Source organism: Bos indicus x Bos taurus, chromosome X (assembly GCF_003369695.1).
Source record: "Bos indicus x Bos taurus breed Angus x Brahman F1 hybrid chromosome X, Bos_hybrid_MaternalHap_v2.0, whole genome shotgun sequence".
NCBI lineage: Eukaryota > Metazoa > Chordata > Mammalia > Artiodactyla > Bovidae > Bos > Bos indicus x Bos taurus.
In genome coordinates, this window is record NC_040105.1 from 94,714,717 (window position 1) to 95,003,074 (window position 288,358).

Here is a 288,358-nt window from a genome sequence, read left to right on the forward strand (position 1 = left end):
AAAAGTGGAACAAAAATACAAGTTTGAACACACATCAGTGGCCTACTCACCATGTACAATGTCTTAGGCTAACAGGCAAGCAAAATGCCAACCTGGCCTAAGGGTTCAATCCCACACACCCCAAAAGGAAACTCTTCTGTCAGTTCAGACGCATACTCAGTCCCTCAGTCCTGTCTGACTCTTTATGACCTAGCAGCCCACCAGGCTCCTCTGTCCATGGGATTTCTCAGGTAAGAATACTGAAACGGATGCCACTTCCTCCTCCAGTGGATCTTCCTGACCCAGAGATCAAACCTGTGTCTCCTGCATTGCAGGCAGTTTCTTTATCTGCTGAGCCCTCAGGGAAGCATTATCTGAGAGATGGCACTATCATGGGAGAAATCGAGGAGAAGCAGGATGAGGAAGAGGAGAGGTTTGGAATGCAGGTGTTTGGAATACACAATAGTTATACTTTCATGTCCATGCTTTACTTGTATAAAAAAGTTAGGTCAGAGTTTTACCAGGTTCTTGAGGGGAAGCACTATTACTATTGACTCGTTACCTAACATAAGAGAAACAATTATTGATAATTAGATCCACCTGTCTTCTCTCTGATTCTTAAACTACATCACTTTGGACAATTCACGAAACTTCTCCTGATCTCAAATTACTTATAATATGTAAAAGTCAAGGATTAAAGCTAAATACCACCACAATCAAGATATAAAGCATATACTACACTCCAAATTGTTCCCAGTTAATCTTTTCATCTCCCAGCTCCATATAAACCTTTATCTGCTCACAGTTTCTATATAGTAGTTTTGCTTGCCAAAAATCCTAGAAGTAGAATTTCTTGTAAATGGAATCATACATACTGTATACCTTTCCATCTGGCTTTTTAAATTCAGCATAATGTTTCTGAAATCCAGTTATGGTCTTTCCTTTTTCATTGCTGTGTAATACCCCACTGTATGGGTTGTAGCTCTCAACCTTGTTTACACAGTAGAGGTACTTGGGGAGATTGAGAATATCACCAGCACCAAGCTATACTCAAAATAATTAAAGGCACCCACATTTTCTAAATTCTCCATGTGACTGCAGTGTACAACCACAGTTAAAAGTCACTGTGTTAAAAGTATCAGCTTTGGGCTTATGGTCTTTCCTAGTGGCTCAGACTATAAAGAATCTGCATGCAATGCAGAGACACAGGTTCAATCCTTGGGTCAAGAAGATCCCCTGGAGAAGGCACTGGCAACCCATTCCAGTATGTTTGCCTGGAAAATTCCATGGACAGAGGAGTCTGGTGGGCTACAGTCCATGAGGTCACAAAGAGTTGGACACAACATATTTGCCAGAGATCCTAGAAATGGATGCCACCTCATTTTGCTAGCTTTCCACTCTGTTGTTTTAGGGACCTGGTGATTCCATTAGCTTAAATAAGAGATTGAGAAACTATAACCCATAGGCCAAACCTGATCTTTGGCCTGTTCTTCTAGGGCCTGCAAGCTAAGAATTGTTTTTACATATTTGAATGGTTAAAAAAGTAATAATTCTTGACATGCAAAAATTATTTGAAATCCACACATCAATGTCCATATACAAGGTTTTATTGGAACATAGCCATACTTGTCTCTGGAGGCTTCCACCCTACAACAGCAGAGTTAAATAGTTACAAAACAGATAAAATGGTCCTCAAGGCCTCAAATATTTGTGATCTGGCCCTTTCCAGGAAAAGTTTGCTGAGCTCTGGCTCAGAGCGAGTGTCTTTAAAGCAAATGCACAATAACTGTGGTAAATGGCTGATGATCCCTTTGGCTAAGCCTGGGAAAAAGATTTACTATGGTTCCTTGTGACTTCACTGTAGGGTCCCTTCCTCAGTAGTTCACTCATTCATGGTATTCTGGGTAAATGTGAGAACTGAGTAAGGGATTACCATTCACCAACAAGACAGCTCAAATCACCAGATCTAGAGCTTGATTTACTTATTTTTATGTTATTCTATATCTTATTATAAATAAATATTTATTCAAATTTTATTTATTTATACATGGATCAAATGCAACTTAAGGGTATGTTGAGATATTTCAAGATCCAAGGGATCTATTGATCACTTAGCTACATTTAGAGACTGAAAGTGAAAGTCGCTCAGTCATGTCTGACTCTATGTGACCCCATGGGTATAGTCCATGGAATTCTCTAGGCCAGAATACTGGAGTTGGTAGCCTTTCCCTTCTCTAGGGGATCTTCCTAACCCAGGGATCAAACCCAGGTCTCCTGCATTGTGGGCGGATTCTTTACCACCTGAGCCACAAGGGAAGCCCAAGAATACTAGAGTGAGTAGCCTATCCCTTCTCCAGCAGATCTTCCCAAACCAAGAATTGAACTGGGGTCTCCTGCATTGTAGGCGGATTCTTTACCAACTGAACTATCTGGTGGTCAAACCAATGTGACTCCCCTTCCAGTCTTGCTGTTTATCAGATGAACTGCACTCACCTTGAGGCAGGCAGTTAAGTGCTCCTCCTGGGCCTACAATTCCAGGACCCCATCATACCCACTGAAATGAGGGTGACCATGTCAATGGCAGGGTCTACCATCTCATCTGTGTATTACACAAGTCAGCTACTTCAGAACACTTCAAAGATGAAGATGCCCCCCTCACTAATATGTTTCTCAATGCTATGGGGAAAGGATTGACCTCTGAGTTCCAAATAGCAGGTGCTTGGTCCACTGACACATTGATTTCAAAGGTATTTCAATTCAAGTGATTTCAGGTGATAACTCTTGAGCCTGCTGCTGCTGCTGCTGCTAAGTCACTTCAGTCGTGTCCGACTCTGTGTGACCCCATAGACATCAGCCCACCAGGCTCCCCCGTTCCTGGGATTCTACAGGCAAGAACACTGGAGTGGGTTGCCATTTCATTCTCCAATGCATGAAAGTGAAAAAGTGAAAGTGAAGTCGCTCAGTCGTGTCTGACTCTTAGCGACCCCATGGACTGCAGCCCACCAGGCTCCTCCACCCATGGGATTTTCGAGGCAAGAGTACTGGAGTGGGGTGCCATTGCCTTCTCCAAAACTCTTGAACCTGAGTCCCTCTAAAATCAAAATTCATTTGTCAAGTTTATGACTAACTTCTCTATCCAAAACTTCATTCCCTCTCTTGTCCCACTCATGATCTCCTCAGGACTGAGAAGTATACCAGAAAAGGGGGGTTTGAAACTGAATAGAAACATGCAGGGCCCTCCTGAGGACAAAAGCCCCTCTGTCTTCCCTGTTTCTTGTTTGTAGAAAAAGGCTTTGGGCCCCTCACTCTTCCCTGAGTTCCAAAGAACAGACTCAAGCAGTTACTAATTAGGGAGGTGAGGGAATGCAGAAACAAAGGGAAAGCAGTCAAGAAACAATAGTGCAGGTCAGTCCCAAGATGGCAGAGGAATAGGATGGGGACACCACTTTCTCCCCTACAAATACATCAAAAGATAACCTGCATGTGGAGCAACTTCCACACAACAACTTCTAAATGCTGGTGGAGGACCCCAGATATCCAGAAAGGCAAACCAATCTCTTCGAAATGAGTCTTGATGTTAGTCTAAAAGGGGGACAAAAACCCTAAGGCAGAAGGCTCACCTTCAGAACTTTGGACAATCATAGAACTCCTAACCCCAGGGAACATTAATAGATAAAAGCCCACCCAAAAGCCTTCATATCTACACTGAAATCAAACTCCACCCAAGAGCCAGCAAGTTCCAGTGCAAGACACCCCATGCTAATCCTCCAGCAAAATAGGAACACAATCTTGAACATTAAAAACAGGCTTCCTGAAGTCATACCAAATCCAGAGACACCCCCAAACTCATTACTAGACACTGCATTACCCTCCAGAGAGATGAGAGCCAGCTCCATCCACCAGAACACAGACACAAATCCCCCCAATCAAGAAACCCTCACAAGGCAGTGATTCAACCCCACCCACAGGGAACAGACTTCACAGTTAAGAGGGACTATGACCTTCCAGCCTGCAGAAGGGAGACACCAAACACAGCAAACTAAACAAAATCAAAAGGCAAAGAAATATCCAGCAGGTGAAGGAATATGATAAGAACCTACCAAACCAAACCAAAGAGGAGGAGATAGGGAGTCTACCTGAAAAAGAATTCAGAATAATGATAGTAAAGATAATGCAAAATCTTGAAAACAAAATAGAGTTATGGATATATAGATTAGAGACACGGGTTGAGAAAATGCAAGAAATGTTTAAGAAGGAACTAGAAGAAATAAATAGTCAATTAGTAATGAACAATGCAATATGTGAGATTTAAAACACTCTGCAGTGAACCAACAGTAGAGGAACTGAGACAGAAGAGAGGACAAGTGAGCTAGAAGATAGAATAGTGGAAATAAATGAAGCAGAGTGGAAAAAAGAATAAAAATAAAGGAGGACAGCCTCAGAGATTTCTGGGACAATGTTAAACGCTCCAACATTTGAACATAGGTGTTCCAGAAGAAGGAAACAGAAGGAAAGGGCATGAGAAAATATTTGAGGAGATAAAAGTTGAAAACTTTCCTAAAATGGGGAAGGAAATATCCACCCAAGTCCAAGAAGCCCAGAGAGTCCTATATAGGATAAACTCAAGGTGAAACACACCAAGACACATATTAATCAAACTAACAAAAACTAAACACAAAGAACAAATATCAAAAGCAGCAAGGGAAAAGAAACAAATAACTTACAAGAGGATCGCTATAAGGATAACAGCTGATTTTTCAAAAGTAACTCTTCAGGCCAGAAGGGAATGGCAGGATATACTTAAAGTGATGAAAGGGAAAAACCTACAGCCAAGATTACTCTACCCAATAAGGATCTCATTAAGATTTGAAGGAGAAAGCAAAGCTTTACAGACAAGCAAAAGCTGAGAGAATTCACCACCACCAAGCCAGCTCTTCTCCTTGGAAGAAAAGCTCTGACAAACCTAGACAGTGTATTAAAAAGCAGAGACATTACTTTGCCAACAAGGGTTCGTATAGTCAAAGCTATGGTTTTTCCAGTAGTCATGTACAGATGTGAGAGCTGGACCATAAAGAAGGCTGAGTGCCTAAGAATTGATGCTTTCGAACTGTGGTGTTGGAGAAGGCTCTTGAGAGTCCCTTGGACTGCAAAGAGATCAAACCAGTTGATATTGGAATATATTGGAAATAAAAGCAAAAATAAACAAATGGTACCTAATTAAAATTAAAAGCTTCTGCACAACAAAGGAAACTATAAGCAAGGTGAAAAGACAGCCTTCAGAATGGGAGAAAATAATAGCAAACAAAACAACTGACAAAGAATTAACCTCAAAAATATACAAGCAACTCCTGCAGCTCAATTCCAGGAAAATAAACGACCCATTCAAAAAGTGGGCCAAAGAACTAAACAGACATTTCTGCAAAGAAGACATATAGATGGCTAACAAACACATGAAAAGATGCTCAGCATCATTCACTAACAGAGAAATGCAAATCAAAACCACAATGCGGTACCATTTCACGCCAGTCAGAATGGCTGCTATCCAAAAGTCCACAAACAATAAATGCTAGAGAGAGTGTGGAGAAAGGGGAACCCTCTTACACTGTTGGTGGGAATGCAAACTAGTACAGCCACTATGGAGAACAGTGTGGAGATTCCTTAAAAAACTGGAAATAGAACTGCCATATGACCCAGCAATTCCACTGCTGGGCATACACACTGAGGAAACCAGAATTGAAAGAGACACATGTACCCCAATGTTCATCACAGCACTGTTTATAATAGCCAGGACATGGAAGCAACCTAAATGTCCATGAGCAGAAGAATGGATAAGAAAGCTGTGATACATATACACAATGGAATACTACTCAGCATTAAAAGGAATACATTTGAATCAGTCTAATAAGGTGGATGAAACTGGAGCCTATTATACAAAGTGAAGTAAGCCAGAAAGAAAAACACCAGTACAGTATACTAACACATATATATGGAATTTAGAAAGATGGTAACAATAACCCTGTATGCGAGACAGCAAAAGAGACACAGATGTATAGAACAGTCTCTTGGACTCTGTGGGAGAGGGCAAGGGCGGAATGATATGGGAGAATGGCATTGAAACGTGTAAATTATCATATGTGAAATGAATCGCCAGTCTAGGTTTGATGCATGATACAGGGTGCTCTGAGTTGGTGCACTGGGATGACCCCCCCAAAAATGGCAGCTCTAATTATTAAATAATAACTAATTAGTTTTGAGAAAGTGTGGAAATTGATATAAAATGTGAGACAGTTCATCTGCTCATCCTTACAATTAAGTTGCATCATCTTCTCCAGAGTGGGGCATTTTATTTTGCTTATAAGATTTCCTAATGACTAGCACTTATGCACTTATTTCTTGCCATCATGATATCAGAAACATAAATTGAGGTTATATATAAAAAATGAAAAAATGGAAAGGCTAAGTAAAAGAATCACTAATGAAATAAGATAAAATGAATAAGCAATAAGTAGTTTCTTAATGAGAATAGATTATAATTATCAGTAAACATACATTGTTCGTAGTAAACAAAGGTACAAGGTATTAACATGTTAGAAGAGATTTAGTTTGAACAGGTTCTCCCAAAATGTTTTCTGAAGAACACTGGTACTTCAAATGGTCTGTGGGAAAATGTTCCATTCCCATAGCAATTGAGGAAATTAACTGCTACAGACTGAATGTTTATGTTCCAACCTAATCTCCAAGGTGAGGGTACTTGGAGGTAGAGTCTTTGAAAGGTGATTAGGTCATGAAAGAGGTTCCCTCATGAATGGGATTTGTGCCCTTATAAAGAACCCAGAGAGCTCCCTTGCCCTTCCTGCCCTGTGAAAATACAACATGAAGACAGCCCTTTATGAAGCAGGTAGCAGATCTCACCAGACACTGAACCTGCTGGTGTCTTGATTTTGGACTTCACAACTTCCAGAACTGTGAAAAATAAATTTCTGTTGTTTATAAGCCACCCAGTCCACAGTGTTCTACATAGCAGCCTGAACAAATTAAGTCACTACCCCTTTCTCTGATAGTCAAGTTGCATACTAGCATACTTTATCTTTAAAGTAAGACATTATAAGAATCCTTTTACCTTCATTTTTGTATGTCCCATTGTTCTTTGTTGGATGAGTATTTTTTCGTTGGTGCTTTCTCTCAGACATAGTGTTCTGTAGAACAAATCTTAAAGTGCTGAAACGAGAGAAAAAACAGCTATTATATAATAAAAATACCACCCCTATAAACATCTCTCAAACAATATTTAAATCCCTCACAAAGGTAAACACAATCTCTTATTTGCTGAATTTTACTCCTTAAGTACCATCTATGTGATTCTTATGAAATGCATCACCTATAATTTTACTTAATATGTTTTCCTTAAATAAATTCACTATTTTTTCCACATGACGGAATGGGGTAGTTTTCAAGAAGTGGAATAAGCAATGGTGAGGAGAATCAGAAGCTAGCAGTGTCTGGTTGCTGCTAATGCTGCTAAGTCGCTTCAGTCGTGTCCGACTCTGTGACCCCATAGACGGCAGCCCACCAGGCTCCCCCGTCCCAGGGATTCTCCAGGCAAGAACGCTGGAGTGGGTTTCCAATTTCCTTCTCCAATGCAAGAAAGTGAAAAGTGAAAGTGAAGTCGCTCAGTTGTGTCCCACTCTTAGTGACTCCATGGACTGCAGCCTACCAGGCTCCTCCATCCATGGGATTTTCCCTAAGCCATTTAGAGGTTCCAAGCAGAAAAAGACTATGGCATCCCATCCCCCATGAGTACATGCTAAGTTGCTTCAGTTGTGTCCAACTCTTCAAGACCCTACAGATTGAAGGAAGCCTGCCAGGCTCCTCCATCCCCCACACACTTTGAAAAACTACTGATAGGCAAAGCAAATACAAAAAACAAATTCTGAATCTTCATGTAATGGCTAGTTTCACACTTTTATTGAAAAAATATCAAATTCTTAAAAAATAGTCCCCTATCGATATATGGAACCAATTAAGAGACAGAAATTAAGATCAGATCTAAAATTATCTATATAAATTGGCATCTAGTTCTCGGGTATTGATAAAAACGTGGTCAGAGGAGTGCAACGGACACCACCACGTGGCAGAAAGTGAATACCGAGTGGAGATAAGCAAAAAGTACGGCTTTAATATGGGGGCACTTTCACTTTTCACTTTCATGCACTGGAGAAGGAAAAGGCAACCTACTCCAGTGTTCTTGCCTGGAGAATCCCAGGGACGGGGGAGCCTGGTGGGCTGCCGTCTATGGGGTCGCACAGAGTCGGACACGACTGAAGTGACTTAGCAGTAGCAGTAGGCAAGAAGAAAGAGAAGCAGGGGAAGTCAACCCAGTTTCCCAAGCCTGAGAAGTCCCTCAGATTTGAGAAAAGTCCCTGTCTTTTCCCAAGGGACGCTGAAAGAAGTCCCTCAATCCCTGTCTCTGCGCCACCTGCTGCTCCACCAGTTCTGAGTAAACCTGGTACCGGTGGGCGTCCATCCTACCCAACTAAAACCTCCCGCAGCTGGATATAAAAGTTAGTGGAAAAGTTGGAATCCGAGCCAGAGTCTCCTCAAAGTTTCCCGAGTCAGGACACATACCTTAATTCTAAGGCTTTCCTCACGGAGTCGTCCGACTCCCCAGAAAACTAAGCCGACCTACCGAGAGCCATTCAGAAGGCTCTCCGACCGTTTAAACGGTGCCCCCTTATCGCGCGAACATGGAGCGTCACGTGACTGCGAGATTCGCATAGTGGCGCCACCATGGGGCGTGCCACCATGGGGCGCGCCACCGTCCACCATGGGGCGCACCACCGTGGGGCGCGCGCCACCATCGACCGTGGGGCGTGCCACCGTGGGGCGCGCCACCGTGGGGCACGCGCCACCATCGACCGTGGGGCGTGCCACTGTGGGGCGTGCTACCGTCCACCGTGGGGCGCGCCACCGTCCACCATGGGGCGCGCCACCGTGGGGCGCGCGCCACCATCCACCATGGGGCGTGCCACTGTGGGGCGTGCTACCGTCCACCGTGGGGCGCGCCACCGTCCACCATGGGGCGCGCCACCGTAGGGCGTGCGCCACCATCCACCGTGGGGCGTGCCACTGTGGGGCGTGCCACCATCCACCGTGGGGTGCGCCACCGTCCACCATGGGGCGCACCACCGTGGGGCGCGCGCCACCATCCACCGTGGGGCGTGCCACTGTGGGGCGTGCTACCGTCCACCGTGGGGCACGCCACCGTCCACCATGGGGCGCGCCACCGTGGGGCGCGCGCCACCATCCACCGTGGGGCGTGCCACCGTGGGGCGTGCTACCGTCCACCGTGGGGCGCGCCACCATCCACCATGGGGCGCGCCACCGTAGGGCGCGCGCCACCATCCACCGTGGGGCGTGCCACTGTGGGGCGTGCCACCGTCCACCGTGGGGTGCGCCACCGTCCACCATGGGGCGCACCACCGTGGGGCGCGCGCCACCATCCACCGTGGGGCGTGCCACTGTGGGGCGTGCTACCGTCCACCGTGGGGCACGCCACCGTCCACCATGGGGCGCGCCACCGTGGGGCGCGCGCCACCATCCACCGTGGGGCGTGCCACCGTGGGGCGTGCTACCGTCCACCGTGGGGCGCGCCACCGTGGGGCGTGCACCACCATCCACCGTGGGGCGTGCCACCGTGGGGCGTGCTACCGTCCACCGTGGGGCGCGCCACCGTGGGGCGTGCGCCACCATCCACCGTGGGGCGTGCCACCGTGGGGCGTGCTACCGTCCACCGTGGGGCGCGCCACCGTGGGGCGTGCGCCACCATCCACCGTGGGGCGTGCCACCGTGGGGCGTGCTACCGTCCACAGTGGGGCGCGCCACCGTGGGGCGTGCGCCACCATCCACCGTGGGGCGTGCCACCGTGGGGCGTGCTACCGTCCACCGTGGGGCGCGCCACCGTGGGGCGTGCGCCACCATCCACTGTGGGGCGTGCCACTGTGGGGCGTGCCACTGTGGGGCGTGCCACCGTCCACCGTGGGGCGCGCCACCGTGGGGCGCGCGCCACCATCCACCGTGGGGCGTGCCACCATGGGGCATGCTACTGTCCACCGTGGGGCACGCCACCGTGGGGCGTGCGCCACCATCCACCGTGGGGCGTGCCACTGTGGGGCGTGCCACCGTCCACCGTGGGGCGCGCCACCGTCCACCATGGGGTGCGCCACCGTGGGGCGTGCGCCACCATCCACCGTGGGGCGTGCCACCGTGGGGCGTGCTACCGTCCACAGTGGGGCGCGCCACCGTGGGGCGTGCGCCACCATCCACCGTGGGGCGTGCCACCGTGGGGCGTGCTACCGTCCACAGTGGGGCGCGCCACCGTGGGGCGTGCGCCACCATCCACCGTGGGGCGTGCCACCGTGGGGCGTGCTACCGTCCACCGTGGGGCGCGCCACCGTGGGGCGTGCGCCACCATCCACTGTGGGGCGTGCCACTGTGGGGCGTGCCACTGTGGGGTGTGCCACCGTCCACCGTGGGGCGCGCCACCGTGGGGCGCGCGCCACCATCCACCGTGGGGCGTGCCACCATGGGGCGTGCTACTGTCCACCGTGGGGCACGCCACCGTGGGGTGTGCGCCACCATCCACCGTGGGGCGTGCCACTGTGGGGCGTGCCACCGTCCACCGTGGGGCGCGCCACCGTCCACCATGGGGTGCGCCACCGTGGGGCGTGCGCCACCATCCACCGTGGGGCGCGCCACCGTCCACCATGGGGCGCGCCACCGTGGGGCGCGTGCCACCATCCACCATGGGGCGTGCCACCGTGGGGCGCGCCACCGTCTCCCGTGGGGCGCGCCACCGTGGGGCGCGCCACGCCCCCCCTACCCAGAACTTCCGGGGTTTGACGCACGTGGACCACGTAATAAAAAGATCCAAGTCACCTCAGGGTTCAGGAGCGTTCAATCCTCATGTAACTGAAAATTAACCATCAAGTGACCACAGCATGTCACATGGACCATAGAATGAATATACATGACCAAGAGCCACTGGATAGGTGCAGTTGTTCATATGACTGCAAGCAGTTTGCTTGCCATGTGATGGTAGGAGCCATGTCACTGTTGATGCAGGGATCTTGATTGGGTAGCCAACAATCTTTACAAGATAGAGATGGCTGAGCCTTTTATGTGACCAAGGGGGGCCATAGCATCCATATGATTCTAAGAAGCAGGTCATCTTTGTGACTTGGAGGGCTGAGGTTTCCACATGTTACTAGCTAGTATGGGCCGCGTGACAGGATGAATCCACATGATGTGCAAGGTTTACGAGTCCGCTGTACTTTAGTGATTTGAAAAGCTGGACCTCTGACATGATCATAATGGCAATCGGTCCAGAGAGACTACGTGAGCTCAGGATTTAAGATCTCATGCTAATGGCAACATACTCCAGTACTCTTGCCTGGAGAACCCCATGGACGGAGGAGCCTGATAGGCTACAGTCCATGGGGTGGCTACGAGTCAGACACGACTGAGCGACTTCACTTTCACTTTTCACTTTCATGCATTGGAGAAGGAAATGGCAACCCACTCCAGTGTTCTTGCCTGGAGGATCCCAGGGACAGAGGAGCCTGGTGGGCTGCCATCTATGGGGTCGCACAGAGTCGGACACGACTGATGTGACGCAGCAGCAGCAGTAGCAGCTAACATGATCTGCAGGTCTGGGCCTGCCATGCATCTATAGTGCCCACAAGATGGCAGCATCCAAGTAACCACAGCCTTAGGTACCCAGGATGCTCACAAACTGGATCAGCTTCCTGAGTGATGGTGACAGTAGGGTTCTCGTGGCTGCGTGTTTCAGGAAACCGTTCTCTTCTTGAGACATGGAGATCTGAGATTGCTCACATTCCTGGTTTTCTCATTGACGGTGGTGTCTGTGGGTGATCTTCTTGAGCACACAAGCCTTGGTTAATCCAACCCCTTTAATGTGCTAGTAAATTTCTTTAATGTGCTAATTTTGTTTTTCCTAATAACACATGAAATTTAATACATAAATTAACGCATAACAATGAACTGTGCATGCTGCATGCTCAGTTACTGAGCCACGTCCTACTCTTTACATGGTCTTCCCTAAAACCAAAACTGTTGCCATATTGTAAGGACTTCTTAAAAAACCTAAGTGGTGGATATAGGTAAGTTCTGTTGACTTAATTTCATGCAAGTCTAAGAAAAATTAAAGCAAACCCAGTAAGTGAATTTCAGTTGTTAATTTGAAAAAAAAAAAGTGTGTAAATGATTATAATGTGTCAAGCATTTTATTTGTGTATGTGTGTATCAAGCACTTTAAAACATTATGTTAACTCATTTAATAGTGGTAATTCTATAAACAGCTTCCCAGACAGCTCAGTTAGTAAAGAATTCGCCTGCAATGCAGGAGACCAGGGTTCAGTTCCTGGGTCTGCAAGATCCCCTGGAGAAAGGATAGGTTACCCACTCCAGTACTCTTGCCTGGAAAATTCCATGGACTGAGGAGCCTGGTAGGCTACAGTCCATGGGGTCGCAAAGAGTGGGACACAACTGAGTTACTTCACTTTCACTTTCTTTTCACCCACTCCAGTATTCTTGGGCTTCCCTGGTGGTTCAGCTGGTAAAGAATCTGCGTACATTGTGGGAGATCTGGGTTCAATCCCTGGATTAGGAAGGTCCCCTGGAACTATTATTATTCCAGTTTTCACAGATGAGAAAGGTGAAGCCAGATGTGTGAAGTCATTTGCCTAAAAAGTAACTGAATTTATAGGTGCCAAGTTGGGTGTTACTCCTAGACACTCTGACTCCAGACATTGTATTTTGAACACCCACAAGATTTTCCAAAGAAAATTAAGAATGACTCAGTCTTCTTTATTCGACTAACTGGAAAACCATCCTCAGTTACCGAAAAGTTGAGATCATAGAGGACCTCTTTAAAATACCATTTAAATAATTTCAAGTACTACCATTATTATTATTCAGATCAGATCAGATCAGATCAGTTGCTCAGTCGTGTCCAACTCTTTGCAACCCCATGAATCACAGCATGCCAGGCCTCCCTGTCCATCACCAACCCCCGGAGTTCACTCAGACATGTCCACTGAGTCAGTGATGCCATCCAGCCATCTCATCCTCTGTCGTCCCCTTCTCCTCTTGCCCCCAGTCCCTCCCAGCATCAGAGTCTTTTCCAACGAGTCAACTCTTCACATGAGGTGGCCAAAGTATTGGAGTTTCAGCTTTAGCATCATTCCTTCCGAAGAAATCCCAGGGCTGATCTCCTTCAGAATGGACTGGTTGGATCTCCTTGCAGTCCAAGGGACTCTCAAGAGTCTTCAACACCACAGTTTAAAAGCATCAATTCTTCGGTGCTCAGCCTTCTTCACAGTCCAACTCTCACATCCATACATGACCACAGGAAAAACTATTAGAGCTAATCAAAGTTGAAACCAATGAAGTCCTTCAGATTCATTTTAATGTATATTCATTTAATTCATTTGAATATAAACATCCTTAATACATGAAGTATTTGTGTATATAAAAGGTGGTATAAAATGCTAGATGATAGGTTAAAACATTTCCTTCTTTTATTTTTAAAAATAATTTTATTTATTTTTGGCTGTACTGGATCTTTATTGCTGCATGGGCTTTTCTCTAGTTGTGGTGAGTGGGGGCTATTCTGGTTGTGGTGCACAGGCCTTTCTTTGTGTTGCCTTCTCTTGTTGTGAAGCACGGGCTCTAGAGTGCTCAGACTTTAATAGCTGTGGCCCATGGTCTCAGTAGTTGTGGTTTCCTGGCTTAGTTGCTCTTTGGCATGTGGAATCTTCCCAGATCAGGAATCGAACCTGTGTTTCCTGCATTGGCCACTGAGCCACCAGGGAAGCCCCCTTCTTTTATTTTTAAAGACTATAAAGAGAAACATGACAGTCTTTATAGCTCTTGATGGAATTCCAAAAAATAAAAATGAGTGGAATCTGAATTTACATTTAGTTTGCACCTTCCTAGAAAGAACAGAGAAAGGAGAAGGTCCATATATATTTATTTCTTTTTTAGTTGCTGTTTTACAAACACTGTTTTTGCTGATTTGTGTGGAAAACTGAAGCTTTGTCCGTATATCCCAAATAAATTTGATGTCGTCTTTCTGGCTTGCTGGCTTAGGCAAACTTAATGCTGTACAAGCAATGGGATTATTTTGCTAGCACTCTGCAATGTGGCATGGCTATATAAATAATCTGAAGAAAATACTACAGACCAAAGTTTGCACCATGGTTAAATCTGAATATACTAGTAAAGACAGCAGACTGTGTGTTTGTAGTTCTAAGCTTTTTGAAGGAAGTCATGATTTCTTGGAGTGACTGTGTATGGGCAACTTGGTGTTTCTTAGATAATTTTGGATTATTTATGGAACACATGTAAATGCAGAGTATGAAAATGAAGCCACATATTAACAGTAGAACCTATTATGAAACTTTGAGATGGATGTAGGAAGCATCCGTATACAATCACAGGATGGAATCTGACATCACAACCTGACGTTGGTCCCAACTCTAGTTTCTGTAATTAACTGGTGGTGTGGTGGTTTAGTTGCCAAGTCATGTCCAACTCTTGTGACCACATGGACTGTAGCCTGTCAGGTTCCTCTGTCCATGGGATTTTCCAGGCAAGAATACTGGAGGAGGTTGCCATTTCCTTCTCCAGGGGATCTTCCCGACCCAGGGATCAAATCCGGGTCTCCTGCATTGCAAGTGGATTCTTTACTGACTGAGCTACCAGGGAAGCCCCTTCTGTAATTACCTAAGGATGGACAAGTCCACTAATGGCTATTGAGGTAAACTTCTCTTACCAAAAAACAAACCTAAGCCAGAAAGAAAAACACCAATACAGTATACTAATGCATATATATGGAATTTAGAAAGATGGTAACAATAACCCTGTGTACGAGTCAGCAAAAGAGACACTGATGTATAGATCAGTCTTATGGACTCTGTGGGAGAGGGAGAGGGTGGGGAGATTTGGGAGAATAGCATTGAAACATGTATAATATCATGTATGAGACGAGTCGCCAGTCCAGGTTCGATGCACGATACTGGATGCTTGGGGCTGGTGCACTGGGACGACCCAGAGGGAGGGTATGGGGAGGGAGGAGGGAGGAGGGTTCAGGATGGGGAACACAGGTATACCTGTGGTGGATTCATTTTGATATTTGGCAAAACTAATACAATATTGTAAAGTTTAAAAATAAAATAAAATTTAAATTAAAAAAAAAAAAAAAACAAACCCTGGAGTTCTAATTATAACTTTTCTTGGGAAGGGTCAGATATTCTCCTGTCAAAACTAATGGTCATTCCATTTATTTTTTCTCTGAGATGATTACCAGGTGGTTTTTTTTTTTTTTTTTTTTTTTTGAGATTAGAAAATATATTTAGTTACACTGATGGGTGCCTATCAGCTCTTTCTAATATACATTGTGGAAGGGAGGCTAAGCCTATGGATAAACACCTACATGAACACAGCTTATATAAGTTACGCTGTTTAGACATTGCATTTATCAGATGTTGTGTCTATTTAGATGAGGCAGGTTGGTAAGCCATTCTTCTTAAATATTATTTGGCAAGATTTACTGGAAATATTTACTTCTTTTATATTTCTGTTTTGTGGTGGATATTTTGGAGGTCAGTGCTAGTGTTGCAAAGAAGCAGCAAATTAATTCTGACTCCATGTTGGAACTATTTCTTTGACAAGCTTTTCATTGTTTTTGTTATTATAATCATACATAATGGCTTGCTTAGAAGGACCCCGCCCCTCTGCCAGACTGTTAAACTAAAGTGCCTTTGTTCACTAAAGTGCCTTGTCCACCTATAGATGGCAGGAAGGAAGAAATTAACACATCCCCTCCCTGAGGCTTGCCATTCTAGAAATGTTTGCAAGATTAATGACCTTTTTACTTTGCTTCCTCACCTCCCCCATCTCTGATCTAAAAAAGAATCTGGCATCCAGACCCCGATAAGATGGTTATTTTGAGGTGCTAGCCTGCCATCTTCTTGATCAGCTGCTTTCGAATAAAGTCATTTTCCTTGCCTCAACACCTCCAGTCGTGCAGCGAGCAGAGCAAGCTTGGACTCCTTAACACTAGTGGCTTTATTTAACACAGATAAATGGGAAAGGGGAATAACAGACAGTTGTGATACTGCCAAACTACACACAAATACTCAAATGCTTTTGGTTCAAACACAAATATGTACAACTAAAGAAGAAATCCTGTGTGAATTTACTTTAAGAAAGTAAAATTGACAATCTGGTAATAATATTCAAAAGAATTGATCAGATATGGCTCTACCTTTATAGGATTTGTAATCAAAACATGTTTTTCTTTGTTCCTTTAAGAAATTTATTAATTAACTAGAAGTGACTTTACTGTCAAACAATGGGAAAGAAGAGAATCAATTGTAGATAGTGCTCCCTGTCAAAGTACTCCGTATGCTCCCTTCTCCCTACACAAAGTAAAGTTTAACAGCTCTAGGTGATGATCTCATTCTTGGGGACTTCCCCATTATGGAAATAGGAAATCACATCCACAGTGAAAATGTCTTTTGAGATCAGTGGATAGGAAAAAGTGAGAAGGCTGGGATTCCTTACAGGGTTTTTGTTCATAAACTATGCCATTTGTGATGGTATGATTCACAGTTTGAAAATCCCATCCCCATGAAGCCCATTAAAAAATAAATGTGTGGTTCAAGACTTTAAAAATTATTAGAAATTAAGAATTTAAGTGGCCTTTGCTTGACTCTTGTTATCTACTCATTGTAACTATTTTTCCCACCCCCAAAATAATTCTAACTATTGTCTTTGGAAATAGTATGAGACAAGTTTTTACATAAACAGCCACATTGTTTTCTTGTTATAATGTCACACTTTCATTTACTGTAGTGGATATGTTCACATATGATGTAAAAGAGTGACCTTTGCCAGCTTTCTTTAGAATGAAGTTAGGATTGAAAACTAAATTATGTCAATGAACTTTGTATTTCCATAACATCACCAGATGATTTGTTAATTATCTACTTCATGTAGCCTGTTTTGGTCCAATTATAATTGAAAATGTGCAAGATGCTCTACCTTTTTTCCCTACAAAATCTAAAAAAAAATGTGGCATATCCTGTGCTTTCTAAAATCTAACAGGTACTTGCAATAGTTGACTATAACTGGAGTCTGAAATTTTAATTTAGTCTAGAGTATCTGTTTTTATATGTGATAATTTTATACAATTAAAAATCTCTTTAATAGAGGGAGAATCAAGATGGTGGAGTAGGAGTACATGGGACTCATTTCCCCTACAAACACATTAAAAATACCCCTACAAGTGAGACAGTTCTCACAGAAAACAAATAGGAAACTCGTGGAAGATCTACACAACCAAAGCTGCAAGAAATATCTCTATATAACCAGGAAGGACAGAAAAATATTTTAAAGGCATCAGGACAGGCCGAACACCCTGGGAGAGATACATAACAGAGAGGAACCTTAAAGGAACCTTGCAAGGCGAGTGCAGAGAAAAAGAGATCAAGCCAGGCAGTCAGGCGAGAAAAGGGAAATTTATTAGAGGGAAAAGAGAGGGTGACTGGCTCTTAAGGAGAACCAGCGTCCTCTCTTTCTGACGGAGTCCTTCTTATACCCCACCAATGAAAAATTCTCTGAAGGGATGGTCATGTAGCCAGAGGTCTTGAATCTGGTGGTCTCGCAGCTTTGAGAAGATAGGCACCAGTGAGAAAACAGGATACAATTTGGGCAATTTGGTCAGTCTCAAGGATCTCTGTGATTTTATTCTTTGTTTGTGAGGTTGACATAATGAGCCATCTTATCAATGAGACTCCATGTAGGCCCTATCATTCCAGCCTTTTTTGATTTAGGATAACGGTCGAAGGTCAATCTTCTGTAACTTCTTCCTGAAGGACAAGGGTGTTGTGGGGGTGAGATAAGAGAAGGCTGGAATGTGGGTCAAGGGGATTTGTGTGGAGTCGAAGTTTTTGATAATCTGAGTGAGTTAGAAGTAGCTCCTGGATAGTTCGGTTGGTGAAGGCTTGTAAACCATCCTGAAGAAATTTGAAAAAAGACGCATTAAACATGGACCAAAAGTTAGAATAAGGGTAAGTAGAAGGTTAGAAATAAGGGTAGTTTCCAGGTTATGCCAAGGGATTGAAGAGGAAAAGTTAAAATTTTACATAATCTCCTTCTCCTTCTGCCTCTGTAACTCAGCTTGCCCCTTGCAAAATATAGATCATGTAGGTCACGTATTCGCAGAACGTGGGGACTTGCAATACTAGGAACTGGAGTTTATCTCACTCACCCTTGTCCTGCTCTTTGCAATTGTCCAGCCCCTGCAAACCTGCTTAATCATGCCTGTCCAGGCCAGGCATCCCCCTCCCCATCTTGGACTGCTGTTCCCATGCTCATGAAGCCGCTTAGTTTAAACCAGCTTATTAACAGCTAGTGCTGCCTACTATAGTCTGTTTATAAAAACTCTATATTCCCTTTGTTCAGGGCTCAGAGCTTTGAGTGTTAACGCCTCTGGGCCCACTGACATATAAACCTGAGTTCTCCTACTCTCCAAGTGTGGTGCTTGGTTTCTCCAGTACTGGTTTCTGTAACAGGATTGGGCTACTTGTTGAGTGATTTGGGAGATCAAAGCTGGCCCATTATTGGATTGGAGAGAGAGTGGGAGGCCAAAGTGAGGGATGATTTCTCATATGAGAAACTGTGTTACCTCTGAGGCAGTTTCTGATCTCATAGGAAGAGCCTCAATCCACCCTGCAAAAGTGTCTACTAGAGTGAACATGAGTTTTATTTTTTGTGTTGGAAGCATGTGAGTGAAGTCAATTTGCCAGTCCTCTTCTGGGATATGTCCTCAAGCCTGATGTGTTGGGAATGAGGGAATAGGCTTTAAGGATCCCTGTGTTGAGACTGAGGAACAGATAATGCAAGAGTGAGTGATTTGTTGTAGGAGTGAAAGAAGGTTAGGATAGGTGATAAGAGGTCTTAAGAGATGATTGAGCTTCCCTCATAGCTCAGTCATCTGCCTGCAATGCAGGAGACCCGGGTTCAGTTCCTGGGTCAGGAAGATCCCCTGGCGAAGGAAATGACAATCCACTCCAGCATTCTTGCCTGGAAAATCCCAAGGACAGAGGAGCCGGCAGGCTACAGTTCATGGGGTCGCAAGAATCGGACATGACTTAGCAACTAAACCCACCACCAAGAGATGATAAAGAGGTTTAGTACTTAAGTGTAGGACCTGATGAATGCCTGTAAGAATCTGTGTGGCCTGAGATTTGTGAAGGACATAGCGGCCCTGTTTTTGTAACCAGTTTCTTTGTGGTTGTGCTTCCTCTTGTAATAATCGTGTTTTTTCTTCAGGGAGGTAAAGGGGCTTTATGTTGGGGATTACTATAAATTGTTGAGCTGGTGATTGGAGTGAGGCTTGTTTTGCTTCTCTGTCTGTGGCATCATTGCTCCATGAAATGGGGTCTGAGGGCCACCTGGTGACCTCGGCAATGTATGATGCCTACTTCAGTTTGCATGTTAGCTGCTTTTAAAAGGTGGAGTATAAGCAGGGTGTTAGTTATGGGAGAGCCTTTAGTAGATAGGAGCCCTTGTTCCTTCCAGATGGCAGCATGTGAGTGTATGATGTGGAAAGTATGTTTAGAATCAGTGTATATATTTGCTCTCTTGTTAGCTGTGAGGGTAAGGGCTGTAGTTAGTGCAACAAATTCTGCCTTTTGGGAAGAGGTTCCTGAGGGGAGAGGCTGGGATTCAATAATTTCGGTGTCAGAGACAATTGCACATCCAGCTACTTTTTTTCCTTCTGATGTTATAGAGGAGCTGCCATCAATATACCAAGTAAAGTCAGGATTATTTAAAGGGGTTGAGGAAATGTGGGATAAATGGGGAATCAGGTCTTCTAAAGCCTCTTTGCAAGTATGGATGGGGGGCTCAGAAGAATTAGGGATAAGGGTGGCAGGGTTGAGAGTAGGACAGCGTTCAAAAGAACTTGGGAGATTCAAGAAGGGTGACATGAATTAGTTGGATGCGTGAAGGAGATAGAGGGCCATGGATCTGTGAGAAAGTCCATAAAGTCATGTGGTGAACGAATGACAGTGGGTGCTCCAAAAGTAAGTTTTTTACTTTTCTGAGTGAGGAGGGCAACTTCTGCCAGAGCAAGTAGGCAGGCTGGCCATCCTTGAATTGTGGTATCTAATTGCTTTGATAGATAAACGACAAGGGTGAAGGAGGGGTCCTGATTTTGTCTCAAAACTCCTAGGGCAATTTTGTGTCTCTCAGTAGTGTAGAGTATAAAGGGGCGAGAAAGGTCATGAAGTGTTAAAGCTGGGGCTGAGAGAATGGGGCTAAGAATGGCTTAAGGGTGTTAAAGGCTGAAAGGGAATTTGATTTTAGCTCTAGGGGTTCTGAAAGATCTCCTTGGGTAGCTTGATATAGGGGTTGTGCCAAGAGGATGAAATTAGGAATCCAGAGGTGTAGATATTCAGCTGACCCCAAAAAGGACTGGATCTCTGTTTTTGATGTAGGGAGTGGTACGGTGGATATAAGGAACTTTCTATTGGTAGTAATATATCTCTTTGTTGATGTTAAAAGGACTCCAAGATAGGTCACTCTAGGAAGAGAGAGCTGAACCTTGGTAGGAGATACTTGATAGCCTCGATCAGTTAGAAAATTGAGAAGTTGTATAGTGTGTTGTTTGGAGAAGGCAATGGCACCCCACTCCAGTACTCTTGCCTGGAAAATCCCATGGATGGAGGAGCCTGGTGGGCTGCAGTCCATGGGGTCACTAAGAGTCGGACATGACTGAGCGATTTCACTTTCACTTTTCACTTCCATGCATTGGAGAAGGAAATGGCAACCCACGCCAGTGTTCTTGCTGGAGAATCCCAGGGACGGGGAGCCTGGCGGGCTGCCGTCTATGGGGTCACACAGAGTCGGACACGACTGAAGCTAAGTATGTTGTTAAGAATGTGTAAGTGAAGGACTACAAAGGAGGAGATCATCCACATATTGGAGGACACTACTTGGAGTAAGGTCAAGAGAGGTTAGGTCTGATGCTAGAGCTGGGCCAAATAAATGAGGGCTATCATGAAAGCCTTGTGGAAGGACTGTCCATGTCAGCTATTGGGAGTGATGATTGTCTGGATCAGTACAGGTAAAGGCAAAGACGTCTTGAGAGTCTGGGTGTAAAGGAATAGTAAAGAAGGCATTTCTGAGGTCTAGAACAGTGAAGTGCATAGTGGAAGAGGGAATGAGAGAGAGAAGTATAGGGATTTGGAACTACTGGGTATATGAGGATAACAGCTGCAATGATAAGTCTCAGGTCCTGGACCAGGCGATAGGAACCATTGGCTTTTTGACAGGTAGGATAGGGGTGTTATAGGGAGACAGAGTTGGGCACAAGAGGCCCTGATGTAGGAGTTTAGTGACGATAGGCTTTAACCCTTGTTAATGTTTTTGGGAGATGGGGTATTGTGGTTGATTGGGGAATTTAGAGGGGTCTTTGAGACAGATACGAATTGGAGCATGGTAAGAGGCAACAGATGGGTTATCTGTATCCCAAACTATGGGGTTTATGGACAAGGAGGGCAATGCGGTGGGGGAAGAGGAGGTGGGGTTGAGGAGCAGTAGCCAGGCTAGATCAGAGGCTGGGCTTGGGATAGTAACAGAGGCTTTGAATTTTGAGAGAAGGTCTCTCCCAAGAATAGGAGTGGGGCATTTTGGGAGAAATTGTATGAGAAAAGAATAGGAAAATGGGGTATCTTGAAATGTGCAAGGTAGAGGCTCAGTTATTCGTGATGTAGATATAAAACCGTCAACCCTCTCTCTGAGAGACCTTGGTTTTTTTGGAGTAGGCAGACATAGCAGAGTAAACGGCCCCTGTGTCAATGAGAAAGGAGATCAGCTTACCTGCCACTGTAAGAGTTATCCTGGGCTCCGTACAGGTGATGAGAGTTGGGGCCTGGGGCCCTGGGCACCTTCAGTCTTCAGTGGCGAGTCCCAGAAGGCTGGGCAGAGCTGGGTTGGCAGACTCCTGCTTGACACCAGAAGGAGATGTCCGGATCCCTAGAGCAGGATTTGGTCAGTTGACCTTTCAATGTCCCTTTTATAACACAGCTGGGACATGGACCTCGAGGGGGCCTTCGCTTTAGGCATGAGTGGGCCCAGTGGCCTTCTTTGCTGTGTTTGAAGCAGGGCCCAGGTAGCTTCCTTTCTTTGTTGGTTGATAGAGGCTTGGAGCCATGTAGGTCAGTGGCTAAAAGCTGGTATTTGGCCTAATCTCATTGGGCCTTCTCTAGTTTTGACTGTTCTTCCTGGTTTTTTTAAATCTTAAAAGTTAAATTTAAAAGGTCTCATTGAGGGGTTTGAGGGCCTTCTTCTGCCTTTTTTAGTTTCTTTCGGCTATCTGGGAATGACTGGGAGATAAAATGCATTTTAAGGACAAGAGTACCCTCTGCTGAAGTGGGGTCTAATTTTATATATTTTTGTAGGGCTTCTGTTAGGCCTTTTGTATATTTTTGTAGGGCTTTTGTTTTGTAGGGCTAGAAATTGTGCTGGGGTTTTCATCTAGTCTTTGAGTTATTTCCTGGAGCTTATCAAAGGTGATGGCTTTATGCCCTGCCTTTTGAAGGCCCAGAATGAGGCAAGCAATAGTATGATTACGGGCTGCTCATCCAGGTCTCCCTGACTGATAATCCCAGTTGGGATCATCTCGGGGGACAGCCCCTACAGGCTTAGTCTCGTCTGTCCTGTGTATCTCATCAGCATGCGCCTGAGAGTCTTGTCATACTTGTTCCTTCTCTTCTGGGAGAAGAGTGGAGGAAAGGATGATGTAAATATCATGCCAGGTTAAGTCCTAAGACTGGGTGATATACTTGAATTCTTTTAGATAATTATCAAGGTCTGAGGAGAAGGAGCCAAGATGCTTTTTAATCTGAGATAGATTGGTGAGGGAAGGAGGATGGGACAGGAACCCAAACAATGTCTTCTGCTCCATCTACTTCCCTTAAAGGGAGGAGTGGAGCAGGGGAAGGAGTGGGGTCTGCGGTGAAGTTTCCTGTTTTAAATTTGTTTGGGACCAGGTTTGGGGTGAGGATCTAGGGAGGTCAGGATAAAGCCTTGGGACCCTCAGGGTATAGGGTGGGGCTGAGGTCTCAGAGCTTCTCTCAGACACTGGCTGGGGAGGGGCGGGTGGGAGCTTCAGAGTCATCCTGTGCTTGAGAAGGAGGGAGAGAGGAGGGGACATAAGGTGGAAGTTTTGGAACTGTATCTGGGGTGGCTGCAAATGGATTGGAAGCGATAGGGGGTGGGCTGCGGTAGAAAGGGTTGAAGGAAGAAGAAAAGTCTGAACAGGGATCAGGAGACATTGTATTAGGAGGTTGTGGCCCAGAGTGGGCTAAGAGTATTTGAGAAGTAGAACAGGATTCACAGAGAGAGGGTCAAGAGCAGAGAGTGAAGAAAACCTGAACTTAAGGGATTTCTAACCACTTACCATTTGGCGGCAGAAGTTATCGAGGTCCAGTAGAGTATTATAATCAAGAGTTCCAAAAAAAACAGAAGAGTTCCGTTTTAGGCCATCAGGAGCTGTTATCAAGTCTGTATTGCGGCCAGACAGTGTTAGAAGAGTAAATAAGTCTTTTTGGTCTTATATCCCCTTGGAAGCCCAAAGCGTTTAGGTTTTGGAGAAGGCATCCTAGAGAGATAGATTTTGAGGGCTGGGATTGAGAATTTCCCATTGTGGCTGAATAGGGAGGTTAGACAAGGGCGAGAGAAAGCGAGGAGAAAGGTCCAAGAGAAAAGGCCTCCCCATTCTCAGGTCTTTCTCAGAGAGTAATAATAGTCTGCTTTGAAATGGGCGTCCCCTATTTCAAAGTCAGATGGGGCACAAGGCTGGGGCCGAGGAGTGTGGGGATCCTTGAGCCTAGGACTTGGAAATGAGGCAAGAGAGAGGGGATCCAAGAGAATGGGATTTCACTCACCGTTGTAACTGACCAATGAAATGTGGGCCGGTGTGTAGATGTCAGTCCGGCAAGGCAAGTGGAGAGTCCCGTCCTGGATCTCATGTCAGTTTCTCAGCAAGATCCAAGGGAGGGGACCACCAGAGGTGGGCCTGTGAGAGGAGCCCACCACTTGCGGTGGATCTTCCCTCCCAGGTTTCAGCACCAGAATGTAAGGTGAGTGTAGAGAAAAAGAGATCAAGCCAGGCAGTCAGGCAAGAAAAGGGAAGTTTATTAGAGGGAAAAGAGAGGGTGACTGGCTCTTAAGGAGAACTAGCGTCCTCTCTTTCTAATGGAGTCCTTCTTATACCTCACCAATGAAAAATTCTCTGAAAGGATAGTCGACGACATAACAAGCCATCTTATCAATGAGACCCCATGTGGGCCCTATCAATGACAAACCTAGACAGCATATTAGAAAGCAAAGACATCACTTTGCCAACAAAGGTCCATCTAGTCAAAGCTATGGTTTTTCCAATAATCATGTACAGATATGAAAGTTGGAACATAAAGGCTGGGCATCAAAGAATTGATGCCTTCGAACTGTGGTCTTGGAGAAAATTCTTTAGAGTCCCTTGGACTGCAAGGAGATCAAACCAGTCAATTCTAAAGGAAATCAACCCTGAATATTCATTGGAAGGACTGATGCTAAAGCTGAAACTCCAATACTTTGGCCACCTGATGCAGAGTGGACTAATTGGAAAAGACCCTGATGCTGGGAAAGATTGAAAGCAAAAGAAGAGGGCAGCAGAGGATGAGATGGTTAGATAGCATCACCAACTTAATGAATTTGAATCTGAGCAAACTCAGGAAGATAGTGAAGGACAGGGAAGCCTGATGTGCTGCAGTCCAGGAGGTCACGAAGAGTTAGACACAACTTAGTGACTGAATAATAACAACAACTTATAACTTCATTAATTACTGCTATATATGTTTTTGAAGATATGTTATCAGGTGAATATAAGTTCAGGATTTTTATCTTTTTAATACATTTTATGATTAGATAATAGCTTTCTTTATTGCAATTGCTTGATGTCTATTTTGCCTAATATTAATACAAATTAACCACCTTTAGGTTTAATTGGTCAGTTTACTGGTCATTTTTTTTTAATCATCATTTTATTTTCATCCTTTCTGACAGTCGATTGTACCTGTTTCATGGCCTGCTAAAACACGTTCATAATGCCTGTATTAGATTGTTCAGACTGCCACAACAAAAATGCCACAGACAAAGTAGCTTAACAACAGAAATTTGTTTCTCACGGTTCTGGAGGCTTGAAGTAGAAGATCAAGGTATGAATAGGTTTGTTTTTGCCTAAGGCTTCTCTCCTTGGCTTGAAGATGACCATCTCCTTGCTGCTTTTCCTATGGTTGTCTCTCTGTGTGTATACACTTCTGCCGTCTCTCTGTGTGTTCTAAACTCTTCTTATAAAGACACTGGTCAGATTGGATTAACGTATACCTTCACAGCCTTAATTTAACTTAATCACCCTTTAAAGGCCCTGTCTCCAAATCCAGTCACATTCTGTTGTTGTTGTTCAATTTTTCCATGGAGTGGTAGTGTTAAGTTGCTTCAGTTGTGTCTGACTCTTCGAGACCCTATGGACAGTAGCCCACCAGGCTCCTCTGTCCAAGGGATTTCCCAGGCAAGAATACTGGAATCAGTTGCCATTCCCTTCTCCAGGGAAATCTTCCCAATCCAGGGATCGAACCCACTTCTCCTGCATTGCAAACAGATTCTTTACCAGTGAGCCATCAGGGAAGCCCATGTAATCAAGGCTTCAGTATATGAATTTTGGGAGAACACAGTTCAGTCAATAACAAAACCTAATGTTAAGATGACATTATCATAGAAGACAAGAGAGCAGAGGCAGGAACAATGATGCAGAGCAGGCAGGAAGATGGTATGTTAGGCTTTCATTATTCTATGGCTTCTTCAGTTCATAAAATTCTCTATTTTCCAATGAATCCCAGACGACTGACTGAGAAATTTGCATTGCTACTACCTTAGCCTGTACCTAAAGGATGGGAACTAGTATTCCATACTGGTTACTAGTACACCACCTAGAATCTAACACTTTCCTATTATTAATAGGTCTGCTATTTTTTTCCAAGATACTTGACCTTTCTTAACCTCAGCTTCTTGAATTAGATACAGAGACAAGATCATTAGTCATATAACTCCAATTGTAAGAATTAAATGAAATTTACATATATTTTTGTATATAATAAGGGCTGTTTGCAAGGTTTAGAAGGTTGGTTACTCAGCTAGTATTTACAGAATGGTCATGCCATTCTGCATGCCTATGAAACATACAGGAGGGGAAGAGTAGAATCTTTGAACTGGGGTTAGACCTTTTGTGGGCCCAAGTATCTCACCAAATACCTCCATTACTATTTAGCAACCAGAGCTCCTTGCAGTTCTCTATATAGATTCCTAACCTTCAGGGAGAAAGGAACATTGTCTGAATTTTTTCATTGTCCTATCTTCCCTTTTTGGCACTAAGCTTGACATGTAGAGGTGCGTGAATGAATGAATAAGTAAATGAATGAATGAAAGTTATATTCTAGACATATATCTTTCTTCTCTAACAGTTAATAGCCCCTGGAAGACCAGAACCTTAGCCTCGCAGCCAGTGCTTTTAAGTGATTCATCAGAAATTTGGAAAAGGGAAGCCTAGACTTACCTCTAACTTGATGAGCCTTTGCAGGGACATTCTGGAAATCTTGGCATTTGTATCTTCAGATAACTTCTATACACACTCCTTGAGCATCTTATGTAGTTGGTTTGAGAGATAGCTAAAGATCAAATGAAACTTCTGATGGTGATCTAGCTTATTCAATAGGGCAAAGCAGTCAAAATTGAAAGTCCTGGGAATATGGGTCATCATGAGGTTAACTTGGTTGCTCATTTCCACTACTCAAGTAAAGAACTGGAAGTGAAACCTTATTCAGTGATGTAGGCTCACCTCTTGGAAGGATTCCAGCTCCAGCTTTCCAAATATCTCCTCAAGGCCATAGAATAGCATGTGGTTGATGACTAGTATCCTATAGCAGGCACACGGAAGCCTTGGTTCTCCTCAAATTTCTGAAATATATAAGAAAGAAACTCAGACAGCTGACTGTAAGAAATCAAATAAACCACCTACAGAAAGGTCCATGTGTATTTCCACAGGTTCTAAGTTATATTGAGGGGAAGGGAAGGGAAGAGAAGGGATTGGCAATGAGCTGGTCTGCCTCTGTCCCTTCCTTTCTCTTCTCTATGCTGAAATCCATTGCCCACCCTGCAACCAATGATAAATCTAACCACGAAACCATGCAAGGTACCTTTTATTGACATCTTCAGGGAAACAAAGAAGAGGTACCCTGGCACACTGTGCAGCAAAACCTCATCAAACTTCTTTCATTAGACAACCCTGCCTCCTTTCCCTACAGCCAAATGAGATGAACAAGCATTAGCTCCTGCCCTTCTTGAATAATTTCCTTCTCTCCAAATCTGTCCTAAGTGGAGCCATTTACCTCTCTCAGTTTCTCACAATGGAATCCTCACATATATCATCCCCTTCAGCATACCGAGGATTCTTCTTTATATCCCTCCTCTCTTAAACATGGGAGAGTTTTATATAATAAATGTTTTTTGCACTCTCATATTGATTTTTGTATTTCTTTCTAATAACTCCCAATATAGCTCCTCCTCATCACAAGAATTTTCAGTCATGGACCACAGTGTCTCTTTTCAACAGATTATACAGCTGTGGTTCCTGCCTTGAGCCAACAATTCTAGCAAGTCCCTCTTTTTTTGTCCATGAAACAGCAAGGATGTTCATTGCTGCCTGGTCTTGGCAAAATAAGAGCTGCTTGTCTAAAAAGCATTTTATTTCACATCAATTTTTATTAAGGTTTAGGGTGGAGCTGTGTTTTTCCACAAAAAAGATAAAGGTAGAGGGTGCAGCCATGTTTCTTAAGCCCATTCCTAAGACCCAGAGAGTCAAAGGCCTAGTTTCTGCATTGTGAAACAAGGAGCAGAGAAAGTGCATTTGAGGTAGATTTCTGGGGAATGACAGTCCTGGGTTATATATTCATTATTTTATCCAACTGATAATTATTTTAACAGATTTTCTAATGTATAATTGACATGTAATCAACTGTATATATTTAAATTTTACAACTTAAGTTTTGACATATGCATGCACCTATGATATCATAACCACTATAAAATAATGAACATATTAATTAACCCCCCAATTTCTCATGCTTCTTTGTAACTCCTCTTCACTCCCTCCTTCATCCCCATCACCATCCCCCATGCCCAGACAACTAGTTTGTATATTCTAGAGTTTTATATAAATGGAAGAATATAGTTCATCCCAACTTTCTCTCAGATTCTTTGATTTTGCATAACTGTTTTGAGATTCATTCATGTTGTTAAATGGATCAATAGTTTGTTCCTTTTGCTGATAAGTAGCACTCCACAATTTACTTTTCCATTCATTAATTGGTATGGGGCTTTCTTAATAGCTCAGTTGGTGAAGAATTGCCTGCAGTGCAGGAGAGCTTGGTTCAATTCCAGGGTTGGGACGATCCCTTGGAGAAGGGATAGGGTAACCACTCCAGTATTCTTGAGTTTCCCTTGTGGCTCAGCTGGTCAAGAATCCATCCGCCTGCAATGTGGGAGACCTGGGTTCAATCCCTGGGTTGGGAAGATCCCCTGGAGAAGGGAAAGGTTACCCACTCCAGTATTCTGGCCTCTATTCTACATGGAGAATTCCATGGACTGTATAGTCCATGGGGTTGCAAAGAGTTGGACATGACTGAGCAACTTTCACTTTAATTGGTATATGTTTCAGCTGTTTCTTAGTTTTGAGATATTATGAATATAGCTGTTATGAAACTGGAGTACAAGTCTTTGGATAGACATATGTTATCATTTATCTTGGGTAATTATCTAGAGGTAAAATGGATAGATTAAATGATAGGTCTAAGTTTAACTTTTAAAAAACGTCCAAACTGTTCTTCAATGTGTTTGTACCATTTTATATTCCCACTCAATCAGTAATCATTGAGGTTCTACTCTCTTCTAAGCCTTATTCTAGATACTTAGGAATAAAGCATTGAACAAAGCAGACAAATATGTAGGTTCTCATTTAGAAGAGCTGGAGGTGGTCCCAAGGTGGTCTCTAGAATGCAATCTCTGAGATTATATTTAGTATTCTGGATGCTTATTACAGAGTCCTATAGGGATGAACACTTCTAGAATGGAGGAGGAAGTAGGACTGAGAAAAGGAAAAAATTAGTCTTATGATGCAGGACTACTAATAGCTTTTGCCCACCCTGTATGGAGTTATGGAGCTAAAATGTCCTCCCAGATTTGTCGAATATTAGGCCTAAATGGCTGGGCCTTTATATTCTTCCTCAATCAATGAGGAATGCCATAGTAAGGGCATGACTATGGGCAAAGAGTTGGACATGACTGAAGCGACTTAGCTTGTGTGCACGTATGGGCAAGATAGCTCTCTGCAGCAGAGGTTATCCTTGAAACCACTGACAGCCGAATGCTATCTGATGTTAATGCCAACAAAGTGGGCAACAAGTCCCTCCTTTAAGGGGAAATAGAGGGAGCATGATTCTGTGTTCATCACAATCTACCCCTTGCTCTGATTGGATCTATTTCTTCATTTATGTCCAGGGAGCAGTTTCTCTGGGACCCATTGGATCTGTATTACTGAGGGAAGCTTAGGAGATAATTACCAGCCCAGGGGCTTCCTTGGTGGTCCAGTGGTTGAGAATTCATCTTGCAATGGAGGGGACACTGGTTTGATCCCTGGTCTGAGAAGATCCCACATGCTATGGGGCAACTAAATCCACGCACCGCAACTACTGAGCCCATTGCTGCAACTGCTGAAGCACACAATCCTAGAGCCCATCCTCCACAACAAGAGAAGCCAGCACAATAAGAAGCACATGCATTGCAACTAGAGAGTATTCACCACTTGCCACAACTAGAGAAAGCCCTCGTGCAGTAATGAAGACCCAGCACAGCCAAAAATAAATAAATAAAATTTTAAAAATTAAAAAAAATAACTGCCAGCCCATATCTCTGCAACTAGTCTTGTGGCCACAACTAATATTCATCTTCCACTATACATTCTAGATTCCCTTCATCTTCAACTTACCTCTGATGATGTTAATAGGTTACAAGTGACATTATCCAAACCCTCATCCCTGGTCACTTAACTCTTTTCGCTGCTTAAATTTCTCCTTTGTCTTTTTTTTTTTTTACTGTCAAAATTTGGCAGGGGAGTACCAAGAAGCACTCAACAGATCACTTGGGAGCCAAGAATATTTCTCCCTACTCTCAATGTGTAATAATATCTTTATCCTGTGATCAGAATCAATTACCTCTGCCAGAATGATGACTCCTTTTTCTGCATTATGGCTTATAGACACAAGGAGAATAAAGTGCACAAGTGGCATTTGTAGGGTATAATTCAATAGCCCAGAGTTCTAGGAACCAAGCACCCAAATTTCTCCAATGAGAATCGATTGGAATGATGGCAAGTGAGGTCACTCCAGTATATACCCCTTTTTTCCCAGATCAATGCATTATTCCTTTTGAGGACCAGAATCATACAAAAGTCATTTATTCACGGTGTATACCAAGTCCTAGCGGATGATTCCCAATGCTACTAAACCATTGCCTCCAAAAAGAACTTTGGGCCTTCAGCAGGCCTCTATTAGGCAGAAGCTTCTGAATGGTATAGAATGCTGTATGACTAATGGATTCTCTATTCACGGGTTCATTTCCACACATTGTTGTTGTAAAATGGGTCTCCTCATCTGTTATCATGTTTTCTGGGAATCCCATGACAGATAGTGGATCTAACACTCTGTATGCTCTCAGACAGAGGTGATGGCTGAAACTTTGAAGGCAAACAACAATCTAGAGTATAGATATTTTCCTTTCAAAAGACTCAGTATTCTTTTCAAGGTGAAAAGGCCCAATTTATTCAAACAGTCCCCATATTTGAGGCTCAACATTAGTTTCTATTTATTTTATTTTTTAACTTTACAATATTGTATTGGTTTTGCCATATATCAACATGAATCTGCCACAGGTATACATGTGTTCCCCATCCTGAACCCTCCTCCCTCCTCGCTCCCTGTACCATCCCTCTGGGTCGTCCCAGTGCACCAGCCCCAAGCATCCAGTATCATGCATCGAACCTGGACTGGTGACTCGTTTCATATATGATATTATACATGTTTCAATGCCATTCTCCCAAATCATCCCACCCTCTCCCTCTCCCACAGAGTCCATAAGACTGTTCTATACATCTGTGTCTCTTTTGCTGTCTCATATACAGGGTTATTGTTACCATCTTTCTAAATTCCATATATATGTGTTAGTATACTGTATTGGTGTTTTTCTTTCTGGCTTACTTCACTCTGTATAATAGGCTCCAGTTTCATCCACCTCATTAGAACTGATTCAAATGTATTCTTTTTAATGGCTGAGTAATACTCCATTGTGTATATGTACCACAGCTTTCTTATCCATTCATCTGCTGATGGACATCTAGGTTGCTTTCATGTCCTGGCTATTATAAACAGTGCTGCGATGAATATTGGGGTACATGTGTCTCTTTCAATTCTGGTTTCCTCAGTGTGTATGCCCAGCAGTGGGATTGCTGGGTCATAAGGCAGAAAGGTTGGACGTCAAACAATAGCAAAGCTATATCCACTTAGGTAAGTTAAGGCCCAGACTGTTAAGCCCAGGCACAGCCTCCATCATTCCCACCATGGCCACTTTGGACGTGTTCTCATCAATATGGATAAACATAGTTATTAGACTTTAATTAGCCCTGGACTTTGTGTATATGCTCCCCACACACACCAGTTGCTAGGGCTTCCTCCAATACCTAGATGAACTAACTCATGCTCGCCCCCAAAATTCTCATTGTCTCTGGATTAAAAACAAATGTCATATGCTTCCTAATGGGGCTTGCCACCACAAAGTGATTTAAGATATCCTAAAAGCAGGAAAGCTTTCTCTTGAAAGATAAAAAAAACCAGAGAAGATGAGAGACTATTGTACTTGTTTTGTAGTTCCTTATTTGTCCTAGAGATCACTATCCTCTAATAAGGTGGTAGCCAGCAAATCCTATAAATGACTTAACATACATATGTTAGTGGAGTGTTGGCTTTCTACATATCCTAAAGACATCTCTCTTGGGAAATTTATGTGCATTTTACTACTCATAATCCAAAGATAATTCTAAATATTTTAAGCCAAAGTAGTGAATAATTATGGGTATTTCAGTTTCGCGAGATATTTTGGGACAAGAAAGTCATGTGGTACCTTAGCCTGACTTCTCCCTTGACCTTCTATGTTGATGGTAAGCCTCTTGCCCCAAATATATTTGCATTATAACCAGGCATTTCCCAGTGGATATTCTCTCCAAAGCCACAACCATTAAGAACTGTTTCAATAATTGAAATTTATCCTTTTCCTTTCTCCAACTTACTTGTATGTGTTTCTTTCTCTCTAAAAACATGATGAGCTTCATGAAGAAAGTGATAGAGCTCTCAAAAGCCTTCATGTCAATGTTCTATATGTTGATTGCAGTGGTTATATATGTGAATGCACATATCTAAATTTATTGAATTATATACCTAAAGTGGATGCATTTGGGAATTCCATAGTGGCCAAGTGGTTAGGACTCGGTGATCTCACTGCCAGGAGCCTGGGTTTGATCCCTGGTTAGGGAGCTAAGATTCTATGAGCCATGCAGCAAAACCAAAAACAAATGGATGTATTATGTTGAACATAAATTATAGCTCAGTGAAGTTGATTGTTTTAAATTTATTTCTTTTTAATTGCAGCATAATTGTTTTACAATATTGTGTTGGTTTCTGCCATATAGCAACATGAATCAGCCATAGTGATGTTGGTTTTTAATGTCTTTGTATCCCTTCCCGAATCTAGAGTTGTGTCATGCTCATATATGGAATCGACATGTGTTTTCCGATTGAATTAGAGTGTGAAGCTGTACAGTTGGGTTTTGTGTGTTTGCTTATTTATTTTGTTTTGTGCCATTGCCAAGAATATTCTCAGGGGCTTCCCAGGTGGCTCAGTGGTAAAGAATCCACCTGCCAATGCTGGAGACACAGGAGATGCAGGTTCAATCTCTGTGTTGAGAAGACCCAGTGAAGAAGGAAATGGCAAGCCACTCAACTATTCTTGTCTGGGAGATCCCATGGATGGAGGAGCCTGGTGGGCTCTAGGCCATGAAGTCACAAAGAGTCGGACATGACTGAGTGACGGAACATGCACACATGCAAGAATATTCTCAGGACCTCCTGGCTTATACATCCAACCACATGCCACCCCCACCAGATTTTTCATAGGCTTCACAAATAACACGTACTTCTAAGATATATCTCATTTCAAACCCCTTCTCATCCCTTCCATTGCTAAGACTTTGTCTACAAGACTGTAACCTCTCACTCTGTCTGCAATAGCCTCCTAAACTTGTCTCCTTGATCATACAGTTGCTCTATTTCAGTCTTTTCTCCAAAGAACATTTAGAGTAAGCTTTAATAAAGTAGATTTTAATAATATTATCCCTTCCTTTTAAAAAGCACCCAGTGGCTCCATCATAATAAGAATAAACTCAAAGTCCTTACCATGGCCCACTAGACCTTTTTGTTATTGGGCCCCTTCTATCATTCTAACTTCATTTTCTGACACTGTCCTCCCAATACACACTGGCACACAAGCTGTTTCCTAAAAGTGCCAAGCTTGCCTACATCTAAGGGCCTTTCTTCTTGCTGTTCCCCTGCCTCAAGTGCTCAGCTCCTATATATTCCCACTGCTGACTACATCTTGCTATTTGATTAGACCAAAGTCACATCTTCAGAAAATCCTTCCTTGCCTTTCCAACCTTAGTCATTCTCTGTCACATTTCCCCATATTATTTTCTTAATAGCTCTTAATTCTTGAGTGTATCAACCCCTCTAGAACATAAACTCCATGGAAACCATGACCATGTCTGTCAAGCTCTCTGATGTATCTCTAGTACCTTTCACAGAGCCTCTCATATCATTGGTAACCAAAACATATTTATTGAATGAATGAATGAGTGAATGCATGACATAGATTAAACATGCTAAATTATGATGACTCAGGCATAGTCTGGGGCAGGGGATTCTGGAAGATGGGAGAGTAAGCTCAGGTGTCTTTGAAGCAGCACTTTTGTTTGAACCCATGAAAACTGTGGTTGGAAAATTGAGTAGAAAGACATGATAATTGAGGCAGTGCTTCTTCCTGCTTTGGGTATAAAAGTGGTAGCATATAATCTATATCAATTTTTATATCAAACTATTTCTTAATAAACAAATCCCTAATTTATTTTGTACAGTAATGTTTCTAGGAAAAGACCACATTTATAGCTCCCTTTGCAGCCAAACATGGCCACATGACCAACTTCTACCTAATGATGTGATTGCAGAAGTGTTGTGTAATAGTTCCAGGAAGGTAGCTAAAAGGGAGATGAATTTCTCAGACCATGGTATTTCTCATACCATCTGTTTTGGACTGAACTATGTCCTACCCAAATTCATATACTGGAGCTTTAACCTTTGGTACCTCAGATTGCAACTGTGTTTGAAGATAGGGCTTTTAAAGAGGTGATTAAGTTAAAATGAGGCTGTTAGGGTGGACCCTAACCCAATATTATTTCTTTATAAGAGGAGTTTAGGACGCACAGAGAAATACCAGGGTGTCTATGTACAGTGGGACAACCATGTGAAGAAGGAGTAAGGAGACAGCCATTTGCAAGCCAGGGATAGAGGCCTCAGAAGGAACCAAACCTGTGGGCACATGGATCTTGGACTTCCAACCTTTAAAATTAAATTTCTGTTGTTTAAGCTACTCAGTCTGTGGTATCTTGTTATGGCAGCCATAACAAACTAATACATCATCTGATAAAGTTTTCAATTTTCACAGCTCATTAGAATCAACTAGATCTTGGACTTCCAACCTTTAAAATTAAATTTCTGTTGTTTAAGCTACTCAGTCTGTGGTATCTTGTTATGGCAGCCATAACAAACTAATACATCATCTGATAAAGTTTTCAATTTTCACAGCTCATTAGAATCATTTTCTCTTCCCCGCATCTCCCTTCATTTTTTGCCTTATCCGGATCTCCACAGATGGACCCAGAGATTGCCCCACTTCTTAATCCTGTTCCATATCCAAGTTCACTTCTAATTTGAGGCACATTTGACAGCTTTAGCTCCATTTCTGCTCTCCCTGTCAAGAAAAGTGAGTCTCAAGGAGCCTCACGTTCTCTTATTCTGTCTGTTAGCCTGAGCCAGGGCAGCTCTCTAGAGGTAACTTCATGCCTCTTAATCCAATTATAAAATGGATAAAAGGCATGAACAGAGGACAAATAGGCACAGGAAAAGATATTCAACATCTTCAGCCATCATGGAAATGCAAATTAAAATTTAAAAGCACAATGAAATATTAACTCCACCTGTCAGAATGGCTGAAGAAAACAGTGACAAAACCAAATGCAGTGACTTCCTGTGTGGTCCAGTGGTTAAAAATCTGCCTTGCAATGGAGGGGATGTGAGTTCTATCCCTGGTATGGGAACTAAGATCTCACATATCACAGAGCAACTAAGTCCATGCGCTGCAACTACTGAGCCCATGTGCTCTGGAGCCTGTGTGCCACAACTAGAGAGCCCGCGTGTCACAACTCCTGAGTCCAAGTGCACAACTAGATAGTCCACGGGCTTCAATGAAAGAACCCACATGATGCAGTGAAGATCCCGTATGTCACAACTAAGACCCAATGCAGCCAGATAAATGAAAAACCATGTACATTACCATATGTAAAATAGATGGCCAGTGCAAGTTTGATGCATGGAGCAGGGCATCCAAAGCCAGTGCTCTGGGACCACCCAGAGGAATAGAGGAGGGAGGTGGCGGTGGCAGAGGAGGGGGACACATGTATGCCTGTGGCCAATTCATATTGATGTGTGGCAAAACCCATCACAATATTGTAATTATCTCCCAATTAAAATAAATAAATAAATTAAAAAAACAAATTCAGGCAAGACTAGATAAACTGAGTCACTCATACATTGCCAATGGGAATGCAAAATTGTACAGGCAGTCTGGAAAACAATTTGGCAGTTTTTCAAAACTAAACATGCAATTACCATATGATAGATACAGCAATGACACTCTGGGCAATTTACCCAGAGAAATGAAAATTTATGTTCACACCAAAACATTTACAGGAATGTTCATAACAGTTTTACTCCTAACAGTTAAAAAGTGGAAATAACCCAGATATCCTTCAACAGGGGAACGGCTAAACAAAATGTGGCACTCCTTTCCCAGTTTTGAACAAGTCTGTTGTTCGATGTCCTATCCTAACTGTTGCTTCTTGATCTGCTTACAGGTTTCTCAGGAGACAGGTAAAGTAGTCTGGTATTCCCATCTCTTTAAGAATTTTCTACAGTTTGTTGTAATCCACACAGTCAAAGGCTTTAGCATAGTCAATGAAGTAGAAGTAGCTGTTTTTCTGGAAGTCCCTTGCTTTCTCCATGGTCCAATTAATGTTGGCAATTTGATCTCTGATTCCTCTGCCTTTTCAAAATCCAGCTTGTACATCTGAAAGTTCATAGTTTCCATACTGCTGAAGCCTAGCTTGAAGGATTTTGAAAGTGACCTTGCTGGCATGTGAAATGAGTGCAACTGTACAGTAGGTTGAACATTCTTTGGCATTGCCTTTCTTTGGGATTGGAATGAAAAATGACCTTTTCCTGTCCTGTGGCCACTGCTGAGTTTTCTAAATTTGCTAACATATTGAGTACAGCACTTTAAGAGCATCATCTTTTAGGATTTGAAATAGCTCAGCTGGAATTCCATCACCTCCACTACCTTTGTTTGTAGTAAATATTTCCTAAGGCCCACTTGATTTCACACTCAAGGATGTCTGGCTCTAGGTGAGTGGCTACACTGTCGTGGTCGTGCAGTCATTAAGACCTTTTTTTTGTCTAGTTCTTCTGTGTATTCTTGTCACTTCTTCTTAATCTTTTCTGCTTCTGTTAAGTCCTTACCTTTTCTGTCCTTCATTGTGCCCATCCTTGCATGAACTATTCCCTTGACATCTGCAATTTTCTTGAAGAATTCTCTAGTCTTTCCCATTCTATTGTTTTCCTCTATTTTGTTGCATTGCTTATTTAAGAAGGCCTTCTTTCCTCACTGTTCTCTCGAACTCTGTATTCAGTCGGTTATATCTTCCCCTTTCTCCCTTGCCTTCCACTTCTCTTCTTTCCTTAGCTATTTGTAAACCTTCCTTACACAACCACTTTGTCTTGCATTTCTTTTTCTGTGGGGTGGTTTTGGCCATCACCTCATGTACAATGTTATGAACTTCCATCCGTAGTTCTTTAGCCACTCTGTCTACCAGATCTAATACTTTTAATTTATTCTTGAACTCTGCTGCATAGTCATAAGGTATTTGATTTAGGTCATACCTGAATGGCCCAGTGTTTTTCCCTATTTTCTTCAATTTAAGCCTGAATCTTGCAATAAGGAGCTCATGATCTGAGCCACAGTCAGCTCCAGGTCTTATTTTTGCTGACTGTATGGAGCTTCTCCATCTTTGGCTGCAAAGAATATAATTGGTCTGATTTCAGTATTGACCATGTGGAGATGTCCATGTGTAGAGTCATCAAACTCTAGACAGTGCATTAAAAAGCAGAGACATCACTTGCCACCAAAGGTCTATATAGTCAAAGCTGATTTTTCCTGTAGTCATGTATGAATGTGAGTGAAGACTGAGCACCAAAGAACTGATGCATTCACATGCTGGTGCTAGAGAAGACTTTTGAGAGTCCCTTGAACAGCAAGGAGATCAAACCACTCAACCCTAAAGGAAATCAATCCTGAATATCCATTGGAAGGATTAATTCTGAAGCTCCCATACTTTGGACACCTAATGTGAAGAGCTGACTCACTGGAAAAGACTGATTCTAGGAAAGATTGAAGGCAAAAGGAGAAGGGGATGGCAGAGGTTGAGATAGTTAGATAGCATCACCAACTCAATGGACATAAATTTGAGCAAACTCTGGGAGACAGTGGAGGACAGAGCCTGGCATGCTGCAGTCCATGAAGTCACAAAGAGTTGGACATGACTTAGCAGCTGAAAAACAACAACAGCAGTCGATACTTTTACCTTTGAATGTTATATTGTTTTACTAGGACTTTCATAGCAAAATACCACAGACTGGGTGGCTTATATAACAGGAATTAATTTTTTCACAGTTTTGGAAGCTAGAAGTCCAAAATCAAAGTGTCAGCAGGCTTGGTTTCTCCTGAGGCCTGTCTTCTCAGCCTGCAGATAGTTCTCTCCTTACACTGTCCTCACATAGCCTTTCCTCTGTGTGAACATATCCTTGGTGTCTCTTTGTGTGTCCAAATATCGTCTTATACTGATACCAGTCAGATGGGTTTAGGGCCCATCCTAAGTAACACATTTTAACTTAATCACCTCTTTAAAGACCATATGTCCATGTACAGTCACATTCCGAAGCAGGGGATGTTAGGACTTCCACATCTGAATTTTGAGGTGCCACGACTCGGTTCATAACACTCCACCCTTGAGATACCCAAATTTCATGTCCATCTCACATGCATATTACTTTTACCTCTATCTCAACAGCCTAAAGTCTTAACCCACCACAGCTCAACTCTAAGTCCCATGTCTAAATAGTATCTAAATCAAGTATAGGGAAGACTCAAGAGATGCTTGATCTTGAGGCAAAATTCCTTTCCAGCGGTCAAACTGTGAAACAAGATAAGTTATCTGCTTACCAAATATAATAGTAAGACAGGCATAGCATAGACAGTCCTAGTTCAGATGGAAGAAATTGGAAAGAGGAAAGGTGCCGAGGGTCATTGTTGTTGTTCAGTTGGTCAGTCACGTCCAACTCTTTGTGACCCTGTGGACTGTAGCCCACCTGGCTCCTCTGTCCATGGGATTCTCCAGGTAAGAATACTGGAGTGGGCTGCCATTTCCTACTCCAGAGGATCTCCCCGACCCAGGGATCGAACTGGCATCTCCTGCATTGGCAGAGAGATTCTTTACCACTGAGCTGTCAAAGGTCATAAGCAAGTCTAAAACCTAGACAAAAAATTCCATTAGATTTCAAAGATTAAGAATAATTCTGTTTGGTTCAATGCTCTGTCCTCCAGGCTCACAGGGATGGAAGCTCTACCTTCTGGATCTGTTTGGGGTAGCAGCCCCACTCCTGAGGTCCCAGGCCTGACTCGTTGAAGCCAAGGAGGAGATAGTCCCAGCTTTGGGGTTGTTTCTACTTTTTCTTGAAGGATAACATGTGTTCACAGTTGGATATGTCTATTATCCTGTCCTATAGAATCCCAGACATCTGACAGTCTTCCTTCACTTTGTCTCATCCCTCTTCTCTTCAGTCAAAGCTGGCAACGTTTCTGATGGTATAACCCCATCTCTATTCCTGGCTTCTGCTGAGACGGCTGATTAGACCATGAATCATATCCATAGTCTAATGGAGCAACTGTCTAATTATATACTTGGTGTTCTCTCCAGGGCTCGAACCCAGGTCTTCTGCATTGCAGGCAGATTGTTTACTGTCTAAGCCACCAGGGAATTCAGTGTTTTCTCCAGAATATGTTTTCTCATTTTTTGCAATATGGATAGACTGAGAATTCCTCAACTCTTAAAGTGTGGTGCCTTTCTACTTAACAATTTCTTCTTCAGTTTTTCTTTCTCTCTTTCACATTTTACTATAAGCATCAAGGAGAAACTGGGCAATGCCATCAACATTTTGCTTAAAATCTCCTCTGCTCAATATCCAAATTTGTCCTTACAATGTCTAATTTCCACAAAACATTAGGACACAATTCAGCCAAGTTATCTGCCACTTTGTAACAAAAATCATCTTTCCTTAAGGTTCCTACCACATGATCCTTTTTCCTTTCTGAGTTCTCATCAGAATCTCCTTTAGTTTCATGTTTCTACCAACAGTTTCTTCCTGGCACACTACACTTTTTCTAACATGCACTTCAAAACTCTTCTAGCTTCTATCCATTCTCAGATACAAAGCTACTTCTATATTTTCAGGCATTTGTTAAAGCGGTATCCCATTTCTCAGTGCCAGAATCCATATTAGTCAGGATTCTGCAGAGAAGCAGAACCAACTGCTGCTGCTACTGCTGCTAAGTCGCTTCAGTCGTGACCGACTCTGTGCGACCCCATAGACAGCAGCCCACCAGGCTCCCCTGTCCCTGGGATTCTCCAGGCAAGAACACTGGAGTGGGTTGCCATTTCCTTCTCCAATGCATGAAAGTGAAAAGTGAAAGGGAAGTCGCTCAGTCGTGTCTGACTCTTAGTGACTGCATGGATTGCAGCCCATCAGGCCCCTCCGTCCATGGGATTTTCCAGGCAAGAGTACTGGAGTGGGTTGCCATTGCCTTCTCCGAGCAGAACCAACAGGATGCTTATTTATTTTAAGAAATTGAGTCACATAATGGTGGAGGTTTGGTAAGTAAAAAATCTGGAAGGAATTCCCTGGAGGTCCTGAGAGCTTCCACTGCAGGGGGCATAGTTTTGGCCCCTGGTTGGGGAACTAAGATCCCACAAGCATGGCCAAAAAATAAAAAAGTAAGAGGCCAGCCAGTTCTTCAACTGATTGGATGAGGCTTATCCATTATGAAAGGTTATGTGCCCTACTCAAAGTTCACTGATTTCAGTGTTAAATTCGTACAAATGATGGAAGAAATGTTCACATGTTGAGGTATGGGAAGTCATTCTAGGTTATTCATGATTTAACTTAAACTTTATGTTAACCAGAACATCCTGTTTTGTGGCCTATTAAACATACATTGTACATCTGCTTTAACCATTAAAGAAAAGGATGTGTTGTCCAGAAGTGTGTCATTTGGAATATAGAGATAAATGCTTCCCTTTCTGGGACATCAATGCTACTACTCCTTCAATGATAAGGCTCCATTCCCAGGCACCAATGCCATATTGACTCACTGTGTATATGCTGATCTGTATTTTTTGTAATCTTAAAGAAATGTACCTCATATTTGATGTTCTTTGTTCTGATAAGACATTAAACTGTTGAAAACTATGCTTTGCTGGAGCAGTTCCTGAGAACTTTCTGAGAGGTTGTCACCTGGGCAATAGTCCTCAGTTTGGCTCAAATAAAATTCTCCTCTATTCTTACTATAGATAGGTTTATTGATTACTTCTACACAAAAAACACCTTCATATAAACATCTAGAATAATGTTTGATCACATGTCTTGGAACAATGATCCAGTCAAGTTCATAAAATTAACCATCACAAATGCTGCAGAGAAGTCTCTCCAGCCCTGGGAACTCTCCAAGTCAAAAAAACAAAGGGAAGTCCCTGAGATGGTCTTTCAGAGAGCTGTCATACTAGTCAAAGCATACAACCACTATCTTTGAGAATAAGGTTTGTACTGTTCCCCGTGGCACTTAGCAACCTTCACTAGGAATCTTCATGGTTGCTGCTGGTCTGGGAAATGAGGATGGTAAGAGAGTTATTTTAAGTGCCATAGCTCTCTCTTACTAAAATGCCACAGCTTCTTTCTTCATTAAAGTTTCTTCTGGTTGTTGTGAGAGTTTGACTAGATTCCAGAGTTCTGTGAAAGTTGAGGCTGAGTTTTTGCCAGTTTAGTTGCTTTTGTATCAATACATGAACAGGAGTTTGCTACACTACCATTTTGAGTGACACCCCTTCTCTAAATTAAACCACTTTCATGGACCCCTGAAAGTACCATGGGGCCTAGACATTGTGACTACTGTGCTTAATTGATAAGATGTCCCTATGCCTGCCAAGAATCTTGGTACCTAGAAGCCATTCTGAGCCAGCCCTTCCCTAGGGATAGTGAACTTCCTGTCAGCTTCAGTAGTCACAAAAATGGGAAGTCAATTCCCAGCTCTGCCTTTAACTCTATGATCTTGACTAATGGACTTAACTACTCTGAGATTCACTTTTCCTCTTTTTTCCATTTGGGTCTCAGAATGAATGCAATAAATTAAAAAGAACAAATGTGTGCTAAGTCACTCTGTCATGTCCAACTCTTTGTGACTGTAGCTCTCCAGGCTCCTCCGTCCATGGGATTTCCCAGCAAAAATACTGGAGTGGGTAGCCGTTTCCTTCTTCAGCGGATCTTCCAGACCCAGAGATCAAACCCACGTCTCTTCCATCTCCTGCATTGGCAGGATTCTCTACCACTAACGCCACCTGGGAAGCCTGCCTAGCCCAATATTGATACTCAAATCTAGTTCCAGTTCCCTCTTCTCACATCAAATCTTCCACGAGCTGTCTATTTTCTCTCTTGCCACTTTTCCACAGGTGAAATTAGTGGCTGGTAATGGCTGGATAAAGTACTCTTTGAAGAGTATTTGCATTCTCATTAAGGACACTCTTCAGCCCATAGGATTTAAACTTTTCTGATGGAATTAAAAGTCAATTCTTTGGGGAGAAGCACAGTTTAGGAAGAGGGACTAGTCCCCTTTACAGATACTTTGGGTGTTTGCATGTGTTTTTAATTAGGGAAGATCTTTGGTAGATGATGATGTTCCACTCTTGCAGAGGATATGAAACTTGATAAATTAGACACACTATGATGGACATGCAGATATTATGTAATAACTGCCTACAGATAGGGAGATGTGTGATTTGGGGCACATCACAGGAAAACTTACTTTGCTCATCTATGAACTGAGGATAATAAAGGTGACATGAAAATGTTTTACAAACTCAAACTTAACCAATGTGAGGCAGTGTAATTATTCATTTATATAGTCACTGTTATAAAATCTTAGCTAATAGTAAATTTCTACCCATCCATGCACCACAACTACAGAACCCACGCACTGCAACAAGAGAAGCCCGCATGCTGCAACAAAGACCCAGAGTAGCCAAAAAAAAAAGTTTAAAATGTGCCTTCCCACAAAGCAATAGTCTGAAAACAGTGTCAATGCAAAGAGTTTGTGACTTAAACTCATTTTTTTAGCCTTCTTAAAGGCAGACTTTTCCTATCAAATCTCTCCTAGTACAAAAAATGAAACCACAGAATTTTTAATTCCCAGGTCTAATTCCACATACAATTTTTGTGAAATTTATTTGTTTATATCAGGCTTCATTTCCAAAAAATGTCAAGGCAGCTTACAAAGACAGGGGCTTGATGGTAAAAAAAAATTTTAAGTGATGAAATTGTAGATAAAGGAAAATAGAAAAAGTAAGAGTGAAGTTAGTGAAATATAAGGGTAAGGTTGGTATTGAACCCCATATTTAATGCTTCAGAGCACCCTGTAAATCTAGCATAATAATCATCCAGCTGTTGAACACTGCCAGTATTCAGTACTTCTTGATATAACTCAGTTTACTGTTGAACAACTGTGACCACTAGAAAGGGCTTTTTCTTAGCATCACCACCATGTAATTTAGCACTTAATCACGGTCTCCCTAATGCTAACTGATATTCTAATTTAATTAACATTCACTGAGAGTTCAATATGCATCAGAAACTATGTTGATACATTATCTCATTTAATCTTTAAATAACCTTGTGAGTTTTTTAAATCTTCATTTTACAGATGAGGAAAAGCAAGGTTTCAGAGGTTGAATGACCTGCCCCTAGTTACATTAAAGCAGTCAGCTTAAAATGTTCTTCCTAACATAGATCTTCTGAATCTGAATCCAATGTCTGCACCACTCCATGTCATCTCCCCATAATGTATGGGTTTTTTTCTCCCCCTGTTGCACTATAAGCTACCTGGGTACCTGATAACAGTGTTGCTACCAATCATTAAATAGCAAATATTACACTAAATTCAGAGAAAGCCTCAGGAATCACCTCCTGACTTCACTGGCTATAAGATGCAGTGAGACAGGAATGAGCCCTGTTCCACTAGGGCTCTGTCAGCTTTGGAAAATAAAAACATGTGGAGTATATATATATTATATATATATATATATATATATATATGCCAAATTAATGATTACTTTCTTGGTTATTTTATGCTTTATCTCCTTCCTTGTATACATATTAGGTGAGGTAAGATTGAAGTACAGCTAATCTTTTGAAAAGAAATACAACACAGATTTTCCTGACCCATTGTTCTACCCTCAGTAAGCCAATTAAAGAGTTTATGAACTCTTCCTCTGGAATCTTGCCACAATATATTTAAAAATTATACAAAAACAAATGGAAGAAAACATAAATGGAGCCAACCTCTGAGACGGTAACAGGCAGGAAGGCCAGGGGTCTCCAAAGGGAGGAAATAGGGTACAAGTGTCAGACATTTTTTATCTCTCTCTTAAGCAGCAGGAATTCCCTGGTGGCTCAGATGGTAAAGCATCTGCCTACAATGTGGGTAGACCTGGGTTCGATACCTGGGACAGGAAGATCCCCCGGAGAAGGAAATGGGAACCCACTCCAGTATTCTTGTGTGGAAAATCCCATGGATGGAGTAGCCTGGTAGGTTATAGTCCACGGGGTCACAAAGAGTTGGACACGACTAAACGACTTCACTTCCACTTGAAGCAGCAGGAGGAAGTAAACAAGTGTTAGATTTTTTTCCCCCTTCTCTATACTAATTTAAAAAGAGGTTTCTCTTAAAATTCTGTGTTGCCATGACGACACCTGGCTCCACCAGAACTTAACTTTTCTTAAACCTTGAGCTAACCAATGTGTTTTTCTTAATGGAATTGTTTGTCTTAAGCTATGTTAATGAGCTATGTATTTACCCTAGACTCTGTCTTCAAGTCTGTTCAGCCTAAGACTCAAAACAGATTTGACAAACCAGTATGTTTTACTCATGCAAATGTTCTCTTAAGCTATGTTGATGAGACTGTATTTGCTTGGAAACCTGTCTTTCTTCAAGATTCATGTCAGTCATTTTATGGCACCGGACAACTCACCTTGTGCCAATGTTATCTCAAAATGCATGTTGTGGGTGAGGGGCCTGGTGCCAGTCTCTGAGTTTTGAGACATTTCCTTGCTCTAATTAGCAGACTGCTAGTAGCTATATAACATCCAGCTAAAGACTAGCAGCGGGGCACCCTTTCTACTCCCTTCTGATGTCTATGTCAGAAGCTTTCTCTATCTCTTTTACACTTTAATAAAACTTTATTACACTAAAGCTCTGAGTAATCAAGCCTTGTGACTGGCCCCGGACTGAGTTCTTCTCCAGAGGCCAAGAATCCCAGTATCTTTTGTGGTTCAGCAACGAACTTTCACCTCTAGTGAGGTTATGCTAATAATTTAATTTTGTTTATAGAATAGTAGATCTGTGGGGAATCCTCTTCTATCTTTCCAGAATATGATTTATCATTGCCACTCCCAAACATCTGTTTTCCAAGTGACTATCTTAAACTGAGGTGCAGAGTGAAACTTTACTGACCCCAAGTTTCATGGGTCAATTGTTATATGTTAGTACTTAAAGCTTTTTTAATATTTTAATTTTTTTTAGCCATGGTGGGTCTTTGTTGTTGCACGTGGGCTTTCTCTAGTTGCAGCAAGTGGGGGCTACTCTTCATTGTAGTGTGCTGACTTCTCCTCGCGGTGGCTTTTCTTGTTGTGGAGCACGGGATCTAGGTGCATGGGCTTCAGCGGTTGCAGCTCATGGGCTCTAGAGCATGGACTCAGTAGTTTGGGCACACTGGCTTAGTTGCTCCATGGCATATGAGATCTTCCTGGACCAGGGATCAAACTTGTGTCCCCTACATTGCAAGGCAGATTCTTAACCACTGGACCACCAGGTAAGTCCTAATATTTAGTTTTTAATTCTCTTTGGACTTGATTAAAAGGTCCCAAGAAACTTCAGTCTGTTTTTAAATTAGTTAAGTTTCTTTTTCAATCTTAAGGCTACCTCTTTCCTCTAATGACATCATGATGCTTCTTTCACTTTCTTGATATCACTGTGAAATTCGCCTGTCCGAAGCTGAGCTTTGCTTTCCCACTTTCTTGCCTCTGAGCTCATATATTTCTCAGAAATCTATGACCCAGCTCTGGCATTTCAGAGTCTTGCCAAGAGAACCTCACAGACTCTCTTCATCTGTCTCTTACTCCCAGTTTCCTCTGATACCACCCTAGTCTCTGATGCCACACATCCTGTGTCTGATCTCCTGTCCTGTTTACCTTTCCAGCTTCACACTGATTTTTAAATGGGAACATTATATTTTATATTCACTTTAGACCATCCAGTCCAACTCCCTCTCATTTCCTTTTTCTGCCTAGAAACTCTCAATGACCCCTTTTACCTAAACAGTTAATGATAATAACCCTCTCTGTCAGTCTTCCAGGTCTAACCCTACTCTTTTCTCAATCTTTCTTAGCATCAGGGTCTTTTCTAATGAGTTGGCTCTTCATATCAGGTGGTCAAAGTATTGGAGCTTCAGCTTCAGCATCAGTCCTTCCAATGAATATTCAGAACTGATTTCCTTTAGGATTGACTGATTGGATCTCCTTGCAGTCCAAGGGACTCTCAAGAGTCTACTCCAACACCACAGTTCAAAAGCATCAATTCTTCGGCACTCAACCTACTTTATGGTCCAACTCTCCCAACCATACATGACTATGGGAAAAACCATAGCTTTGACTAGACAGACCTTTGCTGGCAAAGCAATGTCTCTGCTTTTTAATATGCTGTCTAGGTTTGTCAAAGCTTTTCTTCCAAGGAGCAAGGGTCTTTTAATTTCATGGCTGCAGTCACCCTCTGCAGTGTTACTGGAGCCCAAGAAAATAAAGTCTCTCACTGTTTCCATTGTTTCCCCATCTATTTGCCATGAAGTCATGAGACCAGATGCCATGATATTCGTTTTTTGAACGTTGAATTTTAAGTCACCTTTTCCACTGTCCTCTTTCACTGTCAATGACAGAATCTCATAGCCTGCTCCAAAATAGAGTCTGTTCCTTAAGACTGCTCCCAGTACCTCCTGTCTGGGATAGATTTCTGGGGGAAATTGGTGAGAGAGATTTGTTTGTAGGTAATTTACAGGGGGCATGCTCAGAAGAACACTTCTGAGGGAAGCAGGATTAGCAGAGAAATTGAACTGTAATACAGTCCCAACAAAGGACTCAGTGGATCCAATGGCCTTTCAGAGTTACCCAAAATTGAAACAAGAAGCCTGACATTTATGTACCTACATTATCCCATCAATGTGGGCTATGCCCAGGAGAGGGCATGACCTAAGGAGAGGCAGTTCCCTTCAAACAAGGCCAATTCCCCAGAAGGGGAGATGAGTGTCTCTATCTTGAAAAGTGTGACAATTCTGGGGAGCACAACACTGCACCTATTACAACAAATTTCTTTGTATATCCATTGCTGTTATCTATTCTGTCAATCTATATAATTTGAAACTTTTATTTTCTACTATTTCCTTTACTATCTTTACCACAATCTCTTCTCTCTTGTATTCCTTCCAATTTAAGTTTATTTTGCTGTCATACTTCCTGGGATCCACTTTCTCTAGTCTCCTCCCCATCTACTACTGTCTGAACTTTTCCTTACTTTACCCATTATATTTCTGCCTGTTATGTTTGATTTCTGAAACCAGGAGTTTTCATTTTATATGTGTGTTGTTTTTTCTGGAGAAAACTTTATGCTGGATAGTTCTGAAGTCCTTGGGGCTTAGTTCACCAGAGTGCTCTATGATTTCTTGCTGATTCTGTACCATTTTTTCCACTCACTTGCAATTCAGGGCCTGTAATGACTTCTTTCAATGTTTCAGTTACTCTCATACCTATTTTCTCAGTTTGATCAAAAAATAATGATGTCTTAGATGACACTGGTAACTGAAGATGAAGAGAATTGGACATTAGGAGAGATATCTTGGTGATATTATCAAGAGGGATTGCTTATGGTCTAATGTAGGAGTGAAGAGGTGCTCCAAAATGGTTTTTAGCTTGGGTAACTGGATGAAGGTTTTATAGAAATGAGGAACACTGGGAGATGAATGACTGATAATGGAACAAGCAGGCACTCTATTTGGCTATGTGAAATTTGGAGTACCTGTTAGATAGCCAAGTGGATATATCAAAGAAGTAGGTCTGAACTGAGAGGAAAAGGTTTGCTTAGATGTCACTTCCTTTGGGAAGCCTTTCCTGAATACCCACTTTCCATCTCATGAAGCATTACCCTTGCTACCCACAGCATCTTTCATCACTCCCATTGTAGCCTTTATCAAATTTACACTATAGTTTCTTCTTTATTAGTCCATTTTCTCTGTTAGAATGTGAGCTCTTTGTGGAGCAGAACTTACGTTCTTCATTTTTTTTTTTTTTCCTCAAATTTCTTTCCTGGATATGTGCTATGAGTCAGTTCTTATCATTTGTCCAATGCATGCATATAACCAGGCAGCCAATTACATTTTTCTCCATAGCTACAATCATTGAAAATTATTTTCTAAATTCAGTCAAAATTTGCCTCCTTCTACTTTCTATTCAGTTGAGGATATACCTATGAAACTAAGTGTTATTAATTTACTTGTCTGAATACTGAGTTCAATAAGTTGCCTTAAATCACATGTGATTATATATATATATGTGTGTGTGTGTGTGTATATATATATATATATATATATATGCATATTAGCCTTTCAAGCCAAGCATGTAATAAAAATCCCAACATTGTTTTCACATGTAATATCTTTTTTTCTCCCCCCACATGTAGTATCTTAAAAACAATGTCTCCTCAAACATGTTTTTGTATTGTCTTCCATAGCCAAATGTGGATTTAATGTTTATACTAATAACTTTTATCTTGCTATATTCAGCACTCAACTCTAGAAGTTGAGATCATTTTTGATCCCTGAATATATATTTAAATATCTCAAAATACTATTACTTCCAAGTGTTCAGCTGCAGAAGCTGGAAGCAAAGCAAATGTGCCAAAGTAGGTAACAGAAAATTTATTTTATGGTGGGGTTAAGATATAGTTCATTTTTGGCCAAAAAAGCTTTTTTTGGCCAAAAACACCCACTGAAAATATTTCAAAACCATTTACTAGAGCAAGTCACTGATAACTTCTCCAAGAATGCAGTCAACACCACATCCTTATTTCTCATCAAACTTGCCACACCAGCAATTTAAATGATTTACCCAGTATTGACTAAAATTTTAATTTTTAATGTGTGCAGCTAATTTTAATGAATAATTACCTATTTTGGAAATATCAGAGTAATTTGGTATCTTTGTGAATATTCTTATGATATATAGTTTGAATTCCCACCTTGCAGCTTTCCAGATAAGCAAAAGATAAGAGAATTCAGCACACTAAACCAGTTTTACAACAAATGCTAAAAGAACTTCTGTAGGCAAGAAACACAAGAGAAGGAAACGATCTGCAAAAAAATAAACCCCAAACAATTAACAAAATGGTAATAGGATCATATATATCAATAATTACACATTTTTTCAAGTGCACATGGGACATTCTCTAGGGCTGATCACACGCTGGGCCATAAGGCAGGCCTTGGTAAATTTAAGAAAGTTGAAATCTTATCAAGCAGCTTTTCTGATCACAACACTATGAGATTAGAAATAAACTTCAAAGAAAACTCTAAGAAACACATGGTGGCTAAACAATATGCTACTAAGCAACCATTTGATTACTGAAGAAATAAAAAAAATACCTAGACACAAATGAAAATGAAAGTACAATGGTCCAAAACTTACTGGACGCAGCAAAAGCAGTTCTAAAAAAGTTTATAGCTATACAATCTTACCTCCAAAAACAAGAAAAATTTTCAAATAAACAAACTAACCTTACACCTAAAGCAACTATAGAAAGAACAAACAAATCCTAAAGTTAGTAGAAGGAAGGAAATCATAAAGATTAGAACAGAAATAAATGAGAGACAAAACAATGGCAAAGATCAATGAAACTAAAAGCTGGTTCTTTGAACAGATAAATGAGATTGATAAACCTTTAGCCAAACTCACCAAGAAAAAAAGGGAGAGGACTTAAATCAGTAAAATTAGAAATGAGGAGTTACAACTGACTCCACAGAAATACCAAGAATCCTAAGAGACTACTATGAACAACTATACACCAATAAAATGGACAACCTGGAAGAAATGGAAAAGGTACAGTTTTCCTAGACTGAACCAGGAAGAAATAGAAAATATGAACAGACCAATCACAAGACTATAGGGCTTATTTCTGGGTTTTCTATTCTGTTCCATTGACCTATATATTTCCATTTTTGTGCCAGTACCATACTGTTTTGATGACTTCAATGAGATATCACCTCACACTAGTCAGAATGGCAATCATCAAAAACTCCACAAACAACAAATGCTGGAGAGGGTGTGGAGAGAGGGGAACCCTCCTGCACTATTGGTGGGAATGTAAATTGGTACAGCCACTATGGAGAACAGTATAGAGATTCCTTAAAAAACTAAAAATAGAGCTACCATATGACTCTGCAAAAAACTGAAAATAGAGCTACCATATGACCATGCAATCCCACTCCTGGGCATGTATCCAGAGAAAAATATGGCCTGAAAAGATACATGCACCCCAATGCTCATTGAAGCATTGTTTGCAATAGCTAAGACATGGAAACAACCTAAATGTCCATCAACAGAGGAATGGATAAAGATGTGGTACACATATACAATGGAATATTACTCAGCCATTAAAAAGAATGAAAAAAAGGCCATTTGCATCAATATGGATGGACCTGGAGAGTGTCATACTGAATGAAGTATGTTAGAGAAGGAGAAATATCATATGACATCCTTTAAATGTGGAATCTAAAAAGAAATGATACAAATTAACTTACTTATGAAACAGGAAGAGACTCACAGACTTAGAAAAGGAACTCATGGTTGCCAGGGGGAAGGGATAGTTAAAGACTTTTGGAAGGCCATGTACACACTGCTATTATTTTAAATGGATAAGCAACAAAAACCAATTGTATACCACATGGAATTCTGCTCAATGTTATGTGCCAGCCTGGATGGGAAAGTGGTTTGGGGGAGAATGGATACATGAATATGTACGGCTGAGTCCCTTCACTGTTCACCTGAAACTATCACAACATTGTTAATCGGCTATACCTCAATACAGAATGTTTTTGGTGTTAAAAAAGTGAATTAAAAAATAAATAAATAGAAATATCAGTAAGGAAAACAAAACAAAAAACTTTACAGTGTGATCTCCTTAGAGGTGAAAATTGTTTATTTCCCCTCTCACTCCCAAAGTAAAATAATATTCAGCTGGGAAATAATTATTTACATAAAACAATATATAGAAATTAAAACACTTTAATATAATATAAACATTTACAGAATATAGACTGATTTTTTATCAGTACTTTTTGAGAGAACTCTTTAAAACTATATATCATCTACATTTATTATAGACTTTCCCACTTTCAGAACTAGAAAATACAAAAATACACTGTAAATTATATTTAACAAACGAACAAAAAATCAATCTAAATTGCTTCACATATTTTCCTTGGAGAAAACCAAGAAACATAAACAAACATATAATAGCAATAAAAAATACCACCAACACTAACACAACTCAAACAGAGGATGGATTCTATAATGCCTGCTGATTTTCTCATTTAAAACTAATTTTCTCCCATAGGTAAATAATTCACTAGCAGAGCAACTGGATGAACAGGAGCAGAGACAGCCTCATTAAGATAAATTACTTTATACATAGGAAATATGTAATTTTTCTTCCATGTTAAGAAATGAGAAAAATAACTTGAGGAAAAGGCATATTGAATACTCTTACTTTACTTGGCTTTTGTTAACGGTTGAAGTAACTGTTCACTTAGGGAAATTCAAATAACATGAATTTCATGAAACCAAACTCTTCAACTTATTTCTTCAATTCAACCTTAAAGGAACACAACTTAAAAGTTCAAAATCCAAGAGAAGACTCGTCCTAAATCACTGACATGTTTGTCTTTTAACTGGCTTCCTTTTCTCTTATGTTCTTATCTGTGTTCTTTTGTTCTTCTTTCTCAGAGGTGAGGTTTAGGCTTGTTTGTCTCTTCTTTCAAGTCAATTTCAATTTTTACACACAAAAAACTAAGCGTTCTTGAACTGACACTGACTGTACTCACCTCTCTTTTTCTTCATTGGATGTTTCTGTCTTTGTCTAAATTCCCCCATTCTATTTCTCCTGGGGTAAACAAGGCTAAAAGTTTAAAATCCAAGAATAGACTCATCCCAAAGCATTTCCTCTTCCGTCTTTTCTTCAACAGGTTTCTTTTTCTCTTTCTTGTGCTTACGTTCTTCCTTCTGAGAGGGTACACCATGGCTTTTTTTCTTTTTTCGATGCTTAAGCTTTCCTGAACTGACACTGAGTTTCTCTCTGCCTCTTTTCCCTTCCCCAGTGCCCTTGTCCTTGTCTAGACCTGTATCCCCATAACCCTTTTTTCTTTTATGCTTGGACTGCTCCTTCTCTGGCCTTTCTTCACCTTTCTCCATGTGCCTTCTTCTCTTCTGATGTTTCCGCTTACGACCTGCTTGATGCTCACTGGTATCGTTTCCTGAGGAGAGGTGCTTATAAACTTCAGATTCTACACTGTATGTGCCAGAGTTATTGTCCTGCTGACTAAGGCTCAGGGGTACTGGTTTTTCTGGGAAATAGTCTCTGGTGGGTTGACAGTAGGTCACAGGGTCTAATCTCTGTTTGTTGTCATGAGTTGGTAAAGGATGAGGTAACAGGTTTTCTTCTGCCTGTGAAATACTGTATGATCCTGGGTAAGTCTGGAAAGTCTCAAATGGGAGTTTTTGCTCAAACATTCTAGGTCTGAGTCTGGAATCAACCATTTCTCTGTGCTTATGGGTTTCTACAGAGCTATCACTTATCTTTCTGAAAGAAGTCTTTGGCTCTAGTCCTCTGGCTTTCTGCACTTTGATATAATCCTCAAGTTCATCTTGGAAAGAGTTATATGTCCTCTTTGACTGAGCTGGTAACCAGTGATATAATTGGCTTTCCACTGGTGAAGTAGTGTATGGTCGTTGGTAGGTCTGAGAAGTCTCAAATGAATATCTTTGTTCACACATTCTTGGTCTGGGTCCAGAATCAATTTCTCTGTACCCATGGGTTTCCACAGAGCTCTCTCTTTCCTTTCTGAAACAAGTCTTTGGATCTAGTCCTCTGGCTTTCTGCGCTTTGATATAATCTTCCAGTTCATCTTGAAAAGAGTCATATGTTTTCTTTGATTGAGCTGGTAAGCAATGAGGTAACTGGTTTTCCACTGTTTGTGAAATATTATATGGTCCTGGATATGTCCAGAACGTCTCACCTGGGGATCTTTGTTCAAACATTCTATGTCTGGATCTGGAATCAACTGCTTCTCTATACCCACGGGCTTCCAAAGAACCTTCTTCCATCTTTCTAAAACAAGTCTTTGGTTCTGATCCTCTGGCTTTCTGTACTTTGATGTAATCTGTATATTCATCTTGGCAAGATTCTGGTGGCTTCCTTGATTTCTTCACTAGATTAATAACAATGGATTCTCTGCAAATAAGACAGTAGAAAGTTCTTGTTACTAGATTATTTTATTTGGAATATTTGCTTTGCTTTCAAAAATACTAGTTTGAAAAAAAAATACAACAGAGGCCCAAGCAAAATTTTGAAACCTACCTTAATATAAAAGCTATAAATCATGACTTTGTATGCCAAAGAGAAGAAGCAGGAACAGTCACATATCTCCTAGGCACCTCACAATTTTTTATACATAAAAAATTTTCACACTTGGGATGAAAGGGAAGATAGGTATAAAGAAGCAGACATATCTGATACTGTTGTAGTACTTAAAAATGTAAGACATGTTGGGATGTGTGGGAAAGGACCAATAATATTTAATGCCCTAAAGATGGTCTGATCTGCATGCCACATTGCTGTAAAAAGTTCTAATTATCAGTTCCTTGTATAGATCTATAAATGTGACATCTATTTATTCTGGAACTCTGAAATTTTACAGAGTGTAAATGAAGGTTAATTTGGTTAGTTATACAATTTAGCTACCTAGTATTCAGACTCAATAATACAAATATTTTCTACCAGAATAATGTAAGTTATACTAAAAGCAACAAAATAAATATACAATACTTAAGTGCCCCTCTGTCCCACTACTTGACTTATCCAGTCCCCAACTGTCCAGTCAATCTTCTCCTTAAAATAATAGAACAAATTGGAATAAATGTGTACTAAGCTCCTACAATGGGACCTTGCCCATATTTTTATACTTCACTATAACCACTTTATGTCACAGCTGTCCAAAATTACTTGGTAGAAAGATCTGGTATTCCAGTTTGGTTCTGTTTAACAGCAAGACCTTTTTTCTTAACCACTATACCTCACTGGAAGGATGACAAATCGATAGCTGAACCTCTGGAACTAGCCAACCTTCCGAGGATTACAGGGATTATTTGAATCATCTGGCTAGCCTGAGAATGATCCTTTAGCATCTTTCCAAAGATGTCTGGTCAGGAGGGTTGCCCGTGAGCCAGCTCTTTTGGCATACTATCATACTATCATGGCTAGAGAACTCCCTAGGAGATGGAACTAGCATACAATATGTTACAAATACTACCAACCATATCCAGGATGAACTCTTAAGGAAATAAATGTCTAGAAAGTTTGTATAATACATGTAAAGATACTTGACAGAACCCCTGTTTTTTTGGTATCATAGAAACACTTTGGTAAGAAATTCTTACTTAAGTTGATGTTCACTTCCTTGCATATGAGACCGGAACATTTCTAAAGATGTAAAGGTGATATTACAAATACGACAATCGTAGGTTCTCATACTAAATGCTGGAAAAAACAGAGTTCAAGTTAAAAAGGTCAATAGGAATATACTTAGAATTACATAGCTGGACAGTTGTTTACTAGAAACCATCTACTTGAACTTTCCCAATTTAAAGATAAGGCCTAGAGAAGATAAATGATTTGGTTGAAGTCGCAGAGTCAGTTAGTAACAGAGATAGCTTCTCAGAGCCCACGTCTCTTATTAAAGTCCAAAATTCTTCACACTATACCACACTGCAGCTCCAGCCTTGGTCTCTTTAAGAAACTGCTATCTGCTTGTTTATTTTTGTTATGCGAAAGTACAACAGACACTTCAAATGTAGTGTGCATAATCTATCTTTGCCTCTTAATCCCTCAATCAACCTCTTTTTGTTTGTCCCCAACTTTCTTTCTACCCAACTAAAACTTGAAACATCCCAAAATATTAAAGATGAATAAAGGCAAATGTTTACTCTCTTACCTGAAATCACTGTAATGCATTAGTTTACCAAAAGTGATTTCCATAGACAGATTTTAGAGAGAGTTTCAGTGAGCCCCACTCTCAAGATAAATGCTGAAAGCAAAATTCTAAAATAAAACTATTAGTTACCACTTCATAAGAGTCAAGAACTATAGAATAGGTATACTATTTACCTCTCTATTCTGACTGATAGGTAGAACTGGAAGCAGGTGATAGGTTACGTTTTATTTTCTTAATCTTATTATCCCTCCACTTTCTCTTCAGTCAGAAGATGCAAATTAATAAATTTCATTAAGCTAAATATAAAAACAATCTCACTCTAAAGAAGAGGCAATAAATTCATGGCTGCAGAGATTTTAGGGTCCAGCAAGGCTATCTTCTTTGAAATCAAACAGCAAATTGATCATTTAAAGGACACTAAATTAATCATTACTAGGTGTATTGGCCATGTCCAAGCAAAGATTATTCATAGAAACAGGAAACTACTGTCAAAGGGAAAGAAAGATCCTGACTTTGAAGCACATGAGGACTATGTTCACTACTGATGTATTCTCTGCAGTGGGCCCAGGAGAGCTCAGCTGGTTACATCAAAGTCTGAATAAATGATTCTTCAAAACTATCCTCTCTTCCTGTGCTGACTTTCGCACTTGCCAAGTCACTTCTGATTATAATTTGGTTTCCTATATTACTGATACCAATAAGAGGATAATCTAAATGATATTTTTTTTTACAAACCTGGGAACTGAAATATCTATTTATGCTCCTACCATAAATCAATAACAGAAGACAGTGAATTAAACTGCAATGTTTCCCAGACTTCTCTGATAAGAATCAATTGGAGTGTGAGTTAAAAATATAGATCCCCAGACCCCTTCTTCTGGAGAATATGATACATTGGGACAGGGAATTTGTATTTTAACAATATCCCAGCTAATTGTCAAAGAATGGGTGGAAAAAAAAAACCTTAAAGGAGTGTCTTTCCAGTTCCTTTGTTATTTATCACCATCTTGCAATTTTGTTTTTGGTTTGGGAAGTCCTTCATTTGAGGCTAATCACCTTTGAAGATTCTGGCAAAGCTGAGAACTGAATCCAGGACTCTGCATGCTTATAAAAACCCTTTCCAGACATTATAGCTAACGTTATTTACAAGTGGGAAAATTAAGGCTCGGATTCACTTGGATATGTATTCTGAGGGCACCCAAGTTATGCAAGATAAGCAGGACTCCTGGTTTCCCCTAGGCTAGTGGTTCTTAATGTTAGTTACACATTAGAACCATGTGGAGAACTCTAAAAATTATTCATGTTACAGCTCAACATAAAACCAATTTAATCAGAATCTCTAGGGGTAGAACTAGGCTTTCTTACTTTTTGCAAGCATTCTAGTTGATTTTTCTGTGCAGAGACTGTTAAGCACCACTGCCTAGATGATCTCCAATGGTTATAAACTTAGATTATATTTCAGAGGTTTTACACATTTGTCTAGTGCTTATAGAGTATATATAATGTTCTTTTCAGTTCCTCCTTGGTTTCTTCACAAGTTATATCAGAAGATTATAATACAGGCAATATAGTAGTTTAGAGGAGCTGCAGGTCATATATGAAAGACCTAGAAGCAGTTCTGGAAAAGTATGGTCTGCTTCTATTACCTTGCTGCTGCTAAGTTGCTTCAGTCGTGTCTGACTCTGTGCGACCCCATAGACGGCAGCCCACTAGGCTCCTCTGTCCCTGGGATTCTCCAGGCAAGAACACTGGAGTGGGTTGCCATTTCCTTCTCCAATGCATGAAAGTGAAAAGTGAAAGTGAAGTTGCTCAGTCATGTCTGACTCTTCGCGACCCCATGGACTGCAGCCTACCAGGCTCCTCCGTCCATGGGATTTTCCAGGCAAGAGTACTGGAGTGAGTTGCCATTGCTTTCTCTATTACCTTAGCCCTTGTCTTTTTAACACATTGATATTCTTTTTCTAGGATACAGTCTTCTGAGAAAATAACATATGAAAATGGTGTAAACCCTTTCTGTGAAGACACGAAGCCTATGTATTTGTCTCAAGATCAAAATTCCTGGTCTAATCCTACTGAAACCTGCCTCTACTGTTTCTCATACTGTCCATTCTCCTGAGTCTGTTCCTTGGGCCTGTCAAATTTTGCTCCCCTCAGCCCTGCTAGGATTCCTTGTTTCTGACTTCACCCTGTCAAATTTTGCTCCCCTCAGCCCTGCTAGGATTCCTTGTTTCTGACTTCACCCAGCAACTCAAGTTTCTTTGTATCTGGTAACTTTCAAAATCATCCATAACCTAACACATGTGGGGCAGACTTTTCTCCTAATCACAGTCCTATCTTATAACTCCCTGGACTAAGGTCTTTGATTTCAAAGGAGAGATTAGGGGAATGCATGTCTTTATAGTCTAACATTATGGTTCTCAATCTTGGCTCTATATTGTAATCACTTGGGGAGTTAGAAAAGAAAAAAAAAAACACTAATGTGAGTGCCAGGGATTCTAATTTAATTGATTTGAGGGATGGCCTGAACATTGGGATTTCTAAAAGATCCCTGCATGATTTTAGTATGTAGTAGAGAATGAGAATCATTGGTCTAATATCTTAAATGGGGAAAATCAATTGAGAGCTACATGTAAGCAAAAATGCAACTTAACATGGCATTTAGCTTATGAAGAAAAAATAGAAAATGTACAACTTACATGTTTAAAAATTATGACAGGGAAACAATATTTTAAGAAAACTAACATTTGTTGAGGACGTATTCTGTGATGGGTATGGTATATACTGCTTCATTTCACCCTTTTTTCAATCCTGTGACGTAGCCTTATTTTCATTTTATACCTGAGGAATTTAAGGTACAACTGGGCAAGTGACTCAAACACCTCGATGTTTATCCCACTGCCTCTCAATAAACAATTATCAAATATTGAGAAAAATCTATATTCATTGGAGTATAAAGCACTGAGAAATATATTTCAGAATAAAATACAATCCCTGTCTTAAGGGGCCAATTAAGTTAAGAGACTATAACACAACTGTCAATGAATAGTAAAGCCTATGAGAAATCAGAGGAAAGGGAGAATACCAAGAGTGAGAGAAGTTGTGAAGGACTTTGGAGGAAAAGGATTTGAATTATAAGGAAAGTAGGTAGGGCATTCTAGGGGATGAAAATAATATCAGGTATGGAAGAGACAGAAATGAGCGTGGTGTGCTGAATTCAAATAATCTGTTCAACAAACACTAAATACCTCTGTGGCACCAAGTATCATGCTAGATGCTAGGGGTACAAGATGAACAAAATGGGCAGATTGCTCACAAATTCAAATGAGAAACAGATACATGAACAGAGGGTTTCAATCTCATTTCATAAAAGATAAGAGAAGTATGCTTAAGAGGTATGGGAATTCAAGGAAGCAGACACACTTAGTATAATATGGGAGTCTGAAGAGTGCTACTGAAGGAGATGAGGCCTTAGTTAAATTTGGAAAAGTAGTTAATGGTGAAAGGAGTTGAAAAGAGCACAGAAGTATTTATAGGAACTTTTTGAAATTTGGAATTGTAGAATAAAATATAAGGGGATGGCATGGGAGAGGCAAAAAGGTGTCAGATCAAAGAGACTTCTATATTATGCTAAGGAGTTTAGCAGGTGGTGCAGTGGTAAAGAACCTGCTTGCCAATGCAGGAGATATAAGAGACATGGGTTTTGGTCCCTGGGTTGGGCTCATCCCCTGGAGTAGGAAATAGCAACCCATTCCAGTATTCTTGCCTGGAAGATTCCATGGACAGAGAAGCCTGGCGGGCTACAGTCCACTGGGTCGCAAAGACTCGGACATGACTGAGCAACTGAGCACACAGAGCACAAGGAGTCTAGACTTTATATTCTGTGGGCTGGGAAACCATCAGGTGGTTTAACCAGTATGTAACATGGTCAATTGTGTGTTTTAGAGAAATCTCTTCTCTAACTGCAATATGGAAGGTAATTTTGAGAGGAGCAAGCCTGGAAGTAAGGAGACCACAGTTACATAAATATACCAGACCAGGCAAGAGATAAGGAGGCATGGACTAGAAAGGTCACGGTAGGGACTGACAGGAGCAGAGATATTGGTGTAATATTTACCATTAAATCTAACAAAATTTAATGACTGATTAAATATGGGAGATAAAGGAGAAGGAGGAATCTAGAGAGGTCTAAAATAACTCAGCATAGTTTGATGACTGAGTGTGTGGTGATCCTAACTGAATTGGAATTTCATAAGGAATACTGGACATGGGAGAATAATCAATGGTGAGCTTGAATTTGGATACACAGAGTCTGCTATATCTCTGAGATTTCCATATAAAGGTGTCCAACAGGCAGTTAGATATGGGAATTTGAAAGGGAAACGATAGTTTAGAGTGATTTTGGAGAAATCTGAGGATAAAGGGTAATTAAGACAGAGTGGATGAGATCTCTTGAGGACAATGTATGGGTGGGCACAGGAATAGCAACATAATGATAAAAACCCTGGATAGTGTCACTCTTTAAACTAGATGGTAGAGGAGGAGGGGGTCCATGAAAAGTCAAGAAGTAAAGGACAGAGTTGCAAGGATGAACAGGAGAAAGTGATGTCAAAGGAGCTAAGGAAGTAGAGATTTTTAAAGAGGAATGTTTAGTGAATGGAGCAAAGATGTCTATTGGATTTAGGCATTTAGAAGTCACAACAACCCTGCGAGGAACAGTTTCAGTGAAATAGTAGAGTGGTGGTGTGGAGGGCTGGGGGGATGTGTGGCAACAAATGGCAGTGAGTTGAGGAGGAGTGAATATCAGTAAGGACAGTAAGAGCATATCTGAAAAATAAGAACACAACAACAAAAACCTTGGCTAAGAAAACAAGGGGAAAGTATCATAGTGAAAGGGAAACTCAAGGTTAAAGGATTATTTGGTTAGGGTAAGATGCTTGGTATCCACATGTGATGGTCACATTTTTCTTGATGGCATAAGGAATAAGCTTGTCTGAAGGATGTGAGGAGGTGGCGTGTTGAATAGTAGAAGAAAGTGTTGGAAGGTGGTGTAGATTTAAAAATTACTGCTGAAAGGAAAATGAAGGAAAAGGAAGAGTACTAAGTAGGACTAAAAGGTCACAGAGATCGGATACTAAGACTCTATAGAGGTACCCAATCTCTAGTGTTATATAATTTTCCATAGCACCACTAAGTATTCTGAATGTAAAAGTAGAACAGGTAGACTGTGGAATTGATCCTAGGTTGAAATCTTGCTACTAGGTAGTGAGAGAATAACAATGAGGTATAAGTAAAGCCTTCTAGAAGGTGGTTACAGCATTAAAGTGATGGTAATGAAAATGCAATGGAAGGGTACAGGTAGGAGAAACAGTTCTAAGAAGACTTGATAAGACTGTGGATGGATAGGATATAGGGGAATTTTGTCAAAGATGCCCTCAAAGATTCAAGTGTAGGTGACTAAAAAATAGTGCTACTACTGGCAAAAACAAAAAACTTTTGATAAATTCAAGATGGTTTCAGGGAAGATTATTAATTCAGTGTTGGTACGTTGAGTTACAGGTGAAGGTGAGACAATAAGTGCAACAATGGGGCTATAAATTAATAAAATAAAACAAATACAATAAATAAAAAATACATACATACTTTAGCTCTATATCATTATGGCAGCCATTCCTGTGCTAGTAAGATCTGGGTTGGATGAAGGACATGAAGAGAGCAGTAAGAATGATGAAGAAACAGAGAAAGAGATTAGATAGAGTAGAAACATATATAAACAATAGCAGATAAAAAAGAAGGCAAAGACAGCAAGAAGGGAGAAAATAGGTGAAGAGTAAAAATAATTAAAGTGGCACATGTTAAACTGCTTTTGTCTTACTGCTTGCTCACTTATAATATATGGGCTTCTGCTGTTGCTGTTCTTTGAAATTCTCATTGGCTAATTTAAATTCTCCAGCTAGTTTTTTTAAAGTTTTTTAAAAAATTGGAATATAATTGCTCTACAGTGTTGTGTTAGTTTCTGTTGTACAACAGTGCTCCAGCTATTTTTTAATCCTCAATGTTTACTGTAATGAAATGAAATAGTCAAGGCAGGGTTGAAAATCTTTTGAGCTTCCAGCTTCAGAGGCTAATGTAAAACGACTTCGATGACTGGATTAAATTATGCTGATAATCAGCAGCCCCCCTGCCTGGCCAGATGAAAATTTCACCAAAATCCTCTTTCTCTCATTCTAATAATCTTGCAACTTCAGAGTGTAAAATAACCCTCCTTTCAGAAGTGACCAGAGTACACATCTCTCTCAGAGCTGACACACTTTTCAGTTCCAATTTACCCAATGCCACACAACTAGAAGCCACTTATTTCAGAGAACACTCTGCACGGCAACAGGAAAAACAACCTATCAAGTCTGTCGTATCTTCTAACTTCCATGACTTTCAGGAGCCCTACGACTTCTATTTCTGCTGTTGCTGCTGCTGCTAAGTCATTTCAGTCGTGTCTGACTCTGTGCGACCCCAGAGATGGCAGCCCACCAGGCTCCGCCATCCCTGGGATTCTCCAGGCAAGAACACTGGAGTGGGTTGCCATTTCCTTCTCCAATGCATGAAAGTGAAAAGTGAAAGTGAAGTCACTCAGTCGTGTCCGACTCTTAGCGACCCCATGGACTGCAGCCCACCAGGCTCCTGCGTTCATGGGATTCTCCAGGCAAGAGTACTGCAATGGGTTGCCATTGCCTTCTCCAACTTCTTTTTCTACATTTGTCTAAATTGACATTCTTTAAAATTCTAGATAAAAACAGAGATTTCTATGTAACTTTTGGTGAGATGTTGAATCACAATAAGCAGCAAACTTAATAATACAAACACAGGGTTAGCATTCAATAAATAAAGGTTAATAGTTCACTGATTCATATATTAAACTAATCTCTATTGAGGTAGGCCTACTCTGCGCCAGTTTCTATCTCTAGGAATGGAAATACAGATGAGTTAGATGAAATCCCCTTCCTCAAAGACCTTACATTCTAATGGGAGATAAAGACACAGGAAGAGATAATTAGACATGCAGGTTAAGGAAGCAGAGAAGACAAGCCTTGAAGGAAGTAAAAAGACTTACAGGGAAGTAGCATGTTAAAGTATGAGTAAGAGTTGGTCAAGAGAAGAGGGACATGAAGATGTTCCAGGCAAAATGGCAGCATGAAGGGCACAGAAACTAAAAGCATTTTGCAGGTTCATGACTCACATAGATCACAGCAGAAAGTAGCAGGGAATAAGCCTGGAGGAGGAAGACAGGACAAGATGGTAGAGAACTATGAAGCTTATATTTTTATCCTTAGAAAATAGAAAAATAAGGATTTTTAAGCAGAGAAGTGACATAGAAAGATATGCACTTTAGGTGAAATACTCTAGTGGTTAAATTGAGGGTGGATTTGGGGAGACAAAACTGATGGACGGAGAATAGTTAGGAGGCTGTGTCAATATTCTTGAACAATGCTTCTCAAAATTTATTGCGAGTACAAACCACCCAGGGATCTTGTTAAAATGCATAAAATGCAGATTCAGATTCAGTAGGTCTGCAGTGAAGCCTGAGATTCTTTTTTCTAACAAGCTCTGATGTGGTGCTGAAGATGCTGCCTACAAACCACACTTTGAATAGCAAAGCTCTAGGAAAGATATTGAGGGCTTGAACTAGTATAAGAAAAGCAGAGCAGGAGATAAGGTAACAGTGATATTCAGAAGGTAAAACAGTCATGGCTTGGTGCTTCATTAGATACAGAAAGTGAAGTAGATGGTGTTGGGGGATTTAAAGTTAACTACAGGTTTCTACTTGGAATGACTGAGTGGATTTGAAATGGCTATGAGGTGTCCAGGTGAAGAGGTAGCTGCTCTTTGGATATATGAGTCTAAAGTTTTACAGAAAGTTCATAAGCATATAGATGAGATAAGAAATCAAGGGAATGGATTAGATTATTTTACAGATTAAGGTCAAGAATGGAATCATGGGAATGCCTACATTTAGGCAATAATATTTTTAAATTAATTAATTTTTAAAAATTTATTTTAATTGGAGGCTAATTACTTCACAATATTGTAGTGGTTTTTGCCATACATTGACATGTAGGCAATATATTTTAAAAAGAGCCCCCAAATAAAACGGAAAAGAAAGAGAAACACAAGAAAAGAACACATGCAAACAGAGTTACATAAAGCAGAATAGAGCTTCAAAGAGGGAGTAATGAACATTTCCGCATGAAGCAGAAAAGTCTAGTAAGGAAAGAACTGAAAAATAATAGTGAGCAGAGGAAAAGAAGTGGGTGGAAGAGAGAATATAAAAAGGGAATAAAATACACTAGTAGTGAGAAGGTGCCTGTAGTGGGGGGAAATGAAAAAAAAAATATGGTTAGACAACCAAGTGGATCACTCCAGTCAGGATCAGAATCTTTATTGTGCCGGAATTCTTGCCACTCTTCCTAAATTCCTTTGTTCATCCTCTGTCCTTCCCACTTCTATCAATGCAAATCATACATTTCCTTTAAAAAGATTTTTTGAGTCACTTTATTTCACTCCTCTGGTTATCAAAAATATGTACACAAAAATCCATGGCTGCAGCCTCTTGCAATGAAGTGCTATTAACCCAAATAGTTTATACACTTGCCCTTATCAGGGAAAGTGGTGCATCTTCATTTGTATTCCCAAGAATGACTAGCCTAGCACCCAAGAGACACTTAAGCCATACTTAGTGACTGAGTGAAATAACTATATAATACTAATTTAAAATACTTTAACTACCTATAATATAACATGAAACCATGGTAATTCCCATATTTGATAAATAAGAGTCATTTAAACCTTTCTGGGTCTCATTTTCCAGAAAACCACAGACAAACCTACATGGACTCAAAAGTCCTTACTTACTGAAAATTCTATGATCCCATGAGTATTATCAACCTCCTATTCAGTAAGAGTAAAATGGTATATATATAAGCCAGTATTTTTATAAACTATAAACTTCCTAAGAAAGAAATTTGGGATATTCTTACTGTTTACCATTTGCATCTGATTTTGCAGGAAGAGGTTTCTCTCTTATCTTGTCTATAAACTTCTTTCTAGCTTCATTTCTTTTGTGTTTTTTCCCAACATAATGTTGTTGGGCCATTAATGGACTATTAAAAGAAGCAGGACAGAGCTTGCAATACTTGTTTGGATTATTCAAATCCAAAGCACTGCTGGAAGAAGAAGGCATAATCTTGTCTTTAATCCCACCTGGAGGAGGCTTGACAGCAAGGGGCTTCAGAAAAGTTGACTCTGCAGAGGTAGTAATAGGCACACCTGCTGAAATAGTCATAATGAAAAGTGATCCACATGTTTTCATTATAAAGTATTAGAGTTCTTTTAAAACCTACTGTCTCTGGACTTTTTCCACACAGCACTGTTGGATTAAGGTATTCAGGCTAAAAATAACTGAATATAAGTCTGTCACCAAGTGTCTCCAACAAAGATACAGGAAGCAATATTCAGCAATCAATGAAGGCATGAGAGCTGTATTAGGATGGCTCTTGAAATAAGTGAGGGTAAAAGAGACAGGTACCAACTTCTAAGTTGATGTCTTTCTTAAGTAGCATAGTAAGTAGATCATCTATTCAGCGGTGTTTGTATCAAAATACAGTTTATGCAGTTGTTCAAGGCTATAAAATTATATGTTCCCACAATTACAGTTATTTCAGAGCTCTTTCATGTAGTCTCCTTTCTGAGCCCAAATTTATGAATTTGGGGGACTAAAGATAAGGCTTTACAAAATGCTTTCTTTTGTGTGGTACACTGATTCTGTCCCTCTTGACTGACAGCAGAACAACAAATATACAAAAATCAGAGAGACTAGAATAAATTTAAAAGTAATTCATTTCATTTATTAAGAAAACAATGTTTTAATCCTGATGTGGCCTATGCTATGAGTTAGAAATTAATGTAGGTAAAATTGTGATGCCAGGCATGCTTTATTCCTAAAATGTTGAAGCTAGTGAGAATATGGTAAATTATTTACTCCAGAGGATTAATCATTATTTTTTGTTCTAGCACACAACATTTGCAAAACACAGGCTGGAGCATACTCTACCACTTCAGGCCCAAAGTGAAATCTGTGGGTCAGTTCTCTCATGTGCTGGTGGCCCAAAATCACTGGAAGGACAGATCAACATGTTATATAGTTCTCTGGATCTCTGGATCTAACATAAAGTAAGTTTTCAATAATTGCTCATTGATATAGCTAATGGTACTTTTTCTTTACATTCATAGGAAGAAAGGAATGAGCTATCAGGGTAGAAGAAGATTCCATACCACTTTTTTTTGTCTACAGTTAAAGTCAGAAAATGCTGCAACATAACTATATTATGGTGAAGACATTGGTCTGAACACACATTATGAGATAATGTTTTGTAAAGTACTAAAGCAAAAAAAAAAAAAAAAAAAGAATGAGATAAATGCCAAGGGGAAGAAGAAGAAACTATGACTTAATAATTTGATTAGAAACTGGAGAGCTCAGGTTGCTTATTGTTGTTTCTTTATAGCAAACATGTTTTTATTTGGATTTAATAAACTGAAAAGGAGAGGTCACAACATTTCTTAAAATTTAGCTAGCAATAATGATCTCTATATTAAATGTCAAGGGCACAGAAAGAGATTAACTGAGCAGAAGAACCAAGTTATTGTGGCAGAGTAAAATTCTCTCCAATAAAAAATGGATAGCAGAGATGGGAAAAAAATTATAGAGAGACTCTGTATTGAAGCTAAAGAGGTGAATGTCATCTTACCCGTTGCTGGCTGAAATCTTGATGGAGATACCTGACCACGCTCCTCCATTAATTGCTTCAGTTTTTTAGAATGGACTTTCCCCACATAGTGAGACTGAGCAACAACTGAGGAGCTAAAAACCATGTGGCAGAGACCACAAAATTTGTTTCTGTCCACTACTTCACTTCTATGCTCCTGAAATAAGCACAATCTTGTTAGAAAGATTTAATAACTAAGTTTTTAATTACAACACCAACATAAGCCACTCACCTGAAAATTCCTAACATCCATCTTCATTTTCTTACCAGGCACTTCATTTTGTTCCCCATGCATTTGAAAATAAAACCTAACATTTTGAGCATGTTTTTCACTCTGGAAAAAGATACAATATGACTTTGTTTATTCAACAACAGAGGCACGTCAAATTTATACCTCTTTGAATCTGAGGACAGCACCTGTGAGTTGGAATATATTTAGTGTGTACCTAGTTTATGAAAAGGTTTTACATGCTTTCAAGGCTCTAAATCTCAGTTAAAATGAAAATAATACTACAATTTAGAGACCAATAACTTTTAGTTTTTGACAGAAACTCCTGCTGCTGCTGCTGCTAAGTTGCTTCAGTCATGTCCAACTCTGTGCTATCCCATAGACGGCAGCCCACCAGGCTCCCCCGTCCCTGGGATTCTCCAGGCAAGAACACTGGAGTGGGTTGCCATTTCCTTCTCCAATGCATGAAAGTGAAAAGTGAAAGTGAAGTCGCTCAGTCGTGTCCGACTCTTCGCGACCCCATGGACTGCAGCCTTCCAGGCTCCTCCATCCATGGGATTTTCCAGGCAAGAGTACTGGAGTGGGGTGCCATCGCCTTCTCTGCAGAAAGTCCTAGTTTTTGTCTAATATCAAATTTTTCTTCTTCCTTAGTTACACATCTTAGGCAATAAACCCAGCTAAAAGACTGCATATTCCAGCTTCCCTTTCAGCAAGATGTAACCATGTGATTATATTCTAGACAATAAGATGTAATCTGAAATGTTGGGTAGAACTTCTGGAAGTCTCCTAACAGAATGGGGGATGAACTCGTCTCATCTTCTTCTCTCCTGCTTCTGGAATTAAGATATAAAGGTCATCTAGGACAATGGGAGCTCTTGAGGACAGAGGCTAGTTCATCAGAGTAGAAAGACAGAAAATGCCTAGATCTCTGATAGTGTTATGAAGCTGTCACATCAGCCCTGCATTGTTTACCTCTCAAATTCTTTTCTGTGAGGCAATTAACCTTTCTAAGTTAAGCATATAAAAAAAAATCTCTGAACACATATATAACAAAATACACAATAACCAAAATGTTGATGTTAATAGAAGGGACACATTAATATGCCTGAGCACATACTGTGAGGCAATTACTCTATCTACAGCATTTTAAATTGTGAAGTGTGTGCAGGAATATAGCTGAAGTACATACCCACCGCCCAGTTGTAATAGATTTTAACATTTTTCTCTATTTCTTTCAATCTCCTTTTCAAAAGAGGTATAATTTTACACAAGAAGTCCTAGCTCCTCATTTCAACAATCGCTTCCTCCTTGGTCTTTCCCCAGTAGGTAACTACTATCTTAAAGTTGTTTTGTACCATTTCCTCTTACTCTTTTACTAGATATGCATGTACCTATAAACAGTAATATGTACTATTGTCATTTAAAATTTTTTATGAAAATGGAATCAGCCTATTCCTATCCTTTCAACTTTTTATAACTCAATATTATATAAGATTTGCCCATATTGATACATATGGCTCTAGTTCATTCATATTACATGCTGCATAACATTCTACTCCATATGCTACCCATCAAATCCCCTAATGAAGGCAGTTATGTTTCTGATTATTTTCTTATTACAAACATCTCTGCACTGAACATATGTAGATGTATCTCCTAATATAATGGCCAAGAGTTTCTTTAAAGTAGATACATAGATATGGACTATCTGGCTTATATGAGGGTTTTCAGCTTTAATAGGTACTATACAATTTATCTCCAAAGATGCTGAAGCAGTTTACAACTCCAAATGTAGCACGTATGAGTATTTTTGACTTCCTATATTTTCTTAAGTGTTAAGTGCTATTAGGTTTTAATTTTTGCGAGTATGATGGTTTTGCTAAGATAGTTCATTATCATTTTAACCTGAATTTCCCATATGATCAACTCTGAAGTTAAGTATCTGTACTCTAGGCTGTTCATATCATTTTCCCATTTTTCTATTGGGTTGTTCCTTGTTCTGATATATAGTTATTTATATAGTCCAGATACTAATCCTTTGTTAGTTATTGGAATATAAATACCATTCAATCTATGGCTTGTCTTTTAACTTTATAATGAGTTTTCTGTCATATAAATTCCCCTATCAAGTATCATGATATATTTTAAAGCTACAGTAATAAGGTGAAATTATTTTAGAGACAGGCAAACATAGTAATACAATAAAACATAATAAGAGAATAAAGTATATATGAAAAGTAGCTTATGATAGAGATGCCACTACAAATCAGTGGGGCAAAAATGAACTGTTAAATAAATGTGCTGGAACACCTACTATCTGTATGGAAAACAATGTTATCACCTTGCATATATGAAAATAAATACCAGATGGATCACACACATTAACCCAAGAAATAAAACTTTTAACAGTATTAGAAAAGAATAGAAGGAAATATTTATCTGGCAAAAATACAGAGAATAGTTTCTTAAACATGTATAAACATAAATATAAAAGGAAATATTAATAAGTGCAACCTTATTAAAATTCAAAATTTTTGCCATACTGTCCTATATTACATGCTGAGATAGTCTGACAATATTAACCAAGCTGTATATTAAAGAGAAAAAAAATCACCTTTACAAGCAGGATATTTGTAAAGAAGTGCTTTCAAATATAGTTTGAAAGTCATGTATAGTTTGAGTTGGTTATTTAACAAGCTTAAGCACTAAACTTATAGATGGCACTGGAATTTAAATAAAAAATATGCTATAACATTATATAACATAATGCTTTATAGTCATTAAACTATTATAGATAAGTAAAAAGATGCAATGATAGGACAAAGTGTTCAGAATATGTTCTTATATGAAAAAGCAAGGGCAAAACAACATATACAATTCTCTTTTGTAAAAATGTATGTGTTTAGAAAGCATACTGGAATCATATAAGCTAAAGAGAAGTTAATTAAATGATGGTTACCCACAAGTGACAGACTTATGATTGATTCACATTTTCTCACAATTTTGTACATTTTCTACACTGAATAGTAAGTACTTCATAAGCCCATAAAAGCTATTTTTCAAATTTAAATTCAAATGGTTCCAACCATGGTTATCAGAGAGCTCCTTGATTATATGTTTCTCTTTATTAACTCTTTGAGCTTTGGGGTGCCAGGATGTGCTAGGCACACTCAAATGTTTGATTTCATTTAATTTTCACAAGAATAGTAAGAGAGATTTTAGCTTCCATTTTGCAGCCTGAAGAAACATGCTCAGAGAGGTAAAGTGACTTGGCCAGGGTTACACAACAATGGCTTGAACCTAGTTGAGGTGGTTTACTCACTAAGTCATGTCTGACTCTTGCAAACCTATGGGCTGTAGCTTGCCATGCTCCTCTGTTCATGGGATTCTCCAGGCAAGAATACTGGAGTGGGTTGCCATTTCTTTCTCCAGGGGATTTTGCCAACCCAGGAATCGAACCCAGGTCTCCTGCATTGCAGGCAGATACTTTACTGACTGAGTGAACCTAGGTCCTCTCAATCCACAGCCAACACAATCTCACCATCTATAATTATAGTATTAATAGTTGAATCCAAATCAACATAAGGACCGAGATATAACTGCCAATAAGATTAGTACTGGGCAAAACAAGATTTTAAAGTAGAACTGGCATTATATTTCTTTTAAGTAAATGTATCTGGTACTTTTGTTAATACAGATACCACATATGAAAAAAATCCAATAGTTGATAACATGACGTAGAAATGGGAGACAAAACTAATTGAAAGGAAAGAATACTAGATATGAAATCAGAGGAGATCATCTTTAAGCTTAGTAATGCCAAGATTAGCTATGGTTAATCACTATTCCTCTGGGTTTCAGCTTTCTAATCAATAAACTAAAGAAGTAAGAACATTAAATATTCCTTCTTTTAGCTCTAGAATTCTATGGTATTGTGCTTAAAAATATGTAGTTAAATCAAGTGCAAGACTAGTTCATTTTGTTTTTACCCTTCATTTACTGTAAAGGAAAATTCTGGAGTTCAGTGAGATCCCTTGATTCACATTAATAGTTTCCTATTCAAGCCTTATAAAACTTTCCTTATATTTACTACAAGGACATGAAGCATACAGTGACTTGATAGAAAGGGAGGCAGAATGATGTGAAGAAAGAAAATATGCTTTGGAGTCAAAAGAGACTGAGTTTAAACCCAAATTTCCCAAACTTAAGCTGGTAAATTACTGTTCCTCACTGAGCCAAGCTCTTCATCTATCAGAGGGAAATAATACACAGGATTCTCATAAGTATCAAAACCAGATAACATATGAAGTTTATCTGCTGCATTAAAAAATCTATTTTATACTCTATTTCCATTGTTTTTAACCTACCTCATAATGTGAAATCCTTTGTGATTCAAACTGAAGCACCACTCCACATACATGACAAAAATTATCTGCAAAAAGTTCAGTCTTTTCCTGTTCATTCCAAGTTATATCTATGAATAAAATAAAGGGAAGTGAGACATATATCACATCAATGAATAGTTAGAATACATATCGTTTCATGAGATGAGATGAGATGAGATGAAGTCGCTCAAGTCGTGTCCGACTCTTTGCGACCCCATGGACTGTAGCCTACCAGGCTCCTCTGACCATGGGAAGAATACTGGAGTGGTTTGCCATTTCCTTCTCCAGGGGATCTTCCCAACCCAGGGATCAAACACCACTTCAAATCTGAGTCCTTGTGAGGTCACAGTAAAAGCATTTTGCTTATTGAGTATGCAATTTAATACGAGCATAAGTCTGCCTCTAATGTAGGGTATAGCAAGTTATTTAATATGATAAGTCTGTGTGATTTTTAGGTAACACTGGAGCCATAGCTCCAGATAAGTGACTGTTTTATGACAAAGCCTTTTTAACGATTACATGGGTACTTGTGCATGCATGCTCAGTCAGTCATGTCTGACTCTTTGCTACCCCATGGACTGTAGCCCACAGCCTCCTCTGTCCATGGAATTTTCCAGGCGAGAATACTGGAGTGGGTTGCCATTTCCTACTTCAGGGGATCTTCCTGACCCAGAGATCGAACCCTGTCTTCTGCATCTCCTGCACTGGCAGGCAGATTTTTTTTTTTATCACTATGCCACATGTAAAACACAAAATTCGGAGGGTTGGTTTCTTAATCCTGCCTTTCATTATTGGTGCCCCAAATCATTTTATGAAGCTCACAAAGTTACTGGTACCCCCATAACTTCCCTGGTGGCTCAGTGGTAAAGAATCCATTTGTAAATGCAGGAGTGGGGGGTTTGATCCCTGGGTTGGGAAGATCCCCCGGTGAAGGAAATGGCAACCCACTCCAGTATTCTTGCGTGGAAAATCCCATGGACAGAGGAGCCTGGTGGGCTACAGTCCATGGGGTCGCAAAGACTTGAAAAAGTTGGACAAGATTGAGCAACTGAGCACTCACATACATAATCCTTAAAAAGGCATTGTTATAATACTGTCACTTATCTAGAGCTATGGGTCCAATATTATCATATTTCCCTGGTGGCTCATACAGTAAAGAATCTGCCTGCAATGTAGGAGACCCAGGTTTGATCCCTGGGTTGATCTCCTGGAGAAGGGAACAGCAACCCACTCCAGTATTCTTGCCTGGAGAATTCCATGGACAGAGGAGCCTGGTGGGGTAGAGTCCATGGGATGGCAAAGAGTCAGACACAACTGAGTAACTAACACAAAAATCACACGGAACCACAAAAAACTTTGTCTATAGTAGGCAAACATTTTCCATTGTTATACAAACATTGGCACACTCATTTAGCCAAACAAGTCTCACACAAGCCCCCAAAGTATTATTAATAACATCCACAAATTATGCTACATTTTTCACTGTAATAACACAAGTCAAAATATTTCTGAATTTACACTTGAGGTCCACACTTCAAACTAAGCTTTCTAACAGCTACAATGTATTCTGCCAAAATTTATTAGTGTATCTACAAGGTATAAATCACAAAACATCAAAATTTTGCTTGCTGCTTGGCTATTTAAATGAATAAGCTAATACTATACATACTTTCATGGTGAAATGCCCATGACATATCAAATGGACAAAAAATTGTAGAACAATAAATATAATACATTCATTTCCAACACTAAGATTAAATATACACCACATATAAATATGTGGAAAGATATAAATTAAATTTAAAAATGATTAACTTTGGGAAGGAAGGCCAGAAAAGGATGAAAGGGAAAAAATTTAACATTTTAATTTCTGTACAACTGTTTTAATTTTTGCAAGAAGTATGTAGGACTTTCTATTTAAAAACCTTTAAAAGTATTTATTTTAAAAGTTATTTTGGATATCTTCAACTGAGCTTTAGTTTTCAGTACCACTGTATGGACTAAAAAGGCTTACTTAAATTGCATGTTCAAGATAATAATAATTTTAACAAGGAACATGTCAAAAACAAGTTGAACAGTTATAAATTTATGCCTATAATGTATAGTATCCCCTCTGAATTATTTTTAGGTTGTTCTAAAATATATCATTTCTCTAATTTTGACTGTAAAGTCAGCAAAGTAAAGAGTTTAACTAAAATATATTTCAGGACTTCCCTTAACTACTATATGCAATGAGCACAGTGATAAGATCTTGAACTTCTTATTAAAATTTGTAATAATAAGCAAATATTATCATTTGGTGGCAACATAACTTGTTACAGAGGGGAAGTTTCCATTAAGAAGGCAAAAGGAAACTACTAATTTAGAAGTTCAAGAATTCCTAAGATTTAACATTCACTTCTTTCCTAGATCAAACTTTAATTCCAGATTTCCCTACTTCTAATAGTCAAGGTTTGATACTGACAGTCAAGTTGGGAAATATGAAGGCTGAGTTTTTTAAACATAGTCTTTCATTATTGGTGACCCAAACATTTCCACGAAGCCCATGAAATTACTGGTACCCCTACAACGTTTCCTTTAGAATGGTATTGCCTAAACTTACTGCCTTTGACTCATTTTCTCAAACAAGTTCTTGGTCTGTATTTCTTTATTAAATGGTACGATATTCCAGACTCAAAATCTCAGCCATTATTAGCCACAGCAAATCACTGTTTCTTGTCCATTCTAGCTTATAATGTTATTTGATATCCATCTCTTCCTTTAAATTTACCATAACACTACCCGAGTTCAGACCCTCAATGTCTTGGACATCATTAAGATTTATTGTTATTTACTGAGGCTAGTTTCAAAATACTATGGTACACATTTTGGAAAGAGATAAGGCCTTTGTGTGTGTGTAAACAAGATAATAGCTTACTCTTTTAGTCCTTAAAACAAATCTGTGGCTAAGTGTTATTTCCCAAATTCTGAAGGTTAGGAAATTAGGATTCACTGAAATCAAGAAAACTTATCACATGTGTTATTCCATGGAGCTGGAACTTAAACTTTTTATCTTGACCTTTTCTATTATACATACAGAACTGTCCCACATGTTGGAAATGATGCAGCAAGTGAATAACTATTAATTTCAAGAAATTGACAATTTATCAGGGAAGATGTGTATAGAAAGAACTATGATCCAAAGATCAAAATGTCATAAGTGATATAAGACATAAGGTACAATGTATTCCTGCTGAGAAGTTTGGGGAAAGCTTTCAAGAGGAAAACAGGCTTTGAACTTAGCTTTAATCAATGTATAAAATTCAGATAGAAGAGTGGAATAAAGGTACTGGGGGGGGTCAAGAATATGATTTCATATTTCAAGTATTTTGTTGTTCAGTTGCTCAGTCGGGTCCAACTCTGCGACCCCATGGACTTCAGCACACCAGGCTTCCGAGTCCTTCACTATCTCCCAGAGATTGCACAAACTCATGTCCATTGAGTCGGTGATGCTGTCCAACAATCTCATCCTCTACTGCTCCCTTCTCCTGCCCTCAATCTTTCCCAACATCATCGCATCAGGTGGTCAAACTATTGGAGCTTCAGCATCAGTCCTTCCAATGAATATTCAGGGTTGATTTCATTTAGAGTTGACTGGTTTGATCTCCTGGCTGTCCAAGGGACTCTCAGGAGTCTTCTCCAGCACCACAGTTTGAAAGCATCAATTCTTTGGCCTTCAGACTTCTTTATGGTCCAACTCTCACATCCAAACATGACTACAGAAAAAACATAGCTTGGACTAGACGAACCCTTGTTGGCAGAGTGATGTCTCTGCTTTTTAATAAGCTGTCTAGGTTTGTCATAGCTTTTCTTCCAATGAGTAAGTGTCTTTTACTTTCATGGTTACAGTCACCATCCACAGTGATTTTGAAGCTCAGGAACGTAAAATCTGTCACCGTTCCCATTTTTCCCCATCTATTTGCTATTAAGTGATGGGACTGAATGCCATGATCTTTGTTTTCTGAACGATGAGTTTTAAGCCAGCTTTCTCAGTCTCCTCTTTCACCTTCATCAAGAGGCTCTTTAGTTCCTCTTTGCTTTCTGCCATTAAGGTGGTGTCATTAGCATATCTGAGGTTATCGATATTTCTCCTGGAGATCTTGATTCCAGCTTGAGCTTCATCCAGCCTGGCATTTCACATTATGTACTCTGCATATAAGTTAAATAAGCATGGTGACAAAATACAGCCTTGACATACTCCTTTCCCATTTTGGAACCAGTCCTTTTTTCATGTCTGGTTCTAACTGTTGCTTCTTGACCTGCATACTGGTTTCTCAGAAGGCAGGTAAGGTGGTCTGGTATGCCCATCTCTTTCAGATTTTCCAGTTTGTTGTGATCCACATTGTCAAAGGCTTTCATGTAATCAATAAAGCAGATGTTTTTCTGGAATCCCTTTGCTATTTCTATTATCCAACAGATGTTAGCAATTTGATCTCTGGTTGCTCTGCCTTTCTAAATTCAGCTTGAATATCTGGAAGTTCCAGTTCATGTACTATTGAAGCCCACCTTGAAGGATTTTGAGCATTACCTTGCTAGCATGTGAAATGAGTGCAACTGTGTGGTAATTTGGACATTCTTTGAAATATTTTAGGATGTTTCAAATCCTAAAAGATTATGCTACTAAAGTATTGCAATATTCAATATGCCAGCAAATTTGGAAAACTCAGCAGTGGCTACGGGACTGGAAAAGGTCAGTTTTCATTCTAATCTCAAAGAAGGTCAATGCCAAAGAATGTTCAAACTACTGCACAACTGGGCTCATTTCAGATGCTAGCAAGGTAATGCTCAAACTCCTTCAAGCTAGGCTTCAACAGTACATGAATCAAGAAACTTCAGATGTATAAGCTAGATTTAGAAAAAGCAGAGGAACCAGAGATCATATGGCCAACGTCCACTGGATCATAGAAAAAGGAAGGGAATTTCAGAAAAAAATCCGCTTCTGCTTCATTGACTACTTGAAAGACTTTGACTGTGTGGATCACAACAAATTGTAGAAAATTCTGAAAGAGATGGGCATACCAGACCACCTTACCTGCCTCCTGTGAAACCCGTATGCAGGTCAAGAAGCAACAGTTAGAACTGGACATGGAACAATGGACTGGTTCCAAATAGGGAAAGGAGTACTTGAAGGTTGTATTTTGTCACCCTGCTTACTTAACTTATATGCAGAGTACACGATGTGAAATTTTGGGCTGGATGAAGCTCAAGCTGGATTCAAGATGGGCAGGAGAAATATTAATAACCTCAGATATGCAGATGACACCATCCTAATGGCAGAAAACAAAGAGGAACTAAAGAGTCTCGTGATGAAAGTGAAAGAGGAGACTGAAAAAGTGGCTTAAAACTCAACGTTCAAAAAACAAAGATCATGACATATAGTCCCATGACTTCATGGCAAATAAATGGGGAAAAATGGAAACAGTGACAGATTTTATTTTCTTGAGCTCCAAAATCACTGTGGACGGTGACTGCAGCCATGGAAGTAAAAGACACTGGCTCCTTGGAAGAAAAGCTATGACAAATCTAGACAGCTTATTAAAAAGCAGAGATACTTAGTCATGTCCAACTCTTTGCGATTCTATGAACTACACAGTCCATGGAATTCTCAAGGCCAGAATACTTGAGAGTGGGTAGCCTTTCCCTTCTCCAGGGGATCTCCCAAGCCCAGGGATTGAGCCCAGTTCTCCCAAATTGCAGGTGGATTCTTAACCAGCTGAGCCACAAGAGATTCATGTTGATGTATGGGAAAACCAATACAATATTGTAAAGTAATTAGCCTCCAATTAAAATAAATAAATTTATATTAAAAAATAATAAATAAAAAGCAAAGACATTACTTTGCCAACAAAGGTCCATACAGTCCAAACTATGGTTTTTCCAGTAGTCATGTATGGATGTGAGAGTCAGACCATAAAGTACACTGAGCGCCAAAGAATTGATGCTTTCGAACTCTGTGCTGGAGAAGAATCTTGAGAGTCCCTTGGACAGTCAGGAGAACAAACTAGTCAATCCTAAAGGAAATCAACCCTGAATATTCATTGAAAGGACTGATGCTGAAGCTGAAGCTCCAATACTTTGGCCACCTGATGTGAACAGCTGGTTCATTGGAAAAGATCCTGATTTGGGGAAAGACTGAAGGCAGGAAGAGATGGGTGCAGCAGAGGATGAAATGGTTGGATGGCATCACCAACTCAATGGACATAAGTTTGAGCAAACTCTGGGAGACAGTGAAGGATAGGGAAGCCTGGCATGTGCAGTCCATGGAATCGTGAAGAGTCAAATACAACTGAGCAACTGAACAACAACAAGGATATGAAGGACAATAATTGAAAGCTTGGAATGAGGCTAACTCATAAATGGCTTCATTAAGGCATTTAGACTTAATTCTGCATTCAACAAGTGTAAAGAAGTGACTTAAAATAGGGCTATGAGTTAGGAAAAAGGCACAGGCAACAGGAAAAAGGTCATGAAGTTAAACCAGAAGTGGGCAGTAGGCATAGAAAGGAAGAAGCGAATATAAGAGATGCATGTAAGCTAAGTCATGCATGACTCTTTGCGACCCCATGGACTGTAGCCACAGCCTTGTCTAACTCAATGAAACCATGAGCCATCCCATGTAGGCCACCCATGATGGACGGATCATGGTGGAGAGTTCTGATAAAATGTGGTCTACTGGAGAAGGGAATGGCAAACTACTTCAGTATTCTTGACTTGAGAACCCCATGAACAGTATGAAAAAGCAAAAAGATATGACACTGAAAGATAAACTCCCGAGGTTGGTAGGTGTCCAATATGTTACTGGAGGAGAGTGGAGAAATAACTCCAGAAAGATGGAGTCAAAGCAAAAACAATGCCCAGTTGTGGATGTGACTGGTTATGGAAGTAAAGTCTGATACTGTAAAGAACAATATTGCATAGGAACCTGGAATGTTAGGTCCATGAATCGAGGTAAACTGGAACTGGTCATACAGGAGATGGCAAGAGAGAACATTGACATTTTAGGAATCAGTGAACTAAAATGGACTGGTATTGGTGAATTTAACTCAGATGACCATTATATCTACTACTGTGGGCAAAAATCCCTTAAAAGAAATGGAGTATCCATCACAGTCAACAAAGGAGTCCAAAATGCAGTTCTTAGGTACAATCTCAAAAATGGCAGAATGATCTCTACTCGTTTCCAAGGCAAACCAACCAATATCACAGTAATCCAAGTCTATGCCTTAACCAGTAATGCTGAAGAAGCTGAAGCTGAACAGTTCTATGAAGACCTACAAGATCTTCTAGAACTAATACCCCAAAGAGATGTCCTTTTCATTATAGGGGACTGGAATGCAAAAGTAAGAACTCAAGAGATACTTGGAGTAACAGGCAAATTTGGCCTTGGAGTACAAAATGAAGCAGGGCAAAGCCCAATAGTTTTGCCAAGAGAATACACTGGTCATAGCAAATGCCCTCTTCCAACAACACAAGAGAAGACTCTACACATGGACATCACCAGATGGTCGATACCAAAATCAGATTGATTATATTCTTTGCAGCCAAAGATGGAGAAGCTCTATACAGTCAGCAAAAACAAGACTGGGAGTTGACTGTGGCTCAGATCATGCACTCTTTATTGCCAAATTCAGACTTAAATTGAAGAAAGTAGGGAAAACCACTAGACCATTCAGGTATGACCTAAATCAAATCCCTTACAATTACATAGTGAAAGTGACAGATTCAAGGGATTAGCTCTGATAGAGTGCCTGAAGAACTATGGATGGAGGTTCATGACATTGTATAGGAGGCAATGATCAAGACCATCCCCAAGAAAAAGAAATGCAAACAGGCAAAATGGTTGTCTAAGCAGGCCTTGCAAACAGCTCTGAAAAGAAGAGAAGCAAAAAGCAAGGAGAAAAGGAAAGATATATACAGCTGAATGCAGAGTTCCAAAGTTAGCAAGGAGAGATAAGAAAGCCTTTCTCAGTAATCAATGCAAAGAAATAGAGGAAGACAATAGAATGGGGAAGACTAGAGATCTCTTCAAGAAAATTTGAGACACCAAGGGAAAATTTCATGCAAAGATGGGCACAATAAAGGACAGAAATGGTATGGACCTAACAGAAGCAGAAGATATTAAGAAGAGGTGGCAAGAATACACAGAAGAACTATACAAAAAAGATCTTCATGATCCAGATAACTACGATGGTGTGATCACTCACATAGAGCCAGACATCCTGAAATGCGAAGTCCAGTGGGCCTTAGGAAGCATCACTATGAACAAAGCTAGTGGAGGTGATGGAATTCCAGTTGAGCTATTTCAAATCCTAAAAGATGATGCTATGAAAGTGCTGCACTCAATATGCCAGTAAATTTGGAAAACTCAGCAGTGGCCACAGGACTGGAAAAGGTCAGTGTTCATTCCAATCCCAAAGAAAGGCAATGCCAAAGAATGCTCAAACTATCACACAATTGCACTCATCTCACAGGCTAGCAAAGTAATGCTCAAAATTCCAAGCGAGGCTTCAACAGTACATGAACTGTGAACTTCCAGATGTTCAAGCTGGATTTAGAAAAGGCGGAGGAACTAGAGATCAAATTGCCAACATCCACTGGATCATCAAAAAAGCAAGAGCGTTCCAGTAAACATCTACCTCTGCTTTTCTGACTTCACCAAATCCTTTCTTTCACTGTGTGAATCACAAAAAACTGTGGAAAATTCTTTGAGATGGGAATCCCAGACCACCTAACCTGCCTCTTGGGAAACATGTGTGCAGGTCAAGAAGCAACACTTAGAACCAGACATGGAACAACAGACTGGTTCCAAATAGGAAAAGGAGTACATCAAGGCTGTATATTGTCTCTGTGCTTATTTAACTTATATGCAGTGTACATCATGAGAAACGCTGGGCTGGATGAAGAACAAGCTGGAATCAAGATTGCCGGGAGAAATATCAGTAACCTCAGATACTCAGATGACATCATCCTTATGGCAGAAAGTGAAGAAGAACTAAAGAGCCTCTTGATCAAAGTGAAAGAGGAGAGTGAAAAAGTTGGCTTAAAACTCAACATTCAGAAAACTAAGATCATGGCATCTGGTCCTATCACTTCATGACAAATAGATGGGGAGACAATGGAAACAGTGACAGACTTTATTTTGGGGGGGCTCCAAAATCACTGCAGATGGGGGCTGCAACCACGAAATTAAAAGACACTTGTTCTTGGAAGAAAAGCTATGACCAACCTAGACAGCATATTGAAAAGCAGAGACATTATTTGCCAACAAAGGTCTGTCTAGTCAAAGCTATGTTTTTTCCAGTAGTCATGTATGGATGTGAGAGTTGGACTATAAAGAAAGCTGAGTGCCAAATCGATGTTTTTGAACTGTGGTGTTGGAGAAGACTCTTGAGAGTCCCTTGGGCTGCAAGATCAAGCCAGTCAACCCTAAAGGAAATCAGCCCTGAATATTCATTGGAAGGACTGATGCTGAAGCTCCAATACTTTGGCCACCTGATGCAAAGAACTGACTCCTTGGAAAAGACCCTGATGCTGGGAAAGACTGAAGGCAGGAGGAGAAGGGGATGGCAGAGAATGAGATGGTTGGATGGCATCACCAACTTGATGGACCTGAGTTTGAGCATGCTCTGGGAGTTTGTTGATGGACAGGGAAGCCTGGCGTTCTGTAGTCCATGGGGTTGCAGAGTCGGACACAACTGAGCAACTGAATTGAACTGAACTGGACTGTAGTCTGCCGGGCTCTTCTGTTCATTGGATTCTCCAGGCAAGAGTACTGATGTGGGTTGCCATGTTCTCCAGGGGATCTTCCCGACCCAGGAATCAAACCTGCTTCTCTTATGTCTCCTGCATTGGCAGGTGTGTTTTTTACCACTAGAGCCACCCATATCTATGGAAACTAAAGGATATTATAGCCTGAGCTTAAAACTTGCCATGAATATGATAAACCTTTAGATCTATTGCATTTAAGCTTAAGCAATGCTGTTGCTGATGCAGGATGTAGACCTCTGACCTTTTATCCAATTCATTCATCTAAAATTACTTGTCAAAAGCAAGTTCTCCTTTTGGGTATAATATAATGAATATGTTAACTTTAGTGAATCAAAAATTAAAACACACAAAAATCTAAAATTCAAAAAGAAGACATCAGAGTGATGTTGCATATTGGAGTGTACTTAAAAGGTGTACTTAAATAGCACACTTTCCTAATTCAAAGATGATTAAATCTACATTCAAAATTTCAGAAACAAACCTTCAGGTAAGAATCATTCTGAATCAAGGTTTCACATCAAATTCACAGGCACAGCTTCAAAATCAAACATGCTGAATCAAAATAAACCTCTCTGTGGGTGGTCCCATCCACCCACAAGTCATTCTCATGGTCAACCACGCTCGAGAGGACAGGCTCAGATCCTTACCCATAATGACTGTACAATATCTTTTTCGTAAATAAGATGATTTATACAAAGGTTTGTCATCTAGAATGATACTTATCAAGCTAACAGAGCTTTAGTGTAACATGAAGAGATTTTTTTTAATGAAGGAAGGAAGGAGGGAGGAAATAAAAAGAAAATAGTCTTTGGCACTACTTCAAATCTATTTAAATCTCCAGGATTGAGGACCAAGAATCTGTGTTTGTAAATAGGATCCCTAAGTAGTATCTTTAAACAGCCAACCTAGTGATCCTTGTTGAGTCTTCCACCAAGGTAGTCTCAACCCAGGCTGCACATTATAATCACCTTGCTTGTTATCAGAACATACTAATGCCCAGGCTCCATCCCAGACCAATTAACTCAAATCTCTGGGAGTGGTTCCCGGCCATAGTTTTGTTTTTTCAAAGCTTTGTGTGTGACTCTGTTGCACAGTGAAGGTTGAGAATCACTGCTATCTTCTTTAGCAGCCAAATTTTTACTTCTTTTTTCAGTTGAACTGAAATCTGTTTTCCTACAGTAGGGGTTCTCAAACTTTAGTATGCATCAGAATTACCTGGAAAGCTTGTTTAAAGAGATTGTTGGACCCCATTCTAGGATTTCTGATTCCATATTCCCAGGATAGGGCCCCCAAGAATGTACATTTCTAAAAAGTTCCCTAGTGATGCTGATGCTGCTGGTCCGGGGACCACACTTTGAGAATCACTATCTTAGAGTTTCCAGTAGTTCTAGTTCTATTCCTTTAAGTCATTGTAAGCATACACTTTCTTCTTAAATATTTTTTTTAATTTTATTTTATTTCCAAACTTTACATAATTGTATTAGTTTTGCCAAATATAGAAATGAATCCACCACAGGTATACATGTGCTCTTAAATATTTTTAGAGAACCATTACATCTTTATTCCTTCCCTTCCTCTTGAGCCTATTTGTGAGCTGATCCCAGTTCTGTCATGCAGCATGATTTGTAAATCTCTAACTAGTTTGCCTAAATCCATGTCATTCATAAAGTGTAACACAAACACATCACCCTAATGGGGGTCACAATCAGAACAAACTAATGAAATCACCTTAATCTTTTAAACTGTGGTAACAAAAAACCCATATAACATAAATTTTACCACCTTAACCATTCTTCAGTGTACAATTCACTAATATTAAGTATATTCTGCTCCCTATTTTGAATATTTCTTCTAGTAATGCAGCCTAAGATTGCTTTGCCATCTTTGGGTGGTCACATCATACTGTTAACTCATGCTAATTTTTTACTAAATTACAAACTTCTTTTCCACCTGAAAGTGATAACCTCTGTACCTCCAGGACATAGTTATATAGATAGGATTTTTTTCTGGACCCCCAAACAGATCCCATATACATTCAGATTTATCTCAGGAGGATTGTGGAAGGTGGCTTTTTACTGAGGGCAATTACAAATGATGGGGTATTGTTTTTCAGAGGTCATGCCATACTACCAATTCTCCTCAAGCTGCATTTCCCCTAAATTTGACATGAATGTAATGATATCTACTTTCTAAAGGTGCTATGTGAGGCTTGGAGAAGTCAAGCAATTGTCACAAAGTCACACAGCTAGTAAGTGTCAGAGTCAGGATTCAAACCTAAGTCTGCCCAAGATTTCCCTGAGAGCTGGCTCTTAAAAAGACCAAAGTCTTGAATAAGAAACTTCCTCTCTAGGTTTGGCATATATAAGAAACATATGTTTGATTCACACAGGATGCTAAATAAATATTCCTTTAGGCCCTACTTTACCCTGATCCCCACTCCTTGAGACGTGATTTTGGGACATCCAGAAAAAAATGGCCTATAGCCAGCTCTGAAAATAGGAGAGAAAACTGGTGATAGTACAGATGTTTTTCAGGGGGAAGGCCAGCTTCAGGAAGCAGATGTTAAATTAGGGGTAGGGGTAAGGTGAGCAAATGACGTTGGCTGTGAGGAAGATGGCTGAGAGAGGAACTAATGTTTACTGAACAATCACTACATGCCAGGAACTGAAGTGTTCTCTCAAAGAACTAGACTTCAAGAGGTGGTTCTGATAGGAAGCAGGACCAAGGTATAGCTGAAGAAACTTGGAGATTTGTATCTTCCTCTCTTTTATTTTCTTCATTATACTCTCACCATGTCTTTTTTAAACTGGTTAGAATAGGAAACAAATGTATTTTTGTTGGTTGATTGCTAAAATATGGGCTTATATCAATTTTTAATTCCAAAAGCAATAAGATTGTGAAAAGCACTCTTTCTAGAGGGAGACTGTATTACAGACTTTACCCTGCAACTAACTAGCCATATAACTAAGAACATATCACAGACATATCATGTATCAGGTTACCATTTCTGTAGTTTCTTTTGTACTTGACTATATCATGGGTTGATGGTCAAGGGAAAAGACTGTATTTTAGAATACATACAGAAGCAAAATTTTGTTGGGTACTTACAGACGGACCCAAATATCTTAGCTTTTTCCAAATGATAAGCCTATCAGGAAAGCAAAAAAGATGATTTGAAGTATTAAGCAGCTATTCAGTTCATACACACTTTACGGGTCTAAAACTTCAAAAGGTCCCAGTATTTCTTCCCCTAATCCTCCATTATTAGCATCTCCTTGTCTATGTCCTAACCCAAAAGCTGATTCTTTCTCAAGTATTTCTTGGCAATACACACATATTTCTGAGTATAAGGTTTTAGTCATTATAGCTAATGTCAGAAAGAAAACATCTTCTTAGCAAACTGAAGTATTATTTTAGTTATAATTTAGGTATCAGTGGCTCAGTTTTCAGTTACAAAGAATACACCAAATTCATGGGAGATGGTCCTGCATCTTTCAATCTAATTTGGTTGGAGAGCAAAGATTAAAATGTATATAAATAGATTACATATTAGAAAATCAAATGAAAAATACTGAATGCTGTGAAATGAGATTTCATCTTTTGTATGCAGCAAATAAGATGCTTTAAACATAGACAGTAAACATCTCCCAGTTAATCTTAAGTATACTGCTTTAATACTTCTAACATAGCACTTCTGAGATGTTCTTCATTCCTTGACATATTTTGCCTGCTATCATAATCCTGGAAAAAATATGCATCAGTTCAGTCGCTCAGTCATGTCCGACTCTTTGCAACCCCATGGACTACAGCATACCAGGCTTCCCTATCCATTACCAACTCCTGGAGCCTGCTCAAACTCATGTCCATCGAGTCGGTGATGCCATCCAACCACCTCATCCTCTACATCCCCTTCTCCTCCTGCCTTCAATCTTTCCCAGTATCAGGGTCTTTTCCAAGGAGTCAGTTCTTCGCATCAGGTGGCCGAAGTATTGGAGCTTCAGCTTCAGCATCAGTCCTTCCAATGAATATTCAGGGTTGATTTCTTTTAGGATTGAATAGTTTGCTCCCCTGGCTGTCCAAGGGACTCTCAAGAGCCTTCTCCAACACCACATTTCAAAAGCATCAATTCTTCAGTACTCAGCTTTCTTTATAGTCCAACTCTCACATCCATACATGACTACTGGAAAACCATAGCTTTGTAAGATTTATACTCTGAATCAAAGCACACCTTAGGGCAGATTGGTAGTGAGATCTTAATGATACACTGGTATACTCTCAAATATGGACTGGGATATAGTGTCTTTGAAGCATACAGGAATTTCTGATGCTGATACCATTTCTTTGTGTTTTAACATAAAACAAAAGCAATGGGTCATAAAGAAGTACTGTCAAAAACTAGGTTCAATATGGGAAGAGAACCTAAGTCTGATAATGGAGTGAGAGCTGAAACTCATAGGATATGGAAAAGATTAAGAGTAACTTTTAAATATCTGTTTTTTCCAGAATCAGCAAGTTCTATAGAGTGTAGAAATATAGTCATGTAACAAAAGTTTCAGTTTGGAGCAATGAAAAAGTTCTGGACATGGATAGTGGTGCAGGTGGCATAAAAACATGAATGTCACTGAATTGCACACTTGAAAATGCTCAAAATGGAAACCTTTATATTATGCATATGACAATAAAAATAAAATATTGAAAAAAATTCGAAGCACCCTTCTTCTCCCTGAACTATGGCATGAAAGGCAGTTGACAACCTGCAGAGCCAACTTGTCACTCAAGAAACTGCATGAACAAGTAATAAACCTTTGTTTTGCTAGCAGTAGTGTGCCTGCATGCTAAGTCGCTTCAGTCGTGTCCAACTCTTTGTGACCCTATGGACTGTAGCCTGCCAGGCTCCTCTGTCCATGGGATTCTCCAGATAAGAATAGTAGAGTGGATTGCCAGGCCCTCCTCCAGGGGAATCTTCCTGATCCAGGGATTGAACCCACGTCTCTTATGTCTTCTGCATTGGCAGATGGGTTCTTTACCATTAGGGCCACAAGTGTAGTGTAGTGTTAGTTGCTCAGTCGTGTCTGACTCTTTGTGACCTCATGGACTGAAGCCTGCCAGGTTCCTCTGTCCATGGGGTTCTCCAGGCAAAAATACTGGAGTGGGTTCCCATTCTCTTCTCCAGGGGATATTCCCGACCCAGGGACTGAATCTGGGTTTTCTGCACTGCAGGCAGATTCTTGACCCAAATGATCTTCTACTGAATAACATTTATCAAGGCTATTTTAAATGAAAGAGTGATTTTGTGACAAATTATAAATGGGATCTTATAAAAAAGAGTTCATGTATTTGATGCTCTTACAATTTGATTATATTTATGTATAGTTGTAGCCTTTGGTTACAGAATGAATCAACCAATTTTCTATTAATGAATGTGCTTAATCTCTTTACTTCCTTCCTACAAGGAATGTTTACATGACTTGAGCAAATAAAACTTTCATAATAACTTGGAATGGGAGAGAAAACCATGACCTACAGTACTAGGTAGTAGTAAAACAATAAGTAGTAGAGCACTGGGTAGTAGTAAAAAAAAAAAAAAAAAAAAAAAAAAGCAGCTTTTGAGTTGGTCAAACAGATTCAAATCCTATCTCTACCCATAACTATATAAACTTGAGAAAATTATTTTGTCACTCTGAGCCAGTTTTTTCATCTAGAAAATACATTACCTCTCTCAGGATGTGATGAATATGAAATAAAATAAAAAATTTTTAAATGTTTAATACACAAAGGCACTCAAAGTATGCTTGTTTACTATTCCAGGAGCTTTGAACCTTTTACTTAATATTATATATAATTGTTTTATTTCAGATCAGAGTAATTTGAGAAATAATCTAGTCTAGAGTTTCTCAATCTTGGCACTATTTTCACTTTGGGCCAGATAATTCATTGTTGTGAGAGGCTGTTCTATGCATTGTAGGATATTTAGCAGCATCCCTGGCCTCTACTCTGGAGAAGGAAATGGCAACCCACTCCAGTATTCTTGCCTGGAGAATCCCATGGACAGAGGAGTCTGGTAGGCTACAGTCCACAGGGTTGCAAAGAGTCAGACACGACTGAGTGACTTCACTTTCTTTCTTTCTTTTCTGGCCTCTACTAACTATAATAGAATTTGGTAGCACTCCCCAGTTGTCACAACCAAAAATATCTCCAGATATTGCCACACGTCCCTTGTGGGGCAAAATTATCTCTAGTTTATAACTGATTTAGTCTAATGTCCTCATTTCAAAATAATGAAACTAAGGCCCAGGAAGATTATAGGAAATAAAGGACTGGAGAAGTTAATATTTTAAAGATATGATTCTAGATACAGGTGCATTTGGACCATGGACTTGAGCATTACTAAAATTCCCTGTGTTGACACAAATATATGCAATTTAGATTGTACCAGAATATCTGCCTTTGGGGAAAAAAAAAGCAAAGAGGATTCATTTGCCAGAAACTCATTTTTAAAGGGACTTTGTTGGATTGTGTCTACTCCAAATAGCTGCAATATTATGCTAAAGTTCATGTATACAAAATGCAACTGAGTGTGAAATCCAAATGATCATACTTGAAATTTCCTTCTAGTACTATTAGACAACACCAGACAATTTAGGATGAAATAGATTTTTTTTTTTTGTGACAAAAGAATAACATATATGGCTTGAATCAGAAAAGAATAATGAAATCTGTGCTTATAATTTGGTTCATTCTCTCTAATGGAATTAAAAACCTTGCAAGATCTCTGAGGAAAAGAACCAGAAGATCATCACATGTCTTTAGTTCTAGGTAAGAAAAACTTTGTTCGCTCCAATTAAATTTTCTTTGGTGATGAGGGTGAAAGAGGAGAGTGAAAAAGCTGGCTTAAAAGAACATCCAAAAAACTAAGATCATGACATCTAATCTCATCACTTCATGGCAAATAGATGGGAGAAAAGTGGAAACTGACAGATTTTATCTTCCTGGGCTCCAGAAGCACTGTGGATGGTGACTGCAGCCACGAAATTAAACCATGCTTGCTTCCTGGAAGAAAAGCTATGATGAACCTGCTGCTGCTGCTGCTAAGTCACTTCAGTTGTGTCCGACTCTGTGTAATCTCATAGACAGCAGCCCAGCAGGCTCCCCTGTCCCTGGGATTCTCCAGGCAAGAACACTGGAGTGGGCTGCCACTTCCTTTTCCAATGCATGAAAGTGAAAAGTCAAAGTGAAGTTGCTCAGTCGTTTCCGACTCTTAGCGACCCCATGGACTGCAGCCTACCAGGCTCCTCTGTCCATGGGATTTTCCAGGCAAGAGTACTGGAGTGGGATGCCATTGCCTTCTCTGATGATGAACCTAGATAGCATATTAAAAAGCAGAGATATCACTTTGCTCACCAAAGCCCATAGTAACAAAGGTCTGCTGACAAAGGTTTTTCCAGTAGTCATGTATGGATGTGACAGCTGGACCATAAAGAAGGCTGAGCAGCAAAGAATTGATGCTTTCAAACTGTGGTGCTGGAGAACACTCTTGAGAGTCCTTTGGACAGCAAGGAGATCAAACCAGTTAATCCTAAAGGAAATCAACCCTGAATATTCTTTGGAAGGATGATGCTGAAGCTGAAGCTCCAATACTTCGGCCACCTGATGCCAAGAGCTAATTCATTGGAAAAGAACCTAATTTTGGGAAAAATTGAGGGCAGGAGGAAAGGGGGGCAGCAGAGGATGAGCTGGTTGGATGGCACAACTGACTCAATGGACATGAATTTGAGCAAACTCTGGAAGACACTGAAGGACAGGGAAGCCTGTCGTGCTGCAGTCCATGGGGTCACAGAGTCAGACAGGGCTTAGCAACTGACCACCACCACAATGTGATATGAAGTTTATGCTTATTCAAATTATGTGACTCTAATTTATAATTGGCTATATTTACTAAAATGAATCTTACTTGCATTTGTTACATGACAATAGACTTAGTTGTACACAACATCAAATTTTCTCAAGACAATTTATCAGATATTTATGGTAAGAACTAGCTACTAACTGTTTTAATGCTTTGCTGAAGTAAGAATTTCATAGTCCAATTGATCTTGATGCCAAAAAAAAAAAAAAGCATTGTAAAGAATGCCTTACATGTTCTATTTTAATAGGGGCAAGAATGCAGCAAATTTAAAAATAAATAAAAAAAAAAGAATGCAGCAAATCTCAAAAGGGTTGGCTGCAATACTATGAACATATATCTCATTCTTAAGTTACAGATTTTAAATCAGGAGCCATTAAGAAAGCTAAGAAGTAAACATTTTAATTCTACCAGAAGTATATGCGCTATAGTCTCCATGACTGTACCTTTAGAAATAATCTTTCTCAAACATTCTTGATTAAAATGTATTTTTAAGAAATAGCTGACTTGACCTTTGCAATCTTTAAATACCATCATTATCTTAGGAAAGAATGAGCAGAGCTCAACACTAAGTTGTAGGACACTAGGGAACTGATGTTAACCTTGCCAAGGAGTTTTAACTCTTTATTTCCCTAAAGGGCACACTTCATTTAAGGAGTTTTCAGATATAGATTAATTGTGCCAGAAATGCAGATCTGTACCTGTCAGCATTATGAACACTCATAGCTATAATGCTATCTAGTACCTTTACTTTCTCAGATTATAAAATTAGTACCTGACCTATACATTTGGCAAGTTTTATTTACACAGATTATCACAATAAAAAAAACAATGAAGGCTTTCTCAGGGCATATTAACGATTATAAAATGTAATGGAATTAACAAAATAATTGGGAGTACTTGTTATATGTTTAATATTTATTGAATATTGAAACTAAATTCTTGACCTTCAAAATCATAAGCACTCTGTGGCTAGCGAGCTCAGCAGTCATGCTTATGAAGTTAGAAACTGAATTCAAGTCCTGTCTAAATTCATTAATTTACTTGATCCATGAGAACTACATTGTATCAGAAAGTCACCATGTCCCTCATTCCAACAGGTTAGTAAATGTGAATGGATCTGCAAGACTGCTTTCAGGTGGAAAAGAATCAAAGTTCATATCCTAACAGATATATATGATGAATATAATCTTAATAGATGTTTATGAATCTAGATGCTTAGTCAATATTTTCACATACTGATACTCAATAAAGCAGAGGATCGCAAACTTAGAAATGGTCATTAACCTCTCTCCAGATATCCCCACCCTGCCAAAAGCAGAGAATTAAAAATTAATTCCAACAGTTGGCTAATTATTCTTCCTTAGTACTAACATTAGATGTATCATATGATTTGCTTTAGTGTGCCTATAATATTTGAGACAATGTGGGCAAAGTACAGATTTACAATGAACAATGGCACAGTCTTGACAGCTTAGAAGTCTGACTAGTTACACTTAAAACTGTCTTTTCCCCAACTATTTTATTTTTACTTTATAATTTTACTATCAAGCACTACTATTGAGCTCTATAATATAGCTACGTCTAGAGCTCTATAATATAGCTACGTCTAGTTTGCCTGTATATTCTGGGCACTGAGCCAAGCGTTTGGTGCAGGCATGCATGCACGCACGCACACACACACACACACACACACACACACACACGGCATTCAATAAATTATTCCTGAATAAATGAAAAAAAGGCTGTTAACTAGGTTTTCTCTTGCTGGCCTTGAAACTTTACTTAAGAACATTAAGACAAAGGAAAGCCTTGTTAGGTAATTGCTATGCAAACAGATCATTAAGTAAAATGCCAGGATGTCCTCCAATTTAAAACAGAATCTATTTAATAATTTCTTTTTCTTAAAAGGAAGAGGGAAATAAACAAGAGGGTTTCTGTTTATTTTCGTTTAGATTTTTACTATGATCATATGGTAACATCAATACTGGATGAAAACTCAGTTTTGAGCCATTATACATTTTTGAAAAAACTTCACTGAATGAAATATGAAAGGTCCTAGAAAATCTCATGACTTGCCCCTCTCCATGAATTTGTTTCTTTGTATGTGTTTTTTCATACGTGTTCACATGGCATTTATTTGTTGATTTGTTTTTAAGCTGATGGTCCAATTTCCCACTTGGAGCCTTTAAAAGCTTCTAATCTTCCCTGCTTAGCAATTTCTAATCTCCACTGACATTTGCTCATTACCAACCCCAAGACAGATGAAAGCCTCAGGAGTATTGACTATAGTTGAAAATGGATCAGCAAATGTTTTATCAAACAACTTTTAATAGTCCTATCTGTAGTGGATTTGTAATAATCTGCTGCTGCTAAGTCAATCTGAATCTTGACAATTCTTTGCCACTTGTTAGTCATCTTTAAACTAGGACTTAAAAAACAAAACAAGCAAAAGATATTGGCACACCACCAAAAAACATTTTTCTGTCCTCTCCTTTATCCACTATCATAACTGGTGACAATTTATGGCCTCTATAAATATCTAAACAAAAATAACTTGATATCTAAATAGCATTTTGGACAGTGTACTGTATCAACTATGTCTCATTTGTTAAGTGAAAAGTCAGGAGTTTTGGTTTGGACTGAACAGTTAATGAAGGATATTTACCCCAAATGAAATGGTAAGACATAATTTTTAGATAGCAATTATATTTGGTTTCTCATATCCTAGTAAACTGTATCAACACTAACAACAAAGACTGTATTACTCACTGAATGTCAGGTCATAAATCTTGGTCAAGGTTTCTATAGTTTATGAACCACTGTTCTAGTGCACAGCCATGGAAATGCTATTGAAAGAATATCAATGCAGAACTGCAAAACCACGGTTCATACTTTCAGATCTGAAATTGATCTAGAGTTTGGCTAGTTCAATACCTGTATTTCATAAATGTCAAGACCCAAATCCAGGAAGCTTGAGATCTGTTCAGGGTCAGAAAAATCTAGCAGATAAACTAACACCAGAACCTAGATTCAGCAGACTCCTATTTTAGGGCTCTCCTCATTTTTACCAGCTAGAAGTAGTATAGACAGGGTATTGCCACTACTTTCTTAATTTGTAACTCTTAAAGTCATTAATACCTGCATATATTTAAAGATACTGCAACCAAGTCAGTCACAGAGCCAGGCAAAAAGCCATCTTTTCCATAAGATGCTGGTCCTAAACCTTACTGTGAAAAGGCCATGTGAGTCAAACTGAACTGTGATCTTGACTCCTGAAAAACTGTTCTCTCCTTTGTGTTGGTTATAGACAGAAATTTTGGTATAAAAACAAAAATTCCAGGAGGTTTCATACTTTTCATCCCTGAGCAATTGTGTTTAAGTCCAGGATGACTGAAGACACTAAATAAGTCTTTCAAAAGCTGCCTTCAGTAAAAGAGATCATAAATTTAAAAAACATCATGTATAGTGTATTTCTAACTTCTATATTTAGTAAGTGCCATTTATGTAATGTGCCTATGACAAACATTGTAAGGGATTTTCTTCTGCTTTGCCATTCCTCCAAACTGAAAGATGTCATAGGTTACGGGATACACCATTTAAGAATGTGAAAACTATTTTTATGGAATACTTTTATTTCTACTTCTAGGAAAAAGTAACTTTGATTATTTTACTCTATTTTGGGGTCCACGATCTTTCACTTTGGAGGCAAATTAGCAGCATAGGGTAACACAGAATATACTGGAAATTAATAATGAAATTTACGATGGCAAAATGCTTTACAGAGATTTTCTGCGGTGGACTCAGTCTCACCCAGATAAGAAGCATTTCCAAAATTGCTTTAAAACACATTTCAATGGCAAATTTTACAGTTTGCTATTAGTAGGCTGTTCACAAATATATAGTACTTTGTGTGATCTAAATACCACTTCAGCTGAAATAGTCGCGAAATATGTTAGGAGTAATGTGTGTTGGTATGTACATTATTTATTAAAGCCAAAACCACCTTAAAGATGGGCATGAAAACCTTGCTTTAGAAGGTTACACCCTCAAATAGCCAAAGAAAATTCTGAAATCTGTGCCTCTGCCACTTTTCTTTCCTTGGTACAACCCCCTCCACCAGACGCTACGACTCTAAAATCCAACCGATCCTACTTTAAAGCTCAACATACACTCTAACCTCCCCAAATGTCTAATCCCGGCTCTCCTTAAATACACTACTCTAAGTTTCTACACTGAAGGATGCTGAATTTCCCCAAGGGAAATTTCCTCCCTCTCGTTTCTTTGGCTGTTTCTCTCTCATCTCTTGCCCCTCTCGCCGTCAGTCCCACTTCCCTTTCCCTGACCTTCTAGTTCCAGCGCACTTTTCTACCTTGCTCTCTCTCCTTTCACCAAATCACACCTCGGATTCCTAGAGAGAGCACACTAAAGCGCCCTGGCTGGGAGAGAAATTAAGTGTTGTTTTTTTTTTTCCTTCCGTTCGAACTCCTGGCTTGTGAGTACCTGCAGTTCCTTTTCCTGGGGGGGCCCCATCCTTTTCGGGCAGAAGGAGGTAGGGAAGCCCCTCTCTGCTTCATCCCTCTGGCACACTCGGGGATACAACGGCGGGGCGGGGCGGGGCGAGCTTGGCCTTTACTGCGCCACAGCAGGTGGGGGGTGGGGCGGTGGCGAACCGCGCCCAGTCCGCTCTGGGACAGGCAGAAGAGAGGCAGCAAAGGAGATGGGGCCTCCCCCACACCCCGGGACGGGAACTCACCTTCTCTCAGGCAAGGGCGGGTGTCTACTTTAAAACTACTGCCCCCCCTCCCCGCCGCCGCCATAGTGGAGCCGCCAAAGCCGCCGCCGCCGCCGCCGCCGCCGCCACAGTCACCGGCAGGCGGGCAGGCAGACGTGGAGGTGGCGGAGGAGGCAGGCACAATCGCTGCCGCTGCCGCCGCCGCCGCCGCCGCCGCGCAGGCGGTGGCGGTGGAGGAGGAGGAGGAGGAGGAGGAGGCGACAGAGACGGTAGCTTCCTGAGGGGAAGACTCCGCTGCCAGCTGTGTGACAGCGTTCGGCGCCGCCGCCATCGCAGCGAGGCGCCGACAATTGCTCTTGCGCCTCATTCCTGTTAAGCTCCTCTTGCCCCGCCTCCCGCTTAGCCCTGCCCCTTAGCCCCTCTTTTCCTTGCTTCGGTTCAAGCCTCTTTCTCGCTCCTTCTCTCCACCAATAGGAACGCTTCAGACCCGCGGGCCACCCCCTCCCTTCCCCCCACGGCTTGGCGTAACCAACCTCCCTTTGGAGGGGAAGCGACAGTGGCCAAGGGCAAAGGGCAAAAAGCGCGGGATGTAAAAGCACGTGGTCTTCACACAGTGATGTCTTTTCCGTTGGAGGAGCTAATCTAAAACCAATTTAAGGAAAAGAATGTCTGGAAACCAATTTATTTCATCACCAAAATTGCTCTGAAATATATCTTCTCCCACCGTTCTTATAGCCCTCAGTGAACAGAAAAATAGCAGAAGCCTTGGTCACGATGCATTTTCATCACGAGCCCTAAAGTACTGCTTAACTATGGATCTACCCATCTAAATTACAATTAAAAAACTGGAAATCCAGGACTCAGCCATAAAACTAGAATATTACTTATTTGAATCTCCTCATAATCTTTCCCCCAAATTCCAAAGAAATAATTATCTTGATTCATATTAGTTATTATTCCCATACTCTTTTTACATATGTTCCAGTACATAGATATATGCCTAAACCACGTTGTTTAGTTTTGTTTTCAAATTTGACAAAATTTATGTATTTTTCTAGGTAGCATTTTGGGGCTTGTTACTTTCGCTAAAATTTTGTTTCTGAAATTCATCCATGTAGCTGTAGTTCACTCACTGTCAATGCTGTAAAATATCCATTCATTTCTCTGTTGATGGGTATGTGTCATGGTGCATCTGTGCAAAAGTTTCTCTTGGGTATGCTCTCCTTTGCATTTTCACTTCCACAGCCCTATTTCAAATCCTCATTGTCTCTTATCAGAACTATAGAATTTGCCTCACTGGTCTCCTTTCCTCTGATCTCAAGCCCCCCAATCTATTTTCATATTCCTGCCATTTATCACTGTCTCCCCTTTGCTTGTTAAGATAGTCAAAGGACACAGTTTTGCACTATTAGTCTCCCTTTTCACTTCCTATTCTCTTCCCCTTCCACTGTCCCCACCTCCTCACACTGCTTTTACTTTATTTAACAGTATTAAAATCTTACAGATTCCTATAAAAGCTGTTATTTCATGATGTAATGCTATTGTATATATTGCATCTTCTTCCTGAAATGTCCCCTTCCCCTATAATTAGGCATCTTCCTACTGAATCCCTATACACCCCTTGAAATCCCAATAATATATCACTTCTTCCAGGTAACATGTCCTGTCCCTACTTAGCCTTAATTCCACTCTCTTCTGTGCTACACCTATATCATGTGCATATTTTGAATGTGTGCCTCTCTTCTCCATAGACTGGGACCATTTAGAAACAAAAGATAGTTTATTTCTGATTTCTCATGATCCAGCACAGTGAAGTCCCAGGCAAAGGTCAAAAATCAATGGTCCCTAAGCCTAGGTCCCTAAGTCCTTAGGTCTGGCCCACAGATGTGTTTTAACTTCACAGTTATTTATTTACTTCCCTGTCAACATTCGAAACATTTGGCATTTCATGCAAAAGAAAAAAAAAATGTCTTAAAAACATTTGAAGATTTGGCAGTATTTGTTGTGCATTCCTAACTGCCAACAACTGGCTGGAGCTGAATAGCAAACTCAGAGACTTGGAGTGCTAGGCTTTTAAGGACATTTTAATGTTGTTTTTGTGGTTCAATAATTTACCCAAGATTACCTGAGTCATTGGGTTTCTCTAATGTTCTTTCCTGTCCTTCTCTAAGTTAGTGCAGCATTTACTTATTGAAGAAATTACTGGAAAGATCACACACAAGAAATATTCTGCTGAAACAGCAAGTAGGACAAGGCATGCATAAAAAAGAGTGTAATTTATCCCTCCCAGTATGGGAGGGAGAATCCCTCAAAAGCATTGTTTCTCAAAATATGAATCACAGTTCATATGTAACTATATAACTGTATAAGAACTATTCAATCAGAATCTGGGGAGTGTGCATCCCTCAGGATTAAGTCAGCAAAAGAGAAATTGCACTAGGTATTTCAAACAGAAATTATTTAATACAGAGAATCAGGTATTTTTAACAAATCAGGAAGGTTAGAGAAATAAAACTCAGAGGACTTTCCCAGATATTGTCAACTAGTCTCGGACAGTCTTTCCATCCTCTTCTGTGTTCTCCTCTGTGTTGCAGAAGCTGGAAGCCTATGAATTACATTTCCCAGACTTTTTGGTCAGCAGGATTCTGAATATGGTTTAGGTTTCACCAGTGGTACACATTTTAGAATAGAATGGAGGCCATTCTTTACATGCACTCAAATAGATGTAAAACATGAGTTTTTGTAGTGGTCTCAACATTCTTCTGCACAGCTTATACCCAAAGGCTTTGGAGGACCTGTAAGATTAGCAGTGATTTACTTGAACCTGCTGACCTCTGTGTGGTAGTTACAATTTCCTGTCTTTGGACTATAGTAGCCAACAAATACTAATTAAGATAGAGTTACTTCTTCCTTCTTAGGCACAATGGAAACTTTTGTGTTTTCTGTTCAATCAAACAGTAAAAAGAGGGGAGAGGATATTGCATGACATAAAAGAAAGTAGTTAATTTTCTCCCCATTCCCCAACTCCATTTGGTGACATGCCAGAAAAGAAAAATGCCACCGAATCTGAGTAATACACTATGACAATAAGCACCTACTTTCCTGTCTTCCTCTACACTTCTCATTGTTCTCTATGACTGTAATGCTATTAAGTGAATGGCAAAATAATTTCTTTCACAAGAGAGAGGAGATGGAATGTAGCAAAGAGTGACAATTATTGAAAGCCTCCTATGGGCTAGACTTTTCCCATAATTTCCCATTCATCTCACAACAGTGATGTTGAATTGGGTTCATTAACCTCATTTAAAGAATGCACTCAGATTCATGGATATAACTATTCGCTGGTTTTCAATTTAGTGATTGAAATGGTCTGCTTATATCACTGGACCACAGGGAGGGGGACAGTATTGGCTGAAATGAGTTTTAACTACTGACTCCTAAAATCACAGAAAGAAGATGGGGGTTGGGGTGTGTGGAAGTGGGTCTAAGGTGTAGGTCAGAGTTGCCAAAAAAAATAAAGGAGTATATCTTTGAATATTTGAGAAATCAATAAGGAAAAGCATACCAATAGTTATTTCACTATTTCTATGGTGAAACATAATATGCATTGTTTGGAATAATATGGGGAAATTAAAAATTCTATTGCCAAATACAATACACTTAAAGATATCAGAAAATGGAAGAAATAATTAGAATATAATTTGGTGGCATATAACTAATGTGATTTACATAAAAATGAACGTGACTTAGAACAGTAATATTCAAAATTATCAACAAATCAATCAAAGGTGAAAAACAATTGCAATCAAATATCCAAATTTGCTCAGTACCAGTAAAATTAAAGAAAAGCAAATAGACACATTGATATTTACACATAAGAAAGGCCCAAAATAGCATGAATAATGTAACAAAGTTTTAAACAAAAATATATGCATATGAATATACAGATATAACAATTGAATTATATACAAACACACATACAATGTATCTGCAAAATACTAAGAGTATTTTAGATTTCTCCACTGTTGAAGCAGTAATATAGATAAAATTATGACAGGACAAGATGTATCTCATTAAGAATTGATGTTATATGACCCAATCAAAAAATGGGCCAAAGAACTAAACAGACATTTCTCCAAAGAAGACATACAGATGGCTAACAAACACATGAAAAGATGCTCAACGTCACTCATCAGAGAAATGCAAATCAAAGCCACAATGTGCTACCATCTCATGCTGGTCAGAATGGCTGCTATCAAAAAGTCTACCAACAATAAATGCTGGAGAGGGTGTGGAGAAAACGGAACCCTCTTACACTGTTGGTGGGAATGCAAACTAGTACAGCCACTATGGAGAACAGTGTGGAGATTCCTTAAAAAATTGCCATACGACCCAGCAATCCCACTGTTGGGCATACACACTGAGGAAACCATAATTGAAAGAGACCTGTATACCCCAATGTTCACTGCAGCACTGTTTACAGTAGCTAGGACATGGAAGCAACCTAGATGTCCATCAGTAGATGAATGGCTAAGAATGCTGTGGTACATATACACAATGGAGTATTAGCCATTAAAAAGAATGCATTTGAATCAGTTCTAATGAGATGGATGAAACTGGAGCCTATTATACAGACTGAAGTAAGTCAGAAAGAAAAACACAAATACAGTATATTAACTCATATATATGGAATTTAGAAAGATGGTAACGACGACCCTATATGTGAGACAGCAAAAGAGACACAGATGTAAAGAACAGACTTTTGGACTCTGTGGGAGAAGGCGAGGGTGGGATGATTTGAGAGAATAGCATTGAAACATGTATATTACCATATGTGAAACAGATGACCAGTCCAAGTTCAATGCATGAATAGGGCACTCAAAGCCAGTGTACTGGGACAACCCAGAGGGATGGGATGGGGAGGGAGGTGGGAGGGGGATTCGGGTTGGGGGACACATGTAACCCTGTGGCTGATTCATGTCAATGTATGGCAAAAACCACCACAAAATTGTAAAGTAGTCTCCAATTAAAATAAATTAATTAAAAAAAGAATTGATGTTATGGAATTGTATTTTTATTAATGTGAAAGTTGTCAAATATCCATACAAGTTAAATGAAAAGGAAATTATACAGAGACTTTACAGAAAATATATCTGTTTATGTCTAATGTCTTGGTCTCACAGTATACACTTTTGTGTATTCTCATTCTTGTTCTCTGCTCCTTACCCCCATCACATAGATGCATACACACATACACACATACATACACACACACACACACACACACACGGAACTTTCTTGTCAGCCTAGAGAGGGTCTGAGAGGACCATCCTACCATGTGACAGCATCCAGATATGTAGCAGAATCACACAATGCTCTTTATGTTACATAAACATCTAGAAAATTTCAGAAGATTCTCACTGTTTGAGAACTATAGGGAAGTGTTTTCCTAAACCTAAGTTTATCTTCTATGATTGGTTAAGGGAGGAGCAGCTTAAGTGTTGGTCGCATAACCACTCAACTGAGTTTGGAATCAGTGACAAATTTCAGCACCCCATCTCCACTTGTTTCCTGTGTTTTCCTGACTTCTGATTTTTACGTTTTATGTTATCCATACTCTTTACATTACCATGCAGCTCTTGCTTTAAGAGACATCAACTGCCCTCTTAGGTCCTAATTAGAGTTGTTCTTTCAGCTATAGACTTCTCAGGATTAAAATGACAATGGAGTTTTAAAAAAGTAATTGCATAAGTAATATTAATAGTGTATGCTAGCAAATTTTTAAATTTTAATACTAATCTTACCATCCAGCCAAAAGTTGTTTTCTGGATGTAAAGAATGTCAGAATAAATGTCACTGTTAGCCATTTTTTGTTATTACTAAAGGGTGTATTCCATGTGGGCACTTAAAAAAATATTTAGTATTAATACAGAGAGATTTTATGCTGCAGGAAGTGTCTGAGAATTTACTTGATGATACCTGCTATGAGTGTGTGTGTGTCTGCGTGTGTACTGAATAGACCAGATCCAGTCTTTGAATTTCTCTTAAACAGAGCCACTCACCACAAGTCTTTCTTCAAGAAAGATTTTCTTTTAAAATAGCTGCATTGTATTGGTGTTTTTCTTTCTGGCTTACTTAAAGTGAAACAAAAAAATAAAATAGCTGCATTGTATAAGTGTTTGGATGAGGGTCTGAGTGTCTTTACAGGGTCTTTTAAAACTACTCAAAGCACCATAGGACATTCACTTCACTAAAATATTGAGTTGACATTTATTGGGTGTTGAACATGACAGAGGATGTGACCTACCTCAGGTCCTACAATGACTTATGGGTTTGACTATGGGACACACACCTGCTGACTCTCACTTTAACACTCAATCCAACAGACCTACTCACCTGAGTATTTTGTCTTGTAAGCCTCTAGGGACAGCACAGATGTGAGGCCCCCAGAAGGAAGGATATTGCAATTCTATAGCAAGTTTATATGGTAATAGTTCACAGAGTCCTTCCCCAAAGGGACCTGTAGCCTTTTACTTAGCTAACTGTACATTGGGGAACAATTACCCAGGCATATTTAGCCTCCTGGACACTGAGGTCTAGTTGACATTGATGCCTGAAAACCTAAAGTATATTCATGGCTCTCTGAGAGGGAGCATATAAGTTATCCCAGATCTAACTTACTGTATTTCTAATAAGTCTATCAGACAATCTGCTTGCCATCTCCCTGATCCACAAATATATAACTAGAATAGATATACATGGCAGGTGACAGAATCTCCATATTGGTTCCTTAGCCTGTAAGGAAAAAGCTATTATTCTGGGGTAATCCAAGTGGAAGCCTCTGAAACTGCTACCACTCTGGCCAAGACAGTAAATTTAAAAAGAACATACAAAATCCTGTGGGGAGTGGCAGAAATTTGTCCCATCCTTAAAGACCTAGAGGATGTAGTGGTAATAATGCCTATCATTTTCCCTCTTATCAGTCTGGATCATAAAAAATCCAAAGGGATTAAAGAGGAGGAGAATAAACCACCACAAACTCAAACAAGTATTAGATCTATTTGCAGCTGCCATATTGGTTGTGGTATCTTTGCTAGAACAGATTTTAAGTACAAAGGACATGGTCACTAATCTAACAAATGAATTCTTTCCAACCTTACCATGAAGAACGCCCAGGCACAGTTCACATTCACATGATTTGGACAACTGAATTAATGTGTGGCTTTGTCCCAGAGATATGTTAACTTTCCAATTCTGTTATAGTTTGAAGAGATATGAAACATGTGGACATTCTGCAAAATATTGCTTTGGGCCACTATATAGATGATATCATGTTAACTGGATCAGATGAGAAAGATACATTTGAGTCCTTAGTAAAACACATTGTGGGAGATAAAACCATCACAGATTCACATCAATGAAGTGTTTAGGGGTCTAGTCATCTTGGACATACACAGACAATCTTATGAATATACCGGATGCATTATAGCATTTTTGGCCATCCACCAATCAAGAAGGATGGATGAGACACCTGATAGGCCTCTCCAGGCTATGGAGGCAGCACATTCCAACTCAGAAATACTGTTCTGACCCATTTACCAAGAATGGTAAATGCAATGCAAGAATACCAACTTTGAGTGGGGTTTAATTAAGAAAAGGCTCTGTAATAGGTCCAAGCTTGTGTATATGCAGCCTTGCTGCTTGGCCCATATGACCCAATAGATCCTATTGTATTAAAGGTAGGTACATGTAGAGGGAATAGATGACATGTGTAATTTATGGCGAGCCTTGGCAGGAGATTTACAACATAATCTCAATGTCCCGAAGCAAAGCCATGCCACCTGCAATGAAGAATTAGATACCATTCAAAAAAGACCCCAGGCATTTTATCGAGCCTTGATAGATACATAGCACCTGGTCCTTTGACACCAAGTGAATATACAGTAGAATAATGGCTCCACCTTTAAAGCTGCTGTAACTCGGAGGGTATCTAAAGCTCTAAAAATAAAATATCACTTACACTGTTCTTAGAGACCCAAATCCTCAAAAAAGGTTAAAAAAGCTAATGATATTATCAAAAGACATTTACACAAATTAACTCAAGAGACAAAAGACAATTAGATTAAAGTCTTACCCATAGCTTTAATGAGGGCTTGAACTGCCCCCAAAAAGGAGGGACTGTCCCCCCTTTAAATGTATTTATAAAAGGCCTTTCTTATGCACAGACATTGTTATAGACCCCGAAGCCTTGAAATTAACTAGTTATGTAACTCAGCTCTCAGCTTTTCAACAGGCATTAACAAAACTCCGGGAGACGACTCCTGACCCAGCCTCTGGGTCAAACAAGCCTCTATTTGAGCCAGGAACTGAGGTCCTCATAAAAACATTGAGATCTGGGGGCCCATCCCTCAAGCCCCTCTGGGAAGGCCCTTACCAGGTTATTGTTTCTTCTCCCACAGCTGTCAAAGTGCCAAAAATTGATTCGTGGGTACATCACACTCGAGTTAAGAGGTGGCACCCTGACCAAAACTAAGTGACTTCATTTTATGTCTTTACTTACTATGCTCTGACTTTGTACTTTTCAGATGGGCCTAATAATCTATGCGAGCCTACTTCTGCTGACTCCAAAAATCCTGAGTCTGCTGTTTGATCCTCAAGACAATGCCTTCCTGTCCTGGGCTCACTCCTAAGCTACATTCCACAATTGGTCTAACCGCTGGGTCTGTGGAACACCCCCCTCTTCATCAGTGAAAGGCTTCCCGTAGGACATTTCCACTTCAAATAAAAGACTTTCCCCAAGTCTGTAAATACCTTCTACAACAATCACATGCGATGCCTCTTCTATAAGCCTCTTCTTCATCTGATGACATCTACCAACCATAAAATAGACTGGTGCAACATACACTTTAACTATGGGCATAACCTGACTTTTAATTTTGATTTTTAACTTGTTTTAATGACTATGTTGCCTTGCATCTGTAACTATATAACTACATTTGTTTCTAGCCACATAAAAGCTTTTAAGTTACAAATGGTTACTCAAACTCCTGCTACTGCTACAGCTGCCTCCAACTACTATTTGGGGTCCCTGGATCAGATATCCTCAATATGAAGATTAGGAGAATATGTTGCCTCACCAATTTAGGGACAACGCCCCTTGTCAGCTCAAAAGCAGTTATGGAATGAGAACTACGCCCCTTTTCCCTAGACCACATAATTCTAAAAAAAAGAGTGGGGAGGGGGAATGAGAGGGTAATAGGCAGGAAGGCCAGGGGTCTCCAAATGGAGGAAATAGCCTGCAAGTGTCAGACATTTTTATCTCTCTTAAGTGTCAGGAGGAAACAAACCAGCAATATTTTTCCCTTCTTTATACAAATTTAAAACGAGGTTTCTCTTTAAATACTGTGTTGCCATAATGACACCTGGTTTCACCTGAAGTTAACTATCCTCAAACCTTGAGTTAACCAATGCCTTTTTCTTATGGAAATGTTTATCTTAAATTATGCTAATGTACTATACATTTACCACAAACTCTGTCTTCAAGTTGGTTCCGCCTCTTGGCTCAGAACCTACTTGACAAACCAGTATGTTATACTCAGATATTGTTCCTCTAATCTACGTAAACAGAACTATTTGGTGATATGCCCTTCTTCAAGATTCAAGTTAAACATTTTATGGCCCAAGATGAACCATTTGGTGCCAAGATTATCCCAAAATACATCTTATGTGTGAGAGGCCTGGTGCCATTCTGAGTTTTAAGACATTCCTTTCTTTCATTAACAGACTGCTGGTGACTATATAACATCCAGCTGAAGACAGCAGCGGGGCACTCTTTCTGCCCCCTTCTGATGCCTATGTCAGAAGCTTTCTCTATCTCCTTTATACTTTAATAAAACTTTATTACACAAAAGCTCTGAGTGATCAAGCCTCGTCTCTGGCCCCAGATTAAATTCTTCTCCTCTGGGGGCCAAGAATCCCGGCGTCTTTGCGTGATTCAACAACAACCTTTCAGTATTAGGCATGGGCAGGTCACAAAAGCATAGTTAAACTACTGATGTGGGTGCCAAGGCTCCCTCCCAAGTTATCAAAACTGTTTCATCAGAGCCTCAAGTCTCAACTCATAGTTGTGGCTATGGAAGATTCCTTATGACCGGCTTGATGGAGAAACAAACTGATTCATGGATGGGTTGGCCCAGTATGTGGGTAGGAGCTGAAAATAGAATGCTTCTGCACTATGCTTTGCTCTGAAGTAGCCTTGAAATGTATACATTTTAAGGGTAAAGCTTCCCAATATGCAGCACCATGGGGAGAGTATCTTGGTCTTTCATCTTGGTTTAAAGAGAATTGGCCCAGGGTAAGAATATATTTGAACTCAGAGGCAGTGGAAGATGACTTGTCAAGTTGGTCAGGGTCCTGGAAGGAGAAAGATAGAATATCCAGTACAAAAAAATCTGGAGAGGAGGCATATGGATGACGGATGAACTAATGGGAGTAGGCACAAAGTGAATATCTTTGTAGTGCACATTAACATCCACTAAAGAGAGCTATGACAAACCTAGACAGCATATTAAGAAACAGAGACATCACTTTGCCAACAAAGGTCCATATAGTCAAAGCTATGGTTTTTCCAGTAGTCATGTATGGATATGAGAGTTGGACCATAAAGAAGACTGAACATCAAAGAATTGATGCTTTTGAACTGTGGTGTTGGAGAAGACTCTAGAGAGTCCCTTGGACTGCAAAGAGATCAAATCAGTCAGTCCTAAAGGAAATCAATCCTGAATATTCCTTGGAGGGACCAATGCTGAATCTGAAGCTCCAATACTTTGGCCACCTGATATGAAGAGCCAACTTATTATAAAAGACCTGATGCTGGGAAAGATTGAAGGCAGGAGGAGAAGGGGATGATGGAGGATGAGATGGTTGGATGGCATCACTGACTTGATGGACATGAGTTTGAGCAAGCTCTGGGAGGTGGTGAAGGACAGGGAAGCCTGGCGCACTGCAGTCCATGGGGTCACAGAGAGTTGGACACGACTGAGCAATCGAACAACAACAACAAAGACCAAGTGGCACTAGTTGTAAAGAACCCGCCTCCCAATGCAGGAGACATAAGGATGCAGGTTCGATCCCTGGGTGGGAAAAATCCCCTAGAGGAGGGCATAGCAACCCACTTCAATGTTATTGCCTGGAGAATTCCAAGGACAGAGAAGCCTGGTAGCCTGCAGTCCATGTGGTCTCACAGAGTCAGACACGACTGAAGCAACTGAGCATGCACGCACACAAACACAAACAGCACCTGCCACGGAAGTGCTATTAAACAGTCAAGTAGACAGGATAAACAAGCCAGTTGGCCTTAGCCAGTTCCTGTTAGAAGCCTACTATAGTGAGGGCAAAATGCTTACTTCAAGGGAGAATTAATATAATTAATGAATTAGATTAATCAATTAATATAGTTAATGTTCATTAATAAAAATGATGTTGGCTATGCACGGGCCCAACAGTATTTGTCTCCTGAATCCATTTCTCTATTTACCAGCCCCACTATGATGCTCTGTCCCTCTGTGCCATCTTTTGCTTTTGGAGATCAATGGGAAATTTTCTCCTAAATCATACTATACAATAAAACCAGGGGTTAGGAAAAGACATGAAAGAAAAAATGATAAAAATCATTCTTTTCTTTACCAACTCTATTAAGTAATTTATCCTATAACCACTGAATGCTGAAAATAATGTGAACTGGGACTTGAATGCATAATTGTCTGACTTCAAAGTCTGAGACTTTAACCACTGCATTAGATTTTCTCTCTCTGTCTTTTCACGCACACCCACTCACACACACACACACACACACACACACACACACACACAACTTTCTTGAGAGATGAGATACCATTTAGCAAAGAACAAAACCAGTAGAGAATAAAACCAGTACACTGGCTGCTGGAGTGGCCACTGGAGTGAATTTAGGAGACCTCTCTAGCTCCTGGTACCAGCAACTCACCCCATAACTCTTTAACAACCTTGCATAAATCCCATCAGCTCTCTTCTTACTTCACCTATCAGTATGAATTTCACCTGTCATGCTTCTCATATATCCAGGTTTGTGCAGAAGAACATGAAAATTAGTCAAATTATTTTAATTAAATGCCTCTAGTTCATGACATTGAAGCATGGTGGCACCAAGAGGCTGATAGGGAACAATTACTACCAAAAGCAGAGGTCTTGGGTTCAGTAGCTCTGGTAGGGGTTCCAGCTTTATGAGAAAAATGTGAAAGTGGTTTAAAGCACCGTGAATTAACATACTGGTTATCATTTTGCTACAAAAAAATGAAATCCAGTTAGCATCATATCCAGTGAGAGTCCACCCAATTTCCCATCAAGTGATGTGTGTCCATTGCCTTGAGAGCCACCAGCTTCCCTCCTGGATTATATATAGTATCTTCCTTCTTTCAATTGGAAGCCCTTTCACTACACCCAAGTAACAATGAAGTACAATGAAATGCATTTCTGTCCTTCTTCACCAAACACCAGAATTTAACATGAAAACCAAAATTGCTCTTCCAAGTAGGCTTCCATTCCCATGATACCACACACCCATGCAATAAAACTGCCATTAATCAAGACATAGATCCCAGGACAACCAGTGTGTGACCCACACAGGAGCACCAGGATCACAAAAACATAGCTAATCCACTCAACCTTTTTTTCAACTGTTTTTCCAACACAAAACCAAACTGTATTTTCCATTTCCAGAACCCATATAATTTATAGAACACAATGCCTTTTCATAGTCCTTTCTCTATTAATATACCACTATATTAGACATTTATGTATATAGCACAGATGACTTATGGAGTTAATTCTCAAATTTTTACTTATCATACCTTAGGAGTTCTTTTCAAAGATAGAGCCAAGCTAAAGGCAATAGCATTGAATATAATATCATAAAGACCTGGATTATGATATCAAGTTTTTCATACAGTGACTATGTTACCCAAGACCTCATCTAATGGATGGAAATGCTAATACTTCACATCACTGTTATGCTGTAGGCAATAACTGGGATGATTTTTGTCAAGGAGCAAGCACAGTGCCTGGCACAGAGCAGTCACGCACAGTGCCCTGGGTTTCTGAAAGTATATGGACCATGTAAACTTTCTTCAATCCTTGCAAACACCAGTGGGCACTTATTTAAACATCAACTGCCACAACGAAAATAATTTTAAAATACTACTGCTTGTTGGTATTTATTGTGAAAAGTCAGTAGGACAGAAAGAAACAAAAAGAAATATGGTGATTTTAAATCATGTCCACAAACTCTTTGAGGTGGGGTTTGTGGTCTTCTCCCTGAACCTGGGCGTACTTATAACCTACTTTTAATCATTAGAATGTGGCGGAAGTGACAGTGACAGTTTCTGGGCACAAATCTTGGGTTACTTGCACTTGGAACCTAGTCGCCATGCTGTGAAGAAGCTCAGGTCAGTGCAGACACCACATGCAGATGTTCTGATCAGCAATTTCTGCTCAGGTCCCAGCCCACAGCTAGTCTCAACTAGATGAGCTCAGATGACACCAGCCCCAGCCATCAAGTCACCCTGAACCTCTGAATTTTTACAGCTGAGCCCTTAGATATTGTGGAAAAAGAAAAGCTGTCCCTGCTCTGTCCAGTCCAGATTCCAGACCCACAGAGTTAGTGAGCAAAAGAAATATTTAATGCCATTAAATTCTATGACAGTTTGTTGCTGCTGCTGCTGCTAAGTCACTTCAGTCGTGTCCAACTCTGTGCGACGCCAGAGACGGCAGCCCACCAGGCTCCCCCGTCCCTGTGACAGTTTGTTACACAGCAATAAATAACCTGAACGTAGGTATTAAAGTGACTTTGTTACATGAGGGAGAAAGCAGAGTGAAGACAGTTTCTGAATGTGCCCAGTGTGACAAACCTTAGGTTTTCTCATTTTCTCCTCCCAGTGGTCAAGGAAGGAAGGTTCTATTGCTCCCATTTTGAAGATGGGCAATGCCTAAGTTATAGGAGTTAAATTACATTTCCTGGGATACACACACTCTCTCTCTCTCTCTTCTTGTTAGCTGAGAGAGGATCTGAAGTATATATTTTGTCAAGTGATTTAGTGTTTGGGTGGTCTGCCTGATTTCCTCTACCAAAACCCCTTCATGCCCCCTCAACTCCTGTTATGTTATGTCAAGAGGAGAGTGAAAAAGTTGGCTTAAAGCTCAACATTCAGAAAACTAAGATCATGGCATCTGGTCCCATCACTTCATGGCAAATAGATGGGGAAACAGTGGAAACAGCAGCTGACTTTATTTTGGGGGGCTCCAAAATCACTGCAGATGGTGATTGCAGCCATGAAATTAAAAGACGCTTACTCCTTGGAAGGAAAGTTATGACCAACCTGAGTTCGATCCCTGGGTTGGGAAGATCCCCTGGAGGAGGACATGGCAAGCCACTTCAGTATTCTTTCCTGGATAATTGCATCAACAGAGGAGCCTGGAGGACTACAGTCCATGGGGTCACAAAGAGTCGGACGTGACTGAGCGATTTACCACACAAGCATATACTGAGATTTTGTTAAATAACAGGATCAATACTTCTTCATGCATTTTCTCTTATAAAGACGTTTAATACTGGCCCAAGAACCAGGTCAAGATGCTTACTCTTGGAAGGAAACTCCAGGAGTTTACCCAAACTCATGTCCATTGAGTCAGTGATGCCATCCAACCATCTCATCCTCTGTCATCCCCTTCTCCTCCTGCCTTCAATCTTTCCTAGCATCAGGGTCTTTTCCAGTGAGTCAGCTCTTCGCATCAGGTGGCCAAAGTATTGGAGTTTCAGCTTCAGCATCAGTCCTTCCAATGAACACCCAGGACTGATCTCCTTTAGGATGGACTGGTTGGATCTCCTTGCAATCCAAGGGACTCTCAAGAGTCTTCTCCAACACCACAGTTCAAAAGCATCGATTCTTTGCTGCTCAGCTTTCTTTATAGTTCAACTCACATCCGTACATGACCACTGGAAAAACCATAGCCTTGACTAGATGGACCTTTGTTGGAAAAATAATGTCTCTGCTTTTTAATATGGTGTCTAGGTTGGTCATAACTTTCCTTCCAAGAGTAAGCATCTTTTAATTTCACTTATAGGTCTAGGTATACAATATCCAATGTAACAGTACATTCAAATTAATGACATGTCCCCATTCTATTATCCCTTTTCTATCCTGGCACAAATCATGCTGCATTGGGTCCTGGATGAAGGGCAAAGAATAGAATGAGGCTCACCAAAAATTTTCTGCCCCTACCCAAAAGTTTATTCTGTATGCCACAAGAATGCTTTCTACAAGTCTGCTGTCCTTTCCCAATATGGTGGTTTTAAAGTTTGGTTAACTAGAGGTTTCACTTTCCCTAAAGGGAATAGAAATCTCCACACCTGATACAATACTTACAACTGTGTGGATCTTCTGGTGAAGAAAAAAGATCTTGACCTGGTTCTTGGGCCAGTATTGTTAAATAGGATATCAGCTCTGGATTTATTTCATTACAGTGATGCTGAATGAGGAGTCACTATAGGATCTGGGATGACAATGCCTGTGACTCGCATCATATTAAACAGGCACAGGCAGCACACCAGGGACTATATGCCAAAGGTCCAAAGTTGTGGAACATTCTAGTTCTGCTGGTTCTGGCTGTTCTTTATTTAGCTCATGGTTTGGATATGGGATTCCACCACTTCAGCTCAATGTCAAACTGAGCTCCTTTTTATACTACTTGTTTGGAATATTCAATCAGTTCCCAGTTTCTCCATAAGAAATTACTCTGTAACACCTGGAGGGCTGAAGACAAATATACATCCAGGGATGTATACATGAGAAGGGAAAAGCTACCCACTCCAGTATGCTGGCCTGGAGAATTCCAAGGGCCATATAGTCCATGGAATCACAAAGAGTCAGACACAACTGAGCAACTTTCACTTCACTTTATAAAACTTTGCTTTAATGTTTTGAAGGTAGCTCAGGATTCATATCAGGAGCTCCTGGTCCCTCTGCCCCATTAGGGTCCTTAGAGGTATCACTCACAAGCAGGCAACAGATGAGAGCATAGACTATAAACCATCATCTCAGAAATGATGGCCTCAGCTCAGCAGCCTATCACTTTGAAGATGATGACCTCTGCCCAGTAGTTGAACACATTGAAAATGATGATCTCAGCACAATGTAGCAGTCCAAGCCTTGATGCTGACACTGCCAGATGTCCTATCACCACAGTCCAATGCCAAAACCCACCCAAAAAATTCTGACCAGACTCACTTTCTCTGTTCCCAGACTCAATCCCTGACTCTTCCACCCCACCTGTTTATCCACCTGAATCTCCTATAATTTCCCCAACTGCCCTCTCTTCTCTCTCTCTCTCTCCTCCTACCTTATCCATCAGTTTCAATCTATGCAGGCCTCTGTTCCCTACACAGATGATGCCAGTGGCACCATGGTTACTGTCCACTACTTAACTGAAGATCCTACACATCCTACTTACCTATATCTCTAAGATTTCATATCCTCTCTTATACCATGTAATGACAGCTTGCAAGGAACTAAAGCCTATTGGCAGGCCCCAATATCTATCCTGCTGCATCAAGGAACTCCCCATAGATTATTCAGATTTGTTCTTAACCCACTCTTTTCCATCTTCATGCCTCTTGGTGTAAACTAGCACTCTATACGATTTCTGATATATTCCTATTGGTGCCACTTCATTTAGTTTCTCCTCTTGAGTACCTATTAGTAATGATGACTCAGTGGTAATGAATCCACCTGCAGTACAGGAGACGCAGGAGATGTAGATTCAATCCCTGGGTCGGGAAGATACCTTGGAGAGGGGCATGGCAACCCACTCCAGTATTCTTGCCTTGAGAATCTCATCGACGGAAGAGCCTGGAGGGCTACAGTCCAAAGGGTCACAAAGACTCGGACATGACTGAGCAAGCAAATGAGCAAATCTTGGGTACCTAACACCTGAATTTGGAGAAGGCAATGGCACCCCACTCCAGTACTCTTGCCTGGAAAATCCCATGGGCAGAGGAGCCTGGTAGGCTGCAGTCCATGGGGTCTCAAAGAGTCAGACACGACTGAGCAACTTCACTTTCACTTCTCACTTTCATGCATTGGAGAAGGAAATGGAATCCTCACCTCCACTATCTCTCCACAAAGGCCTAAAACTCTACCTACTACTATGTATTTCATTTGGTAGCTAGCCGTGATTACTGTCCCTGTAATTGTTTCCACCTCATTTTCCATTGTAAACTCCACAACTGCAGTAGTTATGATTTTCCCTTGTCCAACAACCCCACGCTACATGCTCCACTATTTTGCAGTCTCATCATACCCAAGCCTCCTTTCTGTGACTTGCTGGATAATATCTGTGTAACATGTTCTCTAAGAGCTGAACTTCTAACAATGCTGGGCATACTAACTGGTGCTCCAGCCTGAACAACCAGTCCTGCAACTAATCCCTATCCCCTTGGAGGTGTTTGATGTCCATATTGACTACTCATCATTCTCTCCTTATCTGCCCCCTGCATTTCTTTCCAGCATTCTCTTAACCTCATTAAATTTCCATTCATGGACCCCATATCCCTCCTGTCTCCCATCATCAATCAGTATTATAAACAGCTCTCCCCCTCCATTAAGACTATTTGACCCTCACATGTCTGCACTGATTTAAACTTTCCCATCAGAAACTCTATCCTCCAAGCCCCTTGGGGCTACTTGTTCTCCTGTGGTATCACACCTATTCAGTAGGGTAGCATATTCTATTCTTCCATTCCTCCCCCTTCCATGCTATGCAATTTGACCTTTGTTTTATGCATATTTTGTCTCTGATCTCCCTACATACAACTAGAAAATTAATTTCTCTCATCTAGTTTTCCCACAAAAAGCAGCAGCAAATTACCTTTTTACCTATTATATTAGGCCTCTTTGCAATCACTGGTATAAGAAGCACAAATTTAGGTATTTTCAATTTATTATCACAAACTTAACACATATAGGCCACCCAGACAATGATATCACTTCCTTAGAAGCCCTTAATATGGCTTAAATCTCTCCAGCTGCTATGGTAACTAATAAAAGTTAGCATTGAACTACCTATTGCCATATCAAGGTGAAATTTGGGCCTTAAATGTGGGCCAATAGTATAGGAAAGGTCGTCAGAATATTCCAACAGATAGAACAAACCAAAATAATAAATAATATTACAAAAGTACTTAGATTCCCTGGGCCCTGGTTGATTTATTCTCCTGGATGTCTCCTTCTGTCTAAGTGACAATACTCTACTATCTTCCAGGGAGCTGTAATAATTGCTTGTCGTTGTTCAGCCGCTCAGTCATGTCCGACTCTTTGAAACCCCATGGACTGCAGCAAGCAAGGCTTCCCTGTCCTTCACTATCTCCCAGAGCTTGCGCAAACTCATGTCCATTGAGTCAGTGATGCCATCCAACCATCTCCTCCTCTGTTGTCCCCTTCTCCTCCTGCCTTCAATCTTTCCCAACATCAGGGTCTTTTCCAATGAGTCAGTTCTTCACATGAGGTGGCCAAAGTATTGGAGCTTCAGCTTCAGCATCAGTCCTTTCAATGAATATTAGGGATTGATTTCCTTTAGGATTGACTAGTTTGATCTCCTGGCTGTCCAAGGAACTCTCAAGAGTCTTCTTCAGCACCACAGTTTGAAGGCATCAATTCTTTGGCGCTCAGTCATTTGTTTAATTGTCCAGCTATCACATCCATACATGACTGCTGGAAAAACCATAGCTTTGATTATATGGAACTTTGTAGGTAAAGCAATGTCTCTGCATTTTAATACACTATCTAGGTTTGTCATTGCTTTTCTTCCAAGGAGCAAGTGTCTTTTAATTTCATGGCTGCAGTCACCATCCACAGTGATTTATTTTGAGCTGGTTTTACAAACTTGATCTCTCTCAAAAATAAGTTTATTTACAAGAAACATGGTAGGTTGCTGTGCTAACTCAGACATCAGGGATACATTTTTAAGATCCCTGGAAAAACGTGTATCCTCACTGATATGTGATTTAGTACCAGCATCCTCTTGGCCACATTTCCTACTTGTGTCTGTTGCCTCCTTCAGCATCCTGATAAGGCTCACCCTTCCCACACCCATACTCCTGTCCTTCCTCCAACTGGTTTGAGTCTCCCTAGGCAAACAGGAACACTTGCCCTGCTGAATCCTACCAGGGGCCCCTGCTCCCACCCACTGTAACCAGGCTCCTTTCTATCTCATTCAGTGTTACAAATCTGGAAAGGGAAACCACCATCATTTCACATACACATCCTTTTAAGCCACAAGGGCAGAGGAGGAAGAAGAGGAGATGGGAACTCTGAGAAATAATAAAAATGTTATAATCTGAAAAATCTGTCTTTTTTGGAGAGGAAAACCAAATAAGGGAGGATTCTGTCTTTTTGGAGACAAAAACCAAAAGCAAATTCATTCATTTAATTCAATACACACTTACTAAATGTAGTTCCAGGAGTGATACTAGATATTGGAGAAATAAAGGTGACTAAGAGAACATGTTATTTGACCTCAGAGAGTTTGTAATCTGATGGAGAAATCGGGCTTCTGATACATGTAAAGAGTGCTATGAAAAAAAAAAAAAAAAGAGTGCTATGAGGATATCCCAGGATGAAAGGGGAGCAATCCTTGTTGGGTGATTAACTGAATACAGGGGATTCACTGAGGCTTCACAAACAAGTGACTTCTAAATTTGTGTTTAAGGATGAAAAGGAGAGGAGGAGTTTGAGGGTATTTTAGATATAATATTTCACAATTCAAAAGAGATGAGCATGTATGATGTCAGGAAGACACAGGAAAATATGACCCATTCAAAGGTCAGCGTGTGATTGAATTTAGCTGAACTATAGGGAGTAAACAGCTTCCCAGGTAGCTCCGTGGTAAAGAATCTGCCTGCCAATGCAGGAGATGCAAGAGACGCAAGTTCGATCAAAGGTCGACAAAATCCCCTGGAGGAGGAAAAGGCAACCCACTCCAGTGTTCTTGCCTGGGAAATCCCAGGACAGAGGAGCCTGGCAGGCTTCGGTGCATGAGGTCACAAAAGTCAGATACAACTTAGTGACTAAACCACCACCACCACCATAGGGAGTAAACAGAGAAGAAGCTAAAGAAAAAAATGTCATGAGTCAAATCATGAAGAGTCTTGGATGATGTGTCAAGGGATCTGGATTTTATTCTTTGATTGGTGGGAGTTCCTAAAGAGTTTAAAGCAAGGAAGTAACAGAATCAAATTTGTTTTTGAGATATAGTACTTTGACAGCACTGTGGAGGTCAATTTAAGTAGGAGAGGCCAGTTAAAAGAATTTAGCAGTAATCCACAGTTTTATTGATGCAACAGTACTAAAATTAAATCATTGACAATAGGAGTAAAGAGGGGAGAACAAAACCAAGTGATAATTAGGAGGTAGGACCTGGCAGCTAAGTGGATGAAGGAGAATAATAAGAAGTGACCAAAAATGACTTCAAAATTTCTGACTTGGACTATGTGGCTGATTGTTAAGATAGGAGATATGAGAGAGAGAGAGAGAGAGAGAAACATTTCATGGAAGAAGAGGAAAGAAAAAAAGGGGAAGACTTTTATATTGTATATTCAGTTTGATAATCTCTGAAGAGTGTCTTAGAAGCAACTGACTGTATGGGTCTTCAGTTTAGGAACAAGATCAAGACACTGAGATGTTTGAATCATCAGCCTATAGATGGCCATTAATTAAGGCTAAGAACCTGACTGGGCTCATGTAACAAGCTCATATAAAATGAAATGAGAATGGGCTAAAAATAAAGCCCAACGCAGGAAAGGCTAATATATTAGGGGTAGTTAGAGAAAGAAAACCAGCAAGAGAGATTGAAACACGTTAGGCACATTGCATGAGAATCACAAGAAAATGGTGTCGCACAATCAAAGGCAGGAAGTATCAGTTGATGAAGAGTTCAAATAAGAAAAAGACTAAAAAGTATCTGCTGGAGTTAGCTTTGATAAGAGCTATTTTACTGGAGGGGAAGGGGGCTGTATTCTACAGTAGGTTCAAGAAGGAATGGGAAGTAAAAAAAGTGCAGAGAATTATAAGAGACAATTTCTTTTAAAAATATTGATTGTGAAAACAATGACCAAAGAACCACCATCTTTTTATTGACTGCAATGAAAAAGCCAGTAGATGGTGAAATGTCAAAGATCCAGGGAAGAGAAAGGACAATTTAAGGAGGAAGGTCCTAATGTCACTGGAGGGGAGGGGAGTTTCGGAACACAGATGTAGGATTTAGTTTTGAAAAAGAAGGTTTCTCATTCTACTAAATTTCTACAGATGATGGTAAGGGTGAATACAGATATAGATACTGTCATGAAGGATGGAGGAGGAACTTTAGGGAATCCCATGTTTTGGACTCTGTTTTCTCTGCCAAGTAGATGAGGTCATTTGATGGAAACAGAAGACTGAAGGACAGTAATGAATGTCTGAAATAACTACCTAGTGAAAGCAGAGAGAGAGCCAGTGGGGGACACATAGAAGCATTCCTTTTTTCTTTTAAAAAATCAATCCATTGAAGCTTTGGCTAGCACTGAAGGCCAAGTTGAGACTGTAGAACTAGAGCTTATAGAGGCACATGTGCTTGGAGATATGCTACTAAGGAAAATAACAAAGGAAAGCTATGATTAGCACCCTTAGGTGTAGTAGGAAAAAAAAACAGACAGTTACATAAAATTGAGTTTGAATGCATCCAAGCAAGGGGGTAGGATGGTCAAGAAGGACAGAAGGGTGAGTGTATTGGCAAGAAAGTGGTTAAAGTTATGAATTGGCAAGTTAGAGAAAATAGAATGTCAAATACTTGAGATCTCTATGAGATTGTACACTAATTTTAGTGGGAAAAAAAGGAAAGACACGTGAAAATGTAGAAGGTGGTAATTAGAAAGTAGCACTAGAGTTTAAAATGTTGGAAGTATGAATGAATGTTATGAATTATGACTGTGTCCAGGATGTAACCATGAGAGGGTATTCTTGGTATGGAAGAAAGGGGAAAACAACTGAAATTAAGTAACCCAAGAATCCATGATACTAGGGAGTTAGTTGACTTGTGTAAGAAGATATTGAAGGCAGGGAAGATAAGATAGATAGGATAGATGGTAAGGACACGAATATAAGGAAAATGATCAGGAGCTTGGTAGAGAGTAATAATCAAGAAAGGTAGGTGATTATGTACAATCAGATGGCATGAGAGGAAGTTTTTATATGGAGGTATAAAAATAATGCTTTACAAGTGGCCACTGGGTCTCAGAGACATCTCTGACTGTGGTATGGGGGCTTGAAAGAACTACCAATTTTTCCATGAAGTGCTAGTGCTAAGTTGCTTCTGCTGTGTCTGACTCTTTGTGACTCTATGGACTATATAGCCTGCCAAGCCCCTTTGTCCATGGGATTTCCCAGGCAAGAATACTGGAGTGGACTGCCATTTCCTTCTCCAGGGGATCTTCCCAACCCAGGGATCAAACTTGTGTTTCTTAATGTCTCCTGCATTGACAGGCAGGTTCTTTATCACTAGTGCCACCTGGGAATCCCAAATCAACACAGAGACTGGCACAGGATAATGGGTGAAGGACAGGGAAGAGCAGCAGTCCATTAAATACACACAAGATACGGATGAGAATGACTCGACTCATCGTTACCCTGTCACTTTTAGCTTATGGATTATTACCATTTAATATCTGTCTCTGGTGGCTCAGATGGTAAAGACTCTGCCTGCAATGCAGGAGACCCAGCTTTGATCCCTTGATCAGGAAGATCCCCTGGAGAAGGGAATGGCTACCCACTCCAGTATTCTGGCCTGGAGAATTCCATGGACAGAGAATACCATCCATGGAGTTGCAAAGATTCAGACACGACTCAGTGACTACACTTTCACTTTTTTAACTCCACCCAGCACACATTAGTATACATCATTTTTCACACTACCTCTCTCTGACGGTTGTTTCTACTTTTCTCAAGAATTCTTATAACGTATCAAGATAGTGGAATTTCTATAGAGCTTTATAACAGTAGTAGCTAGCATTTGTTAGGTGTTTCCTATGCATTATATCATACAACAATTTAATTAAAAAGTACTGTTATCCCCATTTTTTAAGGTGTGGAAACTGAGAGATCAATCTACAGCTAAGTAACACTATTAAGTGATGGATCCAGGATTCTCATGCAGATATCCAGACTGTAGCTCCTAAATTACCATACCACAGTATCTTTTTTTTACCAGCTTTTAATGGGAATTGCAAAAAGACATCATAGTATATCATTTGTAATGCCCTTTCTACTTCTAACATTTTGTTAAAGACAATCCATTACTAATAAAATCACACAATGTTAGTGTTAAAATAGAAAGTAAAAATTCTTTTTTGTCACTCCTTTTATAGACAAAGAAAATGAGACTATCAGAGGAAAAATGACTAGTCCAATAACATAGAGCTCATTAGTGACAGAACTGAGAATCGAACCCATGTCTTCTTTACTGCAAAATCTCACAAACATTCACAAGTTATTTCCTCCAGTGGCCTACTGCAGGGAGTGGAAGTGCATCAATAGTAACTTCCTTTGCTATAGGGTTTTGTGTTAAACAATGTCTTTTTTTTTCTTTTACTGAAGTATAGCTGATTTACAATGTTGTGCTAATTTCAGGTGTTTATGTCATCTATCTCCATCATTCATTTGCACAAAGAGAAATCCTGCTATGAAATGCTTTAGCTAAGCAATTAGCTGATGAGACACAGGAAAGTTATTTTTAATGAAGAAGAGGAAGAAAGGAAAGATCTACAACTAGAGAAAGGCAGACCAGTGCAGATACCAGAGTTCTTGCCTTGAAAGTAAGGGAACAGAAGAGGGACGTTGAACAACTGGAGAAATGAAGTCTAAAGAGGTACTAACCTGAAATTTAAAAAAAAAAAAAATTAAAAAAATTAATAATTTTGTAGCTCAAAAAAAAAAAAAAATTTGGGTTTCAAGCCAACTTAGAAAAAAAAAAAAATAAAGAGAGTACTGGTGTGCTGATAAAGAAAATGCTCGTGGATGGTAAAAATAAATCTCACCTACCTTTTAATATCACGAATAAAATTTGAAAAAGGCTTTGCTATTTACAAAGTGCTTTATGTAAAGCAGTTCCTGCAGAGTCTGCCTTTAGTACGCATTTAATAAATGTTAGCTTTATGTTTCTTTTCCTTCTGTCTTTCCATTCTTGAAGATATTTTGAGATGTATCAGGTTGGGCAGTGTTGCGTCTGTTTTAACAGCAGGCTGTGTCTGATAGTGGGGCAAAACTGGACTTTGGAGCCTGCCTGACAGGACCTGAATCCTGTTGCAATCACTTATTAGTTAGTGATAAGCAGGTGAAAGTACAATTTCACTCTGAGAAAGACATTCAGGCTATTTTACCCTGAATTTCAATTGTTTTCTCTGAAAATATTCCAGGGAGAGGGCTAAGAGGCTTCTGAGAGCTCCCAACATGCTGTTTCCAAATTCAGATGAAATCTTGATGGGAAAAGAGGCCCCAGACTTTTGGAAGGACAGATTTGTATTTTTACCTTCTTAGTGCTACCTTGGTAGTGCTTTCTTGTAGCTCTTTATCTAATAACCTCTCAAAGAAATGAACCTTCTCATATCAACTATCAATAACACATTTGGCTGGAGTGTAAGTTTACAGGCTGCTGTGAGTATAGGAATGCAACAGAGGAAAATGGAAGACAGAAGACATGAGTGCTGTACTTTACAATTATAACCATCGCTGGCTGACAGCTCATACTTTTTAAGCAAAAGAAAGTACTATTGTTTTATGTGGCCTTTAGAAAATGAAAGGGCTTTCTGTGTGATTATTAAAGGGAGAAGAAAGCTTTTACAACCCTTTAAAATCAAGTTGGATCTCACTATAAAGAAATCAAAGCAGAAGATGTTACCAAAATGATGGATGAGCTGCAGATATTGAAAAGATAAAGGGTGGTTTGCCATATTTTCTGGTACCATATTCACTTGGTCTAGCTCCTCAGAGGGCTCTGGTAAAAAGGCTCAGTGGTAAAGAGAACCACCTTCAACTATTGATGCTACTATGGGTGTAAGAAGAAGTGGCTATACAGATGTCATACAGTTGCTGTCTCTAGGATAGACACTTATAAGTGACTGTCTAGGACCTATGATCATCACCTATATGTAACTATCTGATAAAAGAAAATATTACATACCAAGACACAGGGAAGTCTTTCTGGCTTATACATGAGTTAGCTTGAGTTTTATGCTAACTAAAATAGTCTGTCAAACATACATTGTACATCTGCTTTAATTATTAAAGGAAAGGCCACACTGATCAGAAGTAAAGAATGTCCATGTTAAAAATAAAGATTAAATGTCCTTTCTGAGATGCTAATGCTGGTACTCCTGTGATGATAAGACTCCCTTCCTAGCTGCCAAGGCCATACCATATGTGCTGTCTGGGTATGTGCTGGTCTGTCTTTTAGAGACATTGAAGAAATGTATCCCTGATTTGTTCAGTGTTCTTTGTTCTGACAAGATATAAAATTGCTGAAAACCCTGCTTTTCTGGAGCAGGCTTCCGGGCAAGCCCTATTTGGCTCAAATAAAATTCCTTTCGATTCTTATTATTGACTATTTACTGATTATTTTCATAGACACATCTGTCATCTTCTTGGTATAGTCTGAGACTTTCTCAATGCCTGGAGATAGGAGAAGCCCTCAGGAACAATGCTCAGGATAGGTAGCATATAGATGTTTGGGTGGGAAAATACTGGCTCCTGTGTCAGCAGGAACTTCTGACATAATTTCACAACCCAGATGAGTCATCAGTCTGATCTGCTATTGTTTTTGGGCAGATGTCTATTTGAGCATATTTAAGCATCATGATGACAAGGAACACTCATTTTGTTTTACATGTAACAATGTTCTGAAAGGGTCTGGAAATCCCTATTCGTATTTAACTAAGATGTATTGCTGTTGTTTAGTCACAAAGTCATTCTGACTCTTTTGTGACCCCATGGATTGTAGCCAGCCAGGCTCCTCTGTCGATGGGATTTCCCAGGCAAAAATACTGGAGTGGGTTGCCATTTCCTTCCGTAGAGTATCTTCCCTGATCAGGGATTGAACCTGCGTCTCCTGAATGGGCAGGTAATTCTTTACTACTGAGCCACCAGGGAAGCCCCGACTAAGATATAGTATATGTGAAATAAAAGGAGAGATGAAGCTAAAATGTCAGGGTAAGGAGTTTTCATGCAGTTCAGGATGCAGTAGGGAAATATGGAATGGTTTCTGAGAGATATGATAAGTGCCATGTTTTAAAAAATGAATTGGCATAATAATAGTAACAAACTCTATTAAGCACACTGGTACCACTTTATAAAAAAATGTGTGTGTTTGTGTGTGTGTGGTAATCCCACAACAACCTTAAGAAATAGATGCTACTAAAATTCTTATTTTTTTTACAGGTGAAGAAAACTAAAAAAAAAAAAAAAAAAGAAAACTAAAAGAGGTTAATTCTTTTACCCACTGTCACAGGAAGAGTAAATGCCAGAGCCAGGATTATGTCCTTTAATTTTTTTTAGAACTGAACTCAACAGTTCTTTTTAGATTTGCTACACACATTGCTTTTAAAGTTCACTCTCTCCAAACTACCAAAAAGTAACAAAAGAACAGGGATTAGTTCTAATAGAATAGAAAGAATATTACTTTGTAGAGGAAATAAAAATCTTCTCTCACATTTTTTTTTCTAGCTGCTGTAGGCCAGCCTTACAATTGGCATTCATAGAGCAGAAAATATGTGAATCTTTTGATCAAGACAGCTTGCCTTGGTGCCAGGTTTCTGAACGTAGGGGCAATATATTTGCTCTTCAGCTCATCCCACCCATTTTGGCTTCTATAAACTTCCTCACTGTGCTTGAAATTCTAACTACCCTCTTTACCTTGTCTTTCTGTATTATGAGCCTCCGTAAATTTCTTCAGCATGACTGTACCTGTCCTGAGGATTACCCCATCATACACATCTACCAATCCTATGTCTTTTGCTTGCTAGCTTCTCATTTGATCTTTGCTTTGCTCTTTGATTTGGGGGTGATTTCAGGTTTCTAGCTACTTCTCTGCCTGGATCACCATAGCCTGTACCCTTGACTTCAAGCCCATTCTTTACCTGTGGATGTCTGTAGTATTGTGGAAATAAAAATCCTAATAATGCAGAGAATTCACCACAAAGTGTAGAAAGGAAAGAATGATGTTTGATTTTTAAATAAACACATGCTATTCATGTTATGTGCACATAGGCGGTTTGTATAAAACTTAAAAAGTCAGGCCATTTTCACACATTTATATAGACAGTTTGCAGCCATACAAAACACGCATCCTTCAACTTTTATGGTATTCTTGTGTTCCCTACAAGAGGACATAACAGAACAATTTGTTCTGTTATGAAAAAATATATATATATGTTTTCCGTATAGTTCATCCTAAGTTCACTTAAGAATTGAGATAGCTATTTGCTCTAGTTAATTGCTGTCACCCATGGGAATAGTAAATCCTCTCTTATCTCTTCTATAAGCAAATGATTACAGCCTAAGACAGACAGCTAGTTAAACTATCTAGGTGCCAGGAAGACTCCTAGATGTTTACATTTCAAAGGTGATGAAATCCAGACCCCTGAAGAGAGTTATTTACATTCCAAATGTTAGATTAAGGACTGGTTGAATTGGGTCTCCCAAAGAAAGAGTTTTAGAAGGAGAGGGCAAATGATCTATTTGTCCATGAAAAACAGACACAATTATTTTTATTTACTCTTAAGTTTAGCTCTGTCATTGACAACACTGGGATTTCAGACCCAAAGAGTAGTGATGGGAGCTGTCTAAAAGACAGCATTGAGTTGAAAAGACTCAGGAAACCTCATTATTTTAATAAATCACTGAGCACTAATAAGAGTGCTCCTAAGTTCTCCAACAGCATCCCGGGGGGCACACAAGTCTAGGAGCTACCTACTTTCCACCAGTATTAGAGAATTTGTTCATGTTCCTAAGGCAACCAACTACTGGAAAATGGCTAATGTCCACAGGGGAAAAAAAAAAGTAAATTCACTCAACAGAGTATTGATTTAGCCTTCTGTTAACGTGGATCATTTCTTTTTTCCCCCCCAAAGTTTAAACTTTTTACTTTGTATGGGAATATAACGGATTAACAATGTTACAGTATCTTCAGAATTCAGTCTTTTTTGTTTCAGACAGTGAGTGTTTTTGCTTTCCTAAGTTCATTTGTATTAAGGCTTTTGTCAAAAGAGATCATGCAGAGTGTTATGGTTGGTATTCCAGAAATGCTCTTCAAATCTGGCAGTCTAAATGTTTACTTTATTTTTTAAATTAATTTATTTTAATTGGAGGCTAATTACTTTACATGAAATTAAAAGACGCTTACTCCTTGGAAGGAAACAAAATTCATTATTTTTGACTATTTTATACCAGCTTGAATTAAAAAAAGATGAAACAAGTCAATTGCTGATGTTTTCAAACAACCTAGCTGAGTGGTTGTTATTAACAGATAAATAAGCATACTTTACATAGATTATACAAAACAGGCTCCTTCTCTGAGATGAGAGGACTCCTCTAGTTTGCTCCAGGTTTGAACTAGAGTAAGGGCTAACATTTCTTTTGATGCATGGACATGATTTAAAGGGTTCAGGCAGTGATAACTGAACTCTGACCAGGAGCCTCAAAACTAATAGAAGGAAAACAGGGAGGTGGGGAACTGGAATCAAAAAAGAGTGGGGGAGAAGCCAAAGAAGGAGGAAGAAGGTTGATTTTTTAACTTGGAGGAGGTTGCAATTGTGGAATGCATAGGTGGAAGCTTGACACAAATAGAAAAAAAAAATCACAATGGTCTTAACACACAGAGGACAAACTAAAATTATTTACCACATCTATATTTACATGCACATATGTAAAGAAGTTTAGGGGGAAAACTGATGCCAATTTAAGATTTTGAATGAGTCAAAAATATTTTCATTTTCAGGGTGGGATAAATCATAAGAATAAGAAAGGCAATGAGTGACACCATAGACTGTCATTGCCTGAAGGAACCGATAAGTTACTCCAACTGTTTCCTTTTATGAATGAGAACTGAAGCCCAAAATGAAGAGATTTGTGGACAAATAATGTTGCCTGTCATTTCTGTAAGCAACTGCCATCAAGTCATCAGCCACTACACTACAATATAGTATAAACATATCTTTAATATGCACCAGGAAACCAAAAAATTCCTGTGATTTGCTTTCTTGTGATATTAACTTTATTGAGGTGATCTGGAACAGAACCTGCAGTATCTCCAAGGTATGCCTGGGATTCATGAAGAGTATACAGGAACATATATTTACCCTCTCTCCTAATTCTTTGCATATTCTCTGTAGTTTGAAGCTCAATCATTCTTGTCCCCTCCTTACTCTTACGTTTTCCTAGAGTACAAGTCAGAGTACTGAGATAACTTAGTCATACTATACTTCAGGTCAGAAAACTCGGCTTTATGTGCAGTCTGAGATGACTTCTATGTCTGGGATTCTACCGTCTTTCCCAGGACTACTTGCTTTGTGATTTTATTATATCAAAAAAAAATTGATTGAGAGCAGTAGTGAAGAAGCGAAAGACTAAATATGATATGGTAAATTGCTACCTTGTACCCTGTGAGGGACAGGGCACTTGAAATAAGGAGGTAGCTATGGAAATTAGAAGTCCCCTCTGGTTATTATCTATGACCCACTGTAGTGTCCAATCCATGACCCTTCCCTTTATCTGATATCTGACCCTCACCTCTCAGTAATGGGCCCCTGAGAAGTGTTATGCACAGTAAGTAACTTTGCCTACCTAATCAGGGCTGACTTGATCTGACTCAAGCTGGGCAATCAAGTATCAGTGGAGGAGCCTTCTTTCCCTCAAAAAGAGGAAGATGTTGTTATTAATGATTTGTAGTGTTAAAACCGGAGAAGGCAATGGCACCCCACTCCAGTACACTTGCCTGGAAAATCCCATGGATGGAGGAGCCTGGTGGGCTGCAGTCCATGGGGTCGCTAGGAGTCGGACACGACTGAGCGACTTCACTTTCTCTTTTCACTTTCATGCATTGGACAAAGAAATGGCAACCCACTCCAGCATTCTTGCCTGGAGAATCCCAGGGACAGGGGAGCCTGGTGGGCTGCCGTCTCTGGGATCGCACAGAGTTGGACACGACTGAAGTGACTTAGCATAGCATAGTGTTAAAACATCCAGAATCTTTCTTTTGTGTGTCTGGGTAACGGAGATGAGAGAAAGTGGGGAAAAGGGAAGAAGATGGAGCAGCTTAATGTAGGGGGCACCTGGCCCAGCAAAGCTTGGGCACTGCTTAGGAAATGCCAGATAAGCTGAGAAGCAGCATGGATGTTACATCTCAGCTAAGCATACCTGCCTAAGCCAAGAAACATACAATGGTTATCAAGTATGTCCACTCCCTGTAGGAGATTCTAGCCACAAGTACAGGATGTGCAATCAGTTTGACTCCCTAGCATTTTTAGCTGATCATGCACTTGAAGGATGTGGAAAAACCAAGATAAAAAGGCTTGCAATGAGTACTGGTAAGGAGAGTTCTCAGTGTTCTGGACATCCACTCCTTCTCACAGGGCAGCTTTCAAAAAATCCCCACCTGAAAATCTTAACCCAGATCTGTGGAGCTTTAAGGCTGAAAGAGATCAATATTTGAGTCCTGCCTATGGAAGATGGAAGGGAAGAAGTTGTGCCTAAGGTGGCCTCATCCTGGTGCCAAAATGATACTATAGCTGTGCTGGGAACAAACTGCACATTCAATGAAAGCAAGACAAAGAGGACTCTTCTGTGGTCATCTTACAATGGACTCCATTCCAGAAGACTGCCCAGAGAGCACCAAGAGTCCAGCAGAAAAGAAGACCATGAGAAGCTCAGGGGCTGAGAGAGGACTCAAAAGTAACAGCTGAAGGGGGCATGGCCCATAGTCAGACGTTTCCACTTGGGATCGCCAAAAAGTGAAAGTCACTCAGTTGTGTTTGACTCTTTGCAACCCCATGGACTATATAGCCTGCCAAGCTCCTCTGTCCATGGAATTCTCCAGGCCAGAATACTGGAGTGGGTAGCCATTCCCTTCTCCAAGGTATCTTTATAATTCAGAGATTGAACCGATGGATTGCCAAGGAACTCGTTAAAATGTCCTGTAAAAGGTCCTGATGTTGGATGGCAACCATACCAACCAACAAATTCTGTTCTTAATTCTTCTTCCTCTTTCCTATCCATTACTGTAGGTGCTCAAAGGAGTACTTAGTAAATAGGTAACAAAGTCTAGAAAGGAAAGAGTGATGAGGCCAGTGTTATCCCTCCCCCCATCAATCGTGGGTTTAGGCCAGAGCTAAGAGAGTGAAGTTTCAAACTAAAAATTTGAGTTTTCATATTACATTTGATGTATTAAATTTTGTGTGACAGAAATCAAATGTTATTACATGTGAAAGGAATACCCACATCTGTGAGATATCCCCAAGATTTTTTAAGAATGAGAAAATAATTCCCTTAAGGAAATTTAAAGGTTCAAAGGGAGAAAGAAAAAGTTTCTTTCTGTTTGCTCCCTACTGAATCAAATCCATGCAATAAGCTCAAGTACCAGCAATAGTGCGCTTCCCTGGTGGCTCAGATGGTAAAGAATCCACCTGCAATGCGGGAGACGTGGCTTCAATCCCTGGGTTGGGAAGATCCCCTAGAGAAGGGAATGGCTATCCACTCCAGTATTTTTGCCTGGAGAATTCCATGGACAGAGTGAGGTAAGAGATAGACTGGCTCCAGTTTGGACATTTACAATCAGCCAGCTTCCTCTTTGCATTTCCTGAAGCAAGAGATGGTGGGCTCCAGTTGAAGAATTTACAACCAGCCCCCTATTTGCTCTTGGAAATGGAAATAACAACAGAAACAGGGTAAACAGAGTCTTTGTCTCCTGTAAACATCTCAAGGAATAATCATGGCCAGGACAAAGAGAGGTAAAAACAGTGTCTGAGTAAAGGATAAGGGAGATACGACACACATGCAGAAAGGCTCCTTGGAGTCAAAACTCAGAGAATAACTACAGGCCAAATGAGTCTTGCTTCTCCTGGAAGCCTTCACTTTTAGATCTATCTTGGCTAAGTTCAACATTCAGAAAACGAAGATCATCGCATCTTGTCCCATCATTTCATGGGAAATAGATGAGGAAACAGTGGAAACAGTGTCAGACTTTATTTTTGGGGGCTCCAAAATCACTGCAGATGGTGACTGCAGCCATGAAATTAAAAGATGCTTACTCCTTGGAAGAAAAGTTATGACCAACCTAGATAGCATATTGAAAAGCAGAGACATTACTTTGCCAACAAAGGTCCGTCTAGTCAAGGCTATGGTTTTTCCAGTGGTCATGTATGGATGCGAGAGTTGGACTGTGAAGAAAGCTGAGTGCCGAAGAATTGATACTTTTGAACTGTGGTGTTGGAGAAGACTTTTGAGAGTCCCTTGGACTGCAAGGAGATCCAACCAGTCCATTCTAAAAGAGATCAGTCCTGGGTGTTCTTTGGAAGGAATGATGCTGAAGCTGAAACTCCAGTATTTTGGTTACCTCATGTGAAGAGTTGACTCATTGGAAAAGACTGATGCTGGGAGGGATTGGGGGCAGGAAGAAAAGGGGACGACAGAGGATGAGATGGCTGGATGGCATTACTGACTCGATGGATGTGAGTCTGAGTGAACTCCGGGAGATGGTGATGGACAGGGAGGCCTGGCGTGCTGCGATTCATGGGGTTGCAAAGAGTCGGACACGACTGAGTGACTGAACTGAACTGGTTAAGGTGTGCCTGCGCCCCCAGGGGGAGGATCCTGAGACAAATTAACCAAGAGGGGAACAAAGCAAGATGATTGGCCTGAGGGAAGACAACTGCCCTTTTATAAAAGATTTAAATTTCCCAAAGGTACAACTCTCTGAATTCTCCTGTACACCTTTCCACAAGTACTTTTCTATAAGCTTTTTACTTTACCACCTGAATTTGCTCTTAACTAGGCAGGCAAAGACTGGGGACCATAGCCATAACTGATGGCTCTTGGGGCCCAGTGGTTAGGAGTCCTGGTCTGGGAAAATAAGACCCTGATTCCAGCTACTGCTCGCTGCTGCTTGCCGCAAGCTGCTGCTTACAGCTGCATACGTCCGAAATTAAGAGGAGCCTGGTGGGCTACAGTCCATGGGGTCGCAAAGAGTCGGACACGACTGAGTGACTAACACACACACACACACACACACACATCAGCAATAGTATCAGATGGATCAGAATCCCTGCCACCTGCTTTCTAGTTTTCACATGACCGGAGACCTCACGTGGTCTGCAACATAGGTCCTGCCTGTCTTCACAGGAATGCACCATATATGCATCCAGTACCCTGTCCAGCCAATGCCTTTGCCTCTGTCCATCTGGTTGTCACAAAAAGGGGTTTCCTCAGGGACTTCAGGACAAGTCTCAGATCAAAGGGGACACTGACAAAGTGGTAAGACTGAGCTCTAGCTCTGAATCTTGGAAGTTGGATTACAGAGAGCTGATCCTCTCAAAACTGGGTCAGCAGAGAGAATATATCCTGACCACAGCAGCTCAAGTTGGTTTCTGTCTCTTGAAATGAACTCTCTTAATTAACACATCTAACTAGTTTATGTTAGTCCCTGATAGGGATACTAGAGAAGATTCATATGTTCACTGGTTTCACTCAAGATAAAGAGTATACATCATTTATTTATTGTTACAGGCAATATTTGTGTTGACATACTTGCTGTGAAATGCAGACATTAATTTTATTACAACTTTCATCACTTATTCAAAATTATAACAACTTGCTCTGTGTCAAGGTCATCTCTAAACATGAGGATGCAGCAGTGAATGAAACAAAGTCATTGTCCTCATGGAATCCTTGTTACTGTAGATGGAGGTGGAGAATAGACAACAGAGAACTAAGCAATAATTTGGTAATTTTTATAGATAACAGAGAGAAGCAAATAACAGAAATAAGCTAATAAGTGTACAGAAATTATACAATATGAAATAGTGAAACATGTTGTGATAAAATAACAACAGAAAAATACCAGAGCTCACCACACTCAGAGCTCAACAACAGAGTGTTAACAGCTTCCTTATTTCTCGGTAACACCCCTTTCTCCTTTTTGCTACAATAAGCCCTGGCTCAATCTCTAAAGAATCCGCCTGCAATGTAGGAAACCCTGGTTACATACCTGGATTGGAAATGGAAATCCCCTGGAGAAGGAAATGGCTATGCACTCCAGTGTTCTTGCCTGGGAAATCCCATGGACAGAGAAGCCTGGCAGGCTACAGTCCATGGGGTCGCAAAGAGTCAGACATGACTGAGAAACTGAACACAACCCTTTATAACATCTCTGTAACCACTTCTCTGCATTAAATCTCTCTCTACCTAAAATACTTTGAGTGATTTTTTTCCTTAACCAGACACCTGAGATAATATTCTGGAAGAGCAAACATCCTGCTAGCTCTTATAAAGAGGTGGAGTCAGGTTTCCCTTTATCTGTGTCTTACATCTGCCACCTCTGTGGGTAGGCCTCACATTTTTATCTCTAAAGAAACATGTCTTCCATGAAAAGCTCCTGACATTCGGTAATTTAGGAAATAGTGTATAGTGGTTTAAGAGCATATACTCTAGAGTCAAACTGCCTGGATTCAAATCCAGCATACGAAGACTATGGCTTAGATGAATGGTTCTCAAATACTGAAAGTCTTGCCACATCAGAATTATCTGGGATCCTTGGCAGAATCTTCAAATAATCTGAAAGGGTCTGTGATGGGGCCCAGGAATATGACTTTAAATAAACTCTACAGGATTGAGAACCCCTTCAATTCTTCCATGAAGATTCTGTTAAAAACAATGCAGCAGGAAGGTTTTCATCATGAATATAGGTATTTCTCAAGCATGCCTCATAGAGACCAAGGACAGAGGGTTTTCTGACTTAAATCAACAGAACAGAGTGGTTATTAGGCATGTCTGCATGCTGCATGTGTGAGCTCTGCAGCTCACATCTGTACTGTTTTGTTTTTTTTTTAAGATTTTTAAAAAGCAGTTTTAGTTTACAATAAAATTGAGAGAGAAGTATACCCCCACCCCAACACATGCATAGGCACCCCATTATTAACACTACTCACTAGAATGCTTTTTTTAAAACAGTGGATGAACTTACATTAACTTATAATCACCCAAAGTCCATAGTTTACACTAGGGCTCACTCTTGGTGTTGTACATTCTGTGGGTTTGAACAAAAGTATAATGACATATATCCATCATTATAATATCATACAGAGTATTTTCACTGCCCTAAAAATCCTCTGTGCTCTGTCTTTGTGAGTGTGTGTGTATGTGTGTGCTCTGTCTTTTCGTCTCTTCCCCTGACACACACCCCTGGAAGCCACTGATCTTTGTGGCAAATCTCCACAGTTTTACCTTTTTTCAGAACATCATATAGTTGCAATCATACAGTAGTCTTTTAGATTGGCTTCTTTCACTTAGAAATACGCATTTAAGTTTCCTCTATGGCTTTCTGTGGCTTGATAGCTCATTTCTTTTTAGCACTAAAGAATATTTCATTGTCTGAATGTACACAGTTTATCTATTCACCTACTGAGGGACATCTTGGTTGCTTCCAAGTTTGGGGAATTATAAATAGAGCTGCTATAAAAATTCTTGTGCAGAGTTTTCATTTTTGTAGATAAAAGTTTTCAACTCTTTGAGGTAAACATCAAGGAACGTGATTGCTGGACCATATGGTAAGAGTATGTTTAGTTTTTTAAGAAACTGCCAAACTGTCTTCCAAAGGGGCTGTACCATTTTGTATTGCTACCAGCTATGTATGAAAGTTCCTGTTGCCATCAATACTTTTCTATGCCCTTCCAAAGCCATTTTGGACCTATGCTTTTCACAGATGAGAAAAGTGATGCAAGTTTTACATAGCAAGTCAGGTACCTAAGAAATACCTGAACCCATCACTTGACTCCTTATCCAGGGATGACCACCACATCCATTGCTTAATTTAAGTGATGCATTAGGAAGAACTTACAGCAATCAAGAGTAATTGATTCTTCCTTTCAGGCAAAATGTAAGTCCTAGAAAGAGTACCTGTCTGCCTGGATGGTGTCCTCATTGCCAAAATCTCCACTATCAGTGTCATGCCTTAAGAAGGCTGAATTCTGCATTCTCAAGGCCTTTGAAATGAAAGCTAGTGACTGTAGACACAGAAACTATTATTATCTGTTGCTTTCCTTTCAGTATTGAAAACATCATCTCTAAGAGCATTTAAAAAATATTTTTATGATAGTAAAATTGGAAGAGGTTCATAATTCCACCACACTAACACCTGAAAAAAAGAGAATGAAAAGCAAGGGACTATGGACATAAACATGAATACACTCTTTGCACTTATGTCCACCTTTTCATGAAGATAAATGATTAAAAGTTGAATTTTTCAGGCAAAGTATATGCACTTATTTATGTTTTAAGATTTTTTGCCAATAGAAAGCATTAAAATCAAACCAGTCAATCCCAAAGGATATCAACCCTGAATATTCATTGGAAGGACTGATGCTGAAACTGAAGCTCCAATACTTTGGCCATCTGATGTGGAGAGCCGATACACTGGATAAGGCCTTGATGTTGAAATGACTGAGGGTGAGAGGAGAAGGGGGCGACAGAAGATAAGATAGCTGGATGGCATCACTGACTCAATGGACATGAGTTTGACCAAACTCAGGGAGATAGTCAAGGACAGAGAAACCTGGTATGCTGCAGTTTATGGGGCTGCAGAGAGTTGGACATGACTTGGTGACTGAACAACATTAAAATGTTTATATTTAAATTTCACTAACAGCATGGGAGAGACTATACTTCCCTTACATCATTCCTAACATTTAAATACAGTTCATAACACAATTAACATCATAATAAATGGTGAAAGAATACAAGCTTTCTCTCTAAGATCAGGACAAGATAAGTACACCCATTTTCATCACTGCTATTGGATATTGCAGTAGAAGTTCTAGCCAGAGCAATTAAGCAAGAAAAATAAATAAAAGGCATCCAAATTGGAAAAAAAAAAAGTGAAATTACCTATACTCACAGGGCTTCCCTGGTAGCTCAGTTGGTAAAGAATCTTCCTGCAATGCAGGAGATCCCAGTTCGATTCCTGGGTTGGGAAGATACCCTGGAGAAGGGAACGGCTACCCACTTCAGTATGCTGGCCTAGAGAATTCCATGGACTATATAGTCTATGGGGTTGCAAAGAGTCTGACATGACTGAAATTATCTATACTCACAGATAACATGAACCTATATGCAGAAAACTGCAAAACATCCAAAACAAGTCTACTAGAGCTAATAAACAAATCCAGTAAATTTTCAAGGTACACTCAAAAATCCATCGTGTTTCTATCAGCAATGAACAATCCTAAAATGAAGTTAAGAAAACAGTTTCATTCATAATATTATAGCATCCAAAAAATCAAACCATGGAAATAAATTTAACCAAGGAGAGGAAAGACTTGCACACTGAAAACTATAAAACATTTGTGAATGAAATTAAAGATTTAAATAAATGGGAAGACATTGTGTGTTCATGGATTAGAAACAATACTGCTATGGTGAAAATACTATGAAAGCAATCTAAAGGTTCAATGCAATCTTTATCAAATCCCAATAATTTGTTTTGCAGAAATGGAAGAGACTATTCTCAAATTCATATGGTATTGCAAAGGGCCCTGAACAGTGAGGACAGTCTTGAAAAAGTATAAAGTTTAAGGACACATACTTTGCAATTTCAAAATTTACTACACAGCTACAGTAATCAAAACAGTGAGAGACATATAGACCAATGGAACAGAATTGAGATTTCAGAAAAAAACCCACACATCTATGTCCAATTGATTTTTTAAAAGTGCAGGAGCATTCAAAGAGGTAAGAACATTCTCTTGAACAAATGGCACTGGAACAACTGGTTATCCACATGCAAAATAACAAAGTTGGACCTTTACCCTGAACCATATACAAAAATTAACTCAAAATGGATCAACAATCTAAATGTAAGAGCTAAAACTATAAAACTATTAGAAAAAAAATAGAGGCAAATTATGATTTTGGATTTGGCAAACTGGAAAAAATGGCTCTGAATTGATACTATTATTGTTTAGAGATTTTGACCAATTAAAAATTAGCTGAAACTTGAGTTAAATAATCATCATAATCAATATTGTTTTTGTAGCTATTTTTACCAAAGTCTATTGATACAAACCTCCAAAACAGGGGTCATTTATCAGGTATCTGCCTTGTCAGGAACCTGGCAATTCTAAGCGTGTGCCTGATGTGGGTTTCTATAGATACTTTGCCATGGGATAAAGATATCTCCACTCTGTGAGAGTCAGAGCTATGAAGCTCTTTTCTAAAATCCTACTGCCTTTTCTAAGATTCATCAGTGGGAAATCTGGGGTTGGCACCAAGGCTTTCTTCCTAAACACCCTATCCTAGTTTCCACCCCTTAGTCCCTTAGCTATCCATTGCAGGTCTAGGATAAAGAGATGTTCTCCTATTGTTCTATGGCATGGTATCACCAGAGTACTCATTTTAAGTTCGAGAGACCTGGGTCTGTATTCCTTGTTTTCCACTAACAAGTTTTGTTTTTCTCAAATATAAAAATCAGGGAGATGGGCTGTGTCATCAGGTTGTTTAACTCATTCACATTTAATGATCCAGGATCTGATACTCACTCCTTGTTAGGGGTTGATTTTGTCCCTTCCCTTCAAATATGTTGGAGTCCTAACCTTCAGTACCTTAGAATGTGACATTACTTGGAGGTAAGCACTTTATAGAAGCAATCAAGTTAAAATGAGGATGTAGCCATAGCTCTCTCCTTTTATTAGGACAAAAGTGGCCTTGCCTTGGTATATTTTGGTGCACTCAAGAAAAGAGTTAATCACTCAAGTCGTGTCTGACTCTTTACAACCTGGAATTCTCTAGGCAAGAATACTGGAGTGGGTAGCCATTCCCTTCTCCAGGAGATCTTCCTGACCCAGGGATTGAACCCAGGTCTCTCACATTGTGGCCAGATTCTTAACCATCTGAGACACCATGGAAGCCTCAAAGAAAAGAAGAAATCATCCAATTAAAAGGTACTGCAGATAAAATCCAGTAGGGAGGGATTCTTGGATATGATTCCTAGCTTCAGGATAAGGAAATAATAAAAGGCTTTTAAAAGGGCATTTTGAGAATCCTTATGAAACTTTTAGCAGAGCAAACTAAAGGAAGCCTGTCTGGTAAATTAAATTTCTTCCTGCACGTATAAAAATAATCAGACCAGGTCTAATAAGACCAGCCTTATTTTGTGATCAAGAATAATCTTTCTTTGAGATTTATTTTATCAGCAATAGGAGACTATATGGGAAAAATATGGTTTAAAGGAAAACTCCATTGCCTATAGTACAATTTCTCCATTATTTTATTCTGATTCTATAGGAGCTATTTGAAAACCCTGTAAAAACATATAGTAATAAAAAATAACCTTTGCCAATAGACATGATAATGAGTTTTATCCTGGAGAGGACAATCCTCCTTTCCAGTGAAAAAGTTGGTTTTGTTTTCATTTCAACATTTATTTTAATATTTCTCATTTTTAAATATATTTATGTATTGGATACTCTTTTGAACAACTTATAACACCTACCGAACTTCCTCATTATGAGTAAAATAAAGTCTTTAAGATATGTTCATTTTATAATTGTATGAGAATCACGATTTTAGTTTTTAAAAAATTATCCTTTAATAAACACTAGAGATTAACTCAATGAAAGATGTGTATGAACTATAATGAAGAAAAATATATATCTGTTTGGGGTTTCAAGTGGAAGTATGAGCAGAGTCAGCAACAAGCCTTTTTAGGTAGGAAGATCCACATGTGAATTTACCCCTAAACAAATCTGTAAAATCAAAGCAATCTCAAAAGATTTTTCTGTTAGGAAATTTCAATGCTGGTATTTCTTTTCTAATTTGCAAAAAAAAAAAAACAACAACCTTAAGCTTATTTGGAACACTATTAAATGGAAGCAGAATATTCTGAAAATGTATAAAGAAGAAATGAATTAACAGATTTGGTGAGAAAATTATAAAGTAAGATATAAGTAAGATGTAGTATATGATTAAAATGGAAAATAAAGTGAGAAAATATCTAAAAACAAACAAACTTGAAATTATGTTAAGTCTAATTTGAATAAATACAAATCTTATCAGGTAACATTTGGGGGAAAAATACAATTTTAGGGCATATGTATTACAAAATGGGAAAAGAGAGATAATCTTTTTTACTCTGTGATTTAATACCTGTAGACAGGGAAGCCTGGTGTGCTGCAGTCTGTGGGGTCGCAGAGTAGGATATGACTGAGCGACTAAACTGACTGACTGACTGAGACTGCCAATAAAAAGAGGGACTTCAATTTATCACAGCCTTATTTCATAAACTCATTGTTGTTGTTGTTTAGTCACTAAGTCATGTCCGATTCTTTTTTTGCAACCCAAGGACTGTAGCCCTCCAGGCTCCTCTGTCCATGGAATTTCCCAGGCAAGAATACCGGAGTGGGTTACCATTTCCTTCTCCAGGGGATCTTTCTGACCTAGGGATTGAACCCTCATCTGCACTGGCAGGCAGATTCTTTACCACTGAGTCACCAGGGAAGCTGTCATAAACTTATTTGTTGTTCAGTCGCTCAGTCATGTCTGACTCTTTGCAACCCCATGGACTGCAGCACATCAAGTTTCCTGTCTTTCACCATCTCCCAGAGCTTGCTCAAACTCATGTCCATTGAGTCGGTGATGCCATGCAACCATCTCCTCCTCTGTCATCCTCTTCTCCTCCTGCCTTCAATCTTTCCCAGCATCAGGGTCTTTTCAAATGAGTCAGCTCTTCGCATCAGGTAGTTGAAGTATTGGAGCTTCAACTTCAGTATCAGTCCTTCCAATGAATATTCAGGATTGATTTCCTTCAGGATAGTCTGGTTTGATCTTCTTGCAGTTCCAGGGACTCTCAAGAATCTTCCCCAGCACTACAGTTTGAAAACATCAATTCTTCAGTGCTCAGCCTTTTTTATGGTCCAGTTCTCACATCCATATACATGATTACTGGAAAAAACATAGTTTTGACTATATGGATCTTTGTTGGAAAAATAATATCTCTGCTTTTTAATACGCTGTCTAAGTTTGTCATAGCTTTTCTTCCAAGGTGCAAGTGTCTTTTAATTTCATAGCTGCAGTCACCTTCTACAGTGATTTCGGAGCCAAAGAAAATAAAATCTGTCACTGTTTCCATTGTTTCCCTATTTGCCATGAATTTATGGGGATGGATGCCGTGATCTTAGTCTTTTGAATGTTCAGTTTTAAGCCACCTTTTTCACTCTCCTGTTTCACGTTCATCAAGAGTCTCTTTAGTTCCTCTTTGCTTTCTGCCATAAGGGTGGTGTCATCTTCATATCTGAGGTCATTGACATGTTCCCTGGCAATTCTGATTCCAGCTTGTGCTTTATCCAGCCTGTCATTTTGCATGATGTACTCTGCTACCTTGGTAGCTCAGCTGGTAAAGAATCAGCTGGCAAGGCAGGAGACTCTGGTCTGATTGCTGGGTCAGGATGATACCCTGGAGAAGGGATACCACTCCAGTATTCTTGGACTTCCCTGGTGGCTCAGATGGTAAAGAATTGGCCTGCAATGCTGGAGACCTGAGTTTGATCCCTGCGTTGGGAAGATCCCCTGGGGAAAGGCACAGCAACCCACTCCATTATTCTTCCCCGGAGAATCCCTGTCCATGGGGTCACAAAAAGTCGGACATGACTGAGTGACTAAGCACACATGGCACTCTGCACCTAAGTTTTAAATAAGCAGGGTGACAATATACAGCCTTGACATACTCCTTTCCCATTTCTGAATCAGTCCGTTGTTCCATGTCTGGTTCTACCTGTTGCTTCTTGACCTGCATACAAGTTTCTCAGGAGGCAGGTAAGGTGGTCTGGTATTCCCATCTTTTTAAGAATTTTCCACAGTTTGTTGTGATCCACACAGTTATATGCTTTTGTGTAGTCAATGAAGCAGATGTTTTTCTGGAATTTTCTTGCTTTCTCTATGATCCAATGGATGTTGGCAATTTGATCTCTGGTTCCTCTGCCTTTTCTAAATCCAACTTGTACATCTGGTAGTTCTCAGTTCATGTACTGCTGAAGCCTAGTTTGGAGGACTTTGAGCATGACTTTGCTAGCATGTGAAATGAGTGCAATTGTGTGGTAGTTTGAACATTCTTTGGCATTGCCCTCCTTTGGGACTGGAATGACAACTGACATTTTCCAGTCCTGTGGCCACTTCTCTGTTTTCTAAATTTGCTGGCATATTGATTGCAGCACTTTCACAGCATCATCTTTTAGGATTTGAAATAGCTCAGCTGGAATTCCATCACCTCCATGCTAAATTCCTTTACTTGAGAGATCTGGTTGTCCTTAATTAACAATAATCTTTGATGGTCAGACTATCTGCCCGCTTTGCTACAATCTTCGTATAACCTGAATCCCTGCCCTGCCTCCTAAGAGCACTTTCTCAGGGATACCTGAGATGTTGCCTCCCTGACTTGAAGTCCTAAAAAATTCCCACTGGGCTTCCCTGGTGGCTCAGATGGTAAATGTAAACAGACTAAATGCCCCAGATAAAAGTAAAGATAAGCAGAGTGAATCAAAAAGCGAAACTCAGTTCTATGCTGCTTACAAGGGACACATGAATAACAAGGATACACAAAGGTGGAAGGTAAAGGGTGGAAAAGAATGGAACGTTTAAAACACAAACCAACAGAGAATAGGTGTGTGATTTTTATATCAAAGTCCACTCTGAGGCAAGAAACATGGAGATAAAGCATAAAGCATGTCATAATGCCTATTATGACAGGCAAGGGCATGTCATAATAATATAAAGCTCGGTCCACTGGGAGGGTATGACAATTGCAGCTCTGTACACAGCCAATGACATAGCCTCCAAACATCAGAGTATTTGTCTCATAAGGCTGATGTGAGGATTAAGTACATATAAAGTGTTTGCCTACAGAAAAAAAAGCTATGGCAGATCTCAGGCAGATCTCACTTGCAACTTCTAAGACACCTTTCATTATATGGCAGGCTTCAATGACATCAGCCAGTTAGCAAGCAAATCACGGTATACCTCTATTTCTTCAAGTGCCTCCTAATAAGGGATTTCATTCCAAGAATGCTAGGATGATTTAATATTGGGAAACCATGCAGGTCAGGAAGCAACAGTTAGAACTGGACATGGAACAACAGACTGGCTCCAAAATAGGACAAGGAGTACGTCAAGGCTGTATATTGTCACCCTGCTTATTTAACTTATATGCAGAGTACATCATGAGAAACACTGGGCTGGAAGAAGCACAAGCTGGTATCAAGATTACCAGGAGAAATATCAATAACCTCAGATATGCAGATGACACCACCCTTATGGCAGAAAGTGAAGAGGAACTCAAAAGCCTCTTGATGAAAGTGAAAGAGGAGAGTGAAAAAGTTGGCTTAAAACTCAACATTCAGAAAACGAAGATCATGGCATCTGGTCCCATCACTTCATGGGAAATAGATGGGGAAAGAGTGGAAACAGTGTCAGCCTTTATTTTTTTTGGGCTCCAAAATCACTGCAGCCATGAAATTAAAAGACGCTTACTCTTTGGAAGAAAAGTTAGGACCAACCTAGATAGCATATTGAAAAGCAGAGACATTACTTTCCCAACAAAGGTCCGTCTAGTCAAGGCTATGGTTTTTCCAGTGGTCATGTATGGATGCGAGAGTTGGACTGTGAAGAAAGCTGAGCGCTGAAGAACTGATGCTTTTGAACTGTGGTGATGGAGAAGACTCTTGAGAGTCCCTTGGACCGCAAGGAGATCCAACCAGTCCATTCTGAAGGAGATCAGTCCTGGGTGTTCTTGGAAAGGAAAGATGCTAAAGCTTAAACTCCAGTACTTTGACCACCTCATGCGAAGAGTTGACTCATTGGAAAAGACTCTGATGCTGGGAGGGATTGGGGGCAGGAGGAAAAGGGGACGACAGAGGATGAGATGGCTGGATGGCATCACTGACTCGATGGACGTGAGACTGAGTGAACTCCGGGAGTTGGTGATGGACAGGGAGGCCTGGCGTGCTGCGATTCATGGGGTCGCAAAGAGTCGGACACGACTGAGCAACTGAACTCAACTGAACTGAAGCATAATTTATTTGAATAAACTAAAAAATTAAAAATGTTCATTTCTCAAATGTTGCTAAAAGGGCATATGTTAATGTTTACTGTTTTTTATATTACCTATGATGCTTAGAAATGTAAAAACGTTATTTTAAACAGATCTCAAAAAAGCCCAATATCACATTTGTTGGAGAAATGCTACTAATGTCATCACTTTAGAGTCAATGTGATGACAAAAATTTACATTAGCATTATGATTTGAAAGTATACAAAGCATTTAAAAAGTTATGTTTAAAAAGCTTTGACTATTGAAAGACAACAACAACAAAAAAAGCCCTAGCTACTTACAATGCAATTGGATCAACTGAAAATGTAACCAAGCAGGACCCCATGGGGCCTTTTGAGGACAGACCTCCACCCCAATGGCCTCTGCTTGCCTCTTGTTTGTAGAAAAGCTGTAGTCTCCCAGGCTTCCCCCGAGTCACAGTAACCTGGCTCAAGAATGAATGATTGAAAGGAGAGATAAAAACAGCAGTTGGGTCAGAACTGGTAAGAATTTAAACAGCACATCAGTTACATGGCAGTCTCAGAATCTTTAGCTCCTCTCTGAAGTATGTAGATAACTCAGTATCTGAGTTGTTTTACAGATGCTAAAACTCCACCAAATGGAAGAAGTTAACTAGTTGATGACCATGAGCATGTATCCCCAGACCTCCTGGAACCTGAAAGGACTGACAAAGTTAACCCCCGTAAGCTGCCCTGTGAGCTCACCGTCAATAAATCAGAGAATTGTGCACAAGCTGAACACGCACCCAAGTCCCACTCCCTCTCACCTGACCTTTAAAAATGCTTCCTTGAAACCCAACGAGGAGGAGTTCAGATTATTTTGAATATTAGCTGCCTCCTACTCCTGTCTGACACTTTGCAATAAACATAGTTTCCTTTACCACAAGTCGGTGTCAGTAGATTGGGTTTATTGTATGCAAGGTGAGTACAAATTTGGTTCAGTAACAAAAATATTTAGCCTAAATATTTCATGCAACATACCAATGCTAAAAAATTATTCATTGTTTATTGGAAGTTTAAATTTTACTGGGTATTGTGTATTTTTATTTTCTAAATCTGGCAAACTAATTACATGAAAACATGAAATGCAAGTTCATATGAAAAATGTGTAGAGTAAAAATGCTGCCTGCCATTTCAGTAAACAACAAATGTTGTCAGCCATCAGCCACTTGCAACTTCCCCCCACAGGTGTGCCCTGAGGGGAATTCAGGATGGAGACAAATGAAACATTCTGTTTGCTGGATCCTGGCCCTAGATAGTTAAGATGCATATCTAAGGAATAATTTCAGTGAGCTCAGATTTTTGCATCTTCCCATACAAAGATAAGCAATAAAATCATTAACTTGAGATGTCTGTTTTTTTCTGTTTGCTTTTGACTGAATTCACATCAGGCACATAAGGTACCCCGGGAAATTCTACTGTATACCCATGGAAGGACGGGGGTGAAAAAAGAATTCATCATTATGAAAAATAGCTTTGGCTTCGCAGAATTCCTTAAAGGCTTACCTAGAAAAATAACTACCAGAACTGCCTTTTTAGTAAAGCAGTAAAATGGAATATTATTGGAGGCAATCCACTATTTTCTTCTGAACAAATTTCACTAGATATATTAAACTTGAGATCAGAAAATATTTAGATCATTATAAGAATGACATCTTAAAATAAGCATCATGCTACAAGGTCAAAAAATAAAATAGATCAAACTTTAACTGAGCTATAGTTATTACTATTTTTAAAGAAATATGTGGATCTGAAAAAACTTTTAGTGTTTGCTACTCAAACCCTCCTGAGGGCAATTAGCTTGTGGCTGATGTACTTGGTGATAGCCTTGGTGTCCTCAGACCCACTATAATCAACCGCCCTTATGAGCAGCAAGCACAACGCTATTTAGATCTCCCTGGGGTTGACATTTGAGCACCTTGTGCAATAGGTCAGGTAGAAGGCCTTGTCTGAGACAGACTTGAGTGTGTGGTAAAGGGAAGAATTCATGATGCTCATGGCCTTTGATGAAATGCCCATGTCAGAGCAAACCTGCTTCAGAACCTTGTAAACACAGGTGGAGTAACTCAGTGGCAGTGTCTCATTCACTTTTTTTTTTCTTACTGGGTTTTAGAGGCCACTTTCTTGGAACACTTTTTGCTAAAAATGAAAAAGTTAGTGGAAAGCTTAGGCATGATGTTAACATCTTTCCAGTGCCATGAGAAGAAGAATGACTGTTAGTGACAGGATGGGTGTCATATATAGGCCCCACATTCAAATGAGATCTTGGGTAAACTCAATAATTTAGTTGGATAAAATGCTATGCAGGAAAGTCTGTCAATAAACTACACATGTTAGATGTGACTAAGTAGTCCCACTAATTGGCATGAGCCAATTAGAAGGCAAGAATCCTAGGAGCTTCTGTGAATTCCACCAAAAGAACTTTGAAATGATGCTTTTATAGTATCAACACTGTAGAGATGTCAGTTTCAGCCCTTGAAAAATTCTGACCTGCACATATATTACCCTGCCCTAAATAAATCATTCATCTGTGACACCAAAGGACTCCTCATTGCTACTAAATTTTAGGACCCAAATCCCATATTTTTGTCCTGAGTGGAGTTGTCTGGACCATGGGAAGAACTTCTTTTCATAGCCTACAGCTGGCTAGAGATGGAGCAAAGCCTGCATAATACTTACGTGCTTAACTTCCCTACGTCCTCAGCTCTTAGCATTCTCAGGTTTCCTTATATCCCAATAGTAAGTGACACAGCCTGGATATCTTCTTAAAAATGCAGACTCAGTCCTAAAGATGCTGCACTCATGTTAAAAAGAGTATTGCTAATGAAACACCAATATGGGCAATTCGGGGATACTTTATAAGATTGTCTGTGAAGATCCCTCTTCCTTTTGGCCATGTTCAACTCCTATCTATGTGGTAATTCCCACGAGATTTCATAAAACTGTTGCAGTGGAACAGAATGCTCTTTCAGAAGTTGATAAAGTGAAACTTTGAGGAAAAGTGCCTGCTTAACTCCAGTTTCTAAACAAGGATAAAGTCAATCTCGGTAAGCTTCTAAAAGATATAGAGATATCACTGAAATTAAAACTGGTTCATCAGAGAATAAGCTAATGCTTATAAAAAAAAGAGTCATGTTACAAGCCAGGAAATAGAAATGACAAGCATTCTTTGTAATACTATATTGGTTTTTGACTTGTTGCACAATTTACACAAAAAGAGAAACTTGACTGTAGCACTTATTCTGGAAACTTATTTTGGTTTTTGTTTGTTTTTGGAGTCCGTTGATATGCTGCCCCCTTGTGGTAGAGGTACTTTACAATGGTTTTAGTATTTGTCCCAGGAATGCAAATTCAACATTTAATAAGTCGAGGAAAAAAAAAGCAGATGTGAAAAAATATTTGCTAATATTCAATATTTTATGTTAATTAAATACTCTTAGAAAACTGGAAGTTTTAAAATAATTTTTTTAACTCAATGAATTGATTCTAAAGGGAAAAAGCAACCCTAACATTAATTGTCACAACCAGTGTCCCTGACACTAGGAGCAAGTCAAGGAAGTTCCCTGTACCCAATATTAATTGTGATTCCTCTGCAATATTGGGAGAAGGCAATGGCACCCCACTCCAGTACTCTTGCCTGGAAAATCCCATGGATGGAGGAGCCTGGAAGGCTGCAGTCCATGGGATCACTGAGGGTCAGACACGACTGAGCAACTTCACTTTCACTTTTCACTTTCACTTTTCACTTTCATGCATTGGAGAAGGAAATGGCAACCCACTCCAGTGTTCTTGCCTGGAGAATCCCAGGGACGGGGAGCCTGGTGGGCTGCCATCTATGGGGTCGCACAGAGTTGGACACGACTGAAGCGACTTAGCAGCAGCTGCAATATTAGAAAATGCATCTAGGCGAGAAAAGGAATTACAGAATGATGACACCAAAGGCATTTTCAAGCTGAGTCTATCACATGCCTTGAAAACCCTGGTAGGGGGTGGGGGTGGGGAGGAAGCAGAAAGAATAGATTCAGGCCAATAAAATATTACTTCACAGAGCATTTTGAAAAGGTTCCACCGACAGCACTGAAATCTTCAGATTTCAGTTTCAGAGGTTTTCAAGCTTTTATTTACCACTACTCACAATAAGAAAAACATTTTTAAACAGACCCAGGCAGCACAGAGAAATACACATTGCATAAAACAGCTAAACAAAGTATTGAAACAACATGAACTTTAATATGAGCAATGCACTTTGAGATTAATCTTCAAACTTACTACATTTTATTCTGTTACTTTATTTTTTCCACTATTGAATTTCTTTTTTTCCAATATGCTACTCCTGACTAATAAGTGTTTCTTAACCTATGTGTGTGTGTGTGTGTGTGTGTTAGTCCCTCAGTCATGTCGGACTCTACAATCCCATGGACTGTAGCCTGCCAGGCTCCTCTGTCCATGGAATTCTCTAGACAAGAATACTGGAGTGGGTCGCCATGCCCTTCTATAGGGTATCTTGCGGACTCAGGAATCTAACCCAGGTCTCCTGCATTGTAGGCAGATTCTTTACCAACTGAGCTACTAGTGAAGCTCTTCCTAAACTATGGTATGGAAGGAAAAATAGTGGATCAATAAGAGCAGGGCACACTGCACTGTCCAGAGGCTCAGCCAATAAAACTTTTGACTCTCCCCTACTGCCGGCCTCCCAGATGGCGCTAGTGGTAAAGAACCTGCCTGCCTATGCAGGAGACATAAAAGACACGGGTTCGATCCCTGGGTTGAGTAGATCCCCTGAAGGAGGAAATGGCTGCCCACTCCAGTATTCTTGCCTGGAGAATCCCATGGATTGAGGAGCCTTGAAGGTTACAGTCCCTAGACTTACAGAGTCGGAAAACTGAAGCAAAGCAAGCAAGCGACAAGCTAAGCTGTAAGTAAGGCCCCTCATGGGGTTTTCCACCCCAGGGATCGAAAAGAAATCTTTTTGTTTGCTTGTTTGTTTATATTCGTGTTTCTTTATCAGAGAGATTTTAAGACTGTACATCTAGGATTGCCAGTGGAAGTGATCTTTGTTTCTTGGAGCAAGATATTAATGTGAGATCAGAAATGAGTAAGTTCTTATTGGAGAAAGAAGAGGAGAGAAGGAAATAGAATGGCATTGGAGTCTTGATGCCAGTCCATGAGGCCCTATCCGTTCCTGCAACTTCTCCAGCGGAAGGACTCTGCTACCTCCCCTCCCACTCCACGCAATTTTAACTGCCAATTCTGAGGTTGCTGCTGGCTTCTCACTTCTTCTCCTTTTTCTTAGGTAGTTCTAATCCAGTAAAGAAAAATTTGAGGTGAATATGGAATTATCCATTTCTAACCATGTAACCCATTGCAGACTGATAGAGATTCAGGAACACAGATATATCTGAAAAAGCTTTGGAAAGCCATCCTTGCAGTGATGTTATTTCCCTTTCCTCAAGTTCCCCAACATTTTTAAAGGGCGTAACTCCAACACTTTTGCAGGGTAGGAAGGTAATACTAAACATGTGTGCTGTAACCATTTCAACCTAAACATGTACTATAAAATGTAAATTGTGAAAAAACACACCACACTCCTTTATTCTAATTTTTTTAAATGAGAGTTTGATATGTTTTGCTTGCATATTTATATTGATAATTTGTGCTTATTGGTTGTAAGTAAAAACATTGTGTGGCAACTCCAACTTCCAAGTACCTTGGTGGCATGTGCCACTGCCCTTTTTTCTCACCTTCCTCCAGGATGAGGTCACTTCAACCATGAGGGTGAGGGCCAGACACCATGTGCGACAGCATGGTGAGTTTCAAGTGGTCAATCAATTCCTGTAGAGCAGAAGCTACTGCAACTGCAATGGTAGCTGGGTACACTTTCATAGGTTAGGTAAGAAGACAAAGAGAGAACTGTCTAAATGGATTTAGATCATTGTTTACTTCTGGCACAGCAGGTAGCATAAATTTCATGATTGGGTTGTTCTCCCTTGCCCTCTAAGTCTCACAGGGATGATGGGGAGCAGCCAGGTTGACACTTTATATCCACTGGATCTGCATCACAGCTAAGGAACACTGAGCTTAGGAGCACTCTGATCTTATAAGGAGACTGCTGGCAAATCTGACCAATCTGTGCCCAGGAGAGAGGCATTATCTTTACTATCCTGTCCAGGAGTCAAGTCTGTTCTCTGACCGGGAGGCAGATGCTATCTCATCTTTCAAAGCTGACTGCTTTGAAAACGATATTTCTAGACAAAAGTTATCATAAGACATGTAGAAATGCCATGAATTGCCTCCCCACAGTAAATTCTGGGAGCCTAGATCACTAGCCTCTTCATGGAACCAATTGCCTACTTCTAAATTTCCATAATACTATTAGCTTGTGCAGTTACATCACTGTCCATTTGCTCTTTCTACCACAAACATCTGAATCTACCCTTAGACAAAATACGAACTTCGTTTTAATTCAAATCATAGGTATATATGTATTCTATATGAACACAATAAAATATTCCAAGCTTACATTGTGGCTTCCCTGCTGTCTCTGCAACTTCTTTGAAGCTAAGCAATTTGGACAATTATGATGGCAAAACGTAGGTAATATAGTAATCCTTCAGCTATGGATTGAATATCTGTGTTCCCCTCAAAATTCATATATTGAAATCCTAACCCTGAATGTGATGGTATTAAGAAGCAGGGTCTTTTGGAAGTGATTAGGTCACGAAGGTACAACCCTCTTGAGTGGGATTAGTGGACTTACAAAAGAGACCCTAGAGAGCTCCCTTACTCCTTCTACCCTGTGAAGACATAGTGAGAAGACAAGTACCTTTGTAACAGAAATACGAGATAAATTTTCATCACTATGGTACCAGTGAAAAAACTGGAGCATCCATAATGATGAACCACTATAGCGATGTTAATAACCCTGAAATTTTATCGTCAAACAATTTAAAATGCTATTGTAGAAATTCATTTTTAAATGTATTTTCAGGGAAAGATGGTGATAATAAATGCAAGTGAAGTGCAGTTAACAGATCCTAAGTGGTGGAGATCCATTTTTTGCTCCATCCATAGGTCTCAAAAGAAAAATCTTTTTGTTCTTCCTACATAAAGCTTCCTCTTCAGCATAAGAGGTTGCACTTTTTGTCTGGAGGGAGTCCGTGGCCCAGCATACGGGTAAGGTGCCCCACCTTTCCACTCGAAATTCCAGAAAGCTCTGCCTGGCGGGTTTTGGCTACCGCCCCTCCCTCCCATGTGGTGCTAGTGGTAAAGAACCGGCCTGCCAATGCAGGAGACGTTAGAGACACGGGATCGATCCCTGGGTTGGGAAGATCCCCTGGAGAAAGAAATGGCTACCCACTCCAGTATTCTTGTCTGGAGAATACCATGGACAGAGGAGCCTGGTGGGTTATAGTCCATAAGGTCGCACACAGTCACCCCGTGGACAAGACTGAAACGACTTAGCACGCCTCCCTCGCGTAGTCCATTCAAGCTGCAGTTTAGGCTTTTCTCACTAGGTGGCACCAACACACCTCTATTTAAAAATTTATCTGCAAAGACGTTTATTCAAGGAGCAGAAATATACAATACTCTTCCTTAAAACCCAGACTTTGAGCCAATGTACAGAGCGATTTTAATCTTGTCTGGAAAAAAAAATGGCCGATGGGTGTAAAAAGCACTATAAAAATATATACTCTAGGGCCTGCATACAATGAAACATCAAGTAAAGGTAGCGCCTTGGCAGTCTGCAGCAGACAAGAGAAGCGCAGTGCAGCGTAGGTGGAATGAGATTGGGCGCCAGAGCGGGTCTGGACAGCTGTGTCCTGTACTCTCAACAGGGGTTGCCAGACGGGATGGGGGACAGAGAAGTGAGGGTTAACGTCCTGCTGTCTGAGAGGGACCACGCTAAAAGATACATCAATGAATGTGAAGTAGACTTGGGGTCCACAGAAATTGTAACTGCTTTCATACACATATGAATTTCCTAAACAAGACTGATATCACAGTAAACAAACCATTCCAAGACATAGCGCTCGTGCTTAGTTGGTTTGGACTCTCTGTGACCCACACACTGTATCCCACCAGGCTCCTCTATACATGGGATTCTCCAGGCAAGAATATTGGAGTGGCTTGCCATATTCATCTCCAGGGGATCTTCCTGACCCACGGATTGAACCCAGGTCTCCTGCATTGCAGGTGGATTCTTTACCGTCTGAGCAACAAGGGAAGCCCAAGGCATATGTTGTGCTGTGCTGTGCTTAGTCACTTGGTTGTGTCTGACTCCTTATGACCCTATGGACTATAGCCACCAGGCTGCTCTGTTCGTGAAGATTCTCCAGGCAAGAATACTGGAGGGGGTTGCCATGCCCTCCTCCAGGGGATCTTACCAACCCAGGGATAAAACCTGGGTCTCCTGCATTGCAGGTGGATTCTTTACCGTCTGAGCCACCAGGAAACCCCAGGATTACTTGAGTGGGTAGCTTATCCCTTCTCCAGGGGATCTTCCTGACCCAGGAATCGAGCAGAGGTCTCCTGCACTGAAGGCATATTCTTAGCAGCTGAGCTCAGTTCAGTTTAGTTCAGTCACTCAGTCATGTCCAACTCTTTGCGACCCCATGGACTGCAGCACGCCAGGCCTCCCTGTCCATCACCAGCTCCCAGAGTTCACTCAGACTCATGTCCATCGAGTCAGTGATGCCATCCAGCCATCTCATCCTCTGTCGTCCCCTTCTCCTCCTGCCCCCAATCCCTCCCAGCATCAGAGTCTTTTGCAATGAGTCAACCCTTTGCATGAGGTAGCCAAAGTACTGGAGTTTCAGCTTTAGAATCAGTCCTTCCAAAGAACACCCAGGACTGATCTCCTTTAGGATGGACTGGTTGGATCTCCTTGCAGTCCAAGGGACTCTCAAGAGTCTTCTCCAACACCACAGTTCAAAAGCATCAATTCTTTGGTGCTCAGCCTTCTTCACAGTCCAACTCTCACATCAATACATGACCACTGGAAAAACCATAGCCTTGACTAGACGGACCTTTGTTGGCAAAGTAATGTCTCTGCTTTTGAATATGCTATTTAGGTTGGTCATAAATTTTCTTCTAAGGAGTAAGTGTCTTTTAATTTCATGGCTGCAATCACCATCTGTAGTGATTTTGGAGCCCAGAAAAATAAAAGTCTGACACTGTTTCCACTGTTTCCCTATTTCCCATGAAGTGATGGGACCAGATGTCATGATCTTCGTTTTCTGAATGTTGAGCTTTAAGCCAACTTTTTCACTCTCCAGTTTCACTTTCATCAAGAGGCTTTTTAGTTCCTCTTCACTTTCTGCCATAAGGGTGCTATCATCTGCATATATCTGAGGTTATTGATATTTCTCCCGGCAATCTTGATTCCAGCTTGTGCTTCTTCCAGCCCAGCATTTCTCATGATGTACACTGCATATAAGTTAAATAAGCAGCGTGACAATATACAGCCTTGATGTACTCCTTTTCTTATTTGGAACCAGTCTGTTGTTCCATGTCCAGTTCTAACTGTTGCTTCCTGACCTGCATACAAATTTCTCAAGAGGCAGGTCAGGTGGTCTGGTATTCCCATCTCTTCAAGAATTTTCCACAGTTTGTTGTGATCTGCACAGTCAAAGGCTTTGGCGTAGTCAATAAAGCAGAAGTAGATGTTTTTCTGGAACTCTCTTGCGTTTTCTATGATCCAACAGATGTTGGCAATTTGATTTCTGGTTCCTCTGCCTTTTCTAAATCCAGCTTGAACATCTGGAAGTTCACAATCCACGTACTGATGAAGCCTGGCTTGGAGAATTTTGATCATTACTTTGCTAGTGTGTGAGATGAGTGCAATTGTGTGATAGTTTGAGCATTCTTCGGCATTGCCTTTCTTTTGGACTGGAATGAACACTGACCTTTTCCAGTCCTGTGGCCACTGCTGAGATTTCCACGTTTGCTGGCATATTGAGTGCAACACTTTTACAGCATCATCTTTTAGGATTTGAAATAGCTCAACTGGAATTCCATCACCTCCACTAGCTTTGTTCATAGTGATACTTCCTAAGGCCCACTTGACTTCACATTTCAGGATGCCTGGCTCTATGTGAGTAATCACACCATCGTGGTTATCTGGATCATGAAAATCTTTTTTGTATAGTTCTTCTGTGTATTCTTGCCACCTCTTCTTAATATCTTCTTCTTCTGTTAGGTCCATACCATTTCTGTCCTTTATTGTGCCCATCTTTGCATGAAAAGTTACCTTGGTATCTCTAATTTTCTTGATGAGATCTCTAGTCTTTCCCACTCTATTGTTTTCCTTTATTTCTTTGCATTGATCACTGAGGAAGGCTTTCTTATCTCTCCTTTCTATTCTTTGGAATTCTGCATTCAGCTGGGTATATCTTTTCTTTTCTCCTTTGTCTTTCGCTTCTCTTCTTTTCAGAGCTATTTGTAAGGCCTCCTTAGACAACCATTTTGCCTGTTCACATTTCTTTTTCTTTGGGATGGTCTTGATTATTGCCTCCTGTACAATGTAATGAACCTCCATCCATAGTTCTTCATGCACTCTATCAGATCTAATTCCTTCAATCTATTTGTCACTTCCACTGTATAGTTTTAAGGGAATTTGATTTAGGTCATACCTGAATGGTCCAATCCCAAAGAAAGGCAATGCCAAAGAATGCTCAAACTACCACACAATTGCACTCATCTCACACGCTAGTAAAGTAATGCTCAAAATTCTCCAAGCCAGGCTTCAGCAATACGTGGACTGTGAACTTCCAGATGTTCAAGCTGGTTTTAGAAAAGGCAGAGGAACCAGAGATCAAATTGCCAACATCTGCTGGATCATGGAAAAAGCAAGAGAGTTCCAGAAAAACATCTATTTCTGCTTTATTGACTATGCCAAAGCCTTTGACTGTGTGGATCACAATAAACTGTGGAAAATTCTGAAAGAGATGGGAATACCAGAACACCTGACCTGCTTCCTGAGAAATCTGTATGCAGGTTAGGAAGCAACAGTTAGAACTGGACATGGAACAACAGACTGGTTCCAAATAGGAAAAGGAGTACATCAAGGCTGTATATTTTCACCCTGCTTATTTAACTTATATACAGAGTACATCATGAGAAACGCTGGGCTGGAAGAAGCACAAGCTGGAATCAAGATTGCCAGGAGAAATATCAATAACCTCAGATATGCAGATGATGCCACCCTTATGGCAGAAAGTGAAGAGGAACTAAAAAGCCTCTTGATGAAAGTGGAAGTGGAGAGTGAAAAAGTTGGCTTAAAGCTCAACATTCAGAAAACGAAGATCATGACATCTGGTCCCACCACTTCATGGGAAATAGATGGGGAAACAGTGGAAACAGTGTCAGACTTTTATTTTTCTGGGCTCCAAAATCACTACAGATGGTGATTGCAGCCATGAAATTAAAAGACACTTACTCCTTGGAAGGAAAGTTATGACCAACCTAAATAGCATATTCAAAAGAAGAGACATTACTTTGCCAACAAAGGTCCGTCTAGTCAAGGCTATGGTTTTTCCAGTGGTCATGCATGGATATGAGAGTTGGACTGTGAAGAAGGCTGAGCACTGAAGAATTGATGCTTTTGAACTGTGGTGTTGGAGAAGACTCTTGAGAGTCCCTTGGACTGCAAGGAGATCCAACCAGTCCATTCTAAAGGAGATCAGCCCTGGGATTTCTTTGGAAGGACTGATTCTAAAGCTGAAACTCCAGTACTTTGGCTACCTCATGCAAAGGGTTGACTCATTGCAAAAGACTCTGATGCTGGGAGGGATTGGGGGCAGGAGGAGAAGGGGACGACAGAGGATGAGATGGCTGGATGGCATCACTGACTCGATGGACATGAGTCTGAGTGAACTCTGGGAGCTGGTGATGGACAGGGAGGCCTGGCGTGCTGCAGTCCATGGGGTCACAAAGAGTCGGACACGACTAAGCGACTGAACTGACTGAACTGAACTAACTGAATGGTCTAGCGGTATTCCTTACTTTCTTCAATTTACATCTGAATTTGGCAAAAAGGAGTTCATGATCTGAGCCACAGTCAGCTCCTGGTCTTGTCTTTGCTGACTCTATGGAGCTTCTCCATCTTAGGCTCCAAAGAATATAATCAATCTGATTTTGGTGTTGACCATCTGGTGATGTCCATATGTAGAGTCATCTCTTGTGTTGTTGGAAGAGGGTGTTTGCTATGACCAGTGCCTTCTCTTGGCAAAACTCTGTTAGCCTTTGCCCTGCTTCATTTTGTACTCTAAGGCCAAATTTGCCTGTTACCCCAGGTATCTCTTGACTTCCTACTTTTGCATTCCAGTCCCCTATAATGAAAAGGACATAAATTCTACAGTATTAGTAATAACATTAAATGTGAATGCATTAAACAGGCCAATCAAAATAAGAGATGATCAGACTGGATAAAAAGTCAATCCAATAATATGCTACCTGTAGGAGACATAATTCATATTCTAAAATGCATGTAGATATGTGTGAATGGTACACCATACAAACAGCAATCATATAAAAGCTGGAGTAGCTATACAAATATCAGATAAAATAGACTCAAAATACAGAAAAATGTTACTAGAGATAAAAGCTACCTTTTATACTCTTATATAAGGGTTAATCCAAGATATAACAATTTTAAACATATGCACACATAGTAAGAGTCTCAAAATAATTGTCTCTCCAAAGATGCTCCCATTCTAATAACTAAAATCTGTAAATATGTTACTTTACATAAGAAAAGGAACTTTTTAGATGTGAATCAGTCAAGGATTCTGAGATGTGAATATTATTCTGGATTATACAGATATCCAGATGCAATGTAATCACAAGGTATAAAAGAAAGGAGGAGAGTCAAAAAAAGAAATGTGACAGCAAAAGAGACATTGATGTATAGAACAGTCTTTTGGACTCTGTGGGAGAGGGCAAGGATGGGATGATTTGGGAGAATGGCATTAAAACATGTATCATATCATATAAGAAACGAATCGCCAGTCCAGGTTTGATGCAGGATACAGGATTTTCGGGGCTGGTGCACTGGGATGACCCAGAGGGATGGTACGGGGAGGGAGGTGGGAGGGGGGTTCAGGATGGGAAACACGTGTACACCCGTGGTGGATTCATGTTGATGTATGGCAAAACCAATACAATATTGTCAAGTAATTAGCCTCCAATTAAAATAAATAAATTTAAATTAAAAAAAAAAAGAAATGTGACAACCAAATCAGAGTGATCAGAGTCAGAGTGATGTGGCCACAAGCCAAGGAATAGGGACAGCCCCTAGAACCTGGAAAAGGCAAGAAACAGATCCTCTCTTACAGTCTTCTGAAGGAAAAAACCCTACCCAACCTTGATTTTATCCCAGTGGAACTGATTTCAATTTTCTGACCTTCAAAACTGTAAAATAATAAATGTGTTGTTGTGCGTGGGTACTTAGTCACTCAGTCATGTCCAGCTCTTTGCAACCCTATGGACTGTAGCCTGCCAGGCTCCTCTGTCCATGGGATTTTCCAGGAAAGAATACTTGCATGGGTTGCTGGGCCCTCCTCCAGGGATTTTCCTGACCCGGGGATCAAACCCAAGTCTCCTGCATCTCCTGCATTGCAGGCAGATTCTTATAGCAGGTTGCTATATCCTTCTCCCAGGGATCTTCCAGACCCAGGGAACAAACCCATCTCTTCTGCATTGCAGGCAGATTCTTTATCACTGAACCACCTGGGAAACCCTATGTGTTTCTGTAAGCCACTAAAGTTGTGGTAATTTGCTACAGCAGTAGTAGGAAACTAAAACATGTATGAAACAAAAATTGGCCAAAATTTGGGGAGAAACAGATAATTCTAAAATAATTATTGGAGATTTCAATCCCATAGTTTCCATAATGAATAGAAAAGCTAGGCATAAGATCAAGGGGTATCAAGGGGGCCTTCCCTGGAGGTCCAGTGGATGATATATCATGCTTCCAGGGCAGGGGGAATGAGTTCAATTCCTGGTCAGGGACTAGGATCCCACATGACTCACAGTGCAGACAAAAAATAAATAAATCAATCAACAAGGAAATGGAGGTCTTAAACACAATAATCTAAATATATAAAAATACATACAAATGAACCTGGTGGTGGTTTAATCACTAAGTCATGTCCGACTTTTTTGTGACCCCATGGACTGTAGCCCTCCAGTCTCCTCTGTCCATGGGATTCTCCAGGCAAGAATACTGGAATAGGTTGCTATATCCTTCTCCCAGGGATCTTCCAGACCCAGGGAACAAACCCATCTCTTCTGCATTGCAGGCAGATTCTTTATCACTAAACCACCAGGGAAGCCCATAAGTGAACCTACTGGATCCAAATAAGCCACAATTCAATAGGAAGAAAGTACGCACTTTCGCCAAACCTAACTTGATCAGATAACTAATTCTGCAACATTCTATATAACAGAAATACTCCTGAATCTGCTTACATAATATACACAAACACGTTTGTTTTATTTTGTCTTGTAACATTCATAAATGTTTTCTAAGACAGTAATAATATTGAGATTAAAATTGTATATCTCTTAAAGGAAGGATGAAACAGGAAGCAAACACATATTTGCTGCCAGTCTATATGTTCCAGATACTCTGGTACACCGTCAGCAAAAATAAGACCACACTGTGGCTCAGATCATGAACTCCTTTTTGCCAAATTCAGACGTAAATTGAAGCAAGTAGGGAAAACACCATTCAGGTATGACCTAAATCAAATTCCCTTACAACTATACACTGGAAGTGACAAATAGATTGAAGGAATTAGATCTGATAGACAGAGTGCCTGAAGAACTATGCACGGAGGTTCATGACATTGTACAGGAGGCAGTGATCAAGACCATCCTTAAGAAAAAGAAATGCAAACAGGCAAAATGGTTGTCTAAGGAGGCCTTGCAAACAGCTCTGAAAAGAAGAGAAGCGAAAGACAAAGGAGAAAAGGAAAGACATACCCAGCTGAATGCAGAGTTCCAAAGAATAGCAAGGAGAGATAAGAAAGCCTTCCTCAGTGATCAATGCAAAGAAATAGAGGAAAACAATAGAGTGGGAAAGACTAGAGATCTCATCAAGAAAATTAGAGATACCAAGGTAACTTTTCATGCAAAGATGGGCACAATAAAGGACAGAAATGGTATGGACCTAACAGAAGAAGAAGATATTAAGAAGAGGTGGCAAGAATACACAGAAGAACTATACAAAAAAGATTTTCACGATCCAGATAACCACGATGGTGTGATCACTCATGTAGAGCCAGGCATCCTGAAATGTGAAGTCAAGTGGGCCTTAGGAAGTATCACTATGAACAAAGCTAGTGGAGGTGATGGAATTCCAGTTGAGCTATTTCAAATCCTAAAAGATGATGCTGTAAAAGTGTTGCACTCAATATGCCAGCAAACGTGGAAATCTCAGCAGTGGCCACAGGACTGGAAAAGGTCAGTGTTCATTCCAGTCCAAAAGAAAGGCAATGCTGAGGAATGCTCAAACTATCACACAATTGCACTCATCTCACACACTAGTAAAGTAATGATCAAAATTCTCCAAGCCAGGCTTCATCAGTACGTGGATTGTGAACTTCCAGATGTTCAAGCTGGATTTAGAAAAGGCAGAGGAACCAGAAATCAAATTGCCAACATCTGTTGGATCATAGAAAACGCAAGAGAGTTCCAGAAAAACATCTACTTCTGCTTTATTGACTATGCCAAAGCCTTTGACTGTGTGGATCACAACAAACTGTGGAAAATTCTTGAAGAGATGGGAATACCAGACCACCTGACCCGCCTCCTGAGAAATCTTTATGCAGGTCAGGAAGCAACAGTTAGAACTGGACATGGAACAATAGACTGGTTCCAAATCAGGAAAGGAGTGTGTCAAGGCTGTATATTGTCATCCTGCTTATTTAACTTATATACAGAGTACATCATGAGAAATGCTGGGCTGGATGAAGCACAAGCTGGAATCAAGATTGCTGGGAGAAATATCAATAACCTCAGATATGCAGATGACACCATGCTTATGGCAGAAAGTGAAGAACTAAATAGCCTCTGATGAAAGTGAAAGAGGAGAGTGAAAAAGTTGGATTAAAACTTAGCATTCAGAAAACTAAGATCATGGCATCTGGTCCTATCACTTCATGGCAAATAGATGGGGATAAAATGGAAACGGTGTCCATTTTATCCCTGTATTGCAAGGCCTCCTTAGACAACCATTTTGCCTGTTTGCATTTCTTTTTCTTAAGGATGGTCTTGATCACTGCCTCCTGTACAATGTCATGAACCTCCATGCATAGTTCTTCAGGCACTCTGTATTCCCTCCTCTAATTTATTTTTTGGGGCTCCAAAATCACTGCAGATGATGACTGAAGCCATGAAATTAAAAGACGCTGGCTCCTTGGAAGAAAAGCTATGGCCAACCCAGAAAGCATGCTAAAAAGCAGAAACATTACTTTGTCAACAAAGGTCCGTCTAGTCCAGGCTATGGTTTTTTCAGTAGTCATGTATAGATGTTTGAGTTGGGCTATAAAGAAAGCTGAGCACCGAAGAATTGATGCTTTTGAACTGTGGTGTTGGAGAAGATTCTTGAGAATCCCTTGGACTGAGAGGAGATCCAACCAGTCCACCCTGAAGGAAATCAACTCTGAATATTCACTGGAAGTACTGATGCTAAAGCTGAAACTCCAGTACTTGGCCACCTGATGTGAAGAGCTGACTCATTGGAAAAGATCCTGATGCTGGAAAGATTGAAGGCGGGAGGAGAAGGGGATGACAGAGGATGAGATGGTTGGATGGCATCACAGACTCAGTGGACATGAGTTTGAGTAAACTCTGGGAGTTGGTGATGTACAGGAAAGCCTGGCATGCTGCAGTCCATGGGGTCGCAAAGAGTTGGACATGACTAAGCTACTGAAATGAACTGAATTTACTTTTGATTTTTTTATGTTTTTTGTTATTCTGTTCCTCTTTTTCCTCTTTTATTTTTCCTTTTGTATTAGTGAATATTTTCAATATTCACTATTTCACTATTCACAGGCAGATTCATTATTCAATATTTTCAATATTAAAATATTTTATATTCTAATATTTTTAATATTCAAATATTTCACTGGAGGAATATTTTGATTCCTTTAATAATTTTGTCACTATTTTAAAAAGATTGTCATTTAGGGCCTACCAAATGCATCTTAACATCTTATCAGAATCTACATTTCACTTATACTCATGATAAATTTATCTCCCTAAATTTTAACAAGATATAGAAACATGACATCTATATGGCTGTATTCCCTCCTCTAATTTTTGTGGTATTATTGCTGTACTTATTACATACACACATATATATATAGATATAAAATTCATTGATATATACTATGATGATTACTTCACTTTATGTAATTTTCTGTCATTAAAGAAAGTGAGCTGTGCGGTGCTCAGTAGGTCAGTTGTTTCCAATTCTTTGGGACCCCATGGACTGTGTGTAGCCCACCAGGCTCCTCTGTCCATTTGATTTTCCAGGCAAGAATACTGGACTGGGTTCCCATTTCCTACTCCAGGGCATCTTCCTGACCCAGGGATCAAACCCACATCTCTTGCATCTCCTGCATTGCAGGCAGATTCTCTTCCACTGCACCACCTGGAAAGCCCCAAAAGAAACTAAGAGGAGAAATAACAATTATATATTTATAAATTTGGTATTGATGCTTTTGAACTGTGGTGTTGGAGAGGACTCTTGAGAGCCCCTTGGACTGCAAGGAGATCCAACCAGTCCATTCTAAAGGAGATCAGTCCTGGGTGTTCCTTGGAAGGAATGATGCTAAAGCTGAAACTCCAGTACTTTGGCCACCTCATGCGAAGAGCTGACTCATTGCAAAAGACCCTGATGCTGGGAGGGATTGGGGGCAGGAGGAAAAGGGGACGACAGAGGATGAGATGGCTGGATGGCATCACTGACTCGATGGATGTGAGTCTGAGTGAACTCTGGGAGTTGGTGATGGACAGGGAGGCCTGGCGTGCTGCGATTCATGGGGTCACAAAGAGTTGGACATGACTGAGCGACTGATCTGAACTGAACTGAAGTTTGGTATATTGGGCTTCCCAGGTGGTGCCAGTTGTAAAGAACTCACTTGCCAATGCAGGAGACATGAATTCAATCCTTGAGTTGGGAAGATCTGGAGGGGCATGGCAACCCACTCCAGTATTCTTCCCTGGAGAATCTCCAGTTTGGTATATCAGCCATCTAAATTGTCATTTCTGATTCTCTTCATTTCTTCCTATAGATCAAATTACCATCTTGTGTTACTTCCTTAGTCCAATGAAGTTTTATTCCCACCAGCCTTTCCTGTCCTATTATTGTCAAACATATCATTTCTCCTCTACTGGCCTCTACTGACCTCCTTGTCACCTAAGGAGTTCATGGAGCTTCATGAGATTCCATCTGGAAAAGCATTTTGGGTTCTTAAATGGGAAAAAAAGCAATGGCTGTCAACTAACTACTTTCCAATTTATACTGCAGATGTCATCAAGTTCTGCATTGGATGAACTCAATAATATTCTAAGTATTTATGGTATCTTTAACTGAATGACAATTTGTGGCTAAATGGAAGGTTACTGCCCTTAAGGAACCATGGCAACTCACCTTTCCTGAGTGTCAGCCACTTTTCATTTGTTGGCATATACATTTCTCACAATGCTTCTGTGTGGTAGAGGTTATCTGTCACAATCTATAAAAGAAGAAATTAAGATTTAAATAGGACTGTAAAAACTTTCATGAGATTTCATGATTAAATATATTCCTTTCAATTAATTGGTCTGCTTCCTATTTTATTTTTTGCCTTTTAAGTTAGATCAGAGAAACATCTGAACTGGATATTTGTAATATCTTTGAACCACTGGGTTGTAAATTACAGCAGAAAAAAGTGTGATAACAGGTATGCTGGGAAAGAAAATGGGGGAGAATTAAGAAATGTTTCTCTCAGTGCTTGACACATCATTGATTCTGAGGTCTTGAGCAAGTCTTCTCCCCTCCACTGGCCCCATTTCTAAATCTGGGTTATGCTACTGAAGCCTGCAAAATAGGGGCTGATCTTCACCCCATCCCAGGAGATATTTGACACTGTCTAGAGACATTTTTGGTCATCACAGATCAAGTTGGAAGTTGTGTTATTAGCAGTTAGTGGATAGAGGCTAGAGATGCTGACCAACTTATGATGCACAGAACAGCTCCCACAACAAAAAATTATATTTCAGAGCGTAAATAGTGTTGAAGTTGAGAAACACTTTTCCAGGCACTGCTACTCTCATTAGGATCCCCCAGAGGTCACACACATATACATCCTGGTATCTATATCTGTCAGTAGCACCAATAGAGAAGCACCACACTCATGCACCCAATGCTCAGTTTTTGACTATTAAAATATTCATGGATTTTCATATTAGGTTTTACGATTTTGTTGAGGACAGAGAGGGGAAAAAAATTTAGTTGAGCCCATTCAACTTACACATAAAACCATATCGTTTTTCAATAGAACTTGACTGTAAAACTGTTTAGCAGAGAATTGTTAAAGCGGGAAAATTATAGAAAGAAACTAAATATACAGAACAGGAAATGTCTTTAATTAAAGCATGTCTAAATGAATGATGGGATTTTAGGCAACCATTAAAATGAACTATGTTTAACAAAGAGAAATTATTTTTTGACCTTTAAGATTGACAAATACTAATTTTTAAAAATTTGTGTTGATCATTTTGGCAAGTATGTAGAAGGAACAGACACTTTTGTAACACGTAGTCTCAATTTTTGTTCTTCATAATTTAAACTGTGGGTTTGTCACATGTCTGCTCTCATATTTTTCCCTCTGAGAGCTCATCTAATAACCACTTCTACCTTATATCTTCCTATACCCCTCTGTAGTTGTCCCAACCCACACTCACTTAGAATCACTCTACACAGTGGAGATCTGGGCAGTGATAGAAATTATCACCTCACTTTTAGACATTTCATATAGTCTTTTGTCTCTTTAATTCATCTTCGAGATTCCTCTCACAGAAACACATTTGCTTTAATGCCAGGACATACAAAGTAACTAAAGGAAAGCATAGCTTAATGCTGGCTTGGCTGACTAGGACCCTCGAATAAATGTCAAAAGTTTGAGGTCCCACTGATTAGCTGAATAGAAATTCTGGGATAAATTCAGGTCCCCTCTACTGGTGTTACATCTAAAAGAAAACAAATCTTTATATGAATAGTTAGGAATGTAATCTTTGGAGTCAGACAAATCTGGATTCCTCAAGGTGTGGCTCTGCCATGTCATCTCAAATCAGTGAGACAATAAATTTTTACCTTTGAGAATGTGTGCTAATGGTTAACACTGTTTCCTCTTTTTTCCAAAATTTTTAAATGGTTATATATTCATATTAAAATAATTATTATTTTAAACTTCCTGTGTGCTAAGTCACTTCAGTCATGTCCAACTTTGCTACCCTATGGACTGTACCCTGCCAGGCTCCTCTGTCCATGGGATACTCCAGGCAAAAATGCTGGAATGAGTTGCCATGCCCTCCTCCAGGGAATCTTCCTTACCCAGGGATCGAACTCTCATCTTATGTCTCCTGCATTGGCAGACAGGTTCTTTACCACTAGTCCCACCTTCAGTTCAGTTCAATTCAGTTGCTCAGTCATCTCTGACTCTTTTCGACTCCATGGACTGCAGCACACCAGGCCTCCCTGTCCATCACCAACTCCTTGGAAGCCCCTTTAAATATCTTATATCCATTAAAATTTATAGTGGTCATGCTTTTTTATCAATATATCCTCTAAGAATCTTGCCCACAGAAATGCATGCACTGCAGCACTTACTGCTGCACTGTTTGTAATAGCCAACACCAGGAAACACAAAACTTATCCATTACTAGGAGATTTACTCAGTGAGTTATAATATAGACTTACAGTGAAGTTTTGTGAGCTGGGCAAAAGCAATGAACTGCATTTTATTTGGATGGAAAGTTGTTCACGAAATATAAGTATTCTTTTCTTAATAAATATCCAAAATCTTAAATAGTATTTCCAATTGATACTGTAAACTATAAATGCTATTATTTTCTAAATAATGAAGAAGAGGAACATTAGCTTCTCATTTGCAGTTAAAGTTCATCTGTCCATTCACTACATCTGTGGTCTCTCCCAGAAAAAAAAACAGAAAATAACCCTTAAGGTGTTCACTCAAGTTTTTATAAGTGCATAAGACCCTTCCTCCATGAGGCAATATACAATATTATTTAACAACTTGGCCACTTCATTTCTGAAGACACTGAAGACTAAAACTTCCCATCAAGATGGGTGCTATATGGACAGAAATTTGTTAGGTTAGTATCTCAGGCCATCAGTAGACTAGGATATATTTAAGGCAAAAATTATAGGGTGAGAGATTGAGAAACAGAAGATAAATATGCTACAGCATAGTTATAATTATATTATTAGAAAGATAAAATTGGACTTCTCAACATATTACATACTTCAGAATGGTTTTGTGTTGTGTCAATAGGTTGGGAAAGATTGAGGGCAAGAGAAGGATGGGGCAGCAGAGGATGAGATGGTTAGATAACATCACTGACTCAGTGGACATGAGTTTGACCAAACTCCGGGAGATAGGGAAAGACAGGGAACCCTGGCATGCTGCTGTTCATGGGGTTGCAAAGTGTCAGACATAAATTAGCAATGAACAACAAAAGGTTTTTGCTTAGGGTTAGGTTCTTTTTCCCCTTTTGTATCTTGATTTTTTTTGTCTGGGGCTTTATTTTGTTTTGTTATGGGAGTAAGGAAGAAGAAAGATCAGGTAATGAAGCAGTGGATATTAATGTTAAATGAAAAATGCAAACTGAAGAACAGTATACGTATTATGATATGTTTTTAATTACTGCATAGATCATATTTATTTTTTTAAATTTTATTTTATTTTTAAACTTTACATAATTGTATTAGTTTTGCCAAATATCAAAATGAATCCGCCACAGGTATACATGTGTTCCCCATCCTGAACCCTCCTCCCTCCTCCCTCCCCATACCATCCCTCTGGGTCGTCCCAGTGCACTAGCCCCAAGCATCCAGTATCGTGCATCGAACCTGGACTGGCATCTCATTTCATACATGATATTTTACATGTTTCAGTGCCATTCTCCCAAATCTTCCCACCCTCTCCCTCTCCCACAGAGTCCATAAGACTGTTTATACATCAGTGTCTCTTTTGCTGTCTTGTACACAGGGTTATTGTTACCATCTTTCTAAATTCCATATATATGCGTTAGTATACTCTATTGGTGTTTTTCCTTCTGGCTTACTTCACTCTGTATAATAGGCTCCAGTTTCATCCACCTCATTAGAACTGATTCAAATGTATTCTTTTTAATGGCTGAGTAATACTCCATTGTGTATATGTACCATAGCTTTCTTATCCATTCATCTGCTGATGGGCATCTAGGTTGCTTCCATGTCCTGGCTATTATAAACAGTGCTGTGATGAACATTGGGGTACACGTGTCTCTTTCCCTTCTGGTTTCCTCAGTGTGTATGCCCAGCAGTACCTCAAATAGCCAAAGCGATCTTGAGAAAGAAGAATGGAACTGGAGGAATCAACCTACCTGACTTCAGGCTCTACTACAAAGCCACAGTTATCAAGACAGTATGGTACTGGCACAAAGACAGAAATATGGATCAATGGAACAAAATAGAAAGCCCAGAGATAAATCCACACACATATGGACACCTTATCTTTGACAAAGGACGCAAGAATATACAATGGATTAAAGACAATCTCTTTAACAAGTGGTGCTGGGAAATCTGGTCAACCACTTGTAAAAGAATGAAACTAGAACACTTTCTAACACCATACACAAAAATAAACTCAAAATGGATTAAAGATCTCAACGTAAGACCAGAAACTATAAAACTCCTAGAGGAGAACATAGGCAAAACACTCTCTGACATACATCACAGCAGGATCCTCTATGACCCACCTCCCAGAATACTGGAAATAAAAACTGGAAATAAATCATATTTAAATGTATATCATAATAGGTATACTGTTCTTCGATTTGCATTTTTCAGTTAACATTAATAAATAAAATAAATCAAGACAAATTTAAGGGATATACACAAAACTATTAACGGTGGTAATTTCTGGAAGTGGGAATTAAAAAACATTAACTTTCTATTCCATATATTTTTATATTTTTGTTGTTGTTAGAGCAGCTTTATTGAGCTATAATTCATGTATATAATTCAACAGTTTTAAGTAACTGATTTTTACTATATTTACAGCTGGTGCTGGAGTGGCAGCTGCATGTCACTGAAGCGAATGTGAGGAGATACCCCACATGCAAGAGCAGAGAAGTCCCAGAAAGATGGTAGGTGCTGGAGCAGCAGCTGTGTGGTGCTGAAGTGACTTTGAGGAGATACCCCACAACCAAGGGCAAAGGAGAAGCCCCAGAAAGATGGTAGAAGGGGTGAAATTGCATTTAGAATCAAACCCCATACCCACCAGAGATGCTCAGAGGGCTCAAACAAATCTTGTGAACACCAGGACCCAGAAACTCCACAGAGACTGAGACAGAATTGTGTTTGAGTGGCTCCTGTGGAGGTATGGGTCAGCAGTAGACTGCCATGGGGGCAGGGGCTCTGGGTGCAGCAGACTTGGGTATGGCATAAGCCCTCTTGGAGGAGGTCACCATTAACCCCACTACAGAGCTGCCAGAACTTACACAGGGCTGGGGAAATAGAGTCTTGGAGTGCATAAACAGAAACTTGTACACACCAGGACCCAGGAGAAAGAGGCAGTGACCCCACAAGAGACTGGCCCAGACTTGCTTGTGAGTGTTCAGGAGTCTCTGGTGGAGGCGTGGGTCGGCGGTGGCATGCTGCAGGGTTGGGGGCACTGAATGTAGCAGTGCGTGCATGGAACCTTTTGAAGGAGATCGCCATTATCTTCATTAACTCCACCATAGTTTGGTCCCAGGTAAATAACAGGTAGGGAACACAGCTCCACCCATCAACAGAAAATTGGATTAAAGATTTACTGAGCATGGCCCCAATCACAAAGAAAGGCAATGCCAAAGAATGCTCAAACTACCGCACAATTGCAGTCATCTCATATGCTAGTAAAGTAATGATCAAAATTTTCCAAGCCAGGCTTCAACAGTACATGAACTGTGAACTTCCCAATGTGCAAGCTGCATTTAGAAAAGGCAGAGGAACTAGAGATCAAATTGCCAATATCCATTGGATCATAGAAAAAGCAAGAGAGTTCCAGAAAAACATCTATTTCTTCTTTACTGACTATGCCAAAGCCTTTGACTGTGTGGATCACAATAAACTGTGGAAAATTCTTCAAGAGATGGGAATATCAGAACACCTGACCTGCCTCTTGAGAAATCTGCATGCAGGTCAGCAAGCAACAGTTAGAACTGGACATGGACAACGGATTGGTTCCAAATCGGGAAAGGAGTACGTCAAGGCTGTATGTTGTCACACTGCTTATTTAACTTATATGCAGAGTACATCATGAGAAATGCTGGGCTGGAGGAAGAACAAGCTGGAATCAAGATTGCCAGGAGAAATATCAATAACCTCAGATATGCAGATGACACCATCCTTATGACAGAAAGTGAAGAAGAACTAAAGAGCCTCTTGATGAAAGTGAAAGAGGAGAATGAAAAAGTTGGCTTAAAGTTCAACATTCAGAAAACGAAGATCATGGCATCCACTCCCATCACTTCATGGCAAATAGATGGGGAAACAGTAGCTAACTCTATTTCTCTGGGCTCCAAAATCACTGCAGATGGTGATTGCAGCCATGAAATTAAAAGATGCTTACTCCTTGGAAGGAAAGTTATGACCAACCTAGACAGTGTATTAAAAAGCAGAGACATTACTTTGCCAACAAAGGTCCGTCTAGTCAAGGCTATGGTTTTTCCAGTGGTCATGTATGGATGTGGGAGTTGGACTATAAAGAAAGCTGAGCACCGAAGAATTGATGCTTTTGTTTTTTGTTTTTTTTGTTGTTGGAGAAGACTCTTTTTTTTTTTTTTTAGTTTTCTGTTTTTTTTTTTTTTAATTTTATTTTTAAACTTTACAATATTGTATTAGTTTTGCCAAATATCGAAATGAATCCGCCACAGGTATACATGTGTTCCCCATCCTGAACCCTCCTCCCTCCTCCCTCCCCATACCATCCCTCTGGGTTGTCCCAGTGCACCAGCTCCAAGCATCCAGTATCGTGCATCGAACCTGGACTGGATGTTGTTTCATACATGATATTATACATGTTTCAATGCCATTCTCCCAAATCTTCCCATCCTCTCCCTCTCCAACGAATGGGAGAAAATAATAGCAAATGAAGCAACTGACAAACAACTAATCTCAAAAATATACAAGCAACTCCTACAGCTCAACTCCAGAAAAATAAATGACCCAATCAAAAAATGGGCCAAAGAACTAAGTAGACATTTCTCCAAAGAAGACATACAGAGGGCTAACACACACATGAAAAGATGCTCAACATCACTCATTATCAGAGAAATGCAAATCAAAACCACAATGAGGTACCATTTCACGCCAGTCAGAATGGCTGCGATCCAAAAGTCTACAAGCAATAAATGCTGGAGAGGGTGTGGAGAAAAGGGAACCCTCTTACACTGTTGGTGGGAATGCAAACTAGTACAGCCACTATGGAGAACAGTGTGGAGATTCCTTAAAAAACTGGAAATAGAACTGCCTTATGATCCAGCAATCCCACTGCTGGGCATACACACTGAGGAAACCAGAAGGGAAAGAGATACGTGTACCCCAATGTTCATCACAGCACTGTTTATAATAGCCAGGACATGGAAGCAACCTAGATGTCCATCAGCAGATGAATGGATAAGAAAGCTGTGGTACATATACACAATGGAGTATTACTCAGCCATTAAAAAGAATACATTTGAATCAGTTCTAATGAGGTGGATGAAACTGGAGCCTATTATACAGAGTGAAGTAAGCCAGAAAAAAAAACACCAATACAGTATACTAACGCATATATATGGAATTTAGAAAGATGGTAACAATAACCCTGTGTACGAGACACCAAAAGAGACACTGATGTATAGAATTGATGCTTTTGAACTGTGGTGTTGGAGAAGACTCTTGAGAGTCCCTTGGACTGCAAGGAGATCCAACCAGTCCATCCTAAAGGAGATCAGTCCTGGGTGTTCTTTGGAAGGACCGATGTTGAAGCTGAAACTCCAGTACTTTAGCCACCCGATGTGAAGAGCTGACTCATTTGAAAAGACCCTGATTCTGGGAAAGATTGAGGGCAGGAGGAGAAGGGGACGGCAGAGGATGAGATGGCTGGATGGCATCACCGACTCAATGGACATGGGTTTGGGTGAACTCCGGGAGTTGCTCATGGACGGAGAGGCCTGGTGTGCTGTGATTCATGGGGTCGCAAAGAGTCGGACACGACTGAGCAACTGAATTGAACAGACATGGATATACCAAATTTTGTTTATTAATTCATCAGTTGATAAATGTTCAAGTTGTTTCTATCTTTTGGTCTTGTGAATAATGCTGCTATGAAACAACTCTTTATATGAATACATTTTTTCATTTCTTTTGAGTATATACCTAGGAATGAAATTGCTGAGTCATATCATTTTCAAACTTTGAGGAATTGCCAGATTATTTTCCAAAGTGGAAGCACCATTTTACATTACCACCAAGAGTTTACAATGGTTTTAATTTCACCACATCCTCACCAGCACTTGTTAATACATGTTTTTCTGATTCTAGCCATTCTATGGGAGTGTGAAGTAGTATTTCATTGTGGTTTTGATGTGCATTTCCCTAATGACTAATGATGTAAAGCATTTTTCAGGTATTTATTGACCACCTGCATATCTTCCGTGGATTCTATTTGAATACTTGCTCATTTTTCAGTTGTGTTGTCTTTTTGTTATTGAGAAGTAGATTTTTTATATATATAGTAGATATCAGTTTCTTATCTATAAGATTTGAAAATATTTTTCCTTAGTCTAAGGTCTGTACTTTCACCTTTTAAAATTTATTGAGAAATAATTGACAAATATAATTGTTTATATATGTGTGTAATTATTTGATACACATATAAATTGTAGAATGATTACCAAGATCAAGATAATTAACATATCACTAACTCATATAGCTAATATTAATATATCACTCATATAGTTAATATAGGTAAATTTTTTGTGATGAGAATGCTTAAGACCTACATCCAGCAACTTTCAAGTGTATAATGCTATTTTATACTGTATTATATATACAGCATTAACTGTAGTCACCATAATGTACATTAGCTCCTCAGAATTTATTCTTATAATTAAAATTTTGTGACCTACATTGCTTCATTTCCCCTCCTCCCAACCACTGGCAATCACCATTCTATTTTATTTCTATGAAATCAGCTTTTAAAAAATATTCCACATGTAAGTGACACCATACTGTATTTGTCTTCCTCTGTCTGGAGGATTTCACTTAGCATAATGCCCTCCAGTTTATCCATTTTGTTGCAAATGGCAAGACTTTCTTCTTTCTTATAGCTGGATTATATTCCATTGTGTGTGTGTGTATGTGAGTGTGTACACATACAATGAAAAAATGAAACATGTATAATATCATGTATGAAATGAGTCACCAGTCTAGGTTCAATGCACGATACTGGATGTCTGGGGCTGGTGCACTGGGATGACCCAGAGGGAGGGTATGGGGAGGGAGGAGGGAGGAGGATTCAGGATGGGGAACACAGGTATACCTGTGGCGGATTCATTTCGATATTTGGCAAAACTAATACAATATTGTAAAGTTTAAAAATAAAATAAAATTAAAAAAAGAAAAAATATATGCGTGTGTATACATATATATGTATATATACATATATATGTATATATACATATATATCATATCCCTCTTTTTTACCCATTCACTCACTGAAGAACATTTAAGCTGTTTCCATATCTGGGCTATTGTGAATAATGCTGAAATGAACATAAGGGTGCAGATATCTCTTGAAAATACTAACTTCAGTTCCTCCAGATATATAGCCAGGTGCAAGATTGCTGGATCATATGCTGTTTTTTCTGAGTGGTGTAAGATATGGGTGCAGTTTCCTTCTTTTGTATGTGGATATCTAGCTTTCTTAGTACCATTTACTGAAGAGTCAGTCCTTTCTCCATTGTATGTTCTTGACACCTGGGTCAAAAATTAGTTGACTCTATATGAGTGGGTCTATTTCTGCACTTTAAGTTCTATTCCAGTATCTGTTTCTTTGCCAGTACCATAATGCTTTCATTACTATAGTTTTGTAATACAGCTTAAACAGTTGAAGTGACAAATAGGTTCAAGGGATTAGATCTGATAGACAGAGTACCTTAAGAACTATGGACAGAGGTTCATAACACTGCACAGGAGGCAGTGATCAAAACCATCCCCAAGAAAAAGAAATGCAAAAAGGCAAAATGGTTTTCTTAAGAGGCCTTACAAATAGTTGAGAAGAGAAGAGAAGTGAAAGGCAAAGAAGAAAGGGTAAGATATACCCAGCCGAGAGCAGAGTTCCAAAGAATAGCAAGGAGAGATAAGAAAGCCTTCCTCAGTGATCAATGCAAAGAAATAGAGGAAAAAAATACAATGGAAAAGACTAGAGATCTCTTCAAGAAAATGAGAGATACCAAGGGAACATTTCATGCAAAGATGGGCACAATAAAGGACAGAAATGGCATGGACCTAACAGAAGCAGAAGACATTAAGAAGAGGTGGCAAGAATACATAGAAAGAACTGTATAAAAAAGGTCTTAATGACCTGGATAACCACAATGGTGTGATCACTTATCTAAGAGTCAGACATCATGGTGTGTGAAATCAAGTGGGCCTTAGGAAGCATCACTATGAACAAAGCAAGTGGAGGTGATGGGATTCCAGTTGAGCTTTTTCAAATCCTAAAAGATGATGCTGTTAAAAAGTGCTGCACTTAATATGCCAGCAAATTTGGAAAACTCAGCAGCGACCACCAGACTGGAAAAGGTCAGTTCTCATTTCAATCCAAAAGAAGGGCAATGCCTTTTGAACACAAAGAATGTTAGAACTACTGTACAATCACGCTGATTTCAAATGCTAGCAAGGTAATGCTCAAAATCCTTCAAGCTAGGCTTCAACAATTTCTAGAATTTCTAGATGTAAAAACTGGATTTAGAAAATGCAGAGGAACCAGAGATCAAATTGCCAACATCTGTTAGATCATAGAAAAAGCAAGGGAATTCCAGAAAAACATCTTGTGCTTCACTGACTATGTGAAAGCACTTGACTGTGTAGATCACAACAACCTGTGGAAAATTCTGAAAGAGATAGGAACCCCAGAGAAACCTGTATGCAGGTCAAGAAGCAACAGTTAGAACCAGACATGGAACAATGGACTGGTTGAAAACTGGGAAAGGAGTACATTAAGGCTGTATATTGTTACCCTGTTTATTTAGCTTATATGCAGAGTACATCATGTGAAACACCCAAGGATGAAGCTCAAGCTGGAATCAAGACTGCCAGGAGAAATAACAATAACCTCAGATATGCAGATGACACCACCCTTATGGCAGAAAGCGAAGAGAAACTAAAGAGCCTCTTGATGAAGGTGAAGAAGGAGAGTGAAAAAGCTGGCTTAAAACTCAACATTCAAAAAACTAAGATCATGGCATCCGGTCCCATCACTTCATGGCAAACAAATGGAGAAAAAATGGAAACAGTGACAGAGTTTATTTTCTTGAGCTCCAAAATCACTGCAGATGGTGACTGCAGCCATGAGGTTAAAAGATGCTTGCTTCTTGGGATAAAAAGTTATGACCAACCTAGACAGCATATTAAAAAGCAGAGACATCACTTTGCTGACAAAGGTCTGTATAGTCAGGTTTTTCCAGTAGTCATGTACAGATATGAGAGTTGGCCCATAAAGAAGTCTGAGTGTCAAAGAACTGATGCTTTCGGACTGTGGTGCTGGAGAAGAAAAAGACTCTTAAGAATACCTTGGACTGCAAGGAGATCAAACCAGACAATCCTAAAGGAAATCAAACCTAGATATTCATTGGGGTTGAAGCTCCAATACTTTGGTCACCTGATGTGAAGAGCCGACTCATTGGAAAAGATCCTGATGCTGGGGAAGATTGAAGGCAGGAGGAGAAGGCAGGGACAGAGAATGAGATGGTTGGATGGCATCATCAACTCAATGGACATGAGTCTGAGCGAACTCCAGGAGATAGTGAAGAACAGGGAAGCCTGGCATGCTGCAGTCCATGAGATTGCAAAGAATCAGACACAACTGAGTGACTGAACAACAATATAGCTTAAAATCAGGTAGTGTGATGCTTTCATCTTTGTTCTTCTTTTTCAGGATTGTTTTCAGCTATTTGCCACCTTTTATAGTTCCAAACAAAATTTAGGATAATTTTTTTTCTGTGAAAAATGCCATTGGAATTTTGATTGGGATTGCACTGAATCTACTTTTAGGTAGTATGGACATTTTTACAATATGAATTGTTCCAATCCAAGAACATGAGATGTCTTTCCATCTGTTTATATCTTCTTCAATCTCTCTCATCAGTGTTGTATACTTTTCAGTGCACAGATCATTTTAGACATGATATCAAAAGCAAGATTTAAAAATAGAACTACCATATGATCTAGCAATTCTACTTCTGCATATACAGAAATCATGAACTTGAAGAGATATCTGTACTTCCAGGTTCACTGCAGCATTATTCACAATAGTCAAGATATGGAAAAAACCCAAATGTCCAAGAGACAAATAAATGGATAAAGAAAATATGGTGTGCACATGTCATGGAATATTATCCAGCCTTAAAAAGAAGGAAATCCTTTCTTTTGTGACCACATGGATGAAATGAGAGGACGTTGTACTAAGTAAAATAAGCCAGTCACAGAAGGGCAAACACTATAAATGAGGCATCTAAAATAGTCAAACTCATAGATGTAAAACAGAATGGTGCTTGCCAGGGGCTGACAGGGGAGAAGAAAAGGGGAGTTGTTGTTCAATGGGTATAAAGTTTCAGTTATGCAAGGTGAAAAATAGAGATTTGCTATACAACATAGTGCCTGAGTTAACCTTATGGTATTGTGAACTTTAAAATATGTTAAGAAGATAGATTTCATATTAAGTGTTATTACCACAGAAATAACCATTAAAAAAACAAGTAAATTTTTGGAGTTGATGGGTATGTTTATCACTTTGATTGTGGTGATGGTATCATGGGTATATGTGTATATCCAAACTCATCAAATGTGTACATTAAATATGTGCATTTTTGTATATCAATTACACCTCAATAAAGCTTCAATAAGCAAAAACTGATAAATTGGACCTCATGAAAATCAACATTTGCTCTATGAAAGGCCATATGAAGAAGATGAAAAGGCAAGCCACAGACTGGGAGAAAGATATTTGCAAAGCACATATTCACCAAAGGACTTGCTTCTAGAATGTATAAAAATCTCTCAAAACTCAACAGTAAAAAAAAAAAAAATCCAATTAGAAAATTGGCAAAATACTTAAAGGCACATTTCACTGAACAGGATATAAAGATGGCAAGCAGGCATATGAAAACATGTTCAATATCATTAACCATTAGGGAAATGCAAATTAAAACCACAGTGAGATATTACTAGACATTTAATCAGTGGCTTACATAAGAAATAGGAGGATCACCAAATGCTGGTGAGGATGTAGAAAAACTGGATCTCTAACACAATGTAAAAAGCCACTTTGAAAAACACTTTGCAAGTTTCTTTAAAAACTGAATACGTGGGCTTCCCTGATAGTTCAGTGGTAAAGAACCCGCCTGTCAATGCAGGAGACACAAGTTCTATCCCTGATCTGGGAAGATCTCACATGCTGCGAAGCAACTAAGCTTGTGAACCACAACTACTGAGCCTGTGCTTTAGAGCCTGGGAACCGCAACTACTGAGTCTATGTGATGCAACTACTGAAGCCCAAACACCCTAGAGCCCACGCTCCACAACAAGAAAAGCCACTGCAAGCCTATGCACTGCAACCAGAGTTTAGCCCCCACTTGCTGCAACTACAGAAAAGCTCATGCAGCAACGAAGACCCAGCACAGCCAAAAAAAAAAAAAAAAACTGAATATGCAATTATCATATGACCTGGCAATTGAACTCCTGGCTATTTATCCCTGAGAAATGAAAATTTATATTAACACACAAACCTGTACACAGATGTTTATAGCAGCTTTGTTCATAAAATTCAAAAGCTGGAAACAACCCTGATGTCATTTAACAGGAGAATTATTAAACAAATTGTGGTGAATCCATATCATGAAATACTACCCAGAAAAAAAACAAAAGTAAAAACAAAGAACTGTTGATGCATTCAATAACTTGGATGAACCTCAAGAAAATTACGAGTGAAAAAATTCTCAAAATGTTTCAGTTATATAACATCCTTTTCTACTTTTATATTTTTGTGTATGTGTTCATAACAGGTGTCGACCTATGATCTTCCTTTCTTATAAACTCCTTTCCAAGTTTTGGTATCAAGAATATGCTAGACTCACAAAACAAGTTGAGATGCATTTTTCTTTTTTCTGTTATATTAAAGAATTTATGTATGAAAAGTGAAAATGAAAGTGTTAGTAATTCAGTGGTGTCCAACTCTTCGTGACCCAATGGGCTGTAGCCCCCTCCCCATGGACTGTAGCCCTCCAGGCTCTTCTGTCCATGGGATTTCCCAGGCAAGAATACTGCAGTGGGTTGCCATTCCCTTCTTCAGGGGATCTTCCTGATCCAGGGATTGAACCCGGGTCTCCTGCATTGCAGGCAGATGCTTTACCATCTGAGCCACCACTGAACCCCAATTTATGTATGATCTGTATCATTTCTTTTGGAAATGTTTGGAAGAATTCACCAGTTCTGGAGAATTTTTTTCAAGATAGGTTTTAAATTACAGATTCAGTTTCTTTAATATATATGAGACTATTCAGATTTTCTATTTCCTCTTGGATCCATGTAGATAGTTTTGTTTTTCAAGGAATTTTTCCCCATTGTATATAAACTGCTAAATTTATTGGCAAACTGATTTCAAGTTTTACCGACCATTTCTTTTGCATCATCAATGCAAATATTCAAACAGTGGAAAGATACTTGAGCATGTGGTATCTCACTGTATTAGTGTTCATTAATTCAACTGCACATACTCATAGCAAAAGAAATAAAACAAAAATACTTCACTGAAGAATATCCTCTATGAAGCAGTTAAAATTGATTTATTAGAGCCCAATCATTGAGGATATGTACTTCTAATATTCTGTGTGATGAAATAAGTATACACAAAGTGCTTTGCAAAGTAGAATGAATGTCTAGAGGAAAAGAAGTTATGTAATTATTTCAATAGCATGCACTCTATAAGGCAGTGTGGTAGAGAAACAATCTAGGCTTGAGTGTCAAACGTGAGTTAAAATTGATATTATGCCTCTTATTAGTACTGCTACCTTAAAAATGCCCTTAACCTCTTTGCTTAACCTTTGCTGTGTTATGTCGCTTCAGTCGTGTCCAACTCTGTGGGATCCATGGACTGTAGCCCACCAGGCTCCTCTGTTCACGGGACTCTCCAGGCAAGTGTACTAGAGTGGGTTTCTGTGCTCTCCTCCAGGGGATCTTCCCAACCCAGAGATCGAACCCATGCCTCTTATGTCTCCTGCATTAGCAGGCAGGTTCTTTACCACTAGCGCCACCTGGGAAACCCCTGTACCTATTTACTTGTTTGTAAAATGTGAGCAACGACTCTTACATAAGTGAATTATTGTGAATAGCTAAAGAAACAAGCAATTTAAAGTGTGTAATACAGCATTTGTAGTCACCTGATGTCATCTCCCCCTCCACTTCATACTCTGCTTCTAACTGATAAAATTTATATTTTAAGGCAGAACAAGAAAAATTAAATGTAAAATGTTCTGGTTTTTCCGCCCCCCCCACCCCTATATTCTGTTGGTAGAAATGTAACTTAAAAGAATGGCATTCTTTCCCATCTCTGTTCAGTTCAGTTCAGTTCAGTTGCTCAGTCATGTCTGACTCTTTGTGATCCCATGAATTGCAGCACGCCAGGCCTCCCTGTCCATCACCAACTCCCAGAGTTCACCCAAACCCACGTCCAATGAGTCGGTGATGCCATCCAGCCATCTCATCCTCTGTTGTCCCCTTTTCCTCCTGCCCCCAATCCCTCCCAGCATCAGAGTCTTTTCCAATGAGTCAACTTTTCGCATGAGGTGGCCAAAGTACTGGAGTTTCAGCTTTAGAATCATTCCTTCCAAAGAACACCCAGGACTGATCTCCTTTAGGATGGACTGGTTGGATCTCCTTGCAGTCCACGGGACCCTCAAGAGTCTTCTCCAACACCACAGTTCAAAAGCATCAATTCTTCAGCTCTTAGCTTTCTTCACAGTCCAACTCTCACATCCATACATGACCACTGGAAAAACCATAGCCTTGACTAGATGGACCTTTGTTGGCAAAGTAATGTCTCTGCTTTTGAATGTGCTATCTAGGTTGGTCATAACTTTCCTTCCAAGGAGTAAGTGTCTTTTAATTTCATGGCTGCAATCACCATCTGCAGTGATTTTGGAGCCCAAAAAAATAAAGTCTGACACTGTTTCCCCATCTATTTCCCATTAAGTGATGGGACCAGATGCCATGATCTTCGTTTTCTGAATGTTGAGCTTTAAGCCAACTTTTTCACTCTCCACCTTCACTTTAATCAAGAGGCTCTTTAGTTCCTCTTCACTTTCTGCCGTAAGGGTGGTGTCATCTGCATATCTGAGGTTATTGATATTTCTCCCGGCAATCTTGATTCCAGCTTGTGCTTCTTCCAGCCCAGCATTTCTCATGTACTCTGCATATAAGTTAAATAAGCAGGGTGACAATATACAGCCTTGACGCACTCCTTTTCCTATTTGGAACCAGTCTATTGTTCCATGGAGAAGGCAATGGCAACCCACTCCAGTACTCTTGCCTGGGAAATCCCGTGGATGGAGGAGCCTGGTAGGCTGCAGTCCATGGGGTCGCTAAGAGTCGGACACGACTGAGCGACTTCACTTTCACTTTTTACTTTCATGCATTGGAGAAGGAAATGGCAACCCACTCCAGTGTTCTTGCCTGGAGAATCCCAGGGACAGAGGAGCCTGGTGGGCTGCCGTCTATGGGGTCGCACAGAGTCGGACACGACTGATGTGACTTAGCAGCTGTTGTTCCATGTCCAGTTCTAACTGTTGCTTCCTGACCTGCATATAGGTTTCTCAAGAGGCAGGTCAGGTGGTATTCCCATCTCTTGAAGAATTTTCCACAGTTTATTGTGATCCACACAGTCAAAGGCTTTGGCATAGTCAATGAAGCAGAAATAGACGTTATTCTGGAACTCTCTTGCTTTTTCCATGATCCAGCGGATGTTGGCAATTTGATCTCTGGTTCCTCTGCCTTTTCTAAAACCAGCTTGAACATCTGGAAGTTCACGGTTCACGTATTGCTGAAGGGTCATAATGACTTGCTTCTTGTTTTGTACACGCTTATGTAGAATATGTATCCTTGATGAACTTTATGTAAAATATCAGTATGCCATTTTGACGTATGATTCTTTGTAATGAAAATGTATACAACTATGCCTTCAGGAGGCTTCTAACAGAACAGTTCTCAGAGATTTCTGAGAATCTTCTTTCTGGGTTATAATCTTCTGTTTGGCCTGAATAAAATTCCCTTATTTTTCTTCTTAACTTGATAGTTAATTGAATTTTCATCGACATAATACTAGGTCATATTAGTCATTAGTACACAGCTATGCTTACAGTATCTAGATGATTAAATGCCTGTGGTTAATAGTGAAGCCATACGTGACAGAATTTACAGGGTCAGCCTCAAATCTCCTCCAACATGTAGTGAAGAAAGTTTCCTCTCTATTAGCAGCAGGAATTTTTCACTCATCTTACAAATGGCAAAAGGTTCTTAGTAGCCGAGTCCTTTATCTCCCTTATTTTTGTAAGAAGTAGAATGGTCTTAGAGGTTTTCTGATCCACTGACTTCAGTTTAAAATAATCTGAAGCTCAGAGAGGCTAGATGAGTTATTAGCCAAAAGAGTGGCAGGACGCAAAGCAGAAAACACTTCTGTGTTTTTTCCTGATACTCTGCTTAATAATCCTGCCATTTAATCATGGTACTTTCTTGTCTGATCTGTTTCCTGCTTTAGGTTGACATCAGAAAGTTTGTGAATGGCATATCTATAAATAATTTTGAGCCTCTGGAAGACAAATGTACCCTTGATGAGAAGTTCCTCATCAAAGGTATAAATCTAAGCATAATAATTGAGCTTCGGGTCAAAGCATTGCAGCAGAATCAGGAGATCTGGGTGCTAGTTCCTAAATCATCACTAGCCTTGGGTAAGTCTCTACCCCATTGCTGTCCTCATCTGTAAAACAGGGAAGCACCATGTATTTCTCTCAATCATCAGAATATATCCCTGTCTCACACTTTACATTCTATAGGAAGAAAACAGAGCTGAATGACAAATTTCATGTGCATTACCATCAGTGTATTGATAAAATAAGGATTTTCATATAAAAAGAATATAAATGCTTATTAATATAAATGTACCCAAATTTTATCTGTGTAAAATTTTTCAGCTGATTATCTTGCTTTATGTTTCCACTTAAACCCTCAAAGGATATAGTCTAAAACATTTATTCATTCACATATTTCTCTCTCTCTTCCTTTCTCTCTCTCTCTCTCTCACACGCACACATACACACAGGACGCAAGCACACTCTGGTGCACGTACGTAGTCACAAGCCATAGGAATGGGCACTAAGCCACAGAGTAGGAAATATGCCCTATCCTCTGTAGCAAGAAGTGAAATAATGTGGGAAAACAAAGGGAAATACAATTGATTCCAAATTGTAAGGGTCAAAGCAATCAGAGAAGGGTTTCAAATGAACTGAAAATAATCTGAGACTTGTTCTTGCCAAGCTAATAGGCTATCTGGTGTAAGTCAATACTGTTGGGTTTATCTAACACCGAATCCTGTACCTTTCCCTGCTGTTATCGATTGTGTTGCCACATAGTTTACAGATAAACTTTAACGTGGCTGGCATAATGCCGTTGGGTCATGTGGCCCTATTCTTTTAGTTCCACATTCCAGGTTGGTGAATCACTGGCAAGACTGGCTGCCCAGTCTCCTAGACTCACCTGGGGCCACCACCAGGTCTTGAGATGGAAGAGTATCTTCCAAGGTTTTCCCTTGCAATCCAGGGAAACATTTATTCAATGAGTTACAGATAATAGGATGACTCACCTACCATATGCATTTCTGCTTCTGGCCCTGCCACAATGCCCCACTGAAACTGAGAAAAAAGGGAAAGGAAATAAACAGTAATATCTCACAAGAATGTACTGCTATGTATGGTTTTCCTTCTTAGATGTTTCCAGAATTCACACTTACCCATTTTTTTAGCTCAGATGCTATGCATATCACAGAAACTTAAGTATTAGGAATTTAAATTTAGAATTTTACTTGATATTTTAATTCTTTGAGGTCAAGTTTCTAAAGTTTTCCAGCATAAAATGATGCCTCAACAAGGCATCCTGAATATGGCATAGATTTCCATTCATTCAGATCTTCTTTTTATAGGATTCTTTTAGAAATTTTTATTGATGTGTCATATGCATATAGAGAAGTACAAATCATAGGAGTACAGTGAATTTTCATAAAGTGAACACACCTGTGTAATCAGCAACCAGATCACAAAACAGAACACTATATTCAAATCCAGAAGCCACTTTTTAGTTCTCCCTCTGCTATCACTACTGGCCCATTCTAAACGGGTAAAGCACTGTCCTGATATCTAACATTATAGGTTAGTTTTGCCTGATTTTGAACTTTATATATTTGGAATCTTATAATGTGTGCATCTTTTGTGCCTTGCTTCTTTTGACCAACATTATTCTTGTGAATCATCGATATTATTTTATATCAGGATTTTTTTAAATATCTTTTATTAACATTGTTACTATATAACACCTGTGTATCTGGGACTTAAACTCAACCATCCCAAGGGTAGGAAAGAGTGAGAGAGGGCAGTGAGTGAATTGTCCTTTATTATATAATCTATTATCTGAATTCTTTTGTTTGCTCTGAAAGTGCATTGATGACTGCTGTGAACTGAATTTTGTCCCTAATCTCCCACCTTAAATTCATATGTTGAAACCCTAAGTTTCAATATGATGGTATTTGGAAATGGGGCCTTTGTGTAGCTTTATTGTTGTTCAGTAGCTTAGTCATGTCTTTGTGACCCCATGGACTGCAACACGCCAGGCTTCCCTGTCCTTCACTATCTCCTGGAGTTTGCTCAAACTCATGTCCATTAAGTCGGTGATGCTATCCAACCATCTCATCCTCTGTTGCCCTCTTCTCCTCCTGCCCTCAATCTTTTCCAGCATCAGTCTTTTCCAATGAGTCGACTCTTCACATTAGGTGGCCAAAGTGTTGGAGCTTCAGCATCAGTCCTTCCAGTGAATATTCAGGGTTGATTTTCTTTAGGATTGGCTGTTTTGACCTCCGTGCAGTCCAAGAAACTATCAAGAGTCTTCTCCAGCATCACAGTTCAAAAGCATCAGGTCTTTGGCACTCAACCTTCTTTATGTAGTTTAGATGAAGTTATAATATTGGAGTCCTTATGATGGGATTAGTGCCCTTTTAATAAGAGATACCAGAGAATTTGCTTCCTCTCTCTCTCTCTCTCTCCACCATGTGAGGACACAGCAAGATGCTATCTGAAAACCAGGTGAGCCTTTCACTGGGAAGCTGAATCCCTGGCACCTTGATCTTGGCCTTCTCAGACTCCAGAACTGTGAGAAATAAGTTCCTATTGTTTAAGCCACCCAGTCCATGGTATTTTGTTATGGCAGGCTTTAAGTGACTAATATACTAACAGCTTGAATAACAAAATGGATCACTGGATATATCTTATTTCCTTTCAATGAAATTATGGAACACATCTCATGATACTCTGCAAACATCCAGGGAGCAAGAAACTACTTATTTGCCTGTAGAATAAAAGACCTATTTGAGTCACCCACTTTTCCTTTTCCCAAGTACTTGTAAAATCCTTTTCTTAAAAAAATTAAACTTTTTTTTTCAATTCTGAATACTCTTATATTAACTCCACTTCAAATATCAAAAAAAAAAAAAAAAATTAAAAAAAAAATCCACACCAGTCAAACTGCTACAAAACGGTTCTTTAAACAGCTTGGAGGCATGGGTATGGCTTAATTCTGCTGCATCGCAGTTATATCTGGCAGGTTTGCTTACCTAATTCTGTTTCTGAAACAAGCAACATCCAAAACAGACAAGTCAGGAATGTGCCAATTGTCTCTGACGTTTCCAGGCGCTCCCTGATCAGGCCTTCTTCCTGGCATTACTGAGCTTTCTCTCCCTGACTCTCAAAAGGCTAGTTCCTTTCTCAGGACTGACACAGGGCTCATCAATCGTATGTACTCAAAGTTTTTAGTCTTGAAAGTGACTTTAGAAGAGGGTATAGGGCTATCCGCCCTGGTATACCACCTCCATGGGGTGAAGGGGCAGGCGGGCAGGGGTGAGAAAGTCACCCCTTCTCAGAAGCAACCAAGGCTGACACAGAAGGCAGGATGCACTGTTAAGTTCTGACCAGGATCAGAATGCAAAAATAATCCTTTTGGCCTCAGAAAACCAGTCTGAAGCAAAGGTGATCAGCTTAGTGAAGTAGTTAAAGTCACTCAGTCGTGTCCGACTCTTGAGACCCCATGGACTGTAGCCCGCAAGGTTCCTCTGTCCATGGGATTCTCCAGGCAAGAATACTGGAGCGGGTTGCCATTTCCTTCTCTAAAAATTAAACTCTTTAAATTAAAGTTTGAGATGATTCCAAATTCACAAGCAGTTGTAAGAAATATTTACAGAGAAAGTTTCCCCCAGTGGTCTGCTAAGTCGCTTCAGTCGTGTCCGAGTCTGTGCGACCCCAGAGACGGCAGCCCACCAGGCTCCCCCGTCCCTGGGATTCTCCAGGCAAGAACACTGGAGTGGGTTGCCATTTCCTTCTCTAATGCAGGAAAGTGAAAAGTGAAAGTGAAGTCGCTAAGTCGTGTCCGACCCTCATGGACCCCATGGACTGCAGCCTTTCAGGCTCCTCCGTCCATGGGATTTTCCAGGCGAGAGTACTGGAGTGGGGTGCCATTGCTTTCTCCGTCCCCCAGGGGTAACCTCTTACAAAACTATGGGACAATAACACAAACAGGAAACTGATATAGCAAAAATACTGAACAATTCCACTATAAAAGGATCTTATTTGTTGCTTTTTTTGTTGTTTCTTTTTTTTCAGCTACAACTTCTTAACCTTGTACTCCTATCTCCACTTCCTTCATCTCTGGCAACCACTAAACTGTCCTCCATTTCTAAAGTTTTGTCATTTCAAGAATGTTACATAAATGGAATTATACAGTGTAGAAACTTTTGAAGTCAGCTTTTTCATTCAGCATAATTTCCTGGAAAATCATCATAGTTGCTACATGTATCAAGTAGTTCATTCTTTGCATTTATCCTTAGAGCCAGCAATTCCATTTATTGGATTTTTACCCTAAAGAAAAAAATTCTAGCAATATGAAAACACATATACAAAAGGTTATTCACTGTAGCATTATTTGCAGTGAGAAAACACCAGAATACTATCTAAATGTCCAAATAAAGGAATTAGTTGAATAAACTATAGTACACACACTATGCAGCTATTAAAAAACAATGAGAAAGGCATCTACATGATATGCAGGTATTTCCAGGATGATTTTTAGTGAAAAAAAACTCTGATTTTATTTTTCAGTGAAAAAAAAGTCAAAGTGAAGTCATCTTGGCCTGGGGATTTTGATTTTTGGAGGGAGTTGTTAAATTAAAAATTCCATTTTCTTAGCAGTTATATAACTGTTCAAATTAACTGTAGCTGGTCCTTTTGGAGGAACCTGTTGATTTCATCTAAGTTGTGAAATTTTTGTGGGTACAGTTCGGATTATTCTCTTATTATCCTTTTGATGTCTGCAGGTTCTGAAACTCTATCTCCTCTTTCACTCTTGATAAAGGTGTCTTTCCTTTTGTTTTGTCATTCTTGCTACAGGTTTGTTAATATTACCAAATTTTTCAAAGAACCAGCTATTTGATTTTCTCTATTGTTTTTCTGTTTTCAACTTAATCAACTTCTTGTCTTATTTATATTTCCTTCATGAAATAGAGAACTCAAGGAACTCAACACGATGTCATTCCTTGGGTCCTAAAGACTTTAGTCAATTTCTCTTTTCCACCTTTCAGGGTCTTCTTAAGTTTTTGTTCTATATAATGTCCTTAGTTTTTAGTTGAACTTAAGGAGAGTTATAAAGAAAAGTACTTGAGCTCCATCTCTCTAGAGGCAGAAGTTTGTATGATCTTTTAAGTTCCACACTTGGGACAGTTCTGTTGGTAGACGTCACTAAGATGAGTAAATCAGCACTTCTCTGTCAACACACTGTTGCTCAATTTGTGGACTTAGAGGTCTTCTTCTTTATAGATTGAATTACTTTTCTATCATAGTGAATGGTTATTTTCATTTCCATCAAATTATCACTATTTTTAACTGCACACATAATGTAAAGTATTTTCTAGGAAAACTATGAAATATGGGAAAGGTAAACAAACTCTACCCAAATCTTACCATCTGTTGATAACATTCCTAGAATGTCTGTATATATAATACATGCAAAGCAGAAAATAGAAAGGGCCAAACTAGTTACACAGTTTTGTCTGATGCTGAAATTGTGTCAATAGACAGAGGAAATGTGAAAAAGTCCAGCAGAAGGTAAAGCCAGAATACTTATTCTTAACTCATGTGTTTTTAGGCAATTTACTCTAGTAATTTTTGGCCGTTTATAAGCTGTATAGACATTTTCTATACATTTTGGGGGTTTCTCAGGTGGCTCAGTGGTAAAAAATCCACTTGCAATGCAGGAGATGTGGGTTTGATTCCTGGGTGGGGAAAATCCCCTGAAGAAGGAAATGGCAACCTACTCCAGTATTCCTGCCTGGAAAATCCCGTGGACAGAGGAACCTGGAAGGCTACAGTCCATGGGGTTGCAAAAGAGTCAGACACACCTTAGTGACTAAATAATAATATTTTTTAAAATATATAGAAATATAGTTGACTTACAATATTGTATTAGTTCCAGATGTACAACATAGTGATCTTATATTTTTACAGATTATACTCCATCTAATCTTACTATAAAATATTGGCTGTATTCTCTGTACTGTACATTACATCCTTATACCTTATTTGGTATATACCTAGCAGTTTGTACCTCTTAATCCCCTTCTCTTTCCATTCACTCCTCCTGTCTGCCCTTGGTAAACACTAGTTTGTTGTCAGTATCTGTGAGTCTATTACTATAATGTTATATTCATTCTTTTATTTTTTAGATTCTGCATATAGGTGACTGCAAAGAATTTGTCTTTTTCTAACTTATTTCACTAAACAAAATACCCTCAAGTTACATCCATGTTGTTTCAAATAGCAGAATTTCATTCCTTTTATGGCTGAGTAATATTCCATTGGACATATATATCTCATCTTTTTTATCCATTCCTCTGTTGACAGACACTTAGGTTGCTTACATGTCCTGGTTATTGTAAATTTTGCTGCAGTGAACGCTGATGTACATGTGTCTTTCTGAGTTATGGTTTTCTCAGGGTATATGCTCAGGAGTGAGATTGCTGGATCATATGGTAGCTCTATTTTTAATTTCTTAAGGAACTTCCATACTGTTCTCCATTGTGGTTGTACCAATTTATATTCCCACCAATGGTGAAGGAGGGTTCCCTTTTCTCCACACCCTCTCCAGCATTTGTTATTTGTAGATTTATTTGATGATGGCCATTCTAACTGGTATGAGGTGATACCTCATTGTATTTTGATTGAAATTTCTCTAATAATGTTAACCTTTTATAATAGATTTGTGTATATTTATGGTAGTCAATATAAAATAGTATCTACATATACTTTATGCATTCATGACATATCAAACTTTATCTTAATTTCTTTCAGATATTTCTAGGGTACACAGTTCATCTTCCAGTGTTTTAAGTTGTTACAAGTCTCCCAAGATACTTTTTGATGAAAAAAATAGTTGTCCATGTACTTCAGGCCATAAAAATTAGAAGGTGTTTTTGTGGGATCTGGGGGGTATCCCTTGTGGCTCAGCTGGTAAAGAATCTGCCTGCAATGCAGGAGACCTGGGTTTGCCCCCTAGGTTGGGAAGATCCCCTGGAGAAGGGAAAGGCTACCCATTCCAGTATTCTGGCCTAGAGAATTCCATGGGCTACAGTCCATGGAGTCACAAAGAGTTGAACACGACTGAGCAACTTTCACTTTCACTTTCACTTATGGGGTCTGTTTATATGTGGTGTCACACTTGGGCTATGCAGATGGATCCTCACAAGGCCCTTCCATCTAGAAGTAAAGGCCATGCTCTTGATACTTCTATATTGCTGAAAGGAGAAGAGTTGGGGTTCAGAGAAGGCAGCTATATCAGGGAAGGTGGTATTGAGATCACAGAGATGGTATCCAGAAGACATGGAAGTTGAACTCCAGTTTTATTCAGAAGCTGTCACCCTCTTATCTTCTATGCATAGCAAGTCTTCTGGGTATGCCCTGGCAGAGGTGGAATCCATGTCTTAACATCCTCCAGATTAAGACAGGGATGGAGGTGTAGATCAAGAATTTCAAGTAAATGTCATTCAAGTGCTGGCTTCAATTGTTGGTAGCAACTTCTTTTGACACTGTATTGCAAAGAATTCAAGTTTTCATCTGGAATCAATGGGTAAGAATGCTGGGATCAATTAGCAATGCCTACCTTGGGAGTAAAAGATGGTTAAACTAAGCAAGAACCCTATGGTCCTTATCCCACCCACCCCCATGTCCTCCATCTGTTTTTTGCCTGTGGAAAAACTTTGGCCAAAGAATAAGTTTAGTCAGAGAAGCAAGACAATACAGAAACAAAGGAAAATAGTCCAATAAGACTGAATAATAATAGTTTAGTCATCAAGCATTGTCAAGAACCTTTAGTTCTTTCTCAGAGCCTATAGACAATATCCTGAGCCATAGCTTTTGAATTGTTCTGTAGATACCGAAATGCCCACCAGGTGCAAGAAGTTAACTAACTACATGATGACCAGACTGTAGCCATGACATAAGCCACCACAATTCCTTGAGAACTAGCTTCAAAGAAATGAGTACAAACTGGCCCTGAAATGAAAGACTAACTGTATTTAAAACAATCAAGATGATGCTGGTCAGACCATTCAAGACCAATTTCTTTTTTGCAAAACTTTTTATTTTACATTGGAGTATAGCCAGTTAACAATGTTGTGATAGTTTCAGGTGCCCAGCAGAGTGACTGCATGACCAACTTCAAGATGACTGTCAGAGCTGACTGCACTGTTTTCTGCATGTAGCCCCCTCCCTCCATCTATGAGTCTGCCCTCCCCACTCCCCACTGCCAGCATCCAAAATAAAGCAAACTTTCCTTTCTACCAACTTGCTTATTTATTGGCTTTTGAGCAGTCAGCAGCCAGGCTCCCACTTTCAGCAACAATGGGTGAACAGTACATATTCTTAGTATTTTCTGAGACTGGGTCTGTCTTTCCTAAGGCTTGTTCCAAAGAGAGGGGAAGTCAAGAGGCCATCTCAACAATGGCAAATAGATTTATTTCCATCAAAGGCTAAATGAAATAATAGCTAAGCAAATAGTACTCTTTGAGGAGACTCTGTTCTCCTGAGCCTCTTCTCTTAGTCTGAATTATCAACAATGGGTGTTTACTGTTTATTCAATTCCATCCACCAAAATGACTATATTGATAGTATAAGGCAGATTCCCAGATACCATTCTTTTACACCTTCACATAATCATATACCAGCACTACATAATCAGATAACATCAGTTGAATTGCTTTGCTAATGTTTTCCTTAAATTGCTTCCCTTTATCAACTTTTTTGGATATATTATATATACAGAAAGGTAAATACATTTTAAGTGTACAGCTTAAAGAAATTTCATAAAGTGAACACACCTATGTAACCAGCATCCACTTATAGAAACACAACATTCCTAGCCGCTTTGTGTCTGCCACCACCCCCCACCCCAGGTGTCTGGAGGTGATGCTGGAACTGCCCCTCTTTCTTGTTTCCAAACTGCAGGTGGAGTTAATACCTAAGACAGTAGATAAAAGAGATGGAAAGAATCTGGGCCCTTGATTATATCACTGAGCTGCTGAATCAACTTACCCAGAAACTCATTTTATCTCTGGCCTTCCTTAAATAGGAAGGTGATATGGGAGGCATTTGGGAGTTTTAAGTCTGGGGTATAATGAATAATATTCTGTAGATATTCTTTAAAGAAAAAGTAAGGCTGGGACAAACAGACTTGAAAATGGCCAGAACTCTGATATGTTCCCCTACTCATATGCATGCTAAGTTGCTTCAGTCAGGTCCGACTCTTTGTGGCCCTTTGGACTATAGCCCGCCAGGCTCCGCTGTCCATGGGATTCTCCAGGCAAGAATACTGGAGTGGGTTGCCATGCCCTCCTCCAGTGGATCTTCCCTCTTTTTACTTCTCCTGCATTGGCAGGTGGGTTCTTTACCACTAGCACCACCTGGGAAGCCCAGCCTCTACTCACACATAGATACAATGATAGAAGTCAGAAACCTTACCTGCCTGAATTATTTGAGCACAAACTCTATCCAATCTTGTTTGATCATTAAACTACAGAGACCAGGGGCTACTTCTATGTAGCTCACCTTACAAATAGAAACAAATGTGTGTATATGCACACAAAAACATACAAATACACACCTGAGCAAAGACATTGCTTGACAGATTTCACAGCTGAGACAATTTTAGCCCAGGCTTGCTACTAAAAATAAATGAAAGTAACAACTACCAGAGTTGCAAAAATGTATTATCAAAAATTTCCAGTTTGCAACAAAATATTACAAGACATGCAAAGAAACAAGAGTGTTTGACAGATTTTTATGGACAAAAAGTCAAAAGAAACTGTCTTTGAGTGTCACCAGATATTGGATCTAGCAGATAAGCCCTTCAAAATAGTGATTAAAAATATGTTCAAAGAACTAAAGAAAGCACTTAAAAATAATTACAAAAAGTGTGGCAACAATCAATCAACAAATAGAGATCCCCAATAAAGAGAAAGAAATAAAACAGAGTTGTAAAGTTGTAAAGTATAATAAATGGGGTTTCCCTGGTGGCTCAGTGGTGGAAATCCGCCTGTCAATCCCTGGTCCAAGAAGAGCCTACATGCCGTGGGACAACTAAGCCAGTGCATCACAACTACTGAGCCAGCACTATAGAGCCCATGAGCTGAAACTACTGAGCCCACACGTCACAACTACTGAAGCCCATATACCTAGAGCCTGTGTTCTGCAACAAGAGAAACCACTGCAATGAGAAGCCCATGCGTTGCGACTGGAGAGTAGCCCCCAGTCTGTGCAACTAGAGGAAAGCCCATGCACAGCAATGAAGACCCAGTGCAGCCATAAATAAATAAATAAAAAGTATAATAAATGAAATGAAATTTCACTGGAAGCTCAATAGCATATTTGAAATGGCAAAATAATAATAATACCAAAGAGGGGTGACTATCACCAGAAATTTTCTATTCTGAAGAACAGAGAGAAAAAGAATGACAAAAAATGAATAATTTCAGAGAACTGAAGAACACCATGAGGTTTAACAAGTAATGCGACTTGGAGTAGGGCAGTAGAGGGGGGGGGAAGAAATATATTTGAAGTAATAATGTCTGAAAACTACACAAATTTTGATGACAAACATTACAGTAACAAGAAACTCAACCAACCCCAAGTAGAATAATTACAAAAAGATCTACAATGAGACACATTATAGTTAAATTATTGAAAACCAATGACAAAAAAAAAAAAAAAAAAAAAAACTTTGAAAACGGCAAAAGAAAAATGACTAAGCACATACAGAGGATCAACAATATGACTAGTAGCCAACTTATTGGAAATAATGTGGTCAGAGGCAATGGTGGTAGGAACAACATCCTATCAACCAAGATTGCTATACAGAGCAAAAGTATCCTTTAAAAGCTAAGGTTAAATAAAGACATTCTCAGAAAAAGAAAGACAGAATTCATTGTGCATACCTATACTATAAGAAATACTACAAGAAGGCCTACAGGCTGAAAGGAAATGATACCAGACAGTAACTTGAATCCTCAGGAAAAAATGAATAGCAACAGAAACGGTAAATATATAGGTTAATTTAAGAGAATTTATCAATATATTTTCTTATTTATTCTGTTAAAATCTTTAAAATGCATAAGACATTACAAAGCAATGATTTAAACTTTATTGTTGAAGTTATAACACATATAGATGCAACATATATGACAATAATAGTGTAACAGGGAAGAATCTGACACCACACTCTACGCCTTCTGCTGCTTTATCCTCTGAGTCATAAGCCTCTGCTGAGTCCTGAACACAGACATGTTAGTCACTAAAAGAATTTGGCCTGAAGTTTGGGGTATACATGATAGCCCCATTTCAAAGAAACTCTGCCTCCCCACTGTGATAAGGAAATATGAACAAGTGGTAAGGAAACTTGAGCAAGAAACATTAACATCTATCTTATCTAGTTCTGCAGGACCATCAGACCACACTAATGTCCATCACAGTCAACGGATCAAGAACAAAAAGTTTCAAAACCTCCCTCAGACTCCCACCAGTACCCAGCTGCTTGAGGCTATTCCTCACTGCCTGATCTCACCTCCTCCTGCTTCTCCTTTCACTAGCATAAAAGAAACTTGAATTATATCCCAAATTAACATTTAGGCCATTAATTTAGGCCATTAGTCAGCCATCTTCTCTGTCTGCTGGCTTTCCAAATAAAGTCACGATTCCACGCCCCAACACCTCATCTCACAGTTTTTGACCTGTTGTGCAGTGAGTGGTAGGAACTCAGAAACAATAGCATAGTGGAGGCAGGGATGGAATGAACTTTTTTATTCGAGCAAATTATTTTTTGTTTGGAATTGAATTACTATCACTCTGAAATATATTATGATAAATTAAGATGCATGTTGTAATCCCTAGAGCAACCACTAATAAAAAAATTTCAGTGCTTCCCAGGAGGCGCAGTGGTAAAAATCCACCTGCCAATGCAGGAGACATGGGTTCGATTCCTGGTCCAGGAAGATCCTACATGCCATGGAGTGACTAAGTCCATGCACCTCAACTATTGAGTCTGTGCTCTAGAGCCTGGAACTGCAACTCCTGAGCCCAGGGGCTGCAAGTACTGAAGCCCATGCACTCTAGAGCCTGTGAGTTTCTTCCAAAAACAAGGAAAACCACCACAATGAGAAGCCAGTGCACTGAAACAAAGGGGAGTCACCACTCTCTACAACCAGAGAAATTCCAATGCAGCAACAAAGACCAAGTACAGCCAAAAGTAAAAATAAATATATTTTTTATAAAAACTGGAAACAAATAAAATATTTTAAAAAAATATTGTAAAACATAAAACCAACAAAAGAAATGGATACCAAAAATAATTTTAACCTGAAAAAAGGAGTCAAGTAAGAATAGATGAACAAAAAGGTAAGAGATATATAGAAAACAAATACAAAAATGAGAAATTAAAATCTAAACACCTCAATAATTACATAAATCAAAAGGAAACAAATGACAAACTGAGTAACAAAGCAAGGCTCAACTATATGCCATCTTAAAGAGACACATCTTAGATTCAAAGACACAAATGGTCTGAAAGTAAAAGATTTTAAAAAGATATGTCTTGGATACAGTAACTTCAAGAGTGTTGGAATGAATCCATTAATATTAGAAAAAATAGACTTTAAGATAAGAAATATCACTAGGATACTAGGGAATATTTCATAATGATAAAAAAGGCCAATACCTCATGAAGATAAAACAGTAATAAAGGTATATTACCAAAAACAGAACCCCAAAATACAGGTAACAAAAACTGATAGAATTAAAAGAAGGGATAGTTGGAAACTTCAAAACTATATCATAATCAATAGAGCAACTAGACAGAAAATTAGCAAGGATTTAGAAAACATGAACAGTATTATCAACCAATATGACAGGTGTATATTTATGTGTGCATGTGCCTGCATGTACAAAATGCTTCACCCCCATATATGTAGAATACACATTCAAGTCAGATGGAACATTCTCCAAGACTGACAATTTGCTAAGCCATAAGACAACTCTCAATAACTTTCAAATGATGAAAATCATGCCATATATTTTCTCTCACCACAAGAGAATTAACTTATTTTATCTATTTATTTATTTTTAATTTTTTATATATTTTTAAATATAAATTTATTTATTTTAATTGGAGGTTAATTTAAATATCAAGAGAGAAACAAATCTGTGAAATTCCAAAGCATTCAGAAATTAACAACACTGCTTAATAGCACATGGGTAAAGGCAAAAAAGGAAATTAGAAAATATTTTGGAATGAATGATCAGTCAGAGCATATTGCAGTTTTGGAATACAACTAAGGCAATGCTCCAAGATAAATTTATACCTTCAAACATCTATATCCAAAAAGAAGAGTCTCAGACCAATAACTTAAGCTTCCATCTTAAAAACTAGATTCAAGAAGAGCAAACTAAGTCCAATGCAACATAAGAAAGAATACAGCAGAAGTCATTGGCATTAGAAAAACAATAGAGAAAATCAATAAAATCAAAAGCTGGTATTTTGAAAATATATGCAAAAGTGCAAAACTACTGGGCTTCCCAGGTGGCTCAGTGGGTAAAGAATCTGCCTGCAACACAGGAGACGCAAGTTTGATTCCTGGGTCAGGAAGATCCTCTGGAGGAGGAGATGGCAACCCACTCCAGCAAGACTGACCATGGAGAAAAGACACAAATGGTAAAAGTAAATAACGAAAGGGGGGAATATCACTACCAACTCCAAAGAAAGTAAAAGGATTTTAAAGGAATACTATGAACAACTTTATGCCAACAAATCTGCCAACCTAGGTGAAATGGACAATTTCTAGAAAAGACATAAATTACCAAAACTAGCTCAATAACAAATAGATCTGTATAGGCCAACAACCAGTAGTGAAAATTAATTAGTAACTAAAAATATTCCAACCAGAGAAAGTCCAGGCTTAGATGGCTTCACCAGAGAACTCCATCAGTATTTACAGAAAAAAATAATGTCAATACGTCATGAATTGTTTTGGAAAATGATAGCAGTATTGCATGCATGTGAATGCTCAATTGCTAAGTCACGTCTGACTCTTTGCGACCCCATGGGCTGTAGCCTGCCAGAGCAAAAGTAAATGTATGGGATTTTCCCACAAGTCCATGGGATTTTTCTGGGCAAGAATACTGGAGTTGATTGCCATTTTCTTCTCCAGGGGATCTTCCTGACCCAGGGATTGAACTTGCATCTCCTGTGTCTCCTGCATTGCAGGCAGATTCTTTACTCACCTAGGAAGTGGTCTTATCTTGATATAAAAGCTGAACTAAAATGGCAAAAGAAAATTAATCCACAAACTAATATCCTATATGAACACAGACATTAAATTTCTTAACAAAATATTAGCAAATAGATTCTAGCAACATATCCCAGGAAGACAAGTTTTGGTTAACATCTAAAATTTAATTGATATAGTACATTTTATTAATAGAATAAAAGATAAAACACATGATCATCATGACAGACACAGAAAAAGGCATTTGACAACAACCAGTATTACATGGTAAAAGGATCTCAACAAGCTAGGAATAGAGGTGAACTTCCCAAACATGATAAAGGGCATTTATTGCAGGTGAAACTCGGTTGAGTTTTTGAACATTACTTCTTTGCCTCAGGGTCTACCATATTCCATCACTGGTCCATCTTAGTTTAACTAATTACATCTGCAATGACCCTATTTCTGAAGAAGGTCACATTCTGAGGCATTTTGTCATTAGAATTTCAACATATCATTTTGGGGACATATTTCAACCCTTAGGGCTTCCCAGTGGCTCAATGGTAAAGAACCTGCCTGCCAATGCATGCAAATCAGGTTCGATACCTGGGCCAGAAACATCTTCTGAAGAAGAAAATGGCAACCCACTCCAGTATTCTTGCCTGGAGAATTCCATGGACAGAGGAGCCTGGCGGGCTACAGTCCATGGGGTTACAAAGAGCTGGACAAGACTAAGCGTGCACACACACACACACACACACATATCAACCCTTAACAATCCCCTTGGACACTTAGGTACTTTGGCCTCAGTGCTCTCTCTTATTCCCTTTTAAAAAGCTCAGTTATAACACAATGCTTCTCAGATATTCTAAACTGTGCCAAAACATCCAGTTAAATTTTGTCAGATCCACTCCCTAAGTGTCAAAATGCTTTTGTTCTAAGGTCAAAGGACTCAGGGCAGCCCAAGAATCATCCCCTACATTTTCACTAAGAGCTCTCTTCAGTAAGTTACAATGAGATGAATTAAGTGGCAAAAGAAACAGGCATTATGGGTCCACCTGATAAGCCATTGAAGCTCTCACAAAATAATCCAAAGTGATAAAGCTGACATTGTATGAGGGAACATGTGCAGCTAGTACAATTCAAATCTAAAAACAGTCCATCACGTTCCAGAGGAAATCCCATGCAGAGATTCTACTGAACACAGTTAAACAAATCAGGTAGTGTGGAAAACAGTAAAATGCACATTTAAATGTGCCAAGTCCATGTGTCTACAATAGTACAGTTGCCCAAGCATAAGGGGGAGGATATTTTTGTTAACAAATGCAGCTCTTTTTAGGTGAGTGGTTGGTCAGATCTTAATTCTACAGAAATGACCAAAGGGGAAGCAAAGCCATGAAGGGGCACAGGAAGCAGAGGTAAACATACTTTTCAGCACACACTCATACACACACACACACACACACACACACACACACACACACACTCTCATATACTCATCAGGTTCTCTTATAACAATACTAGAGTTCACCCAGGACAGTTTGCTAAGGTTAAAGAGGACAAGTTCAGTCCTCCAGTGCAAATAGCTACCTGAAAGTGGCTTGAACTTTGGCCTTTACCAGTGTACAGACAATAAACACATGCCATCCACACAAAGTTGATAACAGATAAAAATCTTTCTGGATTCCAAATAACATGAAGTTATCAGAATTGATTATACCACATCACTATAAGGATTAAAAGTGAATTATAATGAGAACAAATTATGAGAGATGTTTAGGTGTCTATTAGATTAGGAATGATTCAAATTATCTCCAACATGCAAAAAACAAGCACTGTGATACTATATTATAAAGGATATAAATTGGTAATAGAATTTTAAATGTAATATGTTAATATAAAAGTTTTTGGATTGTATGCTGCTGCTAAGTCGCTTCAGTCGTGTCCGACTCTGTGCGACCCCAGAGACGGCAGCCCACCAGGCTCCCCCATCCCTGGGATTCTCCAGGCAAGAACACTGGAGTGGGTTGCCATTTCCTTCTCCAGTGCATGAAAGTGAAAAGTGAAAGTGAAGTCGCTCAGTCGTGTCTGACTCCTAGCGACCCCATGGACTGCAGCCTACCAGGCTCCTCCGTCCATGGGATTTTCCAGGCAAGAGTACTGGAGTGGGGTGCCATTGCCTTCTCCATTTGGATTGTATAGTTTTGAAAGAAAATCTTCAGGAACTTACAAAGAAATGCATACAAAGATAACTACATATATATGAGCAATAGTGTTAAGTATGCTATTGTTGTAATAGAAAATATGCTAAGGGAACTAAATTTCCATCACTAGGATTACTGGTGAAATAAATTTTGGATCATCCATATGATGAAATTTAGGTCGATGTAAAAAAAAAAAAAAACACCCTGAAAGTTTGTAAAATAACTTAAAATGTGATGTTGTACGAGTATTTGCATGGAAAGATGGTCATAATAAGTGCAAATATGGCTCACAAAGACCATAAATGACATGGATCTATTTTTGCTTATGCCATCTCTAGTTATTCATCCCTAAGGATAAAAATGAAAATCTTTTTGTTCTCACATACAGCTTTCTCTTAAGCATGGTAAGAGGCTGAATTTTCTCTCTGGAGCCTGTCAGTATCCTACATTAGCAAGGTCCCCCTTTCCACCCTGACTTCTGGAAAGCTCTCCGGAGACTTTTGGCCACAACCCCTCCCTCCCACCTTCCAGTTCCACGAAGTTCAAGCTGCAGTTCAGGTTTCTGTCATGAGGTGAGGCACCAACGTACCACTATTGTCAAACTTCTCTACAAAATATTTATTCAAGGAGGTAAAAAATACACTATCCTCCCTTAAAAGGCAGCCTTTGAACCTATGCACATAATAATTATAATTTTGTCTAAAAAAACTAACCCTAAGAGAAGATTGTAAAGATATACATTCCAGGCACTGCACACGATGAAACACCAGGTGGCAGTCGCTCCTTGGCAGTGGGCGGCAGGTGGATGGAAGGCACTTCAGGGGGAGGTGACAGGACGGGGTACAGGAGCGATGTTGGGCAGCTGTGTCCAGTGTCATGCACAAGAGATGGCCGACAGGGGGTGAGGAAAGGTCTGAGAAACCTGTACAGGAGTGGCGTAATGGAAAGTGAAATGCTGTGTTCTCTGGGAGGGATCTTCTGTAGCGTAGACACTTGGGCCTACACTGAGGGAAGGGATGTATCAATGAACGTGATGTAGATTTGTGGTCAAAATCAGGTGGAACTATTTTAACATAGATACAGATTGCCCAAAAAGAATTGGTATCATAGTAAACAAAGCATGTGTCATTTGTTGAAAACATACGTTTTTTTCCTCCACACACAGACACACACACACACACACAACACTAGGGGACTGGCAAGAGACCAAGGAATGGAGGTTTTGATCTTGGCTTAGTGATAGAAGCCAGGATTTTCTGGAAATTTGTAGTTACTGTGAGCAATCCCTCTGTGTCCCTCACTTTCAGGGATAGATGTCCAGTGATAGAGCTAGAGGAGACCTAGAAACACAGTGTAAATTCCATTTTAAAATCTACTTCATTTCCCCAGAAAACTGAATACAATGAATGTTTTTTTACAAAGTAATAAGTATATGTTCACATTACCTTTGTCGGTCTATTCACAATATTTTGTTTTCAAATTTTTAGGAAAATGTTTTTTCCTGAATACATTCCAAATGATACAAAAAAGTACATTTTTTCACCTCTCTTATAGACCTGACTCCCACTCTCTGACCCAAAAGGATCTGTTGTCATAGAACAGTGTCCCCTCCAGACACATCCCTGTGGGTGAGGGTACACAATCATAGACACCAGCACACATACAAAAAAGGAGTCACATTACTCATCTTTTGTATCTTGTATTTTCCACTTAATATTCTTCTTAGGGTTTATACTGTCATCTCAGGAGTTGTAATTGCTATGGCTAATTTTATGTGCCAACTTGACTGATCATGGGGTGCCCGGATTAAATATGATTCTGGGTGTGTCTGAGGATGTTTCTGGATAAGATTAGCATTTGAATTGGTGGACTCAGTATGTCCTCCCTGCTGTGAGTGGGCCTCATCTGATCTGTTCAAAGCATGAACAGAACAAAAGGCAGAGGGAGGAGGGATTCCCCCCTCTGTTTCCTACCTCATTGCATGGCATCTCATCTCACCTTCTCTGGCCCTCACTCCGGGACTTAAACCATCATCTTCTCAGATGCTCAGGCTTTTGTACTTAGACTGAACTACACCACCAGCCTTCCTGGGTCTCTAGCTTGCAAAGGGCAGACCATGGCACCTCTCAGCCTCCATTACTGCACAAGCCAGTTCCTTGTGATGAATCTCCTTTTATATATAAATACATATCTTTGCTCTTTGGAAGAAAGACCAATCTAGATAGAGTATTAATAAACAGAGACATTACTTTGCCAACAAAGGTCCATCTAGTCAAAGCTTTGGTTTTTCTAGTAGTCATGTATGAATGTGAGAGTTGGACTATAAAGAAAGCTGAGCGCTGAAGAACTGATGCTTTTGAACTGTGGTGTTGGAGAAGGCTCTTGAGAGTCCCTTGGACAACAAGGAGATCCAACCAATCCATCCTAAAGGAAATCAGTCCTGAATATTAATTGGAAGGACTAATGCTGAAGCTGAAACTCCCAATACTTTGGCCACCTGATGCGAAGAGCTGACTCATTTGAAAAGACCCTGATGCTGGGAATGGTTGAAGGTGGGAGGAGAAGGGGACAACAGAGGATGAGATGGTTGGATGGCATCACCGACTCAGTGGACACGAGTTTGAGTCATCTCTGGGAGTTGGTGATGGACAGGGAAGCCTGGCGTACTGCAGTCCATGGGGTTACAAAGAGTCGGACAAGACTGAGTAACTGAACTGAACTGAACATACCGTACTGTTTCCTTTTCTCTGGAGAACCCTGAATAACACACTAGTGATTTAGGCATATTTTAGCATGTTTTGTGTGTGTGTGTGTGTGTGTGTGTGCGTGTGCACTTAGTTTCACTCAGTTGTGTCCGACTCTTTGCAACCCCTTGGATTATAGCCTGCCAGGCTCCTTTGTCCATGGGGTTTTCAAGGAAAGAATATTGGAGTGGATTGCCATTTCCCTTTCCAGGGGATCTTCCTGATCCAGGGATCAAACCAGTGTCTCTTGTGTCTCCTGCATTGCAGACAGATTCTTTACCTGCTGAGTTATCAGGGAAGCCCTAACATGTTTATTATTCATAAATTTATTTGAATTATTTGTTGAAATTAGTTGCCAATAATTTGTTACTGAATGTGCCTCACAAATCATGGACATTAACCCGCTAGTTTATAAATTTTCTCCCCTCATAACTGTTTTTTTCCACTTAGAAGTTTTTTTAATTAAATTTTTTTAAATGTTAATGTTTTAAATTTCACTAAAGGGTTTATTTATATTTATTTATTTATTTTTACTTTAAAATATTGTATTGGTTTTGCCATACATCAACATGAATCTGCCACGGGTGTACACGTGTTCCCAATCCTGAACTGCCCTCCCACCTCCCTCCCCATACCATCCCTCTGAGTCATCCCAGTGCACCAGCCCCAAGCATCCTGTATCCTGCATCGAACCTGGACTGGTGATTAGTTTCTTATATGATATTATACATGTTTCAATGCCATTCTCCCAAGTCATCCCACCCTCTCCCTCTCCCATAGAGTCCAAAAGACTGTTCTATACATCTGTGTCTCTTTTGCTGTCTCGCATATAGGGTTATTGTTACCATTTTTCTAATATCCATATATACGCATTAGTATACTGTATTGGTGTTTTTCTTTCTGGCTTACTTCACTCACTAAAGCATTTAAAACAATGCAAGAATTATTTAAACAGGATGATTTGGGAGAATGGCATTGAAACATGTATAATATCATATATGAAACGAGTCGCCTGTCCAGGTTCAACGCACGATACTGGATGCTTGGGGCTGGTGCACTGGGACGACCCAGAGGGATGGTACGGGGAGGGAGGAGGGAGGAGGGTTCAGGATGGGGAACACGTGTATACCTGCGGCAGATTCATGTTGATGTATGGCAAAACCAATACAATATTGTAAAGTTAAAAAATAAAATAAAATTAAAAAATTAAAAAAAAAAAAAAAAAAAAAAGCAGAAGCATGTATCGTCAGCCTCCAGGGAGGTTAGAGCATTCAGAGTCCTGGAGGCATCAAGACAAAATGGAAAAAACTTTGGAGTAATTCTAGAATGAGCTACTGCTCTGGAGATAAGAAAGGTACCCCAGTATGAATATTGGTCATAATGATAGGTAACTTGAATAGCTGTTAGGATTAATAGAGATAAAATATAAAGTATAATCTCTCTCTTTTTTTTTTTTTCATTGTATCATGTGGCATGAGGGATCTTAGTTTCCAAGCAGGGATGGAACCCATGCCCCCTGAAATGGAAGTATGGAGTCTTAACCACTGGACTGCCAGGGAAGTCCCTACAGTTCAATTCCTTAAAGCACTTCCTTACATGTCACTTGCCCTCCCTCCAGATCACCTGTCTTAGGGGCAACACCTGAGCTTCTGCCCGAGCCTCACCCTTCTCTTCAGGGATGAGCCAATGCATGTGGCCCAGATACTGAGGTCAGCTGGCAGAAGGGGCAGGATTTCATCTCTGTCCTCTTCCTCTCCCAGAGGGGTAGGTGAGTGAGTACTGTGGGACAACATCCAGGGGCGTGTGACCATTTTTCCAGCCCTGAAAGCCCACCTTCTGAAAGGGCAGCTGCTCTGTGTTCTCAGGGAGGGTGAGGGATGGGACCTCATCCCATCCTGACATTTACCTGCAGAGGTGACCCAGGCTCTGTCAGCCTGAGCTTGGGCATCTGTGATGGTGCCTTTGTCACAAAGCTGTCCTGAGGGGTGAATGAGGAAAGTTGTCCAGAATATACGGGACGTGGTCAGACTTCAGGGCCCTCTAAGTGTTGGGGGAAAGCAGTAGGGGCTGTCTGAGCCTGATCCTAAGGAAGGCACTATGAAAAGTCATTTCTCACTCTTTCTCCTACAGAGATTACATGCACCAAGGGGAAGGGAGCAAATAACTCTCTGACATGTGCTGACTTGAAGAGTTTGAGATAGCAGGTTCTCTTCATTTTTCGGTGTTACAGAATCTCGTAAGAGTTGCTCACGTCATACTTGTGTACTGATCCTAATCCAGTCCCCATGCTGGGAAGACAGGCTTGCCTTTGACTCACTTGGTGAGCTCAGTGAGAGATGGCACCAGGGCGTCAGTGGTGTTTGTCTAACTGCTGCTCCTGGACTGCTCCTTATGTTAATACATTGATAGGAGAATTCTAGACCTGTCTCCCATTTAGTACTGCAGGAGGCCTCAGATCACGTCACACCAGGGGGCCTCAGATCATGTCACACTTCAGATTATGTCACATTTCAGCCATGTACTGCTTCCCTTAGAGGCAAAAATCCACAAATTACTACCATTTCTTTAATATGCAAGTATCCATCCTACCGTTCACTAATAACTGAATGAGGTGGTAGTGGTTTAGTCACTAAGTCATGTCCAAATCTTTGTGACCCTATGAACTGTAGCCCACCAGGCTCCTCTGTCCACGGGATTCTCCAGGCAGGAATACTGGAGTGGGTTGCCATTCCCTTCTCCAGGGGATCTTCCTGAACCAGAGATTGAACCCGTGTTTCCTACGTGGCAGGCAGATTCTTTATCACTGAGCCGCCTGGGAAGCCCATAATAACTGAATATATATTGCTAAATCCATACTGTTCCATTGGAGGCATCTCATTATTGGAAACTCTATATTGGAAATAGGATAAGAGGGGAAATGAATTATGGGCAAATTCAAAGGTTACATCTGAGATGACATGGCTCCTTCACATTAACTCTTTTAAAAAATCAAGATTATTTTTTTAGGACAGACGTACAATCACAGCAAAATTGACTGGGAGGTACAGAGATTTTCCATATACCTCATTGTCATCACACATGCATAGCCTCCCCCATTATCAATATGCTGCACCAGAGTGGTACATTTGTTGCAACTGATGAACCTATACGGGTACATCATAGTCACTCAAAGTCCACAGTTTACCTTAGGGTTCATTCTTGGTGGTGTACATTCCATAGGTTTGGACAAATGTATAATGACCTATATCTATCATTATGGTACCACACAGAGTATTTTCAATGCCTTAAAAATGTTCTGTGCTCTGCCAATTCATTCTCTTCCTATCCCCTTGAAAATCCTAGCAATCACTGATCTTTTTACTGTTTCCAAAGTTTTGCTGTTTCCAGAATGCCATATAGTTGGAATCATAAAATACACAGTTTTTTCTAAAGCTTTTTTTTTAATTGAGGTAACATCTGCACAATTGCACTCATCTCACACACTAGTAAACTAATGCGCAAAATTCTCCAAGCCAGGCTTCAGCAATACGTGAACCGTGAACTTCCAGATGTTCAAGCTGGTTTTAGAAAAGGCAGAGAAACCAGAGATTAAATTGCCAACATCCGCTGGATTATTGAAAAAGCAAGAGAGTTCCAGAAAAACATCTATTTCTGCTTTATTGACTATGCCAAAGCCTTTGACTGTGTGGATCACAATGAACTGTGGAAAATTCTGAAAGAGATGGGAATACCAGACCACCTGACCTGCCTCTTGAGAAACCTATATGCAGGTCAGGAAGCAACAGTTAGAACTGGACATGGAACAGCAGACTGGTTCCAAATAGGAAAAGGAGTACGTCAAGGCTGTATATTGTCACCCTGCTTATTTAACTTATATGCAGAGTACATCATGAGAAACGCTGGGCTGGAAGAAGCACAAGCTGGAATCAAGACTGCTGGGAGAAATATCAATAACCTCAGATATGCAGATGACACCACCCTTATGGCAGAAAGTGAAGAGGAACTCAAAAGCCTCTTGATGAAAGTGAAAGAGAAGAGTGAAAAAGTTGGCTTAAAACTCAACATTCAGAAAGCGAAGATCATGGCATCTGGTCCCATCACTTCATGGGAAATAGATGGGGAAACAGTGGAAACAGTGTCAGACTTTATTTTTTTGGGCTCCAAAATCACTGCATATGGTGACCACAGCCATGAAATTAAAAGACACTTACTCCTTGGAAGAAAAGTTATGACCAACCTAGACAGCATATTGAAAAGCAGAGACATTACTTTGCCAACAAAGGTCCGTCTAGTCAAGGCTATGGTTTTTCCAGTGGTCATGTATGGATGTGAGAGTTGGACTGTGAAGAAAGCTGAGCACCGAAGAATTGATGCTTTTGAACTGTGGTGCTGGAGAAGACTCTTGAGAGTCCCTTGGACTGCAAGGAGATCCAACCAGTCCATCCTAAAGGAGACCAGTCCTGGGTGTTCATTGGAAGGACTGATGCTGAGACTGAAATTCCAATACTTTGGCCACCTCATCCGAAGAGCTGACTCATTGGAAAAGACCCTGATGCTGGGAGGGATTGGGGGTAGGAGGAAAAGGGGACGACAGAGGATGAGATTGCTGGATGGCATCACTGACTTGATGGACATGAGTTTGGGTGACCTCCAGGAGTTGGTGATGGACATGGAGGCCTGGTGTGCTGCGATTCATGGGGTCGCAGAGAGTCGGACATGACTGAACTGAACTGAACTGAACTGAAATGGAGTTTGGTAAATTAAACCTTTGAAGACATCAGGGAGAAAAGTGCTGAAAATAATATCTGCAAAATGTGTTAGTGCTCCCCATAGCACATAAGCTAAAAAGAATGGTTGTGTCCATCTTAGTGGCTCTGTAAGAGAATATACATGGCAAGGAAGGCATATATGGCAGGTCACAATGTTGAGATGTGAATGTGTATTTGTTCTCCTTATATTTTTTCCTTCCTCCTTTCCATCAGGTAGCCACCACCTATACATACAACCATGCAAGAAAACAATACCATATTTCACTTAGGGATATATATATATGTAATAAAATTACATATATATATATATATATATATATATATATATGTAATAAACTACAAAGGAAAGTCTTAAGTATGAAAAACCCAAAATCTTGATTAAAAAGTATCTCTGGGGAAGAAGGAAACTAACATAATCAGAGAAGACTTCAAAGTGAGCTTCAACTACATATGTGATAATTTATTTATTAATTTGAATATATAGGAATTTGTTACATTATTTTCTATAAATCTATGTCTGAAATTTTCAGAACAACCACTCTTTCTCTGAGCTTTTATTATGCTATAAAAATGATCCATTACTTAGGAATTGTGGAAAATATTGTCAAGTCTAGAGATAAATAGATAATCAGAAACCTACCATTCAGTGATTTAAAAACAATATGTTTGTGAATACTCTAATTGTATTCTCTATGTATGTACACACATATAATGTTTATATATTACATATGAGTCTCATGTTTCTAGAGGCTCAATATTGGCTATAAAGATCATGAAATTGGTAATTATATTTGCCCAGCTCACATCTAACTTTATCTGACATCAAAGCCCATGTTACTATCACTGGCATATATAAACATTTTCTGTTACAGAAGAGATCAGTACAAGGGAAATGACTACTCTTGGTCCTATATTAAAAAAATGAATCTAGTATTTAGTAGACAGGTGTCCTTATTTCAGTGTGTTATACAGCAGACCCTTCTTAATATTCTATTATTTTGTACTTCCTTCTTTCTGGGTATCAATGGGTTAATGATATTCCAGTGTAAAAATGCAATAGCAACTCAATGGACATGAGTTTGAATAAACTCCATGTGATAGTGAAGGACAGGGAAGCCTGGCATGTTGCAGTCCACGGGGTCGCAGAGAGTCAGACACAACTCAGCAACTGAACAACAATGTAAAAATGAAACATAAAAAAGGAAGAAAAGAAAACATATTGAAAACTAATAAGAGAAGTGATGTTGGCAAAATAGCAAAGAAGCTCCAGGCCCTCATTCACCCACAAAAACTTTACAAAAATGTTAATAATTAGTGGTAGTGGTTTAGTCACTAAGTCATGTCCAACTCTTGTGACTCCATGGACTGCAGCCTGCCAGGATCCTCGGCCAATGGGATTTCCCAGGCAAGAATATTTGAGTGGGTTGCCATTTCCTTCTCCAGGGAATCTTCCTGACCCAGGGATTGAAGCCACATCTCCTGCACTGGCAAATGGACTCTTTACCAACTGAGCCACCAGAGAAGTCTGGTGATAATTAGATACTTGATAATTAGAGACTTGATAAAATAATCTTATAAGACATCTGAGAATGTCAAAGGTGTACAGCAAATAAGGAACACCCAATCAGGAAAAGGCTTAATTAAAAATGGTAGGAAAAATTTTGAGATATTACTTACCCTTTCCACCACCTGCCCAGTATGGCAGCAGTTTAGATATGGAGGAGGTGGCAGCCCAGTTCCCAAACCCTCCTTCAAACCAGAGGAAATACAATATACCTTATTTCCAATATTCTAACTTGTCTGAGTGCTGTCTGAAGGACTGCTCTTTGTTTTTTCTAACTTTGAAGACAGGTGGGAAAGGCAACATACAGTGCTTGAGCAAAGTCTACAGAAAGCAGAGACAAGATTATCAGTGGAGGCATACAACAGACTAAGGTGCCAAGAAGAATCTGGGGTGAGACTTTTTGAGAAATTAAGACATTTAAAAGTAGCCATATATAAAGGAGAACTGAGATATCTATACACAGGCCCAGATAACATGCATGTGCATAAAAGGCCTAGGAAAATCTTAAGCTTTAACTTTAGGATAATTCCTATGATCAAAGCATGTCCAGCTCATTGGTAAAGGATTACCCATGTAGAAAGCAAGTCTACAAAAACTGGTGAAGTTTTTGTAGTTTTTTAACATTTGAAATGTTAAAATTACAACCAAAAATGACAAAGTATACAAAGAAACAGGAAATTACAGCTTACTCTAAGGTACAGAATAAACTGATAGAACTATCTTCACTCAATGAAGCTCTGACATGTGACTTACTAGACAAAGATTTTAAAGCAACTTTCTTATATATGCTCAAGAGCCAAAGGAAAACAGACAAAGAACTAAAGGCAATCAACAAAAAAGAAGTATGAAAAAAGTGAGACAAAGACAAATTATTAAAATGAACCAAACACATTCTAGAGCTGAAAAATACTATAATGTGATTGAAAATGTATTAGAATGATTCAATTGTAGATTTGATCAGGCAGAAGAAAGAATCAGCAAACTTGAAGATAAAACAACTTGGAAGTATTGAGTCTAAGAAGCAGAAAGAAAAAATAATGAAGAAAACTGAACAGAACCTAAGAGAAGGTCTTATGGGATACCATCAAGAAGACCAAAATACATATCATGAGAGTCCCAGAAGGACAAGAGAGACAGAAAGTGACAGAAAGATTACACGAAAAAATAATGGTCAAAAACTTTCCATTTTTAACAAAAAATAAATGCACAAATAAAAGAGGCTCAACAAATCCCAAATGTGGCAAACAGTCCCACACCAACACTCATTAAAGTCAAACTGTCAACAGGAAAAGACAGAGAGAATCTTGCAAGTAACAAGAGAAAATCAATTTATCACACACAAAAGATCCTAAATAATATTATCAGCTGATTTGTCAGCTGAAACATTACAGGCCAGAATGTGGTTGGATAATATATTTAAAGTACTGAAAGAAAGAATCCATCAAATGAAAATTCTATATCTTTCAAAATTATCCTTCAAAAATGAGGGTAAAATCAAGGCATTCCCAGATAAACAGAACAACTAACAATAGCATTGTTTTCAACTGCACATGAAATATGATCCAGAATAGGCCATATATTAGTTACAAAAATAGTCTTAATAAATTTTAAAGACTGAAATAATACAAATTATCTTTTAAAATCACAATAGAATAAAACTAGAAATAACAGAAGGAAAACTGAAAAAGTCACAACTGTGTGGAAATTAAACAACATACCCTTAAACAACCAATGGGGTAAAGAAAAAGCCACAAGGGAATTTAGAAGATACCATGAGACAAATATAAGTGAAAATACAACAACCAGAACTTATGGGGTACAGTGAAGCAGTGCTGATATGAAAATTTATAACTGTCAATGCTTACATGAAAAAGATGATCTCAAATTAACAACTTAACTTTACAACTTAAGGAATTAGAAAAAGAAGAACAAACTAAACTAAAAGATATCAAAAGGTAGGAAATATTATCTGTGGTTTAGAGTGGCAATAAATAAAAGTAGAAAGTAGAAAAACAAAAAAGAAAAATTAATGAACTCAAGATGGTGCTTAGAAAATGTCAACAAAATTGACAAATCTCTACTACACTGACTGAATAAAAAGAAAATACACAAATTACTAAAATCAGAAATGAAAGTGGGGATATTACTACTGATTTTATAGAAATACAAAGGGTTATAGGAGAATACAATGAACAATTGTACACTAACAAACTGAATAACCTGGAAGAAATGAACAAATTCACGGAAACATATAGCCTATCAATGGAATCATGAATAAACAGAAAATATTTCATTCATTTCTGGCGGAAGTATAAAATGGTATGGCCATTTTGGAAGGCAGTTTGGCAGGTTCTTAGAAAGCTAAACATACTTTTACCTCATGATCTAGCAATTGCACTCCTTGGGATTTACCCAAATATGTTGAAAGCTTATGTCCACACAGAAACCTGTACAAGGACACTTATAGCAGTTTTATCATAACTGCCTAAACTTGGAAGCAATCAAGAGGTCCTTCAGCAGGTGAAAGGATAAATAAACTGTGGCACATTTATAAATGGAATATTATTCATTGCTAAAAAGAAATGACCTATCAAGCCTTGAAAAGACATGGATGAACTTTAAATGCACATTACTAAATTAAAGAATTCAATCAGAAAAGGCTATATACTGTATGATTCCAAGTATATGAAATTCTGGTAATGGCATGAATATGGAGACAGTAAAAAGATCAGTGACTGCCAGTGGCTGGGGGAAGGGAGGGATGAATAGGCAGGGAACAGAAGAATTTTAGAGCAGTGAAATTTTTCTGTATGATATTACAATTGTGGACATATGTCAGTATGCTGCTGCTGCTGCTGCTAAGTCGCTTCAGTCGTGTCCGACTCTGTGCGAGGACACAGAGGGAACAGACGGCAACCCACCAGGCTCCTCCATCCCTGGGATTCTCCAGGCAAGAACACTGGAATGGCTTGCCATTTCCTTCTCCAATGCATGAAAGTGAAAAGTGAAAGTAAAGTCGCTCAGTCGTGTCCGACCCTCAGCGACCCCATGGACCACAGCCTTCCAGACTCCTCCGTCCATGGGATTTTCCAGGCAAGAGTATTGGAGTGGCTTGCCATTGCCTTCTCTGATATGTCAGTATAGATGTGTCCAAAACCACAAACTGTACAACCCCAACAGTGAACCTTAATGTAAACTATAGACTCTGAGTGATAACAATGTGTTAATGTTGGTTGACAAATGTGCCACTTTGGTATGGAATTTAGATAGTGAAGGAGGCTGTGTGCTGGGGACTGGGTCATATGGAAACTCTTTTAATATTCTGCTCAATTTTTCTGGGAATCTAAAACTTCTATAAGAAAATGGTCTATTTTCAAATACTCTCAAAGTATTGAAGAGGAGGGAACATTTAAAAATTCATTTTGCAAGGCCAATATTATTCTGATACTGAAACCAGACAAATATACTACAAGAAAAGAATACTTGGCTAACATCCATTATATTGATACAGATAGCCTTAAAAATTCTAGCAAACCAAATTTAGCAGCACATAGAAGGATTATATACAATGAAAAAGCAAGATTTATTCATGAAATACAGTGTGGTTCAGCATTCAAAAACTAAATAATGTAACATACCACATTAACAGAATGAAGGTAAAAACACATAATATCTTAATTCATGTTTAAAAAGCATTTGATAAAATTCAGCACCCTTTCATGATAAAAACACTCAACAATTTAGGAGTAGAAGAAAACCATCTCAACATGTATTTATGGGTACTTGTGCACCAAAGTACAAGTGGAAGTGGTATGGAGGAAACTAATATCCCCATGCAAAAGAATGAAGTTGGGCATTTATCTTATATTATATTCAAAAATTAACTCAAAATGAATCAAAGACCTAAATGTAAGAGGTAAAACTATTAATATAAAACTCAGAAGGAAACATAGGGGAGAAACTTCATGATACTGTATTTGGCAACAGTTTCTCAGAAATAACACCAAAAGCACAGGAAACAAATGATAAAATAAACAAACTGAATTTCATAAATATTAACTTTCATGTTTCAAAGGACACTATCAACAGAATGAAAAGACAACACACAGAATGGGAGAAAATATTTGCAAATCATATACCTGATAAGAGATTAACATCCAAAACCTATAAGGAATTCCTATAATAACAACAGAATGAACAATTTGATTAAAAACTGGGGAAAGAACTTGAATACACATTTCTCCAAAGAATATGTACAAACAGCCAGCCAATAAGCACTTGAAAAGATGCTCAATATTACTAATCATTAGGAAAATGTGAATCCAAACCACAATGAGAACAACCTTACACCCATTAGTATGGATATTAATTAAAAAAAAAAAACAAAAAACACAGAATAGACATTTTTTTTCAAAGAAGACATCCACATGGCTAACAGGCACAGGAAAAGATGTTCAATGTCACTAATCATTAGAGAAATGCACCTCAAAACCATGATTAAATATCACCTCACACCAGTCAGAATGGCTATCATCAAAAAAATCTACAAATAACAGATGTTGGTGAGGATGTGGAGAAAAGGGAACCCTTGTGCACTGCTGGTATGGATGTAAATTGGTGTATCCACCTTGGAAAATAGTATAGAGGTTACTAAAAAACTAAAAATAGAACTACTGTATGAACCAGCAATTCTTTTTGTTTTGTTTTGTTTTTTGGCTTCATGGCTTGTGAGAGTTTAGTTCCACAACCAGGGATTGAATGCAGGCTCTCAGCAGTAAGCACACAGAGTCCTAACCATTGGATTACCAAGGAATTCCTTGATCCACCAATTTTACTCCTGGATATACAGCTCAGCTGGTAAAGAATCTGCCTGCAATGCGGGAGACCCCAGTTTGATTCCTGGGTCAGGAAGATCCCCTGGAGAAAGGATAAGCTACCATTCCAGTATTCTGGGGCTTCTCTGGTGGCTCAGACAGTAAAGAATCTGCCTACAATACAGGAAACCTGGGTTCGATCCCTGGGTTGGGAAGATCCCCTGGAGGAGCGCATGGCAACCCACCCCAGTACTCTTGCTCAGAGAATCCCCATGGACAGAGGAGCCTGGCGGGCTACAGTCCATGCAGTAACAAAGAGTCAGACATGACTGAGCAACTAAGCACAGCACAGCACATATATATCAAGAAAATGAAAACACTAATCTGAAAAGAAGCATGCGCCCCCAAGGTTCATAGCAGTATTATTCACAATAGCCAAGATATGTGTATGTATGTGTACACACACACACACACAAATATTACACAGCCATAAAGAGGAATGAAATTCTTCTACTTGAAACAACATGATGGACCTAAAGAGTATTATGCTTGGTTAAATAAGTCAGACAGAAAAAGACAAATAATCTGTTATCACTTATACGTGGAATCTAAAAAATAAAACAAAGGTATGTGACAAAAAAGACTCACAGAGAAAAAACTATTGGTTATCAATATGGAGAGGCCAGGGGGGTGGAATGAGAGAGAGGTATGGGATTAAATGACAAAAAGAGCTATGTATAAAAGAGATAAGCAACAAGGATATAAATATTGTACAGCACAGGGAATACAGCCATTGTTTTGTAACAATTTTAAATGGAGTATAATCTATAAAAATATTGAATCAGTATGTTGTACACCTGAAACTAAAATGATATCCAAAGTCAACTATACTTCAATTAGAAATTAATAAATAGCAAACAAAACCCAGAAATTAACAAGTGTTGGTGAGGATGTGAAGAAATCATCTGTACTTTGCTGGTCGGAATGTAAAATGGTATAGATGTGATAGAAAACAGGATGGCGGTTCCCCCCCCCAAAATTAAACAATTAAACAAACAATTAAACTTATGGATATAAACCGCAAAGAATTAAAGTGAAAGTGAAAATTACTCAGTCGTGTCTGACTCTTTGCAACACTGTGGACTATACAGTCTATGGAATTCTCTAGGCCAGAATACTGGAGTGGGTAGCCTTTCCCTTCTCCAGGGTATCTTCCTAACCCAGGGATTGAACCCAGGTCTCCTGATTTGAAGGCAGATCAGATTCTTTACCAGCTGAGCCACAAGGGAAGCCACAAGGAAAGAATTAAAAGCAGCACTCAAACAGATATTTGTATTACAAAGATCTTAGACTATTCACAACAGTCAGAAGGCGGAAACAACTAAAATGTCCATTGACAGATGAATGGATAAACGAATTGTGGTATAAACACACAATGGAATATTATTCAGCCTTAAACTGGAATGAAATTCTGATACATGCTACAACATGAGTGAACCTTGAAGACATTATGCTAAGTGAAATATTCCAAACACTAAAGAGAGATATATTATTCCCTTTATATGAAATATATATATATATATATATAAAATAGTCAAATTTATAGAGACAGAAAGTAGAATAGTGGTTACCAGGGGGTTGGGGGAGCAGACAATGGGGAGTTACTGTTTAATTAGCACAGAGTTTCAGTTTGGAATGATAATTTCTGGAAATGGGAAGTGGTAATGGTTGTACAACAACATGAATGCACTAAATGCCCCTGAACTATACATTTAAATAGGGTTAACGTGATAAATTTGTTATGTATATTTTTCCACAATTAAAAAAAATGAGGGGTTTGGGAAAAAGAAGCAGGTTGACACTCTTTTTAGCCTCTGGATGTTGTCAATTGGGTGTGAAGCCTAGAGCTATGGCAGCCATCTTGAGATCATGAGAGCCAGACAAACCAACAAACACTAAAGATAGAAAGAACCTAAGTCCTTGATGACACTGTTGTAACAGCTAAATGAAACCAATCATGGAACTGGCTTTCTGTCTGATTTCTCGTTAAATTAGATAAGTCCACCTATTGTTTAAAAATAAGTATTGAAAGGATGATTACTTCCTCTTCCTCAATACCCTCAGGTATCTCATCCAATAAGAATGGCACCAAAGCTTATCCATCATATAAATATACATGTATTTCATTTCTTCTACTTCAAATTTAATTGATCTCCATGAGATATTCACGTTAAAGTCTCATTTATGGGAAGGAGGACTTTCTTAAATGTGACTCAAAATTTAGGCATATTAAAGAAAAAAAGATCAGTAAATTTTAGTACATAAAAATAACAATAACAATTTGGCATAGCATAAAACATGCTAGACAATCAAAAAGTCACAAGCAAAACATGTGTAACCAACTGTTGATATTCCTTGTACATAAAAGCTTATTAGAGTCATTCAGTTCAGTTCAGTCACTCAGTCATGTCTGACTCTTTGCGACCCCATGAACCGCAGCATGCCAGGCCTCGCTGTCGATCACCAACTCCGGGAGTTCACTCAAACTCATGTCCATTGAGTAGGTGATGCCATCCAGCCATTTCATCCTCTGTCGTCCCCTTCTCCTCCTGCCCACAATCCCTCCCAGCATCAGGGTCTTTTGCAATGAGTCAACTTTTCGCATGAGAAGGCCAAAGTATTGGAGTTTCAGCTTCAGTATCAGTCCTTCCAATGAACACCCAGGACTGATCTCCTTTAGGATGGACTGGTTGGATCTCCTTGCAGTCCAAGGGACTCTCAAGAGTCTTCTCCATCACCACAGTTCAAAAGCATCAATTCTTCGGCACTCAGCTTTCTTCACAGTCCAACTCTCACATCCATACATGACCACTGGAAAAACCATAGCCTTGACTAGACAGACCTTTCTTGGCAAAGTAACGTCTCTGCTTTTCAATATGCTATCTAGGCTGGTCATAACTTTCCTTCCAAGGAGTAAGCATCTTTTAATTTCATGGCTGCAATCACCATCTGTAGTGATTTTGGAGCCCCAAAAAATAGTCTGACAGTTTCCACTGTTTCCCCATTTATTTCCCATGAAGTGATGGGACCGGATGCCATGATCTTCATTTTCTGAATGTTGAGCTTTAAGCCAACATTTTCACTCTCGTCTTTCACTTTCATCAAGAGGCTTTTTAGTTTCTCTTCGCTTTCTGCCATACGGATGGTGTCATCTGCATATCTGAGGTTATTGATATTTCTCCTGGCAATCTTGATTCCAGCTTGTGCTTCTTCCAGCCCAGCGTTTCTCATGATGTACTCTGCATATAAGTTAAATAAGCAGGGTGACAATATACAGTCTTGACGTACTCCTTTTCCTATTTGGAATCAGTCTGTTGTTCCATGCCTAGTTCTAACTGTTGCTTCCTGACCTGCATGCAGATTTCTCAAGAGGCAGGTCAGGTGTTCTGGTATTCCCATCTCTTGAAGAATTTTCCACAGTTGATTGTGATCCACACAGTCAAAGGCTTTGGCATAGTCAATAAAGCAGAAATAGATGTTTTTCTGGAACTTTCTTGCTTTTTCGATGATCCAGCGGATGTTGGCAATTTGATGTCTGGTTCCTCTGCTTTTTCTAAAACCAGCTTGAACATCTGGAAGTTCACGGTTCACGTACTGCTGAAGCCTGGCTTGGAGAATTTTGAGCATTACTTTACTAGCATGTGAGATGAGTGCAATTGTGCGGTAGTTTGAGCGTTCTTTGGCAGTGCCTTTCTTTGGGATTGGAATGAAAACTGACTTTTGCCAGTTCTGTGGCCACTGCTGAGTTTTCCAAATTTGCTGGCATATTGAGTGCAGCACTTTCACTGCATCATCTTTCAGGATTTGAAATAGCTCAATTGCAATTCCATCACCTCTACTAGCTTTGTTCATAGTGATGCTTTCTGAGGCCCACTTGACTTCACATTCCAGGATGTCTGGCTCTACGTGAGTGATCACACCATCGTGGTTATCTGGGTCGTGAAGCTCTTTTTTGTACAGTACTTCTGTGTATTCTTGCCACCTCTTCTTAATATCTTCTGCTTCTGTTAGGTCCATACCATTTTTACATGTAATGTTCCCTTGGTATCTCTAATTTTCTTGAGGAGACCTCTAGTCTTTCCCATTCTGTTGTTTCCCTCTGTTTCTTTGCTTTGATCTCTGAGGAAGGCTTTCTTATCTCTCCTTGCTATTCTTTGGAACTCTGCATTCAGATGCTTGTATCTTTCTTTTTCTCCTTTGCTTTTTGCTTCTTTTCTTCTCACAGCTATTTGTAAGGCCTCTTCAGACAGTCATTTTGCTTTTCTGCATATTTTCTATGGGGATGGTCTTGATCCCTGTCTCCCATACAATGTCATGAACCTCCTCCATAGTTCATCAGGCACTCTGTCTATTAGATCTAGTCCCTTATATCTATTTGTCACTTCCACCGTATAATCATAAGGGACTGAGAGGTGGCTGCGTGAGTGCAGGAGGGCCGAGAGGAGCTACTCCACCTTCAAGGTCAGGAGGGGCGGCCATAAGGAGATACCCCTCGTCCAAGGTAAGGAGCAGCAGCTGCACTTTTCTGGAGCAGCCGTGAAGATATACTCCATGTCCAAGGTAAGAGAAACTCAAGTAAGACAGTAGGTGTTGCGAGAGGGCATCAGAGGGCAGACACACTGAAACCATAATCACAGAAAACTAGCCAGTCTGATCACATGGACCACAGGCTTGTCTAACTCAATGAAACTGAGCCATGCCATGTGGGGCCACCCAAGATGGGAGGGTCATGGTGGAGAAGTCTGACAGAATGTGGTCCACTGGAGAAGGGAATGGCAAACCACTTTAGTATTCTTGCCTTGAGAACCCCATGAACAGTATGAAAAGCCAAAATGATAGGATACTGAAAGGGGAACTCCCTGGGTCAGTAGGTGCCCAATATGCTACTGGAGATCAGTGGAAAAATAACTCCAGAAAGAATGAAGGGATGGCACCAAAGCAAAAACAATACCCAGTTGTGGATGTGACTGGTGATAGAAGCAAGGTCCGATGCTGTAAAGGCAATATTGCATAGGAACCTGGAATGTCAGGTCCATGAATCAAGGCAAATTGGAAGTGGTCAAACAGGAGATGGCAAGAGTGAACGTCGACATTCTAGGAATCAGTGAACAAAAATGGACTGGAATGGGTGAATTTAACTCAGATGACCATTATATCTACTACTGTGGGCAGGAATCCCTTAGAAGAAATGGACTAGCCATCATGGTCAACAAAAGAGTCTGAAATGCAGTACGTGGATGCAATCTCAAAAATGACAGAATGATCTCTGTTCATTTCCAAGGAAAACCACTCAATATCACAGTAATCCAAGTCTATGCCCCAACCAGTAATGCTGAAGAAGCTGAACAGTTCTATGAAGACCTTTTAGAACTAACCCCAGAAAAAGATGCCCTTTTCATTATAGGAGACTGGAATTCAAAAGTAGGAAGTCAAGAATCACCTGGAGTAACAGGCAAATTTGGCCTTGGAATACAGAATGAAGCAGGGCAAAGGCTGATAGAGTTTTGCCAAGAGAACGCACTGGTCATAGCAAACACTCTCTTCCAACACAAGAGAAGACTCTACACATGGACATCTCCAGATGGTCAACACCGAAATCAGGTTGATTATATTCGTTGCAGCCAAAGATGGAGAAGCTCTATACAGTCAGCAAACACAAGACTGGGAGTTGACTGTGGCTCAGATCATGAACTCCTTATTGCCAAATTCAGACTCCAATTGAAGAAAGGAGGGAAAACCACTAGACCATTCAGGTATGACCTAAATCAAATCCCTTATGATTATTAGAGTCATTAAAATGTCATTAAAAAACAACAGCCCTATCAGATACATGGAATAAATTAGAAAAAATTAATGGAAAAAATGGAAATTGTCTTTAAATGAATGAAATAGAGGCTCAAAGTTGCTTTTAGTAAGAGAGATGCAATGAAAATATACCATCTTACCAATGTAAGATTCCATCTCTAAATGATTAGACTGGCAAATCCAAAAGATTATCAACACACTCTTTCGATAAGAATATAAAACAAAAAACAAAAACAAACAACAAAAAAAAAACACGTCCTTTCACAATCCTAGGCTTCCCTGGTGGCTCAGATGGTAAAGCGTCTGCCTACAATGTGGGAGACCCAGGTTCGATTCCTGGGTCGGGAAGATCCTCTGGAGAAGGAAATGGCAACCCACTCCAGTACTCTTGCCTGGAAAATCCCATGGACAGAGGAGCCTGGTAGGCTAGTCTGCTGCTGCTGCTGCTAAGTCGCTTCAGTGTCCAACTCTGTGCGACTCCATAGACAGCAGTCCACCAAGGCTCCCCTGTCCCTGGGATTCTCCAGGCAAGAACACTGGAGTGGGTTGCCATCTCCTTCTCCAATGCAGGAAAGTGAAAAGTGAAAGTGAAGTCGCTCAGTCGTGTCCAACTCTTAGCGACCCCATGGACTGCAGCCCACCAGGCTCCTCCATCCATGGGATTTTCCAGGCGAGAGTACTGGAGTGGGGTGCCATTGCCTTCTCCCAGGCTACAGTCTATGGGGTCACAAAGAGTCAGACACGACTGAGCGACTTCACTTTCACTTTCTTTCACTTTCAAAATCTGCTCATGGGGATGCAAAGGTTATGATTACTGTAGTAGTATTAATATTTTTTCTAAAAATATCAGATTCTAACCTCTGGAACCTATAAATCTTACTATATTTGGAAAAAAGGTCTTTGCAGATGTGATGAAGTTAAGGATTTTGAATGGACAGATTACCCTGATTATCCAGGCCCTAAAGGCAATCACATGAGCCCTTAAAACAGAGATACAGAGGAAGAGTCACAAAAAAAGAAGGCAGTATGACCAGGAATGCAGAGTTTGAAGCAATGCAGACACAAGCTAAGGAATGTCAGCACCAAGAGAAGCTTGAGAGGTAAGGAACAGATTCTCCTCTAGAACGTCCAGAAGGAGTGTCATGCTGCTGATACCTTGAGTTTGGCACAGTAGAACTAATTTCAGACTTCTGACTTCTAGAACAGTGAGTGCATTAATTTCTGTTTTTTATACATACTAGGTTTGTAGTAATTTTTTACAGTAGCTGTAGGAAAGTAATACAACCACTATAAAGGGGAATTTGCTTATACCCAGCAAAATTATATGTCTTATGCTTTGACTAAGAAATCCCATATCCAGAAACATTATATCTATATGTTAAAGATATATGGGTAATGACACAAGAAGATGACAGCTATTAATACAGAAATTCCTTGAAGAACTATTTTTATAAGAAAAAACAGAAGCAACTTAAACACCCATCAACTGTGCACTGGATGAACTGTCACACAACCACAGTATATACTAAGCAGGCTTAAAGAACAATTATTAATATCTCCACATAAAGCTACAGTGGGACTTCTGGGATACACTGCTAAGAGAAAAAGTCAGTGCATACAGACCATGGTATTTTTTAATCTAAGAATTGGGGGAATGCAAATACAGTTGATCCTTGAACAACACAGAGGCTAAGGGCACTGACCATCCACACAGTCAAAAACTGGCACAGTTGGCTCTCCGTATACTCAGTTCCTCCACTTCCATGGGTCCTCCATATCTGTGGTTTAACCAACTTTAGATCAAGTAGTACTGCAGTATTTACTATTAAAAAAATCATGTTTAAGTGGACAAATCTGTACTGTTCAAGGGTCAACTGTATATACACTTTTACTTATATTAAAAAATAAAAGGAATGGACTTCTGCTTGGGGACAAGATTTAATAGACATACTTCTTTTCATTAATTTGGCTAGATACAGTTAAAAATACTGGATATTATAGGTAAAACAAATATAAGAAGCCTCTGAAAAGTGAAAAGAAAAAAGGCAGACTGGTGTGACACTTTGGGAAACAAATAACAAGGCAGTGAATTCCCTTGGCTTTGTTTTTGCCTCATACATGTCAGACGGGGTGCTGGAGAAGCAGGAGACCCTAAAATACCAACAGGAAAACACAAAAAGAGCTCCAGGGAAAGTCTTCTGTATCTAGGTAAAGAACCAGAAAGGGGGTAACCTAGCAAGAAAGAAAGCTTTTAGACAACAACTGCCCTAACATCACAGAGTAAACATACCCTGTGCCCTCCCCATGGCAGCAAAGACTGGACAATGTGGATTCCATGCTTACTTGACTGTAACCAGGTTCTCCTCCCCACTCTTTGGGGTGGTATCAGAGAAGACCCCATGGAAAAGAAGGACTTTCATTCCCACCTGGTGGAAATGAGCACTCACCCCACCCGTGGTGGCAGTGGAGACCATGCAGGGAGCTTGATTTCCACCCACACCCAGTGAAAAGGAGGCTCCCCTTTCCCTCCTCTCTGGTGGAAAGGAAAGCACCCTTGGTGGAAAGGAAGGCACCTTTCCCCTCTCTGGGCTGGTGTAACCAGAAGCCAAATGGGACAGTGTGACTTTCATGGCCATCCATTGATGAGGAAGTCTCCTCCCCTCTACAGTGTCAGGGGAGGCCACAGGGAGGGCAGGTAGGAAGTGCCTTCCCACTTCTACCTGGGTGGTGTCGGTGGAGGCCTGGTGGGCAGAGAAATCCTTCTTCCACCAAGCAGTAGTAACATGGAGCACTTCTTTCACCCCCACGCCTGCCCCATCCCCCATGTTAGTAGAGGCTGAGTGGGGAAATCCCCACCTGGCAGTAATAAATACCCCCTCCCCCAACATGTTGTCAGTGGAGGCCACCTAGGGGACAGCAAGGAGGTGTGCTCCCTCTCCCAGCCAGGGTAGTGTATAGGGGGAGGCCTGGTGGGGAGTTCCAAGCACTAATGAGGCATCCCTTCCCCTCCCACTCTGCCCTCCAACTCTTGAGTCAGAGAAGAGTGGTGAATCTGGACTTTCATCCCCACCTGCTATTATACAATGCTACAAGTTTCATCCCTAACTGGTATGGAGTCACAAGAGACTTACTAAAACTGATTGTTTAAATAAGACACATAGACTTATAACATAATGCTGGGAGCGAGCTCCGCCCTTGGCAAAGGTCATGAGGAAGGAGGCTTGGCATATGCAAAGGCGGGATCGAGCCTCAGGAGTCCCCCTGGAAATTCTCAAGCATCTACCCCCAAAACCAGAGTCTGCCTACTTTCTGCTTTGTGCTTTCACCTACACCTCTGACTTTACGGGGGGCTGTCCCCCACTACCTCTCTCTGAAAAAAAGAGTTAGCTTACAGCTCTAGTTAATAATTCCTGGGTGCGACAGTGTTTCAACCTACAAACTCCTTTGGAAATCCTCTAGCCTGCCTGAATAGGTTTTTCCGGCCACATGTGATTGTTCAGAGCCTCCCAACTGTGAGAGGCAGGAGATGTTCTAAACTGTCTAAACACAGATTCCTTTGAGTAGTTAAAAGATTGATTAGAAATTGTATTGGTGAAGGGTTTTTCACTTGTTGGGCCAATGTTTGCTGCTAAGTCTCCATACCCCTTACCTACTGTGTCCTTGGCAGTGTATTGATTGATATAATGGGTGTATAGAAATGTAAGTAGTAGCCTCAATGTTTGTAACCTTGGACCCTTGAGTTCTTTTACTTGTTATAGCCCACTACACCTTTGCCCTATAGGAATGCAACTTTATCTAATGCTTTTGGAGGGTGGCTCCTGACCAATCACCTTTAGAGAAAAATAAGTTTCTTAAAATGTTAACAGGTCTCCTGGCCAGAAGATGATGTAAATCACCTAAACTTTTGCATATGATAAGTTTGAAAGCCTGGCTTCGATTAGGATCAGGAACTGCTGTCCTTGCATGATTCCATCCCTTCCCCCATTATCCTCTATACACAACTTAAGGTATAAAAACTACTTTGGAAAATAAAGTGCAGGCCTTGTTCACCAAAACTTGGTCTCCCCATGTCATTCTTTCTTTCACCTTCTGGCTGAATTTTTCCTCTGAGGGGGGGGGGAAGCTCGTCAAGCCTACTAATTTTGCCTGGGCTTCTAAGATCTGACCGGGGAGGCCTTAGTGTCTCCTCTCCTTCGGGAGAACGGGAGGACGCCTGCGGCCTTCGTAGGTGACGTAAATTCCCTGCTTTGGAATTTTATTCAGCCTCTTTTCTTCATTGAATTTTCCTACTGATCTATCCTTATTTCAGCCGTTCTTCTCCACTGAATTTCCTCACTGAGCTATCCTTATTTAACCACTCTTTATATCCTTAATTAACGTTTAATTAAGCAATTGTTTCCTGATCCTCGCCGACGCGTCTCTCCTTCGAATACCCTGGATCAGCCGGGGCTGGACCCTGGCAACATAATACCCTAAATATCCTAGATATTATCAAAACTCTTTTCTATCCAAAAAAATTTTTTTAAATCTTAATTGAGCAAATAAAGATAATCAACAGACACCAATGTCAAGATAACAGTAGATATTAGAATTTTCTAACATGAATTTTAAAGTAATCATCATAAAAATATTTCAAAAACATTTAAATGAGTATATATAAACATGTTTGAGACAAATGAAAAAAAAAAGTCTCAGCAAAGAAATGGAAGATACACAGAAGAACCAAATGGAAATTTCAGAACTGAAACATACTAAAATAGAAACTCAGTGGATGGCTGTAACAACAGAATGGAGAGGAAAGTTAACATGAAGGTAGAACAACAGCAATAATCCAATTTAACAACAGAGAAAAATAGACTAAAAGATATAGAACAATGCTTCAGGGACCTATGGGACTATAAACAAAAGATGATATTCATGTCATTTTGTTTCTTGGAAGGAGAGGAGAAAAAGTGCATGGGAAAAGAAGTATGTGAAGAAATAATGGCTAACAAATTTCAAATTGAGCAAAAGACATAAACCTAGAGGTTCAATAAGCTGAGTGAACTCCCAAAAGAATTATTCCAAAGAAATCCAGGAAGACACACATCATGATCAAACTTCAGAAAGTTAAAGACATACCAAAAAAAAACCCACCAAAAAAAGGTAAAAGCACGGAGAGAGAAATGATGCATTACCTAGAGGGAAAAATAATTCAAATAACAGTAAGTTTCTTATCAGAAACCATGGAGTACAGAAGGAAGTGGCACACTATTTTTCAAGTCCTGAAAGAAAAGAACTGTTAACCTAAAATCCTGTATCTGGTGGTTATGTTATCCTTCAGGAAAGGAATGATATACAAAGACACTGTAAGATAAAGAAAAATGAAGAGAATTTATCACCAGCAGATGTAAACTAAAACAATAGTTAAAGGAAGCTCTCAAAACAGAAAGGAATTGATAAGAGAAGTACTCTTGGAACACCATTAAGGAAGAAAGAAAAATGGAAGGAACAAAGACATGAATAAACATAGTAGCTTTTCTTTCTCCTCTAGAAAGTCCTAAAATTCTATTAAATGGTTGAAGCAAAAGTATTACATTATGTGATGTGGGTCTCAATGAATGTAGAGAAATTACTGAAGACTATTTTACTACAAAGGGCTCCCCTGATGGCTCAGTGGTAAAGCATCCACCTGCTAATGCAGGTGATGCAGGTTCGATCCCTGGGTCAGGAAGATCCCCTGGAGAAGGAAATGACAAGCCATACTAGTATTTTTGCCTGGGAAATCCCACAAGCAGAGTATCCTGGTGGGCTACAGTCCATGGGGTCACAAAAGAGTCAGACCCGACTTAGCAACTAAACAACAACAACAAAAGGTGGATAAGTTGGGCATGCAGGTACTCACCATTATTTGAGCTACCTATTACCCATGTAGACATGAATCAGTGAATGAAGGCTCCGGGAGTTGGTGATGGACACAGAGGCCTGGCGTGCTGCAGTCCATGGGGTCACAAGAGTCGGACAAACTGAGCAACTGAACTGAACTGAGGATAAGGGCACAAATATTCCCCAGATTCTAAATGATAATTAAGATCTGTACATTATCCCCATGAACATTCACTTATTTTGGTATCATGCTCTTTCCTCTGCCCTTATAAAATATATTTATTGGAATGCAATGCTTTTCAGATATTTCAAATCTGTTCTAACACCACCAACTACATACTGTAAATCCACTCCCTGGTTATTAAATGCTTCTGTTCCAAGGTTAAGGGACTCAGGGCAGCCCAAGAATTCTACCCAGAACCTTCATTATTCCCTATCTTCAGTAAGTTGGCAGAGAGATGAACTGAGATAAAGAATGGGCATTACAGGCCCACATGGTAAAACTACTGAGGCTCTCCAAAAAGGATCCAAAGTGATGGAGCCAACTGTGTATGAAAGAACATGTACAAGACAACATAGTTGAAATCCAGAAACAAACCATTATACCGCAGGAGAAATCCTGTGCAGAGATTCCACTGAACGGAGTTTGAAAAGCTCCACAAGTATGGATGATAGTACATTTAAGTATGCTGAGCCCATGTGTCTACAACAGCAGAGAGTCACCCAAGCATAAAGGGGGAGTGGTTTTGTCAAAAAAAGACAAATCTGTTTGGAGCAGGGGTCAGACCTTAACTTTGCAGAAATGATGAGTGCAAAAAAAAATATGTTTTTTGAAAAAGCCTAAACTTGTCAGAGCAGTGTGGTATGATACACGTCACTGAGCTGATGAAAAGAGTTGAGACAATAAAAGAGAAAAGCCTGAATGAGCTCAGGGACAATGCAGAGATGGAACAAACCAGAACTTGGGGAGAGCTAACAGGTGGACAGAGTGTTCTGGTTAAGAATGTGACTCCAGGAGGTAGATAGGACCTCACTGGCAGATGGAGTCCATGGGACCTGGGGTCAGAAAGAAACTAAAGAGAGTGTAGGGTTTTCCGATGGCGTAGGGGATCTCTTAGTCATAAATCCTCCTGCTTTGATGTCTGCTTCTTACTTTAATGGAGGCTCAGGGAACTGAGCATTGGCTCAGCTTCCCTACTGTCAGTGGACCTGGTCCTTCTCTGCCCTGTAAACCAGTGACAGACACGCAGGGCACTTTACTCCTTACCAATGTTGTACACCATTTCAGTGTATAAAGGGGCTGTGTGATGTCCCATGGAAGCAAATATGGTCCTTCCCCAGTCAGTCCTACACCCGGATGGCCTCAGATCCCTGGAGTGCCCCATCAGTTACCTCTGAGCCTTGTCTGCTCACCTGGCACCCCCACTCTTCACTGCAGTCAGGATGGTCTCCCCATCTCCTCCTTTCCATCTAGCCCCCTTAGGTCCTGCCCACTATCCCAGGCCCAGCTCCTCGTTCAGGAGTTTCTGATGACTCCAGTGAGCCCTTCCTCCTCTTTTTAAATTAAGGGGGTTCTACAGAGGTGACCCTAGAGAAAGAAATGGCAACCCACTCCAGTATTCTTGCCTGGGAAAGCCCATGGACAGAGGAGCCCAGCAGGCTACAGTCCACAGGGATGAAAAAGAGTTGGACGTGACTTAGTGACTAAAAAACAACAGAGGTGAACACAACACCACAGGATCTAGAATGTGTGAAACCATAAACATGACCTCTGTATTTAATGAGTCACTGGAGGTACAAATGGTGACACATGCTTCATAACACCTGTGTGCAGGTCACATGAGGGGAAGGAACTCAGCCTGGGTGGCTCAGGCTCCAGGACCCAGAAAGAGATCCTGATTCTTGCCCCAGTAACTTTCCTTGCCACTCCAGTCACCTCTTTCTAGAACTTCCAGTAGGTTCCAGACACCTGGTCATGTGCATGCCTAATATGAGCACAGACAGCAACAATAGAAGATGAGAAAAGCACTATTATTCACTGGAAAGGATGAAGATTTTTTCCCAACTCAACTCCATTCCCAACTCAACTCCATTACACTGCAGATCACAGAGACAGTGCTGAAATTTCTATGTAATATAGTTAAGTGTGTGGTTCCCTTCCTGTGCTTATATCTCCAAATGCTCACTCAAATATAGTAATGCTATCAAGATGAAGAAACAACATCCCCGCCAAAGATTAGAAGTTAGGATAGGAAGGAAGCAAACACTGGTGTTGTGGATGATGTGCCAAATACTGTGCTGGGATCTTGATGAAATTTTCCCCTTGAACTCCTCACATCACTCCTTTGAGTGTAAGGACCAAGAGTCAGACACACACACACATATATATGTATATACACACACGTACATATATATATATATATATATATGCATATACAGATGTGTTTATATATGAGTGTGCGTGTGCACACATGTTGTATATTAAATAAATTAGCAATCTGGAGGATGAAAACATTTGTGTGTGTGTGTGTGGTGCCAACATGCAGAAAAATATTATAATTAGTTTAGGTAAGTTCTCTTATGGAATAAAAGGATATAGCAATGCATGGGAATAATAATCATCCCTTTCTGGATAGTAATTATCTCTAGGGGAGAAGGAAGGGGATACAATCAGGGAGGGGTAAAGTTTTTTCTTAATCTAGATGGATTTTATAATTCTATGCTTTTATTCTGAAATCCTTCATAAGTAGTAGCACTTTTAGGGGATACAGTTCTTTATCACAAATGTAATACATACCCCACTTAGCAAATGTTTAATATTTTGAGTCAAGTGCAGAGTTTAAAAGCATCCATACCCAGAAATCCCATCATCACTGAAATTCACACTATGCTATTTCAACCCATTATTCTCCTCTGCGTGAACACAGGCAAATGTAATATACCTGTATCATATACAAATTTATTATAACTATTATCTTACTCTATATACAGTTCATTATCCTTTATTGTTGTTATTTTGGTTTTCCTTTTAATTCTTGTTTGGCATACTAGCATGTAGAGAAAGTATTGTGATTAAATGACAAGGTTCAAGGTAAGATTTAACTATGATTTTTAATGAAGCCTTTACCAGTTGACCCAGCCCCAACTTTTAAACAATATATCTGATTGGAAATGTCATGCCTGTAGTATACTAAATAATGTTACACATCTGAGTCTGCTCATGAGCTTTCTATAGACTTCCTTTTATCTGTCATTGTATGCAATAGTTATAAAATCACATTCTGTGGACTACTTTAATGCCAGGCAGTATAATCTTCACTCTTATCATTCACCCTTTGGATGGGTGTTAGGAACAATAACAACAATAATAATAATAAGCAATAATAAAAGACACCAATGGTCATAGAACACACAGTAAATTGCTAGCTTAAGATTATGCAACCAGAAGTAATGGCTCCCAGTGTCAAATCTTAGTCCTTCTGACTTCAAAGCCCATGCCCCTAACCACTGTTTCTATATATAGTACCCTTCTATATTAGGGCTGAGGTTAGCACGGGAGAAGGGACTCACCCAAGGTCCTGTGCTCAGTTGACAGGTCTGGCTACTGGGACACAGGTTTGATGATTCTCATCTTCTGTCTAGCTGACCCATCCATTATTATTCTTTCTCTTCTGCACTATTTCTTCTTCCTGGGGGTCAATAAGAAATTGTTCCACTCTGATCAAACTAGAAGGAAAATAAGCATACAGGAAAACGTGGGAAAAAAATGATGAGATGGGACCAAAGTTCACTTCTTACTGCTACAATTCCAGATACTGATTCAAATCTTCTGTTTTATGGGAAAGAGGAGACAGGATGGGCTGGGAGTAGTATATCTCAAGTCCTACTAAATGCCAGACATTCTTGGGAGTTTTTTTGCCTTTTCTTCGTACAAGTTTAGAAATAAGCACCCTTAGTCCCATTTTACAGATGGCCAACCTCAGATTCAGAGGTATGTAAAATTTTCAGGGTCAAATGTCTACTATTTGCCCTCTACACAGATCAACCAACAGCCGCCTGTTTAGATAACAGAATTCCAGGACTTAGAGACTGATAGTGGAAAACTGGCCTGATGTGGAATGTGGGTTATGTCATGCTCCCCATTGGACATGAAGATGATGGTGGGGATGAAATTATATTCCATGAGCCAAGATAAATTTTTAGAAACAGAAACAAAGCTTCTGAAAAATAGATAACTAAATAATAAGTATAGTGTAGTTCTAACTCTAACAAATTCATATGTATTTAAAAGAGGGAGAGGATGTATACTTATTTGTGCTTCCTGCATTTACATCTCTTTTATTTATTAATGTGTATTTTCTACAGTGTGCCAGGCCCTGTCAGTCCAATTCCACATCTGCATCCCACACCTTCCCTCTTGATTTCTAGACCTGTATAACTGGAAATGTGCACAGGGAACAAGATGGATGTTAGGGCCCACCTGAAACAGATTCCATTCCAAGCGAGTGTAATCTTAGCTTCATCCCAAGTCCTGGAAATCAAACATGTAAACAGGAAATGATGGAGTTGAGTGGGGAGAGTTTGCCACCTTGGGAAACTGAGGCATTTTATAATCCTCAAGTCTGTCTTTTTGCCTAGGACTAAGGGGCTACTACCTTCTAACAGGATCTCACTCTCAGATAAAGAGTGAAGGATGCAGTGACTGTTCTGTGATTTCAGTCTTGGTTCTCCTCATGGGCATGAACTAGAGTTTTACTTTCTCTTTACTCCTTGGCTAGGTCTGGTGACAGACTTCAGAACTGGTTTTGTGTCTGTCTTATGCCTAGGTTGCTCAGTCGAGTCAGACTCTTTGCAACCCCATGGACTGTAGCCCATCAGGCTCCTCTGTCCATGGGATTCTTCAGGCAAGAATGCTGGAGTGGGTAGCCATTCCCTCCTCCCAGGGATCTTTCCAATAAAGGGATCGAACCTGGGTCTCCTGCATCTAACACTTATGCCTAGGAGGGTGGTCCCTTCCATTTAGTCATCTGAGAGGTTCATATGGCATGACATGGAGTTTATACATCAAGTAAGATCTTCTCTACCAGTAAGCAGGCCTGAACCAAGTTCCACAGGAGACAGAAAGGAGTAGAGACCAAGTTCTCAGATACAAGCAGATAAATAGAACCCTGTTCTAAACATTTAATTCTCTTGATTTAGTGGAACAGTTTTTGTAGACTTCTCACATGATAGATACCTCCCCTCAGCATTCCCCTTATGCCCAACACCCCAATATGATCTAAATTCTCTCCTCTATCTTGTTTATTAAAGTATACCCTCAGAGAAATTCTTCTATGACTTGGTAGTAGAGAAAAACGAGTAATTATGACATAAATTCCAGAAGTAATAAGAGGGAACAGTGATATGTACAATTTGCTTTTTCATTAAAAATTGAATGCTTAAAAACTCATAATCAAAGAAAAATGAAAAATTTTCAATTGGGAAAAATATTTAGAATTTAGATAACAAACAGTTATATCCCTAATACATAGACATCTTATGAAAAAGTGAGGTAAAAGACAACAACAAAGAAAAAAGGGGGCAATAGGTACAAGTAGGTATTTCACTGAAAAGATGCAGATACAAGAATAAAAAAAATCTTTAAACATACAAAAAATGCTCAACCTAACTCATGATAAACAATGAAAAGAAAAATAACTATAATGAGATACTTCTTACCAATTAGATAGTCTGTGAAGAAACAGACATCCTCATATATTGCTGGTGGTAATGTAAAGTGATAACTGCCTATAAAAAGGATACGATGCGATCTAGTAAAATTACATAGGTAATCATTCTTGGAACCAATAATCTGTCTTTTAAGAAGTTATCCCCTCCAAAACAATGCAAAAATACAAAAAGCCATAGTAAGTACGAGGCCATTCCTCACAGAACAATCCATAACAACAGAAGATGAGCAACAAGACAAATGTCTACCAATAAGGAGCTAGTTGAGTAATCTCAAGTACATCTACATTGGAGAGTACTACGCAGACTTAAAAAGCAAAGCGGATTCCCTCTCTAGAGTGTTATGGAGTGATCACCAGGATATATTGTTAAGTGAAGAAACCAAGGTACAGGAAAAATGTATAGATCTGCTGCTGTCTAATATGGTAGTCACTAGCCACAACCAGCTAGATACATTTAGTTTTTAAAAAAATTGATGAAATTAAGAATTCAGTCATTCAGTTGTACTGGTCACATTTTACGTGCTCAGCAGCCACTTGGTGGTGGTGGGTTTAGTGTTAGTGCAGATACAGGATATTTTCACTTCTGAAAAATTTCTATTGGACAGTACTAGTGAAGAAGGTGCCACCTTTTACATGTGGATGGGGAAAGAAACTAATATACATATTTCATTTGCTTGTATATTTAGAATATAGTAAATTAAAAATGGACAAAAATAATTACATATAAGCAGATGGAGGAGTAGCCCATGATAGAGGGCAATGATGTGTATTCTCTTAAAAATATAACATATATGATAAAAATGTGTACCTATAAAGGAACAGAAAAGCAGCCCAGGATGCAAGCCAATGATGTAGATTCTCTTAAACATGAAACCTATGTTTACTGGCTCCATGTGCTGAAAAGGACAAGAAACAATGACCAACTCAGGAGCAATGTTCAATTCTCATCCCAGATTGAATTATCTGAAAACATTTCCCATTGAAAGGAACCAGACTTCCTTTCAGGTCTGGGTAGGGATTGTACCAGAGGAGTATAGACCAAGCTCTCATACCAGAAAGCACATCAGAAGACTCAAGTCAACCTGAAGGTGCCCCTACTGGACAAAGAGAACAATTTGAACATCAAAAAGATTAAGGACTACAATGGGTTTCCTTCTCCAGGGGCTCTTCCTGACCCAGGGATCGAACCCTGGTTTCCCACATTGCAGGCAGATGCTTTACCCTCTGAGCCACCAGGGAAGCCCACACAGTGGGTTAAACCACATCAAATATGTAAGCATCTGTGAGCTCAGAATGGCACTTAAAACAAACAAACAAACTTACTGCTCACCTTTGGTGGAGAAGGCAATGGCACCCCACTCCAGTACTCCACCTGGAAAATCCCATGGATGGAGGAGCCTGGTAGGCTGCAGTCCATGGAGTCGCCAAGAGTCAGACACGACTGAGCGACTTCACTTTCACTTTTCACTTTCATGCACTGGAGAAGGAAATGGCAACCCACTGCAGTGTTCTTGCCTGGAGAATCCCAGGGACAGGGGAGCCTGGTGGGCTGCCGTCTATGGGGTCACACAGAGTGGACACGACTGAAGCGACTTAGCAGCAGCAGCAGCAGCGGAACATAATACATAACACAAAAGGGATACAATCAGCAAAATCCAGAAAGCAAACTCCACAGGACAAAAGTTTAGTTTGCTAAATAAACTGGAAGGTTAAAAAAGGAGGGTAGACATTCTTTAGATAAAAAAAGATTTCAGAGAAGTAAAAATTAATATCACACAAGCTACTACCACAATGCACTAGAAGAACAAGAATGAAAAAGATGGAAAATACCAAGTGTTGGCAAGGATGTGAAACAAATGGAACTCATAACCTGCTGTGGGGGAATATAGATTGGAGCAACGGCTTTGAAAAACTCATTGAAAGTATCTACTGAACTGAACATACACATATCCTTTGACTCAGAAATACATACTATGTTAGTATGTTAGGTACATACTCAGGAAATGAAAAAAAAGTCCATTCAAGAAAGTTCACAGCCCTATTATTCAATAATAAATTAAAAAATTGAAAAATACCCAAATCTCCATAACAGATAAAAATATTGTGAAATATCCACACAATGTATTTTGTTTTTACAACTATTCCATTTTTGTTTTTCCTAAAACTCTAGTATATAACAGAATGACTCCTGAAGCATAATTTCCACACAAAGTGATATGATCCTGCCTAACTTCAACCACCATGGACTGAGATAGTTCAAAAAAGGTCTTTTTTATTCTTCCTAAGTGTACTGGTTCAGAGTGTGGGTTCTAGAGAAAGAGTCTTGCCACTAGTTCTGCCACTTAAAAGCTGTGTGAGTTTGAATAATTTTATTTCACCCTACACTCAGTTGTCTCATCTGCAAAACAAGATTATATAGTACTGATAGTAGAAGAAAAAAGTTTTTAAAAAATAATTGCCTTGTGTTTTGGTTTTTATAAGGATAAATGATCAAGAATCACATTATTTTAAAACTTCAACTGCAGAGAGATTGGAATACTGTCTTCTCTGTAATCTTGGGAGAGTGAAAGTCAGGGCCTCTCAGTTTCCTTCTCTCTAAAATGGCAAAAACAATCATCACATATTTAAATAACTACATTTCACTACAACCACTGTTGGATGACCTAACTTCGAGAACGTCTCAAAAGCACTTGGAACAACTGACCACAGAAACACACCACAACTTCTGCATGTGGCCAAACATAAAGCCAAGGCCTCGTCCAGACTCAGCAAACTTAGAGTGAGCCCAGGTATTTGCGATTTTAACAAGCACCACCTGACGATTTTGATGAGGTGGTCCATGGACCACACTTAGAAAAATTCTGAGCTAAACAGCTAACATTTGTGTAGTGTTGATCTGATGCCTACTATGCAGAGATCTATGATATCTGGTGTGTCTCTGTTACTGTTATTACTTGTAACTGCATTGGTCCTTCCCTCCCACCTACAATCACAGACTGCTTTCCTACATGGGCTCATACCTAAACTCCACAACACTCCTGGGTGGTCAAAAGCACTGGATATCGTTATCTTATTGTATAGAAGACAATGGAGGGAAGGGTTGTGACTTACCTAAAGTGTCCCAGTGATGGGACCCAATTTCTTCACTCTTGCTCCAGGAACCTGTCTAGCAGATTCAGTATCACACTTGGTTCTTCTCTACGGGATCTTGTTTCTGGGACTGAGTCCATACCTTCTCTGATGTCCCACTGTAAGGAAGAATAAGAGGATAGCAAAGCACATGGAATATAGAGGAATGTGAAAGGATGGGAAAGCACACGAAATGCAGGGGAAGGGAGTGAGCATGTGTTTGTTTGCCTCTCCCCACTCAGTTCACTGAAAGCTGTGCAATGATGCTTTTCCTTTTCCTCAGTTCCATCACACAACCCTCGCCACACACAGCAGTGACAATGAGGCTCTCACATCATGGACATGCGCCCTTATCCCTGCTTGTGTTACATGTCCAAGTATTCTCTCCAGTAGTCATGCTATTATGGTAATGTCATAGGCATCACATTGACAGAATGAAGGAGGTAATGTTGAAGTGGAGAAATATAATTTGGTGAGGGCCTACTAGACACTATACACTGTAGGTTGTACTTTTTGGACTTTTCTTCTTCAAATCCTCAAAGCAATTCTCTGATGTGCGTGGCATCATTTCCTTTCTACAGAGAGAGAGATTGTCAGGCTCTGACAGCAAAGTACATGATCCAAAAATGCTAGGGAGGTGTCAATGGACATAGAAGCCAATTTGAAGGGGCTAACACTGGCCAATTCTGTGACAATTTGAGTATCAAAATATATAAATATCAAATATAAATATATAAGTGTCAAAATATATAAAGATAGTAACATGTAAAAAAAGTAATACTTTGAGCGAAGTAGGAATCTGTAAGTCATACAGATATAAATACAGGAATAAATAAGGGAGAGGGAAAAGCTCTAAACTGCACTCAAATGCCAACTAATAAATCTGGAAGGAATGAGGGAATTATAAAAGCAACACTTGACAACTACAGTAGTAAAAAATGACTCAGTCAAGAATCAAAAATGGATGCTCTCTCTACACTAAATCCCACAGCAGTCACTGAGCCACCATGGTTACCAAGCTGGCCAAGGAAAGCTATGAAAAAGAAACAATAATCCAATTTGGTTCCTAAATATGTGCTAGGAGCAGAATATGACAGACCTGCACGCGCACACACATACACACGCACAAGCTCTCTCCCTCTGTCTCACTACCTAGAAGTGAAGTGAAGTGAAAGTTGCTCAGTCATGTCCGACTCTTTGCAACTCCGTGGAATTTTCTACGGTTCATGGGATTCTCTAGGCCGGAATACCGGAGTGGGTAGCCTTTCCCTTCTCCAGGGGATTTTCCCAACCCAGGGATCGAACCCAGGTCTCCCGCATTGCGGGTGGATTCTTTACCAACTGAGCCACAAGAAAAGCTCACTACCTAAGATGTTGCCTTATCCTCCCTCGCCCCTGTTTTTAAAAGGCAAGTGGCTCCAGGACATCCCTGGAACAAGACACCACACTCACTGGGGCCCGGAGGGACCCCAAGGGCCCATCTCTCTGCCTCACTGGACAGCCGGGGCACTGATTCCCAAAGCAGGAAAGACAGGAATTGGATCCCTTTGTCTCCCCACACCCCAGGGCTGTTCAGCCCCAACCGCTGGGACCCACACCCTCAGCTGACTCCAAACACCTGAAGGCGGGACCTCCTCTTCTCAGACCACGTCTGTTTCTGTAGAAAAATCGTCACGGTCGCCATATTGACGTCGGGTTTCTATGGCAACCATAACGCGCGGGCTAATCCCGTTCACCGGAAATACCTCTGCACACTTCTCCACCCCAGAGTTTTCGCTTGAAATCAAAACGCCTTTACTCCTCACCGTGCCACATAAGAAAGCGTAGTAATTAGAAGACCTGGACTGGGATCTGGGCAGTTGGCCTAATTCTGCTTAGTTTGGTGGAACACAGCATGTCTCTGCTGTCAGAAATTTCGTTTGCTCTAAAGAGACAGCATATTAAAAAGCAGAATCGTTACCTTGCCAACAAAGGTCTGTCTAGTCAAAACTATGGTTTTTCCAGTAGTCACGTATGGATATGACAGTTGGACTATAAAGAAGGCTGAGCATCGAAGAATTGATGCTTTTGAACTGTGGTGTTGGAGAAGACTTTTGAGAGTTCCCTGGACTGTAAGGAGATCCAACCAGTCCATCCTAAAGGAAATCAGTCCTGAATATTCATTGGAAGGACTGATGCTGAAGCTGAAACTCCAGTACTTTGGCCACCTCATGCGAAGAGTTGACTCATTGGAAAAGACTCTGATTCTGGGAGGGATTGGAGGCAGGAGGAGAAGGGGACGACAGAGGATGAGATGGTTGGATGGCATCACCAACTCAATGGGCATGAGTTTGAGTTAACACGGGGAGATAGTGAAGGGAGTTGGTGATGGACAGGGAGGCCTGGTGTAATACAGTCCATGGGGTCTCGGAGAGTCAGACATGACTGAGTGACTGAACTAAACTAAACTGATGAGATGTCTCTTCTGAGATTAGTTACAAAGAGGTTGTGGCTTAATTTGAGGTACACTCTTATGTTCATCCTAAGAAAAGCCAGCCACCATGCTGTATTTTGCCCACATGTCAAGGAATCATTAAAATATATGTGAAGATACATAGTCAAAATCAAAATGGAAATAATAAAATGAAGTATCAAAATAGAAATAATAAAATGAGATATCAAGTTCACAAAAGCCAAAAGGAAGAGAGGAATTAAGACCAGAGATAGGCCGAAATTCAAATATTTTAGCAATTACTGTAAATCTACATGGTCTAAACATACCAGTTAAATGGCAGAGATTGTCTAGATGTTGTATCAATTTTAGAGAAAGGGGTTTCTAAGTCTGAATTAACTGGATTTTTTTTTTACTTCAGTTCTATCTGAAACATAGATATATGTTTATTTATCTATAATTTGCATCTCTGCAGTTCCATGAATATGCATTTAGGGTTACTATATCTTCTTGGTGGATTTACCCCTTATCATTATGTAATATTCTTCTATGTCTGGTAATTTTCTTTGCTCTAAAATACACCTTATCTGATGCAAAGAAAGCACTCTTGCTTTCTTTCAATAAAAATTGCCTGTTGTTATCTTTTTATATCCTTTCAGTTTCAAACAGCCTGTATGATTGTATTTGAAGTGAGTTTCTTATAGGCAGCGTTAAGTTGGGTCACATTCTTTTCTTTAATCCATTCTGACAATATCTGTCTTGTAACTGGTATATTTAAGTGATTTACTTTTAAGTAATTATTGATATGTAATGTAATGTATTGATATGTAAAAGTCTGTCATTTTATTATTTGTTCTCTTTTTTCTTTGTTTTATTTTCCTTGCTTCCTATAGGTTACTTGAACAAATTTGAGAATTCCAATTTTATTTATTTATTGTTGTTATCTCTCTGTATAGAATTTTCTCTATAGATATATCATCACTGTCTGTTGTTGACATTTTACTAGTTCTATTGGGTGTTAATGCTTTCAAATACTTTCCCTGCATCTATAGACATGGGCATTTTTCCCTTGACTCTATTATTACACTGCTGCTGCTGCTACTGCTGCTAAGTCACTTCAGTCACGTCCCACTCTGTGCGATTCCATAGACGGCAGCCCACCAGGCTTCCCTGTCCCTGGGATTTCAGGCAAGAACACTGGAGTGGGTTGCCATTTCCTTCTCCAATGCATGAAAGTGAAAAGTGAAAGTGAAGTTGCTCAGTCATATCCGACTTTTAGCAACCCTATGGACTGCAGCCTACCAGGCTCCTCCATCCATGGGATTTTCCAGGCAAGAGTACTGGAGTGGGGTGCCATTGCCTTCTCCGATTATTACACTAGATTATATTAATAGATTTCTGATATTGTAACAGCCTGTGTTCTTAGAATAAGCTCCACATGTTATGATATACCTTTTTATGTGCTTTGGATCAGATCAGATCAGATCAGATCAGTTGCTCAGTCGTGTCCGACTCTTTGCGACCCCATGAATCACAGCACGCCAGGCCTCCCTGTCCATCACCAACTCCCGGAGTTCACTCAGACTCATGTCCATCGAGTCAGTGATGCCATCCAGCCATCTCATCCTCTGTCGTCCCCTTCTCCTCTTGCCCCCAATCCCTCCCAGCCTCAGAGTCTTTTCCAATGAGTCAACTCTTCACATGAGGTGGCCAAAGTACTGGAGTTTCAGCTTTAGCATCATTCCTTCCAAAGAAATCCCAGGGCTGATCTCCTTTGGATAGTGTTTGCTAATATTTTACTTAAGAATATTCCTTCATTTCCATGTAGGAGATTGTTCTATAATTATCATTTTTGATGTAATCTTTATGAGGTTTTGGAATCGATTATATACTTGCATCGTCATAAGAATTTAAAAGTTTTTCTTCTTTTCCATACCCCTGAGATAGTTTAAGTAGCATTGGGATTATCTTACCTTTAAATGTTTGGTAGAAAGCAAACAATCCCCCCCCCAAAAAAGAAAGAAAAAACAAATCAAACAAACAAAAAGGTTTGGTAGAATTCTCCCATTGAGGCTTCTGGACCTGCTTCATTTTCAGGGAAGAAATTTAACCAGTTTCCCTATTTCTTCAATGTAATTGATCTATTTGAACTTTTTGTCTCTACTGAGGTAAATTTTTGTAAGTTGCATTTTTCTAGAGACTATTTCATCTGTGCTTTCAACTATATTTAAATAGAGTTACGTAAATTATTCATTTAAGAATCTTGAAAATTTCCTTTGATTAGATGACCATTTCTCAGGAATTCCCTGGCGGTCCAGTGGTTAGGACTTGATGCTTTCACTGTCAAGGGCCAGAGTTCAGTCCTTGGTTGGGGAACTAAGATTCTACAAGGCAAATGACACAGCCAAAATAAATTAAAAAAAATAATAAATAAATAAAATTAGATGACTATTTCTCCTTTGGCATTCTGGATGTTATATATGTTCATTTCCCTCTATTTTCTTGATTAATTTACCCAGAAATTTGTTTGTTTTGTTGACCTGTATATGTTCTGCTATAGTTTTTCCTAACTCATTCATTTCTACTTTTACCTTTAATGATTCTTTCCTTCTGCATTTTTAAACTTATATTGTGTCTCTTTATCATGCTTTTAATTGAATATTAAATTAATTTACTTTAATTTTATTAATGTAATTATTTAACACTATAAAAATTGCCTTTGACAACAGCTATACTATAGATTCTGCTATAGTACTTTTATTATCATTTTTGTAATCAAACTGTGCAAATTTAATCTATTTCCAGTTTGTCCCAAATTTGTCAAGAAACCTCAGATACAGTCAGTTTTCATAAATATTTTATGTTTATCTGAATTGTAGTTTTGCTGTCTTATAGACATCAGAGTGCAATACATGAGATCTACCTTTTGGATTATGTTTTTTAAATCTTCTCTATACTCAACTGAAATTTTTTGTCCACTTGAATATTCTTGGATTGAGGCAAGTACAGTAGAATGATATATTGTTGAAGCTTTTTTCTATTTCTCCTTACACTTCCCATGGTTTTATTGTATGAATATTGTATGTGTCTGTGTACATAAATATTAATAACACATCTTCCTTGTGAATTTTATTGTTTACAGTTATCAAGTGTGCTTTTAAAAAATCTCTTTTAATCCATTTTGATCTCAATTCCTACTCCTTAAACATCAAGATTATAACCCTTTCTTTCTTCTTATTTGTATCTGCCTGATATATATTTGCTTATTTTAGAATTTTGACTTCTCTGACTGTCTTTGTTTTAAGTATATCTCTTGAAAAAGCATTGTGTTAGATTTTGCTTTGATAAGCAACATGAGATGGTTGAATGGCATCACCATTCAATGGATATGAACTTGGCAAACTCCATGAGATGGTGAGGGACAGGGAGGCCTGGCATGCTGCAGGCCATGGGGTCTCAAAGAGTCGAGCACAACTTGGTGGCTAAACAACAAAAGAAACTTTTTTCCTTTTAGTAGATGAGTTAAACTTATTTACATATATTTGATATAACCTATATGTTTGGTCATTTGGGGTCAATTCTGTCATATGGATTATACACACATAGAAATTATATAATTTGTGTATATATACATTGTGTACATATACACAATGAATAGAAATAGACAAATTATATCAGCAGATAATTCACATAAAAAAGCAATATACAGACTGATAAAACTTTCTAAAATATGCCAAATTACAACAGCTAAAGAAATTCAAGTTAATATCCTAATCTATCATGATAAGTGAAAAAGGCATCATGCTGAAAATTATGTATGTGATCGTAATATTACAAGTGATGTATGTATATTCATTGTTATATGCATGCATAAACATAATAATGAGAGGAAATGCCAGACAATATACATTTTTAAAAATTAATGAGTGGTAGTGTTACCAATTAATCACGTATTTAACTGTGGACTTTACTATGTCTTCTATATTTTCTAAATTGTTTAGATCATATTAAAAATCAAGATTAAAGCTCATAGAAACATTACTTATTATTAAATATTTCAGGTATGCAAAAAGTTATAGAAAATAATAAAGCAGACTTCTACTTACTCAACTTAAGAAATAAAACATTACATACGGGGTTGAAACTCACTTTGAGGTCTTTTATGATTATAGTAATCTCCTTCCTTAGGAGTAACTACTGTAAAGAATTCAAGTTTTCATTCTTAGAAACTTTCATTATAGTTTAATTACATATGCATATATTCCTAAGTTAATATAAATACTATTTTCTTGCATGTATTTATGGGTAGATGCCTGGATGAATGATAGAAAAAGAGGAAGAACCAAAAAAAGGAGAACAAATACACATAACAGCGTGACAGTATAACCTGTATATATGGCTTCCTTGCAATATGTTTGCTTTCAGAACTTCTAAAATGGACGCACCTATTATTTTTGCAGTTTATATGTTGAAGGAAGCACTAAAAGAAATCTGCACATCCTATTTTCAATCACTTTTTTACTGATGTGTTCAAAGTCTAACAGTTTCCTTGGTACCAGCTACTCTAAAAACAGTCTTTCAATGTACAATATTCTGAACATGAAACATCTGCATATTTGTCTAAGCCTAATTTTCTGTCTTTTATTCACATTGTTACTCCTTTAGACCTGTGTATCCAGAACTTAACCTGGGTCCTTCTGGTGAAAAAAGACAGTAATGGCAGGAAGTGAGTTTTCCAGTGTTCTGAAAGTGAAAGTGTTAGTTGCTTAGTCGTGTCCGACTCTTTGCGACCCTGTGGACTGTAGCTTGCCAGGCTCCTCTGTCCATGGGATTCTCCAGGCAAGAATACTGGAGTGGGTTGCCATGACCTACTCCAGGGGATCTTCCTGACCCAAGGATTGAACCTGGGTCTCCCATATTGCAAGCAAATTTTTTACTGTCTGAGCCACCAGGAAAACCTAACACCTGTAACCCTAGGCTGGTATAAAGATGTAACCCATTTTGAATTTGAGCTGATTTTGTATTACAAGTCTGGTCATGTGTATATAGTTGGCTGTTTGTATCCAGGGGTTCCACATTCAGATTCAAAACTTTGAAAAAAAAAATCCAGAAAGTTCCAAAAAGCAAAGCTTGAATTTGCACACACCTGCAACTATTTATATAGCATTTACATTGTGTTAGATATTATAAGCTATCTAGAGTTGATTTAAAGTATATGGGAGGGAAGATGTGTATTGGTTATATGCAAATACTACACTATTTTATATATTTTGTAGAAAGGATTTGAGTATACATGGATTTTGCTATCTGTGGGGCATTCTGGAACCAATTCCCTGTGAATATTGTACTTTTCTCTGCTTTTATTAGTTTTAATTGCAAAGGGGAAAGATTTCAAAGGTGTTTTAATTTACATGTGTTGATTACCCTGGGAGCCTAGTCTGAAAGAGGCTGTGATCAAACTTTTACTCTTGAAAACCTCTGCTTAAGAATTCTCTCTTTTTGGAAGCTATTGGATCAAGTGCTGTGTGATCTCATGCAGTTCCTCATCCTTTCCATCCCCTGTGGCACTCACTGCTTGGCTCACTGGGTAGTTAAACATGGTTTCAATTCAAGGGGCTTTCTTTGAGAGAGAAAAGAAAAAAGCATATTGTGAAACTATTTTAATTTCATGACCTTCGCAAATATTCCAGAGAAATGGAGACATTGTCTGACTGTGCAATGTTGGCTTATTTGAGAGACGTGCTTGTGCTTGCTTTTCCCTTAGGCATCTACAATTTCCCTGAAGCTACCAAATGGGGATTGTCAAATGGTAGCCTGGGCTAGGAAGTTTTTTCGCTGGTCTTTTCAATTCCAAAACCAAGACGCGTTTATTGCAGATAAAAGTGGAAAATACAGGAAAGAAAAATAATCATTAGAAACCCTTAAATGTCTACTACTCTTGAGTAAACACTCTTATCATTTGAACATACATATTGTTTTCGGTGAAAGTGAAAGTGTTAGTCGCTCAGTCGTGTCCTAATCTTTGCAACCCCATGGACTGTAGTCTGCCAGGCCCCTCTGTCCATGGAATTCTACAGGCAAGAATACTGGAGTGGGTTGCCATTCCCTTCTCCAGGGGATCTTTCCAACCCAGGGGTTGAATCCAGGTCTCCTGCATTGCAGGCAGGTTCTTTACCATCTGAGTCATTGTTTTCAGAATGCTATCCACCTGCCAATGCAAGAGACATAAGAGATGCAGATTTGATCCCTGGGTAAGGAAGATGCCCTGGAGAAGGAAATGGCAACCCATTCCATTATTCTTGCCTGGAGAATCCCATGGACAGAGGAACTGGCAGGCTAAAGTCCATAGGGTTGCAAAGAGTCAGACATGACTGAAGTGACTTAGCATGCACGCCCATAATTAAGAATAGCGATAAGATATATCCTACTTACAGTTTTGTAAACAGATTTGTTTATACAAACATTGTATTATGAATGTCAAGCCATGCCAATCAATATAAATCTACATACTTAAAATGACACTAATGGTCAATTCAGGTATGAAAATAATGATGGCAATAGTTACTATTTATTGCTGACTTCCTCCATGCCTGACTCTCTTGTAAGTGCTAAACCTATACTTACTCATCTAATGCTTACCACAACCTATGAGGAGGAGCTATTGTTGCCCAACTTTAAACATAAGAAACTAAGGACAGGGCTAGCAGGTGATAAGGGAAAGATATATTGTGTGGCTCCTGAGTCCATACATCTAACCAGGACATGCTATTGTCTCTCCTATCACAAGGCCTTCAACATTACCACTATTCAGGGCAAAGTAAGATTAAACAACCTAAGGTACCATGTTTTTTCCCAGTTAACTAGGAAGAAATTAAAAATATTGATTATAATCAGTGTGGTTTGGAGTTTTGGGGAAGTATGTCCTGTTATACTGTGAAATTTCCCCCACTATCTTGTCTCCCTTCCAGTTCCTCAGGTGCATTCCCTGTTCTAAAGCTAAGTGACTTTCCTGTTGATAGAACTGAAAATATTTGTTTCCATACCATTTAATTACTTTGTATTGCTGCAAGGTCAGTAAGTGTGTACTATAGTTAAAAACTATACATAGAAAGGAAATAAAGTAACATTACCTCAAAATATACCATTTAAAACATAACTGCTGTATTTATTTCCTAGGGCTGCCTTAACATAGTACCACAAAGTGAGTGGTTTAAAAAACAGAAATTTATTGTCTCTCGATTCTGGACGCTAGAAGTCCAAAATCAAGATATCAATGGGCCATGCTGTCTCTCTCCCTCTCTGAAACCTATAAGACTGCACCCTTGCCTCTTCCTAGCTTCCTGGAGTTTGAAGACAATCTCCAGTGTTTCTTGGCTTGTAGATGCACCACTCCCAATCCTCCAACTTCATGTGACTTTCTCCCTCTGTCTCTTCATCTTATCTTCTGTGTGTCTCTGTGTCTAAATGTCCCCTTTTTATGAAGACACCAGTCATATCAGATTATAGCCCACCCCAATAACCTCATTTGAACTTGATTACCTGTATAAAGACCTTGTTTCCAAACAAGGTCATATTCTGAGATAGTTGGAATTATGACTTCAGCCTACATTTTTCAGGGGATATATTTCAATCCAGAATAACTGTCAGGAAGCATTTAACAGGAGGCTTCCTGTGTGCTGTTTTGGGTCTGTCATGAATCTTCTGTCCCTTATTAATTCCTGAATATTCAGGAATTAAGTGGGTTAGCAAACTACTCCCAGGGGCTTAGGAATGCATGCATTTCCTTTGTTAGTTTTTCCATACGATGATAAGCAACTATTTACAACCCTCTTCCTTTTTATGAACCATATGGTGAAAGTGATTATTTACAACCCTCTCTCTTTAATATGGATTGCCTTATATTTTCCTTGATAATTTGTAAGTCTGGATTTTTTATTTTTATCTTTGCTGAAAATAGCTACCTTTTAAGACAGTATATATACTCACACGATGTTGAATAAAACACCTTTGCTCCATCAGAGCTTGGGTCCCCATGTCTTTCTTTCTCTCTCTCTCTCTTTCTCTCTCTCAGGCTAATTCTCTGGAGTGCAGAGGCTCACTGAGCTCACTTTCTTGCCTGGGTTTCTAAGACCCTCTGGTGAAGGTGCACTGTGCCTTCACCCCCTAAAGGGGGCGCCTGGTGCCTACGTGTAGCAGTGCAAGCCTTGTGCCAAAGGCTTTATTGGCTTTCTGCGTAAACCAAGGAATATCAGCCTCTTTCTCTCTCTCTTTAACTTTCTTATCATTGACTCCAGACCACCAGGTTCCAGTCCATTAAAGGACCTCAATAAATAACCACTAATATTTTCATCTGTATTGTACTCTTCTAATAGCTTTCTTATACAGGAATTTATATAGTTATGCATGTGTGCATGCATTTTCAGATTTATGTACAAATATAAGATCACATTTATACTTACTGGGTTGGCCAAAATGTTGATAAGATGGTACAGAAAAACCTGAATGAACTTTTTGGCTAACCCAATAGTTTTGTCACCTGCTTTTCTCACTAATGACATTCCTCAAAGTCAGTGACTGTGAATAAATGTCAGTCTATACTATATGCATAGTAGCTATACTAATGTCTGATAAGACACAAGAAAATAAATTAAAATGACTAAAATTTTTATGTGCCAAGTGTTTTTTCTATATTGAGACATTTAATGATCATAGCATCATTATAAGGTAGTTATGGTGTTAATCTTCATTTTATAGATGAAAAATTGAGGGACAGGGAGAATAAGGACTTGGCTCAGGACTGCACAGTTAGGGAGCAGGACAGCTTGGGTTTGTACCCAGCACCTTATGCTCCAGAGCCTGGGAAACTGTCAAAGATTTGTTAAGTGACAGGAGCAGTCTGCACAAACATGAATTTTTTGGAGGTCATTAAAAGTAGCCCTCAGTATGTTAATATATATACAAAATATTCTGCACCTTGTGACAAAACAGTGATTTGCAACCACTGTGAGAGCATGTGACAGTGTGATTAAGTCAGTTGGAAGTGAAGAATGTTAACAGCGAATGTAAAAAATGTCTTTGAAGAAGGAGCACTAGAGAGAGATAGACACAGAGACATTGGGGGTGAAGCAGGAGAGATACCCTATGGCTAAACAGGGATTAAAGGTCCATAGAGAGGTTTTTTAAAAAATCTTCAATGCCTTGAATCTTAAGTAAATTTAAAAGTTAATATGAAAGAGCTGTCTTTTTCAGGTTTAATCTTTGATTTTTTTCATATAATCATTTTCTTTCTTACCCTCCTATTCCTGCTATAAATTTAATGAAACACCTCTAATGGAACACTATGAGTTTTAAGCTCAACATACATTTAGTTATTAATGAATAGAAAAATGAGTCCTTGTATATCAGAGGAGTGCTATTCCTTCTGGGACTTTTCTTTTCAGGGATGTATCAGGTGGCTGGAATCCTGGTGGATCTGGCTGGATAATGCACAATCAGAGGCCCCCTGCACTAGTGATTGTGGCACTGGTCCAGAATTATCCTGTCAATGTATTGACTTAGGGAGCAATCCAGGAGCAGCTGTTAGGTAACACCACAGCACACTGCCCTGGTGCCATCTCTTAGCGCACCAGGTGAGTCAGAGGCAAGACTGTCTTCCCAGTGCGGGGACTGAATTAGGATCTGCTCAGAGGCCCAATGTGAAACAGTTCTTATGAGTTACTGAATCACCCAAGAAAGTAGAGAACCTCTGCCCCCAAACCTTTGAACTTAAGACAAATCAGAGAGATATTTGCTCCCTTCATCTGGATGCCTGAATTCTCATTATGAGAAAACAAGGAGAAAAGATTTATAACTTCTAAACTGGCACTAATGGAGGAAAAGATGGTACCCAGTTGTATTTTTCAAGATGGCATAGCATACAGCATGAATTTTTCTTTGATTTAATAAAATGGAAGCTTATTCTCTCATAGAACAGTCCAACACTGGTGTTACTTATCAAGTTTTTATCATAGATGCTTTTCCTGCAAATGGGGTTACAGGAACTAAGACCTTCTATCTTGTGGCCCTGCCATTATCTTGAGACTCAGAGTTCTATGACAAATTCTCTGCTGGCAAAAAATTAGGGCAAGGAGTAGTGCTTGGGGTGATTTTAGAAGCTAAGTGTAGGAGTGACATGTATTGCTTCTGTCCACATTCCTATGGATAGAACTCCATTACTTGGTGTTTCAGTTTGAGTTACCCACAAAGCAGAACTTGGGTGCTAGTATTTTATTTGGGAGGTGATCCCAGGAAGCAGCAATGAAGTAAAAGCCAGAATTGAGTCAAGAAAGAGTTAAAGCCAGCATAATGGTGCATTGTTCACATTACTGCTAAAAGTAGGTAATGCAGACTAGGGTTAGCTGGGACATCTGAAAAGTACACAAAATGTCTCCCAGAACTGTCTGTTAATAAGCGGAGGGTGGGGGGCTGGAAGGTTTATTTATCTCTCTGTCTTCTGTTGGTTAAGGATTGCTCAGGGGAGACATTAAATCCCCTGCAATTCAGGGATGAGCTTGTGTGGGGATTATGAAGACTGTTTGAGTTGAATGAGAAGAATTTGAAGCAGGAAAGTGAATGGAAGTGGCCTGCTTGAGGTAGGACACTGCTGCTATCAGAGAGAGCTCACAGGGAACGGTCCACAATAGCTGTGGATGTAGCCAAGGAGATATGATAGGAGGCAACAAAAGTGCTTCACTTTCACCTAATTACAAGGGAAATTAAGCAAAGTAGTATAATTGTGTACAGTAGAGGAAAAGAAAATTGGAAAGAATCTAAATTTCCATAAGAAGTAGAATATTTAAATAAATTATGAAGCATGTTCATTAACAGAAAGTTCTCTGAAATACACTTTCAAAGGGGAAAGAGTGAATTGCACAGCAGTCAAATATCCAGATTTCAGGAGTGAGATATGGACCTGGGGAGTTATAATTGTATAGGTAACATGAATTGCTTGAAATCATCTATTAAGTAGGTCTTCCCTGGTGGATCAGTGGTAAAGAATCCACCTGCCAATGCAGGAGACATAGGAGATGCAGGTTCAATCCCTTCATTGGGAAGATTTCTTGGAAGAGAAAATGGCAACCCACTCCAATATTCTTGCCTGGAGAATCCCATGGACAGAGGGGCCTGGCTGACTACAGTCCATGGGGTCTGAAAGAATAAGACAAAACTGATCACATGTGTGCATGCATGCACACACACACACACACACACGTGTTAAGTAAGGAATAAATAGATAGACAAACAAAGGTTTTTGAGCTGCTTATTTCACCTGCTTTCTGTTTTATGTTTCAGGCAATGCTGAAGTCAATATCCTTTTGCCAGCCTATTCTTATCAGTTCAGTTCAGTAGCTCAGCTGTTTCCAGTGCTTTGTGACCCCATGGACTGTAGCATGCCAGACTTCCCTGTCCATCACCAACCCCTAGAGCTTGCTCAAACTCATGTTCGAGTCAGTTATGCCATCCAACCATCTTATCCTCTGTTGTCCCCTTCTCCTCTCGCCTTCAATCTTTCCAGCATCAGGGTCTTTTCAAATGAGACAGTTCTTTGCATCAGGTGGCCAAAGTATTGGAGTTTCAACTTCAGCATCAGTCCTTCCAATGAGTATTCAGGACTGATTTCCCTTAGGGTGTACTGGTTGGATCTCCTTGCAGTCAAAGGGACTCTCAAAAGTCTTCTCCAACACCACAGTTCAAAAGCATCAATTCTTTGGCACTCAGCTTTCTTTATAGTCCAACTCTCATATCCATACATGACTACTGGAAAAACCATAGCTTTGACTAGCTGGACCTTTGTTGGCAAAGTAAGGTCTCTGCTTTTTAATATGCTGTCTAGATTGGTCATAGCTTTTCTTCCAAGAAACAAGTGTCTTTTAATTTCATGGCTGAAGTCACCATCTGCAATAATTGTGGAGCCCAAGAAGATAAAGTCTGTCACTGTTTCCATTGTTTTCCCAACTATTTGCCATGAAGTGATGGGACTGGATGCCATGATCTTTGCTTTCTGATTATTGAGTTTTAAGCCAACTTTTTCACTCTCCTCTTTCACCTTTCATCAAGAGGCTCTTTAGTTCTTTGCTTTCTGCCATAAGGATGGTGTTTATATGCATATCTGAGGTTACTGATATTTCTCCTGGCAATCTTAATGACAGCTTGTGCTTCATCCAGCCCGGCATTTCTCATGATGTACTCTGCATATAGGTTAAAAAAGCAAGGTGACGTACTCCTTCCCCAATTTGGAACCAGTCTGTTGTTCCATTTCTGGTTCTAATGATTGCTTCCTGACCTGCATATAGATTTCTAGGAGGCAGGTTAGGTGGTCTGGTATTCCCATCTCTTGAAGAATTTTCCAGTTTGTTGTGATCCACACAGTCAAAGGCTTTGGCATAGTCAATAAAGTAGAAGTAGATGTTTTCCTGGAACTCTGTTGCTTTTTTGGTGATCCAATGGATATTGGCAATTTGATCTCTGGTTCTTCTGCCTTTTCTAAACCTAGCTTGAACATCTGGAAGTTCACAGTTCACATACTGTTGAAGCCTGTCTTGGAGAATTTTGAGCATGACTTTGCTAGCATGTGAGATGAGTGCAATTGTGTGGTAGTTTGAGCATTCTTTGGCATTGTCTTTCTTTGGGATTGGAATGAAAACTGACCTTTTCCAATCTTGTGGCCACTGCTGAGTTTTCCAAATTTGCTGGCATATTGAGTGTAGCACTTTCACAGCATCATCTTTTAGGATTTGAAATAGCTCAACTGGAATTCCATCACCTCCACTAGCTTTGTTCATAGTGATGCTTCCTAAGGCCCACTTGACTTTGCATTCCAGTATGTCTGGCTCTGCTTGAGTGATCACACCACTGTGGTTATCTGGGTCATGAAGATCTTTTCTGTATGATTCTTCTGTGTATTCTTGCCACCTCTTCTTAATATCTTCTGCTTCTGTCAGGTCCATCCCATTTCTGTCCTTTATTGTGCCCATCTTTGCATGAAATGTTCCCTTGGTATCTCTAATTTTCTTGAAGAGATCTCTAGCCTTTCACATTCTATTGTTTTCCTTTATTTGTTTTTTCACTGATCATTGAGGAAGACTTTTTGTCTCCTTGCTATTCTTTTGAACTCTGCATTCAGATGGTATATCTTTCATTTTCTCCTTTGCCTTTTGGTTGGACTTCCCTGGTGGCTAAGAAGGTAAAGCATCTGCCTACAGTGTGGGAAACTTGGGTTCGATCCCTGGGTCAGGAAGATCCTCTGGAGAAGGAAATGGCAACCCACTCCAGTACTGTTGCCTGGATAATCCCATGGAAGGAGGAGCATAATAGGCTACAGTCCATGGGGTTCCAAAGAGTCAAACACTACTGAGCGACTTCACTTTGCCTTTAGCTTCTCTTCTTTTCTCAGCTATTTGTAAGGCCTCCTTAGACAACCATTTTGCCTTTCTACACATGTGATAAAATGTCCCTATATTACATATTTACGTATATTAATGTATTCCCTGAGGCTTTATTTCAATAATTTAAACTCTCTCAAAAATGTATGACAATTCTCATTTCTTCATCTTCAACTTCCTGGGGTCACCAAAATATTTAAACTCATGTCTAATTGAAAACTGTGTTCCCATTTCCTTGATGTATATTGAAATTGAGCCTCTTTCACTCTCTCTCTTTCCACACATACAGAATCAGTTTTAAATTTTTTCTTATGTAAATTTTGGCCCATTTTGTTGGGTTCTTTCCATACTCAATTTTTGTCAGATAATAGGTGATAAATGTTTATTTAGGTGTTTTTGTTTACATTCTTTAAATTATTAGTAAGTTTGAACTGTTTCTTGTAGTAATTGACCACCTATATTTTTTCAGCTGTGCACTATTTACAAATTTTGTCTATTTTGCTATTTTGTTCTAGGGGCTAAGTGATTAAGGCTAATATCTTTCACTGATGCATACATTTATCATTTTGATATATATTTATTGAATGTTTATTATTTTCCAGACACACCCACCAAAATCCATGTCCCAGATCTTTCTTCTGAGATCTAGATGTTTATAATTATTGGAAATTCCCACTTGAAGAAAGAAAAGTATTAGTATCCATTCATACATGCATGAATTGTCAACAAAACATACACTTTTCAAAAATACTTACCCCTGAGCACAGTGTGTGTGTGTGTCTGTGTGTGTATTTGTGTGTGTGCCCAGTTGTGTCTGACTCTTTGCAACCCATGGACTGTAACTCACCAGGCTCCTCTGTCCATGGAACTCTCCAGGCAAGAATATTGGAGTGGGTTACCATTTCCTACTCCAGGGGACCTTCGTGATCCAGGGATGAATCCCCCATCTCTTGCATCTCCTGTATTGGCAGATGAATTCTTTACCACTAGCACCACATGGGAAGCCCAGTATGACCACAAAGTAAAAAGGGTGCAGTGTGTTATCTGAGGAGAACCACTGCCTCAGTGTTAGTTTTTCTATGATCACTGTACCTATGGGGAGATATTTAAAAGGCACCTGATATTGTGAGTTTTCTTCTTCTCATTTTTAAAATGGGAATAATTGTATTCATATCAGACAATTATTTTGAGCAGCAAAATATTTCAAGTGTCATACACAGAATATGTATATGTATAGGTAACTTGGCACAAACAGACATTAGTTCTGTTTCCTTTCTCACATTCATCCTTCCTTTAAAGAAGACTCTTTTAGACATAATCCAAATAGCATGATTACATGTTAATCATGTGGAAATGTTAACTGGAAACATTAAGAATTAACTTCAGTGTCATTTCTATATATGAAAGTGATTTCTCTGATAATTTAGAAAAAAGAAAAACAATCACTGGGCCTGTTCCAGAGGGTTTGCAAAAGAAAACTATCACCCTTTCCCATTTTATTTCATATACTTTCCCACCCCTTTTTAAAATTCTATGTTATTTTCTAAAGAATAATGTGTAGTATGTGACCCATAAAGAAGAGGCCTTGCAGGGGAGTACTGCATTAGAACTTTAGAGACCAGGCACACCATAGAGTCTTGGATAAGTAATCTTCCCTGTACTGGTTGATTTTTGGATAACATCTCAGATAGATGTAGGGGTTAATGATATTTCATATGGGAAAGCATGTATGATAAAATGTCAAAACACTAAATACACATACTCATGAAGAAACAGGTGCATGTAAAATGGTGAAATCTGAATAAGATTGGTGGTTTGTACTTCCCAACCATAAAATTAATCAATAGTCAAATCTCAGAGAGAAATGGAAAATTTATTCAAGACAACCTGAAGATTACAACCCGGGACTCAGTCTTTGAAAAGAACCAGATACTGTTTCAAAGAGATAAAAGGGAAGGCCAGTATATATGTGATTTTAGAGAAGGGGTATGTACAATCAAGCACACATATTGGAAAAAAGTTACTGCTATTTGCAAGGAACATATATCTTAGTTAATAATTTTAGTGCTTTTCTAAGTATGAGAAGATGCAAGGAAAGTGGATTCATAAAATTTTTCTCCTGAAAATATCTAGCTATCTGAAGGCCAGTTCTGCTGCTTTTCCCAGAGCACAGAGTGCCTCATTCCTGGTCTTCATCCTGAACTCCTTTCTGTGTGTGTTGAAGGTCAGGGACTTGTAGAACCAGTGGTGAGCAACCTTCTTTAATTGTTAGGGCTCCTTCATAGTTATAAATTTGACAAGGGTTGGGAGGCCTTTCATGACCATTTTGTTCCATGGTGCTAGGAATGCTCATTCACAGGTCAAGCCACGATTTCATTGACAGGCCAACTCAATATGTTATTACTGGTTAGGGCCTTTTGAAAGTGAAAGTGAAGGAGGAAACAGAATAGGCTCTATCTTGAAAGCAGGACTCCATCTTGGGCCGGACTGTGGACTTTGAGCTATATGCCCAGTATCTATGGAAACGACATAACAACTGAAAAACCAGGCCCCTGGAAGGAAGAGCCCCAGGGCTGTCCATCGCCTAAAAGAATACCCTAATTATCTGTGTAACCGAATAAAATCATACATTCTATTATGCTTATTGGGGAATGACCACAACCTATTGATAATTGTCCACTGTTAACTACCTAGGCTTAAGGCTTATGAATCACGGGTTAACTTTGATTGTATCTCTCTTTTTCCTTTGTTCAGACTAGTTTCAGGGAATTTTGGAGAGGTGGGTTTGGGCACGTACGCTTAGGGTATATAAGGTTTTCACAAAAACTGGTTGGGGTCCTTGGCTAAGAGGAGAGTGAGCCTTGGGCTCACTGGTGTAATAAACTGCACTCCACTATCTGCATTGTTCTTCTGAGTGAGTTTGTTTCCCAGAATGCGTGGCTGCAACAAAAGTGTTAGTCACTGTCTGACTCTTTGTGACTTCATGGACTGTAGCCAACCAGGCTCTTCTGTCCATGGAATTCTTCAGGCAAGAATACTGGAGTGGGTTGCCATTTCCTTCTCCAGGGGATCTTCCCGACCCAGGGATTGAACCTGGGTCTCTCACACTGCAGGCAGACTCTTTACAAACTGAGCCACCAGGGAAGACTCTTAGGGCTTATTAACAGTAATCAAAAATCTCTAGACCATCTGTCTTATTAGACAATTATGGTCCAGGAAAAGATTCTTCCTTTTGTTTCTTCACATATCTAGCGTTACACTCTTACAATCATTCCTCTCATTTGGAATTACATATTTGGTCAATTGTTTCAAGTCTCCAAGTCTTCATTATTATTACTGGCGATTCAGTCACACATTTGGCAATGCAAGAAAAAAAAATCTTTTAAAATAGTCAGAATACAAGTAATATTACTTGTAATATACAGAATACAAATAACATTAATAAGGTCATACGTAAGTATTTAAGCTAAGACCTTCTATCAGGTGAGGGACCGAGTATATTACCAAGTCATATGACCAGGTGGTTCTTCACAAATCACTATCTTTAAGGAAAATGATATACTGGCATTGTACATAAAGTTCACCAAAGATGTTTGCATGTACAAGGTGAATGGTGGGTCATTGTAACCCCTTACAGGATTGAGTAAGGAATGTTATCTTCTAAGGAGTTACATGGCTGGTGTCAGAAAAAGAAAAGTTTCCCTTTGTGGTTGAGCAGGTATTTCTGCCTTTGGGGAGGTCTGGTCAAAACATAATAAAAATGCACAAGAAGAGAAAGAGGAAGACCAAAGAAGTGGAGAAAATGTTTATGTTTAAATTTTTCTTGTCTTACCTTAAACTATGAATTTTATTTCATTATATCAATGTCCGTTTTCTGTTTGTGACATTTTATTGTAGCTACATGGGTTACCATTTAAGGGAAATGGGTAAGGGGCATAAGATATCACTCTCTATTGCTTTTTACAACTACATGTAAATCTACAATTGTCTAAAAATAGTTTTTTTTAAAGGCATGATTGAAAGAAGACATACAGATGACCAATAGCCACATGAAAAGATGTTCAACACTACTAATTATTCAGTTCAGTTCAGTCACTCAGTTATGTCGAACTCTTTGCCACCCCATGAACACAGCATGCCAGGCCTCCCTGTCCATCACCAACTCCCGGAGTTCACCCCAACTCATGTCCATCAAGTCGGTGATGCCATCCAGCCATCTCATCCTCTGTCGTCCCCTTCTCTTCCTGCCCCCAATCCTTCCCAGCATCAGTCTTTTCCAATGAGTCAACTCTTCACATGAGGTGGCCAAAGTACTGGAGTTTCAGCTTTAGCATCATTCCTTCCAAAGAACACCCAGGACTGATGTCCTTTAGAATGGACTGGTTGGATCTCCTTGCCATCCAAGGGACTCTCAAGAGTCTTCTCCAACACCACAGTTCAAAAGCATCAATTCTTCGGTGCTCAGCTTTCTTTACAGTCCAACTCTCACATCCATACATGACCACTGGAAAAACCATAGCCTTGACTAGATGGACCTTTGTTGGCAAAGTAATGTCTCTGCTTTTGAATATACTATCTAGGTTGGTCATAACTTTCCTTCCAAGGAGTAAGCATCTTTTAATTTCATGGCTGCAGTCACCATCTGCAGTGATTTTGGAGCCCCCCCACAAATAAAGTCTGACACTGTTTCCACTGTTTCCCCATCTATTTTTCATGAAGTGATGGGACCAGATGCCATGATCTTCGTTTTCTGAATGTTGAGCTTTAAGCCAACTTTTTCACTCTCTTTTTTCACATTTTATCAAGAGGCTTTTTAGTTCCTCTTCACTTTCTGCCATAAGGGTGGTGTCATCTGCATATCTGAGGTTATTGATATTTCTCCCAGCAATCTTGATTCCAGCTTGTGCTTCCTCCAGCCCAGCGTTTCTCATGATGTACTCAGCATATAAGTTAAATAAGCAGGGTGACAATACACAGCCTTGACGTACTCCTTTTCCTATTTGGAACCAGTCTGTTGCTCCATGTCCAGTGCTAACTGTCGCTTCCTGACCTGCACACAGGTTTGTCAAGAGGCAGGTCAGGTGGTCTGATATTCCCATCTCCTTCAGAATTTTCCACAGTTTATTGTGATCCACACAGTCAAAGGCTTTGGCATAGTCAAGAAAGCAGAAATAGATGTTTTTCTGGAACACTCTTGCTTTTTTGATGATCCAGCAGATGTTGGCAATTTGATCTCTGGTTCCTCTGCCTTTTCTAAAACCAGCTTGAACATCTGGAAGTTCACAGTTCACATATTGCTGAAGTCTGGTTTGGAGAATTTTGACCATTACTTTACTAGCATGTGAGATGAGTGCAATGGCCTAAAGAACAATGTTAATTTGGGGTGGAATTCAAGCTTCTTTTATGCAGTAAAGGGAGAAGCAGGAGGAGGTGACGTTAGGTGGTGAGGAATAGCCTCAAGCAGCTGGGCATCAGTGAGGGTCTGAGGGAGGTTACAAAACTTCTTTGTTCTTGGTCAGTTAACTTCTACAGGGATCTGGTCAAGATATTCCCGCAGAACTAGATAAGACAAAAGCTAATTTTTCTTTTTCTTATTTCCTTATCACCTCAGCAGAAGTAGAGTTTTATTTTGTTTTGTTTTGTTTTGAAAGGGGGATATCAGGTACATCCCAAGCTGCAGGCAAAATTCTTTCAGTGATTAATGAGCCGAGTTAGCATGACTAAACAAAGGCAGCTAACTACAGAATACAAAGGTAAGATCTAAAATATGTTCAACATGGAGTAAGGATTGTTCTTCCTTACAGTAAGGACAGTAGCCCGTCAGGCTCCTCTGTCCATGGGGTTCTCCAGGCACGAACTGAAGTGGGTTGTCATTTCCTTCTCCAGGGGATTTTCCTGACCTAGGGATCCAATCCAGGCATCCTGCATTGTAGGCAGGTTCTTTACCATCTGAGCCACCAAGGAAGCCCTCAAAATAGGTTCAGTATGGGGTAAGAATTATTCTTCCTTATTACAAAAGTAAGTTGATATGGATTTAGTAGACCATTTTTACTTGAATTAGTTTCCTAATGCTTCCTAACCACAAACTTGAAGGCTTAAAACAGTACACATATATTATCATATAAGGCAATAGCTGCATAAGTCAAAAGCCCCAAATCAGAAGGGAATGGCAACCCATTCCAGTCTTCTTGCCTGGAAAACTCCATGGACAGACGAGCCTGGTGGGCTACAGTCCATGGGGTCCCAAAGAGTTGGACATGACTGAGTGACTTTCACTTTTCTAACTCAACATAATTAGCACATCCCTTCCAAGGACAATAAAAACACCAAATTTACAAATCTGCTAAAGAAACATTTGCATTTGCTTCAGAATATAGTAGTTATTTTAAGAATATATCAATTAAGTACATACAGATTCAGAAATTGTGTTGACTTATTCTATGAACAGAACTTGTAATTTAGAATAAATTATTTTTTCTTCTATTTTAATTGTTCAAAATTTGAATCCCAAGTTTTCATGCCCATGTTAAAAAATAGGAGTGATATCTCTTAATATTTGGCTTCATTAGCAAAAGAATTTAGGAAACAATTATTGATGATAGTTTAAAATCAGCATCATCAAATACTAAAAGTTAATAGCAAGCGATTTGATATTGCTTTTATGAAAGTAATATAATAATAATACATTTTTGGAAATTCATGCTGATGAAAGAGAAACATCTAGCCTTGTTTTTAATGGCATTGTGAATTCAGTTAATAATTTCAACATCAAGGATAAAATTACTTGTTACGTGACATTGATGTGTTAATTAGAATACACATTTTGGTGGAAGAAAATGTTATAGGAGGATAAATGTTTTACTAAATTAAAAAACATATGCATCAGAAATAGAATTGGTTGTGTCACATATATAATTAACCATTGTATAAAAAAGAAGTATTATTTTTCATATCAAATAGAAATGGAGATGCCTCATAGTTACACATATGAACACTCAGACATTCGTATACTCTGTGTGTGTGTGTTTGTGTGTGCCTGTATGTGTCACAACACTGTAGAAAATACAGTGTTGGTAGTTTACTAGTCTTGGGTGGTGCTTTCACAAATGTCAAAGAGAGAAAAAAAAAGAAAGGGAATAGAAGGAAGAGGGACAAACAAGGGTTACACGATGAATCTGTTCATTTGTGGACCATAGTTTTAAATGTTTTAATCAGAAATCTTCTGGCAAACAAAAGCCCAGGACCAGACAGTTTCACAGCTGAATTCTACCAAAAATTTAGAGAAGAGCTAATACCTATCCTACTCAAACTCTTCCAGAAAATTGCAGAGGAAGGTAAACTGCCAAACTCATTCTATGAGGCCACCATGACCCTAATACCAAAAGCAGACAAAGATGCCACAAAAAAAAAAAGAAAGAAAACTACAGGCCAATATCACTGATGAACATAGATGCAAAAATCCTTAACAAAATACTAGCAAACAGAATTCAACAACATATTATAAAGATCATACATCATGACCAAGTGGGCTTTATCCCAGGGATGCAAGAATTCTTTAATATCTGCAAATCAATCAAAGTAATACACCACATTAACAAATTGAAAGATAAAAACCATATGATGATCTCAACAGATGCAGAGAAAGCCTTTGACAAAATTCAACATCCATTTATGATTAAAACCCTCCAGAAAGCAGGAATAAAGGGAACATACCTCAACATAATAAAAGCCATATATGACAAACCCATAGCAAACATTATCCTCCATGGTGAAAAATTGAAAGCATTTTCCCTAAAGTCAGGAACAAGACAAGGGTGCCCACTCTCACCACTACTATTCAGCATAGTTTTGGAAGTTTTAGCCCCAGCAATCAGAGAAGAAAAAGAAATGAATCCAGACTGGCAAAGAAGTAAAACTCTCACTGTTTGCAGATGACATGATCCTCTACATTGAAAACCTTAAAGATTCCACCAGAAAATCACTAGAGCTAATCAATGAATATAGTAAAGTTGCGGGATATAAAATTAACACACAGAAATCCCTTGCAGTCCTATACACTCACAATGAGAAAACAGAAACAGAGATTAAGGCAACAATCCCACTCACCATTGCAACAAAAAGAATAAAATACTTAAGAATAAATCTCCCTAAAGAAACAAAAGACTTATATATATAAAACTATAAAACACTGATGAAAGAAATCAAAGATGACACAAACAGATGGAGGAATATACCATGTTTATGGATCGGAAGAATCAATATAATAAAAACAAGTATACTTACCCAAAGCAATCTGTAGATTCAATGTAATCCCTATCAAGCTACCAACAATATTTTTCACAGAACTAGAACAAATAATTTCACAATTTGTATGGAAATACAAAAAACTTTCACTAGCTAAAGCAATCTTGAGAAAGAAGAATGGACCTGGAGGGATCAACCTGCCTGACTTAATGTTATACTACAAAGCTACAGTCATCAAGATAGTATGGTACTGGCACAAAGACAGAAATATAGATCAATGGAACAAAATAGAAAGCCCAGAGATAAATCCACACACCTATGGACACCTTATCTTTGACAAAGGAGGCAAGAATATATGATGGAGAAAAGACAATCCCTTTAACAAGTGGTGCTGGGAAAATTGGTCAACCACCTGTAAAAGAATGAAGCTAGAACACTTTCTAACACCATACACAAAAATAAACTCAAAATGGATTAAAGGTCTAAATGTAAGACCAGAAACAAACTCCTAGAGGAAAACATAGGCAAAACACTTTCTGAGGTAAATCACAGCGGGATCCTCTATGACCCACCTCCCAGAGTAATGGAAATAAAAGCAAAAATAAACAAATGGGACCTAATTAAAATTAAAAGCTTTTGCACAACGAAGGAAATTATAAGCAAGGCGAAAAGACAGCCTTCAGAATGGGAGAAAATAATAGCAAATGAAGCAACTGACAAAGAATTAATCTCAAAAATATACAAACAGCTCATGCAACTCAATTCCAGAAATATAAACGACCCAATCAAAAAATGGGCCAAAGAACTAAACAAACATTTCTCCAAAGAAGACATATAGATGGCTAATAAACACATGAAAAGATGCTCAACATCACTCATTATTAGAGAAATGCAAATCAAAACCACAATGAGGTACCATCTCACCCCAGACAGAATGGCTGCTATCCAAAAGTTTACAAGCACTAAATGCTGGAGAGGGTGTGGAGAAAAGGGAACCCTTTTACACTGTTGGTGGGAATGCAAACTAGTGCAGCCACTATGGAGAACAGTGTGGAGAGTCCTTAAAAAACTGGAAATAGAACTGCCATATGACCCAGCAATCCCACTGCTGGGCATACACACCAAGGAAACCAGAATTGAAAGAGACACATGTACCCCAATGTTCATCACAGCACTGTTTATAATAGCCAGGACATGGAAGCAACCTAGATGTCCATCAGCAGACGAATGGATTAGGAAGTTGTGGTACATATACATGATGGACTATTACTCAGGCATTAAGAAGAATACATTTGAATCAGTTCTAATGAGGTGGATGAAACTGGAGCCTAATATACAGAGCAAAGTAAGTCAGAAAGAAAAATACCAATACAGTATACTAACATATATATATGGAATTTAGAAAGATGGTAACAATGACCCTATATGTGAGACAGCAAAAGAGACACAGATGTATAGACCAATCTTTTGGACTGTGTGGGAAAAGACGAGGGTGGGATGATTTGAGAGAATAACATTGAAACATGTACATTATCATATGTGAAACAGACTGCCAGTCCAGGTTCGATGCATGAGACAGGGTGCTCAGTGCTGGTGCAGTGTGATGATCCTCAGGGATGGGATGGGGAGGAAGGTGGGAGGGGAGTTCAGGATGGGAAGCACATGTACACCCATGGCTGATTCATTTCAATGTTTGGCAAAAACCACTCCAATATTGTAAAGTAATTAGCCTCCAATTAAAATAAATAAATTTAAAAATAAATAAATAAATGCAATTAAAAATAATAAAAGAGGTGGCAAGAATACACAGATGAACTACATCAAAATGATCTGAAATACCTGGATAATCACAATGGTGTGATCACTCATCTAGAGCCAGACATCCTGGAATGTGAAATCAAGTGGGCCTTAGGAAGCATCACTACAAACAAAGCTGGTGAAGGTGATGGAATTCCAGTTGAGCAATTTCAAATCCTAAAAGATGATGCTGTGAAAGTGGTGCACTCAATACTCCAGCAAATTTGGAAAACTCAGCAATGGCCACAGGACTGGAAAAGATCAGTTTTCATTCCAATGCCAAAGAAAAGCAATGCCAAAGAATGTTGAAACTACCACATAATTGCACTCATCTTGCAGGCTAGCAAATTAATGCTCAGAATTCTCCAAGTTAGGCTTCAGTAGTATGTGAACCAAGAATTTACAGATATTCAAGCTGGATTTATAAAAGGCAGAACAACCAGAGATCAAATTACCAACATCCATTGGATCATAGAAAAAGCAAGATAATTCCAGAAAAACATCTACTTCTGCTTCATTGACTACACTAAAGCCTTTGACTGTGTGGATCACAACAAAGTGGAAAATTCTTAGAGATGGGAGTACCAGAACACCTTACCTGCCTCCCAAGATATCTGTATGCAGGTCAAGAGGCAAGTTAGAACCAAACATGGAACAACAGACTGGTTCCATATTGGGAGAGCAGTACATCAAGGCTCTATATTGTCCCCCTGCTTATTTAACTTATATGCAGAGTACATCATGCGAAATGCCTAGCTGGATGAAGCACATTTGGAATCAAGATTGCTGGGAGAAATAGCAATAACCTCAGATATGTAGATGACACCACACTTACTGCAGAAAGCAAAAGTAACTAAAGAGCCTCTTGATGAAAGTGAAAGAGGAAAGTGAAAAATTTGGCTTAAAACTCAACATTCAAAAAACTAAGATCATGGCATCCAGTCCAATCACTTCATGGCAAATAAATAGGGAAACAAAGGAAAGAGTGACAGACTTTATTTTCTTGGGCTCCAAAATCACTGCAGATGGTGACTGCAGCCATAAAATTAAAATGCACTTGCTCTTTGGAAGAAAAGCTCTGACTAACCTAGTGAATGGAGAAGGCAATGGCACCTCACTCCAGTACTCTTGCCTGGAAAATCCCACGGATGGAGGAGCCTGGAAGGCTGCAGTCCATGGGCTGAGGGTCAGACACGACTGAGCGACTTCACTTTCACGCGTTGGAGAAGGAAATGGCAACCCACTCCAGTGTTCTTGCCTGGAGAATCCCAGGGACGGGGCATCCTGTTGGGCTGCCGTCTATGGGGTTGCACAGAGTCGGACACGACTGAAGTGACTCAGCAGCAACCTAGTGAAAGTCACTCAGTCATGTCCAACTCTTTGTGACCCAAAGGACTATAAAGTCCATGGAATTCTCCAGGCCAGAATACTGGAATGGGTAGCCCTTCCCTTCTCCAGGGGATCTTCCCAACCCAGGGATCGAACCCAGGTCTCCCACATTGCAGGCAGATTCTTTACCAGCTGAGCCACAAGGGCAGCCCTAGACAGTGTATTACGAAGCAGAGACATTACTTTTCTGACAAAGGTTTGTCTAGTCAAAGCTATGGGTTTTCCAGTAGTCATGTATGGATGTGAGAATTGGACCATAAAGAAAGCTGAGCACCAAAGAATTGATGCTTTTGAACTGTGGTGTCGGAGAAGACTCTTGAGAGTCCCTTGGACTGCAAGGAGATCCAACCAGTCCATCCTCAAGGAAATCAGTCCTGAATATTCAGTGGAAGGACTGATGCTGAAGCTCCAATACTTTGGCCACCTGATGTGAAGAACTGACTCATTGGAAAAAGACACCGATGCTGGGAAAGATTGAAGGCAGGAGAAGGGAATGACAGAGTATGAGATGTTTGGATGGTATCACCTACTTGATGGACATTTGTTCAAGCAAGCTCCAGGAGTTGGTGATGGACAGGGAAGCCTGGTGTGCTGCAGTCCATGGGATCACAAAGAGTCAGACACGACTGAGTGAACTGAACTGAAAGCACACTAAGCAGGAAGGGGCATTCTCCTCATTTCTGAGTGGACAAACTGGGGATTCAGACCACCAAGGGGTCCAAAATTATTAGGCAGTCTTTGTCACCTTTAAGACTCCTTCAGAGCATCAGTCGTGGTGGGGACTAGTGGAGGGAGGAAAATCTAGCAGAAGGGGAAGGAGTGCCAAGCAGTCATGGCATTATGCACAACTATATCCCTCCCAGATATAGAAGGGTGTCTCCTACTGGCAGTCAGTCGACTTCCTGGTAGACTTGCTTGTGTCCTTACCTAAATATGAAGGACACCTAGAGGGTTGGGCCTTGCATGTGTCCATTGAGCCAGACACAGATTTCAGTCACTACCTCATTTGATTACCACAATAGCTCTGTAAATCATGTTCTATCTTCATTTTATAAACAAATAGGCTGATATTTGTTTATATTTTGACTTACTGGAAAAGTCCCTGATGCTGGGAATGATTGATGGCAGAAGGAAAAGAGGGCATCAGAGGATGAGATGGCTGGATGGCATCACCTGATGCAATGGGCATGAACTCAGGCAAACTTCGGGAGATGGTGAAGGACGGGGAGGCTTGGTGTGCTGCAGTCCGTGGGGTTGCAAAGAGTCAGACTTGACTGGGCAACTGAACAAGGATGATATTAAAGAAACATATCTGTAATGATTAATAGGTTTGTGCTTCTAAATAAGAGATCCAGAGATAATATAAGATTTATGTCTTTAAATTGTGTCTCAAATATTTATTGTCTCCATTCCCTTTATAATCTGATTGGTAAGTTCTTTGATTATATTTTTTTTTTGACACATGTATAATTATTTTGGGAAAATAAGAAAAAAACAGCTAATCAAGAAAATAAAAAGACACATTCAGATCTCTCTCTGTGTGTGTGTGTGTATATATATATATATATATATATATATATATATATAAAATGCATGCTTTAAAATGAGATAGTGTATCTACTGACTGCTTTTTGAACTGCTTTATTAGCTTTACAATATGTAATAGACATCTTTTCATGCAAGTTCATAAAAGCTCCCCTGCTTTTCTGCAAGTTGACAGAAATCCTTACAAAGTCAAAAGTGAAAATGAAATCACTAATCTGAAAAATGACAGAACATAAAAGGTTCAGAGTAAAGGGTACATCAAGAAAATGCAAGTTTGCACAGCAGGGGGTTTATGATTATTAACCTCAGCATTCAAGGCATAAGGCAAAATTCATCATGATGGTCATGGTGAGGAGGATCTCCAATAAGAATGCGCAGACTGTACCTTAGCTGAAGCTCCCTAATTTTCCTCCTTAGCTCTCTCATCTCCTCCATGAACCTCTCCATATCATCAGCATCTCCATCTATGATGTCAATGTTATTGACAAGCCCATTGGGCATATCCTCTCTAAAATCCTGGGCAGGTGGGTCCCAATCCCCTCTAACATTTTCTCTAGGCTTGGGGCCTTCACCACCTCCCATAGGGCAAGCTTCTTCATTCTGCACCGGAGCCTGCTCCTCTTCTCTCCTTTCCTTGGGGTCCTTTTCCATCTTGAGATTTTTTTTCCCGCTTCTTCTTCCTAGGAGATGAAAGGATTGAATGCTTTGTAATAACAAGATTCAGAGCTCTGTGAGCAAATGTTTCACCACCTGAGAGACTTCAGTGTGTCCTCTAAGGGGGTGCCCCAGATCCAAAGAAAAGAAGGTGAAAGTGAAGTCGCTCAGTCGTGTCGGACTCTTTGATACCCCATGGACTGTAGCCTACCAGGCTCCTCCATCCATGGTATTTTCCAGGCAAGAGTACTGGAGTGGGCTGCCATTTCCTTCTCCAGCCCCAGATCCAGCCCTGCCCCAAAGCCCATCATTTTCCCTGAAAATCCTTCCCTCCTCCACTCCTGGCTCCCAGTGGATGGTGGGCAGGACCATGGCGGAAAGACCAGGCCTTAGCCTCCGGAGCTCCTTACAAGTTGTCCAGGGGCACCCAGAGCTTGCCCTTCTACTCCCTTCTTCTGTCACCAGCCACAGGCCCACAGTCTCGGCCAGGTTTCTCCTGCACTTAGTCGGGCAGGGAGGGCTGGAATTCCCCCCATTCTGCACCCTTACAATAGAGAGTCCCAGGCATCTCCCATACCTGCAGGGATCAGAAGCAGTCTTCCTCTCTCAGCCTTGAAATCTGCTGCACCAACGGACCTAAAGACCTACAGACAGAAATGCGACAATAGCCAGCACTGATCACTCTGATTAAAGGACCAGCGTGAGGGTGGGGCGACAGCTGTCTAGTGAGTTTAGGACTCCGCTAGAAATGTGTTGCTGCCTTCCCTTTCTCCTCTATCCCTTCTCAGGGCTTTTATTCCTGCCCTGTGACCCTGTCTTCCAGAAACAGACATTCTAATCAAAGCTGATTATTTCAAAACCTCTTCTTTATGCCCCTCATCTCCACTGTCTGGTCCTTCCCCGTCATCTAATTACCATTTCTTGAAAGCAAAGGGACAACTTGCGAGGCGGGGGCAATCCAAAGAGCTTGCTGGGTGGCTACGTGGTTTATTTATAAATAATTGCAATGTAGGTATCTGCCAGGACCTTTCGGGGACCAGTGGACTTTCTGGAGCTCACCCTTCTTCCACTGCCCACCATTTTATGCATCAAGATGGACGAAGGGAGAAGAGGTAACGTGGGCATAGCAAACCTGTCCCCGCTGTGGCGTCAGCGCTTTGTCAGGCTTACCCTAGCGTCCGCAGGCAGTGCCCACACTCACACCGACCTGAAGCGACCAGAAACTGTTTCCTGCTCCCGGCCTATGTTCAGAAGTCCGTAGCACACGCAATCGATTGCCTCTTCCATAGAAGGGACGTGCTTCCCACACCTAATCCCTGTCTCTATCCTCTGCAGCAGCAGCCGGTCCCCTCCCCTACTCTTCCTTCGAGTTCCCACAGCCACCATTTCCGGCTCCAAAATGGAAGGAAAGTGAAGAAATACCGGGAACGGAGGCTTAGACCCGCTGCAGAGTCTGCCACCCCCAACCCAGGGTTGCCGGTTGCGCGCCCCTCCCAGCTAGCTGCAGTAATCAGGTCGTTTCTAGCAGTCTCCTTTCCCGGTCCTTCTCTTCCAGACATTGCCCAATCGCCCAACTCTTCGGAGATACTGTCTCGTACCCATTCTTCAACCCTTGGCGCCTCTTGAATTCCTCCCACCAAGTCCTCCATTTCTTGCACCAAACAAACGTGAGGTCATCGGAGAAGCAGTAGAGAGAATCGAGTCCTGGCCTCGCTCTGGTCTTTACCCTTAGGCCCCCGCTCCCCTCCCCAGTCAGCGCCCTCCAACCTGCCGAGGATCGCAGTCAGCTTCCACGACTTCCTCCTTTGTGGGTACAGTTCGCCCACCTTAAGGCAACAGCGAGTCGGCGCACAGCCGCAAAGGACTACGGACTGCAACTGGAAAGAGAGACCAGTTTAAGCGCAGGCTCTAGGTCTGCGTCACCGTGAGCTCACATCCCGATTTGAGGTTCCTACCTGCGGAGCTAGAGAGGGCTGGGGGCGGGAGCAGGGGCGTGGCCACCTTTTGCCTCATTCCTACTTTCCCCCCAACTATACCACTGGGTACTGCAGATCCATTATTTATTTATTTGTTTGTTTGTTTGTTTGTTTATCTATTCATTTTTCTATTTAGCATCTTCGACACCAAACAGGTCATAGTATTTTGTCGTTTGTATTTGCCTTTTTCCTGATTTCTGCTGGAGCTTTTAAAGAATTGCTTCTTCCTCTTCTGTACTATTAAATGTTCACTTCTCTCCCTTCCACTCTGAAGCAAGTAAAACCTAGAATTTCCCCCATCAGTCTTGTTGGTTTTGTCCCAGGCTGGAACCGGGACAGGGTGTGTTGGGGTTGGGGAGTGCGAGTCTAGAAAGTCTGGAAAACAGGTAGGAGGTAGTCAAGGCTATGCTTTTTCCAGTGGTCATGTATGGATGTGAGAGTTGGACTGTGAAGAAGGCTGGGCGCCGAAGAATTGATGCTTTTGAACTGTGGTGTTGGAGAAGACTCTTGAGAGTCCCTTGGACTGCAAGGAGATCCAACCAGTCCATTCTGGAGGAGATCAGCCCTGGGATTTCTTTGGAAGGAATGATGCTAAAGCTGAAACTCCAGTACTTTGGCTACCTCATGCGAAGAGTTGACTCATTGGAAAAAACCCTGATGCTGGGAGGGATTGGGGGCAGGAGGAGAAGGGGACGACAGAGAATGAGATGGCCGGATGGCATCACTGACTCGATGGATGTGAGTCCGAGTGAACTCCGGGAGTTGGTGATGGACAGGGAGGCTTGGCGTGCTGCGATTCATGGGGTCGCAAAGAGTTGGACACGACTGAGTGACTGAACTGAACTGAACTGACTGAAAGACTGGAAGAGGGGACAGCTCCTTCAAATATGAACACAGAAATGTAAGACTTCATGGAACATGACAAATCAAGGAAATATGACACCACCAAAGGTACACAATAATTTTTCAGTAAGTGATCCCAAAGAAATGGAGATCTGTGATTTTTCAAATGAAGAATTTAATACAGTTGTTTTTTTTTTTTTTTAAAGTTCAGTGAGCTACAAGAAAACAAAAACAATGTAATGAAATCAGGAAAACAGTACACAAAAATAAGATTAACAAAGAGATAGAAATCATAATAAAGAACCAAACAAAAATACTGGAGCTAAAGATTACATGACTAAAATAAAACCTGCAATAGAGATCATTAAAAACAGACTGGATCAAGCAGAAGAAATAATCTGTGAAATAGAAAAGAGGACCTTTGAAATTATCCTGTCAGATGATAGAAAAGAAAAAAGAAAGAGAAAGAATGAAAAAATGCTTATATGAACTATGGAATATCCTTAAGAGAAACAATATATGTGTTATTGGAGTCCCAGAAGGAGTAGCAAAGTAGAAAGGAACAGAAAGTTTATTTAAAGAAATAATAGCTGAGAACTTCCCAAATCTACAGAGAGATTTAGACACCCAAGTTAATGAAGCTAATGGGTGATCTGAAATTTTCAGTACAAATGATCATCTCCAAGACATATTATAATAAAATTAACTAAAGCAAAACACAAAGAGGATTTTTAAAACAATAAGAGGAAAAAAATTCCTCATATACAACGGAACTTCCATAAGGCTATCAGCCAAAATCTTACAGAACAAGAGAGATTGGAATAGTATATTCATTGTGCTAGAAGAAAAGAAACACCAGTCAAGAATACTTCACCAGCAAAATTATCTTTCAGAAATCACAATGAGGTACTTTCCCAAACAAAAGCTAAGAGAGTTTGTCATCACTAGACCAACCTTACAAGAAATGCTGAAAAGAGTTCTTCAAGATGAAATAAATGGGCACTAATAATTAGTAACATGAAATCATATTAAAATATAAAATACACTGGTAAGTAAGCATATAGTCAAATTCAGAAAACTCTAATACTGTAATATGCATGCATGCATGCTAAGTTGCTTCAGTTGTATCTGACTCTTTGTGACCCTATGGCCTGTTGCTCACCAGGCTCCTCTGTCCATGGGATTCTCCAAGAATACTGGAGTGAGTTGCTGTGCCCTTCTCCAGGGGATCTTTCTGACCCAGAGATCAAACCCAGGTCTCTCATGTTGCAGACAGATTCTTTACTGTCTGAGCCATCAGGGAAGTGCTAAGAAAATATATCTTAAATACTTTCACTCATTATTCACAAATTGTAATTATGTGAGGTGATGGAGATGTTAACAATCTATGGTGGTAATCATTTCTCAATATAAAGGTGTATCAAATCACCATGTTGTAAGCTTTAAACACACACAACATTATATGTCAATTACATTTCAAAAAATCTGGGGAAACAAAGGAACATTTTACATTCACATCTGGACCAGATAACTTATTCATTTATAGATTTTTCCTACCACAAACAAGATCTGAACTGCCAAGACATCTCACAGAACATCATACTGATCCATTATATACATTACATTATACTGATTGGACAGGAAGAGCAATAAGAGGCTGTGGTAAGACATATGTGCTCTAGAGGGTGGGAGATAAATCCTAAGAAGATTTAGAGACTTAGTGCATCATTAACATTTTTAAAGTTACAGTAGTCAAGAGAATGTCAGGGCACTTCCTCCAGAGTAAAACACATGTTGCTGCACCTTGCATCCCCTCCAACAAAAAAGGAAGCATAGCATTTGGGAAGGATCTTCGGGTTTGGGAAGCAACACTTAGGAATACTGCTCTGGCCCATATCTTAGGTGACATAGAAGGCTTCCAGTTTTCAGTGGGGTATTCTATGCAGGAAGGGTCTCTGCAATAGATCCAGACCATGCTGCCATCAGCTTTGTTTCTTGAGTCACATGATTCAGTAGTCTCTGTGCATTGAGTAGAAAAAGAGGCAACATGGACCTTATGGGAAGTCTCAGGATTCTAGAGTAAAGCTGTGTCATCCACAGATGATAATTACACACCTTTTGAGAGAGACCTCCTAGTTTGGTATCAGGATCTGGTAGACAGAGAATGCTTGACCATGGAGTACCAAATGACCATATATATGGAACTACTCATTAGTATGGATTCTTTCAGAACCCACAGAATTCTTTCAGGCCATTATAAGTTGGAAACAGAACATCTGAATTAGATCCAAAGAAGACCAGAAGGCACAGGGTAGGTACATGAGCAGGTAGCCTAGATTCCCATGTTGCCCACCGCAATTTCACCAGTGTCTCTCTCCTGGCTTGTACCTTTAGCTGTATGGTTGGTGACAGGAGTGGGGTGGGGTGGGGAGAATGTGTTCCCATATAACCTGCTGAAGGAGAAGGAAGAATAGCTCAAGGTTGGTTTATAGGTGGGTCAGCTTGGTATGTGGATGCATTTGAGCCACATTTAAGAGTGGTCTTGAAAAGTAGCAAGGATGGAAGATTTTCCCAATGGATAGGGCTACACATAGTGCACCTGATCATTCACTTTGTATGAAAGGACCAGTGGCTCAAGGTGAGAGTATACATGGATTTATGGGTAGTGACCAATGATCTGGCCATCTGGTCAGGAGCATGTAAAGAAAAGATCATAGAAAAGGTAGTCTGGAGTAGAGGCATGTGAGTGGACATATAGGGGTGTTCATGAAATAAGAAGATTTTGGTATCAATCCTACTTTAATGGCTGTTTGAAACCATCCATCATAAAAGAGTAACCATACAGCTAAGTAGACAAAATGACTCAGCTAATTGATATTGGCTTTCCAGACGGCACAGTGGTAAAGAATCTGCCTGCCAATCCAGGAGATGCAAGAGATGCAGGTTCAATCCCTGGGTCGGGAAGATCCCCTGGAGCAGGAAATGCAACTCACTCCAGTATTATTGTCTGAAAAACTCCATGAACATAGGAGCCTGGCAGGCTAGAGTCCATGGGTTGCAAAGAGTCAGACACGATTGAGCACACACATAACTAATTGACCTTAACCAGAATGCATCTTGACTACCTCAGGACTGACCTAATGGGCATTTCAAAGGAGTGGCCATGGTGGTAGAAATGGAGACTATATATGGGCCCAATAGCATAAAACTATATACCAAGACATTCTAACTGCTTCCTACTATGAATATTCAACCTATGGCAACAGAGGCTAAGGCTACTTCCCAAATATATCATTATTTTCGAGGAGACCAAGAGGTCACTTAATGGAAAGTTGAGTATATTGGACCCTTTCTATCTTGGAAGGGTCAGAGGTTCATGCTGACAGGGTATGAGTTTTTGTTTTCTGCTTGCACAGCCTCAGTAAGCACCACTAACTGGGGGCTTTTTGAGTGCCTGATCCATGGTCATAGAATCCCATATAATCCCACCTAGTATAACATCTGCACATTGTAGCCACTTCACAGTAAAGGATGTGAAGAAATGGGTCCATGACAAAGGGATCCATTGGTCATATCACATGCTGCACTATCCAGAAGAAGCTGACCACATAGAATACGTTTAAAGGCACAGCTAAAGTACCAAAGGCAACACTGAAAAAAATAGGTATTCTCTAGAACAGTATATAGACCATAGTATTGGGCTTTGGCCTTAATTGGAAGAATTGGATCTGGAATCAAGGTCACTATTGTGGCTCTAGCTAATGTATTCCCCACCTTTTAGCAACATATCAAAGTGGACCATATTAATAAAGATAGATTGAAGAAAATAAAATTAGGTATACAACTCAGTTTTATATTTTATGTTTTGTCTCAGTGCAGTTTCCAGACAGAAAGGTCATCAACTTCAGGGCTGCTGCCCAGCTCACCTCATTCACTTTGTGAAACCATGTAGAGACCTCATCTTGCCCTTTCTAGGTTCTTCTCTGATGCAGCTGAAAACATGTTGTATAGGAATTACTGGTTTGCATTCATTGATTCATTTGCACAGCAAATATTGGTGGGGCATCTAATATGTAGAATGGATCACATAATCTCCTGTTCCAAGCTTTTATTGAGCACATATCAATACAACATGGTAGGCCCTGTGCTAGGTACTAGGAAGGCAGAGAAGGCTTTGCTCTAAAAGAGTTTATGACTGATCATAACCTTTAGTTAGGCGTGAGGGTGAGTTCCAGAAAAGCATCTATTTCTGCTTTATTGACTATGCCAAAGCCTTTGACTGTGTGGATCACAATAAACTGTGGAAAATTCTGAAAGAGATGGGAATACCAGACCACCTGATCTGCCTCTTGAGAAATGTGTATGCAGGTCAGGAACCAACAGTTAGAACTGGACATGGAACAACAGACTGGTTCCAAATAGAAAACGGAGTTCATCAAGGCTGTATATTGTCACCCTGTTTATTTAACTTATATGCAGAGTACATCATGAGAAACGCTGGACTGGAAGAAACACAAGCTGGAATCAAGATTGCCAGGAGAAATATCAATAACCTCAGATATGCAGATGACACCACCCTTATGGCAGAAAGTGAAGAGGAACTAAAACGGCTCTTGATGAAAGTGAAAGTGGAGAGTGAAAATGTTGGCTTAAAGCTCAACATTCAGAAAACGAAGATCATGGCATCTGGTCCCATCACTTCATGAAAAATAGATGGGGAAACAGTGGAAACAGTGTCAGACTTTATTTTTCTGGGCTCCAAAATTACTACAGATGGTGACTGCAGCCATGAAATTAAAAGACGCTTAACTCCTTGGAAGGAAAGTTATGACCAACCTAGATAGCATATTGAAAAGCAAAGACATTACTTTGCCAACAAAGTTCATCTAGTCAAGGCTATGGTTTTTCCTGTGGTCATGTATGGATGTGAGAGTTGGACTGAAGAAGGACTGTGAAGAAGGCTGAGTGCCGAAGAATTGATGCTTTTGAACTGTAGTGTTGGAGAAGACTCTTGAGAGTCCCTTGGACTGCAAGGAGATCCAACCAGTCCATTCTGAAGGAGATCAGCCCTGGGATTTCTTTGGAAGGACTGATGCTAAAGCTGAAACTCCAGTACTTTGGCCACCTCATGCGAAGAGTTGACTCATTGGAAAAGACTCTGAGGCTGGGAGGGATTGGGGGCAGGAGGAGAAGGGGACGACAGAGGATGAAATGGCTGGATGGCATCACTGACTCGATGGATGTGAGTCTGAGTGAACTCCGGGAGTTGGTGATGGACAGGGAGGCCTGGCGTGCTGTGATTCATGGGGTCACAAAGAGTCGGACACGACTGAGCGACTGATCTGATCTGATCTGAGGGTGCCCCTCACCTTTGTATGAAGGCAGCATTTCTTATTATGCACAAAGACAGGAGCAGCATGAAAGTCCTTGATCTTATTTGGGCCGTCACTTGACAATTTCCAATCTTCAGAGGTTAATCTTTCTGAGTATAAAGATCTGGTGCCTAAATCCATAAGGGCATAGTCAAATCTTCATGATCAAAGCCTTTCTTTCTCCAAATTTACCAAGTCTAAAGAGAATGCTTCAACTGCCCCTACCCTAACTTATCTGCCCTGAAGCTACTCTAACTATATGTACATCTCCAGTCCCCCATGCCTAGTGATTTCCCCTAAAAGAAGCCAAAGGTATTGGCCTCTTTGCTCATTGTTGTATCCCCAGTATCTAGAAGTGACAAAAATGCTAGTATGCTACTTCTGAGATTCGGTTCTAAAAAAAAAAAAAAAAAAAACTTGTATCTTCTATCTTGGTTTCTCTCTCTTACTCTCTCTCAGGTCATTTGCTCTGGGGGAAGCTAGCTGCCCTCTCATGAGAAGCTTTGTGGTGAGGCCCATACAGTGAGGAGATAAGGCCTCTGGCTAACAGCTAGCAAGAAAATGATACCACTTTCAATAGCCGTATGAGTGAACCTGAAAGCAGGTCCTCCAGACCATCAAGCCTTCAGATGACTACAGCCCTGGCAGACATATTAACTGTAACCTCATGAAATATTCTCAGCTTTCCCAGAATTCCTGACCCTTGTAAACTGTGTAAGATAATGAATGTTTATTGTGGAGACTGACACATTTTGGAGTAATTTGTCAAGAAACAAAAGGCTGTTAACATGTCAACTCCACAATGACATGAATCTTTGTTTTATTTGTTTGTGTGTGGGTTTTTGTTTTGCTTTGTTTCATGTGTGTGTGTATGTGTGTGTGTGTGTGTGTGTGTGTGTTTGTTTTTAACTAATGTATCTCAAGTACCTTGAAGGGTATCTGGTGCATAGTGGCAGTTTAGTCACTAAGTCGTGTCTGACTCTTGTGATCCCATAGATTCTGTCCTACCAGGCTCCTCTGCCCATGGGATTCTTCAGGTAAGAATACTGGAGTGGGTTGTAATTTTCCTTCTCCAGGGTATATTCCTGACCTAGGGATTGAAAACACATCTTTTACAGGCACAATCTTTACCAACTGAGCTGCTAAGGAATTGGATGCCTACTATGTGCCTATGTGCCAAAATCACTGCAGATGGTGACTGCAGCCATGAAATTAAAAGATGTTTGCTCCTTGGAAGAAAAACTATGAGCAACCTAGACAGCACATTAAAAAGAAGAGACATTACTTTACCAACAAAGTCCGTCTAGTCAAAGCGATGGTTTCTCCAGTGGTCATGTATGGATGTGAGAGTTGGACTGTAAAGAAAGCTGGGCACCAAAGAATTGATGCTTTTGAACTGTGGTATTGGAGAAGACTCTTCAGAGTCCCTTGGACTGCAAAGAGATCCAACCAGTCCATCCTCAAGGAAATTAGTCCTGAATATTCATTGGAAGGACTGATATTGAAGCTGAAACTCCAATATTTTGGCCACCTGATGCAAAGAACTGACTCATTTAGAAAAGATCCTGATGCTGGGAAAAATTGAAGGAGAAGGGGATGACAGAGGATGACATGGTTGGATGGCATCACTGACTTGATGGACATTAGTTTGAGCAAGGTCTGGGAGCTGGTGATGGACAGGGAAGCCTGGCGTGCTGCAGTCCATGGGGTTGCAAAGAGTCTGACATACTGAGTGAGTGAACTGATGTGCCAGTGTGTGAATAGTATCTGGCACAAAGTAAGAATCCAATAAAAATGTATTAAACAAGTGAATAAAAATAACTCAAAACTGCTTCATTACCAAAACAGAAGTAATGAAATCAAACTTCCCACTCTCTAGTCACAGCTTTTCTCCTAATAGCTTGCTCAAGGGCTTCCTCATAATTATGTTTCAGTACAGTTAGAACCCCAGGCCAATGCAGTTGCCTCCTTCACTTTCTCAACATATTTTAAAAGCATTTTTTCTTGTATTCACATCTCATTTCCATAATTTCATACTTTCTCTTTGAAATATTGCAAACATTTTTCACTTTTCAATATAATTCTCTCTTCTGCCTCTAATTTTTGTTCTGTTCAGCTTTGATGAAGAGATCTCATATTTGAAGTTATGAGATATATATTTTAATGGACTTTATTTTTAGAGCAATTTTAAGTTCAGAGCAAAATGACAGAGAGTTCCCATATACCTCCCACCCACCAGCCTCCTCCAGTATCAACCTCTCATATCAGAGCACTTGTTGTTGTTCTTCAGTCATTCAGTCATATCCAACTCTTTGCAACTCCATGGACTACTGAAGTGCACTTCAGTCCTTCCCTGTCCTTCACTATCTCCCGGTGTTTGCTCAAATTCATATCCATCAGGTCAGTGATGCCATCCAACCATCTCATCCTCTGTCATCCCCTTTTCCTCCTGCCTTCAATCTTTCCCAGCATTAGGATCTTTTCTAATGCATCAGCTCTACACACCAGGTGGCCAAAGTATTGGAGCTTTCACTTCAACATCAGTCCTTCCAATGAATATTCAGGGTTGATTTCCTTTAGGATGGACTGGTTTGATATCCTTGCAGTCCAAGGGACTCTCAAGAGTCTTCTCCAATACCACAGTTCAAAAGCATCAGTTCTTCAGTGTTCAGCCTTCTTTATGGTACATCTCTCCCATCCATACATGACTACTGGAAAAACCATAGCTTTGGTTATGTGGACCTTTTGTAAACAAAGTAATGTCTCTGCTTTTTAACATGCTGCCTAGCTTTGTCATAGATTTTCTTCCAAGAAGCAAGAGCCTTTTAATTTCATGGCTGCAGTCACCATCTGCAGTGATTTTGGAGCCCAAGAAAATAGTCTGTCCCTGTTTCCATTGTTTCACCATCTATTTGCCATGAAGTGATGGGACCAGATGCCATGATCTTGGTTTTTTGAATGTTCCATTTTAAGCCAGTTTTTTCACTTTCCTTCTTCACCTTCATCAATAGGCTCTTTAGCTCCTCTTCACATTCTGCTATAAGGGTGGTGTCATCTGCATATCTGATGTTATTGATATTTCTCTCAGCAATCTTGAGTCCAGCTTGTGCTTTATCCAGCCAGGCATTTCACATGATATATTCTGCATAGAAGTAAATAAACAGGGTGACAATATACAGCCTTGATGTACTCCTTTCCGAATTTGGAACCAATCTGTTGTTCCATGTCCAGTTCTAACTGTTGCTTCTTGACCTGCATACAGGTTTCTCAGGAGGCACATAAGGTGGTCTGTATTCTCATCTCTTTAAGAATTCTCCATAGTTTGCTGTGATCCACACAGTCAAAGGTTTTAGTGTAATCAATGAAGCAGAAGTTTTTCTAGAATTCTCTTGATTTTTCTCTTGGTTCACATACTGTTGAAGCCTAGCTTGAAGGATTTTGAGCAAAAGAAATGCAAAAATGCAAAGTGATTGTCTGAAGAAGCCTTACAAATAGCTGAGAAAAGAAGAGAAGCAAAAGGCAAAGGAGAAAAGGAAAGATATACCCATCTGAATGCAAAGTTCCAAAGAGTAACAAGGAGAGATATGAAAGCCTTCTTAAGTGAACAATGCAAAGAAAGAGAGGAAACCAATAGATTGGGAAAGACTATAGATTGCTTCAAGAAAATTAGAGATACCAAGGGAACATTTCATGCAAAGATGGGCACAATAAAGGACAGAAAAGTTATAGACCTAACAGAAGTGTTAGAAGCGTTTTCTGTCTCTTTTATACTTTAATAAAACTTTATTACACAAAAGCTCTGAGCGATCAAGCCTCGTCACTGGTCCCAGATTGAATTCCTCTCCTCTGGGGGCCAAGAATCCTGGCATCTTTCGTGGTTCAGCAACAGCTTTTCATCTTGGAGGCTCATGTGGGATCCTTCAGGACAAGGTAAGGATGCTTGGAGCTCTAGTTCTTTGCTCACTTACCAAACACATTTTCTGCTGTACTTTACTAACTCTACGGTGTGCTTGTGTGAGTGAATGACATGCCCTGCAAGAAGGAAGTGAGGAGCCCTGCTCTGAGATTTCACAGTGACCTCATACGGCTTATGGCAGAAATTCTGTCAGGGGATTATACTGATCTGCCAATGCCAAGAGTTACCCATGCTCTCTTTGAGGGGAGTGGCCAGAAATGGGCTAACCGTGTGGACCAAACTCTCCTTTCTCAGTGAAACTTTCTAGTCTTTTTGACTATTTCATAACTTCCTGGGAATTAGAACTACTAACTTAATCTGTTGGATCATAGACTTTCAAGGGACTTGTGATCTATGCTGTTACTGTGTACTGTTACTTAGGTCCCAAACTTGGATTGGTAGTCAGGAAGTGCCTAGCCTCACTAGGAATCGAAAGTTCAGGAGCTAGATGGAGCTCTAGCCTCAAGAGCATCTCTCAGGCTAAAGGTTACTCAGATAGGAAGCACAGCGGTCTTCTTCCTTTGGTAACACTAGCTCTTAGTGGAGCAGAGGAGGTTCGCCAGTGGCTTTTGTCCCAATTCCTCAGATATTCTTACTGTGAAATCTGTGGGAATGAACTGGAAGGACAGTCCCAAATAACTCGAGGACAAAAATCACTTTTTCCTCACTGACCAGTCTTTCACCATCTCTTTTGCTATTGTTTATACTTGTGTGGTGATGCTCGGAAGGAACATATTGGTTTTTTGTCTGTACTGGTCTTATTGTGCTCAAGAATATACTTAGGGTCATGCACAGGCACTCAGGAGACAAATGCTTCCCCCAGAAGTTTTAGCCTAGGAAGCATTCCAGAAGGTTACTCTGATTGCACCCGGGTGGCATCAGAGGCAAGCAAGGTTTTAATGGTGAGGAACTGGACACTAGTGTGAGATGCTATCAGGTCTACCCCTGGTGCATCTCCACCCCGCCTTGGTGGTAGAACCGGGAAGGACAAGTATGGCACCTGTGTCAGTAAGGGACAGACTAAATCTGACCAGGGAAGGAAAGCTTCGGTGTAAAGTCTATCTACACCCTCATCTAGAGCAGGGAGGGACATCTCCAGTAGAAAGATGGTTGCTTTTTTTCTCTCTTACAGATGGGAGCTAACAATTCCAGCATCACTACTTTGAACTGTATCCTGAAAAACTGGGATATATTTGATCCCCAGAGCTTAAAGAAGATGCACCTGATCTTCCTATGTGATACTGCATGGCCACGGTATCCATTGGAGGATGGCAAACCATGGCCAGTTGGAGGGTCTCTTAATTATAATACTGTTTTACAATTAGACCAGTTCTGTATAAAACAAGGGAAATGGATAGAAGTAGCATATGTGTTGCCCTTTATTTTTCTGCGAGACATGCCAGACTTATGTCCTAAGGGTATAGATTTGGGTATGAAATCTTCAGCTCCCTCCTGTCCTCCTACTTTGCCCCTGTATCCAGGGTTCCAAACTGACCAAACTGAAAGTCAGGGAACAACCCCCCACCCCGAAGGGTTGCCTTGGTCTCAGCAGAAACTCAAACTGAGATTCAAATTGCCCAAGTAGAGGTCCAAACAACCCCTGTCTCAGTACTACCTGAGACTACTCTGGTTTCAATAGAAACTCAGACAATTGAAGTAAGAGAAGCTCAGACCAAAAAAAAAAAAAAAAAAATTAAGGGTGAAATACAGGATAAGATTGAGGACAGGAGACAAAGAGATAAAGAAAAATAGGTTTCTCCAATCTATCCCTGGGATCATATGCGCCAAGCAGCTAGAGAGGCTGAGGAACAGCCATACAAGCTGTTGCCTCTTCATGAAGCACCCACCAGGAGAAATAATCAATCTATGTGAGTTAATAAGCCCTTTTCTTATCAAGAAATACAAAGAATCAAGGAGGATCTAGGAGATTATTTAGAGGACCCAGAAAAATATATTAGAGCTTTTAAAGGTGTTACTCTGCTTTATGACATTACTTGGAAAGATATGATGTATATCTTGGGACAAATGCTGACTCGTGACTCAAAAACTCGAGTTTTGGGGAAAGCGGTTGCCTATGGAGATGAATGGCTTGGTAATGAATCAGTAGGGAAGAGGGAAGACAAGATAGCCACCTTCCCCACTGGGAATCAGGCGGTCCCAACTACAGAACAAGATTGGGACTATAACACGGCTAAAGGAAGATGGGATCAGAGTCACTTTGTCAGACGTGTTCTTGAAGGATTCAGGCAAGTGTGTGCTAAGCCTTAAACTATGGCAAATTGGCAAACATTGAACAGGAGGAGAAGGAAGCTCCTGGTAAGTTCCTAGATAGACTGAGAGAAGCCCTTCACAGATTCACTGAGACTGATCCTGAAAGTGAAGAGGGAAGAGTAATCTTAAGAGAGAGATTTCTCACTTGGCTAGAGATATCCGCTATCTCAATCAGCTCCAGATATATGCCATAAGCTATTAAAACAGGTGTATAAGCTATTAAAACAGGTGTATGGGACCAAATCAGTCTTTAGATAATCTGTTGCAACTAGCTCAGACAGTCTGTTATGGTAGGGAATATGAGGAAAAAGAAATAAAGGCAGAGAAAGACAAAGGAACAGGTGGAAGCCCTTGTAGTGGCTATCAGAACTATTCTTAAACAGCCTGAGAAAAATGCCCAGAGGGACCCAGGTGAAAAGGGATGGGCTTGCTATTACTGTGGGAAGGAGGGGCACTGCCAGCAGGATTGCCCTCAGGCGTCTAAGCTGCCCCCAGCTCCATGTCCGGTCTGCAAGGGACCACAGTGGAGGAGAGACTGCCCCCAGAGGCATAGGTTTCAGGGGTCAGACTCTCAAGACAATCAGGACTGAAGGTGCCTGGCGGTCCCCACTCAAGCTCCCATCTTAATTACATCTGAGGAACCCCAGGTATTAATAACTGCAGGCGGCCAATCTGCCAATTTCCTTTTAGACATTGGGGCAACTTACTCTGTGCTTACTGAAGCCCCTGGCCCACTTTCTTCCCGATCCACTTCCATAAAGGGACTGTCTGGACAAGCCAAACGTTATTATTTCAGTCATCCTTTAAGATACAAATGGGACTCTGTGCTATTTTCACATGAATTTCTGATCGTGCCAGAGTCTCCCTCGCCTCTTTTGGGGATGGATATACTAAGCAAGGTCCATGCCTCTGTTTTCATGAATATGGGGCCCTCCCTTTGTCTCCCTTTAATTGACTAAAATGGAAATCCTAGAGTGTGGGCTGAGGAAAAATCTGTGGATCGAGCACAAAATGCTATTCCTGTAGTTGTCAAGCTCAAAGACCCACATTCATTTCCACATAAAAAGCAATATCCACTGAAACCTGAGATTAAGGAAGGGTTGAAACCCATCATTGAGAATTTAAAGGAGCAGGGGCTATTAATTCCCTGTAACAGTCCATGAAACACTCCTATTTTGGGTATAGGGAATCAAGTGATAAATGGAGACTAGTTCAAGATTTATAAATAATAAATGAGGCTGTAGTTCCTTTATACCCCGTGGTGCCTAATCCTTATACTCTATTGTCTGAAATTCCTGAACGAGCCAAATATTTTTCAGTCATTGATTTGAAGTTTGCTTTCTGATTTAAACCTGTATTAAATCATCCTTTACCTATGAATTTAAGACAATTGAGAGGATTTTTTGGAATCACAGGCTACTGACACATTTGGATTCCAGGTTATGGGACACTTGCCAGGCCTTTATATAGACTTATAACTAAGACTTAGCAGCCCCAAACTGACAAGCTGGTTTGGTCTCCAGATATTCAAATGGTTTTAAGGCTCTTCAAACTGCTCTAGAGTTAAGCAACGTTCAGTGAGTAAATATCTACACTAATTCTAAGTATGCTTATTTGACTTTACATGTTCATGCTGCAATTTGGAAAGAAAGACAGTTTAAAACAGCAACAGGAGAACCTATTAAGCATTTCAGAGAGATTGAGAGACTTTTAACTGCTATATATTGTCCTAAAGAAGTAGCTGTTATGCATTGCGAAGGGCACAGCAGGGACGGGAATAAAGTAGCCAAAGGTAATCTCTGGCTGACTGTCAAGCCAGAAAAGCAGCACTTTACAAAACCCCTTCACAGCAGACACCTTTGATCTGGACAGGTCCTGTGGAACAGGAAAAACCATAATATACTGAGGAAGAATTAGAAAGATATGAGAAAAGAGGAGCAAAGATTAATGATAAAGGATGGTTACAGTCTGAAGATGGACAATTAATAATTCCTAAAAATGCTCAATGGAAATTTTTCCTAAAGCCTTGGAATTAACTAATTATGTAACTCGGCTCTCAGCTTTTCAACAGGCATTAACAGAACTCTGAGATATGACTCCTGACCCAGCCTCTGAGTCAAGCAATCCTCTATTTGAGCCAGGAGCTGAGGTCCTGATAAAAACATTGGGATCTGGGGGCCAATCCCTTGAGCCCCTCTGGGAAGGCCCTTATCAGGTTATTCTTTCTTCTCCCACAGCTGTCAAAGTGCCAGGAATTGATTCGTGAGTGTGTCACACTCGAGTTAAGAGGTGACACCCTGGCCAGAACTAAGTGACGTCATTTTATGTCTTTCTATGCTCCGACTTAGTACTTTTCAGACAGGCCTGATAATCTATGTGAGCCTGCTTCTGCTGACTCCAAAAATGCTGAGTCTGCAGTTTGATCCTCAAGACAATGCCTTCCTGTCCTGGGCTCACTCCTATGCTGCATTCCACAATCGGTCTAACTGCTGGGTCTGTGGAGCATTCCCCTCTTCATCAGTGGAAGTGCTTCCCATGGTGGGCATCTCCACTTCAAGGAAAGGACTTTCTCCAAGTCTGTGACTACCTTCAATAACAACAGTCATATGTGATGACTGTTATTAATCTGATGACATCTATGATATGCTATAATAAGTCACTTCAGTTGTGTCTGACTCTGTGCGACCCCATAGACGGCAGCCCACCAGGCTCCCCCATCCCTGGGATTCTCCAGGCAAGAACACTGGAGTGGGCTGCCATTTCCTTCTCCAATACATGAAAGTGAAAAGTGAAAATGAAGTCGCTCAGTCGTGTCCAACTCTTAGCGACCCCATGGACTGCAGCCTAACAGGCTCCTCTGTCCATGGGATTTTCCAAGCAAGAGTACTGGAGTGGGGTGCCATTGCCTTCTCCACTGATGACATCTAACAATCCTAAAATGGACTGTTGGCAACACTTTGCACCTTAACTATGGAGATAATGTGACTTTTAGCTTTGCTGATTGTTCTGTTTTTGCTGTTTGCTCCCTGCATCTGTAACTGTGTAACTGGATTTGCTTCTAGCTGCATGAAGGATTTTAAGTTACAAATGGCTGCTCAAACTCCTGAGACTGTGGCAGCTTCCTCCAACTACTACTTGGGGTCCCTGGATCAGAGACTCTCAATATGAGGGTTAGGAGAATATGTTGCGTCACCATTTTAGGGACAATGCCCCTTATCAGCTCGGAAGCAGTTACAGAACAAGAACAATGCCCCTTTCCCTAGGCAACATAATTCTCCTAAAAGAAAGGCGGGTAATGAGAGGGTAACAGTCAGGAAGGCCAGAGGTCTCCAAATGGAGAAAATAGGCTGCAAGTATCAGACATTTTTTCTCTCTCTCTTAAGCTGCAGGAGGAAACAAACAACTGTTAGTTTCCCCCCCCCTTCTCTATACAAATTTAAAAAGAGGTTTCTTTTAAAATTCTGTATTGCCATGATGACACCTGGCTCCACCTGAACTTAATTTTTCTCAAACCTTAAGCTAACCAATGCGTTCTTTTTTTAAGTATTTTATTTTATTTTTAACTTTACAATATTGTATTGGTTTTGCCATATATCAACATGAATCTGGCACAGGTATAAAATGTTTGTCTTAAGCTATGTTAATGAACTATATATTTACCCTAGACTCTGTTTTCAAGTCAGTTCCCCTTAAAACTCAAAACCAACTTGACAAACCAGTATGTTTTACTCATGCAAATGTTCTCTTAAGCTATGTTAATGAGACTGTATTTGCTTGGAAACCTACCTTTCTTCAAGATTCAAGTCAATCATTTTATGGCCCTGGACAAATCACGGTGTGCCAATGTTATCTCAAAATGTGTGTTATGGGTGAGGGTACCAGTCTCTGAGTTTTAAGACATTTCTTTTCTCTAATTAGCAGACTGCTAGTAGCTATATAACATCTGGCTAAAGACTAGCAGGGGGGCACTCTTTCTACCCTCTTCTGATGTCTATGTCAGAAGCTTTCTCTATCTCTTTTATACTTTAATAAAACTTTATTACACAAAAGCTCTGAGCGATCAAACCTTGTCACTGGCCCTGGATTGAATTCCTCTCCTCTGGAGACCAAGAAACCTGGCATCTTTGGTGGTTCAGCAACAACGTTTCAAAAACAGAAAATATTAAGAAGAGGTGGCAAGAATGCACAGAAGAACTATACAAAAAGATCTTATTGGCCTGGATAATTACTATGGAGTGATCACTCACCTAGAGCCATACATCCTGGAGTGTGAAGTCAAGTGGACCTTGGTGTTGGGGGAGTGTGTAATTTCCTCGGTTCTGTCTTGCTGCAGCAAAAATTTGAAGCAATGGACGAATCAGTGTTACAGCTCAGTTTTATTAGGAAAAGCAAAGGATAGTATACCCTCGAGGAGTGAGGGTGGGTTGACCCAAAAGACAAGAGAAGAGAGGCCTCAATCCTTCTAGGCTTCCTCCTTTTATACATTTGTTTCCTCCCTCCTGAGCCTGCCCTATGTCAATTGGGCTAGCCAGGAAGGCTGTTTGTTTTACCTGAGGTCCTCACTCCAGTCCTGGGACCTTCCTTTGTTCTATTTTCATGAGCTTTTCCCTTCTTTGTCTTTTAGCCACCGCCATTTTGGACTCCTTTTTCCTATTCTAACTACCTAACATTGTCCCCTCAAGAGATGGGAGGCCCAATTCTTTGGGAATAGGGGCATCAAGGTATCTCTGACTACTTCCTGCTGAACTGGGACAGTGAGGGGCATTGGACCTCCCCCTTTTGCTAGTCTCAAGCCTCAGAGTCCTTATAGCGGTGTCCATCTAAGGGTGAGTGATATTTTCCATGGTCGGCTATAGTTGTATATATCCTTGTTGAACTGGCAGTACGTGTTGTAGCTTGTTGACCTAGGCAGGAACAAAACGGGTTAGATAATTGATAATACATGGAGCAATCATAAGCAGCATCAATATGGTGATAACAGGGATTAGTAGGGGCATTAGCCAACTCCAAACTCCCCCTTACCAGGAGAAGGATCCCCCAAAGAGAGATTGTAGCCACCCCAAGGACTCTCCAGCTCATTCTTTGAGATCCTGTAGGATCTGAATGTTTTTCTTGAGGACTTCAAGACTTTCTTTAACTTACCTGGAGGTATTTACCTGGAAACAACATATCTCATTTAAGATGGGTCAAGTCTCTCCTTGTTCAGGGATCAGAAGATCTATTTCCCATCTATTTTGGAGTACAACTCCTGCCAAACTGTGTTGGCTCTTTAGAGCTATCCTGAGAAATCTTATCCCCATAAACTTAATTTTGGGGGTGTTCATTAGGACGGCATTCATTTGTAGTCCTGAATAGGTATCTGAGATCTCCCAGAGGCTCACACATGTATTATGTGTCCTCTTCTGTTTTCTTCCATGGTTTGACACATGAGTAGTGAATCCAGGAGTTGTGTCCCGGTATCTTGACTGCTGTGGGAGTAGAAAGTATTACAGGGTAGGGGCCCTTTCATGTGGGCTGAAGTTGAGCCTTTGGGGATCCATCTTTCCAGACTTTAATTAGGATTTGAGTCCCTGGAGCATATAGTGGTGACTCTTTAGAATCTTTTGAGCCTTGATTGACACCCCACAAGTGTATATATCCTGTTGGAATTGTCCAATGGCCATGGTATAAGGCCAGACAGACTGAGCCTCTGGATCAAGGAAGAGGTCATTGACATAAACAAAAGGTCTCCCATATAACATCTCATAAGGACTAAGACCAACCTGTTCCTTAGGGGAAATATGGGTGTGGAGGAGAGCTATTGGTAGAGCCTCCTTCCATCCCAGGGAGGTCTCCTGGGTTATCTTTTTTATCGCTGATTTTAAGAACTGGTTGTCTCTTTCTAGTTTTCCGGAAGACTCCAGGCACAATGGAGACAATAAGTAATGCCCAATGCTTTAGAGACCCCTTGGGTGACCTTAGGAATAAATGATGTCCCATTGTCACTCTGTCATGACCCAGGCAGACCAAACCTTGGAATGATCTCATGGAGCAGTTTTCTTTACCACCGCCTCAGCCTTCTCAGTCTAGGTGGGAAAGCCTTCAATCCATCCTGTGAATGTATCTGTCATGACTAATAGGTATTTATACCCTTGAAAAACTGGCATCTGGGTGAAGTCCATCTGCCAGTCCTCTCTTGGGTAAGTCCCACATCATTGGATGGGCTGGGCCAGCTGGGGTCTTCAAGCTCCTTGGGGGTTGTTTAATTGGCAAGTGGGACAATAGGAGACCACTTGCCTTATAGTCATTTGGAGATCTGTTCCTCTGAAGGACCTTTCTAGTAATCTTTGGAGGGCCTTCTCCCCTAAATGAGTGGTGGCATGTAAGGAGTTAACCAACTTCCATTGGAGGTTCTCAGGCAGAAAAAGGACTCCCTCCTTTTGGAACCACCCTATATGATCTTCTTGAAAGCCCTCACTCTTAGCTTTAAGAGTCTCACCTTCAGTATATGAAGGTGTTTCTGGCAAATTAGTCTGTGGAACTAAGGTGGCAACCCCTATTATGTCATTGTTCTGTAATGCTGCTCTCTTAGCTGCCTGATTGGCTGTTTGGTTCCCTCGTTCCACTTCTCTGCTCCCTTTTTGGTATCCTTTACAGTGGGAGACTGAAACCTCAGCAGGCAGATGGACTGCCTCCAAGAGCCTAAGGATTTGATCACAATATTTGATTGGGAACCCTCGAGTGGCCAACTGGCCTCTTTCTTTCCAAATAACAGCATGGGCATGTAGTACCAGAAAGGCATACTTGGAGTCATCATAAATGGCTCTTTTTCTTTTTCCCAGCTCTAAAGCTCGAATCAAGGCTATGAGCTCAGCTAATTGGACTGAAGTACCTGGTGGCAAAGTTTTAGCCTGTATGGTCTCAAAATGGGAGACTACTGCATATCTGGCTCTTCTTTTTCCATCCAGGACAAAGCTGCTTTCATCAGTGTACCAGATTTCCTCAGGATTGGTCAGAGGATCTTCTGACAATCCCTCTTGGGATTTTGTCCAGTGGTCCAAAGTTTCTAGGCAACACTGAAAGGGGAGAGAGCTCTCGGAGGTAGGCAGGAGGGTGGCAGGATTAAGAACCTCACGAGGGGCTAAGTCAGGCCTGGATTTTCCATCATCACTACTTGATACCTGAGGATTCTTTGATCAGACATCCATAAATGGCCTCTCCCATTCAGGAGTTGTTTCACTTGGTGGCTGGTAAAAATAGTTTGCCCCCATGAGAGAGTTTTAAAGCACCCTCTATTAGGACTGAAGTAGCTGCAAGATTTCAAAGCCAGGAATAGATCTCTTCCCAATAAGGGAGTAGGATACTCAGGGACCACCAGAAACTGGTGGGAAAATATTTGTCTATTCCTGCAACAAAGAAGTGCTCAGGTGAATCTTTTTGTTAATTTTTTTTCCTGTAGCACCCAAAATGGTACAGGTTTAGGGGGAGAAGGCTCTGGATCAGGAGGTTAGGACAGTGTAGGTAGCCCCTGTGTCAATCAAGAAATAAACCCAAGCACCTATGGGCATCTTACCTTTGACAGAGGAGGCAAGAATATACTATGGAGATAAGACAGCCTCTTCAATAAGTGGTGCATACCAATGAAAGCATATGCAAAATGGTAGGCTCACATATAAAGAAAACAAAATTTTGGTTACACATGGGTGAGGGGAAGTAGGTGGGACAAATTAGGGATATGGAATTAAGAGATACAACTACTAAGTATAAAATAGGTAAGCAACAATCATATACTCTATAGCACAATGAATTATAGGCATCATCATATAATAACTAATAGTGGGGTATGACCTGGAAAAATACTGAATCACTGCCATACACTGAAGACTAATATAATATTGTAAATCAACTATTGTTGTTGCTGTTTAGTTGCTAAGTCGTGTCTAGTCTTTATGACCCTATGTATTAATCCTTTACTACCAGGCTCCTCTGTCCATGGGATTTCCCAGGCAAAGATACTGGAGTGATTTGCCATTTCCCTCTCCAGGGCATCTTCCTGACCCAGGGACTGAACCCACATATTCTTCACTGGCAAGCAGATTCTTTGCTGCTGAGCCACCAGGGAAGCCCGGATCAACTATACTTCAATTAAAAGAAAAAACATGAAAATTATTTAATAAATTGTTCATCCTGCTTCTATATTGAAATAATACTCTATTTCAAAGACTTACCAAAAAATCTTAATTAATTAACCTTGGTGGTTACCACCTTGCCTACATGAGACATCTTTAGTTATACCACTCAGATTTAAGATATTAATAATAGCAGCTTCAATTTGATTGTATGCAAAAACTCCATATTTTTACTTCTTCCCACCTCATTTTGTGTTACTGATGTCCTAGTTTACATCTTTTGATATTGTATGCACTAACAAATTATTGCAACTCTATTTTTAATACTTTTTTCTTTTCACTTTTATACAAAAGTTTAAAGTGTTCTGTATTTGACTATTTGCTTTACCTGTGAGTTACATGCTTTCTTAGGCTTAAATTGGTGTCTTTTAGTTTCCTCTTGAAGAGCTCTTTTGAGCATTTTGTGTGAGGCAGGTCTAGTGGTGAAAAACTCCCTCAGCTTTGGTTTCTCTGGGAATGTCATTATATTTCATTTGTGAAGAACAACTTTTCTGAATAGAGTATTCTTGGTTGTCAGTTGTTTTCTTTCAGCACTTTAAATATATCATCCCACTTTCTCCAGGATTGCAAGGTTTCTTTTGAGAATCTCCTGATAGCCTTATGCTGTTCCCTTTTATGTGACAAGTTGCATTTCTCTCACAAACTTAAAATTTCTCTCCTTGAAAGGGGACCATCTTACAGTATCAGTGATAAGTAAATTGATACTGCCACTATGGAGAACAGTATGAAGGTTCCTTTAAAAATCTAAACAGAGAATTATCATATAACCCAGCATTCTCATTCCTGGGCATATACCCAGAGAAAACCAGAACCAGAATTGAAAAAGACACATGACCCCAATGTTCATTGCAGCACTATTTGCAACACCCAGGACATAGGAGTAACATAAATTTCCATCACGGAAGAATGGATAAAGAAGATGTGGTACACATATACAATGGAATATTACTCAGACATTGAAAGGAATGACCTAGATACTGTCATACAGCATGAAGTAATTGAAAAAGAGAAAAAGAAATATCATCTAGTAATAACAGTGGAATCTAGAAAAATGATACAGATGAGCTTATTTGTAAAGCAGAAATAGAGACAGACATAGAGAATGGACGTATGGATACTGGGGGCAGGGAAGGGTATGTGATGAATTGGGAAATTGGGCTTGACACACATACCCTACTAGGTCTAAAATAGATAACTAATGAGAACCTACTGTATAGCACAGGAAACTCTACTCAGTGCTATGTGGTGACATAAATAGGCAGGAAATGCAAAAAAGAGGGTATATATGTAGATGTGTAGCTGATTTAGTTTCCTGGATAGCAGAAACTAACACAATATTGTAAAACAACTGTACTCCAATAAAAATTGGTATTAAAAAAGTTGATATGAAATTCTAGATTGTAAGAATTCAAAATAAATAAGTAAAATATCAAGACAGTTAGACAAAAAACATTTCTTTTCCTGTTTTTGACTTTTGATATTTTTATTAAAGCGTGTCTTCATATAACCTTCTATGAGATGATATTGTTCAGGAAATTGTGAGCTTGTGATGTGGAATGTCCATGTTGCTCCCATAAATTGAATAGTTTTCAGCCATTATTTCCATAAATAATAATTTCCCTTTTCTCTCTTTCTGTCGCCTCCTCTTCTTTCTTTGCCTCCTTACCTAAGGTCCCCCATCATGCATATGTGGGTCCATATAATGGTGTTCAAAAAATCTCATAGATCCTCCCCCCCCCAACTTTTTCATTTTTTCATGTATGATTAGATAACTTCAAATTATCCCTTTCTGAGTTCATAAATTCTTTCTTCTGCTTGATGCAGTCTGCTGTTGAAGGTCTCTATAATATTTCTAACCCCATCCATTGTATTCTTCAGCTCCAGAATTTCTTTTTGGCTCCATTTTATGATTTCTATCTCCTTGTTGACTTTCCCATTTTGTTCAAGTTTTGCTTTCCTGATTTCACTGAGTTTTCTTGTAGCTGTCTGAGCATCTTTAAAGTAATCATTTCTGAATTGTTTGTCAGGCACTACATAGATCTACATTTCTAATGGAGTCAGTTACTGGGAAATTATCTTGTTTCATTAGTGGGGTGTTGGGCTTCCTGATTTTTGCCATTGCTGGAAATCTCATGCTGGTGTTTTCATATTTGAGGAATCAATCTCCTCCACCAGTCTTCAGTGACTTATTTCAGGAGATAAACACATGTACCAGTCAGCCAACTAAGGGGTACTAGGGGTCTCTGAGGCTTCTTCTATGTATTCACCTGACCAACCCTTCTTGTTCTATTTTGTGAAGGAAGTGTTATTATGATATAGGCTTTCTGTCAATTGCACAAACCCAGGACACATGCTGACAGCCTCCTATTTATTTTCCATATCTCAGTACCCTGAAGTGTTTAAGGTAAAACCGTTCATCCCATCCAGCAGAGAGGTGCCAGGTCTTTTTATATGCCTGTGCATGATCTGTAGAGGCTTCAGTACACCTTCAGCAGGGGTGCCAATGGAAGGCCAATTCTGAAGAAGAAGGTCACATGGAGTGCTGAGGGTGCTTGTAGGCACATTGGGGCTACTTTAGGTGATGGGTCCTGTGAAATTTGTAAGGGACAGTCCATGAGGCAGTTAGTAGGAACAGCAGAGCTTTGTTGAATTAGTGCCCAATTTACTGTCACTCTTACCCCAGCTCATTGTTTGTTGTTGTTGTTCAGTTGTTCAGTCGTGTCTGACTTTTTGCGACCCCACGACTGCAACATGCGAGGCTCTCCTGTCCTTCACAGTCTACAAGAGTTTGCTCAAACTCATGGCCAGAGTCGACACCATCAAACCATCTCATCCTCTGTGGTCCCCTTCTCCTCCTGACCTCAATCTTTCCCAACATGAGGGTCTTTTCCAATGAGTCAACTCTTCCTATCAGCTGGCCAGAGTGCTGGAGCTTCAGGTGCAGCCTCAGTCCTTCCAATGAATATGCAGTGTTGATTTCCTTTAGAATCAACTGGGTTGATCTCTTTGCTGTCCAAGGGACTCTCAAGAGTCTTCTCTAGCACCACAGTTCAAAAGCATCAACTTTTTGGTGCTCAGCCTTCTTTATGGTGTAACACTCACATTTCTACTTGACTACTGGCAAAACTATAGTTTTGAATATAGGGACTTTTGTTAGCAGCCTTGTATCTCTGCTTTTTAACATGCTGTCTAGATTTCTCATAGCTTTGCTTACAAGGAACAAAAGTCTTTTAATTTCATGGCTGCAGTCACTGTATGTGGTTGTTTGGAGCCCCAGGGGGGGGGAAAAAATGTGTCACTGTTTCCATTGTTTCCCTGTCTATTTGCCATGAAGTAATGGGACTGTATGCCATGATTTTTGTTTTTTGAATGTTGATTTTTAAGCCAGCTTTTTCACTCTCCTCTTTTGCCTTCATTAAGAGGCTCTTTAGTTCCTCTTTGCTTTGTGCCATTAGGGTGGTGTCATCTGCATATCTGAGATTATTGATATTTCTCCCGTCAGTCTTGAATCCAGCTTGAGCTTCATCCAGCCCGGTATTTCGCATGATGTACTCTGCATATAATTTAAATAAGCAGGATGAAAATACACAGCCTTGACATACTCCTTTCCCAGTTTGGAACCAGTTCATTGTTCCATGTCTGGTTCTAACTATTGCTTCTTGACCCGCATGCAGGTTTCTCAGGAGGCAGGTAAGGTGGTGTTGTATGTCCATCTCTTTAAGAATTTTCCACAGTTTGTTGGGATGCACACACTCAAATCCTTTAGTGTAGTCAATGAAAAAGAAATAGATGTTTTTCTGGAATTTTCTTGCTTTTTCTATAATCCAACATATGTTGGCAATTTGATTTCTGGTTCCTCTGCCTTTTCTAAGTCCATCTTGTACATTAAGAAGTTTTCAGTTTATGTACTGCTGAAGCCTGGCTTGGAGAATTTTGAGCATTACTCTTCTAGCTTTGAAAACGAGTGCAATTGTGCAGTAGTTTGAACATTCTCTGGCATTCCCCTTCTTTGGGATTGGAGTGAAAACTGCCCATTTCCTGTCCTGTGGCCTGTGCTGAGTTTTTGTGTGTATTCTTGCTGCCTCTTCTTAATATTTTCTGCTTCTGTTAGGTCCATAGTGTTTCTGTCCTTTATTGTTACCATCTTTTCATGAAATATTCCCTTGTTGTCTCTAATTTTCTTGAAGAGATTTCTACTCTTTCTCATTCTATAGCTTTTCTCTATTTCTTTGCATTGTTCATTTAAGAAGGCTTTCTTATCTGTCCTTGCTATTCTTTGGAATTCTGCATTCAGATGGATATATATTTTCTTTTCTCCTTTGGCTTCTGCTTCTCTTCTTTTCCTAACTATGTGCAAGGGCTCCTCAAACAACCATTTTGCCTTTTTGCATGTCTCTTCCATGGGGATGGCTTTGATCATCACTTTCTGTACAATGTTAGGAATCTCTGTCCATAGTTCTTCAGGCACTCTCTCTATCAGATCTAATCCCTTAAATCTATTTGTCACTTCCACTCGATAATCATAAGGGATTTGATTTAAATCATACCTGAATGGCCTAGTGGTTTTCCCTACTTTCTTCAATTTAAGTCTGAATTTTGCAATAAGGAGCTGAATATCTGAGCCACAGTCAGCTTCCGATCTTGTTTTTGCTGACTTTATAGAGCTTCTCCATCTTTGGCTGCAAAGAATATAATCAACCTGGTTTCAGTGTTGACGATCTGGTTAAGTCCAGCTCCTTGCTATCCCATGACTATCCAGCCTTGCTCATTGCCTCTGGGTTCTGGGCTTAGGTGAGAAAGAAGTGTGATTCTTGGGCAGTGTCTAGCAATACTGGGTCATTCAGTTGCTCACTGCAGTTTTACCTTCCTCTGTGGGAAGAATACCAGTCTAACATAAGCAGAGGAGATTAAGAAGAGGTGGCAAGAATATACAGAAATACTATACAAAAAAAAGTCTTAATGACCTGGATAACCACAGTGATGTGGTCACTCACTTAGAGCCAAATATTCTGGGTTGTGAAGTCAAGTGGGCCTTAGGAAGCACTACTATGAACAAAACTATTGGAGGTGATGGAATTTCAGCTGAGCTATTTCAAATCCTAAAATATGGTGCTGTTAAAGTGTTGCATTCAATATGCTAGCCAATTTGGAAAACTCAGCAATGGCCACAGGACTGGAAAAGGTCAGTTTTCATTTCAATCCCACAGAAGGGAATTGCTAAAGAATGTTCAAACTACCAAGCACCTATTTCCCATGCTGACAAGGTTAGAACTGGACATCAAATAACTGACTGGTTCCAAATTGGGAAAGGAGTATATCAAGGCTGTATATCGTCACTCTGTTTATTTAACTTATATGTAGAGCACATCATGAGAAATGCTGTGCTGGATGAATCACAAGCTAGAATCAAGATTGCTGGGAGAAATATCAACAACTCCAGATATACAGATCCTACCACTCTAATGCAGAAAAGTGAAGAGGAACTAAAGAGATTCTTGATGAAGTTGAAAGAGGAGAGTGAAAAAGCTGGCTTGAAACTCAATATTCAAAAAAACCAAGATCATGGCACCAAGTCCCATCACCTTATGGCAAATAGAAGGGGAAAAAGTGGAAGCAGTGACAGATTTAATTTTTAGGGTTCCAAAATCACTGCGGACTGTGACTGAAGCCGTGAAAGTAAAAGATGCTTGCTCCTTGGAAGGAAAGCTATGACAAAGCTAGACAGCATATTAAAAAGCATAGACATCACTCTGCCAACAAAGTGCCATACAGTCAACGCTATGGTTTTTCCAGTAGTCATGCACGGATGTGAGAAGGCTGAGCACCAAGGAATTGATGCTTACGAATTGTGGTTCTGGAGAATACTCTTGAGAGTCCCTTGGACTGGAAGGAGATAAAATCTGTCAATCCTGCTGGAAATTGACCCTGAATATTCATTAGAAGGACTGACATTCCAATACTTTGGCTACCTGATGCTAAGAGCCTACTCATTGAAGAGACACTGATTTGGGGAAAGATTGAAGGCAAAAAGAGAAGGGAGCAGCAGAGGATGAGATGGTTAGATAGTAACCATCTTAGATAGTTACACCGGTTAGATAGTAACACCGACTTAATGAAGAAACTCCAGGAGATAGTGGAGGTCAGAGGAGCCTTGTATGCTACAGTCCATGGGGTCACAAAAAAGATGCGGACATGACTTAGCAGCTAAACAGCTTTGGGGCTTCTCTGGTGGCTCAGTGGTAAAGAATCTGCCTGCTAATCCAGAAGACCCAGGTTCAATCCCTGAGTCAAGAGGACCCCCTGGAGGAGAAAATGGCAACCCACTCCAGTGTTCTTGCCTGGAAAGTCCCATGGATAGAGGGGACCTGGAGGGCTATGATCCCTGGGGTCACAAAGAAGTCAGACACAACTTATTGACTAAACAGCAGCAACAAGAAAATCTTGCTTCTTGTTGATGGAGTGATGGGAAGGTTCTAGAGAACTTTAAATGATCATGTCATTATGATCAGATTTTTTCTTAGAAAGGCCATTGGTCTTAGCAAGAATATGTGGCATTGTTGGAGTAAGACTTTGATTGGGGGCAGGAGTACCATTTACTAGAATATTGCAACAGTCTACAGGAAATGATGGCATAAGGGGATGGATTCCAGACATATATAGGAATCAAAATCTCTGTAATTTGGGGATCAAGTACATTAAAAGGATGAAGAGAAGTAATTATTATGCATTAGATAAATAACAGTTGGTGACATTTCACAAATGGGATTGGTGTGTTGGGGAAGGAGCTTTGACTTTTTTCATTTATCTCTGTATTGCTTGTAAAATTTTCAACCAAAGCATGCATTACTATTCTATTTTTTAATGAGAAAATTGTAAACTTTATGATTTGCTTGAATAAAACACAGGTTTGAGAGGAGAAGATAATGAGTTGAAGGTGCACATAAGATTTTCAAGTGTTATCAAAAAAGAAAGTCCTTTCCTGGATTTTAAGGCTTAAGGGAAAAGATCATCTAGTTCAAAGTATATGGATCTAAAAACCAAGGCACACATTTAAATTAGATGAAGAATCAAGGCTAGTACTCAGGACCTCTACTCCAAGTTCTTGGTTCTTCTCCGTAAGAAGAAGAGGGAGAGCTTTTCTGGAACCATGAGGAATCCTTCTGAGAGAAATTGGCCAGTGCCTTTGCATCTGAGACTAAACTCAGTTTATTCAACTCTGCTGAAGTCCAAACATAGCTTCTGCCCTGTCAACATAATGATCTTTCATGATCTTAAATGATGTTTGGGATTTAGATTAAGAACCTATATCAACTCTCTGGGTAAAGAGCAAGTTGCTCACTTAACCGTCTTATAGTCTGGAAGGCAGGATTAAGGAGACAATGTACAAGGCGTTTTGGGACCATCTGAAAGTCCAGCTTTCAAGTACTCTGGCTGACTTCACGTGTGCTCTTGAACGCTTAAAAAAATTATGCAGATGAGTAACCAACTTTCCATTTGTGGATATTAAGTCTCAGTTGTGGCATGGGGGGATCTTTCATTGTGGTGCACGGGCTTTTCTTTAGTTGTGGTGCATGGGCTTCTAAGTCCATGCTGCAGCTCGTGGGCTTAGTTGCCTTGCAGCATGTGGGATCTTAGTTCCACTGAGCAGGGATCAAACCCATGTACCCTACATTGCAAGGTGAATTCTTAACCACTGGATCACAAGGAAGTCCTTTGATTTTTTCATCCCAGACCTTTTAATTGTTCAGTTCAGTTGCTCAGTCGTGTCCGACTCTTTGTGACCCCATGAACCAAAGCATGCCAGGCCTCCCTGTCCATAACCAACTCCCAGAGTCCACCTAAACCCATGTCCATTGAGTCGGTGATGCCATCCAACCATCTCATCCTCTGTCGTCCCCTTCTCCTCCTGCCCTCAATCTTTCCAACATCAGGGTCTTTTCAAATGAGTCAGCTCTTCGCATAAGGTGGCCAAAATATTGGAGTTTCAGCTTCAACATCAGTCGTTCCAATGAACACCCAGGACTGATCTCCTTTAGGATGGACTGGTTGGGCCTCCTTGAAGTCCAAGGGAGTCTCAAGAGTCTTCTCCAACACCACAGTTCAAAAGCATCAATTCTTCTACGCTCAGCTTTCTTTATAGTCCAACTCTCACGTCCATACAGGACCACAGGAAAAACCATAGCCTTGACTAGATGGACCTTTGTTGGCAAAGTAATATGCTATCTAGGTTGGTCATAACTTTCCTTCCAAGGAGTAAGCATTTTTTAATTTCATGGCTACAATCACCATCTGCAGTGATTTTGGAGCCCAGAAAAATAAAGTCAGCCTTTGTTTCCAGTTTCCCCATCAATTTGCCATGAAGTGATGGAACCAGATGTCATGATCTTCGTTTTCTGAATGTTGAGTTTTAAGCCAACTTTTTCACTCTCCTCTTTCACTTTCATCAAGAGGCTCTTTAGTTCTTCTTCACTTTCTGCCATAAGGGTGGTGTCATCTGCATATCTGAGGTTATTGATATTTCTCCCAGCAATCTTGATTCCAGCTTGTGCTTCCTCCAGCCCAGCGTTTCTCATGATATACTCTGCATATAAGTTAAATAAGCAGGCTGACAATATACAGCCTTGACGTACTCCTTTTCCTATTTGGAACCAGTCTGTTGTTCCGTGTCCAGTTCGAACTGTTGCTTCCTGACCTGTATACAGATTTCTCAGGAGGCAGGTCAATTGGTTTGTTATTCCCGTCTCTTTCATAATTTTCCACACTTTATTGTGATCCACACAGTCAAAGGCTTCGGGATAGTCAATAAAGCAGAAATAGGTGTTTTTTCTGGAACTCTCTTGCTTTTTCCATGATCCAGCGGATGTTGGAAATTTGATCTCTGGTTCCTCTGCCCTTTCTAAAACCAGCTTGAACATCTGGACGTTCACGGTTCACATATTGCTGAAGCCTGGCTTGGAGAATTTTGACCATTACTTTACTAGCATGTGAGATGAGTGCAATTGTGTGATAGATTGAGCATTCTTTGGCATTGCCTTTCTTTGGGATTGGAATGAACACTGACCTTTTCCAATCCTGTGCCCCCTGTAGATGACTAACAATTATTCTGAGGTTTTGTGAGTGGCGTTAAAGAGCCCACCTGCCAGTGCAGGAGAAGTCAGAGACCTGAGTTTGATCCCTTGGTGGGGAAGATGTCCTGGAGGAGGGCATGGCAACCCACTCCAGTATTCTTGCCTGGAGAATCCCATGGACAGAGGAGCCTGGTGGCTGCAGTCCATAGGGTGGCAAAGAATTGGATACAACTTAGCATGCACGCAGGCACACACAAGCTTCCCTTCTACATATGTCCCATTACTTAAATAGATGATGTGGAGGAACTTCGATTTCATTTGTATGAGATGAAGCTTGAAGGTTGAGATCTTGCTGTAATAGTACAGTATATCATTCAACTAAACAGATTTTCATCTAACTCCCATTAGGTTTTCTGTGTTTCAGAAGCATATAGATACATAAGAGAGTCCTTGCCAATAAGAAACTTATACTTTTGAGTGAAGATGATATTTCTAGTGATACTTAAAGATACTGCCTATCTAATCTTTTCCCTTTGCAGTCAAACAATCTAATAATGGCCTTATCCCTTATTAAGAATATCTCACCACCACAAGGCTATATTTAAAATGGATAACCAAGAACCTACTGTATGGCACATGAACATCTGCTCAATATTATATGGCCACCTGAATGGGAGGAGAGTTAGGGGAAGAATGGATGCATGTATATGTATGGCTGAGTCCCTTCATTGTTCATCTGAAACTATCATATAGTTAATCGGCTACCCAGATAGAAACTAAAAAGTTTTAAGAAAAGAATATCCCATTACCTTGTGATGGTATGTATTTTATATTTTTTTATATCTTGCATTTGTTTTTGTCACATTGTTATTTTTCTTCCTATCTTTATCTCATTCTGCCCAGAAAATAATATGGCACTATTGTTACTACTAATCCCAATGAAGCCTTAAATTGTGATTGGCTCCTAGACAGATAAAAATAATATTCTCTATATACAATTTGGATACCTAGTTTCTGGAGCTGCAGCAGACATATGTTGGCATGCCTTTGCCTTAAGGAGATTGCTCATTGGAGAGCGTTTGGGGTTCTAAACAATTTGGCTCTGCTGATTTTCTTTTCTGGGCAGATCTTGCTATCATTGCTATTACCACACCAGAACAGCCTAAGAGATGAGATTGTAGGTATGGAGGCGTTTGATGAGCTCCTGTCAGTTAATGTTCCCTGGAGTCAGGAGTTCTCTGGTTTTCTCAGGATTTGGACTTAAGCCTCCTGCTTCTGGTTTTCAGTCTTATTTTTACAGTAGCCTCAAGACTTCTCCATCTATACAGCACCATTGATAAAACATATAGATTAAAGATGAAAAGTTTCTGCACAGTGAGTGACACCCAGAGAGGGTCACAGAGTTACATGGAGAAGAGAAGAGGGAGGAGGGTGATAGAGGTGACCGGGATGAGACGAAGGGGAATCAAAAGAGGAGAGAGCAAGCTAGCCAGTAATCACTTTCTTATGTGTGTGCTCCACAGTCTGGACCGCTCAGAGATGTTCACGGAGTTATACAGAGAAGAGAAGAGGGAGGAAGGAGACAGACATGGCCAGGAGGATAAAGGGGGGAATCAAAAGGAGAGAGACAGATCCAGCCAGTAATCAGTTCCCCAAGTGTTCTCCACTGTCTGGAACACACAAAGAGATTCACAGAGTTGGGTAGAGAAGAGAAGGAGGAGGGAGGAGATAGAGGCGACCTGGTGGAGAAAAAGGAGAGTCCAAAGCCAGAGAGAGCAGTCAAGCCAGTAATCTCGCTCCCAAGTAAAAATGGGTACTGAAGATTTGGTTCTTAAAGGCACAAAATTGATAACAAATACCAAAAAGCAAAGATTAAAAATCTAGAGTAGAGGTTGGATTTTCAAAAATACAATATTAAAGAAAAAGAAAAAAAAAAAAAAAAAAAACAAAGTCACAAAAATTATAAAATATATATATATGAAGTTTGCTTTAAAAAATAGGGTCTCTTTTTTTTTGCAAAGTAATAGTAGGTTATAAAAATGAAAAACTAAAGGAGTAATAGAGGACTTAAAATTTTTTAAAAATTAAAGAATGATAGTAAAAATAGT

General features: G+C 40.0%; 2 protein-coding genes across 12 annotated transcripts; both read right to left on the reverse strand.

Annotated features, from left to right (window-relative positions):
- Positions 1–51,307: 51,307 nt before the first annotated feature.
- ZMAT1 (zinc finger matrin-type 1) lies at positions 51,308–220,039 on the reverse strand. 9 transcript variants are annotated; one of them, XM_027533952.1, is made up of 8 exons: positions 219,829–220,039; positions 156,405–156,489; positions 70,810–70,916; positions 66,446–66,547; positions 66,196–66,370; positions 64,436–64,720; positions 54,846–54,945; positions 51,308–53,640 (listed from the first exon to the last, which is right to left on the reverse strand). In XM_027533952.1, exons 2-8 carry the CDS (start codon positions 156,445–156,447, stop codon positions 52,317–52,319), a joined length of 2,136 nt encoding a protein of 711 aa, XP_027389753.1. In that variant the 5' UTR covers positions 156,448–156,489; positions 219,829–220,039; the 3' UTR covers positions 51,308–52,316. The 9 variants fall into 9 exon arrangements, with proteins under 9 accessions (XP_027389753.1, XP_027389746.1, XP_027389745.1 ...); XM_027533945.1 differs by lacking the exons at positions 156,405–156,489; positions 219,829–220,039 and adding an exon at positions 93,294–93,656 and having other exon boundaries at positions 64,436–64,717; XM_027533944.1 differs by lacking the exons at positions 156,405–156,489; positions 219,829–220,039 and adding an exon at positions 93,294–93,656.
- Positions 220,040–254,007: 33,968 nt separating this feature from the next.
- Positions 254,008–256,526, reverse strand: BEX5 (brain expressed X-linked 5). 3 transcript variants are annotated; one of them, XM_027534543.1, is made up of 3 exons: positions 256,365–256,526; positions 255,175–255,241; positions 254,008–254,623 (listed from the first exon to the last, which is right to left on the reverse strand). In XM_027534543.1, exon 3 carries the CDS (start codon positions 254,592–254,594, stop codon positions 254,256–254,258), a length of 339 nt encoding a protein of 112 aa, XP_027390344.1. In that variant the 5' UTR covers positions 254,595–254,623; positions 255,175–255,241; positions 256,365–256,526; the 3' UTR covers positions 254,008–254,255. The 3 variants fall into 3 exon arrangements, with proteins under 3 accessions (XP_027390344.1, XP_027390343.1, XP_027390345.1); XM_027534542.1 differs by having other exon boundaries at positions 256,196–256,526; XM_027534544.1 differs by lacking the exon at positions 256,365–256,526 and adding an exon at positions 255,768–255,887.
- Positions 256,527–288,358: the final 31,832 nt, after the last annotated feature.

Coding starts and splice junctions, on each gene's coding strand:
- ZMAT1 (XM_027533944.1), bottom strand. CDS start 93,639: ATGAGGCGCAAGAGCAATTGTCGGCGCCTCGCTGCGATGGCGGCGGCG. Junction 66,548..70,809: donor AAAGGATTTCACATTATGAG/GTAGGTTAAAAA, acceptor ATCTTTTTCCAG/AGTGAAAAACATGCTCAAAA. Junction 54,946..64,435: donor TGCAAAATCAGATGCAAATG/GTAAACAGTAAG, acceptor TGTTTTTTCCAG/CATTTAGTATGAGAACCTAC.
- BEX5 (XM_027534542.1), bottom strand. CDS start 256,246: ATGGAGGACTTGGTGGGAGGAATTCAAGAGGCGCCAAGGGTTGAAGAA. Junction 255,242..256,195: donor CGCCAAGGGTTGAAGAATGG/GTACGAGACAGT, acceptor TTCTGTCTGTAG/GTCTTTAGGTCCGTTGGTGC. Junction 254,624..255,174: donor ACTGCTTCTGATCCCTGCAG/GTATGGGAGATG, acceptor TTCATCTCCTAG/GAAGAAGAAGCGGGAAAAAA.